Below are 288,358 nucleotides of genomic sequence, written 5' to 3' on the forward strand. Positions count from 1 at the left end.
ACCCAGGGATTGAACCCAGGTCTCACGCATTGCAGGTGGATTCTTTACCAGCTGAGCCACAAGGGAAGCCCAAGAATACTGGAGTGGGTAGCCTATCCCTTCTCCAGGGGATCTTTCAGACCCAGGAGTCCAACGAGGGTCTCCTGCATTGCAGGCGAATTCTTGACCAACTGAGCTATCAGGGAATGTAACAGAATGGACCCTGAAAACCATGAGCAACTCGAAACATCTTCAGGGCTCACTGTCATGTCAGCCCTGGAGTATGTCTGGGGCACAGTGCTTCCAGTCAGATAGTGGCCACTGCAGGTGGGGACTAAGCTGGTAGGGAGCTTGTTGACTGGGACACCAGCAGCCACATCTTGACTTGGAGTGCCTCCCCTGCTTTTTCTTTACCGTATGAGTGATATTATTTATTTCAGTACCTTGAGCAATTATGAGGCTTTGGGGCTTTGGATGTGCTGGCATTGGTTGCCCTAAGTGAAGTGAAGAAACACACCCTTAGCTTTAGAAGTGCCAAGCCTCCTTGATCTGGTTGGCCTCAGAACCTCAACTGTTAATTGTGATACTAATGTGCACAGTGGATCCAAGAACTCTGCTTCTTTTGACTTCTGTTCCTCGTTATGTTCTGGGCCCTCTGTCTCATAAAGAGACAATGAAAGAGAAAGCAGAGGGGATAACAGATATCTCCCCCAGCACTTGGCAATTTGACATGTATGCAGATCTATATTTGTCTCCGTCTCACGCTTTTGAAGGGAAACTTGTGGAGAGTACCATGCATGTCATACTGCATTAAGTGCTCAGCACACTCTTACTCAGCACTTAACGTAATAACTCATACTCATTCAAGAGAAAAGTCTTATTTCTTATGTCCAGCCAACTGAAAAGATTCATAAGGATGATTTAAAAGACTTTAAGCACAAAAGTGTACAAGATATACACACAGAGGGAGCAAAATCTCATAGTGGTAAAATGTGCTTTTGAGCTGTTGCTCTTCCTCATGTTTAGACCTAATGTCTGAATAAAATGTTTGTTCACTGCTAGTGCATATTTTATCATTCAAGAATATATGTACTATATGCTTTTAGAATTAAAAAAAGAGAAATTCATCTGTTTGTGAACAAATCTGTACTTTGGAGTGGCCTCTTTGGTAGAAAGTTTATAGTTCTTATTTTACTAACAACAACAAAAAAAGATTTTACTAGAATAGCTTCCTCTAGAAAATAAATCTGGATATGATCATCAGCAGCCAAAGCAAAAAGCAGAAAAAAACCAAAATAATACTACAAACATCCTAAGTCACTTAACTTTATATAAATCTACTGAGTTGGAAAAAAATGAGAGCAGAATAAAAAAGACTGAACAAAGCAGGTTAAAAACTGGGAGGGGAGAACCCTTGCATCAAAAAAAAAGAAACAAAAGCAATTATAAGCTATTCTTCTTTACTGGAAAGAAATTAAGACTTGCACCTATGAGACATTGGAATAGAAGCAACTATAAAGGGGGGGGAAAAAAACACACACATGCCCAAACCTGTACTTGGGTCAAGGCGGAGTAGCTACCTGCCACAATTATATAAAACCATCTCAAGTTATTGCTACAGGATTATTTATGAAATAGGAAAATATTCAGGTATGCAACACACTTCTCAGAATTTTCTCCCCTCAGTCAGTGTTTTACCATCCAGAACACAGAAAGTGCCACATTCATTAACTTCTAATACTGAATCCAAGTTTTCTAAATCTTCTTTATCCCCTTTAGAGTTTTATGCCTGACTGTTTCATTGTGTATAAAAATGTATTTAAAAGATATATATTTTTTTACTCGACTCTCTCCTTGTACATTTTCTAAGCAAAAATTATTTAAGTGTTAAATATACAAAAAAGGTGTTTTTTTCCTGTAAAATATAAAAATTTCTTAAGGTAAAATGATTAGTAAATATTTTAAAGGAAAAATATTTAAATGCATTTATTCTTAGGTAAGTTTGATATCAGACAGCCCCAGTCTTTAATAATAAGGTAACCATTTATTTCTTGTTTTCTGGAGTTAATCTCAATTTATGTCTCTCGCTCTAGCGCAATTGATAATAGTGTTCCTTTGTCTCTCAAAGGTATCCAAGTATAGACAAAAACCATATAATGTCTTCTACCTAATATCAAGGCAGCCTGGCATGGAAAAATCTAAGGCTTTGCAGACAAGCCCATGGGGTCTTGCACGTATTTCCATCATTTACTTACTATGTAAACTTGGGCAATTACTTATTCACTCTGAGACCAATTTTGTTGTCAGCAGCATATGGATAATAATAATAACTCATAGACTTGTTGGGATAACATGAATGCAATAGTATTACATCTGGGTACATACATGAATGGGGATAATAAGATCTCTGTATAAGATTGTCACACGGTTTAGTCAAGATGAATTCAAGCATAATGTTTAGCACATAGTAGATAGGTAAAAAATATACTTTTCATCACACTCATTCTCATAATCATCATTATCATCTTCCATTAGTGATTGTTTAGTGAAGTTAATTGCTTCTCTCCTTCTAACTTCATTTTTTTTCTCTGGTACTCACTGATGTCATATATGTGGAAGATGTTTAGAAATTTGACTTGTACTCATAGCAGTCAGGAAATATGAGCACTTTACTAGCATGTTTAGACTGCTTTGAACACTACCTGGACAGTGTTTTGGTCTGGTTACTAGAAAAAACATTGTTCTGTTTGTGATAAGAATGAATGTTTCAGAGTGGATCTTAAAAGTCCCCTCAAGGCAAAAGAGTAAGAACTCTGACTCTTAGACAATCTGGGAAAATCCCAGATTCTCCCCTCCTGAGAGTAAATTCTTTTAAAGTCTACATGTGATTCTTAAAAATTCAAGTAGCTTCCCTTTTATTTCATTATATGTTTGTTTTTGTTTTGAATTTTTAAATATCTTAAGAATCCTCAATCAAGGTAAACCTGTGCTTTAGGGCAATGTGCAGTGTGTGCTCTGGGGCTTATCTTCCTTCTGATCCATCTCTGTCTGCACCCAGGTTACAAGTATCGCAGTATGAGGAAGAGCAGAGGCTTTTCAGTTAATTACATCAGACTCAGAAGTCAGTTCTGTACTTTGTGGCCTTTGGCATATTACTTAATTTCTCTGAACCTCTGTCTCCTGGTCTTAAAAATTGGTATACTATAAATATCCATCAAATTGTTTGATAATTAAATGCAATAATGTCTGTAAGTCCACAAAGTCACATATTAGGAATTCAATCCATGTCAGTTATTTTACATTCTTTAGTGTTATTTAAAATAGTTAGTGATATCTAGCCAGGTCACATTGATGAGGACCGACTTAAATTTATTTCTATTGGGACACAGAGCCCAAAAGCACATAAAATAGATGACATCTGGCTCACCACATAAAAATGTCTGTGCAATCCAACACAGAATATCATACGACTATCCAGGTTCTTTCTTTCAAATTCCCATGGTAACTCAACCTTGAGTAGTAATAGCTTATTAATGACCTTACTTGATTGGACATACATGCTTCTTGGAATCCAGTTGTCATATAGGAACCATATGCTTGAGATCATTTTAGACTTTAGAAAGACCATTAATAAAGTGAAAACAGAAATAATATTCCAAGGCATCGGATTAAATCAGCCAAAGGCTTCATTCTTTATTTAGCTGACACTTAGGTGTCCTTAGGGCTTCCTCAGTGGCTCGGGAGTAAAGAACTACCTGAAGTGCAAGAGATGCGGCAGGAGCCACAGGTTTGATTCCAGGGTTGGGAATATATCCTGGAGAAGGAAATGGCAACACACGCCAGTATTCTTGCCTGGAAAATCCCATGGACAGCCCATGGGGTGGAAAGAAGTCAGGCACGACTTTGACTAAACAACAAAAACTAGGTGTCCTTTGGGGTTCCTCTCATATTTATCCTCTTTTGGGAAATATTCCTAAAAGATCCTATGCTTTCCTGTATCACTATACTTATTACAAACTGCAGAAAATTCATGTTCATTTATCTATCTGCTCCCTTAAGCTTTAAATCTCTAAGGATTACCACTATTTTTAGTTGAATAAATATTTAACATTTTTGCATTTTAATTTTAATATGATAAATATGGAGAGATATAATTAACATAAACAAACACTTTGGGGAATCTTCAATAATATTTGAAAGTAGAACAGAGTCCTGAGACCAAACAGTTTAAGAACCACTGCTCTAGAGGGTCACATCACTCAGCTTTGCATTCAGAGTCCTGGTATTCAATGGCTGTTTTGTACGTATTTATTTACTAGATGGGTTGCTGATGAGTAACTGAATACTGCCCATAGTGCCTGAAGCCTCTTACCCTATAATAGAAACTATCTTTATATGCAATAAGTCAGGAATCAATTTAATTTTCCCCCTAACACTATTTCTTGCCTCCTAATGCCTAATTCCACAAGTGAGATAAGGAAAGGGACACTTTGTTCGTAATTAATCACTTAATTAAGTCACTCAAGAAACATCTATTGGGAAAATAATATTTGTCAGGCACTGGGTTAGGTATTGGTGGTAAGGAAGTAGACAGAGAAATAGGTCATTTCTCTTAAAGCCTATTCTCTTACATTGAAATCCAAGAATTTACTTGGTTGATTTATCACATTATGGATTTTACAACAGTGTGTTTGGAACAAGATAGTTTTAATATCTTTTGAAGGTATTTGTATGAGTACTGACTGAATGCTTCTTATATTGCTTTTTAGCTTGTCAGGTGGCTCAGATGGTAAAGTGTCTGCCTGCAATGCAGGAGACCCAGGTTTGATCCCTGGTTCAGGAAGATCCCCTGCAGAAGGAAATGGCAACCCACTCCAGTATTCTTGCCTGGAAAATTCCATGGATGGAGGAGTCTTGTAGGCTCCAGTCCATGGGGTCGCAAAGAGTCTGACATGACTGAGCAACTTCACTCATATTGCTTTATCATAGTGTTTTAAGGAATATTTAGGACCCACCACTGTTTCAGTTTCCTTTAACAAAAGTTTGGATGGTTGCTGGTCCTGGAGCAGTATATAGGGGGAGTTTAGATGGGTAGAAAACAGACTTGAGGGAACAGAGTAACTGGGAAGCAGTCTCAGCTAGATTAATTTATAGCCTAAAGTCTCACAGAAACACGAATCAAGTCAGAAGTTTTTTTAAAAAAAATTTCTAAAGCCTAAAATTCTAAAAAAAAAAATTCTTTTTTATACCACTGTTTTGTTTCTTTCAACACAAAGTCAACTCTGCTCTCACCAAAACAAACAAACAAATAAACAAATGTACATATGTGAGGTGACAGGGCATTGATTTGATGAGAGGAATCCTTTCACAATGTATATGTGTATCAAGTCATCACATCGCACACTTTAAATATCTTGCATTTTTGACAATTATACCTTAATAAAACTAAAAATAATAAAGCCAGTTTCTTAAAGGAGAGAATACCCTCTTGATAACTCCATGAATGAGAAAATGTAGAAACAGTTCGAAATACATAGTACATTTTTTTTTTAGTCTCACTGAATGAAAGAGATAAGAAATCTTCTCTTGCCAAGGAAAGAGCACTTTTGAGTTGTGTTGATGGAGTTAACATACTATCTCCAAGAGCTAAACCTTTATAATTATTCTATGTACACTATTTTAGTCACTGTAAATTGCAATTTCTCCCCTATTTTAACATTGCTTGAAATTGGGATAGACTGTTCAAATAATGAAACATCATAGTTTCATTGGCAGAATTTTGCATTTTCTTTGTAGAACAGAAAATGTTGATGCATCTTATTATTGATAGTGTTTTAGATTAAATGAAGTCTAGTAGCCCATAAAAACTAAATGAAACTTGCTTCCACAGTTATATGGTGACACCATATTCAGGAGAGTGGTCTCTAATGCCTCGAATTGCTCTTATTTCCCTTTCCTGCCTCCTTGAAAAGTAGTAGACTCATCTAATGAGCAAATAAGCTGGTTCGCTTCAAGGCAAGGTAAGCAAATTTGAATGACACTATTTGATCCCTGATAGCTTCAGAGTTTGGTATTAAGTTTGCACAAGGGGAAAAGATTCAGCCCACAGCCCAAAGGGAAAAAAATCCAGATGTTTTGTTAATATATAAATAAGATGTGATCACAAGACAGAGATTTCTGAGTGTATCCTAATTGGCTTCAAAATATTAAACATTTCCTCAGCTTACAGTTGAGTATATATACTTTTAAATGCAAATAGCAGCATATGGGATTTTTTTGTATTACCCTTCTCTTCTGAAGTGCCAAGAAAAATAAATGTGTGCAAAAACATTTATGGCCACATCACTATCTGTGCAGTGGTTAAACAATCAAAAGCTCTTCTGCAGATGCACATATGAAAATTAAGAGCATTCCCACTTCCTCAGTCAAGACAGTCATGCTGTTCTGGCTGCACATACGCATAATGGAAACAAAATTGCTTTAAATAATCAAAATACACAAAGGCACATTTTTCTGAGTGATTGGAAATAACCTTGACAAATGCTTGCATTTGGTAAATTATGAACTAGTCAAGTTACGTTTGCATAAATATAATGAAAAACATTTTTTAAAAATTTAGTAAGCATATAAAGCAAGGTATTCTCTTGGTAATGAATTTCTTTGACAGATAAACCAACAACCATGCAGGGCAAGTTTATGAAGGTGCCTCCCTGAGTGTTTGAGAGAGTGAGAGAAGAAGAGAGAGAGTGAAGTGTGAGCATGTGCGCATGTGCGTTTATATGTACAGATACATACTTCAATGAATAAAAATTCTGCAGAATTATAAAGGAGGCAGAGATAGTCTTCCAACTAAAAATAAATATGGAAAAATCCTAGACACATCAAGTATCTACTTGTGTTTTTAAAAGAAGAACACAAACCATGTGCAATTTAGTGTTATGTTAATACAGTATACAAATAATTTATATTCCCCAGACATAACTCTTTGGTAATACAGAGATTACCTATTAGGTAAACATACATCATATTTTCTGCCAACAGTCTAGATACTGCGCCTCATATGCACACTTAGGCATCAATATATAGTTGGGGAGGATTTGTGTGGGGCTTATTAAAAGAAAGCATTCAATTAGGGCAAAAAATAATTTTCTACTCAGTGGTAGCATGGCACTACTTTTTATTGGATTTCTTTGGATAGGTCCAGACATGGAGCACTACAACATGTGGATATATCAAAACAAAAACCAAGCAAAAATGTGCATTCATTTGGGTGTTTCTAGATTAGCCTATTTCTTATGCTAAGCATAATTAGGTAGGGAGACGGACTTTACTGAATTTGCTACATGAATAACAAAGCTCTTCTGAGAATTCTATAGCCTTTAGAAATCACCAGTAGCTGAAGAACATATCTTACATGAAGGAAGGGTTATCAGGACCGTTTCAAATGGGCTTGTCACATAAGACAGGACACTTTCACAGACGACCATGATGGTAAACTGTGGTTAAAAAGATGAAATAGGCCAGAGACAGTGGGTGGGTGGATGACTTTCTTGGGGGAAACTCTATGAATTCCTAATCATGAATTGTAGGAAGAGCCCAATTGTCTTTTACAGCCTTAGTCATCTTTGAACATCATTAACCTTTCCCCATTAACTGCCACCCACCTTCACTTGACAACGTGAAGTAAGAGCTTGAGAGAAACCAGAATTACAACAGCTCTCTGGTTTGGTAAAATGATGCAGCGAACCAGGTTGAACTGGTACCACTTGTTTCACTCTTGAAGTAGTCATTCTTCCTTATCTTCTCTTTTTCTAATTTAAGGGTAAACTCCTAGAAAGCTTAAAGTGTTGCTTTAGTTCCAATATTCAAATATACTGGATTTATTTGATAAGAACTTATCACCTAGTAACATTATTTCTTTTCCCATCATGTTAATGAAACCTCTTTCCCGAAGGTCATTGATGACTAATTAATTGTGACATCCAACGTTCTCATAATTCTTCTTCCTGTCTGTGTCTCTTCCTTGTCTCCTGACCAGCCTTTCTTACAGACCTCTCCACCCTTTTTCTCTGTGGACATTCCCAGTTTCTTAACTGTGTGACTACACATTTTGTCTCCTTCCTCTTCACGATTTTCATATATGTGATTTAAAAGTTTGTTCCTCAGCCCTCCTCTCTTCTTATTCTCTCTCTTCCTTGACAATTTCATATACTCTTTGGGGCTTTCCTATAGATGACCCCCACACATTTCTCTGAGGACCTGTCATCTCAGAGTGCTGGATACAGATTTCTGCCTGCACTCTTCTCTTTTCTACAATGATAGACTCTGGGATCTCAAAAAGCTTATTACGTCCAGATTGAATTCAATGTCTTCCTTCTCACATTTCATTTCCTCCTAATGCTTCCTATTTTTAAAACATCATCACCAAGTTTTGAAATCTCAAAGTCAAATACGAGAACTTTCCTTTTTCCACAATAATTGGCAAATCCCTGCCAGTACTTCCTCTGAGATATCTCTGCCTTTTTTATCTGCTTCTCTATCCTCTCTCTTCTATACACTATCCCAACAGTCTCCTAAATGTTCTTTAGGCTTTTCTGCATCCAGTTTATATATTGCTGCCAGAAAAAAATCTCTTTAAAACAGAGTTTGCTCATGTTTATGTGCATTTCCACAGCTAAATTCTTTTGCTTAAACCACTTGCTTTGCCAATAATTTTCTTTTCCTACAGAAGAAATATCTCTTGTATCGGTGCCTCTATATCATCAAGTATTCTAGGCTAACAGGTTTGTGTTCCCACTTAAAGATGACCTCCATAAATAAAGCGTTTCACATTTGTGCATGCTTAGTCATTCAGTCATGTCCAGTTCTTTGAGACTCTATGGACTGTAGCACAACAAGCTCCTCTGTCCATGGGATTCTATAGGCTAGAGTACTGGAGTAGGTTGTTATTCCCTTCTCCAGGGGATCTTCATGATCCAGGGATCAAAGCTAGATCTCCTGCATTGCAGGTGGATTATTTGCCATTTGAGCCACCGTGGAATCCCAAAGCACTTCACATATTTATTCTCAAATCCCCTATGGATACTGCAGTGACTGACAGAAAGTAGACCCTCAGGAAATCTTTGATTTTGAGTTGCCTTGAATATTATTGCTTTGTTTAAAAACCTTCTGTTTCCTATTTTTACATGCTACAAACTCTTTTACTTTTTCAACAGGATCTTTAGATTTGGGACCTGGAAAAATTTGGGAGGAGGATAAGCAAAAAACAGGGAAAGAGGCCCAAGCAAAAAGGACATTGGAGAAGCAATTGAGAGCAAGTGGCAGACTGGAAGTGTTTTGACAATCTTTGTGTTGTCCTTTGCCTACAGAGTGTTACCTGGTCTTTGGGGGTTCTGACATCCATATACTACAACCACTAATCTCTTTAGGGATCTCAGAATGCACAATGTCCCTATTATACCACACCCAGATCTGTGGCTTTCAGGGGTTGCACTTTGTCCACTGGCAGGAACATAGTGACTTATGTCCACCTGTCTTCTGGCAGGAAAGCTGAAATAGCCAAGTATTTCCACGAATATGCCTGTTGTAAAGTGCTAATTGTAATTCCAGACATATTATGCAAAGATTTAGGCCTTTGGGACCTTCTCTTTCTTTGCCAAGTGATACATGGGTACTGTACTTCACACTGGTTTTCAGGAAATGCTGCACTGTTTTTGGTGCCTAACCCAGGAGTATGAGCCAACAGGAATCTGGGTTATGTGGGGGGAAGTACTGTGACAAAGAAACCTAGGCAGCTCTATACAGCTTTCTCCTCTGTTGAATAAATAACATTTTCTGTCACCAGCATGGCCACAGGTGAGCAGAAGAGGGAGGAACCCAGAGGATGGTTTTACCTAAAGGCTTATTGCCAAATTCAGACTTAAATTGAAGGAAGTAGGGAAAATCACTAGACCATTCAGGTATGACATAAATCAAATCCCTTATGATTATACAGTGGAAGTGAGAAATAGATTCAAGGGATTAGATCTGATACAGAGTGCCTGAAGAACTATTGACGGAGCTTTGTGACATTTTAGAGGAGGCAGGGATCAAGACCAACCCCAAGAAAAAGAAATGCAAAAAGGCAAAATGGTTGTCTGAGGAGGCTTTACAAATAGCTGAGAAAATAAGAGACGTGAAAGGCAAAGGAGAAAAAGAAAGATATACTCATTTGAATTCAGAGTTCCAAAGAATAGCAAGGAGAGATAAGAAAGCCTTCCTCAGCAATCAGTGCAAAGAAATAAAGGAAAACAATAGAATGGGAAATATTAGAGATCTCTTCAAGAAAATTAGAGATATCAAGGGCACATTTCATGTAAAGATGAGCTCAATAAAGACAGAAATGTTATGGATCTAACAGAAGAAGAAGATATTAAGAAGAGGTGGCAAGGATACACAGAAGAACTATACAAAAAAGATCTTTATGACCCAGATGGTAATGATGGTGTGATCATTCACCTAGAGCCGGACATCCTGGAATGTAAAGTCAAGTGGTCCTTAGGAAGCATCACTACTAACAAAACTAGTGGAGGTGATGGAATTCCAGTTGAGCTGTTTCAAATTCTAAAAGATGATGCTGAGAAAGTGCTGCAGTCAATATGCCAGCACATTTGGAAAACTCAGCAGTGGCCACAGGACTGGAAAAGGTCAGTTTTCATTCCAATCTCAAAGAAAGGCAATGCCAAAGAATGCTCAAACTACTGTACAATTGCACTTATCTCACACCCTAGCAAAGTAATGCTCAAGATTCTCCAAGCCAGGCTTCAACAATATGTGAACCATGAACTTCTAGATGTTCAAGCTGGTTTTGGAAAAGGCAGAGGAAACAGAGATCATATTGCCAACATCTGTTGGATCATTGAAAAAGCAAGAGAGTTCTGGTAAAACATCAATTTCTGCTTTATTGACTATGCCAAAGCCTTTGACTGTGTGGATCACAACAACTGTGGAAAATTCTTCAAGAGATGGGAATATCAGGCCAACTGACCTGCCTCTTGAGAAATCTGTATGCAGGGCAGAAAGCAATAGTTATTACTGGACATGGAACAACAGACTGGTTCCAAATTGGGAAAGGAGTACGTCAAAGCTGTATATTGTCACCCTGCTTGTTTAACTTATATGCAGAGTACATCATGAGAAATGCTGGGCTGGATGAAGCACAGCTGGAATCAAGATTGCCAGAAGAATTATCAATAAGCTCAGATATGCAGATGACACCACCGTTATGGGAGAAAGCGAAGAACTAAACAACCTCTTGATGAAAGTGAAAGAGGAGAGTGAAAATTTTGACTTAAATCTGAACATTCAGAAAACTAAGATCATGTCATCTGGTCCCATCACTTCACAGCAAATAGATGGGGAAACAATGGAAACAGTGGCAGACAGTATTGTTTTGGGCTCCAAAATCACTGCAGATGGTGATTGCAGCCATGAAATTAAAAGACGCTTACCCCTTGAAAGAAAAGTTAAGGCCAACCTAGACAGCATATTAGAAAGCAGAGACATAACTTTGCTCACAAAAGTCCATCTAGTCTAAGCTATGCTTTTTCCAGTAGTCATGTATGGATGTGGGAGTTGGACTAATAAGAAAGCTGAGCACTGTGAATTGATGCTTTTGAACTGTGGTGTTGGAGAAGACTCTTGAAAGTCCCTTGGACTGCACGGAGATCCAACCAGGACATCGTAAAGGAAATCAGACCTGAATATTCTGGTCTGAGGACTGAATTCAAGGACTGATTCTGAAGCTGAAGCTCCAATACTTTGGCCACCTGATGTGAAGAACTGATTCATTTGATAAGACCCTGATGCTGGGAAAGATTGAAGGCTGGAAGAGAAGGGGGCAACAGAGGATGAGATGGTTGGATGGCATCACCGACTCAATGGACATGAAGTTGAGTAAACTCCAGGAGTTGGTGATGGACAGGGCAGCCTGGTGTACTGCAGTCCACGTGGTTGCAAAAAGTTGGACTTGACTGAGTGACTGAACTGAACTGAAGCTCTTCTGGGCATTGATTATCTCCCTACAGTTCCTTTCTCAGTGGAGAATGCCAGAGTGCTAAACCATAAACAACTGCTTCAGGTGTACTGATATTGAAGAATGCAAACTTATAGACTGTTTTATAATTATGAGTCAAGTCCCATTGCTCACTTTACTTTGGCACCAGTTAATGTCTAAGGGAATTTTTCATAGTGACAATTTTCTGTTTCTCCGTTGTCCCTCATTTATTTATCTAAAATTGTAAATTATATTTGCTCTACCTTTGTTTAGTAAAATAAAGTCATTTCTATGTCCATGTCATGCCCACCCTTTCCTACACCCTCCCAAGGAATGATTTCACCAATATCCTCCCTACATCACGGGCTTCTGACACGTATTCTCAAGACTTTCCTCACCTCTCCCTCAGATTTTTTCTGTCACTACCCTCTTTTCCTCTTCTTTCTTTGAGTACTGTGTTTTAAAATCTCTAAAGCTAGCACAGCTAACTGTACTCTCCCCAACTTCTGCCCCATTAATGACACACTTCCCCGTTAACCCTGACTGCTCCTCCTCCACTAGTTATTTTCTCTCCTACAAAGAAAGTCTCCACCGTTGCCTCACTTCTTCCCCTTCACTTAAAAGAAAAATAAATTGTTTGGCTGTGTTGGGTCTTAGTTGTGGCACTCAGATTCAGTATTTGTGGTGTGAGAGCAGAGAGCATAGTTGCCCTGAGCCATGTGGGATCTTAGTTCCCTGACCAGGGATCAAATCTGAGTCCCCTGCATTGGAAGGCAGATTCTTAACCAATGGACCACCAGGGACATCCCCTCCCCTTCACTTTATGAATAAAGATTCCACACATTTCCTATTTCCAATTATTCGCACTTTCATTTTTCTCATTCCCTTGAAATATGTATCCAGCACCCACAGATCTCTGGAGATGGTTCTTGTTGACCTAATTATTGCTGAATCATTCGCTGCTGTCAGCCTATGAGTTTCACTCTGCAACAATCAGCACACCTGTTTATTCTGAATGAGTATGGTGTGTTGTGCTTTTACACTGGGTTACAGGCTTTCTTCAAGTCTGTGGCTAGAGTTTCCTCATGTTTTCTGAACACTCTCTCTCTCCAGATGAAATCCTCTTATTTCTTCTCTATACACTTCTCTTTGCTCCCTACCTGTAATTGTTTCATGAGATTATCTGCATCATCTGTGAATACACATCATTTCATATATGTCACCACAAACTCACACTGAAAGTTGCTTCCTCTGGGTAAATTCTTCCGACTTTTTTCTCTCCTGGTAAAGTCACTAATATATCTGCATATAAAATATTTTAAAAACATTTTGATACCATGCAAGTGGAATTTTCTTAATGCATACATATTTGGGGAATTTATTTTTGTTTCATTTTTGTCTGTGTTTTCTGATCATGGATGTCCAATTATGACAGAACCAAAAGGAAAAATTGTTCAAGCTCAGGGTACTTGGAATTCATAGCGTGTGAAAACCAGTCTTTCCACATTACTGGGTTCTTACATGAGGAAGATACCCTTGCGTTCTTTTCACCATCCTGGATTTTCTCCTTCTTTCATACATATTTTTCATATGTAGGGTGAGAGTGTTATGACCATTCCGAGAATGAAATGGGAGACTAGGTGGTAGGTATGAGTGTTTTCCCTGTCACTTTCCCATTTGTACATAGACATATCCCATACCTGTAGGAAGCCTTTGACAGTGGAATATTTGAACAGACATTTTAGAGTGGGAAGCTCATGCTTTCTAGTCCTTGTTCCTGAACTGATTGAAAACACTGTTGTTCAGACAAATGGTGTGAAGTATCTGTCCTATATCATCTATAAGCCGTGGCCAGATTTCCTCTTTGGGAAAGTACAGGTTACAGGCTTTCAGAAAAGAGTATTGACAGCCTTCTTTTTCAATCTGTTCTTATAAAACTTTGGAGCTTGCTTGATAGGCTGTTTCACAGATCCTTTACAGGTTCCATTCAGACCTGGGGCTAGAAGCAGCTCCTTTCATCTTGCACAAGAATGGGGCTGAAGAAACGTCAGAGAGGGAATTAGTCTCCCAAATAAGGTAGAAGAACTGGGTGTGTGGAAGGCCACAGATTCAAGTTTCTACAATGTGGGTTTTTACAAGATGATCATTGCTAATAGCATGTATTTCCCAGAGAAAACTGTGTTAGGTTCCTTCATGCAACTCCTGAGAGAAAGGAGATGGCAAATGCAGGGTCTGTTGTCTATCTTGCTTACCATAGTATATCCTGTGCTTTGCAGTATCTAACAAAAGTAGGAGCTTGAAAAATATTTGTAGAATTGAAATGTATAAAAATGTATTAAATATATTGCTAAGGAACTAGTAGCATTGGTAGTAGTAGCAAATTTGGGGGACTTAGTAAATTCCATATATTCTGGTACTGTTTTCTGGAGAAAGTATCAGATACTTTCTTCTGGTTGTGATTAAGGATCATGTTTTCCCTAGGGTATTGTCAAAGAAGCTGGGAACTTGGTTGAAACTGATCTCTGCCAAGAGATTCAGGGGTCGGAATGGAAAATCTCACGTCAGTACATTTTAGGATTAGGTACTCTCTCAAATTAACCAATCCTTCTGAAACCTCTGGTCGATGATACTAGACACAAGATACTAGATTTGATAGACAAATAGGTAATTCAACTGTGGCCATTGCTTTATTCCTCTTTGGAATTGATATATAAATTTACCTTTTCTGAATATAGGCTCACCAATTATGGAGAACGGCAATTTTGGATAACTACATAAAACATCAAATAGAAATATCCTATAACTGGTATTAATGTTACTGACATCGAATTGGTGCTATTGCCATGCTTTGTGCACCCTCAACAGTTTTTTAAAAGCCCAAAACACTTTTGTTTTAATCAAGAGGAAAACAAGGTATGTCGCAGATAAAAATGATGCACATATTTTTGTGCTTATTATTTAAAGAAAGGAGAAACATCTGAAATCTGTTTGCTAACTACAGTATAATACAGATTAGCCTGCAGGCACCGTGTGTGCTGTACCCTGTCTGCTTGCCAGCCCCGCTTAGTCCCAGTGTATTAATGAGCAAGTGCAAGTATTTGAACAATCAGCATTTCCGCATTTGCATGCAAACTCTCATGCTGTGTAATTATACACAGAACTGGCACTCAAATTAATTAAAGCTGATTTCTCTGTGACTGCAAACTGGTCATATCCTCAGCTTTGCCTTCCTATGAAGTTATCACTCTTCATTCAATGTGACACTTCTGTCCCTGGCATTCTCAGTAATGCTAATATTTGACAATTGTGAATTTGGTAATATTTTAAATTTCAGCTGACAGTGGCTGCATGTTCTTTTGCTTTTCCTTTCCTCCTTATTTTCCGACTTCTTGTATAAAGATTAAAAAATAGCTTTGAATGTCTGCTTTGTAATTATCTCAAATAGTAATGCAAACAAATTGCATATATTGTTTCCTCCCCTCTTTTATGACTCCACCCACTTGATTAGCACTTACAAACAATTCATCAAATTAAAAAAATTGTTTATTTGATATTAGCAAACAATTATTTTGATGGTTTTGTTCTTAATTTTGAAAAGGCTTTAACAAATGCTGTTTTATTTTAATGGATAAGGATCTCATAATTCAGGATCAGGGAGATTAGGAGAGAAAGAAGCAGCAATAACTGCTAGATTTGATTAAGACTTTTTGAATCTTCATCAAACAGAGAAGTATTGCAATGGAGACCACTATTTGCTAAAGAGCTCCGTAAACATTACCTTGTATGGAAGAAGGCTTTCCTTGGTTCTTCCACAGTAAAGCCATCTCCCTTTGGTTCTCAGTTCCTCTGAAGAAACTGTTTCTGTGACAATTTCTTTGAAAAGACATCCTTAGAGCAATTAAGATATTATCATGATTCTCTTTTCATAAATTTAAATCTCTGAGTACAGGTGGCTATGAAAATCATCTTCATGTAGAGCCCTGGAAGATGATCTGCTTTGACACATTCTTCTGAAATCAAGACCATTCAACCTTAGCTCACCATCTCCCCATTTCTCTATATCCTATTAGCCAGAAAAAGTGCAGACTATTACAGGGGCCAAATGTCTCTTTTCAGAGCAAGCACCAAATTATTCTATCCTTTGATTTCAAGATCCTGAAATACACTGCCAAGAAGATTGTCTCAGTAATCTACATTTGAAAGGGAAGATTGAGTTGGAACTCTCTTTATAATCTCTAGTGATCACAAGAGATATAATTTGCCCTTACCTTATTTGTAGTACTTCTGGGTCCACATAGAACATCAGTTAGCAAGCTCCCTTCAAATTCCAATTGGCATACAAGTGAGAAAAGAGTATTTTTCCTGAAGAGGCTGTGGGGAGATCACAGTCACAAAACTATCGTTGTGATCCGAAGTCTGCCTTTCTGTCTTGTCACGATTTCCTATGCAGACAGGTATCCTATTGGCGTGAATTTCATTGCCAATTACACTTTAAGAGTGGGCATGGCTTGAACATGTAGCCAGTTCCACCTGTCTCTAAACCCTCATAACCTTCATTGCTTTCAATATTTCGCTCAACTACCCAGTGACTTCATGAGTTACCCACGCACTGGACCCGACTAACAGAGGTGTGGGAACAGTATCGAGTTAAGTAGCACCGTCATTGTAGTACACAATGCTCATTGCTACTGGCAAATACCTATTTGCTGACTCAGGGTTGGATTGCTCTGAGCAGGACTAGGCAGTTCTACTGCTTTCTGTTTGTTTCCTCTTTAGAAACTATCCTCTTATAACTAACCATTTAGCAAAACTAGATTTTTTAAAAATATTCATTCCTTAAAAATATAGCTTCTTTAAGCATAGAGAATTACTAGCATATTTTAACCTTTTTTAAAAACAAGCACTTGCAGAACAAAAAATTGGAATTCCTCCAATAATTAAAATGAACATTACTATATATGCTGTCCATTTTGCTCTTAAATTTTCTGACAGCAAAAAAAAAATAGTTACATTTCTTTTACTTCTTAAAAGAAAAAGATAATAGGAGAAATGCTTTGTAAACATCCTTAGGAAAAGGGAAACTTTTACTCTTTACGAAGTATTAGACTAGCTGGCACTCAATGTTGTTTTAATTGATGGTGGTATTTTTAAAAAGTTGATTGGCTACATATTTCTATATAGGCATATGCATAAATGAAATTAGGTATGGAAATAATAAGCATTTAAAAACATGCCAAAATTTTAAGTGTAACATGATCAGAACAAAGTCTAGAAAATATGGGTCTCAATATGTACAAATGGTATGTCTTTGACATACAGTTTCTACCCACTTTATCAACTTACTCTGAAAGTGGTGGGATATTAATTTTCTTGGGCCTCTCAGTTCCTCAGTGACATTTAAATCAAGCAAACTGTTTTTTTGGAGATTGATTTATTTTCAAATATCAAAGTTTGCTCCAGTATCCTACCCAAAGCAGGAATTTCTATATAATATTGCTTTTTGTTCAATTTGCCCACCATCTTGCATAAAATGATGTGTAGTGATATTCAATAAATTTTTGCTAAGTAAATGTTTAGCTGTACATTTTAACTGTGATGTGAACATTGTAAATGATATAAAGCAAGTAACCTGCAAACTCCTGAAGACTTTCTTTCTAAACAGACTTCATACAGGTTTGCACATAAATGTGAGTGGTGATCATTTGCTAAATAAATTGAAATTAAAGAACTTTGAAGAGAATACATTAAGTCTAAGACAATTCACCTTCACTTTAAATAGAGAGCTTCCTTATTTTTGACAAATATCTTCCTAAATTGTCTATTCTTTGCTATGAATTTTTTCTGAAGCTTCATGAGGTTTTGAGGATAAATTTAATCCCTATTCCACATGAAAGTTGTACAAATATTTGAAAAATGGCTATCATTTTCTCCTAAGTCTACTCTTTTTTCAAAGTGAACATTCCTTTAATCATTCTAATATGAGGTGGCTTTTAAGGCCTCTCACCATATTGGATGGATTCCAGTTTGTCCATGTCTGTTCTAAATGTGGCATCAGAACTGAATGCATTGCTTGAGATGTGGTCTAATTATGCAAAGTAAATGGGTGCTGATGCCTGCCTTGTTCTGGACTATGTTTATAACAATTTAGAATTTTATGAAGGCAGGAAACTTACTCTGAGGAAGGGTTAGTATCATTATCATATTTTTAGTTGTTAAACTTTTATAAAACTAAAATTTCAAATATTTTTCATATCAAATTCTGTCTAATCAAATCTCTTGCAACTTCTTGTTGCAACTGATGATTTGGATGGAAATCATTGACTTTCTATCCATCCATACTAGAGCTTATTGGCCCATTGTTCTAATTATTTGTGGCAGTTTTGAATCTTGATTTTGCTAACCAGAGTCTTGATTTTTATATTTCATTTTGTGCCATTCTTTAAAAGGCATCTGAATGGCTATGATGAGTCAGGCACTAAGTCTGGCAGTGATGATACCAAAAGCAAGAAAGACAGGGTCATTTTCCCGAAAGAGCCTACAGAATAGCAAGGAGACTGCCAATGTAATTATTTTTATTTCTTTCAAATAAGTAGGGAAAAAAAGTGCTAATACACCTCTCAGAAATCTCTCTTCAGACTGAAAATTATCAATCAGCCTTTGCTAGTAAGAATAAAGTACCGCACATGTCATTTTTTATTGAGTACTTATTTAAAATAGGTAAAAAAGCACTTCATGTACATTTTGCATTTAAGAAGCATGATGTTTTTGTGACATAGTTTTAAACCTTCACTAGAGTTTAAGGGGTTAAGGTTCAGGAGTTTATGCAACTTATGCAAATTTACATAGCTGATAAGTTGCAGGGCTTCAATTTGGACCCCCAAAACTATGTTACTCTAAAGTTATAGTTAGATACTCAAAGAGGTTAATTGTGCCATTTGAAAAAAATTCCTAACCATATTATAAACTATGTAACTTATCTTCTAAGAATGTCTGAATATTTTGACTGAAAGACTTACCAAATTTAAACTTTCTTTGAATAGTAAAAGTAAATCAGTTTGCTTGGAATTGTTTTCTTAGCAGATCCATATCTTAATAGTCATTACCATCTTTTCAAAATGCCCACTTTTACTTTGATATTCCTGTCTAAATTTTGCTAGGGATTCAAACTTACTGGTTTGCAGTTCACAGAATCTTTCTTTCCTAATAAAATTAGGTCAGTGTCCACATGAAAATAACTGGCAAAGGTTCTATAGGTACATCTGAAATTCTGTCTTTCCTGAAGACAGTAGGACGTAGCTATCATCTTCACCTTCCTGGGATTCACTTCCTGTAATGGCACTTACTGAAAGTAAGTGAAGATTGAATTGTTCTGCACAAAGTCTTACACTTAAGACACACTTCAAAAGTATTTGTTGAAAAAAATCTACATACTGGAGAGGAAAAAAAGCTCCACAAACCTGTTTTATAAGAAAAAGACCACTCTTTTTTGCCTTCTCAGGAGGGGCAATGCTTATATCACACACAAATGATTCTTTTGTTAAGGAAAACAACTAGGTAAATCTGGACAAGGCACTCTGGTCGAGAAGGTCAAGTCTTTCGCGGTATAGCCCGATAGGCAGCACTGGATAGATAGAGCTAAATTTCTCCATAATGAATTATAAACAACTTGTCAGTCTGGGAAACAAGACTTGGACATGGGAAGAAGGGAAGAGATATGAAAAGTGTAGTGGTGTGAGGTGTTGCCCAAGAACATGGCAGAAAGCCCAGAGCATAACACAGGACTACAGCCAGGGAGGAATTCTGAAACAGCTCACACTGAAATCTCAAAACACAGCTGCCTCAGGAGTGTGCTAACCCAAGAGGTGACACTGGAATGATAATGTAGAATAAGGGCCTTTTCTCCAAGATCGAAATCCAGTGAATGATCTCAATTTTGTAAGATAAAAAGTATCTTTAGAAGAGGAAATAGCTTGTGTGTTTTTTTTTTTTTTTTTTGAGCACTTTTATTATTTCAGTCTGAGTGGGTATTAGGAAATATTAAAATCCTGTTGTCTTATAATTTTCTGTTAATATGACTTTTCCCTAATTGTACTTTTATTATAGCATATTTTCAAGAGCATATTAATTCTTTTATCTTTTATCTATTGTTTTATATAATAGATTTTTATTACATAGACAGTCTTAAGGTTATTTCTGGTAGATAAGTGTAGAAGAAAGGAAGGTATGTTATCAAGAGAATGTTGAGCCCCCTAAATGTGAAAGATTTTTGAAAAGATTATTTCATTCTATCTAGAAAAGACTAAAGTATCAATTTTATATGAATTTCATAGGAATAATAAAAAAAAATAGCAGGACATAAAAGACTTTTTGAGACAATATTTTTCCCGAGAACACTGTGATATAATCTCAGTATTTGTAAAATATTTTAATAAAATAAATGTCTTTTAATAAAAATAAATTTTGATGGATAACATTAGCTTATATTATTAAAAGAGATATGCATATTTGTGTATATGTAACAGAAAATTTAAGATTCACAATTTTAATCACTGTTTGAAAGTAAAAACTTTGTTGCTGGGAATGTTCTCTTTGGTACTATGCAGTATTGGATGCATCAGCAGAGTAGTATTATGCTAATGCATTATGTCTGAAAGATGAACCTCACTGAAAAATTTAAGAAACTGAATACTGAACAGTTAGTTGAAGAAGGGCAATTATGGGATCTAGTCTAGTTTCATTATCTAAGATGAGTAAGAATAAAATGCAAAACTGGAACATAAATGATGCAGGGCATATTAGGTATGAGATTTCTTTTTTGTTTTAATTATCTAATTTTGCATTAATGTGCTGCTATTATTAAGACAACACATTGTTTAATTTATTACTACCACAACTCTATGAAATAGATAATATTATCATCACCCTTTAACAGAGGAGAAATTGAGACACAGAGTACTTAAGCAACTTGTCCAGGGTCACACTGTTAAGCAAATAATTGAACCAGGATTGAAATTCAGGCAGAATCTGCAGACTCTATATCTCTATTAATTTATTTTGCATCTATTGTATGCTTTCTTTATGCATGTACTATAGTAAGTGTTTTTCATAAAATCTATACCCTCAGGAAGGAGAAATTCACCTTTTAAATTTACTTTGTCAAGCTAAGTAGTCCTTAATATCCTACTCAAATTGAATACAAAATATACTTGTATCCATTAGGACTCAACTCAAGGGTCAACTTATTTATGGAACTTTGGTTGATTTCTTTGGATAGAGGTGACAGCTGACTTCCTTGTACACCCTGTAGTCTACACAGATACTTATATATGCCTGTAATAGCCACTGCACCTCTTTATTTGCATATCTACTTATATCCTGGGCCTAGCTTGGTGTCAGAACACAGTAGGTTTAAAGAACATTTGTGGAATCAATCAATAACTGGGGCTAGTCCTTATCTTTCTGCATCATTTTTCGACACGTAATTTTCCCTGCCAGGCACCGATTTGTCTCCTGCTGGGGAAAAGCAGAGTATTGCTTTCTCTAGACTTTCAATTAATGTTTCTCTGTTTACTAAAGTGCTAAAGAAACATGAGTTTTTCAGCTCAGGCAAGGAGCACTTTTGATAAGTAAATAAGTTAAAAATACCAAATCAGCAAGCTTTTGATTGGATTACCTCAGAGAAGTTGCCCAAAGTTGGCCCATGTTGCCTCTGACAGATGTGACTCAATGCCATTCTCCCCCAAATTGTATTTGTTAATTGATCTGATCCATAGTTTAAACAGAAAATAAAGCTGTAATGATTTTTCATCCCGGCATAGACCTGGAGAGAAGAGTAAGTCAAGTGTAGACTCATGTGTTAGCATAGGACAGCTCATTCCTTCCTTCAATTCAGTCATCTGACGTCTATTAAATGAAAGAGTAACTAAATGATGGCCAGGGTAGGGGTGGGAGGAGAAGGCAATGGCACCCCACTCCAGTACTCTTGCCTGGAGAATCCCAGGGACGGGGGAGCCTGGTGGGCTGCCGTCTATGGGGTCACACAGAGTCGGACACGACTGAAGCGACTTAGCAGCAGCAGCAGCAGCAGGGGTGGGAAGCTTCAGATGGGCTCTGAGATGGCTGTAGAGAGCAGGGGACCTTTGAATGGAGCCCTGGGGTTAAAGTTTAGTAAAGAAAAGTGAGAATGGCAAGTGGACAGTATGAAAAGTACCAGGAACAGCACCAATCCCCTGTTGATTGGGGGACAGGTTGCCTCTTGGGCAACTGTGAGAAGTTCATTAGAGAAAAATGTTCTTGGAGGGGAGAAGAGATGAACATGCTAGCCACATAGTCTGGTGTGAATATTTTATGATACAAGCATATTACAGAACTACATTTAAGGCTTGCTTCTGTTATGACCTCAAAGCCTGGTCTTATGAGAATCCTTTTACACCAATGGTAAAGGAATCAAATGCCTAAAAAGGCCAGGCAAGTCAAGGTTAAGGAGTGAGGAGACTGGGAATAAGGCAGTAGGAGGTACTGTGTTGCTATGGGAATAGGGGCCTAGTGCTATCCAGGGGTACCAGAAATTTCAATTTGCATATATAAATCAGATACCCAGTTTTTTTTAATGTGACATCTCCAAATTTTAAAGTATTGACAAGTAATCTAATGTTTTATTAAATATTATACTGGGGGAAAAATCCCTGTTACCACTCTACAATCCCTTATTTTAACTTCCTGTTCTACAAAATGACTTGATAATACCTGCTCTATATTCCTCAGAAAAATTATTAGAAAGATCAAGTCATCTTGTAGCTAAATTGAGAATTAGAATGTGCTATATAGCAATTGAACATCCACTTGGGCTGATGAAGATGAGAGATGTGAGTTAAGGTGTAAGACTGGAGAATAGTTTCTAAGTGTTGCAATATTTGCTAGCAAGATTGAAATGGAAATTCCAAGTGAATTCATTTTCTTAACTCTGATAGAGCCATCAAAAGTGATCAAGCCATTAACATATTTTGGGAGGAAGATCCCCTGGAGAAGGGAACAGCAACCCGCTCCAATATTGTTGCCCGGAGAATCCCATGGACAGAGGAGCCTGGCAGGCTACAGTCATGGGACCACAAAGAGTCAGACACGACTGAAGAAGGTAAATGTTCTAAATGTAAAATAGCAATTGAAATATCATTTATATTATTATTAATGCCACCAATTCTTATTTTTTAAAAAGCTGATTTTGTCTCACTTACTCTTCCCCATCTTTATTTTTATCTAAATCTGAAAAAGAACATAGCATAGCATAGCATAGCATAGCATAGCATAACATTAAATGAATCAGTCCAATATTGTTTATTCTAAGTGAAGGTTGGTTGGTAACTCTGTGATCCTACCTGATTCAAGTTGTTTGAGCACTCTCTCTTCCTTTGGCAGTAGTATAGGTATAAGCACTTTAAAAATACTTTATCTAATTTGATTATTTTATATATATATATATATACATATGTATGTATGTATATACGGGGCTTCCCTGGTGGTGCAGAGGTTAAAGCATCTGCCTGCAATGTGGGAGACCTGGGTTTGATCCCTGGGTCGGGAAGATCCCCTGGAGAAGGAAATGGCAACCCACTCCAGTACTCTTGCCTGGAAAATCCCATGGACGGAGGAGCTTGGTGGGCTATAGTCCACGGGTCGCAAACAGTCGAACACGACTGAGTGACTTCACTTTATGTATATACACCATTTTGCCTTAGCCTAAATGACTCTGGATAACCAAAAGCCTGAAAAGAAAATTAAGAGTAGACATAACCCAAACATATTGGTATGAGCTATCAAAATGCTATTTTTAAATTATTATTTCTTCTCTAAAAAGTAGAGATTCCCTTGTACTTACACAGATTTTGGCCAAAGTTTTGTTTCTGCATACCCAATTTGTAGACTAAAAAAACAAGCAAAGTTGATACCAATACATACTAAAGACTGATCCTAGAACTAAAAATAACAATTAAATGTTGGCAGGGCTCCCCAACAGAATTGCAGAATCTCTTTCTTTAACTTTTACATCAAACCGGATTTATCTTATTTGTCTGAGGTGATTTTAGTGTGGTCCTGACACACAGTATTGCTCAAATTTTCAGTGCATGTCCTTGTGCTGGTTGAATTTTCATAGAGTGTATTCAGATTCTCTGTGGCATGTGTGCTCTTTTAAGAAACCAAAAATCTCATAAGCCTCCCATAAATTTTACCCTGCTGCTGATTGGAACTTCTTCAGAAGCAACACCAGAACGGCCAGGTCTTCTTTAAGTGCTTCTATAAAGAGTTCATTTCAGCAGCTGTGGTTGAGGCATCCACTGCAGGCAGCCGAATAAGGTTTAGATTAAAATGGAGGAAAAAAACTTCCTGAAGTAGAATTCTGAATGTACCTACCAGCAAGAGTGAAATGAATCACATGTTTCTTGTAAGTGACTTTTTACTCTGTGACTTAAAGAATCTCAGCTGGAAAGTATAGGTTTGCCTAGAGAGAAATGTAGGAAAATTTTACAAAGAAATGAAACAACCTAGAAATGAATAAAGCAGGTTGCCAATTCTGTGATTTTCAACTAGGAATATTCAAAAACTGAGCCCTCTATATAGTTAGCCAATAAAACCTTTTATATACTCTCTGGAAATAGGGCTACACTCCATTTTGTCCTCTCTAAGACAGTCCTGGATTTCATGATGAATAGAAGTTGGGTACTAAATGTTACACTGTGGATGAGGTTAAAAGCAAGCTGAATATTGGGAAGATCAAATCTATGGCGTCTGTTATTGGTAGCGTGGGTCACTGTGAGAGAGAATTGGAAGCACTACTCCATTTGGTCAATATCAACTCATTTCCCGTTTTCTTTATCCTTTTATTTTTGTATATGTATGTATGTATTTTATTGTTTATGTATATGTATGTATTGTTGTTTATGTCTATGTATATATACTGTGTGCTGTACTTTAAGTTACGTCCGACTTTTTGTGACTCCATGAACTGTAGCCTTCTAGGCTCTTCTGTCCATGGAATCTTCCAGGCAAGAATCATTTCTTCCTCCAGGGGATCTTCCTGACCCAGGGATTGAACTCGGGTCACCTGTGTCTCCTACGTTGCAGGTGAATTCTTTACCCACTGAACCACTGGAGAAGCCTCTTTGTCCTTTTATTTTTGTGAATAAGTGGGAGCCAAAGAAAAACTTGGGACTGTATTAGAAGAGCCTCAGATGCTGGGGGATGTAAGAAACAGTAACAAAGTCTGAGTTTCAGGTATCTAAAAGAGATAGGTCTCATCTAAAGATTGGACTTATTGGGAAAACAAAATGGCATTGTGTTTTGCAAAAACTCCAACAGGACTACCCTTAAGAGAGTTGCAAAATCACATTCTGATGGAGCTTTAGGGAATGTATAAGATCAAATCAGTCAAAAATACTTGCTTAGTCTAAGCTTCAAACAAACTTGTTCCTTCTTGGCTTTTGATGACCTTTACTCTCATTCCACTCATGGGAGTCATTCCTAAGTTCTAACTCTCTATTTGTCACCTATAAGGCCCCTTCTCCAGACACATCTGGGGTGGGTGGAACGGAGTGGCAAGACAATAGGTTTGGGTGTGGTATGGTTCTTGTCATATTATCCAAGGGTCTCAGTTATTTGTTTTTAATCTTTGCATTTGTATTTCAAAATGAGAATGTGCAGTATGTTTTGAAAATCTCAAGGCCTCATGTAATATCTTCCCCTTTTGCAAACTGATCAATTGGTTAAGTGTCTTTTCCTAGTTGACTGTCATTGCCATAGGTCTGGGACCTTCTTAAAGAAAGAGATCGTGCTATACACTTCTGAAATCTGGAAGTACCTTTAGTATAGTAGCACTTAACAAACCTATGTTGAATAAAGAAACAAATCTTAAAAAATAATATCTTCTTAGATGCTCATTTGGCATAGTTACAGCTTAGAAATAGGGAAGGAATTATTATATCTCAGGAAAAGTAAGAAGGCATACTTAAAATCTAAACTTAGTCCTAAATCAGACTAAAATTCACTATATGAAGGAAACTGAGAAATATATTTGTTATTGTTCTTAGCCAAACTATTGTATTTCCTTTTCATTAAAGGAAATATTTGAAAACGTTCTGTATAAGGCAATAATTGTTATACTTTATGGAGGTTATAAATCCTTCCTGATGGCTCAGATGGTAAAGAATCTGCCTGCAATGCAGGAGACCTGGGTTCAACTCCTGGGTTGGAAAGATCCCCTGAAGAAGGGAATGGCAACCCACTCCAGTATCGTTGCCTGCAGAATTCCATGGACAGAGGAGCCTGGTGGGCTACAATCCATGGGGACACAATGAATTGGACATGACTGAGTGACTAACATTTTCACTGTAAGTCCTTTTGAGAATTCAAGGTAAGCTATGGACTCTCCCATGAGAAAAAGTATACATTCACATAAAGCAAGAAACAAAACAAGAAAGTTTGCTCATGAATACCCTGAAGTACATTCAGGATATACCTGTTTTCCAGGTTAGGAATTTTCACAGAGGGTCAGCCCTTCAATGATGACCTTCAAGATCCAGAAGAGGGCTTTCAAGAAAAGGTTTATTGGAAGGTTCAGAACAATAGACTTCTATACAGCATTATCACAGATTCCATCCATTCCAAGAGACTGAATTGAAAGGAACAAATATGCACAGGGAGCTGCCCCCTCTCTGTGGAGGTAATGAAATTTTCATGCACACCCCACAGGGTAGACGTATTCAAAGGCACCTGTTTAAACCAGATGACACTCAGAAGTATTACGGCCATATCACACTGTCCTTGCATCCAGAGAGACACACACAGTAGGCTCACTGTGCTGAAACACATTAAACATACCAAAGGTATGGGAATTCTGCCCTGGAAGCTCTACATAAAGCTTGAGATATTTCCTAAACAAATTAAGTGAGAAATTATTGTCATTAATCACTCTCTGATTCTTTAAAATGTTTTCTCCTAGGACCTAAAATTTAAGCTGATTACCAGTCATTCCCAGAGATTCAAAGGTGAGGGAAGGACTTGCAAGAGAAAACAATCTGCATCTCAGTTGTCCTTTCTGACCCCTGTGCTCTTCTCTTCCCAGCAACTGCTTCTTTCCTCTAATAGTTTCTTCCTTGCAATGGCAGAAAAAAAAAAAAATATATATATATATATATATATATATATTGAACTTTCTAACTGAGCCAACTTCAAATTGCCAAACTAGAATCTGGAAGGTTGCTTTTTAAAATGCTTTTGTAGCCAAACAGATGTATTTCTAAATTTTACTTCACTTCATTCACTGGCTTCTCCTCCACTATATTTAGGATTCATTGCTCATTTTCTTATCATTTTCCATTTCGTTGCTTTTGTTTCACATTTGAGTAACTGTAGGTCAAATGTACTCCAGACTATTCTGTTAAAAACATGTTAAAATCAAATAGAAACTATATGATTAACGATATGAATCATCTGTTTTTTAAAAGCAGGAGAGTAAACAAGTGCCTGGCAAAGCCCCACCTGCTTTGCTGCTGTTGTGGTGCTGTGCATATCATGAGGAGAACAATTCCCCCTTCTCAAAGTTGAACTAAAATTAGGCTCCACCTGCAAGATGTTAATGAAAACTTTCACAGCTGCATTCCAGAAACAAGTTACCCAGATTGCTTTTGGAAAGCTCTGTGTAAAAGCAAACTTGCTAGCTTTTTGCCTAATTCCCAAAATGGACTATTAATTTTAATGGCAATTATTAGCACAATAACCAACTGATAAGTAATCTCAAAATAGATCCAGTATTATCAAATAGGAAATATACTGTAATTTTATCCACACATCCTGCTGGGTTTAACCCATTACTCACAAATGCATACTTCCTGTCTCTTTTTTGGCACTTGCCTTCAAACGGAAGACATGAGAACAAATGCAGTCACTGAAGTGACAAACAGATCCAGTTTGCAAGGGACTCCCCTTCTTCACATGCTGCTAAGTGGAAAGAAGAAAGGGAAGCACATACTTCCTTTGCCCTTGATTCCTTTTGCAGATTTTCAAGCTTTTTTTGGAAAGAAGCCAAATCAAAACCAAATCGCAAGAGACTCACATCTACCTTTTTCTTGCAGATTTAAGACACAGTAGCAGTTCACGCATGCTCATCAGAGAAGGTGATCTTCCCCAGCACACTTTCAGATCAAGCCTTCACAGCTTTGTTCTACAGGCCAAAGGGCTCAATTTTGATCCCCATTAACTTTTCCAGATCCTGCTTATAGTGCTTACCCTTTGAGAGAAGGATGTGTTACAGTTTAATTATTTACTAAATTAAGTGTGTCAAAAAATTAAAGAAACTGCCATTTGGGGATGGAAAATCTTTTCTTTTTAAAAATCTCAGCCTTGAAAAAAAAAATCTCTCTTCATCATTTCCTTTGCTTCCAATTTAAGTCTTATCAAAGGAGAAGAAAATGCCAACAATTGCTCTGATTTGATCTATGTTCCCAACGTTGTATGTGTCGTATAGATTCTAATGTTTTCAAAATTACACCTTCTTAAAGGCTCTTTGGAACAATTAAAAAAAATGTTTCAAAGTCAAATAGGCTCAATTAGATCTCGAGCAGCAAATTCAGTTTCTGTTAGAGATGAAACAATGAAGAAAATAGCAATGCTAAGTAGGAGGCTGCCTTTCATTAGCCTAGCTGATTTCATTAGCTTAATTCATGCTTATTAATTATTGGTCTGATGAGATCATCAATGTAAGTATGCTAGCCTCATGACGGTTTCATTTGGGGAATATTCAGTCTTTTTCAAGACTTCTACATGGCCCTCAGATGATATTCCCATTTCATTTTCATTTCAGGCTGCTGCCATACTCTATAAATGTATCTAAACCTCCTGTGAAAGCAACACTGCCAGAATAAACATTTTGTTTATTTACACAGCCCTGTTTTGCAACTGTCAACAAAGAAATATAAAAGGAGATTTAAGTTTTCATTCCTAGATAGTGAACTCCTATGTGTTTCTACAATGCGGGTCATTACAGACTCTGCTGCCCCCTGAGATTGAGCAATTCTCCTACCTGTTGTTACAAAGGACTGAGGATCTGGCAGTGAGGGAGTGGACTGGGCCACTAAGATAAGTTTCATTCACTGTAGGAGCCCAAGGGAACAGTGCATCAAGGCAGCTGCACTGCCTCGGTTCATGGTGTAACTTTATACTATTTTCCCTTTAAGTCACTACTAATCTCTTGGGTTTACATATTTTTTGGGGGCTGCATCAGAGAAAAGCAGTGTGAAATTGCCTGAAAGCCTTCTTATAAATAAGACTTACAATACAGACCAGCTCTGTTGATGAAAAGACTGAGAGAAATGCCCTTGAGGCCCCAAAGAACCAATTCACAAGGCTCCCACTGTGATTTTTTTGGTCTCTATCTAATGACTGCTTAAAAAAAAAAAAAAAAAGAAAAAGAAAGAAAGAAAAAAAAATGCTAAGTTGAAAACTCATTGGCCTCCAATTCAGTTGGAAATGGAGCCTTAGAATTAACATGATTAATATGAATCCTGTCTACATGTTTACCAATTAATTTTGCTCATCTAAACTTCATCTTCTTTTTTTTTCATCTTCTTTTTCTAGAAAATATCTTACTCCTTTTGACAAAAAGAAGAAAGAGAAAGCAAAAAAAAGTAGGAAACATGGGACATCAGAGACTGGAAAAGGAGACAAAAATTCAAGGGCTCTAGGTGAGCTTCCTAAACTGTATGCAAGGTACCACTGTGGGCCATTTACATGCTTCATCTTCTTAGATTCTTTGAAGTGTTATTGTTCCATTTTGAAGTTGAGGAAGCTGAGGCCAATAAATGGCTAAACCATTCATTTAACTTGTAAGTGTCTTACTTTGAAATAATGATGATTTTTCACTTATTGTCAATCAGAGAAGCCAGAGGAAGTGCCTCTGCTAGAAAAGAGGACATGGAGAGGTCATAGAAAAATACTCTTCCCTCTTTATTCCCTTGGATTCTTCATTATCACCAACGGATCTCTCATATTCCCTCCTCAGTTTTTGGGAATTGGCCTACCAACCCTGTTCCTTTTATGAAAACACTAACTCCTTATACCTCCCATTTCCTAACACTCCTGTCCATCCCATCCTGCCACCCTTCAGTTTTCTTAGTCTCTGAGTCCTCCTACAAACAGCCATTTGGAAACAATTTCGAGGTCCACCTACTTTCTTGTACATCTGTCTATTGTAATTTAGAGGTTAGGGACTGTGTGTTTTCTACTTGTCATGTTTATGCCTCATACTCTGTGGGTACCTAATAAATGCCAAATAATAGCAGCTTTATGACCGTGCAGAACTAGAAACACAGGTTCTTATATTTAGTATTTCATCACCAGCAAGGAACATTTATTCACTGTCAGCAGCACTATACTAGGCACTAAGTGAAGTGAATTACTGAAACTAGACTCCTACAGTGCACACCAAGACATTTTACTTTTCACTCCTATTTTTCTGACAAAAAACAAATAGGATCATCACCGAATCTTCTCATTAAATCCACAGCATCCTGAAGATAGAAGCCAGTACATTTCTGTGAAGGGGGAATCAAGACGAAGAGCGTGTTGATGAGAACTTTCTGAGCGTCAGTGATGAAGCCTTTTGCAAAAGTCAGTTTGCTGCCGCATGCATCTCCTGCTCTCCTTTCTGCTTGCATGCTAAGGGGAAGAATAGATGATCTAAAATTTGTATTTTCTGATAATAATAAAAATACCTGTTTTCATGCTGTGTCTAAATAAGCAGAGTAAACTGAGACATTTAAACTTCATAATTTAGGCCAAAGATACATTGGCCTCTGGTATCAATATAATTGACTCAAAAGGGGTTATTATTACTGGATTTTTTTTCCCTTAGACTTTCCTAAATAATGATCTCAATTTCATCTCTTTTGCTCCCCTGTGTGGACAGAGGTTACAAATAGTCAGTGAAAAATAAAAGGCCAGTTACAAATTTGGGACACATTAATTCACGAGCAGGCCCATTGTAACATCATTGATTTGTTGTTGTTGTCCTCAATCATTAATTCAGTAAATATATATCAAATACTACTGACCATATTCTCGGTTTCATGCTATACAGATGAGCTCATAGTCTTGTGCAGAAACAGACATGTCAACAAGTAATTAATAAAATATGGTGTGGTATAATGGAAATAAGTCCTGCAGGAATGATATAAGTCCTAGAGGAATGATAAATTCTTCCTATGTGCTCGGAGAAGGCGACATGTGGGAGGTGACATTTCAGCTGTGTCTTTAAGATGAATAGTTGTTCACTGGCAGAGGGTGGGAAATAGATCATAGACAAAGGGAATAGCAAGTGCAAAGACAGAAGTCCTAGGAAAAGGATGGTATAGTGTGTCTATTCCATGGCATATATGATAAAAATAGAAGATGATGTTGAACTACCTGATGATAAGGCTCTTCTATATCACTCTAGGGTGATCAAATTCTGTTTTATGGGCATCAGGAAGTCATGAGGAGTGTCAAGGAAAATGATATTATGATTATGTTTATTCTCTAGAAACAGAATTCAGCATAAATAATGGGTTGGCAGTAATCGAATCTGTAAGATTGAATTACTTGGCGTTATTTTGGTCAAAGTTAAGGAAATGAGAGGCTCTATTTGGGAAGTGCAAGAGAAGATTAAAAAAGTAATTGAGAGCTATTTAAGAAGTAGAAATGATAGGACTTGAAAACTAATACAATGTGTAGGAGAGACAACCTGAGCAGTTGTTTAAATGGTGATACTCCTACTGGGAAATGATACATTTTCTTGCACTCCAAATTTCTCAGGAGTTACCCTGAGTCATTTGTATATGTTAATTTATTCAAATCACAAATAACAATGTGACATAAACAATAGATATTTTTACCCTAATTTTATTCAGAAATGGGGAGAAAATTGTCCTCTGTCATAACAAGAATATAATTGAGCCAGGGCTGGAAACTTTTTATTAGAGTTTTCTAAATAGTTATTGTGTTCTCCACAAATTCCATAATCTTCAGGAGGCGTTAATAAACTTCTTCTGTTAAAACCCTAATACGGATTTTTGAATCAAAGTAAATCATAAGCTTGACTGAGTGTTAGGACAAATGTAAAATTTTCATTTTGAATGAAGTCTTTTTTTTTTTTTTCATTAAACTGTTTATAGGTTCTGATTAAGTGCCTAGACAATAGATTTTTTTTTTTTTGGTTGCTAAACAACAACCACAAAAACAGAAAACTTCTAATAACTGTTAACATTAGATAAAAAAGACTGACATCTGTTTGCTAAGGAAAAATTTTTGCCCTGAAGCAGTCTGCTAGAAATGAGGCCTAATACATGAGATAGAGTAATGTAGATTTTCAAATAGGAGATTTGACTTTCAATTTTTCAATATTACTGATTCAAAATACTTCAGGAGATATATTACCAAAGAAAAATATTTCTAAATTTAGCTGAGCTAAAGTTTTTTTTTTTCTCTTCAATCAGAGCGAGTTTTATTAAGTAAAACATTGAGATGGAAAAAATGTTGTGCTTTTTTTTTTAATGTTGAGTTATTCAGTGTTGAAGGTATTTAATTTTCCTTAGACAATTCTACTTCTCTGTTAGATCATCTCATTTTAGTATTGGTGGATCGTTCTATTTCCCAGTATCTTCTTATGCTTTTGTGCTGATTTGGGAAGGTATTCATTTGCATGAGCTACTGTACCTGGCCTGAATTCTGTGAAAAAAAGAATAGGAACAAAAAAAAATTTTAAATGACATGGCTTCCAGCACTTTCTTCTTTCTTCCTTTTTTATTTTATTTTTTATTTTTCATATGAAACATTTTCCTACTAGGATCTTCTATATACAGTTGGAGGTTGCTTTTGATATGCAGATCAAGCAAAATGGTAAATACATAGCCCTCTCTTTTTTCTAACATTCCCTTATTGTACAGTGTGCCTGTAGTGTCACTTTCTTTGATTTCCATGGGGCCTGCCCTTGGGTTTGTATTATAACTTGGTATCTTTCCATTGTCCCCTACCACAAAAATTCCTTTTAAGAAAGTATATTCAAAATTCAGTCCATTATGCTCTTTTTCCTCCTTCCTTCTGGAAGATTTAGTGACTAAGTCTTTGATTTTTTTTTTCCTCTGACTTTAAGGGTTCTCCACTTTCACTCCTAATTGCTACAATCTGGTGTTCCCTTTTGCCAGAGAGTAAACAAAAACAGAAACAATTGGTGAAGAGACACACAGGCTCCTGAGACCAAGTGCCTGACTAGCTGATGGATGGCAGGGTCTGGCTCTTATGAATGAGATGCACCACACCACACAATCTTGGTTTCTCGATGGATTATACGCCAGCCACAGAGGTAAACACTTTACATCCATTAGATTTCTTCAACCACCCAGAAGGTAGACCATATTATCATTTCAATTGTTTCAGATTAGGGAGTCTAAAAAAATCTAGAAGAATGAGGTAACTTTCTCCAGGTCATTCCTCTAGTAAGTGATAGAACCAGTTGGTAAACCCCAGTTTTGCTGAATTCAGTTCCTGAATTTAAATGGCTAATTAATATTTTTCCATCTGAAAGTCTCTCAATGCCACTGTAAAATAGTTCCCTGGATTGGAGGGGTAGGTAATCATTATACCATTTCTTGAATTCTGATGTTCCAGGGAGTATATTTCCTCTGATGCCTATGGACTTGCTAACCATCTTAAAAATAGGGAAACAGGAAAAGATGCCAAGGTTACTGATTAAAGGAAAAAGGAGAGCAGAAAATAAAATATATAAACCTATATATTTTATTGCAAAACAAAAAAAATAAGAGTTGAGATGAGCCAGAGGATAACCACTGTTTAATGTTGGCTCTAATTTTTTATTGGCCTGTCTTATTTAATTTCCTATAATAGCAAACAGGATAGAGAAATAGTAATTAGGTGTATTCTTTATTATGTATTGGTTTGGCTAATACAGTATAGTACAAATATATCTTGATATACCAGCAATACAAATTCTGTGACCTATCTATTATATTAAGTATGCATGGGGCTTCCATGGTGGCTCAGTGGGAGAGAATCTGTCTGCAATGCAGGAGCTGCAGGAAACACACAGTCGATCCCTGAGTCAGGAATATCCCTCGGAGAAGGGCATGGCAACACTCCAGTACTCTTGTCTGGAGAATTCCTTGGGCAGAGGAGCCTGGCAGGCTACAGTCCATAGAGTCACAAAGAGTTGGACATGACTGAAGCAACTTAACATGCACATACAAAATTTATTTATTTTCAAGGCAAGAAAGGTAGAAAAATACCATTAAAGTTTTTTAAATTTCTGTATTTTAAAAATACAGAAATAAAGTTCCACAAGATAGAAAATTTATTTTAATATGTGATTTTATTTCCTCTAAATTATATTCAAATGTTAAATTCTGAAAAGTTGTCAGGACCTTAATAATTTATAAAAATCATTTACCATGAGTCATTTCTTAAAAGGTTAATATGATGATTTGGTGACCTTAATGAATAAAGTGGCTCACCCCACAGTACATACATTCATCCACAGTCTTTGACAATTATAAAGGTTCAATTCAAACGTTATACACTACACCTCTATTATTAAAAAGCACTGGGTTAGGCTTTAAAAATAACAGTAGTTGGACTTCCCTGGTGGTCCAGTTGTTAAGACTATGCTTCTACTACAGGGGTTAAGTGTTCGATCCCTGGTCAGCGAACTATGGCATTGCATAGAAAGAACAGCCAAAAAAAAAAAAAAAAAAGCAATAGTAGATTTAGAAGGAAAAAAAAAGAAAATCAATTTAAATAAATTAAATGAATAATAATGATTTTGTTCCCTAAGAACTCACCTTCTCATAGTACACATATCCACAAAGATTATACATAATACATATAGTTAAATGTTCAAAAATTCTGTTGCCAGAGTATAGAAGAAGGAAAGAGTAATTCTGACTAGAGAAATAGAAACTTCCAGGAAGAGAAGGGATTTTTTGGGTCATGAAAAATGGATAGGCTGTTGAGAGGTCAGTATGACTAGACAAATATTGTTGCTTTAAGATCAATTAGAATTCTGTTTAAGTATGTCTTCTGTCTCATTGAAACATAAAATAGATACATTCTTTGAAAAAGGTGGGGATCTGTATCTTGAAATGAAATTTTAAATGGTGGATATTCTTTGTATAAATGCCAGAAATAAGATACTTTTCTTTCTCATTATGTGAAATAAATAAGTCTAAAAGCTGGAAAATTATGAAAGTCACTTGACTAAATGAGGCAAGCAAACAAGTGCTTTCCAAAGGTCTCAACTCAGTGTGCTCTTTCCCTGAGGCTAGTTGGATCTAGTCCACAGTTACAATTGCTCCATCATATGGGTGGCCAGTCAATGCGGTGCCAGCAATAAAATGTGTAATCAACTTTCACATGTTTTTAGACATTCCCAAATCACTTTGATCATGACTAACAAGAAAACTGCCATTTCAGTTACTAATCTATAAATTCTCAGGGGGAGGTTTAGTCCAATACCCAGTAGACTACTTCACATTCTACTTTAAAAAATATAGAATAACATAATCTTGAAATATATTTATCCTTAAAATACTAGTCAATTTTCCATTATGTAATCTTTGTTTAATGCTACCATTTTATATTGTCTTTGTTTTTACATGTCCAGGGATCTCAATAATTGAGATTAAGTTGCTTTTGAAAACACATATGCTTTGGATTGCATTTCATCTAGGTAAAATGACAAGCGATAACTTTTATGACAACTTTCAAAACTGCTTTTAGCAGTGCAGCCTGCAGCATCATTGTCCTTCTTCACATAGTTGAATTTTGCTCAACACAAGGAAAAATAGTTATTATGGCAGAGAACATGCCAGAGTAAAATTTCTCTAAACCAAGTGCTTTTCTAGCTAATAAAGATATTGTTAAATATGTATTAATTCCATACCACAGGATATAGTTAACATGAATAGTTAGAAGGATACCAAGGGCAGCAGGTATCCAAGAAATCAATATATAAAGGCTTGTTGAAAGCAAGATGGTTTAGAGAGAAAAATTTCAGAGATGGCAGCTGTTTAACAAAAATCTCTTTTCTATACCAGGAGACATTTAGTCTTCCCTTGGATCTACTGTGCATCTTAGAAGTCTGTAGGGTTTTAGAAGGCTGCTAAAGCAACACTTGAGAGCCCAGTTTAAAGATAAGGCGTGGTGACATCACTGAGAACAAATTAATGTGGAGGAAGAATAGGTGTGAAAGGTTGTTGTCTGGGACATCATCTGAGAGAGAATTGTAAATAATGATACATCTTAAAATGATGTATTTTTAATGTATACTACCACGTGATTTTTCTTTTTACACACACTGTTCATATTCCCTGCCCCCCAGGGTAACAGCATGGATACACACAAACACTCCCATCCACAACTGAAACCAGTCATAGTCACATCGACCTTGATACTCAAAGCATAGCCTACAGACAAGCATCACCTGGGATCTTGTTAGAAATGAAGTATCCAGAGCCCCATTCCAGACTTACAGACTCAGAATCTGCATTCTAACAAGATCCTCAGATGATTCTAGTGCACATTGTTTGAGAAGTACTGATTTTAAAACAAGCTTTAAAAAATGCACAGTCCTCTCATCCTTAAAAACCCAGGCAACTTCTTTTGCAAACCATTATGAACTTCTCGATTATCTAAGTCAGGACAGTTTGGTGAATGGTTAAGAACAGATGTTTCCAGAAATTCCCTGTCTAGTGACCAGAAGCCCACTTCCAAGGTCAACTTGGGCCTCTTCCCTGGGTCAGTTCTCATAAGGGTGTGCCTGTCTGGGTCGGGGGAACATTGGGAGATGGGGGCTAGGCAGATGTTTGGTAGGTACCTTGTGATAAAGAATAGAATAAAAGATGGAAGAGGGTAGGGTTTTTCTCAAGTTTGGGTCTCCATTTGTACTCACGCCCAGGTCTTGTATATGTTATGAGTTACAGTAATTATTAAAAATCAATCTGTGACTATAAAGTTGATGATATTATGAAATAGGAAAAAAAGCAACTGCAGCTCCTCTCGCCCCTCCTTCTGCTGCGGGATTGACAGGATAAAGCGTGCTGGTCCTGGTGCCATGCCCTTCCCTTTCATCTACTTCCTCTGCTTCCATTCACTCTACAGCTAGCGTGGCACTGCTGAGAGCTCTGTTTCCTTAGAGACTCACATCTACACTCAGGCTTCCAGGCTCTGTGCCAGAGGAGTCTGACAGTGACACAAAGGGCAGTGTACTTTCCTGGATATACAAGCACATCTCTCACTGCCATCAGTGGGAGTTCTACAATCAGCTTGAGAGCAGAGTCTAGTCTAGAATTGGAATTCATCTTCAAGGTAAGGCAGCATAAGTGGCCTGGTTACCGAAGAATCGCCCTGTACAATTAAATAGCAAATGCCCTGAGAATTTAGAGAAAAGTTCCCGCAAGTTCTAGAAGGAGAAGCAGGTAAAAATAGATTAAACTATAGGATTAAAAAAATTGTTTTTAAATTGAAGTATTAGTTGATTTACAATGTATTAATTTCTGCTGTACAGCAAAGTGATTCAGTTATATATATATATACTTATAAAACGGTAAAGTGTCTGCCTACAATGCGGGAGACCCGGGTTCAATCCCTGGGTCAGGAAGATCCCCTGGAGAAGGAAATGGCAACCCACTCCAGTATTCTTGCCTGGAAAATACCATGGACGGAGGAGCCTGGTAGGCTACAGTCCATGGGATGGCAAAGAGTTGAACACGACTGAGCAACTTCACACTTCACATATACATTCTTTTCTATTTTGGTTTATCCCAGGATATTGAATACAGTTCCCTGTGCTATACAGTAGGACTTCATCATTTATCCATCTTATATGTGGTAGTTTGCATCTACTAACCCCAAACTCCTGGTTCATCCCTCCCTCACACCCTACCCACCCCCCTGCTCTTGTCAACCAGGAGCTTGAACTACAGGATTTCTAAATTTTTAAAATTCCTTAAGAAAAATTATGTAGTAAACTGTTGTTGGTTAGTCACTAAGTTGTGTCTAACTCTTTTGTGACCCCATGGACTGTAGCCTGCCAGGCTCCTCTGTCCATGGGATTTCCCATGTAAGAATACTGGAGTGGGTTGCCCTTTCGTTCTCCAGGGATCTTCCCTACCCAAGGACTGAACCCGCTTTTCCTGCTTGGCTGGTGAATTCTTTACCACTGAGCCACCAGGGAAGCCTGTCTAATAAACTTAAACTACCCTTTTATTAAGAGAACTTTTAAATTAGTCATCTCATCAAATTAGAAGATTCTAGAAATAAATTTTCTCCAAACTATGCACTTTCTTTATATGCTGTTTTCTTTATCTGGCCCCCTTAATTCTACCCCTCTACTACTAGCCTTCAGTGTAAATCAGAAGCCTCCCAGATTAGCTTAGGTGCGGTCTTATAAATGAGCGTACAGCATTCTGAATTTTTTCTTCACAGCACTTCTCCTATCTAAGTATTGGGGTAATTTTTTGTTTTGTGTTTGTCTCTCTAGGTAGACAGTAAGCTTCATGAAGACAAGGGCTATGTCTATCTAATTATGTGCCTGAAGCACACAGGCCATTCAATAAATACTTGCTCAATGAATTTACATTTAGAAGTCATATACAAGAACTTAGGATCCCTGGTGGCTCAGATGGTAAAGAGCCTGCCTGCCATGTGGGAGACCCGGGTTCGATCCCTGGGTCAGGAAGATCCCCTGGAGAAGGAAATGGCAACCCGCTCCAGTATTCTTGGCTGGAAAATCCTGTGGACAGAGGAGCCTGGCGGGTTACAGGCCATGGGGTTTGCAAAGAGTCAGACATGACTGAGCAACTGACACAAACAAAACAAGCACAAACAAATACAAGAACTTATTGGATCCTCATTCAGACCGATTTACTGTTTAGATACAATTCCAGTGGATTTATTTATTTCCTTTTCCAAAGCACAACAAACTCAAGTTGTAAACTAGGAAAAAAAAAAAGAAGAGTATAAAGAAGGGATGAAAAAGGCCAACAAAGGAAGAAGGCAGAGCACCACAGAGCACCGCCTGTGGGGAGCCATTATCAGCCGCAAGGTATTGCACAGGGTACCTTTGTAAAACTTTGGAATCCTGTATTTAATGTTGGTAATTATAAATTTCAGTTTAAAAAATACAAGTAACACTTTATTTCAGACATGCTGCTTAAGGACAGTGAAAGAGTATATATTTTGGAAAGATTTTTAGGAATAAATTATCTAAAAGAGAGCTTATAGCATAATAAAAATAATAGCATCCAGTATAATGTGTTTTTAAGTTTATAAAGCACTTTTCTATACTTTATCTCATTTGATTTTCATAAAATACAGGAGAGGCCAAGCTACTGTTGTCAGGAAAATTTGCTTAGGTGGAACACTTAAGTTGATGAATAAAGCTGGTGAATTAGGCACTACTGTAATTTTCTCACTGAATATTATAAGTATTTAGATGTTGATCTAAATTAAGTTACCTAAATCTTACAAGGGAGTTGCATAAATAATATAGAGTAGAACTTATAAATATGCAGCAGATGCAAATTTATAATTAATGATATTTTTAAAGTAGATGTGTCTTGGACATTAACTTATAGTTTTACATTAATTATGCCCCTGTATTTTGACAGTGCTTTTTGTAGAATGCTGAATTTTTACAAAACCCACACATACTCATATACAACCTCAAAATCATGCTTACTTTAAGAAATACTAGAAATGCAAAAATACAGATTGTTTCTAAATGTTGCTAGTATCTAGAATTGCATTTATTATTTTTTTTCATTGAAATAAAGAAAATTGGCAACAGCATAAAAAGTACAAGGCATTTCAGAGATGATGAGGAGAACTTGTTGACAGACGAAAGGCAGTCCCAGAAAAGTTGTTTAGTCAATAGCAGCTGTTACATCGCAATATAAAATCATCTTTATATAAAATGCTCATTTTATGGTTCCTTCTACAGGAGATCAAAATTTAAATATATGCAGGAACATAATTAGAGGATTAATGGCCAAAGCCAACGCACAAAGGGAGAGGAAAAAAGATTTCCAGGAAAAAAAAAGTGCTATAAGCAGTTTTTTAATTACTGGGCTTTAACAACAAACCTGTATTATAACAGCAACTGTTCTCTTATTGTGTGGGAAAGGTCATGTTAAATAATTCCTCTCTGATTTTATCCACCTGACAATATCCACCCAACCAGGGACAGGTTTTGCCTCTTTGAGTTGTCAGTGCTGTGATTATAGTGGAACACTTTCTTTTGTTCTAAAGTTTTCTTGGTTTGAACAGGTAGTTAAACGCAAAAAATATCCAATCATTTATTTGTAATATCATAAAAGCCAGGTAGGTAACTTTGCATTCTACACTATTAAATATAATAATGTGACTACTTTTTAGCTCTTTCATTTTCGTTTTTAGACTTCTCTTTCGAAATCTCACCTTGTAAATATTTCCTTCTCTTTCCAAGGATTCAGTATGTACTTTCTATAAGCAGAGACTTGCTTTCTGCCACAATTAGAGGATCATTCAAATACAATCCCTGTATTAGGTCCAGTTTAATGAGATATTATAGGGTGGTTGACTATAAAGCCAATAGCTAGCCACAGTCCTTGTGGGTTAGTTTGAACCAAGAATGGTTTCAATGCTTCTGGTCTTAAGCATGGTGAAACTTTCCAACAGCTTCCAAATATTCTTTTTGGTCACAAATAGTGAACTGCTTCAACTCCAACCAGCTTATCATATGTATTATTCATGGGTCATCATAGGAGCCGCCAAACAGATTATCATGTTTACATCAGACCTCCTTAGAGAGAGAAATTTTTTAATACTTGAACTAGCAGGGTCAGTCAATACAGAGATGCCTGCGGGTGACTAAATAATAAATAAATAAATAAAATAAAAGAAGAAAAAATGAAATCAAACATTGAGAGTTTAATGATGTCCTTCAGCAGTTACCAATCAATAGGTTTCTCTCTCTTGCCTAAATGGTTATATTAAGGTTTCATCATTTTGGCAGATTTATTTATTTATTTGTATAAGACTGAGGAGATGCAGGGGGCATGAAAAAGTGCAGCGTCCATAGAAACCATTTCACTGGAGTTGACAAACTTTACAAAGGTCTCTTTGTGGTATTGCATCATTTTAGCAATTTGGTCTTTTTTGGTAAACTCAGTGCCACATGGAGTCATCCTGTTGTTTCTGTTGGAAATAAATGCACTTTATCAGGTGTTAGTGACATGCAGTAGCATTTTCTTTCCTTAAGAATCTCATTTCAAAACAAATTGATTTAAAAAGACACATTACATTTTTCATACTTTTACATACACATTACATACTGCAAAGCAGTAGCATTACCGGGCTGTTCTTGCTTATTTGTTTAAGGATTTTTTTTCACAACCTTGCCTTACTTAGCCCAGTCATTCAGCTTTAGGAAGGAAATTTTAAGAAAAGCATGAGTTAACAGGTGAGGTCATTATTCAAAGGAATTCTTTTCTTTCTGTTCAGCTGACTTTATTATGTGTCATAAGGAGAGTTACATGGAACCACTCAAGAGGAACACAGTGGTGTCCTGGATGTTACTAACATAAACTGGATTCTCTGTAGGTTCGTAAAGGAAAGAGTTAGTCATGGTATCCTAGAAAAGGAAGGTACCTTAACATCTCCATGTAGAGGACTACCTGCATTGTTGTTGTTAATATTGGGGGTTTCTAGATATGGTGTCTCATTCAGAGATTTATGATTTATAACATCTAGAGTTTCTCATACATAGATATTATGACATTTATTTAATATACTTCTCAAAGGAAATATCAACCTCTATTTCTAGACTAAACCCATAGAAGTGAAAGGACCAACGTTGACTCTGGCTAACTCATTCCAATGACAAACACAATTATATGAAAGATGACATTTTAAAACTGGAGTTGGGATCAGTAATGCCTTCCTGAGAATGCATTGCTTATATTGCTTTAATAAGCAATGAAGTGCATCTCAGGTTAAATATTAATTTATTTACAGAGAATTATCAAAAAATCAAATGTTTTATCACCTACATAGAAAACACATAAGTATCAAGTTTTCAAAAACTAGTACTTATATAGTTAGACTTTTCCCCTGTGATATCCAGGTACTTATGGTTTTCATATAATGCATCTTTGCATGTCCTTTACCCAGAATGGTCTTCATGAACAATGAACTGTGTTTACTTAGTAAAATCTACTTGTTATTGAAGATTCAGTTTATCCATCTATCTCTGAAGATTTTTCTTATAATCCCATAGAGTCATTGTGAATCACTTTCCTCTCTGTGTCATCACTGAGCCTTAATTACTCTTTCTTGTTGTCTGAGCCACACAGTATTTATTTTAATTATTTCTTTACACACCTCCCCTCTCTGACTATGATATCATTCTGGGAGGTACAATGTCAGATTTATTTTTTATTATATTCTCAGCATATCAAGTTGAGTACCTTGTACATCAGAGTGACTAAATAAGTTTATACAAAACAAATGAATATGACCTAAACACCATGCTTATTGTATCAGTTTCAGTCTGAAATTCTACCCAAATAAACATCAGACAAATCAAATTAATTTAGGCAGAGACAGAGTATTTATAGATACCCCAAGACAGTAGAGAGATAGAGATAAAACGATAATGAAATAATATCATTCATAGACTGAAGTAAAGTACTTTTTAAAATTGTCTCAATTATTTGTGCCCTCAGAAAGCTTTTCAGATTTCGAAGACTTAGTGTATGTTCCTTTTCAATCACTCTCTAGTAAGCAAGGCAATCACTGAGACATTTCTTGAATCTATGCCTGGTTAGTGAAGCTCTTGAGAACTGAAAGAATTTGATTCACAAAAATGTTTGGTACCATTCATGAAATGCATATTCTAATCACTACATGCTGTTTTTTAAAAATGGGCACTGATTATTTCAGAAAAAAGCACATCAACATTATGTTAGTGAAATTAGAGTAGAATTATGGGTTTCTTTGCTTGGAAGTTTTTTTTTAATTGCTTTTCTGAAGGGGTACACACATATATGCAGATCTTAATATATTCTTAAGCTTTAAGAATATGAGAACAATAGTTTAATTATAAATCTGGGGTGTTACCTTACTCCATTCCTTACTATGTCATATATTTTATAAAATATGTTACAATATGAAGAACAGTCATCCTTTCATTTGTTCGCTTGATAAATATTTCCTTGAGTGTTGATTATAAGTCATCATGTTGGGCACTGTGGAGAATACAAAGATTTCCTAAATATGGAGAATTTAGAAGTAAAAGTAAGTAAGTAAAAAGGAAAAAAAAGATCCTTAACAATACAATATTCTCTTTTGGCAATTGAGATATATTATAACCTGCATCATGCTTAAGGCAGGGTATAGAGGTTACCAATGATCCTTTTAGCTTTGTGAATATATGATAACTTCAGTCAAAGGTGGACATCCTTCTTTCCTCCTTCAAAAACCAACCATATTAAACAACATTTATCCATCAAATTTATCTGCCATACTTAAAAAATCTGTAAGTCATATACAGAAAGTACCATGAGAATAATGAGTCAATTCTTTAAAAACATTTTCTCTTCCATCATCATGCTTCTAAACTTGACTTTTAATAGCGTACCCAGCAAATGCCTGAAGCCCACAAATGGAGTGTTTAACAACCAAATGTTACCACTTGCTCATGTCCTCTTGAAATCAGTCAGGCCTAACCTAACAAAATGACCAAATACAGTGATTAGTTATGAAGACTCAGACCAGTGTATGATTACTAAATGACATGGAGTTGATTTTGCCATCAATATTTGAAGAATGTTTAACAGACTGTATTCCTTTTTTTCTTCTATATTTTATCACATTTAAGTAATGCTTATCTGTTAGCTATTCATACAGGTATTCATTATAAACATATGATGATAAGATACACAAGGGGCAGTGGGGTTGTGTATGGAGGCATTAACCCTGTTGTTTTTAATCTACTAGACCAGTATAGGGTGATTATCTAGGGTGACGATGTAATTTATTATTAAAGCTCGGTGCTTTTCAAGTAAAACAGAATGCTATTTTAATTATGCCAGGCAATTGGAATAAACTGGGACTATCCCAGCCATACTGAGATGTATGCCCAACCTATGAGTATTTAGACATAAGGAAAAGGCAACCCACTCCAGTACTCTTGCCTGGAAAATTCCATGGACAGAGAAGACTGGTTTGCTATAGTCCATAGGGTTGCAAAGAGTCGGACATGACTGAGCGACTTCATACTCATACTGTAGACAATTTTAACGGAGTTAAGACAGATCAGAAAAGTCAGTTATAATTTCCTAGGGAGGACATATGGAAATACTTAAAATATTTAAGCTTTAATATTGTATTTTCAAAATCTGTGTAGCAATAAAACAAGTGAAAGAAAGGGCATTAAGAGTCTTAGAACATACAGAATTAAACATAGTGTTTGAAACAGAACAAAGGAAAATACACCGAAGTAAAACAAAAGAAAAATGAATCTTTCTGACTGGAAAACTTTCAGCCCTTGATGATTTGCTAACATTTTCGAAAATCCTCCCCAGAATCCTATAACTTTACTCTGAACTCCCTTATATACTGAATAGTAATTGTTTACCTGTGTTCTCTACTAGACTTCATGTCTTGAGAGATGCAACTTTATCATTAAACTTCACAGTGTCTGACCCAAAGTAGGTATTCAATAAATATACATATTTTTTTTTTTACCAAGCATTAATATTGATGACAAACCTCAGGAAATGGAATAAGACATATGTTTTCCTTTTTTTCAAAGATCCTTTTTCCACGAAGAGTTGGGAAAAGAAACTTATAAGAACTAAAAGTTCTATAAATTTTCACCATAGGATACATCTCCATGGTGACACAGGAAGAACTGGTTTGGAAATTGAGTGTGGATGTGGCTCTGTGCAAATCATCTACGTAACTTTGAGAGGTATTAGATCAGTTGGTGAGAAGACAGCACTAGTAAGGGTAAGGGTGCAGGGTTTATTAGCTTTATACAGAGAAACACTGCCCAAGTCACAGATGGTACCTCTAAGCTCAAGGAGTTCTCTTGGGTCACAAAAAGAGTGTGGATTACTCAGTACAACTTATTAACAGTTGGAAAAACAAGCAGCTGATGGTAGACCTAATATACAAAAGATAGCATGGTATTATTTTGCAGAGGGCTAAAACAAATTGAACCCATCAAACAACTGTAAACTTAGGAAGTGTACTTCTGTCATCTGTCCCCCTTCACACTGCAAATCTAAAATGACCATAGTTGGGAGAGAAAATAAATACAAATTGTTAGAATAGATCCAATTCATTACTAGAATCTTTATGTGGGAGGAAGAAAATATGGGTATGTGGTATTGGTAATAGACTGTCAAAAGGGCAAAAATCAATCTGAAAATCACTGGTAGTGATCACATTAGGCATTTGTAGGGTAATAGATTCTGAAAATATTTGTGTATTGAAATAATGGTTTTCTTTGCAGAAATGTGCTTTCCCACACACCAACAGCATTTCATTGTATGTGAAACTCTGCTTTTCCAATAAACATTGATTCATGGCTCACTACATAAATTAATACCAGAAAAAGAAAGTAATTTAGAAATAATTTTGATACATTCTGTTAAATTCAGTTATGAGAATTTGATTAGAATGTTGTAAACCAGTCAGATGCACTGACAGAAATGTAATGATGAAGGTAGTGGTGATATGTAACAACCATCTACAAGTCACTTGGCAATCATGATAGCTATTGAGAGTCCTTCCACACATGACAATGTTCTAGCATTATAGATGTTGCTCATCTTATGGTAACTCATTTTCTAAATGAAGGTACTCTGAATAGGTTGATAAAAGGAGTGAATTATTTTGTCTGTCTTCTTGAATAAGAATGGACTCCAGATCTCAGAAATTGAAAACCTAGATAGGAAAGAAACTTTATACTAAACTGCTTTACAGAATACTTCCCTTCTGAGTTCAAGGTTTACTTCTTTCATCATTGGTATGCTCTTTTGGGGAAAGATTCAGCAAATAGTTATCACTACCTTCTCAAAATTGTAACTAGTAGGTGTTCAATAAGGCAAGTTTCATATTCAGTTCAGTGCAGTCGCTCAGTAGCGTCTGACTCTTTGCGACTCTATGGACTGCAGCACACCAGGTTTCCCTGTCCTTCACCATCTCCTGGAGTTTGCTCAAACTCAGGTCCATTGAGTAGGTGATGCCATCCAACCATCTCATCCTCTGTCATCACCTTCTCCTCCTGCCTTCAACCTTTCCCAGCATCAGGGTCTTTTCCAATGAGTCAGCTCTTTGTATCAGGTGGCCAAAGTATTGGAGCTTCAGCTTCAGTATCAGTCCTTCCAATAAATATTCAGGGTTGATTTCCTTTGGGATTGAATGGTTTGATCTCCTTGTAGTCCTAGGGACTCTCGAGTCTTTTCCAACACCACAGTTCAAAAGCATCAATTCTTCAGCACACAGCCTTCTTTAGGGTTTATGTTGGAGCCTTGAATTTCTGTCTTTTTTCCTGATAAAAAGTGCATAGCTCTGTGAACATTTTAAAATCACATAGGTTATGTGGCAAAATGTCTCAGAATGCTACTCTTTAGTATCTATTGCCAAAGAAGATTCACAGGTTAATATAACTGGAGTTTTCTCAGAAAATGTTGTGAGAGACAGTGTAGTCAAAAGAACATCAGCTCACTTTGGTTGAAAGACAGAATTTCTGTCTGTATGCCAAATTCTGGCATACAAAATTGAATCCTAAGAACACTGGAGATGTGGCTATGTCCATTATAAAGATGAGATTCAGAAAGATGAAATATATTTTCAAGGTCACAGAGCTAGCTAGCAAGAGAGAGGAATTTGCATTTTGGTCCATCAAATTCAGAATCGGAGCCAGGGAGATCTAAGTTTGAACTCTCCTCCTGTCACTCTCTGGCTGTGAAACTGGGGCTGATTTCTTAACTTCAGCAAGGTAGGTCTCCACTCAAGTATCTTTAAAATGGAGAGAGTGCCTACCTCCCATACCATCCAAAGGTTAAATATTTGAGACAGGATATGTTAACATGCTGTGCAGGAAGTCTTCCCTCTATGACCTGCCTTGAATGAACACTCTCCTGAGGCCCTAAGCTAGCTGCTGCAGAAGACACACTATTAGATTCTCTCCTCCCACAGTGTTGGGGATACAGTGGGAGACAGATGACAATAACTTATTAAAGGATGTTTTTAGACATTTACCCCAATATGTGAAACAAATAAAAAGGTGATACTCTGTTTAAAGAGGTGTGGGTGTGTGTAAAGAGGGAACCAGTCCACCCACTCAGCCTTTCCCAGCTGCCCCTGGCCTCCTGGACTTCTGCCTCCTTTGACCCTGGGGCTCTGAAAACAGTCCTTAGGCGAGATGGTCCCTGGAGGACTTTCAAACATAAAAGCCTAGTTTCTACTGTATGTCTACAAATATCTGTACTAAAAGGATAACTATAATAACCTTCATAACATATATGACCATTCAACTCATTCATATCACAGTTGCTTCAACCGTGGTATCACAGAAAAAGGTGGCCTTTCACAAGAATGAATAAGATTTCAAGAGGCTGAGATCATCACTGAAGAGGAAGGAGAGGAATGAAATGCATTTTAATGGGGATGTATCAGGAGGAAAGGCAAAATAAGATAAGACAAAAGAAAGGAAAAAGAAAATACAAAGCATCTTTGAGACGTGTGACTAACTGACTGAACTGGAGCTTCAGGTGCAGAAGTAGGAAGTAGGAGAGGTGAGACAAGAAACTGGAGGAAATAAAGGGCTATGTGAAGACATAGGTTTTGGAGCCAGACAGATCTGGGTTTGAGTTCTCGTTCTGACAGTCACTAGTTGAGTGAACAGGGGGAACTGATTTAACCTCTACAGCCTTAGTGTCCTCTTCTGAAAAATGGAGCTGTGTATATTATACTATTACTACTAAATAAAGGAATATGATAACACTTACTGAGCACTTACTCTGTGCCAAGCATGTTCCTAAGCATTTGAAAGGTGTGAACACAGTCTTCACAGAAACCCTGTGAGAAAGATACAGTCCCTGTCACAATTCTGCAGATGAGGAGACTGAGAGGAGACAGGGTGGCAAACCTGTCTAGCAAGTCACTTGTCACACAGTTAATAAGAAGGGGATTGGAATCCAGACATTCTTGTTCTGGAATTCATCTCATTATTAGGAGTTTAGCCATCCATCTCATATAGTATGATGAGAATTAAGTGAGATAACACTCACAATATGTCTGTGATGGAGTTTAGGACATGCTACCCCAAAATGTGGCACCTTGGGGTAGGAATGTCTTAAGCCACAGGAGCTTGAAAAAATGGCGGAAGCGAAGAGGTCAGAATCATCCCCTCACCCCCTGTTTTTTTGAATAGATCATAAAACCTTCATGTGAGAGGTGCCCTCCTTGGGCCTAGAGGAAAGGAGCATCCTTATCTCAGAAAGAAAACGGGATACCAAGAACTCTACGATTAAGGCTGCTAGGCTTCCCCTAGTTTACTACACTTACCTCAACTCATAATTTGAGATGATCACTCTTTATTAAACTTAGAAAAAACTTACTCAGGTTTCTTTCTTTGGATCTTCATTTCATTATGAAGGTTCCTATGTCATATAAAACTTACGTTAAATAAGTATCAGGAATGGAGTAAGGGTATAATTGAATAAATCTTAGCCTGGAAAAGGAGAGGAAGAGTTTGAAGCCAAGGCATATGAATGCTCTTGAATTCCATACTTAAGAGTAGTTTTGATGTTTCTCAATTGACAATTTTTAATTACATGTGGGGTTGCAATAGACTTGTGGTATATCGGAAATATGATTTTAAAAGTTTCAGCTTTTAGGATATACCAGCTTATAAAGCAAGAATTGTAGACTATTTTAAAATTTTATTTTGATAGTCATTAAATGGTCCCAAAGAAAGGTGTTGGCAGTGGAGATGGAAAGGAGGAAACAAAAATGTTAAAGCTATTGCAGACACTGAGATGGAAGGTGAAGCAAACACAAGATGACTCAGGGTTTCGAGGCTGGGTGACTGGGAGAAAGCTGCTGATGCCATTAACAGAAACCAGGGAAAGAAGCTGGACCTTGAAGGAAAAAAAAAAGATGATTGCAGTTTTTACGGATTGAGTTTGAAGTGATGACAAATCATTTAGATGGAGATACACAGTAGAGAATCAGTTTTGGAGGAACTCAGCTCCATTTAACAAATAAACAACAGCATCTAAACATTTATTCTTAGGACATCCTTTTTGATTAAACATTTTGAGCACATTCTCATTTTACATATAAAAGTGTGTATATATATATATGTGTGTGTGTGTGTGTGTTTATAAATTTCATATAAGTTTGTACATTATAAAATATACACATAGAAAATAATAAATAGAAATAGAGATTCTAATATTTTCCTATGCCTCCATGGATGCTTTTGAGCAGCTTCTGGTAGGCAGGTACCCTATCTCAGAGACCACTGAAATATTTTAGATAGTTCCTTCTCCAGTGTTGAGAAGGAACCTAAATGCTTTTGCACTGAACAAAATGACCTTCTATTGCTTTTTTTCCTAGGAATGAAAATTTCCTCCTTTCAGATCTCTTAACATTGTGCACAGGAGGAAAGGGACTAAAGATTTCACTGTGCTGTAAGCTGTCACATGTGTGCATCCTACATATAAGGATGTTCAATGTAACATTGTTAATAAAGGCAAAAATAACCTAAAAGTCCATAAGAAAAGAGAAGATAATGCAAATTATGATACATATGATTTTATGAAATGAAGAGTTCAGATCAATCTACAAGTACTGAGAAAGGAGGGGATCTCGAAAACATATGGTAAAGGTAAAATATGTTTCTATAGAGACAATATCTTATAATGAATACCCATGATGTATGAAGTACTTTCAATATACTTTTAAGTGTATATGAAGGGGCTTCCCTGATGGCTCAGTGGTAAAGAATCCACCTGCTAAGCAGGAGACGTGGGTCTCAAGCAGGAGATGCGGGTCAGGAGGGGTCAGGGTCAGGGTCAGGATCAGAGTTAGGAAGATCTCCTGGAGAAGGAAATGGCAACTCACCCCAGTACTCTTGCCTGGGAAATCTCATGGACAGAGGAGTCTGGCAGGCTACAGTCCATGAGGCCGCAAAAGAATTGGACAAGACTTAGCGACCAAACAACAACTTATGTGTGTATATATTTCATTGAATGACACTGAATCTGAAGCAGTCAGCAGATCAAATACTAATTTATATGAATTACAGAGACAAGAGAAATATGTTGGATAACACCAAGGGAATGCAATTAATAAAATCCAACTGAGGGGATCTATTTGCTACAAATGATCAATTAATTCACTTTATTAAAAATAAGTTACAATAATTTAATAGGTGAGAAAGAGCTGGATGGGAACTATGATTAAATAGACAAAATTCAAAACTGGCAAAGCTAAACTATTCATGGATGTCCACTAGAGTAACAAATTATGTCCTCTCTGTTGCTTATTCTTTTTATGGTGATGTGTTCATACTACACATATGCTATTTGTGTAATTAAATATAATATTGAAGAGAAAAAATAGAAACATGTATAGGGTGATATGGCAGAATGGAAGTTCTAGGTATATGTTAAGGTGAGAATCTCATTTGTTAACAAAGCTGAATTCACATTTATAAGGATATTATGTTCACAACTATTTAATTACATATTTTCAGCTAGGAAACTAGAAATGTAGTTTATTTGCAAACTGAGTGAAATAAGTGTTTTTTTCTAAGATTACTAAACACTCAATTTTTTTTTCTGTTGGATTCGCAAGTAGAAAAGATAATTTTTTGTTAATTGAGATCTCTGATCTTTGGTCTTAGATCCTTAGATACTATAAGAAAATTATGTTAGCCATGAATAGGAAGGTTATTAACCACTGAGATGAAAATATCCTGTTTGATGGTAGGAGTATTCTGTTATTCAAACTGATGTCAAAACATGACAAACTGATGCCAAAATATGACAGACCTCCAGTTCTAAAGGATGAGTGAGCTCAAGAGTGGTGGAAACTTACAATTAAGTGGAAAATTAGTATTGTTTCTCCTGGTGGCTCAGACGATAAAGAATCAGTGCAAAAGACCTGGGTTTGATCTCTGGATCAGGAAGATCCCTGAGAGAATGGACTGGCTACCCACTCCAGAATTCTTACCTGGAGAATCCCAAGGACAGGGGAGCCTGGTGTGCTGCAGGCCATAGGGTTGGACAAAACAAAGGAGTTGGACACAACAAAATGAGTGACTTTCACACACACGTATAGTATTGTTTTGGTGTTACATATCCTCTATATTTGCTTCAGATCTTCTTTTCCAGAATCACATCTTTATTTGGTCACTTCATGTAAGTTTGCAGAAAATTTTGCTTACTGAAACACCATTATAAACAAGTGCCATTATTTTATTAAACTTATTTGCAGGAAGAATATTTGATTTGTGGGTAACACTCTGTGAATCTATGAGCAGATCTTCGTCACAGTTCACTTTTCGAAACTCTTTTCAACATATTCTTGGTTTCATGTTTAGATGTTAGTAGAGATGATAGGAATTGTGCACTTATTTTGTTTTCCTAATTCTTGTAACTAGTAGAGAACTGAAGTGAAGAAAGAAAAAAGAATCCAGTGTGCATCTTTCCTTTTCCACGACCAACAATTTCCAAGCTATTTTGCAAATATAGGACAGCTGCTTTATTGAGCTAAAAAAACACTACAAAATGTAATGATAGCACTTTGGACTCTATTCTGATCTCCCTTAAACTCCACACAGCTTGGATTTTTCTTTAATTTTAATGAAAATGTGGCATGGCACATCTCTCTCATTTAAATTATGCACTGTCAGTATTTTCCTTCTTTGCAACTGAAGCACTTCTTGGGAAACTTGCCAGGTACAAGAGGGAAGGGTGAAAACCAAAAATAGAAAATGGGGGGGGGGGGGTGGGCAGGGAAAGGAACTGGACTAAACAAACACTCTCCTCACAGCCATATTTTTAAAGACTTGCAAATCACGGGAAATAGGGTACAGAAGTTCAAGTAGGATTAAGGTAGCTTTAGCAAGCCTAAATGGGGCTAAATAGAGGTCAGAATAGGGCAACAAGTCAAACTTTAAAAACTCATTTGATTTGTTAAAAACTAACACAAGATTTCATTCATTTTAATAGGATATCAGAATACATCTTATTACTATTTATCTACTTAGGTTTTGATAGTACTCTTTTGTTTTACAAAGATCAATCTCTCATTTATTTAGCAAGTACTTATTCAGAGCCAGAGTGAAGAACAAGACAGCTTACTGTCACCTACGTTACAAGTTCATCTTTTGTAGAATTCAACATAGACATGAAATTCCCTTGGAAACAGGTGATTAAAAAAAGAAAAACAGGCACCATATTTATGTGAGAAATAGCCATACAGATTTGGTACCATTTTATATATCACTTTTCACATTCCCAGCACAATAAGTATTATTATCTCCCTATTTTACAGTGGAAGGAGTTTCAGAAAGGTTAAGGGAATTGGTGCTCATCATCTTTTAGTGGTAGAGCCACAACTTAGAGCTGGGCCTTCTGACTGGGAAATAGAACTTTTCTCGTCATGGTGCAGAGGCTGGGAATGCTGTCTCTGGAATCCAAAGAATTTGGGTTTGACTCACAATCTACTTACCATGACCTTAGGCAAGTTGTATTCTAAGCCCATTTTCCCTAACATGGAGATCATGAAAAAACCTCTCTCCAAGGTTTGTGGGAAGGTCTTCATTATTTATAATATAGACTTGTGTTTAACACCAAGTGCAGACCCAGAAATGGTTCAGTAGGATAGACTAACCCATTCTTTAAACAGGATCAGAAATTCTCTATTAATTTTCTAATGGAACTTTTAAAAACAAAGTCTCTGTTAGTGGAGTAAAAGAAAGAAGATGCCCTGGAAGAATAGAATGGAAATTAAATGTTAGTGTATCTTATGATCATGGCTAGTGCTGAGAGTAGGGAGTGTCCAAGGAAGTCTAGGTCCTCAATTCAAAAACATTTTTCTTCACAACAGAAGTTTCAAAATACAAATCTTTGGGGTAGTAGGAACAAAATGATAGCTTTTTCTGATAACTTTGTTACAAATTCTTTTAGTCAAATAATATCTTGTTTGAGATTTCCTGTACAGTAAGAAGGAAGAAGGGAATTTTGGTGCACTTTAGGGTTAGGTTGGGTCTAGAAGAGGAGATTAGGTAAGTGGTAGAATGCCTTTGGCCAGGATGGTGGAAGCCTGAGGGTGCTTGGGTAAGGAGAGGCAGGGCTTTCCAAAAGGGGGAAGAAGAGTCTGGAAAATGTGGGAAAATTCCCAAATCAACTGCCTTTATTTTGTGATGTAGGTTGGAACCGATAACTGCCTGATGTCAATAAAAGTCATCTCCTAGCTTGCCTTTGGCACTGCTGGCATGGTGCTGATGCCTGATCTGGGATACTTGGTTGGTGCAAACCCTGCTATATAGCAGAGCATTCTGGTTCCAATTGTCCAAGGGGTTGTGCAGGCAGACACTTGTCCAATGGGATGAGTCAGAATCCCTGTGAGTGCACAGCTTATTTTCTCTCTGAAACCTGCTGGCATTCATTATTTAAATTATACCTTTAAAGGTCTTGTCTGAAATATTTCCAGATAAGAAAATCAGGAATTCCTCTTCCCCAGGAACATACTTGGGCAGAGGTCCCTGAACTGAGCACCAGAGTTTTGAGTTTGAATCCCAGCTGTGTCTCTTGAATGGATTTCAGTTTCATGATCTATACAACAGAGGAGTCAGATGTATTGGTCTGTGACTGTCATCCCTTGAGTTGGCGTGAACCAGTCATTCTTGATATAAAGGTAGCTTTTAGTTTGGCTCTAAATTAGCAGCCCCTTGTTTCTTATCTCACTGCTAGCTCTAGGATATAACAAATATTTACTGTAAAATCTCTCCCTTTCAGCCTCTATTTAGCAGCAGAAATTCCAAAAATACTGGCTTATCGACTACTCCTATCATCTTAACATTTGGTTTCCTTCACATTTTGCCACCCAGTGACCGACATCTAAATAGGTAGAGGTTGCATAAAAAGAAAAAAGCCAGAGAGTTAAGTCAGAGCTGAACTGCAGATCAATTGCTTCAATTTTAACCCAAAGCAGGGCTGTGCTCCTGGAAGGACTAAGATTTATTGGTTTCAACACATGAGGATGTAAAATGTGCTGTTATCACGTCTCCCCAGAATGTATACTGGCACCAGCCTGGGGAAGCTGCATGTAATAGCAACTTCCTAGTTGCTTTGTCAGTCCACCATCCATTTTTGTGTATCCAGTTTTCAGTATGTTACCCAGGAATAGGTGTTGTCTTATTGGGAATGAACCTTCAACTTTAAAGCATTTATGATTGGTATTGCTGTGACTGATATTATGGTTTAGATACTTGGATATTTAAATGCAGTGAAACCTCATGATACTCAGAATTTTGCATTTAAACACAATGTAAACTTTCATATATGTATATGCACTGCAAGGTGTTGCATACTGTAAAATGAAGAGAGTAGATTATGTGCTGGAAAGAATCTGAATTTTAGACTCCAAAAGATTTTGTCTGAATTTAGCTGCTGGTGCTGTTTACTTTGAGCATGATATTCAATTTCTCTGCATTTCTACTTTCTCTTGGGAATAATATGTATCTCAGAAGATCTTTGTGAGTATGAGTCTCAGATATGTGTGGGCATTCAAAAATATTGTTTTATTATTTACCTAATAATAATTACAGATCCATTTTAGAACAGATGAAATTACTGTCACATATAGTACAGCGTCTTAATCTCATGCCACGTTCTGAGGCCAGTATAGCACTTTATCTTCAGTTAGGAGATAAGAAAATTGAGGTCCAGAGTGGTTGGGGTCAGACTTTTCATCAAACTGATTCCTAGACTCAAAGATCTTCCTCAGAGGAAGAATATTTACTAACTGGAAAAAAAAAAAAAAAGAACAGAACTGTTTTATCAATCCGAGAAAGGACCTGCTGAATGTCTGAAATTTATGTCTCCTTTCATAAGCTTGGAGGAAATATTTCTAATTTTTAAATATACAACCATGCTGCTATGGGGTTCCTGTCAATATAAGCGAATTTTGTTGCAGATTTCAAGTATCTCATCTTTCCTAAACAATCATATCATACTACTTTTCGAAAGGGTTTAGCATATTTGCTATTTAAGTTCTCTGATGTTGAGATGATCTGAGTAGCAGTTAGCACAAACAAGTGTTTTCTAGTCAGAAAATCATGATTGTCCACACTTCAATAAGTCCTTCCTAGTGGATCAAGGCCAACTCTTTAACAGCGTGATTTCTGAAGCTATGAAATGTTCCTAGTCCAAGACATAATTCTCCTCCTGTATAATTCTTTAGATTGCTCTACAGCCCTTTATTCTGCAATTAGAGATGAGGCTTGAAGTGCAAATTTCCACTAGAATAGCAGCTAATTGACTTACTTTTGTGCTAAGGCAAGTGACATAGATTCATTTTTAAGGTAACATTTACTGAAAAGGAAGGGCATTGGCCAAACCGTCATTAGGGTATTAGGAGGGATAGAGACCAGAAACTGTGATGAGAAGGCCTAGCACAGGAAAGAATGAGTGAACTCAAGGATAACATTTTCACCCCTTAGATTGAAGCCGTTCAGTAACATCAAATATTGGTGAGGTGTGGGGTTTTCTGCTGGTAGGAAGGATGAGTTGGTAGAGTGGCATTGGACAAATGTGCTGGTGGTATATTAAAACCCAATATCTAATCAATGAGAAACCATACATATGACCAAAGGCAACATGTAAGGTTGTCCAATGCTCATGCTTTATTATACCATGATGGGGAAAACAGTCCAAAAGTCTAGCCTGCCTGCTAAGTCACTTCAGTCGTGTCCGACTCTGTGCGACCCCATAGACGGCAGCCCACCAGGCTCCCCCGTCCCTGGGATTCTCCAGGCAAGAACACTGGAGTGGGTTGCCATTTTCTTCTCCAATGCATGAAAGTGAAAAGTCAAAGTGAAGTCGCTCAGTCTTGTCCGACTCTTAGCGATCCCATGGACTGCAGCCTACCAGGCTCCTCCGTCCATGAGATTTTCCAGGAAAGAGTACTCGAGTGGGGTGCCATTAAAGAATAGTTTCACAGAATAGAGTACATTTGTATCATGACATACTAGGTAGTAGCTGTAGAAAATGAAAACAATCAATGTGTACTGATAGAGAAAGATAGTTAATATGTGATGTGATATTTAAAAAAAGTCACATCTATCTCCTTTATTATATATTCATATATGTCCCTATATGTATGGAGATGCATAGAAAAATTCTGGAAAACATACTTAAAATGGATAAAGTGATGACTTCTAGGTCTGAAATCGGGAGGTAGAAGATGAAAGATTTTAGAACTGTCATGCTAGATTTTTTTTTCATTGGGATGCACTAAGGTATGTAAAAGGATAAAGGATGCACGACACACGTATTAATATCTGATTGACAGGTATTCTGAAAATCTAAAGTGAATCATTGAATGTGAGAACTATTAGGTGCTCAAAATGTTTTAAGTGCAAGCTGCTCCTTTCTTCTTAAGAGTGAAGAATTTACTGAAGATCACATTGCTCAGTTGTGTTTCAAATAGACCGCCATCTTTGATCTTCTGATTTTAGCTCTAGCATATTTTCCACAATTCTGAGCCTCGTCTTAGGAAGCCCATACATCTTGCTAAAGGTCTTTGCTATGCAAATGTAAAGAAGTACTCTATATGAATGTGGGGTAAAAGCTTAGGGCAGGCACAACTGGCTGACTTTACCTAGTTCAAAAGGACAAAGGATTGAATTTACCTGGGTCATATCCTACTTTGGTTCTGGTTAGAAGAGCCTGTTTTATATCTTCTTTTTAAATTTTCAACTAGAAGAGCCTGAACACTGGGAAGTACAGGAGAACAATCCAAGAGGATGGTTCCTAAATGTGCTTTTTATGATTTTTAAACTTTAATAATATCAGCTGAAGCTCTGATGGCAACAAGAAGAAGATGGCTTTGCAAAGAAAATTTACTAAATTTTGTTTAATTGAACAACTAAAGGACATTCAATTGTAGTTTAGTGGAAAGTGCATTCCAGATTAGGAGATCTGGGTTATATCCCAGTTTGCCCCATAAAAGTTATGTGGAAAATCTGCATGTGGGAAGAGTGGTAACTTCTTACCTAGGTCTCTGATAAAAATAAATATGATAAAATGTTTGACTGCTGGTGCTAAGTTGCTTCAGTCGTGTCCAACTCTGTGCAACCCCATAGATGGCAGCCCACCAGGCTCCCCCATCCCTGGGATTCTCCAGGCAAGAACACTGGAGTGGGTTGCCATTTCCTTCTCCAATGCATGAACGTGAAAAGTGAAAGTGAAGTCGTTCAGTCGTGTCGGACTTTTCATGACCCCATGGACTGCAGCCTACTAGGCTCCTCCGTCCATGGGATTTTCCAGGCAAAAGTACTGGAGTGGGTTGCCATTTCCTTCTCCAAAGTGTTTGAAGACAGCTGCCAAATTGATAAAAGTGCACAATAAGTTCTTATTGAATTGAACTCTACTATTCTTCAGTACTCTTATTTCAGAATTTGTATAAATTAAAAACAAAAAGAAGATAAGATGTAGTGCTGATAACAGAGAAGATGGAGCACACTTTGGAACACTGATCACAGAATTTTGGAATTTGTAGGCGCTTAGATACAATTTTAGTTATCTCAACAGGCTCATTTTACAAATAAGGAAATTGAGAGCATGAGAGGTTAAATCACTTGCCTAAAATCACTTAGTGCGGTGGAGCCAGATCTTCACAGCTTCACTCAGTTAGTTTATTTTTCAGAAAGTTCAGCGACGGTTTCTTTTGAAAGAAAGAATGCAGCCAAACTATCTGCTTCCCTAAAGGATGCCAGAAAACAGTCAACTGTGGAACACTAGGTAAAGAGATGCTCAGTGAGTGAGAGAATTTACTATTTACTTCAACAGTATACTATCACCATCTCAACCATTTGTTACATCATCAAACCGACCTGCTGCTGTTAACACTGATGGGCGGGGGTTTGGGAAGTGGGCTGTATACCTGCCTCAAGGTGTTCTGGTGCAAAATATGGAAGAAAAAGTCAAAGACTAGGAAACAGGACCTTGGACTGGTTAAGTGATGTCACTTAGCTTATTCTATCATCAAAAAACTGTTGTTTATCTTTTAAAAAATACTCATATTTTCCAATTCATTTTTCTAGTAAGATTGCCACATGTTCGATAGCTAGAGTGATGCAGTCCTGTATTTTACATGTCTGGTAAAATAAGAAATTAAAGAGCGAGCACGTAAAGGTTTAAAAAATTATTTAGACTTCATAATATTTGTATTAAAAATACATAATACTGTTATGTAAATAATTGTGATACCTTTTATAAGATGCTTCCTCAGACCCACAAACTAGACATTCACTAGTTATACTGTATGTTGAATTTTAAATTAATACTTTCATAATTACTTCAGAAATATACATGATTCCTCTCTTAAATGCTGCCATAGAAAATATTTTTGTTTTCAATGTGTTGAATTGTGTGTGGACTGACTATATAGGATGAATTCAAACTGAAATTTTTGTGTTTTAACCAAAATTCCAAGAAATTGTTTGAAAATAATTGTTTCTAGGAATATAAAATAAATCAACATTTCACAGCCAATATAAATATAAAATACCAGCTGAAATAACCAATAATTTTTAAGTATTAAATCTTTATTCCAAGTTTCCTTTGCCAAGTCCCCTATTTTTGAGGAGTACATCTGGAAATTCTATATTTTAACATCAGTAGAAGCTTTTTCCAGTTTTTTCTTTTTTTCTTTTCCACTGATGCTAAGTAGAAGATAGGGTCTTTGGAACCAAACCAATTTGGTTTCAAATTCTTTCTCCACTACTCACTAACTGTGGAACCAAGGTCAAATAATTTTACTTCTCACTGTTCTCTTCAAAAATTGAAAATTATAATTCTTACCTTGAAGGGTTTTTTAAGGGTTATGGGAAATAATCACTCCTTTACCACATAAGTATACAAATACCTATGAAAAGCACTTAGCATGATACTTGACTTGGAACGCGCTCAGGTTTTGGACTACCATCCTCTTCCTCTTGGGTCAGTCAGTGTAGTGCTCCCCAATCTGCTTTTAAAAACTCCCCGAAGGGTTTCAGGGTCAAGTAAGTTTTTTTTGGTGGGGGTTCTACACAAGTAGACCCTCTCTTTGATCTAAGAAAATACACATTTACATATTGCAGGTTCTAAGGAGGCATAATCTGGTGTTTTTCAGTTTTATTTGAGCACAGATTCTTTAATCTCTAAAGAACATAAATTAATGGTTCTAGGGAACTCAGTTTGGGGAAAACTGGGCCAGAAAGTGGGGAAGTATGGGTAATGGTTTTAAGGCTCTTGAGAACAAGGAAAAAGCTTAGAAGAAAAAAATAAGGACAGCTTGTGTAGCATCCATTCCCATTAGAGTTTCTTCCCTTTTTCCAATTAGAGTATGGGTCCCTTAGAGGAAGCCTTTCAGACTTTCCCATCAAAGTACCCCTAAAGCAAGGGACACTGAACACTTATTTTATCAGGAAAGCCCGTGAGAATCTCCCATGTTACTCCATAAGATATCTGTTTGTTTAAATATAAAAATAAAAATTTTAATTATTGAGAAGTAAATGACTTAATACTTTCCTAGACACACACACACACACACACACACACACACACACACACACACACACACTCAGTTTTTCTCTGATCAATCTTACTTTCATGAAAGATGTATCAAATTTGGTGCTTACTGGGTACACAAATGCAAACTACCTGGTATAATACTGAGCAGAAGTACATATACTCCAGTATCAGAGGCAGGGCCTTGAGTCAGCCAGTCTACAAATACTGACTGTGTTCTCTAGCCTAGGAACTATTTTAAGGGCTGAGTAACGAGGTAGAGGGATTTTGTGCTTTAAAGGAATTCTCATAAGATGTGTCCCACGAATGAGAAATTTTTACCATCTTGTGTCTCATGAATATGTGTGGGGGTTTGAATGCTGACCATGATGGGGGGGGAAAGTGAGACAACCAATGAACTCATGAAATGATAAATAAGGTAACTTTTAGCACCAATTAACACTATGAAGAAGATACAACAGTGACGGAGTGACTGGTGGAAGCTACTTGAACCCAGAGGGCCAAGAAGGTTCTGTGAAGATGAAGTATTCTGGCTGAAGCCCACACATAAGAAGGATGACATACAAAGGGTTGAGCAAAGAAGTTTCTCAGCTGAAGGCTGAACACTTAGAAAAGCCCAAGGATTGGAAGTGGCTTGTTATGTGTCTTAGGTTGGGTTTTTCACAATAGACCCTGAGTTAAGGGCAAGGTAAGTGTGTGTGCATGTGCTGTTATGCCCAACTCTTTGCGACCTCATGGACTGTAGCCACCCAGGCTCCTCTGGCCATGGAATTTTCCAGGCAAGAACACTGGAGTGGGTTGCCATTTCCTCTCCAGGGCATCTTCCGGACCCAGGGATCAAATGCTTGTCTCTTGTGTTTCCTGCATTGGCAGGCAGATTTTTGCTAATGCACCACCTAGCAAAGACAAGGTACAGGTAGTTCATCTGGGAGGTTATCTCAGGAAGCATCAGAAAGAAAATGGAGAAAGTGGACAAGGAGAGAGAAAAACCAAGAAAAACCTCTGTGTTGAGAGGGCTGCTGCTATAGATAACAGGGACTTATTTCTTCTGGGGTGGAGCCCCTGAGAGGGACTAAAAGGATCTCACCTGACAGTCTTCCTAACAAGAGGGCTGGAAGCCTGGTCCATGTAACTGCCTTCTCCCATATCTCACTGGCTGAGTATTACTCTCAGTGTTAACACTCCTGCACTTTCAGGTTGTACCTGTGGAGGGTGTGCTAAGTCACTTCAGTTGTTTCAGACTCTTTGTGACCCTATGGACTGTATCCCACCAGGCTTCTCTGGGGAGGTTGAGCAAATTCCTGAAAAATTCAAGAAAGTCCTCAGGCAAATAAGAGAAACCTTAATGCTAAAGATAGGAAAAGGTCAGTATACTGAAAACTCTCCAGGAGCAGGGAGAATAATTGCAGGGTTTCAACAATATCTATCTTCCATGAATAGAACTCAAAGCTATCTTGCTTGAAGCATATTAGGGAAAATAAGGAAGAGATAAGTTCAGGGAGGTTGGTGGAAGCCAGATCATGTTTAACCTTGCTCATTTTAGGTCCATTTGCAGTAAGTAGCCACTGGAGGGCTTAAAGTGGGAAAATGATCTGATATAATTAAGTTTTAGAAAGAGAGCTGTGTGGATTTTTTTGCTTTGGTTGTTTTTGGGTTTCTGTTTGTTTTGGTTTTTGTGGACAGTTGCATGACAAGAAGTCAAGACAAGAGGTGGGAAGATTAAGATAAAGACTACTTCAGTAGATCAGGCAAAAGATCATAGTCAATTAAGTTTAATGCTTGATTACTAGTCTTCATCTTAGTGCCTAAGCAGTGTTTGACAAAACTGATCACTTCTTTTTGAAATGCTTTCTTGGCTTGGCTTCCTGAAGTTTTTGTTGGTTCTCCTACTACCTCTCTGGGACTCTGTCTCCACTCTTAGAGTACTCCTGGGCTCAGTTCTGGGACATTTTTCCTTATCTTTAGATACCACTTAGATGATCCACCCATAAATCTTTCAAATGTATATTTGTAGCCCAGACTTTCTCTCTCATTATGTTACTACAAACTTCATTGTCTTTTGAGGGTCTAATTGACCTCTCAAACCTAAGATGTAAAAAATTGAACCCTTGACTCCCGTCACCTCTGCAAATGGTGGTGGGGATTAAAAGTGTAGTGGAGGAGGTGGTGAAAGTGATTGGTTCATGAAACATTTTGGAGGTAGAACCAAGAAGTATTAATGATGGATTAGATGTGAGGATGAGAAGGAATCTAAGACGCCAAATCAGTTTTGATGATGGTGCTATTTACTGAAATGGAAGGTATAAATTTGACAGAGAAAATCAGTGGTTCTGTTCTGACCATAATGTTTGATAAGTGTGTTAAGCATTCAGATAGAATGTATGAGGTAATTGAGTGCTCCATCTAAAGGAGAGATTCCTTCACTTGCATCCATATTTAAAAAGCGAAAAGAGGATCTTACAAAGATGTAGCCCAAATAACAGCTCTCTGTTTCTCTCTGCATATTGTGACTGCAGAGTTGAAGAACAATTGCAAACAATGAGGAAAGAGTAGATGATGATATAGACTAATAAATACTCCTCTGCAGTAGATCTTAAAATATTCTTAGGCAGGTTAGCAGCCTTAAACATTAGGCAAATATTATCAAATAGATTTTGATATAAAAGTCTATTATATCCAAGTCAGTCTTTTTAAAAGCCTTTGCTCAGATTCCTCCAGACTTCCATCTCACTTAGAATGAAGTCCTGCCTATGTCTGACCTGGTTGTCACTAATCTCAGTCCCTGCCCACCTGTCCTCCTAACACATAACTCTTGCATACTCAGCTCCTCCCACAATGGCCACCTTACTCCACCAGAAACACTCCCAGCTGCCCACTAGTGGCCTTTGCCCTTGTTCCTTCTCTCTGCTTGGAGCCTTCTTCCTCTTAGCTATGTGTTTGGCTTCCTCCTTAGTCTCTTTCTCAAATGTTTTCTACACAGGAGACCCTCCTTGGACTGTCCTATGTGGGATAGCAGATTCTGCTGTTATTTATCCTTTTATTTTGATTACACTTCTTCATAATTTTCACCACTACTTGAACTTAAAGTATTTATTTGCTTGCTATCTGTCTCTCTTATTGTTCCACTGACCACAAGAAAAAATGGACTCGTGATTGGCACCACAGGCTTGAAGATCACCTTCCACCTGAGGGGGAGTTACCAGAGTGTGCTCTGTTGGCATATGGGGCTGGGTGGGATGAAGTATGGCCAGAGGAGTTTGCAGAAGTACTGCCGGAAGCCCTTCAAAAGCCCACCAGGTTCCTCTGTCCATAGAATTTTCCAGGCAAGAATACTGGAATCGGAATCCCTATTAGGATGTAGGTGTCAATAGGCCAGGAGATTTACTTGGTCTGTTTTATTTAATGCTGTATCCCTAGATCCTAGAACACAGCCTGATGCTTAAGAGGTGCTTGGTAAGAATGTAATTGAATAAATGAATTAATTATTCTTTTTAAAAATGTATGTATTCACATGTTTCTCTTGTGGCTATTGGGTGTTACAGAATGCCAGGTAAGAAATATTTGATGGGCAGGAGGAATTTTCTGTGATAGGATATCTCAGAGTGAACAGTCTTAGAGCCTAGATTTAAACGTCTAGGCTGACAAGCCCTACAATCAGCATCAAGGAAATTTCTCAAAATTTAGCTGGTCTCCAGCTATTTTGGGAAAGAGCCATTTCCCAGTCATTCAGAGAAGGAACTCCAGTGTCTGATTCAGGGGTGGGAGTTGGGAGGAAGGAAGTTAGAATGATAGTAATCATAATGTGTAGATTACTGAGACTGGATTCCAGGTAAAACGGAACAATCAAGGGCATAATGGCAGAACTCGGGTATAACTTAGACCACTGTTTCTCAGACTTGTTGTAGATTAGAATTGGGTGGGGAAGAGAGTTTAAAAACTCTCTTTGATGAGGTTTTCCCCCATTCAATTAAAGTGATTCCAAGCTACAGACAGCTTGGAGAATCAGTGTACTAGATGTTGCTCTTCGAAGTGTGGTCCCCAGAGTAACACCTCTGGCATTACCAATAACTTGTTAGAAATGCAGAACAGCAGGCTCCATACCTACGCACCAATCAGAATATGCATTTTAATAAGATCTGGGTGGTAGGTTGAGAAGTGCTAATATAAACTGCAAGGTAAGAACTAGGCAGGACAAAAAGTCATTAATCCTCAATTCTATGAAGTGAATCGGAGAATCATAAATCTACCTACTTTCACAATGTATGCTTTCTGATTTGGGTCAGAACTAGATCCAGAACCTGGGAGCAGAAGAGGGCATTCAAATGAAGGGCAGATGGCCTTGTCTCTTGGGAGAGTTCATTTAATGCACTAGGGAACCAGGCTGGGTTTAAATCCAGTACATGATAAATGGTAGGAGATAGGATTGGAAAGATAGGTTGGTTCTAGACCGTAAATGAGTCACAAATAATGATGGTGTTGGAGCAGGTGAATAACCTGATAAAATCAATATTTAGGATGCAAATTGACCAGGTACTCCTGATGTACTCCTAAATAAAACAATAATGAGGTGAGAATAGTACAAGAATAAGTGGAATTTTTTCAGTTATTCAATATTAATGCATGTTTTCAAATAAAAATTATGTTGTATAGCTTATTATTTTAATCATTCAAACATTAAAAAATCATCTAAAATTAGGAAAACATGTAAAATCAAACAGTTGATTAGAAACTGTTTTGCTTGGTTAACTTTGTGAAGATTCTGCTAAACTCTTTTCTTTAGAAATATAGTTTTTTCCCCACAGCAATGGCATAGTTGACTTCTTTTCTTTGCTACTTCTTATAATTATTCTTACAATTGCAAACTTTAAAGTTGTAACACACTTTATATCTTGTAAAAAAGTATTGGTATATTCAAAAATTTCTCTAGGCTGCCAATCAAGCCCAATATATGCCTTCACATTTATGTCACCTCATTTTAAATGCATATTCTGGTTTCATTGTGAAGATTTAAGAAAATGTAGGAAAACTAAGAAGTGAAAGAAAGTAAGGATCATCCAAGCAATCTGATTTGTGGTGGAAATGGGCTCCCTTGCCTATTACAAATTATTATATCATATGTATTTTATATTTTAAAAAATTGCAATTGGGCTTTGCCCTACTAAACTATAATTTCTATGAGTTAAGGTGAAATTCCAGGGCTCAACAGTATTCTTGACATGGAGTGGGTGCTCAATATGTACGTCTTGAATAAATGAATGAATGTCAGCTTTTAGTCTGGCTTGCCACTGTCCCCTTCTCTGAGGGGGGATTGTCCTTAAGCAAGCTTCCTTCCTGGAGAAAGCGGGGAGTTTAGACTTCTGGAATTACAGCTTTGCCTTGCTTTCTCTGCACTGTCTTATTCAGCTCGCTTCCCTTTCTATAAGTGTCTCCTAAAACACTCTCAATATATCATTTACACTTGGACTCTACTTCCAGAAAATCTCGCCTGAGATGTTACATTGTATGTATAATTATTAAATATTATAATACATGTGCATGTGTATATATGTATGTATGCATGTATGTACACACACACAATTTTCTGAAATTTCTATCCTGTCCTATATAAAGAAGTTGCTGTTGTTGCTTAGTTGCTAAGTCAAGTCTGACTTTTTGTGACCCCATGCACCGTTGCCCGCCAGGCTTCTATGTCTATGGGACTTCCCAGGCATGAATACTAGAATATTTCTCCAGGGGATCTTCCTGAACCAGGGATCAAACCCATGTCTCTTGCATTGCAGGGAAGTCCATATTAAGTGCATTTTACATTTTGATCTAATATAAAATATGAATGAAAATATACATACTTACACACATACACATCTTTATTCATTTGACAACAAATATCTATCTATTGCCAATTATGTTCTATTTGATGGAGAAATAGTAGTGAATATTGGGCTTACATTCATAACACAAAACTGAACTTTACAACTATGCAGACTGATACATAGTATTCTATTCTAATATTTTCTTTTACAATCTATTGTATTCTATTTCTTAAAAAAAATGCTGCTCATGACTCACTAAATTGATTTAACAGAGTACTTGAGAATTGTAACCATCAGTGTGAAAATACTGCCTCAGTGTAAGATCTCATTTTATGATATAAGGATGTTTTTGTTAATACCTCCAGGCGTTTAATATGATATAATATTTAGTACCAAGGAAAAATATATAACTGGCATTTGCATGCTCTTCTTATCTTCTTCCTTGAAGGCTTATATGAGTCAACCTTTATTTTTTCATTAATATTTCTTTTCAAAATACCCTTTTCATCTTCTTCAACTAGAAGTCAGTAAATGAAGCTTTTGCCCTATGTCTAAACTGTCAAGGTCTCTAAGAGAAAATGTGCTTTAAAAAAGTAGGAGTTAATGGTCACTCTTGCACCATAAATTCTACTGGCAGATATTCTACTAGCTGGTTGATAAAAGGATGTCTTTCTCCTTGAAAACTCTAATGAGACCTGGGAATAATATACAATCTGTGATTCAGGTACTATACTCAATGTAAGAGCTTTTAAACAATCTTAAAAGTTATCTAAAATAAATCACATCAGCTCTTGTTATTTCTTAGAGAAATAAATATATCTAATATTGATACAAGTCATAAGTATTTGTGAAGTAAAGCAACTTTAGTTTTTGAGCCTAAAAAAAAAATTCATTTTCTTCTTGAGAAGAAGTTGTGACATTATGTTTGCTATTTGATTGATTTACAAGTGAGGAAGTACTGTGTTATCTGCAAATATTCTTCCTAGAGAGAAGCTTGGAAAGGCCAGGGCTGAAGCAGTTGTGAGTGGTGGAAGGTAAACATTCAACCAAACATGAACTGGTTTTAAATACTAATACTATAAATAGGTGGCAGAGGCCTTGCTTATGAATTTCAATTTCCTTTCTGTAAAATGGGATAACTCTAACTTCTCAGACTTGTTGTGAGAAAAACAATATGACAATACACTGAATATCCGGCTTATTATCACTCAGTAGCCACTCAATAAATGTTGATTTATTTCAATCAAGATTCATCAAGAGGAGACATTTAGCTGTGTCCTAGCCTGGTGAGAGAAGTTCATGTGAAAATTGTCTGATTGTTTAACACACCCATTGGGACTTACACATTCAAATGGTAGCTCTGAAAGTCCTCATGGGAAGTGCAATGATGATATGTCCTTGCTCCCAGCATCTTTAAAACTCAGCTTTGGAATTGCCCTCAGAATAAATCTCACTTTACAGTCACATTTTATAATTGATATTATTCAACATTTATCCAGCTGGATCTCTAACTTTCTTATCAGGGTTGCTGCTGCTGCTAAGTCGCTTCAGTCGTGTCCGACTCTGTGTGACCACATAGACGGCAGCCCACCAGGCTCCCCCTGTCCCTGGGATTCTCCAGGCAAGAACACTGGAGTGGGTTGCCATTTCCCTCTCCAATGCATGAAAGTGAAAAGTGAAAGTGAAGTCGCTCAGTCGTGTCCGACTCTTAGCAACCCCATGGACTGCAGCCCTCCAGGCTCCTCCGTCCATGGGATTTTCCAGGCAAGAGTACTGGAGTGGCTTGCCATTGCCTTCTCCGTCTTATCAGGCTTAGACCTCCATAATTTGGTGGTTCTAAAAGTACAATTTGACTTTGAAAGTTTAAGCTATTTAAAAAATATGATGCAAGACTTCAAGGCAACATTGAAAGAAAAACTCCAAAAATACTGTTATTCACTCCAAATAGCATGATGGTTAAATGATTGCCCTGACTTACGAAGAAGCCAATAAGATACAAGTTACTGACGGCAAATCTCATCAACTAGCCAAGGATGGCTTCCAGCTTCTCAAGGATCAGATCACAGCTGTGGGCCAGAGCCAGGACTGAGGAATCTCGTGGTTCACTGAGACTGAGAGATTGGAGTTGGAGGCTTGGGAGCTGGTGAAAATCTGGAACTTCAGGGGATCTCCCAAGGCTCTGTGCCTTAGTTAGATCCAGCTGATCTGATAGCTCTGATCTGGTGCGATGTCTCTGTCTTATCATTTCAAGTTTGCTCTTACTTCTCAGAGTTTACTTTTACTCAGAATAAGACAGTTCCACAATGATCACAGGAAAAGGTGTTAAACCTTTCTGATTCTCAGATTCCTCATGTGGAAAATGGAAGTAATAATAGTATATTCCAGTAGGTTGTTGTGACATTACGTAAGATAATGAAAATAAAGAGTTTATTGGGTCATTTGACACATAGTAAACTTTCAGTTAGTTATAAAAATAATTTATTAATATTACAGAGGATGAGATGGTTAGATGGCATCATCATCTATGGATAAGAGTTTGAGCAAACTCTGGGAAATAGTGAAGGACAGGGAACCCTAGCATGCTGCAGTCCATGGGGTTGCAAAGAGTCGGACACGACTGAGTGACTGAACAACAATATTACTTATAGTATCTGAATACAGCACAATCTACCTCTGTACCCAGTTCAAAGGCTAGGAAACCCAGCACAGTTAAAGGCTTGTCCCTCTTGGGTGTATCTAGAAGGGGATATTAGACAACCATTATTATCAGTATCAGTACAGTCACTCAGTCGTGTCCGACTCTTTGCAACCCCATGAACTGCAGCATACCAGGCCTCCCTGTCCATCACCAACTCCCGGAGTCTACCCAAACCCACGTCCATCGAGTGGATGATGCCATCCAACCATCTCATCCTCTGTCATGCCTTTCTCCTTCTGCCCTCAATCCTTTCCAGCATCAGAGTCTTTTCCAATGAGTAGGCTCTTCACATCAGGTGGCCAAAGTATTGGAGTTTCCGCTTCAGTATCAGTCCTTCAAATGAACACCCAGGACTGATCTCCTTTAGGATGGACTGGTTGGATCTCCTTGCAGTCCAAGGGACTTGCAAGAGTCTTCAATACCACAGTTCAAAAGCATCAGTTCTTTGGCACTCAGCTTTCTTTATAGTCCAACTCTCATATCCATACATGACCACTGGAAAAACCATAGCCTTGACTAGATGGCCCTTTGTTGACAAAGTAATGTTTCTGCTTTTTAATATGCTATGTAGGTTGGTCATAACTTTCTTTCCAAGGAGTAAGTGTCTTAATTTCATGGTTGCAGTCACCATCTGCAGTGATTTTGGAGCCCCCAAAAATAAAGTCAGCCACTGTTTCCCCATCTATCTGCTATGAAGTGATGGGATCAGATGCCGTGATCTTAGTTTTCTGAATATTGAGCTTTAAGCCAACTTTTTCACTCTCCTCTTTCACTTTCATCAAGAGGCTTTTTAGTTCCTCTTCACTTTCTGCCATAAGGGTGGTGTCTTCTGCATATCTGAGGTGATAGATATTTCTCCTGGCAATCTTGATTCCAGCTTGTGCTTCTTCCAGCCCAGCATTTCTCATGATGTACTCTGCATAGAAGTTAAATAAGCAGGATGACAATATACAGCCTTGAAGTATTCCTTTCCTATTTGGAACCAGTCTGTTGTTCCATGTCTAGTTCTAACTGTTGCTTCCTGACCTGCATATAGGTTTCTCAAGAGGCAGGTCAGGTGCTCTGGTATCCCCATCTCTTTCAGAATTGTCCACAGTTTATTGTGATCCACACAGTCAAAGGCTTTGGCATAGTCAATAAAGCAGAAATAGATGTTTTTCTGGAACTCTCTTGCTTTTTCAGTGATTCAGTGGATGTCGGCAATTTGATCTCTGGTGCCTCTGCCAAACCAGCTTGGACATCTAGAAGTTCACAGTTCCCGTATTGCTGAAGCCTGGCTTGGAGAATTTTCAGCATTACTTTGCTAGTGTGTGAGATGAGTGCAATTGTGTGGTAGTTTGAGCATTCTTTGGCATTGCTTTTCTTTGGGATTGGAATGAAAACTGACCTTTTCCAGTCCTGTGGCTACTGCTGAGTTTTCCAAATTTGCTGGCATATTGAGTGCAGCACTTTCACAGCATCATCTTTCAGTATTTGAAATAGCTCAACTGCAATTCCATCACCTCCTCTAGCTTTGTTTATAGTGATGCTTTCTAAGGCCCACTTGACTTCACATTCCAGGATGTCTGGCTCTAGGTGAGTGATCACACCATCATAATTATCTGGGTCGTGAAGATCTTTTTTGTACAGTTCTTCTGTGTATTCTTGTCACCTCTTCTACTGGGAAATTTTTACAGAGTGTCTAGAGTTCAGATTATGGGAGAATAGAAAGCCACTAAGGGTGCCTAACTGGTTAGATAAATTTTATTCACTTTCAAGTATGTTTTTGCTTTTAAATGGTCATGTGACTCTATAGTCACATTTGCTATGGATATTTGGATTGGTTTAATGGCCTCTGAACCTATTACCCATTTCTAGAATAATAATAATAGTAATAAGCTTAATAACTAACATTCACTGATAATTATTAAGGATGCTACAAAAACCCTTTGATGTGGGATGTGTGTCTGGTTTGACATCACTGTAATGAACAGCATATCAAAGCAGGTAGAGCAGGGCTCCTCGTTCCCTCCAGCTCCCTTTACCTCCCCACCCACCAATTCTTTTTGCCGTTTTGGTATTGATGAGTTGTTAAAGCTTCATTAAACTGTATAACTGCCAATTTTCTCTTCCTACTGGTAAAGTATAGGTACAAATGCTTCCATTGGCACCTCCGCAAATATTTATTAAATGCCTGCTTTGGAGCACTGGTCAAAGGACTTAAGCAGAACATCCCTTCATAGGCCCTCCTATCCAGAGGCGTGGAATGTCTCACCGGTCCACTCCCCTGACCAGTTCACTCTGTCACAGTTGAAGAATATTTTTAACTAAATTTTCCATGTGTCTGCATTTACATGTTTTATATGATAACATTTGTCCTACTTTACAGCTTATATGAAAGTATGAGTGAGTGGGTGTCAGTGGCTCGGTCGTGTCCGACCCTTTGTGACCCATGCACTGTAGCCTGCCAGGCTCCTCTGTCCATGGGATTTCCCAGGCAAGAATCCTGGAGTGGGTTGCCATTTCCTTCTCCAGGGGATCTTCCTGACCCAGGGATCCAACTTTCATCTCCTGCACTGGCAGGTGGATTCTTTACTACTGAGCCACCCGGGAAGCCCATATGAAAGTATAGCAGGTCATAAAAGCAATAGTGTATGGACTGGTAGCAATGCTACTGGTCTTTGGTGGTGCTGGTTGATCTTTGGTATTTACCAGTCAAGCGGTGGCAAAAATGGAACACTTCTAGGGAAATATCACTAGAAAATTCTACGAGAAAACCACCCTAATCATGGATGGTGCTTTGTGACAGCATGTTTAAGATACTGTGTTTGGGGTATCAAATTCCTGTAGTCTAACCCAATTTCTAGTCTTTCAGGGGGTGTGTCACTTGGGATTGTTATTGTATCGTAGTGAAAAAAAAATATAGCTGAGATTGCTGCAGGCTATTCACTCTTCAAAGGCAAATGAAAGAATGAAAATTCCTCTCTGACAGCTTTTTAAGCAAAGAGCTTTTAACTATTAATATACATAGTCCGTGATTCAATTCATGCAAAGCGTGCCAGTATTTTCATGTATGATTTGCTCTTAAGATGATTACTGCCAATCGGAAGTTATGGTTGCCAGAGAATTCTGTGTTTTAATACAGACTATGTTGATTTCTGTTTTCCAACTTTTGAGGTAATAGCACCCCAAAGAATGTCACTATAACACTAAAAAAGGGTACAGTTTTAATACTTGGTTGAAGTGCATTGGGAAGGGGTAAGACTGCTTAAGAATTGGCTTTTTCTAAAGGACAAAATGAGGCCCAACTCTCACAACATGGAATTGGCAGCTCTGTAGCTTCTTCCTGTAAGTAAAGTACCACTGATGGCTGTTCCAGTCCTTAAAGACTGGAGAAAACCGACAGCTTTGCAGAAACGACAGAGTATCTAACATAGCTATTCTTTATTCATTAGCCCTAAGAAGGAAAACACTCGAAATAACAAGGAAGAAAAACACCTATTTTCCTCATCACCCAACATGTCAATTACTTCTCTTTTGTTGAGTATCAAATAGTCTGTAACCACAATGCATTTTTACAAATAGGGGCAAGGTAATTTAGAGGACAGAGGGAGGGAGGAGGAGAGAGAGGGAAGAGGGAAAAGAGGAGGGAGGAAAGAAAGAAGACTGTAAGAATGTGATGGGTCTCCCACCAGTATTTCTATGCTGTTTATTTTTGTCATTAGTTTTTCTCCTGATAAGTATTCTGCCTCATTCAGGCAATATATTAAACTGAAGAATCTTTTTCATTTATCTCTCTTGTGTCTCGATTTCTTTATTCTTTAAATGATGATAATGCTTGTTCTGTTTCATAGTGAAGGTGCTAGGATTAATAGTATATATAGTTAAAAATGTTTTGAACTCCCCAGAAAGACATAATATAAAGTATTCCTATTGTTATCATTATCACCAAAATGCTCTGCACTTTCCTCTTTTTGCTTCTTAGCTTCCCAGCATCTAGCCAAAGAAGTAGCTTAATGATGGTTATAAAATAATACAGCTGCAAAAGAACTCAAGATCATCAAATTCAGCCTTTTCTTTAATACAGAATTGGGTTGTGGGGCTTAGAGACCTTAAAAAACTTTTCGGGGTTACCATATTTCCCTGCTCAGTTTCCTCAACTATAAGTGATTTCTCAAGACTATACTGCCAACTCTTCTCTCTATATTCTTATTTTCTCAGCAGCTTGAACTATTTAAACTTGAACTACAATCTCCAAAGTTTCCAAAATTGGCATCTCTATCTTTGGCATATATGTTCTTCAATGCCATACATTTATTTGTTTTTACAACTTGAACAATTAAGTAATAGTACTATTGGCTCAGACGGTAAAGTGTCTGCCTGCAATGCGGGAGACCCAGGTTCGATTCCTGGGTCGGGAAGATCCCCTGGAGAAGGAAATGGCAATCCACTCCAGCACTCTTGCCTGGAAAATCCCATGGACGGAGGAGCCTGATAGGCTACAGTCCATGGGGTCACAAAGAGTCGGACACGACTGAGTGACTTGACTTTGACTTGACTTTACTAGTTTCCCAGAGTTGCTTAATATGTCACAAATTGCGTGATCAAGTGCTTAAAACAAGAGAAATTTATTCTTTTATGGTTCTGTATGTGAAAAATCTGAGATCACGGTGTCCGCAGGGCTTTACTCTGAAGTCTCTGAGAAATGGCCTTTCTTTGCCTCTCCCTGGAGTCTGGATGCTGCGGGCAGTCTTTGGTGCTCTTTGACTGGCAGCTCCGTCAACTGCAGTCTTTGATTCTGTCATCACATGCTCCACTTCCCTGCGTTTGTTGCTATTTAGTTGTTAAGTCGTTTCTGACTCTATGTGACCCCATGGACTGTAGTCCATCACGCTCCTCTGCCCATGGGATTTCCCAGGCAAGAATACTGGAGTGGGTTGCCATTTCCTTCTCCATGTGTTTATCTCCATGTCTTCAGTTTCCTCTCCTTAGAAAGACAGCAGTCACTGAATTTAGGCCTTAATTCAGTATGACTTCCTCTTAACTTCATTAATCTGCAAAGACCCTATTTCCAAATAAGAGTGATCTCTTTCATAGGTACCTGGGATTAGAACCTCAACATATCTTTGTAAAGGACACAAGACAACCCACAACAATAACCTAGTAGTCTTACATTAAAATCAAAATAGCTGAACAACCTCATCAGAGTCTTTGGAAATTGACTTCATTTCTGTCAATAACATTACTAATTTTGAAGCTTTTAGGAAACAGAAGATTTTCATTCTTCTTCCACACTTATGCTCTGGATTCAATTCGTCATGATGTTTTACTGTTTGTTCTTTTGAAATATGTGTCAACTTCCTCTAGTGTCCATTGCCTCTGCATCTATCCTGGGTCAGGCCTTTAATTCCCAAGGATTTTGTTGAATCTAGTCTCTCTCTTACATAGTCCCTTGCTTCTCAAAATGTGGTCCAAGGAACAGGAGCATTGGTGTCAGCTACAAGCTTGGTAGAAATAAGAATTTTGGCTCTATCCCAGAGACCTGATTGTGATTTTGAATTAGAATCTCCATTTTAACATGATCACCAGGTGATACTCTAAAGTTTGACAACTCTGGTTTAGAGTAAAACTGATGCCCATTAAAAGTGTTCCAAAGCCTAACTGTTGGAAAAATTTGTAAATCCCTTCAAATTCTAGCTCATCTAGATTGATTAAACAAGTGAAATACGTAAAATGGGATATTATATAAAAGAAACTGCCTACCAAGGCAGGAGACATGAGAGACACAGACTTGATCCCTGAGTTGGGAAGATCCCCTAGAGGAAGGCATGGCAACTTCCTCCAATATCCTTGCCTAGAAAATCCCATGGACAAAAGAGCCTGGGTGTCTACGGTCCATAGAGTTGAAAACAGTCCGACACGACTGAAGCAACTTAGCATGCACATTATAAAACTAAAAATGATATCAAATATCATTAAATAACTTTGGAAAAAATGCTTGGTATATTTTTAATTCAGAAATGCTGATTCTGGGACTTCCCTGGTGGTCCAGTGGTTAAAACCTCATGCTACTACTGCAGTGGGCATGCGTTCAATCCTTGGTTAGGGGACTAAGATCCCACATGCTGTGCAGCACAACTGAAAAAAATAATGCTGGTTCTAAAACATACATGGTGCCATATTGTCATATATATATATAAAGATCAATGATCATTTTTCCTGCTGTTGTTTTAGATGACTCCTCTCCTGTTGTTGTTTACTTCTTTCAATGAACACATTATTAGTTCTATAATTAGAAGAAAAAACTATCATTTATTTTTTTCATCTAAACTTGTGTCCCTCTACTTTTTTAAGTAGAAGTCTGGTGTGCTGCAGTCCATGGGGTTGCAAAGAATCAGAGATGACTGAGCAACTGAACAACAACTTTTTAAAGAGTTATTTGCATATCAGAATGGGGTGAGATTTAAAATATTAATTGAAGAGGGAGAGGCTTTTGACTTACAGTAGAACCACTCTTTCTTGTGACCAGAGGGAAAAAAAATGTAAATATACAGTAAACTATAACTAGTTGCAGAGGAAAAAGTGAGAGAGTCAAGCTGTGGTTTTGATCCAGATACCAATGTCATTCTGTCCCTCCATTTGTTTAAGCTAAAGTCAGATGATTAATTTCCTATTGCTGCATAACAAGTGCCAATAAACTTAGAGGCTTAAAACAATACAGACATCTATATCTCCCAAGTCTGTAGATTATCTGTTGATTAAGAGCCCAGGTAAAGCTTATTGGGGTCCTTTTCTTAGTGTCTCACAAGACTATAACCATCTCTCGCTAGCTGTTAGTGTGGTACTCTCAGGCCTTAGATGTCACCTACAGTTCCCTGTCACATGGCTTTTTCCAAAGGGAGTTTATGCTACGACTGCTTCTTTGAGGTTAGCAGGAAAATCTTTTTCTAGTCTGCTAAAACAGAATCTTAGGTAGGAGTGGCATGCTAAGAAGTTTATATATTCAATTTGCTAGTTGTTTTTCAGCATCCTATGCACACTCAAGGGCAGAGACAGTTCATAGAATAAGGGCATGGAGATCTTAGGATCATCTTGGAATTCTGCTTACCACACAAATCAGAGCACACTGAGAAGTCTACAAGAAATAGACAAAGAGCAAGAAATGTGGTTCAGTTCAGTTCAGTTCCCTGGTAGCTCAGACGGTAAAGCATCTGCCTGTAATGTGGGAGACCCAGGTTCAATCCCTGGGTTGGGAAGATCCTCTGGAGAAGGAAATGGCAACCCACTCCAGTACTCTTGCTGGAAAAATCTCATGGATGGGGAACCTGGTAGGCTACAGTCCATGGGGTTGCAAAGAGTCGGACACGACTGAGTGACTTCACTTCATTTCAGTTCAGTTCAGTTCAATTGGCCAGTAATGTCCAACTCTGTGACCCCATGGACTGCATGCAGCACACTGGGCTTCACCATACATCACCAACTCCTGGAGCTTGCTCAGACTCACATCCTTTGAGTCGGTGATGCCATCCAACCATATCATCCTCCGTTATCCTCTTCTTTTGCCTTCAATCTTTCCCAGCATAAGGGTCTTTTCCAATGAATTGGTTCTTCCCATCAGGTGGCCAAAGTATTGGAGCTTCAGCATCAGTCCTTCCAATGAATATGCAGGTCTGATTTCCTTTAGGATGGACTGGTTTGATCTTCTTGAAATCCAAGGGACTTTCAAGAGTCTTCTCCAACATCACAGTGCAGAAGTATCAATTCTTCGGCGCTCAGCTTTCTTTATAGTCCAAACCTCACATCCATATATGACTACTGGAAAAACCAGCTTTGACTAGACAGACGTTTGTTGGCCAAGTAATGTCTCTCTGCTTTTTAATATGCTTTCTAGGTTGGCCATAGCTTTTCTTCCAAGGAGTAAGCGTCTTTTAATTTCATGGCTGCAATCACCATCTGCAGTGATTTTGGAGCCCAAGAAAATACAGTCTGTCACTGTTTCCATTCTTTCCCCTCCTATTTGCCTTGAAGTGATGGGACCTAATGCCATGATTTTAATTTTCTGAATGTTGAGCTTTAGGCCAACTTTTTTACTCTCCTCTTTCACTTTCATCAAGAGGCTCTTTAGTTCTTCACTTTCTGCCATAAGGGTGGTGTCATCTACATATCTGAGTTATTGATATTTCTCCCAGCAATCTTAATTCCAGCTTATGCTTCCTCCACCCCAGCATTTCTCATGATGTACTCTGCCTATAAGTTAAATAAGCAGAGTGACAATATACAGCCTTGACATACTCCTTTTCCTATTTGGAACCAGTCTGTTGTTCCACGTCCAGTTCTAACTGTTGCTTCCTGACCTGCATACAGATTTCTCAAGAGGCAGGTGCTCTGGTATTCCCATCTCCTTCAGAATTTTCCAGTTTATTTTGATCCACACAGTCAAAGGCTTTGGCATAGTCAATAAAGCAGAAATAGATGTTTTTCTGGAACTCTCTTGCTTTTTTGATGATCCAGTGGATGTTGGCATTTTGATCTCTGGTTCCTCTGCCTTTTCTAAAACCAGCTTGAACATCTGGAAGTTCATGGTTCACATATTGCTGAAGCCTGGCTTGGAGAATTTTGAGCATTACTTTACTAGCTTGTGAGATGAGTGAAACTGTGTGGTAGTTTGAGCATTCTTTTACATTGCCTTTCTTTGGGATTGGAATGAAAACTGACCTTTCTCAGTCCTGTGGCCACTGCTGAGTTTTCCAAATTTGCTGGCATATTGAGTGCAGCTCTTTCACAGCATCATCTTTTAGGATTTGAAATAGCTTAACTGGAATTCCATCACCTCCACTAGCTTTGTTCGTATCCACCTCTGCCACCCCATGGACTGTAACCCACCAGGCTCCTCTGTCTATGGGGATTCTCCAGGCAAGAATACTGGAGTGGGTAGCCATTCCCTTCTCCAGCAGATCTTCCTGACCCAGTGATTAAACCCACATCTCCTGCATTACAGGCAGATTCTTTACCATCTGAGCCACCAGGGAATCCCATTTTATACATACTCATTTATTAAATCTCCAAAACGATCCTTTTTTTCAGACAAAAAAGTTAAGACACAGAGAAGTTATGTAATTTGCTTAAGGTCTTACACCTGGTTGATGAGGATCAGGGAGCTGAATCCATAAAGTATGACTCTAAAATTAGCTCCATTAACTACTTCATACACTGTTTCTGTGGTTTAATCTGATATGATGATAATTAAATGTAAAAAAAAAAAACAAACAGAATAACATACACACTCATCCCTCACCTAGCACCAGACCTGATTTACAGAAAGAGTTTGATATAATTTAATGATCTTTCTAGAAGATATATTGGTATATTTTATTTAATCTTGTCGTAGGGGTCACAAAATAGTGTTATATCAAACCTTAAACCTCAGACCTGATAAGTCTGATGCTTTCTCACTGAGGCAACTAAGAAAGCTTCAGACAACTTTCCAGTGGGATTAGAGAGCAAAAGTGCATCTGATTTGAGGAATTTTACATTGATCCCTGACACAACAAAGGTGGTTTAAATTGACCTTCCCGAAAGTTTGCAGGTCGTGAAGACCAATTAGTTGCTATGGTGTCAATAAGTGCAAATTGCTTTAGATTGTCGGTGAATAGGGAAATCTCCAATGGGTCAGTGCCCAGGGCAATGAGGTATTAAAGGCACTGCAGGTGGTTTGAAGGCAGACATTAAAACACACACACACACACACACACACACACACACACACACAACTGTTTTGGGCTTCAGTGGTCCACTCAAATGGTGATGTGCTAGGGCTGTTTCTTCAGCCTGTGAAAGCAAATCAAAGTGCTGATCTCAGTCTACACTTCAGCGTGTGGTCTAGATAATTTTATTTTGGGTATTATAGTCTCTTTAGACATGGAACAGCAAAAACAGAAAAGAGAGCTTGGACAGAATTGCATATATTGTGGGACTTTCAGTAAAACATCAAGATATAGCTAAGTAATAATCCTTCCTCCCTAGTCTTCATTTAAAAGATCTTCATTTAAAGTTAACAGAAAAGAAAATATATAAATAAATATCTAAGTTGACGTATGGAAACCAAATGTTCAACCTTTTTAGAAAACGAATTCAGAACTCAGACTTGCCACTATGTTACAGTAACCGTGAAAGAAAATTCTCCAAATTAATGATGCATATACTGTCACAATAAACAGAGTTAGCTGAGATAATTAAAAGTATTTTTATTCAGTTAGTAAGATAAAGTGTCACAGTCAAGAATGATTACTATGAACTTCTGCAGATAGCATAGAGCAGAACACCTTGTCTTTGTAAAAACATAACTATATCCAACAATTGCAAAATGTTTTATTCATATGGTGTTTATGTCTGGATATGTCCAAGCTATTTGCTAGGTGAACAGTCACACTTGATAGATCCAGGAGGGAATTTCTTGGTACAATGAACAAAAAGAGCTATTTTGTTCTTGTGCTCCAACCTCAGACCAAGAGGAAAAAAAAAACTGTCATAAAAATATGGTCACCTTTTTGCCTTTAAAACTGTACTGGTGCCTGGGGAAGGATTCTCAGAATGAAAAAAAAAAAAAATTGGTGACATTACATGGGAAACTTTCTGTTCTTCCCCTTGTGATAGTCAATCTTGTTTAGACAGTAGTCTCTGAGTGGACTGGCAACAGTGTATTATGAGTGATGGCAAGGAATTCAGGGCCAGGGGATCCACGGAACATTATATGGTGACCAAGAACTGATTTTTGTACTAAAACTTCACTACTAAGCTTTGTTCCTGGATGCTTTGACATAGCCACATGTCTGTGTGTTAAGTGCCATAATGCAAACTACAAAAGATAAAAATAAATCACATATATTAAATCACTTAATATTCAATACAATTTTATCTCTCCTTCCTTGTGCTGCAAAAAGAAAGGTATATTCAGTATAACTGAAAGTGAAAACAATCAATATGGCTTTTAACAATAAAGCTTTTTGTTAAGCAGCTGTAAAATTTCAGCAATTGCAAATAAAAGAGTACTATAACCAAGGGGGACTTCCATAACCAACTAAGGTTATGCCCTAGGGTGCCACTCCTTCCACATTTCAAGAGCAACATTAGGTCACTATCAGAAATAAGAGTGGGTAGAATTTTTTTGTTGCTCATTTTAGTTCCAATGACCCTGGCAAAGGGGTACTTACTGAAGTGTGTTTGTTTGTGGAGGTAACTCCATGGAGAATTTTTTAGACTTTGCTACAGGAATGGAGCTTATAATGAAAAATATCATTTAAAGAAACATTGACAAAGCATCTGAGCTCGGCTACCATCCTTGTACAACCAAGAGGCCAAGTTTTTTTCTTGAAAAGGGAAAGGTCTTTGGTGTGGATTGTGTGTCCCACATCAATGACATAATTGTAAATCCATAGTTGCTCAGATCCCAGATGGAGATAAAGTACTAAAACAAAAAAGAAAGAAAGAAAGAAAGAAAATGAAAAACTAGGACTCTTAGCAACAGCCAGGAAAGATAAGTGGCTCTGATGGCATTTTATATATTTGGAATAGATAACCCAAGTGGCAAATTTGGCCTTGGAGTACAGAATGAAGCAGGGCAAAGGCTAATAGAGATTTGCCAAGAAAACTGATTGGTCATAGCAAACACCCTCTTCCAACAACACAAGAGAAGACTCTACACATGAACACCATCAGATGGTCAACACTGAAATCAGATTGATTATATTCTTTGCAGCTAAAGATGGAGAAGCTCTATATAGTCAGCAAAAACAAGACCTGGAGCTGACTGTGGCTCAGACCATGAACTCCTTATTGCCAAATTCAGACTTAAAATGAAAAAAGCAGGGAAAACCACTAGACCACTCAGTTATAACCTAAATCAAATCCCTTATGATTGTACAGTGGAAGTGACAAAGATTCAGGGATTAGACCTGATAGACAGAGTGCCTGAAGAACTGTGGATGGAGGTTTGTGACATAGTACAAGAGGCAGGGATCAAGATCATCCCCATGGAAAAGAAATGCAAAAAGGCCAAATGGTTGTCTGAGGAGGTGTTACAAATAGCTGTGAATAGAAGAAAAGCAAAAGGCAGAAGAGAAAAGGAAAGATATATCCATCTGAATGCAGAGTTCCGGAGAATAGCAAGGAGAGATAAAAAAGCCTTCTTCAGTGATCAATGCAAAGAAATAGATGAAAACAGAATGGGAAAGACTAGAGATCTCTTCAAGAAAATTAGAGATACCCAGGGAACATTTCATGCAAAGATGAGCACTATAAAGGACAGAAATGGTATGGGCATAACAGAAGAATAAGATATTAAGAAGAGGTGTCAAGAATACACAGAAGAACTATGCAAAAAATATCTTCATAACCTAGATAATCACTGTGGTGTGATCACTCACCTAGAGCCAGACATCCTGAAATATGAAGTCAAGTGGGCCTTAGGAAGCATCACTACGAACAAAGCTAGTGGAGGTGATGGAATTTCAGTTGAGCTATTTCAAATCCTGAAAGATGATGCTGTGAAAGTGCTGCACTCAATATGCCAGCAAATTTGGAAAACTCAGCAGTGGCCACAGGACTGGAAAAGGTCAGTTTTCACTGCAATCCCAAAGAAAGTCAATGCCAAACTATGCTCAAACAACCACACAATTTCACTCATCTCCCAAGCTAGTAAAGTAATGCTGAAAATTCTCCAAGCCAGGCTTCAGCAATATGTGAACCATGAACTTCCTGATGTTCAAGCTGGTTTTAGAAAAGACAGAGGAACCAGAGATCAAATTGCCAACATCCGTTGGATCATCAAAAAAGCAAGAGAGTTCCAGAAAAACATCTACTTCTGTTTATTGACTATGCCAAAGCCTTTGACTGTGTGGACCACACAAACAATGGAAAATTCTGAAAGAGATGGGAATACCAGACCACCTGACCTGTCTCCTGAGAAATCTGTGTGCAGGTCAGGAAGCAACAGTTAGAACTGGACATGGAATAATGACTGGTTCCAAATAGGAAAAGGAGTACGTCAAGGCTGTATATTGTCATCCTGCTTATTTAACTTCTATGCAGAGTACATCATGAAAAACGCTGGGCTGCATGAAGCACAAGCTGGAATCAAGATTGCCGGGAGAAATATCAATAACCGCAGATATGCAGATGACACCACCCTTATGGTAGAAAGTGAGGAAGAACTAAAGAGCCTCTTAATGAAAGTGAAAGAGGAGAGTGAAAAAGTTGGCATAAAAGTTCACCATTCAAAAAACTAAGATCATGGGCATCAGAAAACTAAGTGATGGGCATCCGGTCCCATCACTTCATGGCAAATAGATGGGGAAACAGTAGAAACTATGACAGACAATATTATTTTGGGCTTCAAAATCACTTCAGGTGGTGACTGCAGCCATGAAATTAAAAGACACTTGCTTCTTGGAAGAAAAGTTATCACCAACCTAGACAGCATATTAAAAAGCCAGCAACATTACTTTGTCAACAAAGGTCCATCTAGTCAAAGCTATGGTTTTTCCAGTAGTCATGTATGCATGTGAGATTTGGACTATAAAGAAAGCTGAGCACTGAAGAATTGGTGCTTTTGAACTGTGGTGTTGGAGAAGACTCTTGAGAGTCCCTTGGACTGCAAGGAGATCCAATCAGTCCATCCTAAAGGAAATCAGTCCTGAATATTCATTGGAAGGACTGATGCTGAAGCTGAAACTCCAATTCTTTGGCCACCTGATGCGAAGAACTGACTCATTTGAAAAAAAAACCATGATGCTGGGAAAGATTGAAGGTGGGAGTAGAAGGGGAGGACAGAGGATGAGATGGTTGGATGGCAGCACTGACTTGATGGACATGAGTTTGAGTAAACTCCCGGAGTTGGTGATGGACAGGGAGGCCTGTTGTGCTGCAGTCCATGGGGTGTCAAAGAGTCAGACACGACTGAGCAACTTAAATGAACTGAATCCAAGTGGAGCATACCCATGATTGGTGTTGCCTGCTATCTTTCCAACAGTCACATAGATTAATGTTCAATGAACTTGTCCACAGAAGATAGTGCCTAACCACTTTGTAAACTCATACTGGATACTATTGAGTACATGACCCCAGACTGAAAATGAAGAGCACACAGTGCTGAGGACTTGGAATTAGTGGCTTTATAAAATAGATCACTTAGGGAAAATTAGTCTTACGGAGTGAACAACTAGAAAAGAATAATTTCTTTGAAAACTCTATCTACACAGATTGGAACCTGAAGATGTAGCACCTGAATTTAGAAATTGAGCCCAAATAGGTAACTAGTAACCAGAAACAGCCAGACTCTGCAAAATTCCAAATACAGTAGATAAATTCAGATAATTGCCCCTCACTCTTGTTTAGGGCAATTGAGGCAGCTTCCCTAGCTCTTGTGTTTGTTGTCAGATGGAAAGGAGAGGGCAGGGGAGCATCTTGCTTATTCCTGTTTTCTAGACTTCATTAAAACTCAGTTCCAAATATTTCTATCAGAGAGCCATAGAAGTTGTCAATATTATGGCTTCATTATATTTGGTGTTTTGAGGCAGGCCTGCCTGTACTGGGTGAGAGGCCTAGGCTCCAAATGCATCTAAGGTTTTCTCTGCAGGCATGCACCAGCAAATAATGCCACATCTGTTTTAGGCCTTGTCATTGGATGGTAGGAGGCTCCCCTTGTGGCTCAGAAGGTAAAGAATCTGCCTGCAATGGTGGAGACCTGAGTTTGATCCCTAGGTTGGGAAGATCCCCTGGAGAAGAGAATGGCAACCCATTCCAGTATTCTTGCCTGGAGGATTCCATGGACAGAGGAGCCTGGCAGGCTACTGTCCAAGGGGTCACAAACAGTTGGACACGACAGAGCCACTAACACACACACACACACACATACATTTTGTGGAACAGGGGAAGTGTGAGGTAGGTTATGAAGTGAGATTAAGCATGGGTATGGTGAGATGATATGTACATGCAATCTGAAGCTGTCTCCTCCCAACTTAATCAGGTGAAGCCATGTTTATAATAGAATCACTGTTTAACGTGCCATTTTGGATATGGGAAAAATAAAATAAAATTCAAGGAAACATAATCTCTGGGTTACTTCCCCTGAGTCATTTGTTCCACCTGGGTTTTAGCTTCCTAAAGAGAGGGCCCATTTATTTATTTTTTTTGAATCATGATTTTTCAATTTTTTTTGCATTCTCTATAGAGTCAAACACTTAGATGGGGCCTCTAAACGTATCTGTTGAAGGAATGAACAGAAAGGCAAAACATAGGAACCAAGATAAGATTTTATGTTTAAATTTACTGCTGTTGGATTTACTGGTATCTGTTTTTAGAGTTGCCTTCTGCAATGGGAACAACCTCTCCTCTTTTCTTACACATGGCATTCGAGTGTGCCCAGGAATCTGGTTTGAGTTCCTGAAGAACTGGAATATAGGAGTAGAACTGGAGGTGGAGTCGAGAAATACAGAGGCAGGGGTGACCTGAATGCTTAGGAAGGCATCTGCGACTAATTTATACATTCCTAGATTTACATGAAAAATCTCTGGATTACTGGGAAGAGATCTGCCTTCTCTGTAAAGAAGAGATTTTGATGCCATGAAACCTGGCTTCAGAAGCCACATCATACTCACACACACACACACACACACACACACACACACTCCAATCACTATACTATGGATTGAAGAGATTGATTAGGTCTAACCACTAGAATGTTTGTATTGAAAAGCATATTGAGCAAGAAACTCACTGATTTACATGTACCTCATCAAGTCACATCCTATTTAGACTCCGTATATATGCCCTTGTTTGGGATTAAATCAAGAAGGCCAAAGTTCACACTACAAGCTAGAGGGGCCCCATCTTACCTAGTTAAAAAGAAAATATTTGTCTATTTATCTTGTTCACCGATATGGACTAGAGTGTACTAAGTAAGTTTCAAGGAGTTTAGAGGTATTATGCCAATAACAATCAGCATATTGAACTAGGTGGAAGTGTTCAGGGAGGAAAGTGCCAGAGGCAGTGATGGGTCTGGTTTTATTTACTACATTTAATAATGATCTGAAAATGGGAGAAAACACATTAAAATCACAGATTATTCTAAATTGACAGGTGGTGTAAACACAAATGAGGGCAAATAAAAGGATATAAAGAATTTAGAACAGAAATGAGATTCCATCAGGAAAAAAACAACATGCTTTCACATCTGTGCAAAGTATCTTAAATCAGCACTGGAAATTGTTTTAAAAGTCATTTAGCTCAGAAAATGTTCATAGATATTGCTCACATTTATAAGTACTAACCCCTTCCCACTCCTAGCTTTTTTTATTCCTAGATTATATTGCTTATTCTTATCTTTTAAGACTACAAATCTGGTCATGTCACTTCTCTGCTTAAAGCCTTTGAAAGGTTCTGAGTTTCCTACAGGATGGAGTCTAAACTCCGCAACCCTAGAGGAGGCCATTACTTCACTATTTTTGTCCATCCCTCCAGCCTCTTTCATGCTTCTCTCTGCTCTGTGCTCCTCATTGCATCCAGGCAGAATTAACTGTAGCTCCCTGACTGCATCCCACCTTACTACTAATGTCACCATCTGCTCAGTACTCCATACCTTTCTCTTTTCTGGGTTATCTTCATATGACCTTCAAGATTCAGTTCTGGCCTTGGTTTCATCACAGGTTTTCATGCACAGAAACCATCCCCACCCTGGGGCTTGGTTTTGTACCTTTCTTGGTACTGCCATCCACCCGCTACCCACTTCTGGCATAACAAGTTGACAATAATAATAACTGGATTTATTGAGCATTTAATTATGTTCCAGACTCTGTGCTACGTATTTTCATGCATTGTCTTTGTAACTATCACAAACACCTTAGAAGGCAAGCATAATGATCTCAAATCTACATATAAGGAAATTTCTTATTAGGTTAAGTAACTTGCCCAAGATTACGTCAGTAAGTGACAGAGTTGGATTCAAACTGCTTCCAGAATCCATACTTCTAAAATGATATTACTATGTGTTCCCCTGTCTCATCTACTTAGGCAAATTTCTTGAGGACTGGGACCATGACTTCTTCACTTAGCCCAGATAGCACATCACATGGTACACACAGCTGAATAATATGGCAACCACAAAGATAATTATTATTATTATTATTTTGGCTTCACTGAAAGGCCTGCAGGATTTTATTAATAGTTCTCACACCAGTGATAGAACACGCACCCCCTACACTGGAAGTGTAGAGTCTAACCACTGGATCACAAGTGGGTCCTCTTTTTTAGTGAGTGCTAATATGTGCTGGACAATATACATATATTTTTGTATGCCCTACTCACAAACATTGCAGAGTGGGTAAAATCACTTTTAGTTTGTATTGGAAAACTTAAGGCTTAGAGGTTGAGAAACATTTTCGAGATTATATAGATCTGTCTCCAAGGCCCTCACTTTTTTGGTACATAATTCTCATCTCATCTGTCAGAAAATAGCTCTAAACTATCTGTAGGATTCCACAGCAAACTATTGCCAAAGAACACCCACTCAAATATAGGGGAGATGCTAAGTATATGTATAAATGTAAGTTCTCTGTCTAATTTTTGTTAGGTCTGTTGATCTTTGCTTGAGCCCATTCTGATCCAATTTAAGTTTTCATGTCATGAGTACTAGTTTGCTTATTTTTGTGGTTTCATTGAGCACATAGATCCATGTACTATTTTTGGCATCAAAGAGGCTTGGCTTTTACTATTGTTACCACTCAAAGATTTCTTATTTAGAAGGATCAGCAAGACCCAGGCCCTGGATGACATCCATGAGATGCAAAGGAAGAAGGCTTGTTGATCTAGATTGGAAAAGAAGACTCACAGTCTAGGGTCAGTCACTTTACTTCTCTGGATTTTAGTTTTCTCACCTATACACGGAATTCCCGAGTGTTAGTCTGTGGGAAGCCAATGTATGGGAAGCCAGCACCATCACCTGGGAAATACTTGATAAATATTGATTTCTGGGCCCCACTCACAGGGATTTGGATTTTGCAGGTTTAGGGCAAGAGTTGGTGAAAGTTCCCTAGGTGATTTTGCTGCAGTGAATCTTTGTATAGCACTGGACTAAATGATTTTAAGCTAAGAGATAATGCCATTTGTTACCTAGGCTCACTTCTTGGAGGCTCAGGAAAATATATTTTTATTAAAATTGGTACATTTTACATATCAAAGGCTTGTCAAATGAGGGTCTTACACGCAGTAGGCTCAATGAGTAGGCTTCATATTGATCCCATTCACAAATGAGGTCTGTGTTATTTGAAATGTGTTTAAAGATTTGTTTGGATTGTTTTATATTTTCGGCTATACTGGGTCTTCATTGCTGCACGTGAGCCTTCTCTCGCGGCGAGTGGGGACTACGCTTCACGGCGGTGCGCTGGATTATTGTTTTGGCCTCTTACTGAAGAGCGCTGGCTCTAGGCGCTCAGGATTCAGTAGCTGTGGTGAGTGGACTCGCTACTCGCAATGCGTGGGCTCTAGAGCGAGGGCTCAGTAGTTGTGGCTCGTGGACTTTGTGGCTCCGCTGCATGGGACATCGTTCTGGAGCAGGGATTGAACCCATGTCCCCTGCATTGACAGGCAGATTTTTAACCACTGGACCACCAGGGAAGCCCTGAAATGACTTTTTTTTTTTTTTAATAGCAATAAAATAACAGCAAACCATACAGTATGGTAAACATCATACAGTAGTTTTACTAAGCTCAACTTTTTTTCACATACTGTATTCAGTACTCACTTTTACACATGAGAGAACTGAGGCTTCCAGGTTGTCCAGCATCATGGTGTCAGTCAGGAGCATAGCCACACTTTGATGTCATATCTTCTGAATCTGAAGGCCATGTTATATTCAGTTCCTCAATAATTGCCTTGTAGCCTCTGACTACTACAGTAGGGCTTCTAGTCTTTATATGATACAGAATTCTATTTTATTTTCACAAAGCTTTTAGATTCTTAAGATAAGAGTAGCATTTTCTATTGTAAGATCATTGAAAGGAGTAGATAGTATAATGCTGCTGAAGGCTTTAGTATGCCATTTACACAAACTCTAAAAACAAATGTGCTGGGCTCAGTGGAAGAAACTGATTTGAGAATCACTGGTTTTAAATGTGTGACCTTACAGGTAGATCCTGATCAACATGTTGAGGATCTCATTCTATGCTATTGGTTCCACTTCCCGAACACTCCCTCAAAGACCCCATTTCCTTCTTGGTCTTCCCTATTTTAATAAGTGGTACCACAAACAACCTAGTTACGCAAGCCCCCAAACTAAGGATTTGATTTCTTTTACTCTCACCCTGCTTCCTAATTCTTATTTATCAATAAGTCTGATTGGTTTTATGTCCAAATTTAGCATAAAAATGTCCATTTTTCTCTTCTTCTTCCCTCCATCTTCCCTACTATCACCTTAAAATTAGACTCCCCATAATCTCTTATAAACTGCAATAGCCTCCTAAGTGGCCTCACCGATTCTTCTCTTGCACCCCTGTAATCCATTCTTCTCACTCAGCAGAGACCTCTTTTAAAATGTAAATCCCATTTCACTCTCCTACTTAAAACTCTGCAAAGAATTCCCATTTCATTTGCAATAAAATCCAAACTTGGTTAAGGGCTTTGCAATCGAATTTCTCCTTGTCCCTCTGACCTCATATCCTCTCATTCCAGGTGGTGTCTCACTACACTAGCCACTCTGGACTTGGATTGGCTCCTTGAACGTGTAAGTTTACTATATATGAGAACCTCTGCCACCTCCGTTTACCTCTGCCTAGAATACACTGTCCCAATATGTTCTTAAGTCTAGCTGCTCTTTTCCCTCTGATACTAGTGTGAATATCTTTAGGTATCACCTGTTTTCCTCCCAGAGACCTTCTCAAATAAATTCCAAGTCACTAACCTGTTTGTTTTCTTTGTAAGACTTAGAGAAGCCACACTGTAATTTACATAAAATAGAATAGATCTTGAGATTCAAGGATAAGTTAGTTGAAGTTGCACCCCAGGTGCAGATAGCATTGTAATCAAGAATTCAATCTCCCAGAGGAGGGTGGGAGGCTGTTAGCTAACGCTGCACAGAAAAGGGCACACTCCAGAGGGGGCTACTGCAAGCACTTCAGCTATCTTTATCTCTGATAAAGATATTGTGCTAATTAGCATTGTGAGTGTCAAAAGTGGATTTTTATTGGTGAAATTAGCACCTCGTTAATTAGCACAATGGATGCTAGAAATGGATTCTTGATGGTAAAATTAAAGATGAATATGTCAGAAATATTTTGGCTGTATCCCCCAGTCTGGCATGAATAATGTTTAGAACACTAGAAATACTTTCTAGGATTGGAATACAACACTTGGTCTTGAAATCTTCCAGGTCTAGCTATTGATTTAGAAGACTTCTGATTGCCTGTTGCTGACAGTGAGAGCATCAGAATCCTCACTCTGGAATAGTGTCAAATCCATCTTGAGGAAAACATCGTGTAAGAAGTTGGTGGGAACAAGAACAGAGGTGGCATCCCACCAAGTCACAGGACAGATTTTATTAATTGTGATATGCCTGTTTGCTAATAAATTTTATTGAGTAAAGTCTTTATGTGTGGTAGACTCTGTTTTGAGACTTGCTTTCATTTATAACCTAACAGCAGAGTTGTGGAAGGAGTAGTTTACCCTCATTCATCTCCAAGCTCGTTACAGTAACTTATTTACAAAAACAAAAATGCCGTGTACATACCAAATGAGCTTTGGTTTAGTTTGCAAGAGTTAGAAGATGTAGAGCTTCCCTTGGTGGCTCAGTGGTAAAGAATCCACCTGTCAGCGCAGGGTACACGTGTTCAATTCCTTGTCCAGGAAGATTCATAATGCTGAGGAGCAACTAAGCCCAAGCACCACAACAGCTGAAGCTTGCACACTCTAGAGTCAGGGCTCTGCAAGCTGATACAATGAGAACCCCGTGCACTAAAAAAATGAAGAGTAGCCCCCAATCACCGCAACTAAAGAAAAGATCAAGCAGCAACAAAGACCCAGAACTGCCAAAAATAAACAAATGAGTAAATGTATATATAAAACAGAATTAGTAAATATAATTCACTTGTGTATATATTTACCTGTTTAGTACTTGCCCCCCACCCTCCAGCCCATGTAAATCTCTCAAGCACAGGGGTCTTAGGCAATCTCTTCCCAGAGCCTTGACCAGAGCCTGCGACCAATGAGGCATGACTGTGATCACTCAACAGCTATCTTAAATTCTGAAAAGAGAATAAAGGGAGGGGAAGGAAAAATGGTGAAAGGAATAGAACAGGAGTAACAGGAACTTGGGGAGAAGGATGAAGAATTAGGTACATGGAGAGAAAGTCAGCAGGAGTCCTTAGTCTTAAGTAGGCAATGGAGAGAAGTTGCAGAGTTATGTTCTTTCTTGGAATACTGGCCCTGTGAGATGCTATGAAGAAAAACATATTTAGTGGCTAAATGAGATTGGTAAGGACTGAATACCCACAATGCACATGAGCATATTAAAGGCTCCAAGAAGCATTTAAGGGAACACACAAATACACACACCCCAAAGTACCTTGTTAATTTTGTTTTACCCAGTATTTTCCAAATTTATTTGAGCATGAGGCTCTTTTTTCTCTGTGACATTTATTAATAAACTTTGAAAAAGGCTTTAGAGAAGCATAAGGGATGTGGCTAGGAAACTGACAAAGAAAATACCAGTGCTGTCATTATCCTTAAAAAGCTAATTCTGGGGCAAGAGTCTAACCTTCCCTTCCTGCGCACCTCATGCATGGCGAGCACCAGCAACTGGGTTGTGAAGCAACCAGGGAAACAATGCCCCATCTACTTCTACCTTCTGACCCACCCTTCTCCCAGAGAAAGCAAGATGGACTGAATAGCTGAACCTTCCTGAAGCAGGAATACTGCGAGATAACTAGGAGCAATCATGCACTGAAAATCAGATATGAACGTGCTACCCAGTGTAGCAGAAAAAATGAACCCATGAGAGTTGCCAGTACAGTGAAACCCACTTACTACATCCTTTTAAAGATCAGCCTAATGCTCACACATGCTCAATGCTTCCTTTTCTTGGCCCTAGGAGAAATATTAGGAAGGTGTTTCACTTTAGTAAGGTTCATGAGTTTATGGCCTTGAGAATGCCCTTGAGAATAAACTCAAGGGACTAAGAGAAAGGAAAAGAAAAGCTGCTTTAATGGATTTGTCTCTATCTCTTTTCCATATTACTGCAACTAAAACATTTGAATTAGCTAGATTTTCTCAACTCAGTTACAGCCAAAGAGAGATGACTATTTTCCTTCTTTCATTTTCTTCAGTCAACTAAAACTCAAATCATGTTAGAGAGTTAGGCAAATACATTTTGGGAGAGATTCCTAAAATATAAACACTCCAAAATGCATACAACTATACTGTTAAATGTTTGACTAACACAAGGGACATGTGAATCTTTGCAAAGGAGAAAAATAACAAAGGCAGAATGCTCTTTTTTACCCCATGAACTTCATATATGCTTTCTTTCAACTCAGAAGTCTTTGATATCAGTTTTGCCATTCATCCTTCAGTCCTCAGTTTAGATGGCATTTACTTTGGAGAGCGTTTCCTGAGCCACCTACTAGTCTAAAAGGACTGGATTGGATGCCCTCATTGTAACTTCCTTTATCACTCTTGGTCATATATTTAATTGCTCATTTACCACTAGATTATAAACTCTAAGATGACAGGGATCACATGTATCACATCTCACTCACTTAGTCTTGAGAGTTTAATGAATTGTCTGGAAGGAAATACATGCCTAATATGTATACATTTATATATAAATATAAATAAATATATATAAATAAATAAATTAAAATATATATAAATATATAATATGTCACAATGCAATTTGAGGGATCAGTTTCCCAACCAGAGATTGAACCCAGGCCCTTGGCAGTGAAAGTGCAGAGTCCTAACTACAGGACCTCAGGGGAATTCTCCAGTTAAAATAGATTTAGTTTAACTAGAATATGGACTTCCCTGGTGGCTCAGACAGTAATGAATCTGCCTGGAATGCAGGAGACCCAGGTTCAGTCCTTGGGTGGGAAAGATTTCCTGGAGGAGGGCATGGCAACCCATTCTCAGTATTCTTGCCTGGAGACTTATGGACAGAGGAGCTTGGTGGGCTACGGTGTCCATTGGGTCATAAAGAGTTGGACACGACTGAGCTGCTAATGCTTAACTAGATTATAACCTACATTTTGATATCCAAAGCTGTATTTGGGGAAACTTACATCAATGTAAATATAAATTCCTTGTTCATGTCTATATACTAACAATCATAGTCACTCAGAGAAAGGTATCAATATATTCCTGGGATTGGCTCCAGAGTAATTCAACCAGAATTCAAAGAAAAGCTCAACTTAAAGACTTAAAAGATGAACTTTCTGAAGTAATTTTGTGTTTTGCAAGTTCATCGAAATGATTCACTTTATGAAAGGATTGCTTTTCGGTATTAAGTCAAATTTAGATAATTGAGAGGCATGTCATTGTTTAAGAAGTCTGATTCATCAAAATGGATAAGAGTTTGCTTTGAGATTTTCTACTTACATGATTGTAGAGGTCAAGTACTTATATGAAAGCCACAGATGAATAAGCAAATATAGGAAAGACAGAGTATACACACAAAACTGAACACATGCCCTCTCCCCCCTGCATCCACACCAAATTGTTTTTCTTCAGACATTCATTTGCATGTGTGTTTGCATGGCTGTGTTAAGATGTATGCGTGTGAGAAGACAGGAAGAAAGAAAAGAAAATGGGAAGGAAGGAAAAGATGGAGGGAAGGAGAGAGGGAGGGAGGAAGGAAACAAGAAAGAAAGAAAACAAAAGAAGGAAGGAAAATAAAGACATAGGGTGAGAGAAAAAAAATTGAGTTTATAGCCAAATTCTTGTGTTCCTGGTATAACTAAACTAGCAAAACAAGACAGATCTTGAATTGATATAAGCCAAACCGAAGCCTGTGCATGTGTGTGCACATGTGTGTGTGCTTGTGTCTGCTAATGCAGGGGTCATTTCTTGGTAGTCTACTGTATTCATTGACTTTTATGAAAGTTATATCAGGTGTCTATAATCTCTGTACAAATAAAATAATGCCACAGCAATTTGCCGATGAACCAAATTTGGTCACACCTTACAGAAAGACCAAATAAAATGGAATCATTTAGAATTTTCAGTGTAATTGGTTCCCAGGTGACAAATAAATCTATACCGGCCAATCAAGATTATACAGAAAGATGTTAAAATAACAAAAAGTAAAAAACAAAACTAAGAATGCGTAGAGTAAGAATTCTGAAAGAAGGAGTAGGCTCATACAGAATATGGATGATGCTGGAACAGGGGAGGAGTAACACTATATGTGGGAGAGAAGAGAATTAAGGGAATAGGGGACAGTACAAATGTTTGAGGTCAAGTCTCAGAATGCTCAGTTTGAGTTCAGTACAAAGTATCTTCACTTTATTCTAAAAAAAGCTGCTTGAGCATGTGGAGAGGTACAAAGAAGGAACAGAAAGATAGAGGCGCTCATGACAAGCTATAAATCTTGAAGCTTAAATTGAGTGGGGGGCGTTGAGACAGTACAGTACAGCACTTGTTAAAAAAAGGTGACAAATGGTGTTTCCATTTGCGAAAGTCATTTACAATCGGCCATTAATAAAGGAGTTGGGAGGAGGGGAGCCTCTTGCAGAAATTTAAAAATTTCAGTCATCGGATTTAGCCTATTTCATTTAATTCCATTTAACAGCCTAGAGTTGATGTTATTCAAATATGTATAAGGTCTCAAATGGAAAGCATTTTGGTAATTTGCATGGCTGTTTTCAAGACTGCAAAATCTAATCGTCACAGACAATAGAACCAGGCTATCGGCAATGGAAATAAGGGACAAAAAATGACTGATGTAAATCAGCCCTTGAGAAGTTAGGTTTCTCCCAAGATAACCCAAATTAATGCAGTGTCCTTGCTCACAATGTTGATGTTCACAGAAGCAGCTAGAGAAACTCCAAGTCATGCCTGGGGCCATGGGGCCATGGTCTATACACCACACACTAGCCCTTTGGTGCTGTCTTTTCACAGTGAGCAAATCAACCTTTTCATCTTGATGAGGAAGAGTCTCAACTTGTTTTATTACTTGGGGCTTAGTTTAAACTCCTTTTCCTTTCAGTGTCTGTGGGGTGACTGTTAGATTCCTTGCTCTCTTGATATCTTGGAGATCCACTGGGTACTATAATTATTATAATTGTGGGCCATAACTGTCTTGTTTAGGGGCCATCTGCTCTTCTCACTTGAATAATGTAATTTGTCATTGGGTGCACATAAATCACAGACAGGATAGTTTTCTCTCTTCCTGACTTGACAAACACCAAGCACATTTAGAATTCAGCCTTGTAATTAAGCAGGTCCAGATCTCCACCAACAGGGTTGATATACGAGGATTTGCAGCCTGGGGGAAGGGCTATTTGTGTTGACCTTGGCTGGCAGGCATGGTAGCATCTGAGGGAATTGCTACCCCTATGCTGCCCACCTCTATGACTCTAAATCATGTATGTTGTGTGTTCACTCAGATGTGTCCAACTCTTTGCAGTCCCATGGACTGTAGCCTGCCAGGCTCCTCTGGCCATGGAATTTTCCAGGCAAGAATACCAGAGTGGGTTGCCATTTCATTCCCCATGGACTCTTCCCAACCCAGGGATCGAAGTTGCATCTCTTGTGTCTCCTGCATTGGTAGGTGGATTCTTTACCACTAGCACCACCTGGGAAGTGATATTCACAAGGGATACATGGTCAGTGGGACACTGGGGACTAAATTTGGACTGAAAAAACCTGAACCTCAGTTTCATCTGTAAAATGTCCTATCTTGGAGGCTGAAATGATATTACATGCAAGTGCTTTGTTATCCTCTCTAAGGAAGAACCAATTGGCAATAAAAATTACTACACTGTCTTTTTTAAAGTAGGTGGTGTGCATTTGTACACCTGCCCTCTGTGTTGTGGTTTATAAAAGGGGTACTTTTTCATTGTTTATCCAACTTTCCTCTATCAAAGAATCTAGAGCTCTCCAATGCCAACCACACACGGCCCAGCTGACTCCTAATAAGCAATTTTCTCTACCTGAAGATGTTGCCATCATCACTCTATCAGCATTGAAAGATGTAATTTGACTTGTCACATCAATAGGTTGACCGACTATCCTGATTTGTCCAGGACTGTCCCAAAGTTTTAATGAAAAAGTCTCATTCCCAAACTCCTTCATCCTGGGATTGATTGCTTTTCAGTTCTTCATACTCACTCAGGAAAAATCAACAATGTGAGAGGGTTGTTTGTAGTTGGCACTGTCACCTGTTGTTTTGACAATTTGCTCTAACTGTAACTCTTTATTTAATTCTGTTAGAATGCAACTTGTGCTTCCCTTTCTGCTATGCTCTCATCCAAGAGTTTTTAAGCTGTATGTCACTGAACTCCCATAGTTCACAGAAAGTCCTGCATGGGAAGTTGAGCACAGGGTGTTCCAGCTCTCCTCTCACCATTTCAGCCAAAGTTCCTCCACATTCTGTTTCAGACACTGGGTTCTATGTAAGATTGACCACTAAAAAGATGAGCCATAAATCTACCAAGTAACTAACTTTATTTAGGCTTAAATAAATAAGTCAGACTGCATTTAAGAAAAGGGGAGAAATAGAAATACCCTTTGATAGCTATTGCCTTTTTCTTTCGTTTTGTTGGGGATAATTAAAAGTAATGTTAGTAGTAGTGGACTACTGACTAGTAGTCAAATGTTGCTAAAAACAAAAATTTTTCCCAATTGTCCTTTCTTCCTGAGCATCTTTCCCATTCTCTGATAGCACAAATTATCATGTAATAGTCCACATGTGAGCATTGCTCAGAATGCTGGAGGTTGATTAGTGGATGGGATTGTGAAATACAAGAAAACAATTAAAAAGGCTTGCAATTTCAAAGTTTTTCTTAGTTTGTCAGCCATATATGGTATCCTGTGTGTTTGGGTTATGAGAACCCTAATTTCAGGTGAAGTTTGGAGAGAGATATTGATATTACAGGTCATAGGAAAATTATTTTCATGAAAATTCAAAGTAAGAATAGCCATTTGAAAGATAAAAGAACAAGGCAGACCTAGGGCTAAGTCTTTAAATCTGTTTATTTTTCTATTAACCTCCTTCAACCATGTGCTAATCTAGTAATATCAGCCTTCTTCATTTTACCACTGTTGATTCCTGCACTGTCTTATTCTGCTGGTTTCTGTCTGTGCTGGTCATTTCATTTTTAATCTCTCAAATTTACTGCTTTTTAAATTTAAGAATTAAAAAACTGTATATTGAGAGATATTGGTTTAAAATACATGAAAAAGGCAGGTTTTATATATACATGTGGATTCTAGATTAAAGTTAAAATTTAGGGAAAATGTCTTGCTGATGCTCTAATTCTCTGCAGTCCTGTCACCCTGGCATATCTTTTCTCATAGCATCATCTCTTCAGCTGTTCCTCTTCCCCTTTCTCTCCTTCTTCTTTTTTTATTTTACTTCCATATGATTATAAATGGCTCTGATGCTCACTAAGTGTTATATGGCTTTTTCCTTCTAGAGTGGAAACATAGGCAGGACAATGAGAAACAATTTCTAAAATATGAGAGGGTCACTATTGTCTCACACATTTGTAGAATGATGGGGAAACATCTGAGGGAATCTGTGAAGGATGCTATTAACTGGGAAGAGATTGGCCACTTTCCCAGATGAATCAGGAATATTTAGGTAGCTTTCCTGGTGTTATATTCTGTTAACTTTAAAATTTTCTCTTTCATCTATTTTTTTCCCCCCTAGAAAAACCTGAGAAGTTGTCCTGGACAGAAATAAAATGGACTTTGTCAGGTTATGCTTCCCACAAGGACATGGGGAAAAGGGGTTGTATGTGAATGTGTTAATATGCTTCTAAGTGCTTTCCAACTGTTCTGTTTAATTCTCTCTGTGGCGTGTAACTCCTGAGGGACATGCACCAAATTGATAAGCTCAGTGCTAAAGTGAACTGTCTCATCTAGTCCCCAGGAGCCTCTGAGTGAAGTGTCAAAATACAATTGTGCTCCAGCAGTATTGCTGTCCTGTAGAAGGAAGCCTTCAGCACACTATTGACATCACAAGCAAATTAAAAGACTCACTAAAGTTAATATTCTCATATTATAACAACATCTCCTATAAATTATTAAAGCCCACACAATTTATTACCCATGTTAGGAGGGAGGAAAAAAAGCAGGTTGAATCATGAGCCATGCTACTTAATGATTTATTTTTTTGGTCTTCAATGTGCTGAGGTTTATAAATCATCCTGCTCAACTCTACACCACACCAAGGAAAAAGCAGTTGCTAGTCATGCCCTTCTCTCACCAATGATCACCTATGCGCAAGGTGGAAGCATACTCATTATTTTAGCATATATCAGCAGCTCCTGCGTTTCAGGCTGGCTGTTCCTTTTCATTACTGTAATGCTTAAGCACGGCATTGGATGGATATGATTTAAGGCTTTAGATGACAGATCGAAGCCTTTTTAGAAATAAATATTAACCTCATTATTTAAGCAGGGAGGCCAACCTGACTTGTTTTCTGTCTCAAGGCTTCTAAGTAAATCAAGATTTACTTGGAGATCTTGTGTGTAAAGTTGGTTCGCCAGGCTCACCACTAGTCTATCTTGATTATATTTCATGTTTTTAAACAAAGAGATATATTTTATTCTACTCTGAGTGGTTTTATCTCTAGCTTTGCAATTGACTCAGGCAAATCATTCAGATTCTAAGAGACTGTTTCCTAATCTATTCAATGACTATATTGTATTCAATAATCTTTAAATTATCTTTCAGATTCAAAATTCTGGAAGTCATAGCATATAACTGCAAATCAGGCAGTGATTTCCACCACTGGTGGAATTCCTGAGAGCCCTGTAAATATTTGCCTAGGGCATTGCTCTGCCTTTGCCCTAAATTAGCTCTAAGAAGTCTGGGGTCTAGGCTAGGCATGTCTGCCCCTTTCTACTGGTGCTGGCCACAGAGAATGAGAAAGATTTCAAGAGGAATTGAGCTACTCTTGAAAAGAATAGTAAATTAGAGATGGGTTAGAACCACTGAGAGTCTTTTAGAAATGGTGGGTAAATGTTGTAAAAATTCTAAAAAGATCCTCTGGGGTTAGTTTATAACTCAGGTCTTTGGTGACCATTTGGTCTGACTTCTTTGCTTGTTTACCCATGAACTTTAATGAGAAGCCTCTAGTCTTGGTACATTCTCATCCCAGACTGGAAATCCCTGGTGTATAAGCACTGATCTGTGCTCCGGAACAGTCATCAGCATGTCAGAGTTTGAAAATAGTGTCACATTATATCACTGTCCTAAAGTTAGTGGTAAAATAAACACTGATATGTAAGCTAAAATGGCATGTAAATACAAGTTGTTTCAATATTTCTCTTGTGAAGGCAATTTGATACACATATTTCTTAGGAATTAAAATAATAGACATTAATAATGCATGGACTACACATTTAATTTGCTTTGCAGAAGTAAACAAACATGTTTGTATGTTTTGTATGGAGTCACAAAACTTGGGAAATGTAGTCTGAACTTTTAAAATGTATTATTTTAGAGCACATTTCATAAATTTGCACTAGTATCCTAGCCTCTGATGTCACCTGAATGGAATGCTGTTTTTTCTTTCACTGATATACAACTTTAAGGACATTCAGTTTAGTTCAGTTCAGTCACTCAGTCGTGTCCGACTCTTTGCGACCCCATGAATCGCAGCATGCCAGGCCTCCCTGTTCATCACCAACTCCCGGAGTTCACTCAGACTCACGTCCATCGAGTCCGTGATGCCATCCAGCCATCTCATCCTCTGTCGTCCCCTTCTCCTCCTGCCCCCAATCCCTCCCAGCATCAGAGTCTTTTCCAATTACCTAAGCTTTATCATTCAGTTTTCACATCTGTAAAATGGAGACTGTAATCCTTAGTCATTTCATAGGGCTAATTGGAGACTAAAAAGAGTTAATGTATTTGTGAAATTTTTTTTAAAACAATCTTGATAGAAAAAAGAATTACTGTTTTGATTTTAACTAATATGAATAATGACTAAACTTGGTGAAATTGTCCATTTCTAATCTAAGTATAAATATGGAGTTTCACGTACCTAGTATGAACATCTTTCTGAGATAATATTTACACATTCATCTCCATGTTTGAAGAGATTATGGGGGAGGGTTGGGGATGGTGAGTATACTTTTACTTTTCAGAAACTATACCATGCTACAGAAATGTTACAACACAGAATGGTCAAGGCTGATAATTTTGCAACTTGCTTTCTGATTAAAGTCATTCATTGGGCTCCAACTATGTGCTAGGCCCCTGTTCACACAGTCAGATGGATAAGTGTACTAAGGATTTACTACACATAGGAAATCATTTTCCTGTGTAGGTATCTTTTCCCCCAGGTGTTTGAGTGTTGCGGTGTGGTAAGGATGGGGTATACTTGGGAAAGTTAATTTCAAGCATTTGGTGCCTGAGACTTTTGTATAATCAGACATTTGACTTATTGCAGAAGTTCTAAGATAGTATCCCATTGCAGAACAAAGGTTTAAGCAGGCTTTGCTAAAATGTAAGGTCCTCTCTGCTGATTAGATAGAATCATTGAACTTTATGCTTACTCAATATATACAATGGAATCCATAAGCAACCTCCTAAGAGGGGAGCCATTTAGATGAGATCTTTAAGATTTAGGCATTGTGTACCATGAATGAACATGAAAGGCTGGTTGGCATAAATAGCCATTCATTCTGTCAACAACATTAATTGAAAACTCAGGGGTCCATAAAGCCCCATTCTCATTTATTGAGTAAGCCAAAAGAATACCTTCACATCTGTATGCAAATATTTCACAATTGTGAAAACCTACTACTGCTGATAAGTGAGTGACACTGATGTGAAGGGGCTGTCAAGTGGTGACACATACACATTGGCTGTGACTTTTCTACATAATGTTTGCTTAACCACTTGTGTGTCATAATTTTCTGCAATATACATGTCCTCTGAATGTATTACGGCACTTGTAAATGCTAAAATTTGTTCCAGTGTCCTTGGCAAAATGGTCCCAATTGGACTGAAAACCTTGGCAATGTATTTTGGCAGGGGATTAGTGTGTTTGCTAGGTAAAGGATCATTTGTTGATATCTCTTTGCATTCTATAAAAGCTTCAGGATTTGCATAATTTAATTATATATATATATATATATATATATATATATATAGTGAATAAATCTTTTCAGCTGCTGTTGAGAACCTTTTCTTCCCTCTTCTCTCCTTCCTAACCTGAACTTTGAGCAGAAGTAATGCCATCAATTTTACTGTATCGGGCAAATCTATAGAACAATCAAAGGGCCCAGTTCTCTTCCTGGACTGAAATGCATTGGATTAATAAATGTCTAACTTTGCTGAGCTGTCCTGATCCACCCATGTTCCCTCAGTGTTCACCTCTGCACCCTGAACACTGCTGACAGTGAACACATGTGACACTGGGGTTGAGAACTTTTATTCTGGCTCTGATAATATGTTCAATTTACAGAGAAAGTAAGGTGGAAATACCCTAGAGTTGTTATCTCTAGAGGCCAACTTTAACCAAAGATGGATGGGGAGTTGGTAGATAAACATTCCAGTTTTGCCCCTTAGTTGGACTTCCCTGGTGGCTCAGACAGTAAAGCGTCTTCTTGCAATGCAGGAGACTAGGGTTCGATCCCTGGGTTGGGAAGATCCCCTGGAGAAGGAAATGGCAACCCACTCCAGTACTCTTGCCTGGAAAATTCCATGGATGGAGAAGCCTGGTAGGCTACAGTCCATGGGGTTGCAAAGAGTCAGACACGATTGAGCGGCTTCACTTTCACTTTCACTTTGGGCTAATAGTTGTATCCTACACCATCTTTCAGAGTTCCTCAACAGGACTGAGATCCTCTTGCCAAATTGGAACCTGTGTTGAAAATGCACTTTTTATTGGCTTTCTTCCATTTGCTATCTCATTCTCCACTCTCCAACAGTGTTTCCTGGGATCAACTCCCAAATAAATTAGTTGCACTTAAATCCTTGTCTTAGAGTGAGCTTCTGGGAGAGCCCAATCAAAGTAGATAAGTTTCTCATATGTAAAATGAAAACAATAATACCTGCCTACATATCTGCATGGTTTTTGTAAGGATCAAATGAGATAATATTTGTACAAATGCTTTGAAAATGCCGAAACACTAAATAAATTAACAACTTTTAATTATTGTTATTGCTATTGTTTCTCAAACTTTAAATGTACAAAATGCCTGCAAATATAATTCTTACCTGTGAGCTAAGGAGAAAAATATCTGAAATTTAGAATATAAGATAGGAAGTTACTAACAAGGATAGAGCACTAGTACCACAGGAGGAAGAGAACTTTTCAACTACTACTGTAATACCACCTGACACCCACAAAACCCTCTCCCCAAAATGACAGATGTCAAAGACAAAGGATCAGAAAAGAGACAACTGGTTTTCACTATTGTCATTTACATTTCTAGGAAAAGATATCTTTCCATCTTTTCTTTGTTTGGAAGGTGACTTTTCATTATATTAAATTCATAGGGCAGGGACTGAATTTAAATCTTCATTTCTTAGAGTGCTTTAAAACATTAATCATGTTACTCAAATATTCAGAAGGATGACAAAATTATCTTACTGACCAAAACCAGACAAGTTGGGGACAGACAGAAGGAAGAATTTAAATAACAGCAGTTTTGCATAGTAGTGTCTGCTTACCATCTAAAAGGCAAATTACAAACTGAGGCAGAGAATTAACTCTACCTCTTACCCCCCAAATAAAAGCAAATGTATGTGAAAGTTTTCAGGGAAAAAATCGTCAAGTCAGAAGGTTTTGTTGCTTGATACATTTTTACCACCTTACTCAGAAAACTGTCCAGAAAGAGAAATAAAACTATGTATTCTGGAAGCAAAGCGGGGGAGAAGATGAAAACTCAGATAAAGAACTGTGGTTGGCAATATATTTAATGGCCTAAAGAGATATGAAAGCAAATGCCAAAGCAATATATTCATATCTCAGGTTCATGTAATTATATTTTGCCGACTCAACGAGTTTTATTAACTGAATGAAGAGCTGAGCACTTCACTTCATATTTTTGTCACACCATAATTTTCTTAGATATTAATTGATTGTGACCACATTTGCCCCTGAACTGAATATACCACAATGCAAATTTAGTTTTAGTGTGTGGTTGACTGCCATGTTGAAATGATGATCTTTTGTAATTGTTAACAACTTTTGTGAAATTTTCCACAGTCATAGCAGTTACAGGGGTACCACTGCACAGATTGAGGTATGTCATTAGAAACACAATTTAGGCCATGTCAAAACATCCTTGAGATGTTAAAAAAGGCATATTGCTTGAAATTGTGTGGCTGTCTAAATGCTTTACTCCCAATTTTCCTGGGAGGTTATAGTTAAGAATTTTCCTCTATATCTGTTCCCATAGAAGCTGTTGCTAATCTTTCATAAACTGACTGACTCTTTGTAATCCTTAGTTCTTAAAAAGCTCTTATTGCATTTCTCATTTTTTAACCACATTTGGGCAGTCACTTTTTTTTTTTCCTTGCTCCCAAAATATGTAGCTGTTGCTGCAAGCACAGTACTTGTCATCCTGGATTATAGATAACTGTTGAAGTGGCCGTCCCTTGCATTAGACTATGAGTTCCCTGAAGGCAGTAACCACCATTTCATTTTTGCATTCTTAGCACCTGTCACTGTCTTTGGCATTTAGTTAGTACTCAAAAAGTGTTTGGTGATTGAATCAAATAGACACAGTGCAGCGTGTATATATTTAATGTGTTTGCTAGTTCACATGACACCAGTCGTTTCTTACTATATTCTACTTAAGTCCTGTTGAAAGAATGAGTTGATTTTTCTGTTTTGTTCTTTTTTACAGTGAGTTTTTAAACCAGAAATGCATAATCACACTTGGGTTAAAAATAATTTAGTTCTCCAATTTATCTTCCAAAAGTTGCTTGTTGTTCAATGACTTATTGATTTTAAGTACTTTCTTTCTGAAGAGCAGGATTTCAAAAGATTTCCAATTTTTTTAAACAGATTTTTACATTGTTTAGGAAAGGACATAATAGGTAAGACCAATCTTTTGCCTGGTAACTGTGAAGATTTCTACTACTTTGTGATTTGTTCAATTGAAGCCACTGATTTTAAAAAGGAAAAGGAATTGAATACATGTTTTTAAAAAATCCCAACTGTTGAAAAGCTCTGTAATATAATCTAAAATAAATATACCAACTTAACTTTTTCTTATAAAATGGAAATTAGTAGGTTTAAAACCCATCTGCAGGATAAATATTTATGGAGCAGAATGACAACTGGACTTATCCAAAGCAGTGACATACATTTTCTTAGTTAAATTTTGATGAAGCACTTCCACTTACAATTCTTCTGTGAACTAAAGAAGAGTTTCATTAACTATTTTTGAAAGATAATGAGGCCATGATCCCTTTCCAGATGTTTCACTTGTCAAATAATTGTGCTCTTTCTTCCAAATCTCCCTAGTTGCTTGGTTCCTATTTCCTTGTTTATTGAGCAGTGAGTCATAAAGATGAAGAGAAGAAGCAGACTATGGGGATCAGATATATTTCATGTGGGTCCAGGATACAAATTCTTACTCTATGAGCATTATTATGAATTCAAAGGTGTTCTTATATATCTAAAATTTGGAAACTTGTAATGTCCTGAAGAATTATGTATAAATATACAATAAACAAGAGAAGGAAATGGCAACCCACTCCAGTGTTCTTGCCTGGAGAATCCCAGGGACGGGGGAGCCTGTTGGGCTGCCGTCTATGGGGTCGAACAGAGTCGGACACGACTGAAGTGACTTAGCAGCAGCAGCAACATACAATAAACAATATTCTTTATATGTTTCTGCATACATAGTTGCAAATCTACATATGGAAATACTTTTAAACTCTCTAAAAGTTCTTGTTTATAGTTGGCCAAGCCAAGAACATTCACAAAATTAAGGCATAATTTTACCTTACCAAAGATTGAAGATTCTTGAAATTTTGTTACTGAAAGATAATTATCTCAGGTGTGGACAAAGAAAAAAAATTCATGGTTTTGCTCCTATAGTTATAGATACACTTCCAATTCATTCTCTACAGAAGAAGCTCAAGAATATGGCTCTTTGCAAAATTTCCTTTGAGGTCAAGGAAGGAGACCTGGATTTTTGCTTGAGAGCAAACTAACCTAATTCTATATTCTAGCATTCTAAGGTACAGAATTAAGAGGAAATAGAGTTCATAACACACAATGCAATTAGGTGCATATTAAAAAGTACACATTTAAATGTAACAGTGGATAAATGTAACAGCAACAGTAATATTAATAAAGATGCCATTTATTAAAAGTATATGTTTATGTACCAAGTACTATAGTAAGTATTTCACTTTATTAACTCACTTTTTCCCCCCATGATGACCTTATGAGTTAGATGGTAGTATTAGTTCCATTTCACAGATAGGAAAATAAACCACAAAATTTTAGGTGAACTGCTCAAGTTTACACAGTTAATACGAGATAGATCGGGAGAGACTGAAGAAGTTGGGCTCTGTGGTGACTGCTGTTTTACAATGGAATAGTAAACACCAGATGATATGAGAACTTAGTTGCTCAGTCATGTCTGACTCTTTGCAACCCCATGGACTATAGCCCACCAAGCTCCTCTGTTCGTGGAATTCTCTAGGCATAATACTGGAGTGAATTGCCTTTCCCTTCACTGGGGGACTTCCTGACCCAGGGATCTAACCCAGGTCTCCTGCATTGCAGGCAGATTCTTAACTGTCTGAGCCACCAACCTACTTGTTTTGCATCTTGGTACTGCCAATGTTTCCCTTGATGCTCCCCAAACTGTCCTTCAATTTTACCCGCTTTGACTCTGTTGGTTCTAGTTATGACAAATGGGCTAAAACAAGTGATAACAATACCTATAAAGTATACAACAAAAATTAACATAAATTATTTTGCATCCTTTAGACATCATTAATGGACTTCCCAGGTGGCTTAATGGTAAAGAATCCACAGGAGATGTGGGTTCAAACCCTGGGTTGGGAAGATCCCCTGGAGAAGAAAATGCTAATCTACTCTGGTATTCTTGCCTGGAGAATTCTATGGATGGAGGAGCCTGGCAAGCTACAGTCCAGGGGGTCACAAAAGAGTCAGACACTGACTTACTGACTAAACAACAACAAGGACACAGACATCATTAACATTCCTTGTATTTTAATCGCCCCATTTCTACTTCTTAGAAATTAATGAAAATGCTTCCAGGCTACTGATAAAATTTAGTCCGGGTGAAAGGGCTGCCCTAAGGATGGAGTAGGTAAGTACCCCTTCTCCAGTTTCTGTGAGGGATGGTCACCCACAGCTCAAAGCTGACCTGTTTTCTGAGAAGAGAAGTTGCTTTCCTTGGAATATTCCCACTGGGGCAGTCAGCAGCCAGTGGTTAACAGATACAAAAGCAGAATAAAAGGTCGGGCTTCCAGGCCCCTTGTTCCGAGAATGTATTGAACTCTGGTGCTCCAGAGCTTCCCTTGGGATGAGGCTCTCATAGTTTTCAGCTGAACACACAGCTTTGCTTAACTTCTTCCCTTGCCCTCTTCAGACTCCTCCCTTCCACTTCTCCTAAGAGAACTCCCTCAATAAGTCAAGTCTATAAGAATCTTTTTCTTAGGTTCTGTTTTTAGGAAACTCAGACCAAGATGGATGATTCTGGAAGTGGTCCGAGGGAGCAGAGTCTAAGATGAGATGTTAGAATTAGATAGCAATGTGGCCCTTGTGTCACTGGTGGTAGGCAGACTATTGGCATGTTGCATTCTGTAGCAGTGTGATTGTTAGTATCAGAGGTCAGCAAACTATGACCTGTGGGCCAAAATCAGTTCTTTGCTTTTTGTAAATAAATTTTTACTGGAGCACATTCATTTATGCGTTGTGAGACAGAACTGAGCGTTTGAGACAGATACTACATGACCTGAAAAGCCTTGAATACTTTCTCTTAGGTCCATTCCAGAAAATGTTTGCCAACTCTAGGTTAAAAATTTCATCCACGGTGGTAAAATGGGGTGACATACTGGTAGAATGCAATGCCATAACTAGTGCAATATCTCTAGCTTTGGGAGATATGGGGAAATTGGAACTATAAGAACTATGGATTTGGGTGAATCTTATTAAGTATCATTGATCACTGAAGAGAGAAAAAGAATGCTCTATTAGCTACTACAGCTGTGTAACAAATGATCACAAATTTAGCAGTCCAAACAACACATATTTATTATCTCCCTTTTGCTATAAGTTAGAAGTTCAGGGATGTCCTACTGGGTCCTCTGCTATGGGATCAATAAATTACTGTAATCAAGGTTTCATCCAGGGCTGGGGTCTCACGTGAAGGTTTGACTGGGAAAGTAACCACTTTCAAGCTCATGTGAGTTTTGATGGGCTTCAGTTCCTTGTGACCAACTTGCTTCAGGCTAGCCTCAGTTCCTTGCCACATGGGCCTCTCCAAAATGGCAGATTAATTAATCAAAGCCAGAAAGAGAGAGATTCTGCTATCAAGAATGAAGTAAAAACCTTATGTAGTCTAATCACAGAATGACATCTCATCACTTTTGCTATATTCTGCTGGTTAAAAGCAAGTCCAAAGGCAGGCTCATACTCGAGGAAGTGGATGATACCGTGGTGTAAATGCTGGGAGGCATGGCTCACTAGGAGCCTTCTAAGAGCCTATCTGCCACCCAGGCTCAGATCTATTATTCAGAATTTAAAGAAAACTGTGGGAGTCAGAAAATTAGCAGCATTTAAAGAGACACTCATGTCTCGTAGCTAGAGGGCAAACAGATTTGAAGATCACTCTCACATCATAATTGTAAAAGTGGCAGAACATTAAAGAAAGCTAAATTCTCAGCATAGGCAAGTCTCTCAGGCCAAAGTCAAAGCCCTGAAAGAAAAGGACTAGGATCCTGAGGTCTGAGATTAGGCATATCTGTGTAGTTGAGAGCCTTAAATCAAATACTCTCTCAATATTCTCTCAAATACTTTTGGCTTGCAGCAGTGGCTAGTAAGCCCCATCTTTCTTAAGAAGAAAACCTCATTCTTGAAAACTATAAAGAAGCCTCAAATGAGGCAGGTTCATTTCAAGACAGTTCTCAGGTCTGTACTTTCCGTTATGGACATCAGACTGATAATTTGGGCTGCATTTGGCATATCCTAACTAGGAGAGTAATGGCCTTTCCAGAGAGGAGATGAGTTTATATACGGAGTGCCAGGTATTGGCAGATACACACACTAAAGAGTATGCCTGAGAGTGAACCTAGAGTATCCTGGATCAAGGTGGCAGAATATTAAGCTATATGGACTGCTTGCCAACAAGGGATTGCTCTGTTGTGACAGAATTTAACACGTGAGCAAGGCCCTGGGTAAACGGTCTAATATGAGGCTGGGATAGATCTGATTGCTCAGAAAAAGTGATGGACCACATGAAATTAAGTAGCAGTTCCAACACTCTAGCAATAGACTGTGGAGGAAGGAAAAAACAGGTAGAAAATGGGAACACAAAAATGGGTTGATTAAGTAACACTGAAGGACCCGTTCTTGTCTATGTGCCTCAGCGGGGTTGGAAGAACCTTCTGTTTATTAACAGAATGAAGAATGTGTTGTTAAGGAGGATTCCAACAGTGCAGAAGCAGAGCTCTTCTTAGGCCAGGGATAGTAGGAGACCCTGTTAGGACTGTGGTCCACTCTAACAACGGAGATGGTTGGATTCCAGATTAGCAGAGCCTACAGGGCAGCATTTAATTGTCAGAAGCAAAGCGGGTGCAATCACCATAAAGGGAAGTCAGGTTGGAATGGCTCTCTTGCAGGTGGGATGGAGGCTGTTCTTAAGTATCTATGGCAATGTCTACCTTGTATAAGGGCAAGACAGATGGGCAGCCAACAAATGTATTGCTTAATACATAATCAAAATATAAGCAAACATTGAGGTTGGATAACTGACTGGAAAATCTTAAATCTCCTGCTCTCTTTTCAGATCTGAGCCAGTTCTGAGCCAGAACTCATTGACTGAAGGAGATGCCTTGGCCCCAAGAGAAAGGAAATGCAACATTAAAGCAATTGTGATTCTTTAGGCCTTATCCAAAAGGACGAGAGCTATTTACTCAGAAAACTGTACACTAGGGAAAAGGGAATACTCGGGTCATTCTGGGACTTTGAGATGCAAAAGTATGATTTGGTGCTAATAGCACCATCATGGGCTTTCTACTAGAGTGGCTATTTATACTTTTCAGGAAGTAAATGAAGGAGTCCTGACCCTGGTTTATTTCATGGTGGGTCCACATACTTACCCAGTGGTCATTTATATACTTAGTTCTTGAATGTGCAATTGGATATATTATAAGTTGGTAGAATTCTATCATTGATTGGCTATCATAAAATATGAGCAAAAGTCAAGTAGACCTCCTTGAAACTATCTCCTCTGCCAAGTTAGTGCATCAAAATCAATGATCATATCCTGAGGAGAGTTGTACAGAGTAGTACCATTCTCAGAGATTTAAAAGATATAGGGATTATGATCTCCATCATGTGTGTGTGAGTGCTCAGTCATGTCCAACTCTTTGCAATCCCACAGACTGTAGCCCGTCAGGCTCCTCTGTTCATGGGATTTTTCAGGCAAGAATACTCGAATAGGTTGCCATTTCCTTTTCCAGGGATCTTCCTGACCCAGAGATTGAACCTGCATCTCCTGTGTCTCCTGCATTGTAGGTGGATTCTTTACCTGCTGAGCCATCAGGGAAGCCTGATCTCCATCATATCCTCATGTAGTTCACCAGTCTAGATGAAACATAAACTAATAGGTGGTTAGGATGGATGACAATGGACTACTCTTAGTTTAACCAAGGTGTAGTTTCGATAGCTGTGGCTATGCTGTGTGTAATAGATGCACTAGGGCAAATTACCTGGATACAAAATTTTGGTTATTATTCTGGCAAATATATTATTTTCAATACCCATTGACAAGGAGGATTGAAAGCAATTTACATTCATATGGATGAATGACAGCAGCAATATTCTTTACTTATGTTAATTCTCCACCTCAGGCAAAATATAGTCTGAAGGGACAGAGTCTATCTGGATATTCTGCAGAATATTGTACTTGTGCACTCTATGGATTACATCATGTTGACTGGACCAAGGCACTCACTTTACGGCAAAGAAAATATGTAGTGGGCATATTATCATAGCTTTCACTGGCTCTACTACACTCTGACACAACTAAGGCACCAGCTTCGAGATGATGATCTGTGAGGATGGGTACCAATTATTCAGGGAATTGTATTCATTGTAACCATGGATATATTGTGCTCTGTCCTGATTAGGTAGAATACATGAGTGTAGGCATCAATTGGTGAACATAAGACAGACACTTTTTACTGTCACTTTGAGTGATCCATCCTTGTAAATTTAGGTTTTGTGAGTTTAGAGATCCTGGGTCCAATGAAGGGAAACTTCCACCAGGGGAAACTTCAAGAGTCTCAGTAAACGTAAAGCTATTGTCACATTACCTTGGGACTCCTTGTATCAGTAGACTTGCTGTTGTTTAGTTACGAAGTCATGTCCAACTCTTGTGACCGCATGGACTGTGTAGCTTTGCAGGCTCCTCGGTCCATGGGATTTCCCAGACGAGAACACTGGAGTGGGTTGCCATTTCCTTCTCCAGGGACATGGGGATCTTCCCAGCTCAGGGACTGAGCCTGTGTCTCCTGCTTTGGCAGGTGAATTCTTTACCACTGAGCCACTCGGGAAGCCCGATAGTAGACTAGTTGGCACAAAAATGTTACTATGTTGGTAGGAAAACTGATGTTATTATCAACGAAGGGGGGGCAATAATGCCACAAGTCAGAGACAGGGAGCAATATGTTTGCCATTCAGATTATCTCTGGGGTATATTTTGGAATTATCATGCCTTGTTTATCTGTAACGGGCAAGTACAGCAACCATACTCTGATTAGGGCAGGTAACCAGGTATTTGACACCTTAGAGAAGCTAATTTGATTTACCCCCTCATTTCCCCCCAGCAATCTACTTAGACCTGCCGAAGTATCAGGCCATAAGGAGGAGCATCTAAAAGGGTGATGAAGGAGGGAGATGGTGACTATGTTATGGCCTTGGACAAACTGCAGCAGGAGAAGCTGTAGCTTGTCCTGCTATCCATTCTCTTACACATTAGTCTGGAAAACACTGTACTGTACTAAGTCCTATGCCATCCAGAATGCTGAAGCAGCTGCGCCTGGGAAGAGAGAACCTAAGAAAGTGGTCTGAGCAGCATAGGGGGTGGACTGCTGTGCTGCTGGCATTTCTCCTACCCACTGGCTGCTGTGAGTCTTTGGCTGGTCAGAGCTCATGGCTGCACCCTTCCCAAAGATTTGTCCTCCATTGAATAGCGCCAACTCAGCTGAAAATTACTCTCCCTGGGAATAAGAGGTGTTAATCCTATGGTACAATTTCTGTTCAATAGTTCTTCAAGGCACCAGACTAAACTAAAGCTAGTTTCCATCCAAGGCTATGTCCTTCCTGGCTATCTTCTTCTGCCTATTTTGCTTTTTTTGCCCTCTTTTTCCTAAGAGCATTCCCTTAATAAATAATTTTCAGAAGAATTTCAATCCTGGGCTCTACTTCTAGGAATTCTAACTTAAGATGCCATCTTCTACTGTTAACTATACTGGAGAAATCTTTTATCCACCTGTATCACTCTGACCAGATGTAATAGTATGCACATGAAAAGTTGAATAGACTAAGGTTTGCAATTTTAAAAAAAATCCTAAAATCTCTCCTCAGTTTATTACTATGGCAAAGGCTTTTATGCATTTTCAGTTCTCAACTTCACTATAACTGATGACCATGATCCTATTCTTGTTACTCTCCAAAGCTTCCTCTCTACTGCAACTATTTTTTAAAAAATAATTTATTGATTGATTTTTGGCTGAGTGGGTCTTCATTGCTGAATGGGCTTTTCTCTAGTTGCGGCAGCAGGGGCTATTCTCTAGCAGCAGTGCACAGGCTCCAGGGCACGTGGGCTTCCATAGTTGCTGCATGTGGATTCAGTAGTTGCGGCTCGCAGGCTCTAGAGCACAGGCTCAGTAGTTGCGGCACGTGGGCTTAGTTGCTCAGCAGCACATGGGATCTTCCCGGATCAGGGATCAAATCCATGTCTACTGCATTGGCAGGCAGATTCTTTTAACACGAAGCCACCAGGGAAGTCCTTCAACTACTTTTTAAAACATTATGATCATGTTACTACCTTGCTTACACATTTTGGTGACTTTCCACCATATCCTGGATAAAGTCTTGACTATCTACCATAACATACAAGGCTTTGTTTATTGGCCAGCAATTTGGAAATGAATTCTCATAGGCTCTTCCCCTTATATACAGCCTGTGCACCATATGCTACAGTCAGACTCAACTACTTATTCCATGAGTAAGACTTGCTCTGGTTAGAATCCATGCTATTTCTTCTGCTTTGGATTGCCTCTTTTCCTCTTCTGCTGGAATGTATCTGTTTATACTTATACTTTACAGCTTATTTATCAACTTCTCTGTGAAACTGTTATTGACCAACCTAGCACTTCTTTCCAAATTCCAGGAAGAATTAATAACTTCCTTCTTTTTACTCTTCTATGCCTGTGTTATGATACTTGTCATAATTTTGTTTTGTGATTGTTTATTAACATGTCTATCTCCCTCACACAAATTTGAATTTTTCAAGGGTCATGTGATTTGTTTTTGTATCTGTAATAGTTATCACATGGCTTAGCATTGTATTCTTAAAATATTTATATATATTTTTTATAAAAATAAAAATATGTACACATTTGTAAAGAGAATGCTATGCTAGGCCATGTGATAATTATTATCACATGTGTATATGTATAACTAAATGAAGAGATTGGCTTGCTTTTAGATAGCCTCTCAGCCTGACAAGTTGACCTGTTCTAGCTCCTGCCTTTAATCTTTTGGAGATTTGGAAACCAAAGGAAGTCTTCGGACAACCGTTTGTTCACCTAAATCAAATGGCTGTCCACACACCTTCGGTCCATCATTGCATGAATCTATATAACTTTACTTTCCATGCCTTACACAAGTGATTTGTAACAAATGGGGCAAAGAAATAAATGGCCAAATGGCAATAACAAGCCTGAAATTTAGCTAGGAAACCTAAATGCAAGCCTACATTTTGTCTCTCCTTGAAAGTGAATGACAGGGAGAACAAAAGAAAACTGCTTTACAAGTAGCCAGCTCCCACCTCCTTTTTAACTTGTCTGCACTGTAGTCAGTCTGGAGGTCAGTTTAATTGGCAGTGTTTCCGATTTACCTAGACATTCAAGTAAGCAGAAGTAATGCTAAGTTTTCAGCTTTTCTAATAATATTATTTCTCTATATTTTTGGGAGGTTAGAGTGTCGATGTAGCCTTAAGAAGTTCAAATAAATTTGCTTGAAAAAAGTCCCCAGCATATTATTAGAAATTGTATTAGATCTTAGAATAATTCTGAAGGTAAAAACGATAATAAAAGATACTTCATTATAGGAAACTCAATGGTTAATGTGGCATAAAGCCTGGTTATGAGAATCTGACCTGATAATTTCACTCTTTTCCTCCAGCTACATTCTCAGCTTCAGCTCCTCTAGCTCCCTCTGACTTCAAAGGAAACTCTGCATGAAGAAGGAGGGTACACAATAGAAGAATTGATCCGATTATCCTCCTGTTTGGAAATGAGTAAAGATTATAGATATGTCTTCTTCTTTCTGTGCTTTGGACTACACAACACCAATTACCTCAAGCAAAACCCCCTACCCAGGCTAAGGCATAGGTTTGGATTATATCAAAATTGCATAAAACTGGAAACAAGATATTAATAATAATCCATAATAGGGTGACATAATGTAAGACACGTTTATTTTCATTGGGTTTAGCTGGTACAACAAAAAAAGTAAATTAGTTTAGAGATTCAAATTTTATATTTATTATACCCTGACCTTTCTTGCTCTTCCCTCACCACTTTATATTATGAATGAGGTAATTGAAAAGAGTCTACTTCTCTCCTATTCTACTATAGCACATATTTGCCCCTCTAAATGTGTTTGTGTGCTTGTGAATGTGTATGTGTGTGTGTATTGATTATTTTAACCAATGTTTGAAAATGAATTTGGAATGCTAAAGGTCAAAGGAATGAATTAGTCTGACTTGGTAATTAAAAGACCATGCATGAAGTATTACCCAGGAACCACCATTAGATTTTTCATTTTCAACCTGAAATGAAAAGGCAAGCATAATAATCTCACATCACCTCTGAAAATTATGTCAGGAAATGTTTTCTCAAAGTCAGCTTCTGGTCAAGACTTATATCAAGTTAAACAAAATAATGCAGGATCACGGAATCTGGAAGGGCCAAAAGTTTGAACAGGAGGATTGTTAGCCCTTCTGCCTGAAATGCATAATAATACTTCCTGTTTGTATGGCAAGTGCTTACCATTACCTGAAAGCATAAGCATGTATAACTTATATGTTAGGGACTAAAAGCTTAGGTCTCACTCATCCTGTTTAGAACTATTTGCTATAGAGGTTCATCAATGCAATTTGAACTACCAAATGAAAACAACAACAGCAACAATAACAACACAATCCCCAGTGGACCAATCTACTTAAAGTTGTGTTTTACCAAGCTTCCAGAGTATTAGGGATTATCTAAACTACAAAAGAAGTATGTTAACTATTGATGAATTGTATCAAGTATTGGCTTTCTCTTTCTTTACTTTGGCCACACCATGTGGCTTGTGGGATCTTAGTTCCCTGACCAGAGATTGAACCAAGGACCCATGGCAGTGAAAATGCTGAGTCCTAACCACTGGACTGCCTGGGAATTCCCTAGGTTGCTATTTACATGTGTTTAATAGAGACTCCACTTCCTTTATGAGAGTCTGTATTAGTCAACCAAACCTGATGGCAATAGTAATAGCTGGAGGTTTGACTTCAAAATGCTTTAGTTTGAGCTGTTTTTGTTCATAAATATAGAATACTGTAGATCTATAATATGAAGGTAGTGTTGTCATTACTAAAAATAGTTTAGAAATATATCAAATGTAAAGGAGTTTTTTATGAATTGATTGATGTAGTAAGCTCCCAGCTACAGCGATTTGTCATTTTTCACCCAGCTTTCAGGCTTGACTTACCAATGCCCCAAGAAACCACAAAAGAAACTTGAACACAAACCTTTCAACCAGGTAAGTCCATAGTTTATAAGTGGCAATGAATGACATTTCCTCAGGAAAATCTTGGAAATGACCAATGTTGCACATTTTATTAATCTATGTTTAACCTGAAACCTAGAGACTAGCTCCCCTCTCTTCCTGTCTTCAAAATTTCTATTACCAACTGTACTATGTTGAAGTTTACATGACAGGCCATTTCAACACTTTTGTTTAGTTAGATGGAAGTGCATCACTTTTAAAGAAAAGCCCTATTGCCAAAAAATATAAACAGCTCTAACTTTGATTAATATAAATATTTAAAAACCAGAACATTCTGTTACATCTTACAAAAACAATTCTGATGTAGCTGATGGGAAAGAAAAAGTGCTTTCATACATTAGACAAATTCAACAAAATGCAGCTGCAGAACAAAATTTTAAGTAAATATGAATTGTTTGTCTTTTCACAGGGCTACAGTATTTACTTAAATGGAGTTATTTTAGAACACTTTATGCTTCATTAGAAAAACAAAGTTTTTTTGTTTCATTTCTGAAGTATTTAAATTTTAAAGTCCTCTAATTAAAAAAAAACCATTAAAATTATTCCTCCTGCCCAGTTTAGGGTTTGCTAATAAGCCACTGCACAAGAGATGTGTGAAATGAATAAATGAAGAAAAATGTTGACAGCAAAAGCGAGGTCTGAAGGGTGAAGATAGTTTATTAGGCCCTGTTTGTCACGAATGGCCCTGCAGCACGTATAAAAGCAAACCCCTCTACCTTAGAAGATTAATTCTGAAGGAGGCACTCTTGGGTCAAAGTATACATAAGCGTGTGCCTAATCTCAGAGAAATCAGGCTATTTTCTCACAGCAATTAAGCAGAGGTCTGGGGTTTCACCCACAGTGTATTTAAACACAGGATACAATTAAACCCCAAAGTATTAATATCTTTGCTCTGCAAAATTGCCCAGGAAATAGATTTTGTCCTTTTTCAAATGAAAAGCAAGGCAAATTAACAGAATAACTTGATTCTTAGCTTAGTTGCTTGAAATAAAGAGTGTTGTATTTTCTTCTAATTGCAAATGTCTTATGTACATAAGGACAATTCTTACTTTACAATAAGATAAGAGGTACACGGTTCCTTACTCCTTTAATCTAAATAACAAATCTAAGAAGTTTGCAAAAAAATGTATTGTTTTAAACTACAATTAAATTTCTTATCCAGGTTATGTTAAAAATCAGCTCCTTGTAAAAATCGAAGTCACTATTTACCACAAACTAAATGCCACAGCTGGGAAGCTTTGCGACTTATGTAAAGAGAAAAGAAGTAAACGCAAATCTTAAGCAATCAAGTGTTCAGAGAGATTGCTTTCTGCAGAGATTTTTCTTAACAAAATTTTTTTTTTCGTATATGCATCTCAGGTCGAAATCTTATCTTCTAGAGAAAATTACTGCTAGCTTAAAACACTGCTTCAAAAATGCTAAACAACAAAATAGCTTCTATTTGCTGTGTATCAGTTCCCTATGGGCAACATTTTTCATAGTAATAAACCACTACCTTTATTCAGGTCTTAAAAAAACACCCTTCTGTATTAAAAAATTTTTGTCCATATTTTTATTGTTGTTATTTCTCTTTTTTTCACATATCAGGTAAATATTCTATTTTATTGTTAAGCCGAGTTTTGTTTTTTTTTCTTTTTCTTTTTGGCTTTTGGAGGGAAAAGCCATGGAGGGAAATAGCTCTTGGAATAGAAAAGGATAGAAATAAATAATGTTTCATTTATATAGCTGAATCAATAGGTATTTCATTCCTGTAAGAGTTTTTAGAAACACACTTTTGGTATATGATCCAGTGAGAAATCTTGTAACCCATGACATATGGACATGTTCTTAGAAATTAATAACACTTAAAGAATGAATCAGATGTGGGATGGCATGCATATGTGTACTAATGTTTTCCTCCCTAAAGCTCCACTGTTGCTTTTAGGAGAAGCTGAGTACTTAACCATGCTAGAAATGATCTGGGCACGTTTTGATGTGTGCTGTGCTATGTGTGAAGGCATGCAATCTGAATTTTAAGGATAGTTTTACTAGGACCAATGACTTTAATAGTACTTCTTGCTGACATCACTGGCAAATTGGTCTACTCTGTAACCTTTAAAAGTGCAGCATATCCCAAAATGAGTTACTTATTAAACAAGTGTTCTTTTTTTGAGTGCAACTGACCTTTAAATGATTATTTCTCAGAACTTGCAACAAAGACTCTCACCTATCACCTTTATACTTTTGATGCTACAGTGAGTAGATTCATAACCTTTTCACAACACTTAACATGCCACACAACACGGAATTATAAACGCTAATGAACACTTTCTTTTAAGGGGAAGTCTTATTTCTTTATTAAATTGTTGCAACACACAGGTGTCATGGAGAAGTATAACAATAAATCATTGTTTTGATCAATCAGCAACCATTTTAGAGAATACTTATAACTCCAAAGCACCAGAGAGTTAAGTTATTGCTAAGGAGTTTCTTCTGAAGTTTTCTCCCCTCAACTTCCAAGGGATATACATGTATGTAGAGGGTTGGGAGTATGAGTTAAATAGTTGTATTTGATAGAAAAAAATATTGTCTTTAGGTTCAGGAACTTGTACAATATTTGTAGTCAATTTAAACTAAACCTACAGATAACTAGCACACTACCACTTTTTACTAAGTAGAAGGAAAGCTTTTGAAATGCCAAAAGTATTGATGGAACATACATATACTCTGTAATGTTAAAGATTTTAAGATTATGCTTTCCTCAGAAATAGACACCTTTGTAAAGATATAATAGGTATAATCGAGTCATGGTTTTCCTTAATTAAGTGAAGATGGTAATTACAAATTTATTCTTCAAGAATCAAATAAAATCTCCACAAATTTTCAAGAGCTCATGTTTTCTGGGAGCTCTCTATGAGTGTTAGGAGATCCATGTTACTTCAAGTCCCCAGTGAGCTTTTGTTGAGCAGATAACCTATTTACTCCTTAACAGAGCTGCTGAATCTGTTGAAGGTCTCATTAGCCTAAATATTTTCCCTTTCACAGAGGAACAATATTCCAATTTTGAAAAATTTCTTAATCTGAAAAATTCAAGCCTTGGATCAGGGTAGCAAGGTCATATTTTACACACAGTTTACTGTAACAGTAAGATATAGGTGCCTGCTCATGTCCAATAATGAACTTATTTCTTGCAAATTTGACCTTATTTATAAAATACTGTTTTAGAAAGGTGTTGGACTCTTAAAATTTTAAAATAGCAACTCTCCACCTAATAAAAGGGTATTTTTCACTTGTGTGTTCTCTCTTTCTTCTTTTCCCACATCTCTTACAAAGTGAACAAATTAGAATGAATTACAGAGAAATCTGAGAAAACTTTCCCAAACAATGAAAAATAACTGTTTTGAAATAATGTTCACTTACAGTTTTCTTTTCGGCTCTGACTTGGTAATGTTTTGCAAAGCATGAGGGGCAGCCACAAAGCTTCATCTGAGAAATCAAACTTAATGTCCTTTGGAATCATTGGGCTCTAAAAGAAAAGAATAGCAGAGATATGACTGATTTGGCTTCCTTTAATTTAAAAAAGGCAAATGAGTTATTTTATTGCCATGTAATCACAAAGAAAAATACACAGACTTAAGATTAAACTGACTCACTGTCAAGACTTACAGGGTCTTATTCATTAATTATGATACCTGCTGACAAACAACAGAAGAAAACCAACAATGCGGATAAAATAACCATCAAGGGTTTCTATGTCTGGAAACTATTTAAATTCTTGAAATTGAATATTTATGATGAGTGATGCTCCTCTCATGTATACCATATTCTTGCCCGTTCTCAGCTCTGACTGCATTCAGAAACCCTAGATGCCCCTATCCTTTTTTCACACCCACTTTTCTCTTGGCTTCGTCACAGCCTTCTCTGCTAACATCATGTGTACTAGAGAAGTGAACACCCGGTGTCACTGGCAGATTCTCACGTGCCCCCTCATCTTGTGATACTCATTTCCGTCCTTAAAAAAATAGTTCAGCTTCAATATCCTTCCTGCCCTTTCACAGGCAGCCCCCGTGAAAGAGTTGTGAAGTTTGCTTTGCACTTATCAATAAAATGTAAACCAGCATGGGCTGACCTCCTTGGGGTTAGTGAACCCACGTTGTCTTTGAGCACAGACAACACTTTGGCCACAGATGTGACTGGTTAACTGTACAAGCAAGGAGGATAAATCCACATAACAATACTTCATTCACCAAGGAAATCTGCAGTGGATTACAGCTTCTCTATGGTTAAGTCTGGTCTTAATTTACTGCTTTTATTCAGTTTTCAACCACAAACGAGCCCCTTATGAGGCATTCACTGTGCAGAATTGACAACTCTTTTTATCTACTTGAAAAATATTTTTGGATAATAATTTATGGTTACAAAATATTTTAAGCAGTTTGAACAGTTATATTATATTCTTTCAGGGTTTAATGATGCAGTATCCCCTATAAAAGTGGAATGCCAGGCAATTTGGTGATTTTACATATAGTATTTACAACAACAGAGCAATTTGGCCATATAGAAACACAAATCACACACACAAACTCTACATATTTCATAGAAATTTTTTAAATACATTTTTGAAAACTTTTAAATTGTATCTCAGGAGAAAATCAGCATCTAGAACAGCATCTAAAGGCCATAAATATATGTGAAAAAATGATTTTGGCAAGCACTGTATTTTATTTATGGATTATTATATTTAAAATAGCTTATTTTGAACATCCTTCAGAAGGAAAAATATAAAACAGCAGGGAGGGTTCATACACTGTTTATAATACATGAAACCAAAATGTGTGGGTAGGTTTGTACTCTTTTACCATCAAACTTATTTTTTTAATCTATGTCCTGAATTAATGCTGTCTTTTAAAAAAATTCACCTGAAGGTGCTCATTATTATTGGGCATACAGTGTTTTTGAAAACTGATTGCTAGTAACCGGAACTACTGTGAAAATCTCAAGTGGCCTGAAACTATCATATACCTTTAATAAGTGGCAAGCGCCTGTATCAGAGTTTGTCATTTAAATGCTTACCTTCTAGTATTGCCAATCAGTGACATTTATATCTGGAAATGGGACTTATGTAAATGGAATGCATTTTATAAATGAAGACAATAGAAGCAGTGTGGTTGATGTTCTTAGAGATGAGTTACTTTTGCATTGCTTTAGATTAATTTAAACCATGGGTACACAAAGCTTTATAACTTTCCTCTTGGCAGAATTTGAGCATTTAGACTATTTGATACTAAGGGAATTTTCCCATTGCAGGATGAACTCCATGAATATAAACAAAGGAAAACATTTGACCGAGGTACTTGCCGTGTTTTGCTCATTAGTAGCTACACTGTCTTGAGCAGGGAATGAGTGCTTAGGGAAAAGCAGTCTTGGCAATAACAAAAAAGGACATTGCTTTTACAAGGAATAACAATTTATGGTTTCCTAAAACATCTCTCCTCAAGTGCCAGATGTAAATCATATTTTTAAAAAAACCCAAATTATGTGTGTGCTTCAGAAGGGAAAACTACATAAATGTGCAATAGAAAAATAATGAACTGTGTCACTTTGGTTAGTTAAGCAATTATTGCTTCTTTGTAGACTCAAATGCTATTTGGTTTTTTCATCATAAAACAGGTGGGGCTTGTTTTTTTGTTTATTGTTGTTGTTGGTTTGTAATTTTGCTTAGAATAATTCTTCATGTTATTGTTCTTGTTATTTTAAATTTGTTATGTCCTGCCTCTGGTCTGATACTTAGGTTTCATTACTTTCCTAGATGTTCTAATGAAGGTGTAAAAGGAAAGGTTAGAAAGATCATAAATTGGACAACAGAAGCATCAGATTCAAGTGCCACTTAACATAATCCGCAAATCATTCATATTAGAATAGTTTCATTAAAATATTACAGCTACCTTCTGTTGTTTATGGCAAACATATTAACATACAGATAAGTGCAACTTTGTCATAGAATATAGAAGTTTGGAATTATGACAGCAGCAATGAACTAACCTCGTTAGTATGGGCAAAATACTCACCACTTGTGAGTCAACTAGCATAAGATTTCAGGGAAGATTTGGTGCATTCTCTGCAGTCCACTTGGCACACAGACCCCTAATATTCCTACGTCATTTACATTATATCCTGAGTGCCCGGATGCTGGTCTCACTTCTCCTTCCTCTTCCTGCCAAGCATTATATGTGAAGAGTGGGAGGGTCATTTAACAATGAATTTCCCCATTGTATAACCATTACAAAGCTATCCAGGCTAAATAACTTGTTGTTTTTTAAGTCACTGCAATTTCAAGGTTTTAATGGTCCTTAAAATATAATACCCTATGTCATTTATTTCCTGAAGTGAAAGCTAGTGCCAACCTTTGGAATTCATGTAAAACAAGTGGTTCAAAATGTTTTGAAGAGAGAATGAAAACGATAAGCAATTAATCTACACTAAATGCTTTCCTAATGGCTTGCGCCTTTTCTTACTGATTTTTGTAATATGGATTTATTCAAAAGAAAAATCAAAGAAAACATACATCCAAATCTTTCTATAGTGCCTTTGCTAGAGTGAAACACACACACACACACACACACACACACACGGTGAGGCAGGAAACTCTGAATATCTAAATAATTTTAAAACAATTTAAAAATGAAGGTGTTTCTGGTTGAATAGTAGCAGCTTGATTTTTTTCCCCCTGTGCCTTGAGGCTATTCTTGAAGGGAAAGATTTGAGACAGGAAACTGGGTAAATGAGCATAGAGAACAGGCTAATTTCCTAACGGGATAATCTTGCAAATGACACCTGGTTTGGGAAGTGAAGTTGTCTTAGTCTGACCACTAATTTGCAGAGGCACGGGTTTTAGAATTAGCACAGGTGAGAGACATCATTGAGGATCAAGACCCCATTACAAAGCAGAGCTAAGTCTGGCTGATGTGTCTGCTGGCCAGGATATCTTCAAGAAACCTGGTGAGAACAGAAGACCTGCTAAAAAAAATCATATTGTTCTAGAAACCTGTATGGGCTGAGGAGACCCTTGTTGGAGGACCACGTGGAACATCCAGATTGAAGACCAAGGAGTTCAAGAGTAGAAGGGACTGAATTTCAATGGTTAGTGGGGCCAAGAGAACTTAGAGCCTGGCATAGATTCATGTGGAGTGTTAATAGCTGAGGACTACAGATGAAAATATGATTTTTCCAACTCAACAGAGATTATACCGTCTTTTGGCAGTAGTGCAGGACAGAAATGGCAGATCCAAAGTTACAGAAATCAGTAGAAGGCTGGACTTAAAAGAGTAGAATTAACAGGCACAATGCAAAAGACAGAGATCTTGCTCTTGAGTAAATGCCAAATGACTCTCAAGAGCTTTTGCACGCTAGGATACTTCGAGAGACATTCCTTGTAGGGAAATGATAACCATGTCTGAAAGGAAAAGCATGGGATCCGAAAAGCTGATGTGTATATAGAAGACTGGGACTGAGACTGAGATCATGCCTTCCTATTTCTTAGTGAGAAAGTACTGATGATGAAATAATTTTATAATATCACACATTACAAAATAAGGACAATTGCATGAACTTGTGTATATATATATATATACACACGAAAAGTGCAAGTGTTAGTTGGTCAGTCATGCCCGACTCTTTGTGATCCCATGGACTGTAGCCCACCAGTCTCCTCTGTCTATGGAATTCTCCAGGAAAGGATGTTTGGAGTGGGTAGCCATTCCCTTCTCCAGGGGATCTTCCTGACTTAGGGATTGAACCCACGTTTTCAGCATTTCAGGCGGATACTTGACCATCTGAGCCACCAGAGAAGCCCTATATGTGTATATTTATACATACTTAAATTAATATTTGGTAAAGGTATATAGCATTAACCAAATTGCTGAATTAATCAAGAACAAGCAGTCTAGTTGCCAGAGTCCCAAGGTGTAGAACACCAATTCATCTGTCACGTAAAAACACATACTGAGTGGGTATGCCAAACTAAGCATTTCATCATATTTTCAGCGCCCAGCAAAAACTGGCCTCAGCTGAATCTGCTGTACACTCTGTAACTCGGATGATCACTACATGCCTGTCAACTGAATGGGGTTACTCTCTGATTGGCATATTGCCATGTAACCCAATTTTAGAATAGCACAAATTTTAATTATATGTTTCATTTAACTGACACTTGTCCTTGGAGGCTGTCATTAAATGCTACAAGTTATGATGTGGAAACTATTATTACTTATTATTTATAGACAGGCAAAAATAAGAGAGAGAGAAAGAAAGGCTGAGAGTTTTAGAGGAATGATAGATTTGTAAGATAGAGATTACTCTAGGCTTACTAGGTGGCTCAGTGGTAAAGAACTCACCTGCCGATGCAGGGGATACAGGATATTTGGGTTTGATCCCTGGGTCAGGAAGATCCCCTAGAGTAGGAAATGGCAACCCAATCCAGCATTCTTGCTTAGAAAATTCCATGGACAGAGGAGCCTGGCAGGCTACAGTCCATGGGGTCACAAAGAGTCACACACGACTGAGTGACTGGACACACATGCATGGAGAGATTACACTGGCAAACCAGAGCACTATATTGCTTCCCTAGAAAATGTATAGAAAGTGAAAACCCAGCTCACTGAAGTGTTAGCTATGGTTTTACTAAATATCCACCTCGTCCATCATTTCATGTTGTGGGTATACTGAGGAAAGTGGGAAAAAAATACCTCTGAAGTAAAATGTTTGACCTTGAGAAGGCATCAGTTTTAAAAATAAATTCTTTCAATTAAAAAATTTCATACTATTTTCTTCTACATTTAGTCTGCTCAAGAGAAAAAGTATAATGAGGGAGGGTGTTCGGGTATAGATGAAACTAGATAGATAATGGGTCAATGATCATTGAATTTGAATAGCAGGTACATTAGGTTTTTTACACTATCGTTTATTTTAGTGTAAATTCAGAATTTTCTGTAATAAGAAGTTAAAAGAAATTCAATTTAGAGAAGCATTTAGATACTTGTCCAAATTTATTGGGGTAAGTTAGCTCATTTTATATTGCAAAATTTGGCTGTAAACAGGAGAATGGAAAGCTTACATTAATTATATTATATTACTATACTTATGTTAATGATCCCACTGTAACTATACCAAGTTCTCCTAAAATTGGAAAACAAAAAAATCTGTATATATTTTTCTAGCTTCTGCATTCACAGGCAGTCTTTTTTAGCACAGCCATGGGTTTCTATACTGAGTGCCAAATATGCTTCCCGTTTAGATCAAATTTAGATTTAACTAAAATAATTAGCCCTCTATTCTAATTCTAATGGAAATGTAAGACTCTTCACTATTCAGAGATAGTAGCACTATTAAATACTGCTGCTAACAGTGATTTATATGAAATAATTAGCAGACTATTTCTGTTGTAGATACATGCAGAATTTGTCCTAAACCAAAGGCAAAACAATAATAAAAACTACTGCCTTTTAACCTTTCCTTGAATTTAAATAAAAAATGTGTACTGGAACTGCACATTAATAAAGCCTGTTAAGCTTGGAAGAATATTTTACATTCATCTGTAGTTCATCAGACAGGTTCATGACCTCAGTAGAATTGCTCTAGCTCCTGCAGTTCTTAAGCCGGCATGGGGGATGACACAAAATATTATTTTATGATTAGAAGATTTTACTAAAATTGACAAAAACAAAGAAACACATTCCAATATTGAGTACATGCTCTGAAATTAGCACATATAAAACTAAAGATATTGAATGAATTGACTTTTATTCCTCTAGGTACCTTAGAAAGAAGTAACTAAAGAGAGCTAAATATAACCCAGTGGCTTTATCCTTAATGTAGGGAACGTAAGGGTCAGCCTCTACTTTTTGCCTGGATGTACACACACAGAGGGACTACATCTTGTTTCACAATTTTCTGAGTTATATGGTAATGAAAAAAATATGTAATATTTTTCGTTTAAAATATTTTTTTCTCAGGAAATGCTGTTTTGGAATATCCTAGTGTTCTTTTTTTATCCAACTTATCCCCAAACTTCCTGTTGAACGACACTGTATGAGAGTCATTACCATTCAGGGTGTTGTTGCTAGCAGGTCCCACTAAGTGGTAAGTTCTGTTGCATCTCCATCACTCGGCCTGAGAAAATCCCATCCACAGAGCTGATTCATGCTACTTCTTTGGATCTGCTACTGGCAGCACAATAAGGGATGAATGAAATAAGCACTCAGCAGCTGAATGCCCTTAAAGACCACTTGGGAACTTTATTTGGTGCCAAATGAAGTGACCTGCCAGTGTCAGCTGTGGGAAGCATATTGTACTGGGCTCTGCAGTCTGTCCTTGTTGCCTATTCATCTCTAAGGAAATTTTCAGGTATTGAATTTTAATCCATGATGCCCAATTATAATTTGGGACCCTTTTACATTAGAGACTGGGCTTCACACCATTTGGCAATTAAGTCAGAGCCACCTAATACGTGATTTTAATTTCCGGAAAAGCAGGTGCTTCCTTTGGTAAGTCACCAGTCTCTGATTTCCCTTCCTTCTTTTCCTTAAACCATTTTCATTTTCATACCTCCTTACCCTGCTTCTGTAAGTATTCACTGCATGTTAGATGATTTTCCTATTTAAGCCTGTAGGGCTTCCCATAGACTTCTTTTAAAAGTGCTTATAACTTAAAATAAAACCATTCTGTAGATATCTGTTTGATCTCCACTTTGTAATAACTTACTACATTGCTTTTGAAAGGAATCTGAATAAAAACTTGTTTACAACATTATCTAACACTTGCAATTATGAAGTGTGATTCCCGAGAAATAATTATTGTCTGCATTAAATTTGTCTTCTATTTTCACCAATTCAATAAAAGACTTCTTGACAATTAAAAAACTAACTTATAGCTGATTCTTAATGATGTTTGGTAGAAACCAAACCAATACTATAAAACAATTATAATTCAATTAAAAATAAATTAATTTAAAAACTATTGTTTGAATTTCTTTAAGGCTCTATGTCTGCTGCAAACCCACTTCGTTGTTTAAAATACGTATTTGAGAGAGCACCTTATAATTTGAAATACGCAAGTAATACGGTGCCTGATTTGGAGACAAATAGTATACAAATTAAGGGGCTTTCCAGATGGCCCAGTGGTGAAGAATCCACCTGTTAGTGCAGAAGAAGCAGGAGATGCAGGTTCAATATACAGATCTGGAAGATCCTCTGGAGAAGGAAATGGCAACCCCATTCAAGTATTCTTGCCTGAAAAATCCCACAAACAGAGGAGCCTTGTGGGCTACAGTCCACGGGGTCACAAAGAGTTAGACACGACTGAACAACTGAGCACGCATGCACTATATAAATTGAACTCTATCTAAAAGAGGTCCCTTTCCATACACATGCACTAAGCTGGTGTGGTCTTTCCTTCCAAAACTACTTTGTGCAAGATTGCCCCATTAGCAGTAGAGTCAATGAAGAGGAGATTGGGAAAAGAAACGTCAGTGTGCTGATGATGACGGTTTTGTTAGTCCTCTCATGATGAATGAGCTGCCTACTTCACTTTTGCCATTACCAGACATGAATTATAAAACGCTGTTGAAATATTCTTGCTATGATGGTCACTAGTAGGGTTAACTAACTTTTTGATCATAGATAGACCTAAGTCATTGGAATTGGAAGTAGGTAAGAGGGAGAGGAAGCCAAAAAATAAATAAATAAACAGAGTAGGAAAGGGTAAAAAGGAGTTTTGAAGAAATAGAAAGAGGAAGGTATTGGAGGAATGGAAAGAAAAAAGGGTGCTTACGTTCAGGACACTACTGAGTGTTACCATCAGTTGGCATAATCCAGTCAGCCTCTTGCTGGGCTCTGCAGGCTGTGACTACACATGCCTCCGTTACCTTGCTGGGCTCCCTGGAATACTATTGTACCATCATCTGAGGATTAGTAAAACCTGATAGTCTTTAATGGGACTGTGGGCAAATGCTTATTTTAAAAAGAGCAAAGCAACCAAATTCTGGATTTAAAAAATCGGAGAGCTCTGTAAAAACATGGTTGCTTATAAAAGTTATTTAATATTTCACTTAAAGAACTAGCTCTCCTAGAATATAATTCATGTGGATTTGACTAAAACATACAGAATTGTATGTAGTAGTGTTTCACAAACTATATTCTGAAAAACGTTCATATCCTGTTTCCTTAAAAAAGAGCATACCCTCATCAAATATATTTCAAGACACTAAACCATATTTGCTCTCTGGGTGAGTTGCAATGTTTATTCCTATATTATAGGCACTGAGAAGTCCTGCAATGAAAAAAAAAAGCTCTTTATTTTTGAACCCAGCATTTTACAAAATATTTGGCTTTGAAATTTTTCTCTTTAAAACATCATTAAATAATTTGCATTCTCTGGAACACAGTTATAAAGCAGTATTAGTATTTATGATTTTGTTGTTGTTGCTTTTGTTTTGAAAAGTAGAAATAGCTGAAATGCATAGTAGGTCTTATCTTTGGGACTAAATATTAAAGTTTGCTATATCTGATTAATGTTTAATTTGTTAAGTTGGATATGAAACATATCTTATGACATGTTCATTTTTACCATGCCTGTTTATTTTATTTTATTCTTTTGTATCCCCCATCAGCCTCAAAAAGGGCCTCCCAGGTGGCTTGGTAGTAAAGAATCCGCCTGCCAATGCAGGGGATGGAGGAGACACAGTTTTGATCCCTTGGTCCGAAACATCCTCTGGAGAAGGAAATAGCAACCCACTCCAGTATTTTTGCCTGTTCTTGCCTGGGGAATCATTAGACAGCAGAGTCTGGCAGGCTACAGTCCATGAGGTTGCAAGAGAGTCTGACATGACTTTGCAACTAAACAACAATATCAGCCTCTAAGTAGATTAAGGGCAAAGTCCATGCTTTGTTTTTCAAACACAAAAACTTGCACAGTGCTTGACATATTGTAAATATTCAATAAATATTTGAATGAATGAACAAACATTTTAGTAGATATCTTTAATATACAGATATAACCACATTATAATATAAGTTTCGAAAAAATAACTTCTGGCCTCAAAGTAAAAATAATAGAAATGAAGATGAGAAAGACTAAATTGAACTGGTCTTTAATAACTTTGTCAGAGGCCAATAAATTCCTCACCAATTATTCCGTTGTCTGATGCTTCATTGCTCCTCTTTTCTGCTCTATTTGAAGTCAATGTTCAGTCTGTTCTATAATCTTCCAATTTGTTTTTAAGTCTTTATATCTTCAATTATCTTTCAATAGCTATTTCTTACATGCCCTTTGCTTTTTCTAGAATGACTTCTTAAAAGCAAAACTAACAGTGCACTTCATATATCACAATATTTTCTGACAAACTTATTGAAGAGACAAGAAAAGGCAGTGAAGGCCTAACAGTGAGAAAAGTGTGATACAGACTAGGTGAAATGTTTAATTCATTCAACAAATATTTATTGAGTACCTATTCTATGCTGGCCGCAGTGCATAAAGTCTAGACAATTCAAGGTCAGCTGAAAATATGAAATATTCATCAGATAGATATCAACAGAATTAAGAATTATCTAAATTTCATCCCCACTAAATCAGTTTATACTCTAGAATGACTTGATATTTTTAGAACAATGATTTGATGGGTAAATTGTTTGTCTTATCTATTATGTTCTGTTTTTACTGAGGTTCATCTTTTCTATCTTGATAGTTCTGCCAACTTTCCCAAAATTGTACAATATTTTATGGGCAGGACAAAACCACTTAATAAGATTCTGTCACATAAAATTTAAAGTAATTTTCATTACCTTATATCAAAGTAATAACTGTTCAAAAGTCTACATAAAGAATGATTTTTACCAAGGATTGACAAACTATTCCCCATTGGCCAAGTCTGATCTACCATATGTTTTTATAAATAAAGTTTTATTGTGAGACACACATGCCTAATAACTTAAATATGGTCCGTGACTGCTTTCATGCTCCAACAGCAAAGCTGAATAGTTGCAACAGGGACCGTATGACCTGCAAAGCTGAAAATGTATTTGCTATTTGGCTCTTTACAGAAGTAGCATGCATAGCCTTTGGAAATTTAGAGTAGAACATAATGGTAATTTGGGTGAGAGAAAAATGATGGATTACTAAAAAATGTTCAGCATCTCCTTTTGGATATTAAGTTGTTCCAACTTTGAATATGATGTGAATATTATTCTGGAAATTCTTAAGCAATAAAAACAATAATCTCATCATTAAAGATCTAAATCAGCAGCAGTAGATATCTCTTTCAGTGCTGTTCTTTTGTTCAATACAGGTATCTTTAAGTTTAATCATGAAATGCTAGAATGCCCAAGTTTTGTAGTAATACACTCTATGCTGGGAATATAGAGCTTGCCTTGGGAGGTAGTGTACTTTAACAGATAACCATAGATGAACTCCAAGATGGTCTGTTTCCTGATATCCACTTACTTGTGTAGTTCCATCCTATGTAGAATAGGGCTGATTTGTGTAATCAATAGGATATTGCAGAAATTATGGAGTATGACTTCTGAGTCTAGGCTACAAAAGACATTGTGATTCTGGTTTAATTTTGGAAGAGCCAGCTACTATATTAAGAAAACACTCAAGCAGCTCTTCAGAGAGGTCCCAGTGGCAAGGAACCGAGTCATTTGCCAACAGCAGAAGAAGACCTGAGGCATCTGATCAACACATATATGAGTGAACCACCTTAGAAACAGACCCTCAAGCCCCAGTTAAGCCTTAAGATGACTGCAGCTCTTGCTGACATCCTGACTACAACCTCCTAAGAGTCAGGGATCCAGAATCACCTGGATAAGTCACTTTTGAATTCCTGATCCTCAGAACCTACGAGATAATGCTGTTTTAAGTCACTAATTTGAGGGTTATTTATTATGCAACAATAAATAATCAATCTTGTGTCTGAGAGTGTGGGATCTGATGTCATATAGTTTGCATTTAAGCTTGCATCTATCACTTGCTAGATGTGTGACCTTGGGGAGATTACTTAACTATGTTATTTACTTTTCTCATCTGTAAAAATGGGGATATAATTGCTCCAATCTTATAGAACTGTTGTGAGGAATTCAGTGAGATAATGAATGAAGACTTTCTGGCATGTAGTAATTGCTAAGTAAAGGTTAACAACTGTTTGCTTTTAATTATTATGAGAACTAACTCCAAGTATTCACCTAAGAATGAGTTCACTGAGTTCACTTTTTTAGGACAATTAAGTGAATACATAGTAGAATAAAAAAGAAAAAAAATACAAAAAGCTTTATCCCACATCCTAGAGTTTATTTATTTTAGAATAACTAAAGTAAACGTAGTAGATCAGTATAGAAAGCAATTAAGAGAAGACACCTATTATTAAGATACCTGAAAACAAAATACATATATACTATTGCATACTATTACATGCAAACAGGAGAGAATGAAGAATAGGCTGCTACCTCAAAACATAAGTAAAACTATATAGTCTAACACTAGCTACAAATTTTATAAAACAAAATGACACATGCAATTTTTGGTCTAATTTGCTGAAGCCTAAACCATAAATATCATTTTTTGGTAAAGGTAAAAGATAAATAGCAAAATACTACTACTCTTTGCAGATTGTTTGAGTTATCTAACCCTTCTTTAATCCAAGGGATTATTGAACAAAACCAGTGTTCATTCAAAAACACTTACAAAATCTGTTGTGGATTACCAATATCATCAGTTAAACCTGTTTCAGATTTATTGCTTTCATTCAGGTTAAATAATAAAAGGGTCCATTTGTCCCACCACATGTATATACACGAATTTAGCTTTCATCATTCTCTACAAGTTTAATCCAGTGATTTATGTTTTTTAACGCATATTCAGGGAATCTCTTGAAGAAACTCATCTAGACAGACAGAAAACCTAGATGGGATTAATAGGATGTGTGCAGGATTTAAAGCTGGTTAATTCAGTTCAGAGAAAGTTAAAAAGAGAAAAAGAACATAACATTGTAACCCTGCTTGAGGTTCTAATCATTTTAATGACTTTAGCAAAAGAGAACAGGATAAGGTCAAGAAAGTTCAGAGACAATGATCCCTGTTTCTAGAAATATGTTACATGGAAGAAAAGCCATTGCTTCAACTTCTCTTCGTTAACAGTGGGAAACACAACTCTGTTTTTCTTAGAGAAAAATCGACCTTCTATTTAAGTCATCATTTTAATGGTTAAATTTAAGATTTCAGAATTCTTGATTTTCTTTGTGAAGTCTTTGTATTTCATCAACACCACAGCCAGTGAAGAAACTGAGCAGACGACTTTTTTTTTAAATGGTTTACAGCAACTCAATATATTACTTTGAGATCCTCAGATACCAAATTCTCAGATACTAAAAAAATAAAGAAAATACTATGACTTATCTTACTATTGATGGCTTTTCACATTTAAACACATTCAGTTTATGTCTCCCAAGAACAAATTGGAATATGGAGAGAAAAATCTTTTTCTCCCGGCAGAGTAAAGCCCATTCCACTCTATTAAGTATTTTGTTTCAATGACATTCTAATCTTTACACACATTAAGAACTTCCTTTCATAATATTGTTTTGCTTAGTGAAGAGCATTTTAACAACTACGTTCTTTTCATTAACTTCTTTCCAAACACAGAGGACAAATGGAGACTTGATAAGCATATTTTAGAGCTTCACTGGACCTGATATGTAATCCTAAGTATACTCAACCTTCATTTTGTTATAACTTCCATAATTTAGTGGAACACCCTGGCATGAAATATTTTGTGTTCATTAACTTTTAGAGAAAAGGAGAATTGCTATCTAATTGTCAGCATTTTTGACAGTGTATCAATTGCTCTACATATTCTTCTGATTATACAGGCGACAAAGACCGTACATAAGGCCATGGCAAGTGGAAGATAAAATTCAGTGCTGTGCAGCAGCACTGTGTGTGCATGTGTGTTTAGTTGCTCAGTCGTGTCCGACTGTTTGTGACCCATAGGCTGTAGCCTCCCAGGCTCCACTGGCCATGGAACTCTCCAGGCAAGAATACTGGAGTGGGCTGCCATGGGGGATGATGGGAAATCTATTATATGTGTGCTGTCTACAGCACAGCTATGCATGGCTACATGTGGCTGTGGAACACTTGAAATATAGTTAGTGCAACTAAGGTACTGAAGTTTTAATTTTACTTATTTTAATTTGTGGCTAACATATCAACAGTACAGAACTAGACAACTTATGTCCAGATTAAAAAAAAACAACAGCTAATTCTACAACTGATTATCCTTATATTTAGCGCCTAACACTCTTATTCCAACCTTGATAATGTTTAAAGTGATCAATCTTTGGGTTGTTCTTAAATATTATAAATTTAAATTTGCTAGAGAATGTATGTCCTTTGAAATATTTTGCATATAGACACGATGAGGTTTATTTAACTATTTTTTGAATAAAGTTGAGCTGCTCAGAAGAAATTTAATTTAAATTTAGTTGTTTTAAATTTATGATTTATTAGTATAACTGAATATCTTCTTTGCTTCAAAATCATGGACAGTTTGAAATTTCCTCCAACAAGTATGAAGAATTATTTTTAGAATAAATAAAATACTGTCATATGATAAAGTCATATGAGAAAGTATTTGTCTCAGGAAAATATACTTTCAGATACCTAGGCTGGAAGAAGCACAAGCTGGAATCAAGATTGCCGGGAGAAATATCAGTCACCTCAGATATGCAGATGACACCACTCTCATGGCAGAAAGTGAAGAGGAACTAAAAAGCCTCTTGATGAAAGTGAAAGAAGAGAGTGAAAAAGTTGGCTTAAAGCTCAACATTCAGAAAACTAAGATCATGGCATCTGGTCCCATCACTTCACAGCAGATAGATGGGGAAACAGTGGAAACAGTGTCAGACTTTATTTTAGGCGGCTCCAAAATCACTGCAGATGGTGATTGCAGCCATGAAATTAAAAGACACTTACTACTTGGAAGGAAAGCTATGACCAACCTAGATAGCATATTAAAAAGCAGAGACATTACTTCGCTGACAAAGGTCCATCTAATCAAGGCTATGGTTTTTCCAGTGGTCATGTATGGATGTTAGAGTTGAACTGTGAAGAAAGCTGAGTGCCGAAGAATTGATGCTTTTGAACTGTGGTGTTGGAGAAGACGCTTGAGAGTCCCTTGGACTGCAAGGAGATCCAGTAAGTCCATCCTTAAGGAGATCAGTCCTGAGTGTTCATTGGAAGGACTGATGCTGAAGCTGAAACTCCAATACTTTGGCCACCCGATGCAAAGAGCTGACTCATTGGAAAAGACTCTGATGCTGGGAAGGATTGAGGGCAGGAAGAAAAGGGGACAACAGAGGATGAGATGCCTGGATGGCATCACCGACTCAATGGATATGAGTTTGGATAAACTCGGGGAGTTGATGATGGACAGGGAAGCCTGACATGCTGCTATTCATAGGGTCGCTAAGTGTTGGACACGACTGAGCGACTGAACTGAATATCATATTATTTGCTTAAATGATGACTTGAGTTCTAATAAACCTGTGGAGTGAAAGGACATAACAAATTTATACAATTTTCAATAGACTCTTCCATTTTCATAACTGGCTGGGGTTTCAATTATTTTGTTAATATATATTGTATCTTTGTTACTCCAGTGGTGAAACTCTTAGGCCATCATTTCATCCTTTTCTAATCTCTTCCATGATTATTACACGATTATGGGCAAGCCATTCAGATTTGGGCTTTTTGTTTGTTTGACTCCAGTTAAATGGGTAATACAATTATTATCTGCTGGTAAGTTATTTTAAAACTATGTGATTGAACAAAAGTAATCAGGATCATCTTTTTTTTTTTCTTTTTACTTTTTAATTTTATTTTTTTTTTAATTTTAAAATCTTTAATTCTTACATGTGTTCCCAAACATGAACCCCCCTCCCACCTCCCTCCCCATAACATCTCAGTGGGTCATCCCCATGCACCAACCCCAAGCATGCTGTATCCTGCGTCAGACATGGACTGGCGATTCAATTCTTACATGATAGTATACATGATAGAATGCCATTCTCCAAAATCATCCCACCCTCTCCCTCTCCCTCTGAGTCCAAAAGTCCGTTATACACCGCTGTGTCTTTTTTCCTGTCTTGCATACAGGGTCGTCATTGCCATCTTTCTAGATTCCATATATATGTGTTAGTATACTGTATTGGTGTTTTTCTTTCTGGCTTACTTCACTCTGTATAATCGGCTCCAGTTTCATCCATCTCATCAGAACTGATTCAAATGAATTCTCAGGATCATCTTAAGACAATCGACAACATTTGTGAGGATAGGAATTGTTTCAAAGTTCATGGAAACACCCTGGAATTCCTTTTCTTCTATAATTCTCTGTATGTACAATTCTTGTTTTGTTTGAACTTATACATGCTACCACGACCATGGAATATGTGTATTTCAGTACTCTAAATTCCTTACTTTTCATTCTCAAACTTTGTTTTCCACAGATTAGCTCTGCTGTATACTTTATAAAGAGCTGCACTATCCAAACTATCCCACCCCCAAATCTATTCTGCACTGCTTGTCAATCACATCACCTTCCAAGGTACTTCATTGCACACAAATCAAGGTTGAGTCATCTACTTCTAATCAATAGATCCTTATAGATTATTTTTAGTACACCTAAATAACTTCCCAGAAAATATCTCGCCATCTCATTTCTAATGGGAAAATGTTAGATGAGATTTCAAGCTGGGCCACTAAAGAAGAAAGGCTAATGTCTTCTTCTGGTCCATCAGGGGCCTAAACTCCACGTACTTCTCACATGAAATGGGAAAATGCTTTCTCTCAAGTCAAATACACCCACCACAGAACATTTCAACTGAGGACTCTGGAATGAAAAATGGCTGAAGGAAGTTCACATCGCCAGATGGTTTCAACACTGCCAAAGCTTAAGTCTTTCACGGTAGATGAGGCAAGCTAGTTCTGAAATCACAGGTGCCTCTTTGAAACAAAAGTAACTGGAAATAATTTTTTTCTTTCCTCTCTCTTATGTAAATCAACAGCAAATGTGGCTACTAATGGTACTCTGAATGCCATAAAAACACATTCCTTATTATTCATAATCCAAAGATATTTATTGGTCTAATAAGATAGTTAAATAGTAAGCAAAGGAGCTGTTCTTTACAATCCTGTTCTGTGGCTAAAGGGAATATTGACAAAATTCATATTTGTATGTTGCATTTTGCAGTTAACAAAATACTCTCCTATAGGTCATCTTATTTAATCTCCATAGCTCCCCTGTAAGAGTTACTGCCTCTTTGAACCACAGTCAAGAAACTGAGGTTCTGATCAATAAGGAAGTTGTCTGTGTTCAAATAGCTGGCATCTTTGAGATCCATCTTTTAAACACAGTCAGAACATTCCAGAAGCTGCCTTCTTTCCATTACACAAAAAAGGATTACTTAGGTCTACCATTTTATTTTCTGATTTTGAAAATGAAAATGTAATTCTGAAAAGCAATGGATTTTTGTCTAGGTGACTCCCAGGCAGGATTATACCGTTTCTCAGTTCATGCTGCAGGCATGCTTCACTCTGCATAATGTTAAACTCTGCCTGAATTAGAATGGAGACTACTGAAGGGCATATATTTCAGGGGTTTGCCTAGAACCAGAGGTAGGCTAAGGTCAACTGAGCTTTTAATTCTCAATATCCTCTGAGAAGACTTTCTTAACTGTGATGGTTCCCTCTAAAATGACTCTTGGTGATTCCCTTCCTCCTAGGTTCACATAGGATCCCCTCCCCTGGAGTATGGGATGAACCTAGTGACTTGCTTCTTATAAATGAAGTATGGCAAAGGAGAGAGTGTGTCACGTCTGAGGTCAGCTTACCAAAAGACTCTTGCTTCTGCCCTGCCCACTCTCTCTGTTGCTTTCCTGCTTGTCCATCTTGATAGAAGCCCAGTTGCCATTGTCTGGGCTATCTTGTGGAGAGGCCCATAGGGCCAGAAACAGAGAAAGTTTCTAGGCAACAGCCGATGAGGAACTGAGGCCTTTTGTCCAACAGCCTATGAGGAGCTGAATCTTGTCAACAACCATCTGAGTGAGCTTGGAAGTGGGTCCTCTTTTGGTCTCACCTTGAGGTGACTGTGGCTCTGGTGGCCAACCTTGACTGCTGTCTTGTGAGGACCTGATCCAGAGGACCCAGGTAAGCTGTGCCCAAATTCCTGAACCACTTAAACTGTAAGGCAAAATTTGTGTTGCCTTAAACTGCTGAGTTTTGGGGAGTAATTTGTTACACTGAATTATATAAATAATAATTGACATAGAATTCCATTTACCTACCCTTTATGTACAAAATGCCCAATCCTGGAAAAGGATTTAACATCAGTGACATGAAATCTGTACAATGGATAAGTTCATTGCTTTGGAGTTAGAAACTTCTGGGTTGTGTCTGGATTTGCCTTTTACAGGCTCTGATACAATGGAGAAGTTATTTAATATCTCTAAATCTCCTTTTCTTCATCTGTGAAGTGATCTATCTACATGACCTACCTCATAGGTGGTTTTTTTCTTTAAAGTGAGGTCATAAAAATAAAACAAAAATGTTTAGCTTCTAGTAGCCACTCAGAGGGTTTCCCCAGTGGCTCAGTGGTAAAGAATTTGCTGGCAATGCAGGAGCTGCAGGAGAAGCAGTTTCGATCCTTGGGTTGGGAAGGTCCCCTGGAGGAGGGCATGACAACCCACTCCAGTATTCTTGCCTGGAGAATCCCAGGGACAGAGGAGCCTGGAAGGCTATAGTCCATAGGGTTGCAAAGAGTTGGACATGACACGACTGAAGCAATTGAGCAGCATACATAGAAGCACTCAGAAAGTGGTAACTATTTCTATGATAATTATTCTTTAATTTGAATTTTATTCTATTAACTATATCTGCATACTTCGGTTTTGCATTCCTAAAAGTCTTATTCCTATGGAAAGGGTTAATAATTAATCACATCTTATGAATATCAATGAACTGATATAAGCCAATCCTTGGAATAAGAGGAGTTTAGGGAACACACAGTGTGTGGTGATTGCTTCCCTTATTTTTATATTGCTTACTGACAAGGCATGGTCATGTTAGGTAGCAGTAAAAACTATATTATTTCTCATACCTTAAACTCTACTTTCTCTGTATATTTGGGTGTAACTGCCATATTTTTGCATATGCAACTACTTCATCAGGAAGAGGAAATTTGGTACTTATATATGATGTTTCTCTCTAGAGATTAAGCTTCTTATAGGCAGGATGGAGATTTACTAGATGAAATAGTGGGAATAGTAGCCTTAGAGTTAAGAGACTCTAAATTTTATTTAGAATTTGATTTTTACTTTAGGTTGTATATTTCTCCTTGAAATAAAAGTGGGGTTAACTGTAAAGTTCTGTTATAGTCTGTATGCATTGTAACTGACCCAAGTATGTATAAAACGATGCCATCAGTGCCAGGGCGTTCCCTGGTAGCTCAGTTGATTAAGAATCTGCCTCCAGTGCAGGAGACCCGGTTCGATTCCTGGGTCCAGAAGATCCCCTAGAGAAGGAAATGGCAACCCACTCCAGTATTTTTGCCTGGAAAATCCTATGGACAGAGGAGTGTGGTGGGATACAGTTCATGAGGTCGCAAAAGTCGGACATAACTTAGTGACTAAACGAGGACGATCAGTGCCATGTATTCCACTAATAAAACAAACAAAACAAGTCAATTGTGCATTGTCATTCTTTCAGCATCTCTTTTCTTTATCTCCTCTTTCTTCCTCTTTTTAGGTAGTGTTTAAAAAAAAAAAGAAAGAGATAGGTAATGAACTCCAAGTGATTTTATTCTATTCCCTAACTAATCAACAACTTCCCTTTAAAAATGGAAATTATAGTGACCTGAATGCAAGGAGTTTGTCAGGGAAGAGCAATAAAAATCATTCTAAAATATTTTGCAAGACACAAAAATACTCTAAGTGCATGATAATAATTGGTGTGTAATGTCTTAAAATAGAAGCCAAGTAACAATGATTTTTATTAGAGGCTTCTCAAATCTTATGGGTGACATGAGCCCATTTCCTCTGTCACATTTCTGAAGAGATAATTACAGGAAACACTGTACATAGTTTAACATTCACAGGTCATATTGAAAAATGTTTATAGATATTGACAGCTAAACACCATGTATCACTTTACCCGGCACAATGTCGCATCCACCTAACAATGAGTTCTGCAAATCAAAGGCAAAAAGTCAATCTTTGCTTTTGTTATGGAGGAAACAAAAATATCCATGCAATGAGTGAATGAGTGAATGAATGAAGGAATAAAATGCTTTCCAGAATTACAGATTTGTATGATATTATATAAATATCATTAATGAAAACATTATTATTTCTCTTATACTATTTAAGTTTCTGGACATTAACACCTTGGATTTAGAAATTAAACAACAATCAACCCAAAATAGGGAAAGCAATCCTCTAAAGACTTTACTAGAGAGAAAGTAAACATTAAAATTTAATAATATTCACAGAATATGGTCAAATGTTTTTGAAGAAACTGAAAGAATTCATGTAGTTTACAAAAATATTAAAATTAATTTACTAAAATCCTAAATAATAGAAATATCTACTAGGAAACAGCAGTAAATAAGACAAATTTTTATATAAAATATATTTTACAGCTGGCAATGCATAATTTAATATTTAGGGCTAAGTGGAAACAAATAAAATTTATTTAAATTTTATTGGCCATAAGAAAATTTTGATTGGACATAAAAATTTTAATGTAGATATAAACAAAAGTTGGCATTAAAAAAGGTTAATTTTTTGATATCTGTTAGTTACATTAAATATGTGCATTAACCATGTCAGTGCATTAAACATATAGAGTCTGGGTGTTACTATTTCCTAGTCTTTAAAAGAAAATATATGTGGATGGAGTAGACATATGTACACCTACTTGAAAGCTTGCACATAGAAAAAGTTACTACTGTTTATAAGTAAACTATTTTTCTTACCTAAGAGTCTCAAAAAAATACTACTGTATATTTTATCTTTGCACTTTCTTCTTAAATGGCCTCTTTTTGCACAATTTGGTTTCCCCTTTCTACTTGTATTACCTCTGCCTTCTATTTATTATTTATTTCATCATACTTTACAACAAAAAATACATACTAATGATTGTGAATGTTGATTGCATTCCTTAGAAAACCATATATGCACTTGTTTATGTACCTTAAAAATTATATTTTTAGAGACAGAAAGAAGTGGAACAGTGGTTGCCAAGGGCTGCAGGAGGTGGGTGGAGTGGGGGTGGCATGGATGCTTGTTGTTTGATGGGTACAGAATTTTCGTTTTACAAAATGCAAAGAGTTCTGAAAATTGATCACACAACAATGTGAATGCACTTAATGCTCTTCAAATGTAAACCTAAAAAGATGGTTAAGATAATAAAATTGTGTTGTTTCTTTTCCAATACAAAATAAAATAAGAGCATAAAATATTATGATGTTTAAATATTTTAGCCTCTTCAAGAAAGATTTGAATCAGGAGTGTTTTTATATAAGGAATGCAAATTTCTGTATTTTGTAATTTGCCCAGAAAGGCACAATGTTTTGGCTGAACATAACAAAACAAAACTAAGCAAAATCTTGCTTTTCTAAGCTCAGTATGGTTTTTGCTCATATTAGAGCGAGGCCAAGATAGAGAATGTTAATTGTTTCATGGAAATCCTATAACTGAAGTAATATCAGTGCAAATTGAACATTTTTTGTTGGATTTAAACAGAAAGAAAAAAAACAATGACAAGAGAGGAAAGGATTAAAAAATGAGAAATCTTACAACTAATATTTATTTAGTACCTATTATGGTTCAGATTCTATTTCAGGTCCTTGGGCTATATTAATGTAAAAAATGAACAGAAACCTCCACTCACCTGAGGCTTACTTACATTCTTGTCGGGGGCAGGGCACTTGGATAAAGGGACAGAGACAGTAAATAACAAACATAATAAATAAGCTGTACAGTATGTTAGAAGATTATATGTGTCAGGGTAAGAAAAACTGAGAGTGTATATGGAGGCAGGTGAGGGGAGATGTGGTGTAAGTGGTATTATATAGGGGTCAATGGCAGGCTAAGTTTTGTGGAGAAAGTGAGCAAACACTTAAACTAAGGAAAATATCCCAGCAAATATCTGAAGGTAAAGCATTTGAAGCTTAGAAAATAAATTCAATGAAAGCCATAACATAGGAGTATGTCTAGTACAATCAAGAAACATCACAAAGATAAATGTGGCTGGAACAGAGGCAGCAAAGGGGTGAGGGAGGTGGGCTGGAGAAGAATGTGGCTGGGACTGGGTGGTAGGGAAGATCATTTGGAGACCTGGAAGCCACTTTTAAGACTTTGACTTCTGATTGACCAAGCTTTCATCCTTGTATGCACCTCCTCCTCTTCCTTTCCCCCGACTTCTTCCTTCTCTTTCTTCTTCCCCATTATCACCTTCATCTCCAAGACATTTATTGAACACATCTTAATTTGAATAATAATAAGAATCTATAAGTTTGGGAGTGTATTTTCAAAATTTTCTTACTCTCATCAATTATGTTCAGTCCAAAAATATGTCTTGAATTTCTAATATGTACAAATCGGTGTATTAGGCACAGTTTTATATTAAAAAAATAGAGGCTGTAGTAGTCTATTGGACATGTACTATAGAATATGATTGTCTAGACTGCTGTTGAACAGGGCACAATACTAAGTGTTTTATATGTACTAACTCACTTCATCCTTCCAGGAACCCTGTAAAATGGATGCTACTATTTTTCCATTTTATAAATGAGGAAAATGAAGCACAGAAAGATTAAATAACTCACCCAAGATACACAACAGTAATAGAATTAAAACTTGAGTCCAGGTAATTTTGACTTTAAAGTCTGTGTTCTTGGCCATTCACAATATTGCCTTCTGTTGTTACAATCCTTCATGATACCCATGCTCTTTGAAATAATTTGTTGTGTCACTTGGTCATTCACCAAGTATTTATTAACATTCTACTGTTTGCTCAGCCTGGTTAGTTACAGGCATTGTAGAGACAGGGAGTGGCAAGCCTCACATAAGTGTCCTTGTATAAATTAGAAAAAGGTGTCTTTTCTTCTTGGTACTTAAATTTCTTCTGTTTAAAAACTACAGTAATGTTCTGATCTTTTAAGAGCATGATATTTAATTGTCATTACTGACTCTTGTCAGTTCTTTTCAGTGAAAAAATACACGTTGAATTCTAAACAAATGCAAAATGGTGAGGTAGGCACATTTAAAAAAACATGGGCCATAGCCTATTGGGCACAGGCCACATACTGTGACACACAAGAGCACTATTGAACTGTACGTGATACCAGTTCTTCATAGTATTTATATCGTTCATGACTGACATTAATCAGTTACCTACTTAAAAGAGTTTTTTCTCTCCTGAAGATCAGAGCATACCTATGCCATTAATTTTATATTAATTAGCACTTATCCTCAATAGATTTTAAACTATGACTGGTTATTATTAATTCCATCTTCACAAATATAAAAAAAAAAAAGAGGTTCAGGGCTGCTAATGATAGGGCTGGTTTCAAATGCAAGAAGTTTTTACTCCAAAGCCTATCAGGCTGCATTGTCTCTCTGTGCGTGGTGGGAGGATGAGTAACCCCAGCGTCTCCTGTGGGCTGATAGAAAAATTGAAGGTGAACATTATGGAAGTAAGAGGGAACAGACGGCCAGAATGACAGCCTAGTGAAGATCCCACCTGTGTCAGATTCCAGCTTGCTTACGCCTACCCAGACAAGGCACAATGTCTCTTGTTTAGCAGCCAACTCAAATGGCTGAACTCTGAACTATAATTTTAAATGCATGAAATAGTTCCAGAATTTGCTGCAACGTTTATTATATCACTTTTCTTCTCCATCTGTACTTGCTTTTAGGCTTAGATATAGTGCTTTTGAAAGGGAAGTTTGAAGATATCAGGGGTATGAGATAAGAATAACAAACACAATCGGTAGTTACTGGGTGCCAGGGACTATTATAAGTACTTTATTGTATTAACTTTCTTAGGAAATGAGAATCAGGCCTTTTACCTGACCCCCACCCCCCGCCCTGCCCCCCCACCCCGCCCCACCCCCCTGCCCTGCCTCTACCTGACCCAAGAAGAAATTTTAAGAGCCCAGGCCAAACTTGGAAGTATACTGGATCTGAAATGCTGGGTAAAGGAATGAATATAAAGGAATCTTTTCACTTCAAACTCTTCAATGTGGCACTGTGACCCTGAAGGCATTGTCAACAAACCAGTGGGTGAGACGTTTCAGTTATAGGAATAAGTGAAACTATGTTTAAAAGGTATTATGACTTCATATGGGTCTTCCCTGGTGGCTCAGATGATAAAGAATCTGCCTGCAATGCTGGAGACCTGGGTTTGATCCCTGGGTCAGGAAGATCCCCTGGAGAAGGGAATGGCTACCCACTCCAGTATTCTTTCCTGGACAACTCCATGGACAGAGGAGAATAATGGACTACAGTCCATGAGGTCACAAAGAGACGGACATGACTGAGCAACTTTCATTCACACGTATGACTTCAAATAATTCCTTCATTCAAATGGTCATTTGTTTTTCACTTTTTCATGTAGTCTATAAATGACTAATTTGAGAAATACTCAATTGAAGGTGTTACCACAAAGAAAGTAAGACTTTCCTGTAACTAATGAAAATAATTTTTTTGTTTTCTTAGTGAGTGCTTTTTTGAAGTTCTTTTCCTTCTTAGAAAAACTCAAAACACCCCATGTCTGTACTGTTTTACTTACCTTATTGTAAGCCCTCAAGAACAAGAGCTAAGATTAAGAACTGAGATTTTTAGAATTTACCATTCTACTTTGCACATAGAAGATTTCATTCGTTTATCCATTAATGGCTTTTTGAGCACCTGCTATGTTCCAGGCATTGGGTTAGGCAAGGAGGTATGATGGTAACAACACACAGTCCCTACTGAAACCATCATTGTTATCAAGAAACTGGACAATAGATAGGCAATTTCATTAAGTAAAAAGACAATGAAGGGCAATATAAGGGAGTTCTATAAATACAGAAGTACTACTCAATCTAAGGTGATCAGGGAGGACTTCCCAGAGAAGATTACAAATATTCTGAGGTCATAAAGATAGTAATAGTTGAGATGAGAAAGGGCTGGACCTTGGACAAGATTCAAGGTCTTGAACCTAATAGCCAGAATTCAGTCTGTTCTGGCCACTTTAAATAGTTTTTATGTTTAGAAGGATAGTGAAGTCTTGACTGGTGAGACTAGAGACATAAGCAGGAGACAGTACATAAAGGGAACTCTGTCAACATTTGTTTTTGATGCTGATGAGGCCCTTGGCAAGTTCATGATTACAGCTAGAATCCCTATAGGTGTGGCTGAAAAGGTGTCCACACAGACTAGTCATTATGGCAATCACCAACTGCCTCTCACAGAGGGCAGAACAAAAGGCATCACGGTGTTCTCATTACAAATTAATCCAGGGAGCAGTGTAAAATGGGTGAGGAATTCAGGAATCATCTGTGTCTGAATCTGCCTGATATAATTGTCAGTATTAGATCAGTGGAATCTGATCAGTAGGTGGGAATTTTTCATATGTTCCAAACTTGTTCAGATATCATCTATGTGACCTTTAGACAAAAGTAACCTGATTTTTATAAACTTCCTACCCATACCTAAGCAAAATAGCTTTTGTTTTATTTGCATTTTGCAAATTAAGCATCATCTGAAGGTATATATCCCACTGCAAGCAGCTTTTGCTTCTCTCAACCTTTCCTGGCTCTAAAAGCGTTTCTCCAATATGAGCTAGGTACTGAACTTTGAAGAAGAGTCCACTGTAATAACACTAAAGTTTAATGATGCATAACTTTGAGAGACTGACAAATTTCCAGCCAAAGTATTGATTCTTACAGAATTTATGAAGCACATGCTGTATTCTGTGTCATTATGGTCCATTTTTGGCTGAAAGAATCATGTAAAATAGATTTTTAAATGAGTGGTAATAGTCAGACATAAAGAAGGTATTGATGTGTGTCATGAAGGGTGAAATAGCATGCCAGATTAAAGCATATAACAAATCAAAAACAATAGTCCCCTCTACTACTACAAATATAAATTTGCTTTTCCTTTTAATCACCCCTCCTATTTACTACTTTGCACATTTATAATTTCCTTTCTTACAGACCTCTTCTGCAGAACATCAAATATGTGTAAAATTTTTGCATAGTTGCATAGACCGCTTTAGGGGATACTAAAAGTTCAGAAACTGGTTTCTTAAATTTGAAAAATTAATTTGCTCTTCTATGTAAATAATGCCCTTTGTAAATAATGCTAAAAGCTTAAAATCTAATCATTATCACATGCATATAAATGACATATTTAGTGAATTAATATTTAAATATTTTTATGAATTCAACGCTTTTAAAGTACTACTGTAAATTTTAATTTGTTGTCAAGAAGCATAAAAATTTATTTTTCTTTCATGACTCACAGCTAAGCTTTTTTTTTTCCCTGTCCCTAAATGATCTTATGGAAGACATCCTTACATCTAATTTGTTTTGAAAAAGTACAAAGTCTACAGCCATACCACCCTGAACATGCCTGATCTTGTCTGAAAAAGTATAGAATTTATTTCTCTGGTCCTCTGCTGCCTGTTTCTGCCCTGTTCGTCTTAATGCCTATTATGAATTAGCTTCTCAAGAAACAATTGAAATGCAAGTTTTTTTTTTTCCTCCCCAGTCGACATTTTGTTTTGATACACTGGGCTTTCAAATATAGTAATTTAAATTTTGATTTTACACTTCACTTTGGAATACATGTTTATTAAATACGTATCTCCCCCACAGAGTAATCAATACAGATTGTGTAGTACATTATAAGGAAACCATGTCTGAGACTATTAGAAAAATTAAATGCCTTTAGTTTTGCTTACTTGAGCAATATGTGAAAATTAACAGTTTAAACCCTTTCAGGCGTCTGATCAGACTTTTGCCTTAGTCAGACTGCACGGAGTCATGACTTGGCTTTTTTTCTTCCTTCTTTTCCTCTTCCTCCCTCCTCTCCCCTTCCCTCCCCTTTCCTGTCCTTCCTTTCCCTTCTCTTCTCTTTCTTTTCTTCATTTTTACCTTATCTAGCTAGCATTTACCTGGTGAACATCAAGGGTTTCCCCAGTGACTCAGTGATAAAGAATCTGCCTGCAATGCAGGAGATCTAGATTCAATTCCTGGGTTGGGAAAACCTCCTGGAGAAGGAAATGGTAACCTATTCCAGTGTTCTTCCCTGGTAAATCCCATAGACAGAGGAGCGTAGAGGGCTACAGTCCACGGGTTTGCAAAAGAGTTGGATATGACTTAGCAACTGAACAACAACAACAACACAATGAACATCAAATTACCTGAAATCTTAGTTTTAAAGACTAAAATTTACAAACAGATATTCGTATTGGGAGGGGAATTAGAGGGCAAAGGGTACTGAATGGCAACAGGATTCTCTGAAAAGTAGTTCAGTGTTTCTATCACATTCCAGCAACATTTTTAGAACTAGAAATAGCAGTCAACAAGGTCTAACTGTGCTGGAGACCGATTAATCCTAGGCCCAAATACATTTCCCCTACATCTAGAAACCCCAAGATAATATGTTAAATCCCTTTCAAACAACTGCTTTTGAATAATTTAGGAGTTTATCAGCCTAACAGAAAAAAAGAACTTAGCAGGAAGAAAAAGGTTGAGACTCTCAATAGACTCTTCTAGGACCTGGTAGAGCCTCAAGAACTCTTCAAGATCTTAGTCAACAATTAAAGAGGAGTTTAAACCAGTGCATTCATCTATACCACAAAAAAGAGAGGTCTGTCTTTACATAAACATTTTTCCCAGGCTAACTGCAGGCAAATTCAAGTAAAATAGGCCATGTCCTGGAGGGAAGATTAGAGCAAAAAATGAGGGAACGGGAAAGTGAATCCCCCGCCAGTTCGGTGTCTCATGAGCAGTCTTATTTACACACTATCGAGTTTCAATTCATGGTGTTATATTCAGAGGTTTTTCGATTTGAGGGTTTTTTTCTTAAGAACAACTTTTAAATCGCTGACATGTCAGAAGGACTAAAGTTTTAGAAAGGTATGAATTTCAGAAGATTAAAAAAATATAGAGCCACCCTCAAAGGTATTTGAAATACAGAGGCTGTTATTCATATTTGGACCTTCATTTCTTGATTTTTTCAGATCAGACTGAGGTTTTGTTAGATACTATAGGCAGCCTATACACATAGAATGTGAACATAAATATAAATAATTGTAGTATTTGGTTGTGACAAATTAGTTTTACTAACAGGGAGGATTTAATAGATGAAATGAGAAAATATGTCAATGTAATAGCATATTAGATTTTGCAAATGAGCTATTCCTAAGGAAACATGAATTGCCTTGCTTTTATATTTCCACAATCGTTTGTTCATTTGACAACTAACATTCAGAATCCATCTTTGATCTTGGAGGACTTGTTCAAATCAAAGCATAATAAATCCTTACACTTGGGAACTTAAAGTGATGCAGATAAAAGATGTCTTCTGACAGAGTCCTTGGCCTTGGTACGTGCAGACCCACAAGAAGATCTGGTCAGGGCTGGCTGTGGCAGGCTTGGGAAAGAGGCCAGACTTTTCTTCAGGGCTTTCAACATTGCTCTGCTACATTTCCCACCAAGCCATCAGAGACCCCAAATTCCAGTTACCATGTACTGAGGATTTATTATGCATCATACATTTGCATGTATTATTTCTGACCATTACCTCAATTTTCAGGATCAGTATTTTATCAGTATTTCACAAATATGAAAAAGGACTCAGTAAAGTCTAAGAACTTCTAAGGGGCAGAGCTGGGTTTCCACCTGTTTCTGAATTCAAAACCCTTCTCAAGCTCATAACATCACTGTGTCTCACCTTCAGACCTGAGGCCTCCGGCTGGAGTTCACACCCAAACCTGTTCTTCCTGTTGCGACTCCAGGTTTCCTTTGACTTTGAAATATCAATATTTGAACTAAATGAATTTTGTTAAGGGGTGGGGAGGGCCAGGTGAAAGGAAGGCAAGCATGGTTCTACTTCTATTAACTTCTATTCCTAGAATTCTATTTACTTTCTGACAGGGACCTCTTAGAAATGATACTTTCACCAAGGAGAGTTGTAAGGAGATAAATTTTAAGCAGCGTGGCATATTGTTGATCAGGCAGATGACATGACTGCCAATTTAGCATACTGTTAAGATTAGCCATTCGTGTTGGCTCGACAATGTTATGAAAACTCCAGTTAGCTTTTTGAAACTACAAAGCATGTGATCAGAAATTTTCCTTCTTTTGCTTTGTGACTATCTACCATTTGATTTTTAAAATATAAACTGACCCTCTTGGGCTGGTAACAGAATTTTCCCATCATGAATAAGTCCCTCCAAAAATACCTGGTACGTAGAACAGCATAATGACCTATTAAAAATTACTAGAAATGAATATTTTCATTAAAAATCCCTCTCTGAAATTTATTGTGTGTCTTTAGGCAAACCATTTAACCTCCATAAACCTTCAAATATAAAATGGTCATCATGAGGAGTAAATTAGATAATATCTATACAAAAGGGCTTTACAAACTATTAAGTTTCTACAAAGGTAAATGCATTCTGGACATCATTCTTAATCCAATTCATTCCTTCCCGCAAAACAAGGGACTTGCGTTTTCCAACTGTGATCTCCTTTTGACTCTACCCTATAAAGGAATAACTAAGCTTTCTTTCAGCAATTTACCACATTTCTGCCAATAATCAATGTCATGAACTCTGAACATTTCTCCTTGGATTTCCTACTGACTAAACAGTAAATCCTGGAGTTATTAGGTGGCAAAGGTTCATTTATCAAATCTGTAGAGAGAAGCTTCTTTTTTCGGAATTTTTTTCCCTCTCCTATCCTTCTCCTATCTTAGCTTATCTTTTATAATCACTGATTGCTGTCTAGGCTATCTACTTGAGAGAGAAAGCAGCAAGTAGCAGAACCATATGATGAATGATAAATGAAGACATCTATTCCTTTCTTCACATTTGCCTCCTTACATTTGGGGTAACAGGTACATTTCATGCCCAGTCATCTGATCGTTTCTCTAAAAGTACCTTAGTGCCCCCTGCAGGTTGGATGAGTTTCTCCTCCCACAATCTTGTTTATACATTTTTTTTTTTTAACCCTATCCTGAAAACCCAAGTGCTAGTTTTTTCTCAGTGGGAATAGAATCTACAGGAAGTATTTATAGGTAAGATCTCTGAGTTTAACTAGGCTAAATAACTTTGCAAGGCTTCTAAAACTAATTTATGGTGGTGGTTGGTTCTGGCATTAGAACTCAGGTCTCCTAGCATTTACTCAAGTACACTTTTCTTTGCCATGTTTTGAATAGTTTTTTCCTTTGTTTTCAAAAGCATCTGGTTTGGCCTCCAGTTGTACATCTTGAAAACCTAACCCCAACTAAGAGGTACTAATGTCATCTATTTGGCTTCAGTAGGTACCTGATGGATTAGTGCTTCCATCACACCAAAAGTATCTGCCTGGTAATACTAATCTGATTTATAACCACATCCTGGTATATTGCAAATGCTTCAGAGGTCAAAGGTATAAATCAACCCTGGGATTTCTTTGGAAGGAATGATGCTAAAGCTGAAACTCCAGTACTTTGGCCACCTCATGTGAAGAGTTGACTCATTGGAAAAGTCTTTGATGCTGGGAGGGATTGGGGGCAGGAGGAGAAGGGGACGACAGAGGATGAGATGACTGGATGGCATCACTGACTCGATGGATGTGAATCTGGGTGAACTCTGGGAGTTGGTAATGGACAGGGAGGCCTGGCGTGCTACGATTCATGGGGTCGCAAAGAGTTGGACATGACTGAGTGATTGAACTGGTCTGAACTGAGAAAGTAAACACAGGAGAAGGCCCATTTCTTAATTTGCTTGAAATTTGCCTAAAGCAAGGTACTCTAGCACACAATCTTGTAATGATTCCAGAGCTGAAAAAGCAGAAATTTATTGACTTTTATTAGGTTTATGACCTTGCAATCTTTGAACATTTTTTTTACTTTCTGTTTCCTGATATGTCACTCATTGATTCCAAAATTATTAATTGGTTTTATCAACCCTGGGTTTATCTTGCATATTCTAAGTGCAGAATGTCCATTGACAAATCCTTTATCATCCAAGAGTTTGAATCTCAGGAAAGCCTTTCTTTTTTGAAACTAAAGATTTGGAATACAATTTTGAAGGAATCAATGCTGCAATTTAATGTAAATCCTTGGGAAAAAATTAAAATCCTGAGATATAATTAAGTCTGCATGCAGATCAAAATGGAGGGTGAAAATGTCTAGATATAAGTTCTGAGAGGCCAAATTTAAAAAGATGACTTTGTGAAATGATAAGTGTTTAAACCACAAAACTCTGTTTATTCAGCTTCTGGATTTTCTCTTGCTAAGGAGTTTTACAGCTGATTCTCAACAGTAAATGGGCATTTTACTCACTATTTTACTTGCTTCAAGTCTTTCATACTTGAGCTCTCCCAGTTACAACATGTACACAAAAAGTAACCTTAGTCTGACTTCCAAATAGCTATATTGTGTGCTCAGTTGCTTCAGTTGTGTCTGAGTCTTTGTGACCCCATGAACTATAGCCCCCTACCAGGCTCCCCTGTCCATGGAATTCTCCAGGCAAGAATGTTGAGTGGATTCCCATGCCATCCTCCAGGGGATCTTCCTGTACCAAGGATTGAGTCTGCGTCCTGCATTACAGGCAGATTTTTTACCCACTGAGCTACCTGGGAAGCCCAAATGGCTAAATAGTGTGAAGCAATTTCTATTAGAATTCAGTAGTATTGATACCATAGGTGCTGAAGCAGCATTTTTCAACTGTCAGTTATGACCCTTTAGTAGGTTATGAAGTTTATTTAGTTGGTTGTGGCCAGCATTAAAAAAAAAAAGAACAGATTGCATAAAATATAAGAAAATGAGTAGAAATTAAAATTGTTATATGAAACTCTTGTTTTTTTAATCTGTATATTTGGATTGTAACATAAATTGTATTTCTTCTGGGAGTTGTGGGCTTCCCTGGTGGCTCAGATGGCAAGGAATCTGCCTGCAATTCAGGCGACCTGGGTTTGGTCCCTGGGTCAGGAATATCCCCTGGAGAAGGGACTGGCAATCCACTCCAATATTCTTGCCTGGAGAATCGCATGGACCAAAGAACCTGGTAGGCTAAATACAGTCCTTGGGATCGCAAAGAGTCGAACATGACTGAGCAACTCTTTCTTTTACTCTCACTGTGATTTGTAGTCATACTGAGAAACACTTTTCTAGACTATAGAAGATAAGACCAAGAACTGCTTACCAACTGTGTGAACCATTCTGAGCCTTGGTCTTCTTCTCTGAAAATAGGTGTGATAAGTCTTTCACAATAGGTTTAAGAGTTAAGTAAAAAAAGAAAATAATATTGGAGCATAGAATCTGACGTAGTCAGAACTTAATGCTATTTTAGTGGGAATTATAATGAGAATTATTTGAAATCATATTTGAAGTCATACTTGAATCATTTGAAATAATAAATCAAAGTACTTATATTCTCCTTTAAATTGAGTTCCTTGCAAATCAAGTCCCCTTTTACTTCCTGAGCATATAGCCCCAGGGAAGGTGCTGGGCATTCCCAGGATTAGAACAAAGAAGCCATTGATCAGATTTGGACCTCCTAAGCTTAATCTTTTGAGACAAGAGTCATGAAATTTTGGTTGCTTGAAAGAAAAGGATTTTCTAAATTCCTTTATTTCTTCTTTAACAAATCAGGAAGCTGGCCAGAAAATACTAGAGAGTCTTAAATGTGAGGTGAATGGGACTAGTTAGGAAGAAGGCAGGACACGCCTGGCTTCTCTGTTCCTATTGGATCTTGGGTAGAAAAAGACGGAAAGGTAGGTGAGCACTAGTCCAGCTTTTCTTCTCTTCACTAATCCCTAGGGGTGGGGAGGTTTCCAGTGGGAGGGGAGAGCTGAAAATATCTTATAGAGAGGTTGGGGGGAATAACTGAAGAGTGATTTCTGCCCTCCACAAGGATATTGGAAACTATTACCGCACAAACTTCTGCTTAAATGGGGGTGGGGGGCAGGGTGGCCTGTAACATCAAATTAAATTTAATGACTTAATATGGTTTTGCCCACAAAGGTCTGAATTTAGCGTCTCAGAGTCCCCCTCAGCTCCTGTATGGTATGGCAGCTATCCAGAAGTTTCTGAGCATCCTATGGAATGAACCAGAAAGAGCTGACTGAAAGTAGTTGAAGGACCTGCCTAGCAACTTTGCTGAAGGAGGTTGCCTAAAGGAAATGAAGTCATCCAATGTAGACTAAAGTCCTGTTGGGATCACAGTCACATAGCAGGGAATACATTTCATCATCAAAAGTGGAGAAGGGTTCCAATCAGCAATGATAAATAGTGTCCCAAAGCACTGTCGGAATTTAGTAAATAAGAGTGATCATCACTAAAGACAATTTCTAGTAATGGGGGCATTGGATTGCCCAGGCTTTGGACAAGTCACCCTGGGATATTACCTATTCTGGGAGTAGGCCCAACCAGAAGCTTAGAAGACACCTCATATACTCAGAGTATTCTCCTATAAGATTACAGATACCTCACCCATCCTTTGTATATCCAGGTGGAGAGGGCAGAACTCTGACAAGCATTCCCTGACTCATCTAGGCAGAAACTAGGTTACATAAAGAGATGGAAAGAATTATCGAATAAGACTGAATTAAAAATTTGAATTTAACTAAAATGTTTTCTCCTAAACTACCTGGTGGGTGTGGGATTGTGAATAAAGTCTGAATCTTAAAGTAACCCCATTTCCTTCACATCTGAGCATAGTATAAATACATTTGTGATGCTTCTGGCTTTTCTTTTTTGTGTCTTACCATCACATCTATGGGAATTAAAAATTTCTAAGTCTTTATTTATGCCAATCTTTGTCTTATATAGACTGTTTTGAGTAATAACTCCTTTGATACAAAGAGACTAAGTATGCAACAACGATTAATAATTTAGATATCTGTATCCTGAACCTCAATTATCAAAAAACAACCAAAAACAAGTATGAAAGAAAAAAGAAGCTAGTCCCTGGGTTTCCAAATGAAATGCTGCTGAGCCTCCATGTAACCCACAGTCCTGAGCAGAAAAATAAGGGTAAATGTTTAAAATTTATATAGGACTTTTTTGCTTTGACAGTTAAAATTTAACTGTAATTTTGTATTTTATCCTTTGAAGCTTTGTCTTTCCCAAACAATTGTAGCAGAGGGTTGTAGAGGCAGTGGTGGAGGGGATATAAATTATTAAAATGAAATAGGAAAAGACATGGTAAATAGGATTTTCAGTTTTCAGGGCACTGATCTGTCCAGGATGGTCCCTTCCCCCCTACAAACACTGGCAAGATAGATGGCTACTGCTGGTATGTTCACCTCAGAGGGGGAGCAGACGGCTCACTGATACCAAGGCTTACAGACCAGCATGCAGTGATGGTCAGGGCAGAGCCAATATGTCTTCTTGTTCACACCATAGGAAGCAAGATGGCAGGGTGGAAAACACGAGTTTGTTGATGACATGGGGGTTGGGGTGTCTTACTTCAGTTAGATAAAATGGGTTCTACTCCTAGAACCATCATTTCATAGCAGTATAAATTTAGACAATTTACTTTATCTTTCTAACTTTAGTCTCCTGATCTGTAAAATGGGGATAAGAAATACAGCTTTTCTTAAGGCTTTTGGAATTTAAATGTGATAATTCATGTAATGTATACATTGTACCCTATAGGATGAGTTCATTCAAAGTCAGTCAGTTTTATACATTTATTCTTTTGCGATGCTTTAGGCTTGAACCTCACCACCTATGTGAAATTCAGTAAAATTACTTATTTTTTCCTTTGGCTGTGCTGCAAGACTTGTGGGACTTTAGTTCCCCAAAGGGGTATTGGACCTGGGGCTGGGCAGTGAAAGCACTGATTCCCAACTACTGGACTGCCAGGGAATGCCCAAATCCTTAATTTTTTTGAACTGAAGTTCCTTCATTTGCAAGATAGTATTAATTTATATTATAGAGAATTTTTGGAGATTATAATAGGAAATATATGTCACACTCCCCATTCCCTTTGACCCTTTTCTTCTGGTCAGTCTATGCATGTAGGCTGCAAGATCTCAGAGGAGACGGGACACAGATATCATGGAGCCTATGTTATGTTGCATATCTAGACTCCTGGAAAATTAGCAGCTCTGAGATGTGAGCAGGTGACCGACCAAAGAGAGAACTCATGAAAAACTGATGGAAAGATCATCACAAGAAGGGAAATCAAGAGTTAGTGTAGAATTAGAAATGAGGATCACGCTGATGTCCTGGCCATTTGATACATCACTGTCAGAGATTACTTTCTAAAAAATCTAATCTTGTTTAAACCAATGCAGTGGCTCACTATTGCTTCCCACAGAAAGTCTAATTGCATTGAAGGCCACCTCTGATAAGGTTCTGGCCTCCACCCCAGGATTATTGCCAGCTATCCCTCCCAAATGTGCTCTTCCTAGTGGGAAAGGAGACAAGGATATTAATGAGGAAGTTATTATTGAAATGGAGTTGGCAGGGCTTGGCAACTTGGCAAAAAATTAATTTCAGGTGGAGGAAGGGGAGTGATGAAAATTAGAGAAAGAAAAGTCATGAATGACATTAAATTCTTTCTTTCCTAACACATGCTAAATTAACTCTGGCAGCAATGAGTTCCAAAAAAATGCAAATGTTCTCTGATAATATTTGCTAGATTCTAAGGCATAACATCATAATATACATCATAAGTTCCACAACAGGAGAAAAGGAAACATTATTTACATGCCACATCTTGATTTTTAAAATATATGAAAACCATTCCCTTTTCTTCTTCATTCAACAAATATTTATTGAGAACATATAATATGTGCTAAGCCTTGTTCTGACAACTGGATATGCAGCAAAGTAAGAAAAGTAAAAATTCCTGCTTTCTTGAAGCTCTCTTTCTAATGGAAGAAATCAGAATATGAACATAATAAATTACTTAATGAGGTAGATGATAAATGCAGTGGGTAACAGGTAAAACATATAAGGTAAATCAGGATTGCCAAATAGATAAGTGTAGAGACTGACATTTTAAACAGGTTAGTGAGAGTAGGTCCCACTGAGAAGGTGCCATTTGGGCAAATGACTTGAAGGAAGTGAAAGAGCAAGACCCTTAAGGCCAGCAGAGAGAATAACCAGTGTAAAAACATACCATATAATAGTACATGTTCCAGGGTTCTTATAGTCACATGCTTGGGAAAATATAGTTCCACATATGTTGGAGTTCAAAGTAAGAATTAGCATATTATTAAGGCATTGTGAAAAAATAAAATGTTTTTAGCTTTATTCAACTCAGTATATTCCAAACTTGTTAGATAACAGAAACTGTTATTGATGGACTTCTGTTAAGCTCTCCAAGGACACCAGTTTTTTGTAGAACAATGAAAGAAATGTTGAAATAGAGGAATATGATTTCTTTAACCAGTATTATTTGCTGAGACATATCTATTATAAAATCTAATTAATTCATTGCTGAGTTATGAATATCCTTTATTTTTTTGAGTTTTGGAATGTTATTATGTATTAACTAGGTATTCATGCTAGACAATAATACCAAACTTCTATTTATTGAATTGATAATCAAAATAGTAGAGCACTATATTCTCAGATGCTATGCCTCTCTTAGGAGTGAAAATGTTGTTGTTCAGTCACTCAGTAGTTTTTGACTCTTTGCAACCCCACGGACGGCAGCAAGCCAGGGTCCACTGTCCTTCACTATCTCCAGGAGCTTACTCAAACTCATGTCCATTGAGCCAGTGATGCCATCTAACCATCTCGTCCTCTGTCATCCCCTTCTCCTCCCACCTTCAATCTTTTCCAGCATCAAGGTCTTTTCTAATGAGACAGCTCTTTGCATCAGGTAGCCAAAGTATTGGAGCTTCAGCTTCAGCATCAGTCCTTCCAGTGAATATTCAAGATTGATTTCCTTTAGAATTGACTGGTTTGATATCCTTGAAGTTGAAGGGACTCTCAAGAATCTTCTCCAACACCACAGTTCAAAAAGATCAGTTCTTCAGTGCTCAGCTTTCTTTATGGCCCAACTCGCTTCCATTGTGCCTCAGCTGGTAAGGATTCTGCCTAAAATGTGGGAGACCTGGGTTTGACCCCTAGGCTGGGAAGATTCCCTGGAGAAGCAAAGGCTACCCACTTCAGTATTCTGTTCTGGTGAATTCCATGGACTGTATAGTCCATAGGGTCACAGAGAGTTGAACATGACGGAGTGACTTTCACTTCACTTCACTCACATCCATAAATGACTGCTGGAAAACTGTAGCATTGAATATATAGACCATTGTTGGCAAAGTATTGTCTATGCTTTTTAATATGCTGTCTAGGTTTGTTATTGCTCTTCTTCTGAGGAGCAAGCGTTTTTTGATTTTGCAGCCAAAGAAAATAAAGTCTGTCACTGTTTCCCCAGCCATTAGCCATGAACTGTTGGGACTGGATGCCATGATCTTAGTTTTGTTAATGTTGAGTTTTAAGCCAGCTTTTTCACTATCCTTTTTCACTTTCATAAAGAGGCTCTTTAGTTCCTCTTTGCTTTCTCCCGTAAAGGTGGTGTCATCGGCATGTCTGAGGTTATTGATATTTCTCTCAGCAATATTGATTCCAGCTTGTGTTTCATCTACCCTAGCATTTCACTTGATGTATTCTGCATGTAAGTTAAATAAGCAGGGTGACAATATACAGCCTTGACATACTCCTTTCCCAATTTAGAACCAGTCTGTTGTTCCATGTCCAGTTCTAACTGTTGCTTCTTGACCTAGATACAGGTTTCACAGGAGGCAGGTAAGACAGTCTGGCATTCCCATCTCTTGAAGAATTTTCCACAGTTTATTGTGATCCACACAAAGGCTTGAGCATAGTTAATAAAGCAGAAGTAGATGTTTTCTCTGGAATTCTCTTGCTTTTTCTATGATTCAGTGGATATTGACAATTTGATCTCTGGTTCTTCTGCCTTTCTAAGTCCAGACTGAACATCTGGAAGTTCTCAGTTCACATACTGTTGAAGGCTGGCTTGGAGAATTTTGAGCATTACTTTGCTAGCATATGAAATGAGTGCAACTGTGCAGTAGTTTGAATATTCTTTGGCATTGCTTTTCTTTGGGATTGGAATGAGAACTGACCTTTTCCAGTCCTGTGGCCACTGGTTAGTTTTCCAAATTTGCTAGCATATTGAGTGCAGCACTTTCACAGCATCATCTTTTAGAATTTGCAATAGCTCAACTGGAATAACCTCCACTAGCTTTGTTCTTAGTGATGTTTCCTAAGGCCCACTTGACTTTGCATTTCAGGATGTCTGGCTCTAGGAGAGTGATCACACAATTATGGTTATCTGGGTCATGAAGATTTTCTATTTTTATAGTTCTTTGTGTATTCTTGCCACCTCTGCTTCTATTAGGTCCATGCTGTTTCTGTCTTTTATTGTGCCCATCTTCTCTGGTGGCTCAGACGGTAAAGCGTCTGCCTACAATGTTGGAGACCCAGGTTCAATCCTGAGTCAGGAAGATCTCCTTGAGAAGGAAATAGCAACCCACTCCAGTACTCTTGCCTGGAAAATCCCATGGATGGAGGAACCTGGTAGTCTACAGTCCATGGGATCGCAAAGAGTTGGACACGACTGAGCCACTTCACTTCACATGAAATGTTATAAAAGTGTTATTGACCCTAGTGTTCAGAAAACATTTGCAAGTTAGGGCCCATATAATCTATTTTTTATTGAGGCATAATTGACAAGCAACATTATCTTGATTTCAGACATATAACATAATGACTTGGTATTTGTGTAAATTGCAAAATGACCTCAACAAGTTTAGTTGACATTTGTCAACATATGCAGTTACAGTGGGCTTCCCGGGTAGTGTTAGTCGTAAAGAACCCACCTGCTGATGCAGGAGGTAGGCAAGAGACATGAGTTCAATCCCTGGTTCAGGAAATCCCCTTGGGGAAGGGCTTGGCAATCCACTCCAATATTCTTGCTTGGAGAATCTCATGGACAGAAGAGCTTGGTGGACTGCCATCCACAGGGTCACAAAGAGTCGGACATGACTGAAGCAACTCAGCACACATGCACTCACACACACAAGCCAGTTACAAAATTTTGGGGGGGTACTTTTCCAATTTACTCTCCTAGGAACTTTCAGTTACAAAATACAGTATTAATAACTGTCACTATATTGTACATTATAAATGTTTCAATTATATCCTTACTCTTGCACAGGTCTGAAAAGTTGGTTCTAGATGAGAATACCCTTTTATTCACCACTGAAACAATGCATGCTGGCTGTAACATGCCTTGCCTAATAGCCAAATCATGTTCAGAAGCATGCTCAGCTAATTGAAACTACAGGGTGCATTTAAGTAGGCCATGTGTTATTACTCAGTTTAAATTGTGTCCAGGATATCAGAATTACCATTGCCTACTCCTGAAAAAAGCATTATGGGAATGATAATGGCCACAAGTATTAGGCCTCCAGCTTCTTTTAATTTTCCTTATCCCTGTTGTTCTCGACAAACTCAGAGAGCCATTCACATTACCATCCACAAAAACTGAGGTTATTATTGTAAATGTGAAAGTGTGGTAGTTTTTGACTTGTGGTAGGGAGTACAAACCCTATGCCATGAGGCTATCATAAGAAGTTCTCCAATGTCAATATTTTTTAAAAATTTGCCTCAAAGTGTAATTTAAGCACCAAAAGTATTGTGCTTTTTATCCAGGGCTTTTAAGTCTGAGGCAAGTTACTGTCAGTTTATTCCAAGATATTGCTTTGAAAAGATATTCCTAATACAGTACATTTTAAATGAGATTGTTTGCTGCAATTGGTCTTATTTTCTTACTTGAAATTAAATCAGTTTCTTATAATTTCTAGAAAGCAAATACCCTCTGTTGGTTATCTGTTAGTTTTTCTCTTGTTTAGGCAAAAGTAGTTACAAGAATAGACCTGTGAAGAGTTAGAATAAATAGTCCTAAAATTTATACAGAATCATGAAAAGGGAAAAATAACAAAGCTGGAGGTATAATCTTTTAGACTTTAGATAATACTACAAAGCTATGGTAATCAAAGCAGTGTGGTATTGACACAAAAACAGATATATAGATCAATGGAACAGGATTGAAAGCTCAGAGATAAATTTATACCCTTCAGTTAATTAGGGGCTTGATTTCTAAAATATACAGATTAGCTCATACAACTCAATATCAAAAAACCAACCTAATCAAAAAATAGGCAGAAAACCTAAATACAATTTTCTCCAAAGAAGACACATAGATGGCCAACAGGCACATGGAAAGCTGTTCAATTTCACTAATTATTAGAGAAATGCAAATCAAAACTACAATGAAGTATCACCTCATGCTAGTCAGAATGGCCATCAGAGAACTGTCTACAAATAATGAACACTGAAGAGAGTGTGGAGAAAAGGGAATGCTTCTACACTGTTGGTGTGAATGTAAATTGTTGAAGACACTATGGAAAACAGCATGGAGGTTTCTAAAAAAACTAATAATAGAGTTACCATGTGAACCAGTAATGTCATTCCTGGACATATATCCAGGAAAGACTTGAAGAGATACATGCACTTCATTATTCATAGAAGCACTATTTATAGTAACCAAGACTTGGAAGGAACCTAGGTGTCCATTGACAGATGAATGGATAAAGAAGATGTGATATATATATATGTGTGTGTGTGTGTGTGTGTGTGTGTGTGTGTATGTATATATAATAGAATATTACTCATAGAAAATAATTAATTTTGTCATCACAGTAATATGGATTGATCTAGATATTCTCACACTAAGTGAAGTAAGCCAGAGAAAGGCAAATATGATATCACTTTTATGTAAAGTCTAAACAAATAATGCAAATTAGCTTTTTTACAGAAACAGATTCACAGACATATAAAACAAGCTTATAGTTACTAAAGGGGAAAGAGGAATGCGAGGGATAAATTAGGAGTATGAAATTAGCAGATATATATAATTTAAATAAGATAAACAAGTATTTACTATAAAGCACAGGGAATTATATTCAATGTTTTGTAAGAACTTATAATGGAAAATAATTTGAAGCTGAACATTTGAAACTAACACAATATTGTATATCAACTACAGTTAAATTAAGAAAAGAGTGGCTCCATGGGAGGCCAGAGTTCAGGATCTCTGTAGGCAGGTATGTGCGTGAGAGCTTGGTATGCTGGTAACATCTAACTTGAGTATTCTTTTAATCTTCCCACCACCTCCTTCAATTTGATATCTACCCCATGTCCAAGATCTGGCCTAAGTAAAGAAAAATATATATGTGGAAATGAATGAAGTACCTCTTTGAACTTTACTCACATTCTGGTTACTGGCACAGGAAAATCAGGGTATAAATACAACAAGCCATAACAATTGTATTTATAAGGCAAAAATATTATCTTCAGTTTCCTACATATTTTCCCTGTTAAGAGAAAAAAATGACTTTTTATAATGTGTCAGGGGAGGTTCTATATGATTATTGATATTTTTATATGTTAATTGTTCCTTTAATAGATTATAAGTTCTCAATGGGTAGGGACAACCATGTATCTTTATACTCCCAGATAGGACATAATGTAAGACCTCAAAATGTGACTGGTTCTTGGTTCTATGATATTAGGTATAATGAAATCTCTTAAATTGTACTTTGTGAATTTTTTTTTTTCTCTCTCTATTGCCACCCCTCTGTCTTTGATATCATTTCTCCTTGGATTACTGGCTTCTCATATTTCTCTTTTATTTCCTTTCACCAAAAGCAGAAATGACATTAAACTGAAAATTGATTTATGCAGTTCCCCTGTTTGAGCTCCTTCAGTGTCTTAACCCTTCCTAGAAAATAAGCTGGTGCACATTCAAATTCATTCTCAGGGCCTATCAATATCTGCATGATTTCATCCCTTTTATTTATTTTTTTATTTTTCCATTCTCTTCTTGGGGCATTTTCCCTTTCCCTCATCTCTCAGCCCTCACTATTCTCTAGCCACCCTGGTACACTTTCCACTCATATTCCCCAACACCCCCACCCACCCCCACACCCCCCCCGCCCTCACACCCCCCCCCCCCCCCCCAAGATCCCTGGCCTCCATTGCATAGCCAGTTCACTCTGTCTTAAAATTCTGTTTGGTCTTTTGTGATAGCCCTATCTAAAGTTAGTCACTTCTGTTAGTCCCCTTTCCAGACATTTATACATTTCGTTCATAGCACTTACTGTAATCTACAATTACTTTCTGTCTCTGTATCTGTTCAAGGGAAGAAATTGTGCCTATCTTGTTCACCATTATACCTTGCGTCTATTTCAGTGACTCGCATGTGATGTGTGTTGAGTACATATTTGTCTAAAAGAATTATTATAAAAATATGAAGTAAAATTTTTTTGTTAAATTCTGCATTTTTAATGTACTTTGTAACACTGGACGGACTTCTAGAAATAACAGTCAATCACTTACAATGAGTACACTGAAGAGATTGGGTAAAAATAATTTTTTAGGAAAATGTAAAAGGGTTTAAGATTGAGTCTAGTCATAAGATCTGGCATTATAGTACAATCTGAATTTTGGAAATTTGAAATAAGCTATTAAACATCCCTTTTCTTACAGATGGAGAAAGAGAATCATAGAAGTTAAATGATCTTCCTGGGATGTAGCAGCTAGTTAGCAGCATAGTCAGAATTAGAATTTCTAGCTTGTGGTTCATTTTACTATGCCATTTGTCTGGTAGAACAATGTCTACTAGATGTTTGGAGTTGCCAACTCCAGCTTTAGAATCTCAAAAATAAAAATACTAAGTTCTGGAGAAAGAGATGCAAGCAAAAGTTGTCTGTGTAGCTTTTGAGATTTTCCTTGAAAAGGAAACGTTATCGCTTAAAAAATATCTTTACAGAGTTGAAATACAGATACAGTAGTTAGGGCTAGAGCAGCTATAGTACATGCATGGAATGAAAACATATTGGAGAATGGTAGAGCAAAATGAAAGATGTACAGAAGGTCCCCAAATTATAAGTCTGTGTATATCAGTCCTGGAATGCCTAGCAAAACATTTACATAAAAAGGAAGTAAACATCTGGCCAGTTTAGGGTTCCTTTATATAGCAGTTTAAACTCACAACTGCATAATTTGTTACTGGTAAGTAGTGTGTTTTCCTAAAAGAAGCCTTGACATGCAGCACTGGCTGATGGGTGGCAATGGTATATATATGTATGTATGTATACACTAATCGTTAGAAATCTTATGACCCTTCATTACACCATAGCAAAATATATGGTTAAATTGTTATCTGTGACACACTGGAAATTAGAGTAGGTGCCAACATACCTTGTAGCTCTAGAGCTATCTATATGAACTTTATTGTCCCTGGGGTGGGGGGCACGTTTTGGAAATTTGTGGAGTTGTTTTGTTTGTTACAGTAAAGTAAAGGGGGGAATTTCATGGTGTCAGGGATGGTAAGTGTCCCATAAAGTAAGGGAAAGTCCCACGCAATATTAATTGATCCATATCCCATGACTCACAACATCCTGCTAGACATTTCTGCAGGTGAAGAACCTGCTTATAATTATCCAAGCCTAGAACCTAATTTGATTTCACATCCAACACTAAGTTTTTTATGTTTATTTTGTACTGTTTTAGCAAGCTTTTTTTTCAAAAATGCAAAAATTATGTAAACTGAGGGAGGCTTTTATATTGTCTTTCCCAAACTTTACTAAGAGTTGTATATATGCCATTTTAGAAAATCACCTAAAATAAAGCTACCTCAACATAACCCAGGATCCTGGTATGAAGCCACATTTATGGCTATTATATTTACAGCGATTCTGTGCATAAGTGCAATCATCTCAGTACTTCATTATGTCTTCTGTTATGCTATGAATCATTTCAGAAATTATGTACAAAAATTTCAGATTATGCCCTCAAAAGAAAGAAGGATGGGTTCCTCTACCCATTTCTGTATTCCTGCTAACTGAAGGTAAAATCCCATAAAGAGAGTAGCCTGGCAGACTACAGTCCATGGGGCTGGCAGAGTCGGACATGACTGAGTGACTGAGTATGCATGCATGAAAGTAAAGGTGATGGTTGGAGCTAGAGCAGCCACATTGGAGCAGGAGATGGAAGCCACAGTTGCGGATGGCAGAGCAATTAAACGGAGGGAACCTGCATCCCTGATATTGTGCAGCTGCTGTATACCAGTGGTTCTGTCCATCTAAACTGTTATGTGAAGGAATAAACATATATTGTTTGAGCCTCTGTGTTTCAGAATTTCTTTTTTTATAATAGCTTTACTAGATTCCTATCTAATATAGACTTGAAGAGAAAAATATAAATAAAAGCTAACACAAGTCACAACATTTCTTCTTAAATATTCAATCCTGTAAAGCATTTTTGATGATAGATGAAAAAAAGAAACAGCAAGAATGTAAACCAACAATTTGAAAAGGACAGTGTATGTATTTTTTAATCTTTCACTGTAACCAAGAAGCAGAACTGGCATCAAAAACTTGAGGACAGAATGAATAGCAGGTTCATTCTTAACAGGGCTAAAATAATTTTAATTAGTAATAGTGCTGCTGTGAGTCCTAATTAATATATGTGTTAAGGTACAGTATCCCTGGTGCTCAGAGGTTAAAGCGTCTGCCTGCAATTCTGGAGATCCAGGTTCAATCCCTGGGTTGGGAAGATCCACTGGAGAAGGAAATGGCAACCCACTCCAGTATGACGGAGGAACCTGGTAGGCTACAGTCCACGGGGTCGCAAAGGGTCGGACACGACTGAGCAACTTCACTTACTTTCACTTTCAAGGTACAGATATATATATATATTGAATGGATATATTCCACAAACTTAAAAACAGTAATTTGAAAGCATTAAAAAGAGTTAAAGGAATTAAAATTTTTTGTGTTTAACAGTATTTTTTCAAAAACAAAGGATTTTTTTGTATTTTGAATGCACAGCAATCTTTTTTTTTTTTAATTATTATCCTTAATTCATTCAGTATTGGCCTGCTGGGAAGTTTATGTTTTCAGAGAACAACAGTTTTATCAGTATATTTTGATTTAAGGACCAAATATATTTCTGCAGTGCCTAGCTCATTGCCTGGCATACAGTAGGCTCCCACTAAACATATGGCTACATGCATGGTGAATGACTATATTCCTGAATGGCTTCTATTTTATCAATATATTGTGTTGATGTGTGTGCATGTGTGCTAAGTCGTGTCTATTTGCAATCCCATGGAACGTAGCCCGCTAGGCTTCTTTATCCACGGGATGATCCTGGCAAGAATACTGGAGTGGGCTGTCATTTTCTTCTCCAGGAGATCTTCCCAACCCAGGGATCCAACCTGTGTCTCTGGCAGCTTCTGCATTGGCAGGCAGTCTCTACCACTGAGCCACCTGGGAAGCCCCCTTATTGTTTTTACAGACCAGACCAACTAAAATATCCTAATGAAAGAGCTCAAATAATTTTTATCTGGAAGTCTGATTGTGTCAATTATAAAAATAAAATAACCATGAGGAAAAAAAAAACACACACAAAAAACCTGGGATCACAGTAATCAAGTGAGTTTCTAAGAGTCTAAGAAAATTCTGAAGATAAAGATGAGAATAGAAGTTGAGGCTGCTGATTCCCCATTTCAATGCTTTGTTTTAGCTAACCACACTTCCTCCCTTCTTAGAGAAAATCAATGCACGATGAAATTATGCGTACTCATCTCTGGTAAATAAATAGCAGAAATCTTTCTTGTTTTGAGACATTAACGTGAGACAGTTGTTCACATGAAGAGTTTGGTTTGCTTTTCTTCATGGCTCTTCAATTTTCCATTTTGCCAATTAAAAAAAAATAAAATGTTTTCATAAAGTGAAAAAAAAAAAAAGCAACTACAGAGATGAAACACAAAATTTAAAAATTATTTAGAGGGAATTTTACCCAAATATATATTTGACACACATTAGTCAGAAACAACAAATATTTGTATGTTTAGTCAAACTTGTAATTTCAAAAGGAATTAGAAAGAACTTAAAATGTAAGGGAGATGAGCAGAAAGATAGCAATTTTCAGGTAGATGCCTGTATTTAGCAGCTAAGTGTATCACTCTTAAATTGCACATCTTATGTCCACATTTTAACAACAGTTATGTATATCAAATCTGGGTAAATGTGACTCTATTTATAATGCTTATATGTGCAGTTAAAAAATTTTGCAAATTATGTCTGGAAGTACACTTAGAAAGCCCATGATGACAATTTTTACATGTGTAGAATGTTAGGTGTTTTATTCACTGACTCTCTAATTTATATTTAGATTTCAAACCTACTTTGCAGGAACCATATCTAATTCAGCGTTCTGTGCATCATCGGGCATCCTACCTGTACTAAATAACTGTTTATCATCATTGAGAGCCTTAAAGTAAACACAACACAATTTCTTCTACAAAATTTCTGCTATGCATTTATATGTTGCTTTTAAAAACACATAACCCCAAGTAAATTGCTTAAACGTGGTCTGCTGTACAATGTAGTCTCCTGTTTCTTCTCCCATTATTCTTCCAATGTTACTTTATTTCCATGTCCTCTTCATCTTTATTTATACACCAATTTTTTTTTACTACAAATTCAATTGTTTGAAAATATAAGAAGTTTTTAATCTCTGATAAACCTTTGCCATTCAGAGAAAAAGCTGAAAGAGAAAAGCTGAAAGATAGAAAAAGAAAAGAAAAGAAAAAAAAAGGAACTCACACACAGACTCAACACACACACATAAAGAAGAGTTATATAATTTCAGAGCAAAATTCTAAAGATAGAGGCATTCAACTGTGGAATGGTTAACAAGATAACTTTAATTTGAGAAAGACTGGCAAACCGAAGATATTTAAAATATTTTAAAATCACTCTCACATCTTCCTTTATTGATTCTTTTCAGTTCTTTCAAAGAAACTTGACAGCTCTTGGAAAACAAAACTCTTCAACTTTCCTTAAAGCTTAGAGTCTCAGTCCTTAGAAAAGAACCCTTTCTATATTGTATACACTTAAGAGTAGACTTGTATTAAAGTACTCAGCAACAACTCAGTAGCAGCCATTTCAAATCACAGAGATTCATTCAGAAATGCCAAAAAACATAGAATCAGCAAGCCCATAATCAATATGTTGTTAAAGAAAGAAAGGTGAGAGAAAATATAAAACTTCTTAAATGTATGCTTTTGTCATCAAAATTTTAAAAAATCACAATTTTCTGCCAGTATCTGAATTCGTAAAAAAATCTTTAAAAATAGCTTGCATTTGATTCTGTGACATTTGAAAAAACTTTAAAAAATAGTGGCATTTTTCTGCTCTTACCAGACACCAAAGAATCTCAGGCATAAACCATGTAAAATGTCTCTAAGATGGGACATGTCTTAGAATCTTAGATTTGAATAAAGTCAGTGGGGTATAGTCACAAATCTAATTTAAGAATCAGAAGACTTTCCTAGGCATATGCCTCAAACACTAATTAAGTCTAACTTGATGAAGTATTTAATCTATGTCTCAATTCTATTATCTGAAAAATGGGAATAGTAGGAGTAGCATTATTTGTCTTAGCTCAAAAGTTGTTGTGTAGATGTATATGAAAGTGCTTTGATGCTGGTAAAGCATGCTTCAGATAAAAAGTGTTATCTTCTAATACAGTTCTAATGGGCAGACAAGGTAAATGAAGCCCATTATGGTTAGGTGACACCCAATTTTAATGGATGGCAGAACCAGAATTAGAATTTAGGTTTACCATAGTCTATAAAAGGAGATTCTCTTCAGATTTTCATGGTGAGGCTTTGCATGAAAAGTCCATAATCTGAAAGTGGCCTCATATATATCCCTTCTTTTCTTAATTCACATGATGATTTTCTCTTATATTGGAAAGGAATTGAGACTCAGAATGAGCAACAAGATTCTACCAACTGACTCTGAAATGCCTGAAACAATAATTCTCAGTTGGTGTTGCTTAGACTTCTAGGATGAAATTAGGGTTGCAGAAGGGAGCAGATAAGGAGTTACTCCTAAAAGAAAGTACACTAATCTCTGTATTAGAATATTCTATATAGCTTATACACATTTGCATTGCTATGCTTACACCATATATAGCTGTTATTGAGATTATTCAGCTAAAATTCATCTGAAAGCATTATGGAATTCAGAGTTGCTTTTGGTATTTTATAATTTTTAAGCATACACATGACTACTAGAAAAAGGACTTCTCAGACTTTAAAAATTTGAGAAATTTTGGCCTAATTTATTTAGTCCAAATCTGGAGAGATACAGTGAGTAGGTAAGTTGGGGAACAAATTCAGGGTAACAGATTCAAGGGCAAAAGTATGTAAGAGACCCTTTCCCCTCAAAAAAAAAAAAGTAAGAGTTCAATTTTCTTTAAAAGATAATCATTAGAATAATAAAAATTCTAATTACACCCTACTTGGTGATTGTTATAATACAAATTATGCTTTTATTTATTGATTTCCATGGCATTTTTAGGGGTTTCCAGTAATAAGGATGCCCACTAAGTTACTTTTTGAATTTGTTTTTTTTTGTTGTTGTTCAGCCTGAAAAAATTCCTTGGAATAATTTGGTGAGAGGGTAATCTCTGCAGGGAAAAGCATTACTCATAAAATTTTAGTGCTCAATTTTGGACTTATACTCAATGAATGTTGAGATTGCAGAAATTTTTAAAAGGAAAATGTATGTTTTGAATGTGGTACATAACTCTTGTAAATCAGCATATCTAGGAATTCTCTTAGCATGATAATATGAAAAGTAAAGGAAAAGTTATGACAAACTTATTTAATAGGTTTCTGAATATTTATAACAAAATATCAATTATGTATATTTTAAATACAAAATGGGAAAAATGAATGATTAGTCCAGAATCACTGGACTAATTAGTGATAATAATGAAACTCGAATTTGTTGAACTCATGCACATTTAAACTGTGTAATAATTCTGAAGGATAGTTATTATTTTTTCCATTTTGAGATGAAGAAATTGAAAATAGCAGCCCAAAGCCAAAGAACTTGTAAATGGCATAATTGAAATTGAGTTCTAACTCACCCCAGAGTCTAGGATCCAAACTTCAGTTATCTGGCATGATGAAATGACAACAAGAAATTCAAATATTTCTTTATCTTTTGTTCCAGCTGGACCTAATATATGGCTAGTAGTTCAGAGGTGGGTCCAGGTTTTGTGGGGCCTGAAACTTATAACAATTTAAGATATTAAAGAAAAATTGATAATAAGGCCCATGCAGGTGAGAGGTCCATTCCCTTCCTGGTAAATAAATCTATCTCGGAGGTGATTTTAGGAACCCAGCCAATATAAAACCCAGATCCTCTATGGTAGACATGAGCCTAGCCCTAACCTTAAATCAAGAATATCGCTAGGCATTTGTGTTAGTGTGTGTGTATTTCTCACTCTAACTTATTAAAAGGCATTACAAAATCCCTTCCAGAATAGTTCATTAAGCCATGGATCCTTAACGGTAAATGTCATCACTCTGAATTGAGACTCATTGCTTCAGGATATGAGAGTTTCGTTTTCTTCTTAAAATGAACATGTTACTCAATACCCTAGTTATTTACTGTATACCTACTATTTATTTAGTATGCTGCTAATTTCTGGACTAATTGGAAAAGACTCTGGTGCGGGGAGAGACTGGGGGCAGGAGGAAAAGGGGATGACAGAGGATGAGATGGCTGGATGGCGTCACTGACTCGATGGACGTGAGTCTGAGTGAACTCCGGGAGGTGGTGATGGACAGGGAGGCCTGGAGTGCTGTGATTCATGGGGTCGCAAAGAGTTGGACATGACTGAGCAACTGAACTGAACTGAACTGAATTTCTGGATTACAACAGAGAACCAGAGAGGTAACTCCTATGGTAACAAAACTTCTAGTTACTGGAATTTCTCTGTCAAATGCACAGAATTTGACAGAGTTGGAATTACCTCTGTCAAATACACAGAATTGGAATTACCTCTGTCAAATGCACAGCTTCAAAAACTTGGTATTGACCATAACTTTTTTCTCTCCTTCCCCACATACTCAGTTTATTATGTTGATAATTTTCCTGTGAACTGTCTTTTGATTCATTTGTAATTCTCCTTTTCTACTAACACAAGTCCTTCTTGACTCAAACTTGAAATATTAGAATACCTTCTTTAAAATTTTTTTCTTCTTTCAACAATTACTTATTGCATATGAGGTATGTATCACATAGAGTGCTAGGTACTTATCTTTCTAAACTCTGCTCTTTTTCCTCTCCAGTCTACTATGTATACTAAAATATTACTCTCCTCCTGTCACACAGAGCCTGTAGGGGTTTTGTGCCAGAGTAACAAGATGGAACATGGTGAAACTGAGTGTAATGAAGAAGATCACAGACATTTTTTGAGTCTGTGCCCTCCTGAGGAAAGATCAGCTTGAATTGAACTGGAATAAGGTGCTTCAGGGAACTCTACTCAATACTCTGCAGCAGCCTATATGGGAAAAGAATATAAAAAAGAGTGGCTACATGTATATGTATAACTGATTCATTTTGATGTATATGAAACTAAGGCAACATAGTAAATTGACTATACTGCAATACATTTTTATTTTAAAAAATGAGGTGTTTGCCTGGATGAATTGCATTCTAGGCCTGTACTGGTATGAAAACTAAGATGACACCTGGTAAATGGGAGAGTACAATTCATTTATCCTGAACTCCAGGGTTTGCCACTACTGGAAAATGATTGCTGATCAATAAATATTTATTAATGGATTGATTGCAGTATGCACTGAGTCTCAACTCTGTTCCAAGCACTCAGCCCTGTAGCCATCATCTGGCCCAGATCATGCCTTCACCACTTTCCTCCTCAATGCTCCTTCTCATGCAGCCATCAGGCTGACCCCGCCAATGTTGCTGGGCACCTTATGCCATTCCTGTCATGTAGTTGCTTATACAACTTCTCTTGCAGACCCTATTTCTCTTCTTCCTGCTCTAAAACAGAATTCATGATACCACAGGTGTTGTTCCTTGGTAACATTTAGTCTTATGTCATCCATTAATGACTTCATGTATGTTAGTCATGTACAGTCTGGTGGTGACACCGTATGCTGTGGGATCAGACTGGTGGGACTTTATTCTTGAATCTATTCACTGGCTTTGTTATACTGAGATCAGTTAATTAACCACCATAGTGCTCAACTTTCTATGAAAGCAAATTGAACACAAACTATAGTACTTGCCTCATAAATTTGTTGTGAGGATTAAATAAGACAGTCTGTTTAATGTGCCTGAGACATTCTATGTCCTTGATACACACTGCTCTTAATATTCATAATATTCATCTTAATCAGTATCTTGAAGGTATCTATGTTACTGACTTATTTCCTCTCTTGTTTCCTATAGCACCTAGCACAGACTGGATAAAGAGTAAGGATTCCATCCATACTTAATTTTTCCCAGTATATATTGGACAGTTCATTATAACACACAATGTAATTATTCTCAGAAGAATGCCACAAGGCCCATCTGATACATGGTTTATTCTTGTGAAAATTCACTATTAGCACCAACTTTATCTTACTCTCCTGACCCCTCATCTTCATGCTTCATATTAAAAGTCACTAAATGCTCTGGATTCTTACTTTAGCATCTCTCCCAAATCTGTTCCTCCCTTGCTGTTTTCGCTGCCCTTCACCTCTACACCAGCTGCTTTACTGCATGTCGACCTCCCCTTGCGGGGCTGCAGCTCTAACTTCCTTCCTTGGAATCTATCCCCCCTTCACTGCCAGGGTAACTCCCTTAAACAGCATTTTTCATTATGTCTTTCCTCCACTGCTCATTTACTTACCTAATAAAGTCCACACTCCTCCACTTGGATTTTAAGGCTCTTCATAAATCTCTTTTCACCTTTCTTGGTAACATTTAGATTTTACTTTTGGTTTTATGTGCTCTTAGTCCTGGTCTGGAACTCTTATTCATTGTCCTCTTAAAACACTCTTCTCATTTCCTCTCCAGAGTTTGGCTTCTGCTATTTTTCCCATTTATGATATCTTTTCCTAGTCTCCTCATCAATACCAATCCTGCCCATTCTTCAAGATGTTGTTAAAATTCTATTTTATTAATAAGGTTTTCCTTCTATAACAGCTAACAAAGAACTACTGATCACTCTAATTCTGCAACAGACATTGACTGAGTGTTCACTTTTTACCAGGCACTATACTAGGTGTTTTAGAAAAGGTTTTAGAAAAGGCAAAGGAACCAGAGATCAAATTGCCGACATCCGCTGGATCATGGAAAAAGCAAGAGAGTTCCAGAAAAACATCTATTTCTGCTTTATTGACTATGCCAAAGCCTTTGACTGTGTGGATCACAATAAACTGTGGACAATTCTGAAAGAGATGGGAATACCAGACCACCTGACCTGCCTCTTGAGAAACCTATATGCAGGTCAGGAAGCAACAGTTAGAACTGGACATGGAACAACAGACTGGTTCCAAATAGGAAAAGGAGTACTGTCAAGGCTGTATATTGTCACTCTGCTTATTGAACTTCTATGCAGAGTATATCATCAGAAATGCTGGGCTGGAAGAAGCGCAAGCTGGCATCATGACTGCCGGGAGAAATATCAATAACCTCAGATATGCAGATGACACCACCCTTATGGCAGAAAGTGAAGAGGAACTAAACTGAACTGAACTGATACTAGGTAGGTGTTGAGATTACCAGTATGAACAAGTGTTGCTTTCTATTCCAAAGCATTTAATTTTCCCCTTTCTAACTCCTATAGTACTCATTGGATCACTAATTTTGACACCCAATGCATATTGCTTATTTTATGCAACTAGCATCACTCTGAGTTGAGAAAACTACAATTTAGGGAAGCTAATTTGACTTGCTCAAATTCATACAACTGATGAATAATCTGCACTGGTTCTGAAATTTCTAAAGGGAGACAGGTTTGAGTTGGCTTTGTGCATGTGTGTGATGCTTATCCACAATTAAATGCTCAGTTTGAATTAAATGCTCAATTTGATTTATTGAATGAAACGTTCTTATTTTCATATATTGATTTTATTTTTTGCTTTTGTAATTTTATAGCTAGAGGTGATTTAGAAGTCATTGACTTTTAATTTTTAATACCATCAAAATATATCCATTAACCTGATAGTCAGAGAAATGTTGAAGCCAGAAGTGTCTCAAAATGGTCAATACAATATTTTCAAATAAAGTAAATATGTGCATTAGAAGGGTACATTTAGGTACGCCTATATTAACTCTCTCCTTGGGCAACCTTAACCTACAATTTTAATAACAAACAAATAAGTAAAAATATCTGATTTAATTTCCATTTCCCAAATACGGAGAGTTTGTATATTTGAAATACACTTCCCTTTGGGAAATACTGACACAGGTAATGACAAGGCAAGTGTATTCACATAAGCAGAAGCTGTTTTCTGAAGCAGGAAAAATACAAACACTTCTGAAAAAAGGTCTTCTTGAACATATACTCACTTTAGAGTAAAAACTCTGTAGAAGGGAGCCCTAATTTGGGCTTATAAAAGTTTAAAACAGAATGATTTCAAAAATTATAGTTTTTTTTTTTAAAATACATTCAAAGTAATTTTCCTTTGAAGATGCATATAACATTCTGTGTTTTTTTTTCTTTCATCATATTTATTAAATAAGGTTAAATTTGTTTTAAGGCCATACATGTATTTATAAGAAGTTTGCTGCTTATCAAGCTAAAATACCTAGATGTATTTGTCATGCAAATTCCATATGAAGGGGGGTATACTAGTAAGGAAACAATCTACAGCACATAAAGTGCAAAATAGCTGACTAGGATTTTTATTATCACAACTTGTATCATCTATGGATCACTGTCACTAGATATTAATTCCCATAGGGTCTAAAGCATTCTTATATGTTGCAAAGTTGCTTTCAATTATTAATAAAACAAGCAAATATTAAATGAGATGCACTGTACAATACAAAGAAAATAAGCTTGCAAAACTGCTTAATTCTATCCGTCTAGTATTTGTATCCCATGGGTGGAGGAGCCTGGTGGGCTGCAGTCCATGGGGTGGCTGAGAGTTGGACATGACTGGGCGACTTCACTTTCACTTTTCACCTTCATGCACTGGAGAAGGAAATGGCAACCCACTCCAGTGTTCTTGCCTGGAGAATCCCAGGGATGGGGGAGCGTGGTGGGCTGCCGTCTATGGGGTCACACAGAGTCGGACACGACTGAAGTGACTTAGCAGCAGCAGCAGCAGTATTTGTATAATTGTCTAAAAATGAGACAGAAAATTCTCTGTATATTTAAACTGGGAAAATACAGTGAGTGGTGTGTCCATGCTCTCATTCCTCTTATTAGGTGCCATGGATTGTGCATCAAGATGAGGACATATTTTTAATTGTTAGCACTCCACTTGCATTATGCTTATCCTTTTTTACTGCGCATCTCTCATCAGCTTCACTGTCATTTAATAACACATGTTTTAGGAAAAAAATGTCAAGTAATTTGAGGGTCTCAAAGAAAATCATGGTTTAGGAGAACATTTGGAACAGTGCTGTGCTGGGCAATATCTAACCACTGGGTCTCCTTCTTCCCAACTCTAATTAAACCCTGATTCATAGTGTTGGCTAATATCCTTGGGGTAAATACTCCCACCAGAGTCGATTATAGGCTACCAATGCAGTGTCACTGAATCCCAGAGTTGGGAAGGTATTTTACAAACTATGTCAGAAAGTACATTCAGGATGTCCATTTTGACATTTTGATGGGCTTCTCTGGTGGCTCAGAAGGTAAAGAATTAGCCTGCAATGCAGGAGACCTGGGTTCAATCCCTGGGGTGGGAAGATCTCCTGGAGAAGGGAATGACAACCCACCCCAGTGTTCTTGCCTGGGAAATCCCATGGACAGAGGAGCCTGGCAGGCTATAGTCCAAGGGGTCACAAAGATTTGGACAGAACTGAGTGATTTTCACTCACACTCAAAGAATGTTATGTTCTTATTTGGATGCTTTTATTAACTCTGTCTCTCTGATTTGTAATTAGATTTCAAGCCTACTTGTTTAAAGGGAATTGGCTTCAACACTCTCCCTTTAAATAGAAAATAGGTGTCTGAAACCAGTCAAGCTTACAGGATACAACTGTTATAAACAGGGGTGATTAAAGTTTGCTGCATTTTAATGTATTCTTTGAATACATTCAAAATATTTTAAAAGATAAAAAATGTATTATTTTAAAATATATTTAAATATAAAATTAATTTAAATAAATATATTTAAATAAGCATATTGTTTATTTAATAATATATTTAATTAATCACATATATTTATATCATAATATAAAATATTATATTATGATATAAATATATAACAATATAATATATTAAATTAATAATGTAATAAACATATTTATATTAAAATATATTAAATATAAATATATTTATATATTAATAAAATATATTAAACTATATAAATATATTTATATTATATATAATATATGTATATATTTAAAGGTAAACAATATAATAATATTTTATTTTCATTTATTTATTTTTAAACAATATTTTATAATACCTTTATTTTAAAAAATTATTTATTTTAATTGGATGTTAATTACTTTACAATATTGTATTGGTTTTGCCATACATCAACATGAATCTGCCACGAGTATACACGTATTCCTCATCCTGAACCTCCCTTCCACCTCCCTCCCCGTACCATTCCTCTGGGTCATCCCAGTGCTTCAGCCCCAAATATCCTGATAATATTTTAAAAGATTAAAAATAATTTAAAAGATAAAAAGGTGTGTGAGAGGTTTTTATCACTCCCATATCCTAGCCACCAAGTTTTCCTCCCTGGAGATAGACAACACTGTCAATTTCTCGTGTATAAATACAAAAATATTCTATGCAAATATGTGTATCCCATCTCTTCCTTTTAAAAACATAAATGGTGGCATGCTTTACAAACTGTTTTATATTTTGTTTTTTGAATTATAATATATAACAAATATTTTATGTTTTTATATGAAGAGCTTCTTTATTCTTTTTTACCCATACATAAATATTATATTGTATGGTTGTTCTGTTATATCTTATTAACTGTTTTCTGTTGATGTAGATGTTTTCAGGTTATTTTCTGTCTTTTGCTTTTACACACATAGACACACGCAAAGCTCCTAGTATGGCATTACATGTAGGTGTGGTTTTGCACATGTATATGTATAGAGGTGCAATTTCAATTTCAAAAGGTTTTTATGTTTGTATTCTTTCCTTTTCTTTTCTTTAGCTTTTGCGAAATTGCCTTCCATTGAAGTGGAAGAAATTCAGTTTCTTCACACCTTCATCAATACAGTGTATTATCAGCATTTTGGGTCTTTGCCAATCATACACATGAAAACAAAAATCTCCAGGTGATATTGATTTGTATTTCCCCAAATTATGAGTGAGTTTGATATTTATTTAAAAGTATTTGCTTTTCTTTGCAATTTTTGTACATTTCCTTTACCCATGTTTTATTGGGTAACTTTTTATCTTAATGTATGCTTTGGATATTTTATGGATCCAAATAATTTTTTCCCGCATAACTATCCTATTTTTCAATATTCTTTATTAACTAATTAATGTCTTCTTACTTATTTGATATGCTCTCTTTACATATTAAATTCTCCTATGTTTTTGTACTTTCTGGACTGTTAAAATGATTCTGTTTGTGCGTGTTTGTGTGTGTGCGTATATATATATGCATGCATGCCAATATTATAAAGTTTTTTAAATTATTGACGATTTAAAGGACATTTTAATAACTGGAAGGTAGTTTCCCCTCATGACTTTTTTTTAAATATTTGCATTCTCTTCTTCTTTTTTTATTATTTAATTAATTCATTCTTTTGGCTGTGCTAGGTCTTCATTGCTTTGCAACGGTTTTCCTTAATTGTGGTAAGCAGAGGCTACTCTCCAGTGTGTGTTTCTCATTGTGGTGACTTCTCTAGTCGCAGAGCACAGGCTCTAGGCACTTGGGCTTCAGAAAATGTAGAACATGGGCTTGGCAGTTGCGTCCTGTGGGCTCTAGAGTGCAGGCTCAGTAGTTGTGGCTCTTGGCCACAACTTAATTGCTTCACGCTAGTTAACTGCTACATGGCATGTGGAATCTTCACAGACCCTGAATCGAACCTGTGTCCCCTGCACTGGCAGGCAGATTATTACCCGCTATGCCCACAGAGAAGTCCCATCTCAACACTTCTTAAGATTTCCATGGCTGTACTTGATTGTTTTCTCATATGAATATTGGTGTCAGCTTATCTGTTTCCAAATATACTTGGATTGAAATTTTACATAGGATCGCATAATTTTTATAGATGAACTTAGGATAATGGACAACTTTATGATGTGTGTCTTCTTGTTCAAGAACATTGTATGCCTCTTTATCTAGTCATTTCTGTTCTTCAGTAGATTTACAAGTTTCTTCATATGGTGTTTGCTAACCTTTTGGTTAATTTTTTTCCACATTTTTTCTATTGCTATTAAAAAGTCAAACTTTTATTGTACTCAATTTACAGCGCTTGAATGACATAGTCAGGAAATAGAAGGTAGAACATCTTCTTGAGAACATATTCAGAGATGAAATTTCTACTGAACCTTTGAATGTAAATAAATTACTAGAAATGAACCATAGACTTCTTGTTGAATAAAAATAACCTTTGTTATATTCACTTTATTGGACTAGAATATGTATATAAACTAAACAAAAGTTAGCTTTATCACTCTTTTATATGGTAAAGATAGCTCTCTACCTTTAAGAAATAAAATGTAAATTTTATCAATTTTATTATAATTACATATTAGTTCACTGGTTTAAATCAGTATAAATGCTAAGGTTTTGTTCCTTTGCCCCTTAAAAAGTCAGCAAGCACGTATACATGAAAGACAGCAGTAAGTACAGAATTCCACAGACAGAGGAGCCTGGCAGGTGACAGTCCAAGCGGTCGTAAAGAGTCGGGCACAACTTTGCAACTAAACAACAACAACAACAAATTATAATGTTCAAAATTCTCCAAACCAGGCTTCAGCAATACATGAACCATGAACTTCCTGATGTTCAAGCTGGTTTTAGAAAAGGCAGAGGAACCAGAGATCAAATTGCCGACATCCGCTGGATCATGGAGAAAGCAAGAGTTCCAGAAAAACATCTATTTCTGCTTTTATTGACTATGCCAAAGCCTTTGACTGTGTGGATCACAATAAACTGTGGACAATTCTGAAAGAGATGGGAATACCAGACCACCTGACCTGCCTCTTGAGAAATCTGTATGCAGGTCAGGAAGCAACAGTTAGAACTGGACATGGAACAACAGACTGGTTCCAAATAGGAAAAGTAGTACTGTTAAGGCTGTATGTTTTCACCCTGCTTATTTAACTTATATGCAGAGTACATCATGAGAAACGCTGGACTGGAAGAAGCACAAGCTGGAATCAAGATTGCCGGGAGAAATATCAATAACCTCAGATATGCAGATAACACCACCCTTATGGCAGAAAGTGAAGAAGAACTAAAAAGCCTCTTGATGAAAGTGAAAGTGGAGAGTGAAAATGTTGGCTTAAAGCTCAACATTCAGAAAACGAAGATCATGGCCTCTGGTCCCATCACTTCATGGGAAATAGATGGGGAAACAGTGGAAACAGTGTCAGACTTTATGTTTTTGGGCTCCAAAATCACTGCAGATGGTGATTGCAGCCATGAAATTAAAAGACGCTTACTCCTTAGAAGAAAAGTTATGACCAACCTAGATAGCATATTCAAAAGCAGAGACATTACTTTGGCAACTAAGGTCCGTTTAGTCAAGGCTATGGTTTTTCCTGTGGTCATGTATGGATGCAAGAGTTGGACTGTGAAGAAGGCTGAGTGCCAAAGAATTGATGCTTTTGAACTGTGGTGTTGGAGAAGACTCTTGAGAGTCCCTTAGGCTGCAAGGAGATCCAACCAGTCCATTCTGAAGGAGATCAGCCCTGGGATTTCTTTGGAAGGAATGATGCTAAAGCTGAAACTCCAGTACTTTGGCCACCTCGCGTGAAGAGTTGACTCATTGGAAAAGACTCTGATGCTGGGAGGGATTGGGGGCAGGAGGAGAAGGGGACAACAGAGGATGAGATGGCTGGATGGCATCACTGACTTGATGGATGTGAGTCTGAGTGAACTCCGGGAGTTGGTGATGGACAGGGAGGCCTGGCGTGCTGCGATTCATGGGATTGCAAAGAGTCGGACACGACTGAGTGACTGAACTGAACTGAACTGAAAATTTTTGAAGCTATATATCACAGGACAATCCTGGAATTCTATTTCTCCTCAGCATGTGCTACTGAGCACTCCTTCTACCACTAAGGCAACATTTGCAAGTGCTGTCACTAAACAGTGATGAAGCTCTCTTGAACTGACATCTTGCATTCATAATGTTCCTCGATAACATTTCTTCCTAATCCTATTCATCATACAACTTAATCACAATGATCCAGCAATTCTTTTCTCAAGTTTCTTGGTCCTTACCATTCCACTAATGCTTAGCATTGATTTTATAAAATCAGTACATAATTTATTTTAAACAAAATATGAATCTCATTTGAATGCCAAGGATAATGTCTTCTTAATACTGCCCACAGCATAGAGAGGTTCAAACACACAGGGAAAGAACTATTAAATCAAGCTGCATGCTTTGTATACTCAGCCAAAAGAAAAGCAGAATTTAATTCCTCCACATCATCTTTTCCCATGTCTCAGTAGCCTGACACCTTCCTCAATCACCTAACTAATGTGCGGAAAGAATGAAAACTCTTTGAGAAATCAGTGACCCACAAAGTTACAAACCAAAAATTATGAAGCATCAAATGACATGCTATTTATCATTTTTCTTCTTCATAAAATCCACTACTTATAGACTCTGCTAGTGGCTATATGTAAAAAGCTTCTCTGTGTGGTTCAGAAATCGTGGTTATATATAAAGGTAAGATATTTTATTATAAAATTATTACTTGCTGATTAAAAAAGCCTTTAAAAATAGAGAAACATAGTAACAAATCCCTGATTTATTTACATTCCTAAATTCAGATGCATCCTGTCCTTCAAATATTTTGAAAGCATAATTTTACCCATACTCATCTGTAAACAATTTTATCCTGCATGACATAGTAAAAACTCCTTTTCATGTTTAAATTGTGAACGTTTAAAAATAAAGTACAGAAAATAGAATAAAAGATTACTCCCATCATCATATAGTCTAATTAGCTACCAGAGACAGTGGAATACAGCAGTAAGTGCAGAGCTTTGGAGTGAGACAGATGTGGGTTCATCTACTTTATATGTCTTCCTGTATGTTCTTTACTTTCCATAATTGATTGGATTGCTGATTTTCAGCTTAGCATATGACCTCAGAGAATAAAAATGACATTTCCTTGCCTTCTTGCAGCTAGCAGTTCTATCCAATGTGATGTGAGTGAAATGGTATATGTAAACCTGCTAGCCTGAACTTAAAAGGTGGGGGAACATTCTTCTCTTCACCCCTTTCTCCTTGCTGCTATCTGGAATGCATATATGAAGGCTGGAGTTCAAGCAGCCATCTTGATTCCAGCAATAAGAACACACTTCTGGAGCAATAGAAACCTGAAAAAGTTTTGCTCTCTGAAGACTTTGTGGAATGCCATATCTGTCTCAGACTACATCATGAGCTTTAATGAGAGAGACTTGTATATGTTTTTAAGTCTTAGTTTGGTTGGAGAAATTCTAAATCACTCACAGTTTTATCTAATTACAACTAATACAATTGCTTTCAGTACCAAACTGATAGGTGAACAGTGGTTTACACCAAAAGGATGTGTGTTGTTTCTGTAAAAAAAACAAATAAAAGCCTTCAAATGCAGGCAATACCAGGGTGGCTTGGCAGTTTGCTGAAAATGTCAGGGACCTAGATTATTTTTCTTGTTTGCCTCATCATTCTCATAATTTTAGTCTTAACTGTTTGTGATCCCCAAATGGCTGCTTCAGCTCCAAGCATTGTCTACTTACATAAAATTGTTCAAAGGTATGAAGAAAGGGAGCAGAAAAGGAAAGGTTGGAGGAAGCTATTTAAAGAAGACTCCTCCCACAAGTTTATTCTTAAGTCTTGTTGACCAGAATTATATTGCTTGCCCAGACCCTGAATTTAACTACTTACAAAGGAGATTGGGACTACTTTAATCATTTTAGAGTATTCTCAATTAATCTCTTGGGGCTGTTTACTTTTCTTCTCAAGCAAAATCAGGGTTCCATTAGCAATAAAGAAACAAGAATGGCCAATGGATGAATTATATGGCCATATCAACCATACTACTTGGCTTTGTGTCATTGCTATGTAATGGAGTGACAATGATGCCCAACTCTCAGGAAATTAAAAAAAGTAATGCTCTTTGAAAGGAGCTAATAAATGCAGGGCTTGTACTGAATGTGCAATACCTGGTAGTTATTATGACTATCATTATCTCTTTGAGTTGATGAATCTTAGTTTATGTAACTGATCCCATCCCAAAGATATTAGGTCCTTTTTTTGCTTGTTTGTTCGGCTATTGTATACAATTCTAAAGTTAATCTCTTTCTCCATACATTTTTTTCTCTCTCTGCTTAGCATTCTTTTCTCGGGTGTATTACTGGAAGTATAATTACTGGGTTATTCAATATTAGTGGAACAGATTGTGGCCGTTCTGAGATAGTACAAAATTATATAGAAGTCAGGAAGTAAAATATTTCCTTCAGACTACACTTAAAGGAACACACAACTTTTGGGGATCATGAATAAATGAAAAAAGAATCAATCCTGAGATATATTCATTTTGCCACGATTACAGTCTTTGTCTTCTAAATAGAAATCAGTGGCCTAATAGAAAGTGCATTAAACATGTCTTCAAATTTCTGGGTTGAAATTTCTGCTTTATCACCATCTGTGTGACCTTGGGTATGGCTCTCTGACTCCATTTACTCATCTACAAAATGGGGATTTTAAACATGGTCTACCTCCCTGAAACAAGTAAACAGACAAGGCTACACCTTAGAAACTGTAAAAGACTATAGGCATATAGATCATTATTAATATTTAATGAAACATCTGAGATATAAAAAAGGGAATGTTTTCATTTCAATATAACAAATATTTCTGTATCCTAGATATAGTTCTTAGTACTTAAATTATATTATCTCGTTTAATCTTCCTAGTAAACTGAAAAGATTAATATTATGACCATTTTACAGATGGATAAACTGAGGCACAGAGATGTTAAATACTTTTCCATAGTGTAGGGCTTCCCAGGTGGAGCTAGTCGTAAAGGACCCGCCTGCCAATGCAGATGTTGCAAGAGATGTGGGTTCGATATCTGTGTCAGGAAGATCCCCTAGAGAAGGAGATGGCAACCCACTCCACTATTCTTGCCTGGAGAATCCCATGGACAGAGGAGCCTGGTGAACTACAGTCCATGGGGTCGCAAAGAATCAGACACAACTGCAGAGACTTAGCATGGGTATAGTCTTTGTATACTTGAAGTCAGGAAGTTTGATTCTTTTTTTAATAAGGTTTCTGTTGTGTTAAAAAAAATGTTCAGACGAATGCCTCTTTCCCAAGATTTTAACAGTAAACTAGAAGACTTCCACTTGAGTGGCAACCTGTGTAGTGAACACTCCTCATTCCTCTGGATGGTACGTCCTCAGTATAGCCACATCTGGCTTCACCTAATGTGGAAACTGAAGCAGGATCTAACAGACATAGGTTGGGCTAGTTTTCTTTTTTGTGGTTTCATGTGTTGAGATTTGTATCAATATAAAGTTCTATGTGTGATCAGATATATTTACTAGTATTGAGTCCTAAAGAGAAAAGAGCAAACAAACTATTCCTAGGACAAACTGTGAAGAAGGTGAATTTGCTTTTGATGTGCTTACCTACTATTTCATAATAGCTCCTGCTCCCTCTCAGTGTCTTCATGTCACCCTCTGCTCTTCATTTCCCCTCACCCATTTCTGTGCCTGCTTGGCTAGTGTCTGTTACTCAGAATTCAGCTCTCTATCCTTCCTAGCTGAAAACCTACTTTCAATTAGCTTCCTCTTTAAAGGGATCTAATCAACTAACTTATTGATTACCTAAGGTTGATAACAGAAATGAAGCAAGTGCTAGCTTTATTTCCAAAGCTAAATGCATTTTAATATCAAATGGGTGATAACTTAGCTTGCTGATCATCAAATTTTAGGCATTAACAGAAACTGGTGTTGAGGAAGATTTTGGGGTGGCCTTTGCAGCACTGTCCATCCAAATCATATCAACTGAGTCGACTATGTCTCAGACAGGAAGCACGTAAGAGAAAGAGGTATAGTAAGAAAAGGAGAGAGCCATCTTTGGGAGGCAGGCAATTACTCTGGTGTTTCTACAAAAGCAAATGCCAGCTCTCCAAACCTCATTTGCAGTGAGGAGTGGCAATGACCAATGAGATGGTCACAGTATATTCTGAATTTCTCATGGGGGTGCTTTACCTCTTCCTTGTCACTTTCTCCTTTTTTTTTCTGAAATGAGGACATGTGGCTGAAGCAGCAACAGCAGCCATATGTTGATGGAGGAGGGAAAATGCTAGGTTAATCACAAGAGCTTGGTTCTAACATCCTTAAACCACTAATCAACACCAACAAGGCCTACCTTGGGGTGTGGAATTATAAAAGCTTCCTTGTTTGATTAAATTACTCTTTCTGGTTACTTGTGGCAGAACACAATTCTTGATCGATACAACATCTTGCTGAAATAGGCTAAAGGCATTTAGAATGGCCTTCAATCAGCACCTTGCACCTCCCTTGTCTACATATATCTAAAATAGAATCACAAGCCGGAATCAAGATGGCTGGGAGAAATATCAAAACCTCAGCTATGCAGATTATACCACTCTAATGGCAGAAAATGAAGAGCAACTAAAGAGCCTCTTACTTACTTCACTCTGTATAATTGGCTCCAGTTTCAAAAACACCAATACAGTATACTAGCACATATATATGGAATTTAGAGGGATGGCAATGATGACCCTGTGTGTGGGACAGCAGGGGAGACACAGATGTGTATAATGGACTTTTGGACTCAGGGGGAGAGGGAGAGGGTGGGATGATTTGGGAGAGTGGCATTGTAACATGTATACTATCATGTAAGAATCGAATCGCCAGTCTATGTCCGACGCAGGATACAGCATGCTTGGGGCTGGTGCACGGTGATGACCCAGAGAGATGTTATGGGAGGGGGGTGGGAGGGGGGTTCATGTTTGGGAACGCATGTACACCCGTGGTGGATTCATGTCGATGTATGGCAGAGCCAATACAGTATTGTAAAGTAAAATAAAGTAAAAATAAAAATTAAAAAAAAATGAAATAAAAAAATAAGGAGCCTCTTAATGAAGGTAAAAGAAGAGATGGAAAAAACTGGCTTAAAACTCAACATTCAAAAAACAAAGATCATGGCATCTGGTCCCATCACTTCATGACAAATAGATGGGGAAACAGTGGAAACAGTGACAGACCTTATTTTCTTGGGCTCCAAAATCACTGCAGATGATGATTGCAGCCATGAAATTGAAAGATGATTGTTCCTTGAAAGAAAAGCTATGACAACCTGGGACAGCAAATTAAAAAGCAGAGACATCACTTTACCAGCAAAGGTCAAAGCTATGTTTTTTTCCAGTAGTCATGTATGGATATGAGAGCTGGACATAAAGTAGTCTAAGCACCTAAGAACTGATGCTTTCAAACTGTGTTGCTGGAGAAGACTCTTGAGAGACCCCTGAACTGGAAGGAGGTCCAACTAGTCCATCCTAAAGGAAATCAGTCCTGAATATTCATTGGAAGGACTGATGCTGAAGCTGAAGCTTTAATACTTTGGCCACCTGATATAAAGAGTTGACTCACTGGAAAAGACCCTTATGCTAGGAAAGATTGTGGGAAGGAGGGAAAGGGAATGACAGAGGACGAGACGTTTGGATGGCAACATTGACTCAATGGAAATGAGTTTGAGCGAACTTCGAGATATTGAAGGATAGGGAACCCTGGTGTGCTGCAGTCCATGGGGTCACAAAGAGTTGGACATGACTGAGCAACTGAACGACAACAGAATTTACTATTAATTAAGCATCCACTGCACCACTGTCTTCTATATGATGGCACAAAGATGAATATCAGTGTCTGACAGAGGACATTGAAGTCCAGAGAGTTTGAGCCATTTGCTTAAAGTCACACAGTGAATAAGTGAATGATTTGGTATAGAACTAGGCCTTTTGCTGAAGGGTATATATACATGTATATTTCCACTCAGTTTTGTCTTTTCTGTCAAGCAAGAATAGAGGATTATGCCCCCAAATGGAAGTTGGTCAATACTGAATTTATAAGAATTTTCATTCATTAAATATTTCTAACTTTAAATATTAATTTATTAAACAGTTAGAGTTTATTATAAAAATGGCCTATGCACAAGGAAAACACATGGGGCTTATGGGTAGACTTAAAATAGACCTTAAAATTCAAGTCTTTAGAGGGGTGAAACTCTAGAGGGGTGATAAGGGTCCAGAAAAATAACAATGCAGGAAGAAAATATAGGAATCTAAATGTCAAGAAGAAATCCTTGAATAACACATGCATTTTAACCCCTTTGGACACTTCAGCTTACTTTTCTTTCATGGTTACCATCACATTGTATTGGGTTGGCCAAAAAATTCATTTGGGTTTTTTGATTTTATGAAAAACCCTGAACAAACTTTTTGGTCTACCCTATATATTCCCAACCTACCAGGCTTTTTGCAAAGGTGGGTGATTGATCCTGACAAGGATTCTTTAAAGTCATGGAGACAGAGTCATACATCCATTGTCATTTTGAAAGAAAAAGCAAAGTGCATGCTTTTTTCATAATATGACTGAAAAGACATTTTGACTAATCATTTCATTTCTAGACACTTATCCTAAGGAAGCAATTATTAACATGGAAAAATGTTTAAAAGAAATATGTTATCTGTAGTATTGTTTATGTAGTCAATATATTGGAAAAACTTGAAAATTAAAATTCTGAATTTATAAATTTGAAAAGTTATATTTTAGTATTTGGATGAGAAAATATTTCATTCCAACAGTGGAATGACATACAGCCATTTAAAATACAGCATAATCTTCTGTTGCTCTTCACTGAATAAGGTAGTATATGCTGTATGATCTCATCTTCTTTGGTAAAAAATATAATACATGCATGCTTATGAATAGAAAATACAGTGGAGATACATATACATGACAAATGTAAATGACAGTTATCTTTAGAAAGGGAGGTTTCAGGAATTTTTTATTTTCTCCTGGTTACATACATTTTCTTATTTTTCTACATTGCAATATTATTTTTTACATATCATTTTTGTTCTAAACAAGAGACATTGAAAGTAAAAATACTGAAAACTACACAAGAGGCTGCAACACGCAAATCACATAACAAAGTAAATGGCCCACTCCTACACTGTCTGCAGACTTTGCCACAAACAAATGCTAGAAGATTGTTAGTTATTTTGTGCTAAGAGACCATACTTATTTTCCCCCCAAGGTGCTTGGTTCCTTGGAAAAGCAATGCCTCTCTCTGAATAGATTCTGGTTGGAAAACACCATTGTCATGTTCTAAGAAGGGACAGAACCACATTTTTAGCCATGAATAAAGGGAAATAGTCATTTTATAGCCCCTTAAGATAGCACTAACAGAAACAAATGAATATCATCTTATACTTCCACCCTTAAAACACTAATGCTGTAATTGAAATTATTTGACTTCTGCTGTCCTTCCTAGTGTTATCTGTCTGGGTTGTGATGAGGGGGAACACCACTGATCTAAAAATGTATCATCTGCTGCACACTGGAAGGAGATGAAGAGCTCAAATGCCAATCAGAGAGTGAACTGAGATTGTTGAAGAATGGAAAAAAAATTAAATATAGGCTGTCACTGCGCATGTCTTTTGTATTGAATTATAAACAATATACTGTTAACAGTTAAATCAGGAAGGAGTCCCAGAATTTAAAAAAAATTGACATTGTTTCTTTTCATTGTCCCATTTTCTATTCACCATGTAAATATATATAAAAAAATCCATATCTATGTATTCCATGTTGCCAGGAATATGGATGTCTTCAAGTATACAACGTTGTAGACATGGCAAGACAAATGCTTTATTAAATTTTATGCCTGATGCAGAATTTTAAGTTTGTTGTTTTCAACCTAAATTTAATATTTTGGGGTTTTGGTACATATAAGCTTGACAAATCAACTTTCTGTTCTTGAGTTAAAGGAAAATAAAAAGCGTTCAGAAAACTTCATGAACATCAAATGTCAGTTGCAACACAAGATTCTGATACAACTCTAAGTAAATCTGAAACATATGGATTGAATTTTCCTAGCAATATTCTAGTGTTTGTAAGGAAAATCTGTGCAAAAATGTGTGTGGGTTTTCTGAAACCCTCAAAGTTGGAAAAACATTTTGATTTATTTAGATTTAGAAATGAGATAACCATTTTGGACCTCAGGAAACCTAATTTATGTATGAATTTGAGTTCAGCACTGCATGCATAGGGGCCTTTAAGAGTGAATCCCCCTTTTTAGTTGTGTTAAAATATTTTAATGCATTGTAAGTATAGAATCTAATCAGTGAAGTAGCCAAGAGGTTTCTAACTACCCTGTATAAACTACATCAGCTTCCCCTCAAGTCGCCTCCAAAAAACATGCAATAAATAAACAATAAGCAAACACAATAGGTAAACTCTTATTGCATACCTTTGCCCTTTAGCTTCATTTGACTGGACTACTTCCCAACCTTCATTAAAGGTCCATTCAGGAACTCTTTGTTCCAGCAATTCACACCTGTCTTTTACTCTGCTGGATTGTGGGGATTTACGAAAGATGACAGGAAGGAGGAGAAATGGGCTAAAACACCTTTTAGAGAAAGGTTTCATTCCTATGGACTACTCTACTTTTATCAGACTATGCTAACTTAGTCGCTTCAGTTGTGTCAGACTCTTTGTGACCCTATGGACTGTAGCCCACCAGGCTCCTCTGTCCATGGGATTTCCCAAGCAAGAATACTAGAGTGGGTTGCCATTTCCTTCTCCTATCATACTATGATTGACAGTCTATTGGATGGTTCCTTGAAGACATTCATTCATTCACAACTTCATTTTAGGAACATTTCCTCTTCCAGATTAGAAGTGTTTTCCAAATTAGAGATTCAATAAGTGGAATTGGTTTAGGACTTCCTTTTTTTGCCTTTCTAAAAATGTAAAATCATTACATAGAAACAAAAAAGTGTAAGCTTTCTATTCAGGCAGAATTTGTATTATATTTTGATTAGTGGATATATAAACTGGAGTAAGTACTTTAAATTTTGAAATTTATTTTCCTCTTCTGTAAATATGGAGACATTAGTGCCTCCCTCATTGCACCATTTCAAAAATTAGTGAGATAAAATAAACAGTTTGCTTGGCAAAGTGTTTTGTACATACTAAATAATGGTACTTTCTCCTCCTCATTTCTTTAATATCCTACCTAACAAGTACATTGCTTGGTATTTTCGTTCAAATAATCAAACAAAGCATCAAAAGCAAGCAAAATAAAAATGAATTATCAAAAAGAGCACCCTTTGTCTGTTATAAAATTGTCTAATTTCTGATGCACAGAAATGCAGAGATATTATAGAGCATCCACTCCAAAACCATGACTAATTGTTTAGGTTCATCCTCAACAAATTAAGAAACTGTTGGGGAATAATTAAAAAATGAATAATCTCCCTTTTCCTTTCTAAAAGCAATAAGCATTAAAAAGAGAAAAAACATAAATACAATTAGAAAATGTTAAGGAACATAGACATCTTAATTTTCATTCACTATGTATAAAATTATGCTTTTTCAAGATCACAGAGACATTACAAAACTTGAAGATGCATTTTTTTTTTTTCTCTATCAGGTATTAAACACTGCCTTGAAAGATATATGCTATTAGCAGACATTGGGGACTATGTAAAAAAAAAAAAAAAATTAGTCAAGAGAAAGCAATGATTCTGATTAAGTAAATTCCATTGAACTCTTTCTAGTAAGCATTATTCAGGTCATGAATGCTAATTTGTCCTGCAGGGGGCTGTGGGTAATAACCCAGAAAAACTATCAGCTTTATTGAGTTGCTACAAAACAGTATTACTGAATGGTACACTGTAAAGGAAGACAACCTTGATATGTACTCACATTTTTTTCCTTAGTGGGAAGATCTTATAGCCTAGATAGAAATGATAATAAATAGCATTTTGCTTAGAAAAATAAAGCCACATTAGTGTTTCCTATTTAATAGTCAAAAAAATTCCTGACATGAGAAGACATGTATCTGAGGATTGTCACCAAAATGCAAGAGCAATTTTAGCTTTCTACATATTTAAAGTTGTGTAGAATCAGAACCATCGTAAAAATGAAGCAAATATGGCACATTGGCTGCATTCCAGCAACTACACAGAACTGCTGATGTTACTAAAATCTAGATAATTTAGGCCCATATGGGAATCCATACCACAATTATATTGTCCCTGCTCTGACACAGCCCTGATTTTGCGCTTCTTTCAGCCTAGCTTTTTATAATTTTAATTCCCTTCACCAATAAAGCAATTTGCATTCACATAGTCTTCCTGGCTAAGAAAGAAAGAAGAAGAAATCTGTTACATGACCTTGGTCTCTTTACAGTTGATTACTAGGAAATAAACTCTTCAAATAACCCATTCTCTCATCTCTTTAATTGATGTGGAAACATCACATTATAAAGCATTGAAGATTACACACAGCAAGCTGTGGGCTCATGAATTACAATGTAGATGTTTTTAAAAATCACTTGGTTTGCTCATTTAGCATGATGAAGCAAAACCCACACTAAGTTCACATAGACTTACATCATGAACAAACACCTGCATATTAAAGAGATGGTATTCACCTATGAAAAAATGGAAAAAGCTATTAGAAAATGTTGAGATCTAAAAAGCAGTTTTTCCAGCTCCCTATCCTTTCCTGAAATAATTTGAAAAATATGATTGCTTGATTCGCTAAGGTCTATCCTGACACTTCATAATTTTAACAAAAATAGTCATTTCTAGGACATCTTTTTCTCTATAATTTGGCCAAAATATTGCCAAAGTCAAATATTCACATAAAGCATGTTTTTGTTTTGGCTCACCTTGCCTATCTTACAGTACAAAGCAGCATAGAAGAAACATATGGAAAGTATAATCATATTAAAATAACTAAATTTTGGTGGGAAAGGTGAGACTATTAATTTTTAAAAAACCCTCTGGTCATAGCCTTTTCCCTAAAAGAAAATAAAGGTGCTAGCTACCTATAATTATTAACAGCAACAATTTTAGAGAACTGAAATATTAAAGAAACAATCCTAAAGCTCCTGAATCATCTGTGTATTAAAAAGTCTGTGGTCTTCTTTTGTTGTGGTCTTAGCTGAAAAGAGAGACAGTATCCTCAAGGTAGTGGTAGCATTTTGATTGCCTATAACTACTTATTTCAGGAAGGGTTTATTCCATGTTCAAATGGTCTGGTGATAGTATCTGGATGTAGCTGAGATGTTTCATATTTTTTTAGATACAATATAAATTTTACCTTGAGGGGTAGGGATAGATTTCTATTTATTAAACATTTTTGTTCAAGATCAAGAAGTATCTCCAGATAGTCTTTGTATACCATTCACATTTAGCACTAATATGCAGTCAAAATTTGAAGCTCTGATTATATTCAGAGTTAATATGATTAAGCTTACAGGGCATGCTCTTCATTTACTTTCTTCTGAAAACTTGTGTGAACTTGTATATACTCACATATCAAACCAAGAAAGCTGTTTTTTCCTTGTCAAATAGTTTTTTGAAAGGAGCCTGAAAAAGGCACTGACTATGAAAAAAGACAGTCCAATAATGGAGAGTTCAAACTGTTCATGTGTACTAATAATGAAATACACCAAAGTATTTTTCATTCTTTCTACACCTTGACAATGACAAAAAGGAGCCAACATAACTTTTCCCCCCAGGGGATTAAAAGCAACTCTCAGTTTTCACTGTAACTATAACCTATGTCTAATAATGGCCTTTCAGTAGAATTTTTTAAAAAAATCAATATTAGTACCAATGCATATCTTCTCTTGTTCTAGCCTTGAGAATATAAAATTGTGTTTTATCATGGCTCATTTTAAAGGAAAATGAGTACCATATGTACTCCATATATAGTATTAAAGAGTTTGAATGAATGTGTTTGTCAGGTTAACACTTCTGGTTCTAATAAGGAATTTTGTTTTTCACCCCTCTTTTCATTACTCACCTAGGACTTAATCTACCATCCTTACTCTGAAAAAACTTGCTGGGTTACTTGCATGTTTCTGTTGAATCTGCTTTAAATGGGAAGATATACACCTGAGAAATATATTCAGTTCTCACATGATCATTATAACTCCTAACACAGCTAGCTCTGTAAGTAATAATTATTACTATGAATGTTAGTTCAGTCTGATTTAGTTCATTAGCAGGATAACTGCTTTGATTTCCAAAGAGGAATCATGACACTTTAATCAGTGGGTAGTACTAGCCTGATTATTACCATCATTCATTGAACTTTTTCTCCTAACAGTGATGTTTGTTGGGTGAGAAGAAAGTGAATATAGAACAAAGCTCCACAAACTATTTTTTCCTAGACTTGACTGTATGCAATGAAAGACTCAGAGGCTTCCTTCATCTGTTCCCCGGGAATTCCCTCTGTTGGACAGACTTGCAAGGATTAAGAAAGCTGCCCTAAGCATGTATTTCACTAAATCCTCACATACCATTCAGAGTGGCTGCTGCCTGAACAAGTTCCTCCTGTTTGCACACAAGAAATGGCTGGTGCAGACAATTCAATAGAGAGCTTGCCTGGCAGAGAGAGTCAGGGTGTCAGTTCAGCTTCGTGCCAGTTGTTAATCCATTTGCTTTACATAAAAGATAGAAAATAGGGTTTTGTTGCTTGAACTAGTTCTTCAGGCTCTGAGTAAAGGGGTCTTTTTTCATTCATGTTTTTTAACACTTTTAATGCTTCTTGTTAGGCATTTGGTAATACGATTTCTACTACAATGCAGGCAGGCACCAGGTTTACAGTACACTTACATGATCTGTCTGTCAAAATGCTGCATATTCCACATCAGTTACAAAGCATGTATCTGAATAGGGCAGAAAGTCAATGAAATAGGTAGGGTGGTAAAAGGAATGTGCTGGAAGCAACTTTTTTTGGTGTGTATACTGCTATAAGACAGCATCATTTTTGCCATGTTACTTACAAAATTTTTTTTCTAAGTGATTTTGCACTAAAGGAAAACAATACACCTTGAGCAGAACAAGGACTATATTGGCTACAAGAAATTATGTAGAGGTAACCAGACCCTAAGATACAGCTAATGGGGTGTCAGAATTACTAGTAGACTTATTGGCTTTGTGCTTTTTTGTGCATTAGTTTTCAATTGATTTTGGCAGTCAGGGTACTCCATTACTCTAGATTTTAATCTTTCTGAAAGACAAGGATTTGATACACACAGAATGTGGCAGCAGTTGAAAGAAAGAAGGCAACAAAGAATGACTTGAATCAAAATGTGATTTCAGCATGAGAAGGAGGAAGAGGAGCTATGATACTGCACGCATTAAAAGATGAATGAACTGTTCCATTAATGGATCAAAAGTTTCTAGCATTGAGCCTAAAGAAAATGACAGATGGGCTGGGAACATTTTTAGCTCAATTGTTTAAACTAACTCCTGAAGCCATTTTCAAACTAATATTTAGTATATATTGGTGAGTATTTCACATGCTAAAGGTTATGTCAGAGGTACGTCTGGAGAATAAATGAAGGGACAGCATTTGTAACATTCCTTGTGAGATGGCAATGCCCTCATTTGTGTTTCCCACTATGCTTCTTGGTGTGCTCTATTTAAAGTCATCATGAGTGTACAACTCATCACAGAGGCCTCAGATCAGGAGGGCCTGGCACCTGCTTTAATGCTCTACTATCATAGGCTTGGAATTCCTTTTTTTTCTCTCATAGGGTATGCTGCTTTATTATGTACAGCATAATCGGATTTATAGACTATGGCATCAGCCAGTGAATGTCTTGTTTTTAAACAACTTGGAAGAATAGATTTTTGTTCCTTTCTTTAATCACAATTTGATGCTGTTAACTAATTCCATGATTTAAACTGACTATTAATATTGGAATCAATTTGATTTATCAGAATGTATTTCCTATTAATGAGATTTTTGTTTTAGCCTCCTTCTTTAAATTTCATTTTTCCCAGATTTTTTGAGATATAACTGACATAAAACATTGTATAAATTTACGATGTCCAGTGTGGTACTTTAATACATATATACATTGCAAAATGATTATCACTATAAGGTTAGTTAACACATCCATCACCTCATAATTACACTTTTTTGTGGTGAGGAAATTTAAGATCTACTCTCTTTCAGTTCAGTTCAGTCGCTCAGTCGTGTCCAACTCTTTGTGACCCCATGAATCAGCAGCACACCAGGCCTCCCTGTCCATCACCAACTCCCGGAGTTCACTCAGACTCGCGTCCATCGAGTCCGTGATGCCATCCAGCCATCTCATCCTCTGTCGTCCCCTTCTCCTCCTGCCCCCAATCCCTCCCAGCATCAGAGTCTTTTCCAATGAGTCAACTCTTCGCATGAGGTGGCCAAAGTACTGGAGTTTCAGCTTTAGCATCATTCCTTCCAAAGAAATCCCAGGGTTGATCTCCTTCTACTCTCTTAGCAACTTTCAAATATACAATATCATTAACTGTAGTCACCATGCTGAATACTAGATACCTAGACCTTATTCAGTTTACAAGTGGAAGCTTATACCCTTTGACCATCATTTCCTCATTGCATCTACCCCCAACCCCTGGCAGCAACTATTCTACTCTTAATTATTATGAGTTTGGCCTTTTAGATTCCACATATAGGTTAGATTATGTAGTATATGCCCTTCTCTGCCTGACTTAATTTCACTTAGCATAACACACTCAAGTTTCATCTATGTTGTCACAAATAGCAGGGTTTCCTTTTATTTATAGCAGAAGGAGAAGAGGGCAACAGAGAATGAGATGGTTGGATGGCATCACTGATTCAATGGACATGAACTTGGGCAAACTCCAGCAGATGGTGAGGGACAGGGGAGCCTAGTGTGCTGCAGTTCATGGGATCAAGAAGAGCTGGACATGAAAGACGACTGAACAACACAACAGCAATATTCTATTACTCTTTATCCATGGACATTTAGGTTGTTTCCATGTCTTGGCTATTATGAATAATACTGCAATGGATAGAAGGGTGCAGAATTCACTTTGAAATGGTGGTTTCCTTTCCTTTTGGCTATAAACCCAGATGTAAAATTGCTGAGTCACGTGGTATTTAGTGCTTAGTTGTTCATTTGTGTCCAACTCTGTATGACACCATGGATGGTAGCCCAACAGGCACATCTGTTCATGATTTCTAATTTTTTGATGAACCTACGGCTGTTTTCTATAATGGTTGTAACTAATTTACATTTCCACCAACAGTGCACAAGGATTTCTTTTCTTTACATCCTTTCCAGAACTTGTTATCCCTTGTCTTTTTGATAGTAGCCATTCCAACATTTCCAACCGGTCCATCCTAAAGGAAATCAGTCCTAAATATTCATTGGAAGGACTGATGCTGAAGCTGGAACTCCAATACTTTGGCCATCTGATGCAAAGAGCTGACTCATTTCAAAAGACCCCGATGCTGGAAAAGATTTAGGGCAGGAGGAGAAGGGGATGACAGAGAATGAAATTGTTGAATGGCATCACCGACTCAATAGAGAGGAGTTTGAGTAAACTCCAGGAGTTGGTAATAGACAGGGAAGCCTGGCGTTTTGCAGTCCATGTAGTTGCAAAGAGTTGGACACGACTGAGCAACTGAACTAAATTGATTCCAACATTTGTGAGATAACGTCTCCTGTGGTTTTAATTTCCATTTTCCTGATCATTAGTAATGTTGAGCATTTTTTCATCTACCTGTTGGCCATTTGTGTATCTTCTTTGGAAAACTGTCTGGTCAGGTCCTCTGCTCATTTTTTAAGTCAAATGTTAATGATGATTTGCAATTGAGTTATATGAATTCCTTATATATTTTGGACATTAGCCCCTTATCTGATATATGGTTTGCAAATATTTTCTTCTATTCTGCAAGTTGCCTCCTCATTCTGTGAATTATTTCTTTTGCTGTACAGAAACATTTTAGTTTGATATAAGAAATTCTTAATAATTTTATCTTTGAACTTGTATCAGTTCAGTTCAGGCGCTCAGTCATGTCTGACTCTTTGTGACCCCATGAATCGCCAGGCCTCCCTGTCCATCACCATCTCCCGGAGTTCACTCAGATTCACGTCCATCGAGTCAGTGATGCCATCCAGCCATCTCATCCTCTGTCATCACCTTCTTCTCCTGCCCCCAATCCCTCCCAGCATCAGAGTCTTTTCCAATGAGTCAGCTCTTCGCATGAGGTGCCCAAAGTACTGGAATTTCAGCTTTAGCATCATTCCTTCAAAAAAACACCCAGGGCTGATCTCCTTCAGAATGGACTGGTTGGATCTCCTTGCAACCCAAGGGACTCTCAAGAGTCTTCTCCAACACCACAGTTCAAAAGCATCAATTCTTCAGTGCTCAGCTTCCTTGACAGTCCAACTCTCACATCTCTTCATGACCACAGGAAAAACCATAGCCTTGACTAGACGGACCTTTGTTGGCAAAATAATATCTCTGCTTCTCAATATGCTATCTAGGTTGGTCATAACTTTCCTTCCAAGGAGTAAGCGTCTTTTAATTTCATGGCTGCAGTCACCATCTGCAGTGATTTTGGAGCCCACAAATATAAAGTCTGACACTGTTTCCACTGTTTCCCCACCTATTTCCCATGAAGTGATGGGACCGGATGCCATGATCTTTGTTTTCAGAATGTTGAGCTTTAAGCCAACTTTTTCACTCTCCTCTTTCGCTTTCATCAAGAGGCTTTTTAGTTCCTCTTCACTTTCTGCCATAAGGGTGGTGTCATCTGCATATCTGAGGTGAATGATATTTCTCCTGGCAATTTTGATTCCAGCTTGTGCTTCTCCCAGCCCAGTGTTTCTCATGATGTAATCTGCATATAAGTTAAATAAACAGGGTGACAATATACAGCCTTGACATACTCCTTTTCCTGTTTGGAACCAGTCTGTATAAGTAAGTCTAATGGGACAATGAAACATGCACATGCATTCAATGTATGTGTCTATTGTTTCTTGCCTCCTTGTTCATGTAGAACATCAGTGATGCCTCATGGGCACAAAATTGTGGTGAATCCATAATGTGTGAAAGTTCAGCAAATCTCAAAATGAGTACAAGGTAAGCATGCAGTTCAGCAAGTCTCAAAATGAGTACAAGGTAAGCATGATATGTCTGTTATGAAGTGGTGGTGATTATTAAGACATAGATGTAACTAAAATACAGGGTAACACATAGACTCTTTCCTTTCAATCCTTCCTTACCCTTCACTAAGGTAGAGAGTGATGATAGCACATGCATGTATCGAGAGGTGAAATGAAAACATTTGAATTAGTTTCATGTAGCAATTTCACTATTCTGGTAAGAATAAAATGCAAATATGTCTCCAAGTTATAGAACGTGAGTTGTGCAATTTCAGCAGTTCCATGTGACTTAAACACTCTTATATTTGCATTTAAAATGGGCATTGTTCAATACAAAATTGAATAATAAAATTAATGCTAATAATTTAAAATTTACTCTTCTTACAAATGACATTAAGTAGCAAATAAACAATAGCACAAGTCAAGAGAAAAAGACCTTGGAGGAAAATAAAACTGTATTTTAGAACTTTTAACAGCATTTTTTTTTTTTTTTTTGATACAACAGGCCCCATATTTTAATTTTGTACTGAACTCTGCAACTATGTAGCTGGCTCTAAAAGTAGGAAATATTTCTACCAGAGAAATAGAAAATGTGCTGTGTCCCCAGATAGCATAAGGTAAACTTTCCACCTTTCTAAATTAGTTTATCTTTGTGTGTGCTTAGTCATTCGGTTACGTCTCTTTGTGATCCCATGGATGGTAGCCCACCAGGCTCCTCTGTTCATGGGATTCTCCAGGCAAGAACACTGAGGTGGGTAGCCATTCTCTTCTTCAGGGATCTTCCGGACCCAGGGACTGAATCTGGGTCTCCTGTGTTGCAGGTGGATTCTTTACCATCTGAGCCACTGGAGAAGTTTTCTATGGAGTGTTATTCAATCTAGATTACAATAGTAAATGGAGCCCCTTCCTGTGGTATCAACAATAAACTCAGGCAGCAAACAAGTCAGTCTCCTGTCATTGTTCCACTCAACACAGCTCAGCAATGTGATAGCTATCTTTCTGGTTATGACAAATGGTAAATGACCAGTTGCTTCCACGGGCTGCCTTCTTCTGGAGGAACAAGATAAACGGCTGCCACATAATGTGCAATGGAGGACTCGAGAGCAACACACTTTCATAATATATGGTCAACAAGGAGAATGTCACTAATTAGAAGCCAAGGAACAAACCATTTGCAAATGAATTAGTAAATGAACCATACCCCAGGGACTCAAAAGACTTCATTTGCTTTTAGAAGATAAACAATCAATCCCTTCTTTGAACTGTTTAATGCCAGTGCCTCCATGTAGCAGTCTCCTATCACAATGAAACTGCCAAGGAGCTCCCTCATCAGACAGTGTTGGTCTCCCCTGGGGTCCCCTCAGTCCTCCAGCAATTGATCAACTCAATGTACCTTACCTGCGACTCACGTGTCATCCTATCCCTGACCACCCATTCTTCCCTCCACTATTATTTTTAAAAGTTTTTTTTTTTTTCCATTGCTGACACGTTATGTGCAGCACTTGATTTATTTACTATCTGTCTCCTAATTATATAGTCTATCCAGGCAAAGTCTTTGTTTTTTCACTGCTATATCCCCAGAGGCTAGAATAGTTCTTGAGTTGGAGTAGGCCCTCTATGAACATTTGTTAGATGGATGAATGTAGGAGAGTCAGGGAAAGAAGGAGGGTTAAAGGTCAAACAAGTTTGGGAAACACTGGGTTAAATAAAACTGAACTATCTTTATTTCAAGACTTAATAGGGCCTTTGATATTCATTGTCCATCTCTAATAGAGATATCGTGTACAAGCCAGTTGGACTGTGGGAAATTTTTTTTCTATTTAGAACAAGTATTCTTTGGAACACATTTTGGGAATGTCATCTTAGCTGCTAAGTCACTTCAGTCGTGTCCGACTCTGTGCGACCCCATAGACGGCAGCCCACCAGGCTCCCCCATCCTTGGGATTCTCCAGGCAAGAACACTGGAGTGGGTTGCCATTTCCTTCTCCAATGCATGAAAGTGAAAAGTGAAAGGGAAGTCGCTCAGTCATGTCCGACTCTTAGCGACCCCATGGACAGCAGCCCACCAGGCTCCTTCGCCCATGGGATTTTCCAGGCAAGAGTAGTGGAGTGGGGTGCCATTGCCTTCTCCAATGTCATCTTAAGTGGTAATTTATTGACCTCAAGAATTTTAAATTAACCTTTTACCACAGTAAATCCACTCCTTTCTTTCAGGTTTTTAATATTTTATGAGGCAGCTGGTTTTGGGCTAATTAGAAAGGTACTACCAATTCAGGTTCTACTCTTTCTAGTCTCATCATATTTTTGGGTTTCACATTAAAATAAGTTTACTCTTGATCTGTGTTTGAAGAAAACACCACCGTTTTGGTTACTCTGCCCTTTTGTTCTCTGCATTCCTTTAATTCTGCCTACTCACCAGTCTGTCTTTCTCAGAATAAGAACAGAAACTCCTCCAGGAAGAACGAATGGACTGGATCTACACGTAATAATCTTTGCTGAATATTTAGGCCCATCTTATGTATAGCCTGGTGATTTCTAAAGGAATTTAATTAAAATGATATCATGACATTCATCCCACTTTAAAGAACAAAAAACTGACATAAAGTGCCACAAAACAAAATTATAAACTCATTTACTCAGAACTTTCCTGGTGGTCCAGGATTCCAGTTGGGAACCCACCTGCCAATGCAAGGGATATGTGTTCAATCCCTGGTCTGGGAGGATCCCACGTGCCACGGAGCAGCTAAGCCCGTGTGTCACAAGTACTGAGCTTAGTGCTGCAACTACTGAAGCCCATGCACCTACAGCCCTTGCTCCACAACATGAGAAAGCAACTGCAATGAGAACCACAACAAAGAGTAACCCTCTGCTCGCAGCAACTAGAGAAAACTTGAGCTCAGCAGCAAAGATCCAGAGCAGACAAAACTAAACATACACATATATATAATAATAATATATATGTATACATATATATATATATAATTAATTAATCAGCTAAGGAACACTCATTTTCTCAATTCCAGGCTTTAGGGTCCTATTGTTGTGGCTGACATTAACATAGGAAGGAAGGCTCTGTACCTTGACGAAGGAGCCAAAATACAAACATTATAAAGTATACAGTACATTTACAAAACAGAGTGTGAGCTATTACTGAAATAAGATTTCAAGTTACAGCAGCTCTGAGCAGAAATAACTTGCACTGAACTCTCAACACACACGAGGGCTAACCCAGAGATCTAGCAAATTCACATAGCAGAAATATTGCAGAATAGTATACCAATAAGTTATTGAGGGGTTATTTCAAGATAAATCTTTAGACGTCCTCAGTAAAACTTATACAAATTTACTTATAATTTGAGGGTTAAAATGCTGGGTTGTATAGAAAAGTGAATTGAGTGAATTGTATAGATGAAAATACTTTCAATCATGTATTTGTCTAACACAGGCATCAAATTTATCCTTAAGCAATCCACATTGCAACAGTGGACGTTTTCCCTAAAACTGTAATCTTAAGGATACCAGTGAGCACCTCTAGTGTCTAGGACAAAGGGATATGAACCTAACACCTGATAATGTGATCTAGCTGGAGCATACTATCACCAATTTGATTCCCGCAACTCTAGATTTTATCTATCTACCTATATACATAGGTAGATAGATATATTTGGGGGTGATGGGACCTATTTTTTTCCTTAAGAAACTTGCTTTTTTATTGTGGTAAAACACATATGACGGGGCTTTCCAGTTGGTTCCCTGGTAAAGAATCCACCTGCCAAAGCAGGAGATGCAGGAGACACAGGAGTCATGTGTTTGATCTCTAGGTTCAGAAGATCCCCTGGAGAAAAAAATGCAACTCACTCCAGTATTCTTGCCCAGGAAATCCTGTGAAGGGAGGGGTCTGGCAGGCTACAGTCCATGGGGTCACAAAGAATCAGACATGACTTGACAATGCAGGATCTTAGTTCCTCAACCAGAGAAGCATGGAGTCTTAACCACTGGACTGCCAGGGAAATCCCATTCATGTTGTTTTACAACCATCACCACTAACTTGGGCTTCCCTGGTGATTCAGCTGGTAAAGAATCTGCCTGCAATGTGGACGATCTGGGTTCAATACCTGGGGAAGATCCCCTGTAGAAGGAAATGACTACCCACTCTAGTATTCTGGCCTGGAGAATTCCATGGACTATACAGTCGGACATGACTGGCTGACTTTCACTTTCACCACTAATAGCCTCCAGAACTTTTTCATCATCCCAAACTGAAGCTCTGTGGCTATTAAACAATAATTCCTCATTCACCCCTTTCCCTAGTCCCCAGTAACCACTATTCTACTTTCTGTTTCTATGAATTTAACTATTTCAGGTACCTTGTATAAGTGGAATCATACAAAACTGTCTTTTTTTTTTTTTGGTATACCTTATTTCACTAGCATAGTATCTTTAAGGTTTATCTATGTAGTATCATATGTCAAAATTTTATTATTTTTGAAGGCTAAATAATCCTTTGTTTTATGTATATACCACATCTTATTCATCCACATATGCATATATGAACATTTGGGCTGTTTCTACATTTTGGCTATTGTGAATAATACTACTATAAATATTGGTATATAAATATCTGTTCAAATGGAAACCTTTCTCTGCTTTTAATTATTTTGGGTATATACCAAGAAGTGGAACTATTGGCTCCTATAATAATCCTATGTTTACTTTTTTAAGAACCACCATACTGTTTGCACATGGGCTTCCCAGATGGCGCTAGTGGTAAAGAACCCGCTTGCCAATACAGGTAGAAGTAAGAGACACAGTTTCAATCCCTGGGTTGGGAAGATCCCATGGAGAAGGGAATGACAACCGACTCCAGCATTCTTGCCTGGAGAATCCCCATGGACAGAGGAACCTGGTGGGCTACAGGCCATAGCATCGCTAAGAGTTGGGACAGTACTGAAGTGACTTATCATGCATATATGCACACTCTTTTCATGGTGGCTGTACCATTTTATATTCTCACTAGAAGTGTGCAAGACTTCCAACTTCTCCACATCCTCAGCACTATTTTGCATTAAAAAAAATTAATAGCTACCCTAGTGGGAAATTTTGCTTTATTTTTTATGCTTCATTAATATTTTTTTCTTTCCTATTCTGCATAAAACTCTGGTGATATGATTTCCAAGTTACTGATATTGAGTTGAGATTATTTTCAGTGCAAGAATATATTACTCTTTCTTTTTTATCAGATCTAGTAGATTTTTTCAAAAGAGCACAGTAATTACTCTGCAAATAATACTTGCAGATTATTTGTATAAGCATGTGTATGTGTATATATATATATTTGTTACAATCATTCCATTTGTTTTTGGTATATTATCAATACCTGCTGCCATGAGCATACTGAAAATGTAGGTCAGATATTTCTTTTGACATATTTTGTATGTATTTATAGAAGTGATAGGTTTTTGTTTTGGGGTTTGCTAGCGGAGAAGGCAATGGCACCCCACGCCAGTACTCTTGCCTGGAAAATCCCATGGACGGAGGAGCCTGGTAGGCTGCAGTCCACGGGGTTGCTAAGAGTTGGACACGACTGAGCGACTTCACTTTCAGTTTTCACTTTCATGCATTGGAGAAGGAAAGGGCAACCCACTCCAGTGTTCTTGCCTAGAGAATCCCAGGGACAGGGGAGCCTGGTGGGCTGCTGTCTATGGGGTTGCACAGAGTTGGACACGACTGAAATGACTTAGCAGCAGCAGCAGCAGTGATGGAATCAATATATCTCTTTTTAACTTTTTGCAGTGAGGTTATGCTGCCTTGCATAAGCTTCATAAATACAGATGCTTTCTGCCAGTGAGGTTTTCACAAGGGCATAGATTTAAGGCTTCAATGATGAAACATTACCTTTGTTAAATCAACAACAGCAAGACGTTCCTATTAAATAAGACAAACAAGTGGCTCAATGTTTTGTGATAATTTTAGCAATCAAGCTCAAGTCCTATTCCCTCTTCTAAGTTAAGGGTGAGGAGATCTATCACCCTGGCCAATAACCTCCATGGCAGTTTGTGTGGGCCTCACCATACAGGCTCCAGTGATCATGTGTGTGAATCATCACATTTATGCTGCCTCAGGTACTGGCATATGAAAGCACAGCCTAGACCCAGCTGATTAAGCTGTAGCATAAAACAACACTTCAGTAGTCAGGACCAAGACAGCCCACAATGGTTTATTGGACCAAAGAGTATAACATTGTAATTTACTTCTCTAATACATGTCATGTTCTCTCTTATTGTTTCCCCTTATGGAGTGAAATATGTAGGTAAGAGATTGCTGTACAAGCTTCATGTGTTATGCCCCTCCAAAATTAGAGGGTAACAAACTGTCTTTATTATCCTGTGCCTTTGGTAAGCTGCCACAAATCATAGAAACCACTGCAGGTGAGCATCTAGTGGTTTAAAAAGTCAAGGCAAACTAAAAGACTCCATGTCTCTGCCTGAAGCTATTTTTGAACTACAGTACAGCTAGACACAATTATTATACTTCCTGGCCTTTCCTTTTTATTGTACATTCCTAATCATTTTTTCTTTCTTATTGGCAGGAAACCAGGATTTATAAAGTCTGGTTTAATGCAAATATTTAGAGACTTAATTTTTTCCCTTCCCCAAAATATAGCAATTTAAGTTGAATAGTGTTTTGGTGAGTTTATTTTTCTTTTTAAACTGGAATTCATGGCTGTTCTCCAACTGAAAACAGCACTAGTCACAGATAATTTAAAGAGAATAGCTTGCTTGTTTGTCAAGCAAACATGTGTAATCTGATGAAATTATTAATGTCATAGTGTTAACTCTCTTCTCATAAATACAGTTAACAGTGCTGACACTGCAATTATACTCAAATGTTCCAGCTCTTTGCTTATTTGCTCAATCTGTCAGTCCAGCATGGGGGAGACAAATTGTGGTGGGCACTTGACAATGCACAATGCACAAAAGAGATATAAACCTCTTCTGCATAAACCTCGATGAAAGATTAAATGGTTCTGAATGCTTGCCAGATTATTATGATACGACATTTTTAACCAGTGGTAATAAAAAGTTCTGTTCAATAGAAGTCTTTAAAAAAAATTATAAAGATGACATATATATGCATACATAATATGTGCATAGGCATGTGTCAGAGTGAAAAAGAGCACAGGAGCCTCTTATCTTGGGTTTAAACTTTGTAAACAGTATCAGTTTTTATACTGGCTAGATTTTTGTAGTCATTTTTTTCTAGCTGAGAAAAAAACAACACATATTGAACACTACTGATATTATTGTCCTCTGTTATCTTCAGTCTCTCAGAGTATCCCATTCAAAATGAGTGGATCCTACTTTCATTTTGTAGAACTCTTACTAGAATTTCTACCATATCTTTTCTGTCAGTAGTCAGGGAGGAGTACAGATTTAATGCATTAATCTTTGGATTGTTAAGCTTAGCTCTCAATTTTTTTAATTTTTGGCTTTAGAGCAAATAAAAATAGACACATTTATAATAATTGGAAACCATTACTAGCACTTACTATGCCCCAGTAGTGTTTTAGGCATTTTTAAATATCCTTTAAATTACTTAATTCTTATATGAAGTAACTACTAGTATTTTCATCCTTTTGTAGATGAGGAAACAGGCACAGAAAGGTTAAACAATCTGCTTAAAGTCATACAGCTAATAAAAACTGGAGTTAAATTTGAATGTAGATATAAAACAAAATTAATTTGTAATAAACCTGCACTAAAACTATTCTTATTTTCTTGGATGTATAGATTATTATAAAGTTGTTTTGTTCTTTAAGATGAGAGCTACTCCTCAAATTTCCCACCCTGAATAAAGAAATCCTTAAATTAATTTTATGAAATAATTATAGTGTATATTTAAAAACTTATAGCATGAGAGACAAGTAATTATTTGTGTTTCGATTAAGAAGTACACTAAATTGAAAACTTTTTAAAAATAAAAAACAAAGGATGCTCTTACACTTCAACACTTGAATACCTGGAACTAATGCATCCATTAAATGTGAAAAAAAAAAAAAAAGGAGGGGGGGAATCAAGACCAAGCTACCTAGACCTTTTTGTTGACTTACTTTGAGAAGATAAATTGAAATAATAAAGAAAATCAGCAGTTTTATACACAATGTTGTTGCTAAAACCTTGTTGCAAATTCAGAAGGAACCTATACAAATTACTCCTGCCCCTTTTATTCTTTTTATGTTTGATGAAAAAAGAATTATGTAGTTGTACTTTTTTTTTCTATCATGTGTAACATTGCAAAACTTGTGTGAGGAAAGCTCATATTAAGAGGGTAGAAAAGGTTTTAAAAATAGTTAATAGAAGGAAAAAACTGATCAGGTAAGAAGGTGACGACAAAGCAAATTTGCCAAAGGGTAACAAAAATGCTTTCTTTTTTAATTGTGTTAAACAGTTGTTTCCCATTCTGAAAGTTCATTATATTTATTTGTCATCAGGGTAATTGATCTACACTTGTTGCTAAGTCTGTTTCTTGCCTTCTGATGAACGGATTCATTAAGTTCATTTCTAATCTCTGTCTTCTAAATTCAATAAGCACTATAAAATTTCTTTCCTTGTATGGGAATTCTAAGGTCTTTTTTTTTTCCCCCTCAACAGCTTGAATTCCTGTATTCTGATTAAGATAGATGAAGTATTTGCATTCTATCCATATTCATAATCCTCTTTCAGAGTCAACCTAAAATAACACATTTGTTGCCCAGGCAGACACAGGCAATGTGTTCGGATTGCTCTGTAGCTTTTTGTTTAGATGGATAAGGACCTATCCCTTTTCAAATTCAACAGAAGAGGTGGTCATTAGGTGAATTCAGGCTGTTAAGAAACCAGAATAATCATTGTGCCTTTTGTGTGTGACAGAAACTGTAATTAATGACCCCCCTCTTCTTTTGCTAAAGAAACACTGAGATGTGCAGTTGACAGACATTTTATTAATAGTTTCTGCCAACTTGCCATGCATAAAAGGTTTTATTGGTTGCAATGCCAGTGTAAGAAAAAGTTCTTTTTGATGAAATGTTCAAGATGGTTGTTTTATGGATGAGAAATGAAGGCAATCTGTCTACCACCATGGAAAGTTTGGGTTTCAGTAATAAAACTATTGTGACATTTCTCATTGTGTTATTTAACCATCTGCCTCCTACTGGTCCAATCAGTGATAACTTTACCTAGGTCCTCTCTACTTAACAAGAAAACTGGCAATATTGTATCTCATGGTTAACTTATGAGGGAGATTTATTATCGAGAAAGGTGTTTGCATATTTGGGGACTGCTGTTCTTTCTATAAGAGGGAAGTTCTCAGTTCTTTATTCTCATATTTGAAGATTAAATATTCAGCTTGACAAAAACAGTGGATTTTTCTTATCCTCTCAATAACTAGAAATCTAAAAAGTGTACAAGGAAGCAAGGAGAAACATATATAATGACAAACTCATCAAAAGTATGACATATGACATTCAGTGAGCATTTTTATTTTCTTGCTTACCATTTAATGAAAAGCACATTTCCCAAAATATTTTCTCAAAATATGCACATTAAGTCCATAGTTACCTGAATTAGAAATTTTCCCCTATGAAAATTGCTTCATGCACGTTTTTCTTTAGAATAGATGTATTACTTTAATGATTTCTACTCATCAATTAGGAAGAAAAAAACACATTTTACCACATGGATTCATGATAAAACAATGAAGGTGCTTTCTCACAACTTTCTTAATCCTCCATTACAAAGGAGTGAGAAGAAAAGGGGTATTCAATATTTTAATAAGTCTTTTGACTTGGTTACAGCGCAAATGGAGTTTAATTAAGAAATGTGAAACATGAGATGCTAAAGCATTCTAATCATTGACAAACTTGCAAATGTATCTGCTTTATTTTGCTTATAGTTACATCATTATTAATTTAAACAGCCTTCAGCATTTGCCTATATCTTTTACAAAGTTCAATTTTTAAGAGTCTTAAACAGCTCACATTTTGGGAGAAGGCAGGCAGCTGGAAATGTACTCTTTGCACATTGATCTTCAAGCAGTCATTCATTTTCTCTGGGAATTTTATGTAAGCTCCCTTATTGGGAATATGCTAATGACATCCGCCATGATTACTGATTTTCTTTGAATCGTTATTCCTCTGTGGGCAAAGCAATCAGAAAGGGAGAACAGGAGATTTCCTTCTTGCTTGTGTGCCTTCTTCAACCATCTGCTCTTTCCTGATTTATTTGAATAAGATCTGCAGTTTTCAGATTCTTGACTCCCGACATTCTAAGGCATTTGAAAGCTTTTAAAAGGAGTTAATCGTTATCTATCTATGTCACATATGTTGTTCTTGGTACATTCTAGGTGCAAACTTACCTACCCAGGGTTTACATGGGCAAATTAATTTTGTTAAGTAAAAAATGTAGGTTAGCAGCTTCATTATATGGAATGTGTCAGCTCTGAGCACTTTAGCTATCAATGTCCTTGGGCACAGACAATGCAAAAAAAAAAAAGTGATATATTAAACCAAAGTATTCCAAGAAAAGAACTGTGGATTCTAAATCCCTCAAGGTGAAGAATAAAGTAAAACTGCAGCTCTGTAGAGAGAGAGAGAGAGAGAGAGAGACAGAGAGACAGAGATAGAGACAGAGCAAGACAAAGACTATGTGTAAATGAAAGTGTTGATGTACCGTTTTTAGAGTAACATTTGCAGGCATTTTGACAGGAATCTAATCTTGGACTACGAATCAAGACTTCTGGGTGCCAGCCCATACCCTGCCACCAAAATATTGTATACTCTTGGAAAAATTACTTTATTTCTCTGAGCTTCTGTTTCCTCTGTGGTGACAGGAAATGAATGCCACAGGTGATATTTAAGGTTTTCTCCACCAGCAAAATTGTGTGAAAGTATTATTTATTTCATGAAACACATTGTAGATGTTGGATGTTGGGAAAGTTACTTTATCATTTGGTTTTAGCGTGGGCATTTGATATTGTCCAGGAAAAGCCATTTAGAAATAGCTATTTACCTTCAGAAAAGGGACTCAGAGTCTTCTGATTATACTTTTAAAAATGATGAGTACAGTTGAAATTTTAAAAATGGGACACCATATCTTGTTTCAGTTTACATGGAACAGATAAATTGCTAAGGATGTTGCTGATTGATAGCAAGCCTTCCACTTCAGTGAGTGAGAATCAGTAAGATTCTGACACCCCTAGCAAGGCAGAGCTAACTTAATATGCAGAACTGGCATTTAGGCAAGAGAGTTTGCAAAACTTGGTGCTATTAGGTCAGTGAACATTGTCAAAACATGAAGGAGATGCTAGTTTGGGAATTTTGACACTCTTGGTATTCAGCTCATTTAAAAGTGAACAGAGTTAACGTAAAATTGTTTCAGAAAGTGCCTGGATCTTGTCCTATTCATTTAACAACTTCTCTTCTTTCATTTATGTCAAGAATCAGATTGAGAACAACACAGCTGCCCCCATGTTTTGAATAGTTATGGGAATTTCAAGTAAGTATATAGCATCTATTGAGCCAAACTTCTTAGGAGACTGCTGGCTTGTGCTATAAATGACCACTGACCACTCCCTTCACCTTACAAATGTAAATATTCTGATTCTGTGCACTTTCTCTGCCAGCCATTACTGATTTGTGTCCGGTTTACTGTTTTGATAGTTCTGGCTTATTACAAACTTAGTGGCAAAGCCAAAACTTAAATAGAAATTACTTCACTGATGTGTTTCAGCTGACCAGAGACAGATGTGCTCAAAATAACCTCCACTCCCTTCCTTCCACATCCCAACAAAGGGGAAGAAACATACAGGCATTCTGTCTTCTTTTTTGATGTATTATACAAATAGAACATTTTTGAGAAATAAAACTAAAAATAGGATAGCACAAGTATATCTTAATATTTTATGAGATAAATTTTAAGGGCCTGAAATGAAAGATAAGCAGATAGCCAATGATATATGGAGAAAAATATTTATTGTAATCATTGGCCTATGTTTTATGAGTAACAAATACATTTTCACCAGGAGTTCAGCATTTGTCTACTGTAATGCATTGTCTTGTAACCGTGAATTGTAGGGCAACTTGACATTGCATCTGCTCAGCTATCATGCTATCACATTTGGTTTTTTAGGATTTTGTTTGTTTGCTTCTGATATATATTTCAGAGATCTCCTTGAGACTGAATGGCTTTGCCTCTTGTGATAGTTAGAGCTGTATAGCATTTGGATTAGGGTATTATTTCTCAATACTACTAGGATACTATATTTTTTTAAAAAGGATTTTGTAATTTCTTTTTTTTTTTTTCAGCTTTTGTCTATCCCTTGACACTTACATGTACTTGCATATTTTTTCTAGATAAAAAATATATGTTATATAGTGGATGTCAGAAGAGGTAATAATTCAAGTCATTATATATTACTCACACACTCTTCTATTCTTGAAACATAAGACTTTCCTGTTCTGTTTCTGGATGATGAAGAAATCCAGAAGGGAAATAGATTCATCAATCTCTACATCAGCACATTTCCGATAGACGTCAGTAGTCCACCCTGAATCAGCACAACAGAAGGGTATCTGGATGGCAGTACTGTCTTACTGTTTAAAGTGTCTTTCTGAACTCACAATATTGAATGCTATATCCAATTTTGAGTATGATCTTATTCATATGTAATCAATTTTTCCAAGTTTAGAAATGAAGCATTTTTAGTCTAGATTTAAAAATTGCACAGAGATGATTTTCAATGATTAGAAACACATTTGTACCACAGAATTTCTAGGCCCAAATATTTCTCACAATCCATTTTTTTTCCTAGCAATAATCTCAGTGCTTCTTGGTTTTGTTACATTTCCTATTTCCATATGATCTTGGTCAATAGACTGTCATAATCACAATAAAGTTCTTTACATTAACTGAATGTTAAACTTATGAAACATACACAAATCTACTTGAAAATTTATATTAAAAAAGTTAATAGAATTTAAAGTACTCTTCATTTCTTTGTTCATTTTACAAAGATAGTTATGTAAAAACAACTTGTTTGTATGGTAATATTTACCATTTGTCTTTCCTTCATTTTTATTAATTTAAGCCAAATATGCAGAGTCACAAGAGTTTTAAATATATTACATAAAGACAATAAAAATAGATTGGAAGCAGGATACAAGAAATATCACTGAAGATAGGTAGTTTTATTTTCTATTAGAAACAAACAAAATATAATTAATGCATATTATTTATTAAAATATTTCACTAAGTTTAAAAACATTACTATGTGTAGCTAAGAAACCAGTACCGTCTGTTTGTGAGGAAAATGTACTTTAGTACATATGTGTACATATGTGTATATTTTTCTGCACCCTCTCTTCATCCTATTCATTTTTCAAGCAAGTAAGAAGTTATCTGAATGTAACTTTAGAGTATTTACTTGAAATGGTTATGTGGGTTCACAGTATTATTGGATATACAACTTTAGCTCTTTTATACTTCAGCAATATTGCCCATTTTAAAATGTATCTTTAAATGTATTTATACTGCTTGAACTTCAAGCATGACAAGGCCCCTTTCATATTTCTTTTCTTTTAAAGTCATGCAATTAGCCTGTTCCTTATTGGTATCTGGTCCTCTCATCACTTCCTGCTACATTTCTAAGGCCTTAAACACTGTCAAGGCCTCCCTGAGGGCTCAGTGAAAGACATACAGGGGACATAGGAGATATGAGCTTGATCCCTGGATCGGGAAGATCTCCGGAGGAAATTGCAACCCACTCCAGTATTCTTGCCTGAAAATTCCCATTGATAGAGGAGTCTGGCAGGCTACAGCCCTAAGGGTCACAAAGCTCTGGACACAACTGAGTGACTAAACACAGACACACAAACACTGTCAAACAGGTACACATTTTGTTGAAGTAACTTTTTCCCTGTTCAATCAACAGGCACAAAATTAGAGATTGAAGATTAGAATTAGAGATTAAAGTATTCAGTCATTTAGCAATCTACCAAACATGAGATAGGTTTACTGACTCCTTGTATATCCAAAGCATGAGAAATAAATCTCCAAGTGCAGTCCAAATGAAAAAAGGGCATGGGGGAAATATCTATAACTCTGGAAGCAAGAGATAAATTCAGAACCTATATGTTTTCTGGGAGAAAAACCGAAATAATAATGTATAACTTGATATTCATTTCAACAATTTCCTTCTATTTATTAGCACTATACATTTTACTGTTTTTTATCCATTTGTAGTAAATGTTCATCATTAATCTATAAATAATTGGATTTAGCTTTTAAAATCTTAGAATGTGTGTATTTTTTCTACCAAATAGTTAACCCTTTGACAAAAATGTTGATGTTTATGATTTACTTTTGGTTTGCCTTCAGAGACTACTTTTGAACTACACAAAAGCGTCAGATCTTTTCAACCAATGGGCAAGGTGTCAGGAGTTGAGACACAAAGATGACAGGAACATGGTTCCTGATCTTCAACATCAGCCGTATAGACAGATGATGTAAATAAAGTGTGGAAGGGCCAGTGAGAAGGAGGCACACATAGAGGTTCTGACCACATGTGCACTGTCTGACTTGTTTACTCATCTGACACACTAAATATGACTACAAATATCTTATTTCTGTTTTCAAAACCAAACTCCTCTCAGAAATTACAATCTCCTCCTGCTGAGGATGTTTAAAGGAAAGATTTAGGTATGTTTTGACAAGAAAGCTAGCTCTGTGGCTTGTATGTGGAAGGCATCAAAAAGATTATTGAGCTATACCTGCACACGAAGCATGAGGAGAGTGTCATACATAAGGCAGAGGCGCTGGCTCTGTTGATGTCTGATCTCTTGTGGAGGTTAACTCTCAGTTGGTCTTTTACGTGCTGATTGTCTTTGATCTTCAGTCCACTTGATTCATCATTTATACATGATTCATTGATAGGTGAATCAGGCTGGACTGCTAATCAATGTTTACTTGAGTATATTTGGTATTCTCTTTCCCAAATGCTTATTTACTCTCCATGGAGTCAGGAGCTGTGTTCTTCACCAAACTTTCTAATGTAGAAAGGTTACACAACTCTTTGATATTTGTTGATATTTGTGTGTACTTTACCGCAGTGCTAAGAAATTATTAGCACTGCCGTGTAGGGCCACCCAAGATGGATGGGTCATGGTGGAAAGTTCTGATAAGTTCTGTGATCCACTGGTAAGGGAATGACAAACCACTTCAGTATTCTTGCCTTAAGAACCCCATGAACAGTGTTAAAAGGCTAAAAGACAGGACACTGAAAGATGAACTCCCCAGATTGGTAGGTGCCCAATATGCTACTGGAGATCAGTGGGGAACTAACTCCAGAAAGAATGAAGAGATGGAGTCAAAGAAAGACCCAGTTGTGGATGTGACTGGTGATAGAAGCAAGGTCCAATGCTGTAAAGAGCAATATTGCATAGGAACTTGAAATGTCAAGTCCATGAATCAAGGTGATTTGGAAGTGGTCAAACAGGAGATGGCAAGAGTGAACGTCAGCATTTTAGGAATCAGCGAACTAAAATGGACCGAAATGGATGAATTTAATTCAAATGACCATTATATCTACTAATGTGGGCAAGAATCTGTTAGAAGAAATGGAATAGCCATAATAGTCAACAAAAGAGTCTGAACGCAATGCTTGGATGCAATCTCAAAAACGACAGAATGATCTATGTTCATTCCAAGGGAAACAATTCAACATCACAGTAATCCAAGTCTATGCTCCGACCAGTAATGCTGTAGAAGCTGAAGTTGAATAGTTCTATGAAGACCTACAAAACCTTTTAGAACTAACACCCAAAAAAGATGTCCTTTTCATTATAGGGGACTGGAATGCAAAAGTAGGAAGTCAAGAAACACCTGGAGTAACAGGCAAATTTGGCATTGGAGTACAGAATGAAGCAAGGCAAAGGATCATAGACTTTTGCCAAGAGAATGCACAGGTCATAACAAACTCCCTCTTCTAAAAACACAAGAGAAGACTCCACACTTGGACATTACCAGATGGTCAACACCAAAATCAGATTGATTATATTCTTTTCAGCCAAAGATGGAGAAGTTCTATACAGTCAGCAAAAATAAGACTGGGGCTGACTGTGGCTCAGATCATGAACTCCTCATTGCCAAATTCAGACTTGAATTGAAGAAAGTAGGGAAAAGCATTAGACCACTCAGGGTATGACCTAAATCAAATCCTTTATGATTATACAGTGGAAATGAGAAATATATTTAAGGGACTAGATCTGATAGATTGCCTGAAGAACTATGGATGTAGGTTCATGATATTGGACAGGAGACAGGGATCAAGACCATCCCAAAGAAAAACTTACAAATAACTGTGAAAAGAAGAGAAGTGAAAAGCAAAGGAGAAAAGGAAAAACATATCCATTTGAATGCAGAGTTCCAAAGAATAGCAAGGAGAGATAAAAAAGCCTTCCTCAGTGATCAGTGCAAAGAAATAGAGGAAAACAATAGAATGGGAAACACTAGAGATCTCTTCAAGAAAATTAGAGATACCAAGGGAACATTTCATGCAAAGATGGGCACAATAAAGCACAGAAATTGTATGGATCTAATAGAAGCAGAAAATATTAAGAAGAGGTGACAAGAATACACAAAACAGCTATACAAAAAAGATCTTCATGACCTAGATAATCACGATGGTGTGATCACTCACCTAGAGCCAGACATATTGGAATGCAAAGTCAAGTGGGCCTTAGGAAGCATCACTATGAACAAAGCTAGTGGAGGTGATGGAATTCCAGTTGAGCTATTTCAAATCTTAAAAGATGATGCTGTGAAAGTGCTGCACTCAATATGCCAGCAAATTTGTAAAACTCAGCAGTAGCCACAGGACTAGAAAAGGTCAGTTTTCATTCCAATCCCAAAGAAAGGCAATGCCAAAGAATGCTCAAACTACCACACAATTGCACTCATTTCACACGCTAGTAAAGTAATGCTCAAAATTCTCCAAGCCAGGCTTCAGCAATATGTGAACCATGAACTTCCAGATGTTCAAGGTGGATTTAGAACAGGCAGAGGAACCAGAGATCAAATTGCCAACATCCGCTGGATCATGCAAAAAAGGAAGAGAGTTCCAGAAAAACATCCATTTTTGCTTTATTGACTATGCCAAAGCCTTTGACTGTGTGGATAGCAACAAACTGTGGCAAATTCTGAAAGAGATGAGAATACCAGAACACCTGACTTGCCTTTTGAGAAATCTGTATGTAGGTCAGGAAGCAACAGTTAGAACTGGACATGGAACAACAGACTGGTTCCATATCGGGAAAGAAGTACACCAAGGCTGTATATTGTCACCCTACTTATCTAACTTATATGCAGAATATATCATGAGAAACACTGGGCTGGATAAAGCACAAGCTGGAATCAAGATTGCCAGGAGAAATAACAGTAACCTCAGATATGCAAATGATACCATCCTTATTGCAGAAAGTGAAGAAGAACTAAAGAGCTTTGATGAAAGTGAAAGAGGAGAGTGGAAAAGTTGGCATAAAACTCAACATTCAGAAAAATAAGATCATGGCAACCAGTCCCATCACTTCATGGCAGATAGATGGGGAAACAGTGGAAACAGTGGCAGACGTTATTTTTTGGGCTCCAAAATCACTGCAGGTGGTGCCTGCAGCCATGAAATTAAAAGACGCTTACTCCTTGGAAGAAAAGTTATGTCCAACCTAGACAGCATATTGAACAGCAGAGACATTACTTTGACAACAAAGGTCAGTCAAGGCTAGACAGTGGTCTAGTAATCATGTATGGATGTGATAGTTGGACTATAAGGAACCCTGAGTGCTGAAGAATTGATGCTTTTGAAATGTGGTGTTAGAGAAGACTCTTGAGTGTCCCTAGGACTGCAAGGCGATCCAACTAGTCCATCCTAAAGGAAATCAGTCCTGAATATTCATTGGAAGGACTGATGCTGAAGCTGAAACTCCAATCCTTTGGCCACCTAATACAAAGAACTGACTCATTTGAAAAGACCCTGATGCTGGGAAAGATTGAAAGTGGGAGGAGAAGGGGACGACAGAGGATGAGATGGCTGGACGGCATCACCGACTCGATGGACATGAGTTTGAGTAAACTCTGGGAGTTGTTGATGGACAGGGAGGCCTGGCATGCTGCAGTCCATAGGGTCACAAAGAGTCTGACATGACTGAGTGACTGAACTGAACCGAAGAAATTACTATTCCCCTAGGATACTTGTGATCATTGTTTCTGAGGTATCTTAGAAACAGTTTTTAATAAAGGAAATATTGCATTTAAACCAAGTCACAGAAGTACCATTTGGACCATATAAAGGAACATGTTGATGTTTATTTTTTTATTCTGCTTCATTAACAAATATACTTCAAAGTATATCATTTTGGTATGTGACAGATAGCTTTTACCATAAGCACATTCCTAAAATCAGTTTAAATCTTAAAACAGGAACAAGATGGAGATTCTAGGCTTTTAATTTGAGCTAATTTTGCCTTGGCAGACAATCTTCCTTATAGACCTTTATATTTTCTCTCTTAATTCTTCTAATCTTGATAATATCCTTATGATTTTGATTTCTTTTCTTACTTCCTAATTACTGTACACCACTCAGATGGGTAACCTTGTTTTCATTCTTCAAGCATTTAAAAAAAATTCCTTGCTTTTCTTCTTTAGACTTAATTTCCCAATCTAGCTGAAACTAACAATGTTCTATCAAGGGACATTTAAATATCATAGCTTGTCATAGCGCTCAAGACATATGGTATATTTATCATCCTATAAAGTTTTTTAGTTTTTCTTCTGAATTGCCCTCTGAATCTGCTTTGTGTCTCAATTACTAAAACAAAACAAAAAATGAATAAAATGAAGACAAAACTAGATTTTCCAGACATTTTATGGGTAAATCTTTCATTTGCTTCTAATAATTTCACTCAGATTTCCCTTACTGGAGGAGGGTATGTGAGATATTCAAACCTCCTGGTTTTGAAGAGAAGTTAGTAAGTAATATTTGGGCATTTCAAAATTGTGTTTTAATACAGTGCATGGAAAGATGAAAAATTATTGTAATAATACATTTTCCCTTATAAAATGGCTTTTTTTTCTTTTTAGAAGCTGTGTTTTATGCCACATCATCCTGTTCATGAAGCAAAAAACTAAAATCCTACTTCCACTGTGTATAAGATAACTTACTATACACAACTTGTAACTGAATCAAAACTGAACTGAATCACAGTTTAGAGAAGAAAACTAAAAGTGGCTCTTGCTGCTACTGGTTTTACTCAGCAGTAAAGACAAATCCTTGCAAGTGTTGTTCACACAGTACAAAATCCTTTTAAAGTCATAGTGGAACATGACTGGTATCTGACCCAGCCTTTAGGGCTTCTTAAACACCTGTGGATTTATGGAGTTCAGATGTCTACAAGGGTCTGTGTGGAAGTTCATTCAGAAACCTGGAGCCCCAATAAAGTGATCTGTTGACATGGGCAATCTGTTTTGTTCCCCTATAGTCCAATCAGCCTTTTGAACTAGGAAACTGATTAACATTTAAGAAGGTATTTTTTAAATAATTAGGTTTAATTAGAAAATATGGAGGTATTTTTAATTTCATTATGTGATTTAATCTTTGAATTTTTTTAAAAGAATTTATAAAAACCAAATCAACAGATAATTTATTCCCCTACCTTATATGTGTATAAGTAGCCCCCAGCAGGTATACACAAACATCTGGTGAGGGGAGCTGGTCCTTTCATACTGAAGACTTACACAATTTAAAACATGAAAATCTATACTCTTTGGAAACTTATACCCTTTAAGAATGATCAAATATAGCCACAAAGTTGTCTTAGTTTGCTCTATTACAATTACTTTCATTTGGGGACTTGATTTAGTCTTTTGAAAATTAGAGAGACCCTGATTTAGAGAACATTTCAGTCTTATTTCAGAGAGTTGAAATGAGCTTATGTTATAATTGTTAAACATGTGTCTTCCATTTCCATATGTCTATTAAAAGCTTTATGAAAGGAAATATGGTTGAAAACACCTTGTTTAAAATCAAACATCAAGTCACATCCAATCTAAAAAGCACTCTGGTCAACATATCTCCTATTTTTACTCTCTAATCATTCTGACTGACGATATGTGTGGAGATGTGGGTAAGACTTCTCTGTGTCTAGTTTCCTGATTCTGTTTACATGTTGCTCTTTTTTTTTTTTTCTCTTCTGAAAAATAATATACATCCCCATGCAGTTTGGGGTCTATGTAGTGTTATCACGGAAAGAATAAATTACCCTGGAGTAGAAACAGTTGCTTATTATCAGAAAATAATTTGGCTTATTTATGTACCTTTCTGTGCCTTTTAAAAAATTTACTCCAGGAATATTCTATAATTTGTCAGTACACTTCTATGCTTCTACAAGGACAAAGATGTTTGAGCAGTCACCATGGCTGTTCATATTCTTGACTGATTCGTCTATATCCTGTTAGGATATACCAACCAAGGATCTTTTCTGAAGTGGGTTAAACAAGATTCAATATGAAAGGCACTCATCACTCCTAACTCAAACATAAAAATCTGAATAAAGGGTTTCATCAGAGGCTGCATAAGACAGATACAGTTTTTAGAAATGATCCTAAGTTGTTCATGTTAGGTTTGGGTTTAGGTTTCCTAAAACAGCTCATGGAGAATTGTTTTATTGGTAAGTCCTTGCTCTGGGGATTATAGTTTGCTCCCTTTCTTGGTGTCACATGGTAGTCAACTTTCTAGAGTAAATCTGAAGAAAAACCAAATCAGAAAAATCATCCTCCAGGCTTGTGTATATTCATGCATTAATATATTGGAGAAAGCAAGAGAAGTCAAGGAGAAGATGGTGCCCAATTTAAGTAAGAGTAGAATGATGTACAATAAGTTTCTGTGTACTTAATGTAAAATGTAAGGTTGTGTATAATGCAGACATAAGGCTTAAAAAGCTAATCTATAAGAAGGAATTATTTATATTATATCTACAAACAAAATCCTATCTAAGGTCTGCTGTATTCATAAATATGAAGTAATGATATGCACTGTTGTGATATATCATATCAATTTCATACTTACTATTATTCTTCTAGCATAAAGCACTGATAGTGATTGAAATACAACTTAACAGTAAAGAAAAATATTCAGTGAATTATTTTATAGTAGAGTTGATGCTTAAGGCAATCAGCGCATACCTCTAATTCAGATATTTTGGCTTTGGCTTAAGAATCATACAGACAAAACAAGATATAAATGGTTGTTTGCATCATTTCTGTATAATAAATTATATGTGTGAGTTCAGATTAAAGAAGAAAGTAATTTTATATTTTTGAATTAAAAAATTTTCTTTATACACACATTTTACTTGAGTAGTAAAAAATAATAAACATATTTTAAAATTTATTTATTTTTAATTGAAGGATAATTAATAATATGCATTTTTGAAAGAGGATACTGAAATGAATCCTCCACTAGCACTTTTCCAAGGGAAAGCAATGTAGAAACATATAATGCTTTATTCAAACTTTTTTGAGGCCACAAAGTGTATTCTATTTTCTATGTCAGAAATAATTAGTGTGTTTCTACTAAAGACCAAATAACTGCTTAATGCAGTCATAGCAGAGCTAAAATATCAAACATTTTGATATTTTAAAATAATACAAGCAGTTGGTGTGTTGGACTTTTATTTTTTCAAGGCCATGTTTAGCCTTGTATAGATACAGACTTTTCAGGCTGAAGCAGGGATTAGTGAGGTCTGTTAAGAGACAAAGAGCTGTTGAAAACAGAAGTCGCCAACACAATGTGTCTGGAAACATCAATGGAATACATAGATCTGGGTGGGAAGGTTCTAAGGATTTGCTGGTAATTGGCTTGAAAAGAGGGAAGTGGATCTGGATGAAATAGAGGGGAAGAAACAGGGAAGGGCTAACTATTTAGGGAGGGTAGAAATAAGGAGTAGGAAACCAAGGAATCTACATAGGTATAGCTACAAAGTAGTTGGATGTACTCTGCCATTTTCAAAGTGTTATCTGACCCTCTTGAAAACAAGACCATACTGTAAATGGGGCCAAAAGTGGGTTAGGGAACATTGTAACCTCATTTCACCTTATTTAGCTATGTGCCAGAGATCTCAGCAGGTAGTTCAATTAACTCCCACTAGTTAAATGAGAAGAAAATGAGGTTACCCAGATTAACAAAACACAACTCTTGGTTCTCCTCCAAAACATAGGCAGAAGGCTGCTGGCTGCCCATAGCCAGTTGAGCCCCAGGCAACTGCCCATTTGCCCAGGAGCTTCTGAGCTAAGGGCCATAGCTCCTCCCTGCAACCTTACCAGAGACCATGGAAACAGCCTCAGAAGGAGGACTAAAGCATTAAAAATGATGTTGAATACTGTATTCTTCTAATTCATTTCCCTCTCTTTATGGAATTCATGCATAACTTTTGTGGGAAAAATACTTTCCATGTGATTTTGCATCAGAGATCATTTGAACACGAAAGTTTTGTTTCCTAAGGCTTGAATTTTGTTGAATTATTTAACTGTTGACAGTTTATTGGGTTGCCTATTTCAAAAACTGCAATTAACTCCTCTATTATTTTCACAAATAATTTTCCATATTTACAGTTATTTTTAATATGATTAAAATAATTGTCACTAGACACTGATAGAAATAACTGAAAAATATTTAATGAACAAATATTATTAGTGTTATCCAAAGTTCAAAATAAATTTTTCCGATTTGTATCTATTGTCAACAGTATTTGAGTAGCTTTATTGATAATGATTGATTTTAGCAAGGAAAGAAATAACATAAATGCTGAAATATACATATGATCTAATATGGGAATACAAAAGTTTAGGGCATCTCCTCATTACTATAAATATGTTGATAAAATTATAAGTAGTAGTTAACTTGTTTTAAGGCAGTGTACTATGATGGTTGAATGTGGGCACTATTATCAGACAGAATAGCATGAATTCCTGCACTGCTTGACCTAGCCTCTTTGTACCTACAAAATGGGTTTAATAAAAGTGATGCATCAGATAATTTTGTTGTGAGAATAAAAGTAATATATAAAAAGAAATCAATAGTTAAATAATGAATGCTAGCTATTACTCTTGGTCTATGATGATGATGATGAAGAACAAGAAACAAGTAAAGCTGAAAAAATATGTACTTATTTTTCCCAATATGTTTATCAACACTTCCTGCCATTTATTAAATATTTCCCAACTGTTTTATATAGAGGTAGGGTAGGTTTACATCATATGTTCTGAAATAAAACTTATATTTGACATATTTCTCTACTTCAGGGTGAATTGTCAAGATAAACACCATATAGTTCCTAACTGACCAACTAAGAATATTTCAGTTTTGTCTGGCAATACTAGATGATTAAGCATCTACAATTTTGATATAAAAAAGAAATGAAGATAACTAACATTTACTGTGCCAAATACCTGATCTTTTACTTTTCAAGTCTTCATAATAATCATATAAGTATAATATGATTTTGTCTATTTTATAAATCATAAAACTAAGCTCTGAAAAGTTTATCTATAAGACCAAAGTACCATGCTCAATAAATGTCTGAGGCCCTTACTAATGCCTAAGTCCTCCTCATTGCCCTTGTTGGTTGTTTACTAGGTGAGAGATTCTGGTAGATGGTAGGTAGGTCAGTCTAGAACCAGTTAGCAGGTTTCCACCTTTGTGTTGTATACCAGGGACTGGGCTTGGGATCTGCCTACTCTGTCATCAGCTGGGTGACATCAGCCCATAACTCACCTTATCTGGATTTCAGTTTCCTTACCTATAAAATTCAGAATTGTCATGGGAACAAAACTTGACAAGGTCCAGAAAATAGTCTGCATACAATTTAAGATATAACTATGACATGTAATGATAATTTTAAAAGAATAATCTCAAAGTTGAGAGAATAAAGACAGACATATAATAGGTTGCATAGAGTATTATAAAACATGAAGTAATTTTAATTTGCACTATTACATTCTCTGTCTTCAAATCTTAGGTATTTGATACCTAGAAAGTATATAAATGGGCTTCTGCTGCTGCTGCTGCTGCTAAGTTGCTTCAGTCATGTCCGACTCTGTGCAACCCCATGGACTGCAGCCTACCAGGCTCCTCTGCCCATGGGATTTTCCAGACAAGAGTACTGGAGTGGGTTGCCATTGCCTTCTCCGATAAAGGGGCTTAGGAAGAAATTTTTAAAAAGGCAAATATTTTAGTCAAAAACTCTAATATTGGGGGCAAAAGCCAAGATACAAACAATTTGGTTATAAAATAAATTAAAATGCTATTTATGTAATTACCTTAAAGCACAACACATATCAAGATAATTTTTAAAGAAATAGGTTAAATACTGGCGGTACAAAAACTGTATAGAAAAACAGAATACAGTAAGCTCTTACATGTAATTCACCGTGCAGTTTTAGATAATAGCACTCATGTTATTAACGGAGAACTGCAATGAAATACAATGCATCGAAAGAGAATCCCATTTTTTGTCCCATTGAAACAAGGGGAAAAAAATCCTCAGATAAATGCATGCAGATCCTAGTATTTTTCTCATAGCTTGCAATGATCAAATGCCACCAAAAACACTAAGAGCAATCAGCACAAACTTTGAACCCCAGAGGAACACTGATGCCCGTGTAGAGACTGTTTGGGGTGCATATTATTAAGAAAAATCTGAACACTGCTACCATTAATAAGACTACAAATTGTAGCACATCAAACTAGAAGGAACCTTGAATGTATTTGCTGGGAATTGTTTAAGGCTTAAACACCAGGGACTTGAAACAAACTGTTCTTATCACCTTTTTCTAAACAGAGATTTAAATTTACAATGAAAGTGCCAGCACCAGCTGCACTTAAAGAAAGCATCACATGTCTCCAGGAGCTCCAAGAAAATGGAATGGAGCCCAGTTCAAGCTGGAGGTGTTGCCTTGCTCTAGCCAGCTGGGTGACACCAAGCTGAAAGTGATGAGGTGCTAATTACAGAGGATGAACAGAGTCTTGTTGTAGGCACCTGCCAGTGGCCTCCACAGAACCAGCTAGAACCCTGGAAATATTGCCCAACCTCCTTGGCCACAGGAATCAAGCATGAATTCCAGCATCTCTTATCTGATACCTTTCAGATTTTTCCCACTATGGTTTTAGTTAGAGATGATGACTCTTCTTGTTCATTGCACCTATTTACCACTCCTCCTAAGAAATAATAACCACATGATGCAAAGTATTGAGCACAGACCGCTTATGAAAGCAGAGATATAGACAACAACTACTAGATTAAAAAAAAACAAAACAAAACAAATGAAAACCCAAGCTGCATATAAGGTAGATTACTATACCTATGGGAAAAAAGCAAAAATCACACCCAAAATACAAGATATATTCTCTTTAATTTTGCAGCACAGTGTCAGTTTTTTTCCATCACATTTTCACCCGTCTTCCCACTGAAACTGCACAAATGAACTACATTTAGTGACAGATCATTTAGAAATGTTTGCAGCAGACCTGGTAACTGCCCTTCAAAACAGAGCACATGACATGACCTAAGGCAGTCTTACCACTAAAATGCAGAAAACATGCTTTTTTTTCCTATTTAAAATACTTTATCAAAGTTTTCCTGATGTGGCACTGTTTAATATATGGCACGTTGATGATCAAATCTGTAATATATTTACACACCATGTGTCTCTCAGTTTTTCATATGATTAGTAAGCAGACTACTGAATCTATCATCCGAATGAGGCATGCCAGGAAATATTATTCTGTTGAGAAGTTTAGGATTTTGTATAGTCTAAATTTCTTGTCTACCCAAAGACCTCTATAGCCGTTGTGAGCCTTTACTCTGCTGGGAAACTTGATTCTTTGCTGTATAATGTCACCTTTAAAGATTTTTTAAATAAACTGACAGAAACTTTATCTTCACATAATCTCAATGCATTGTTCCAGTTCTTCCCTCTATAGAAACATAATAAACCCACTTCTCCTTATACATGTTTCCCTCAGATTGACACGAAAATGTTATCTTCTTTCAAAATACTTAGACATCAGTAATAATCCTGGTCTGTGATGTATTAGCCTGGTGTCCTTTTAGGCAAGTTACTTAACCTCTTAGCACCTCCATTCCTCATTTTAAAATGAATACCATAATCCATCTTGGAGGGTTGTTGTGCTCCTTGTATGATACGCACATGTAAAGTGAAGCAAAATGTATGGTTGGTATAGAGTATTTGTTCAAGAGTTGCCAGGAACTGTCAATCAGTCTGGAGAACAGAAGGGAAAGTGGGTCTATGAACAGAGTAAATCAGTTTTATTTGAAGCAAGTTGAACTGAGGTGTGTGTAAGACAACCATGGGTATTTCTACCAGCAGCTAGAGCACAGGCCAACATTTAGGCTCTCTAGACCAGGGCAGATAGATTTGGGCATCATATAAAACTATGGTTGAAAATGGTAATGGCAATCCACGGTTTTCATTAACATATCTGAAGCCAAGCATTTGGAATAAGAAAGCTGAGGACAGAATCTAAGAAAATATTGTCAGAGTAGGAGGGACAGGATGAGGAGCTTAAGAAAGATGTAGTATGACCACCAAAAATCCCCAAAGATTCTTACTTTAAAATAACATAATGTTACCTGAAAGAAGATACAGTGAAAGATGTACAATCATGAGCTGTAAACTGGATATGTAGCAAATCTTTAGGTATAAACTTAGTGAGATTTCAACAGAATGTAATGGCATCCATTGTAAGAAGCTGAGAGGTTAATGGAAACAGAAAAATGGAAGGTAGGTGGGCACAATGTTCTTTCAATAAACTTGTGCAAAAGAAGGAGGAAGGATCTTGGCATGAGGGGAGAGACCATAGATGGCTTTTACTTTGGAAAGCAAAAAGGCTGTTGTTTCCCTAGTAAAGATAACTCATCTTTTTCTCTTCTTTCTGAGCACTAGGAGAATATTTGCCTAATACCTAGATTTATAGAATATTTTAAGTACTCTCTACAATTCTGTTTTTACTTAAAGTTGCCCATCAATCATGTATTCAAGTTGTCTCAGTGGTTTAAGGAATAATAATGAAGACCTCAAAGATGTGAATTAGTATGAAATAGTCAAATGATCTTATTCATCTCCTTTTCTTTTTCTTCTCTGGGTTTATGTTCTTTCTAAACCACATATTTGTTTTAAATTTAAATATCTAGTAGAAATAATTTTTTTTCTCAGTTTAAAAAATAAATTCAGAACTAGTTCCTCAATGCTGGCATAGCTAGAATTCTCTGACATTGGTGGTGACTTTTCTCCCTCTGAACACTCAACTGCTTTTTTGGTTGTTTGTTTTGGCAGAGAACTTTACCTTCTAAAATAGAGATGGGAATACACAGCTTTTGTGATCTTACTTCCCCATTCTTGCATCACGATCATGACACTCTTTCCTACACAGATTGTAGTAGCCCTTTTCTAAAGAACTTACTCCAAGAAGCCGCTATTAACTCAGGTTGACACTTGAATTGACAACAATTTGATATCCTTACACTTTGTTCCTTTTCTGTCTATTTGATTCACTTGTCCCAGTCTTTTACCCCTACTGCTTTCTTTGTCTTTTATACCTCTCTGCTCATCTCCTCTCAAAGATTACCCCTTTAAATTGTTGTTTTTCTCCTTTAGAAAGATGAAATCATTTATAAAATTATTAATGTTTGCAGCATTCTTTTTTTACCATCCATTAAATAATGGAAATTAGATTAAATTTTGCCACATTTTTATTTCAAAAAGTAGAAAAATAGAGGTCCCTAATTCCTTTTCATAAAATATCCTAAAACATGCATGTTCAAAATTCTTTTTTTTCCATTTATTTTTATTGGAGAATAGTTGTTTTACAACACTGTGTTAGTTTCGGCTCTATAGCAAAGTGAATCAACTATACATATACACATATCTCCTCTTTTTTGAATTTCCTTCCGGTTTAGGTCACCTTAAAAGTTTTTTGAGAAAGATCTCATGAATTTAGCTTAAAGGTGAGCAGTTACCTTTGAAAAAAGATCTCTGGCAGCAAAGAGAAAGAAAGCTGCAGGGACACGGAATAGAGTTATGGAAGCTGTGAGGGTCAACCTGGGCTCCGAGGAAGCGCTGTTTATCCACACAATTCAGATGAATTCCCATCCCCAGATAAAAGAACTAGTGCCATCTTATATTTTGAAATACAGCAATCATGAATATGCTATGGATATATTTTTATGCCTGTGAGTATATTTGAGGAGAGAATGGCAACCCACTCCAGTGTTCTTGCCTGGAGAATCCCATGGATAGAGGGGCCTAGCATGCTACAGTCCATAGGGTCGCAAAGAGTCGGATACAACTGAAGCAACTTAGCATGCATGCATGCATGAATACATTTTTCAAGAATGTTCAGCCACAGATTTTTTTCTTAACTATTAATACAAATTTAACATTTTATTATATCTTTGTTGATTCTGAAGTACAAATATTGATGTCAGTGAACTCTAGAAAAGAAGTAGAACACCAAAGCCTTATTGACAGAAACCTAAATAACTAATCACGTTGACTCTCAGGCTCTGGGTCCTCAGTGCAGGGATCAGAAATTGTTTAACAATGTGTTTTGCTGGAGAAGGTTAGACTTTAAACAGGCGGCAACTTATATTTCTGTTAAAGTTACAACCTTTGTTAATTTTACTTGAATCTACATGAAATACTGAAAAGTGCTCATCATATTCAAAACTCAAACTCAAACAAAATGACCAGTAATTAAAAAAACAAAGGTAATTGGCCATGAATTATGGAAGAAATTTTACTGTGGATCTTACTAACGGAAAGAAGTTCAATAACTCTGAAACACTGGAAATATTTTAAGTAGCACAAGCCTTAATATGAGACTACTGGATGGGAAAATTTAGGAGTTTTTGATAGTATAGTAACATACAATGATTTGACTATACTCTATAATTTCTAAAATGGACTGCATTTGCTGAACTGACCAGCAACCCCTCCCCTTATCTACCAGCCACTTTATGCTTGTTAAATGACATAGACATTGCTTTTCCTAACAGAAGTATTGAATTTATTGAACATGCTAGAGTCCATACATACAAAAGGAAGCACTTTCCCTCCAATTACTGCCTTCAGTCTTACAATGTCAGATTAATTTATTCATCCGTTCAGCCAACCTTTATTTTATACCTACTATGTGCCAAGCACTATTTTAGGCCACTTAGAGTATGCAAGTGGAAACAAAACAACATAGACAAAACAAATCTGACTTCCTGGAGCTTAAATTCTAATGGAAGAGACAGACAATAAATGTAATAGATATTTTAAAGCCTCTGAACTTGGAAATATTCCATATATTTTCTGGCCATTTTTTAATGTATTAGAAGTATCATTTTTAGTACAGTTCTATCCCAATCAAAATGTTCATTTCAAATCCTATTAAAGCCTTTCTTTTCTCCAGCCAAGCCTGTTCACATTAGAAAACCTCCAATAGGGAGAGGGTGAGTGGTCACTTCTTTCTACCTCTTTGCTTGCCCTTCTCTTCCCCTTACCAACTCCAGCCTCTGACTTCTATTGGCAAGAAACACAGGTTAGGTTTTTCTGAAAGCTTTCTTCCAACTTCAGCTCTATGTAACAGGGGAGAGATTTGCCTAAGGGTTTCTGTAGGCATCTATATAATCTGAGGTGTCAGTCTTTCCTTTGGATCTGCAGCTCGATCTGAAAAAAGGATTCTCTTCTGAAGTTCTTTGTTTGATTAAAGTGGGGAGAAAGCACATCCCTTGTTGAATGGAAGGAAGATGACACAGTGCTGCATTTAATAAGGCTATATTTTTCCTTTAAAAGCATTCTTCACTCTTGTTTTACAATATTAAGTTAGAAATGGGTGATATGTTTAGGGTCACAAAACCATTTTTGAGATCTGTAAACAAGGCTCTCTTGGATACTACATTACTGTGCTGTCCAATAGAAATATAATGCAATCCATACATAAAATGTAAAAGCTTCTTTCAGTCACATTTAAAAAGTCAAAAGAAAGAAGCAAAATTAATTTTAATAATATATTTCATTCATCCAAATTAATTGAAAGTTTTATTACTTCAATGCATGAGAACAAAAATATTAATAAGATATTTTATATTTTTTTTATATCAAGTCTTTGAAAACTGGTATACACTTAGTGCATATCTCAGATCAACTAGCCATATTCCATGTGTTCAATAGACTCATGTACCTGATACCTATCCTCGAATGTCCAGGGCTAGTCCCTCTCTTGAAAGTAAGGTAATTATTGCTTTTTATTCTCACTTTTTGGATCTTAACTGAAACTAGGGCAGTTAGATAAATCAATTCAACCTCTGAACCTGCACAAATTTTTCTTGCATGCCCCCATTCCCTCTGTCAGTCCTATCACTGTTATCCCCACCCCCACATCTGATTTGTTTGCACTGGATGGATAATGATCCAGCCAGGACACATAACAGTCTCTGGAGTCTTAATTGTGAAGAAAATTTCCATAAAATAATTGGGATACTAATAAGTGGGTCTTCAAATAGAACTTCTTGCCCTCAGTTTCTTTCCTACCCGCCCCCTCCCCCAAATATTTTTACTTACTCTTTCTTCCTAAGGGCTTCCCTGGTGGCTCAGAGGTTACAGCATCTGCTTGGAATGAGGGAGACCCGGGTTCAATCTCTGGGTTGGGAAGATCCCCTGGAGAAGGAAATGGCAACCCACTCCAGTACTCTTGCCTGGAGAATCCTGTGGAGGGAGGAGCCTGGTAGGCTACAGTCCATGGGATTGCAAAGAGTCGGACATGACTGAGTGACTTCCCTTTCACTTTTCTTCCTAAAGTATTTAATATGTTAAATTATCTTACATAAAATATTGCCACCTTGAAAAGTGGCTGGAGGAAGCAGGCAAAGAAAACCAGAAACTTTCTTATATTGTCCTAAAATTTTATTTCCTTTCCTAAAATTTCATTGTGCTGTTTGGTTCCTCAGTTGTGTCTGACTCTTTGCAACCCTATGGACTGTAGCATGCCAAGTTCCTCTATCTATAAGATTCTCCAGGCAAGAACACTGGAATGGGTTGCCATTTTCTATTCCAGGGGCTCTTCCCCACCCAGGGATCGAACCCACCTCTCTTGGGTCTCACTACCGCCACCTGGTAAGAGGTTTACTGTGCTGTGCTGTGTCGCTCAGTTGTGTTTGACTCTTAGTGACCCCATGGACTGTAGCCCACCAGGCTCCTCTGTCCATGGACTTCTCCAGGTAAGAGTACTGAAGTGGGTAGCCTTTCCCTTCTACAGGGAATCTTCCCAACTCAGGGAAAGAACCCAGCTCTCCTGGGAAGCCACCCCCCTCAGCCATTTTGTTTAGAATTGGGGCTTAGTATTATAGGGTACTACCAGGACACATAACAGATATTTAGACTAAAGATTTTTTTAGGCTAGTGGTTTTTCCGAGTTCTCTTGTTAACCTTTTTGGCTAAAATACACAGATAAGCTATTTGACATGTATTCAGAGAAAAAACATGTAAAGTTTGAATTGAGAAAAATATCTAGTACCTCCCTCAGATATAGATAATATGGCTCTTTTTCTTTTCTCCTTTCTTTATTTGATTTTTTGTTTGTTTGTTTGTTTCCTTCAAGTTCTTTTCTCTCTATTTTACATGTAGGTCATGTTATTCTAATGTCAAAGGAAAGGTACATTTGTTTGTATCAGTATGGGGCTTCAAAAATGAAGCTATTTAGTATGTTCCGGGAAAAGTTACTGACTGTAATTTGAGGTTAAATATCGAAGCATAAATCCTCAAGCCTTCTAAAACTTATTTTTGATAAAAATTTCCATTCTCTTTAGCCAAATCAGTAACAAGATAGCCAAATCCCAAAGTAAACCATTCCAGAAATACCTTCGATTCTTTAAGTATTTATTCTCACAGAATTCCTAGTGTAACTATGAAAAAAATGCTTAAAATCTTAAATTTGGTTTTATCAAGTTATAAATAATAAAGCCTTCATTTATTAAATGATATTTAAAATTTAGGTTTTTGTTCAGTTATGAATAATAAAGATCTAATTGTGTTTCTGCAAGTAAAATATGTGGAAAAATCCAACTAAGGCAATTACATTATGCCTATATAAACTTTTCTTAGCAATTTTAATTTGATTTTGGCGTAAATCTCTGTTCTTATTCAACAACTCCACAATTAGATGAGGTGAATCATTTCAGTTTTCAAGGGAGTTAGTTCCATAAGTATTACAGTAAAATGCTCTGAAATCCTTTAATATTAAAATACTTTGCAAAGGGAATAGATTATTTAATCATTAAATAGGATATTAATGAATCTTTATTAAAACTTCCAGATAAACATTGTATTGACATCTAGTGGCTATAAAGTCTGATAACAGATATATTATTTCAAAAGCACATGGAGCATCTTAGTATGACATGATTCCATTTAACATTCTCTTAACTGAAAAACGGGCAAAGTATACATAATACTGACTACTGCTAATGTACTGATAAGTATAAAATCTGTTTCTATTGATATGTTAAATGTTGAGAATGGATTTGGGTGATCTGATAAAAGAATCATATCTGAGCTGCCCAAGAATTATAGGAAAAATACCAATATGCTTGGTTACAGGTTTACTGTGCTGTGCTGTGTCGCTCAGTTGTGTTTGACTCTTTGTGACCCCATGGACTGTAGCCCACCAGGCTCCTCTGTCCATGGACTTCTCCAGGTAAGAGTACTGAAGTGGGTAGCCTTTCCCTTCTACAGGGAATCTTCCCAACTCAGGAAAAGAACCCAGGTCTCCTGCATTTGAGATGGTTTCTTTACCATCTGAGCCACCAGGGAAGCCCAAGAATATTGGAGTGGGTAGCCTATCCCTTCTCCAGGGGATCTTCCCGACCCAGGGATCGAACCAGGGTCTCTTGAGTTACAGGCAGATTGTTTTACCAGTTGAGCTACCAGGGAAGCCCTATAGGTTTGCTAAGACATGTCATCAGAACTAACGCCAATTGCCATTCATACAGTACCTCTTATGTCCCAGCCTTGCAATGTGCTTAACAGATCTCATCTCTTTTAGACCTTAAAATTTGCTCCAAATAAGATATTGGTTACACCTGTCTGTTACCAGTGAGGAAACAGACCATGAGTGGCTGAGATACATGCTGAGGGTTATATACAACTAGCAAAACCGTACTCAAGATTTGAAACAAATCTGTCCTGTTTCAAGTCCAAATGCTGAAAAAACACTTTTCTTTCTATAAATCTACAAGTAACTGTGTGTGTTACTGACTTCATCTAAAGTTTACCAATTACTTGAGTTAATTAAATAAGTCATTTTATTTTATTCATTTTATTTTTTTAAAATAATTTATTATTTTTATTTGTCTGTGCCAAGTCTTAGCCGGGGCATGTGGGATCTAGTTCCCTGCCCAGGGACTGAACCCAGGCCTCCTGCATTGGGAGCTTGGAGTCTTAGCCACTGGACCACCAGGGAAGTCCCTAAATAAGTCATTTTAAAACTCATTAAATCTCATTTTTGTGACATTTTTAACTTGTTACAACTGAATCTTGCTTTCTGATTCTTAAGCAGTAATTTTTCTCATATGTTATTATGACTTTATTTCTACATCCAAAACTTGACATACGTAATTATGTGATACATGTTTATTAAATACTTTAGAAATATAATGCATCCAGAAAGAAATTAGTTTTCTTTCACTGGTATATATTGGACTTTAAAAATGTGGGGTGGGGTTTGTTTCTTTTCCTTTAAAAGAAGACTTAACTTGGAAAGCTATTATAGACAAGTGTCATGGAAAGAAGTAGATTTACAAGACAGAGTTGAGAAAATACAAGACGGTGACTTGGTAAAAAGAATATGGAACTTGAAAGTGGGTAATTGAGACAAGAAAAGGAGTAGGGAAAGCAAGGAGCAGTTGACTGTAGAATCTGATGAGAAGGGAAATGGTGGGTGGGAGTACTGGTGGAAAGGCACAGGGATAATGATGGAGTTTACAAATCCCAGTTTATGCAGCAAAAGCCCTGTGAGGTAGAGGGCAAAAGGACATCTATTTATTTTATAAATTTTTTCATTAAGTCTGCAATCTGCTTAAGAATAAGAGCACAAACATAGAGAATTGTAACTATTAGCTCTATATTTTCTTTCCTGGCTCTATGGTGATACTGGCTCAGTGTTAGATGCGTGAGTCTGAATAAATAAATTGATGAAAAGAAAAACAATAAGGATAAGGAACAAATGTGCTTCTAAGGCTTATAATAATTCCATAATATCTAGAGAGGCTCCTGGTCATCCATGTTGTGGAACAACCCTCCAAATAGCATCCCTTTGGTACAAAAGCATTAAGTACTGCTTTCAATCCTAAGGCAGATTCTCATCCAGACCTATAATTCAGGGGTTAGCTGGGGACTGAAAGAGACCCTGGGAAAAGTTAATAGGGAGGTAAGTTAGATAGGATACATTTAAGAAACACACTGTTGAGATGTTCATAATGAACAGGTAAAATGACCAGAAGTCTGACAGTAGCATTTTGCACAGGAAAGCGATGAGTCTATTGGGAAGACACAGTAGAAAACTAGAGTCTGAAACAGAAAAGACCACTATAATGAGATAAAAAATGGCTAAGAGTCTTAACTTAGCTCTTGGATGAAGATTGAAGAAAGGACTAGAGGCTGCCTGTAGGTTTTTGGATAAAGGGAAAGAAATAGGTAACACTGAAAAGGAAACTTTTTCATGCTTAAACTGGCAATGAGATACCAAAGATAGCTAAAGATAGGAAAGTGAATAAGAGCTAAAAACTGAGAAGGATAACAGTTGATCTGTAGTAATTTAGGGGATGAAAGAGTATAAAAGGGAAATAAGAAAGAAGTCGAGAGTGGATGAGAGGCTGTAAGTGAGTTTGGCAGAAGCACTGTGTATGGTGATGTGATCCTTCTCAGAAAAAGATAGCAAATCAAGGAGCCTGTGCCTGAGATCAACTGCAAGACAGAGAAACATTTCTTTCAGCTATTTATAGGAGAAGACACTGGTGTTTTTTTCAGATTTAGTTAGAGAAAACGGAGGCAGAAGCATATACAGTCCTGTTTCCCAGTTTTTGTTGCACATTAGAATCTCCTAAAGAGCTAAGAACAGTCTTGTGATGTCTGAGCTGCACCCTATACCAAGAAATCAGAATGTGTAGGGTGGGAGCCAAACCTCAGATTTTTTAAAATTTCCCCAGGTGATTCCAATTTGCTGTAAAGTGTGAGAATCACTCATAGAGCATGTCTTAAAAATTTGGAGGGAAATTGAGGAGCAGATGGTGGGTCAATTGGTCAAAAAAGAAGGACAGAAATTGTCTCATGATATGGAAGCGTGGATTATTAATGACCCACACAAATCCTCACACTATCTCCTCACTGGATTGCACTTGTCTTCTTGACCTCTGACTTCCATGGAGGCTCCCTGACAGTTTATTTTTGTTATAGTGATACATTGGATTTTCCCTTACTATCTCAGTATATTAACATACTGAGCACACAAATTACAGAACTTTGTACGTCAATTGAAAAAATGAAAAATGCTAGGTTGATGAAAACTTGGCATAAATTAGTCATAACATATTAAAAAAATACAGCTTGAAAGTTGAGTTAGACACAGGATATGCATAAAAATCTGACGTGGTGATTATTTTGTGCACAGGGTATTGGATTATGCTATCATCCTTTAAATATTAACAACTTATGAGGTATAGAAAATGCTTCTATTCAAGTGTGTGAGGTGGTTTCAATCACACATTTTGCTCTGCTTTGAATTTGCTTGTTTAAAAAACACAGTTTGTGTGCATTGTTGTCACAAAAAACTTATTTTCCCACAAGAAATCAACTCATTAAAATATCATGACAAATCATGGCATGCATTTTATTGTTCTTCTTTGATTAGGCTTGTTTAATTCTGTATTATCTGCTTTAACTTTGATGCCAAACAAGATTAAATTTTCAAGTATAATACTCTAAATTTATAATGTGAATTTAAAACAAAATTACTTATAAGAAACCAACTTCAGCAGCTAGGGACAAGGATGTACTATTAGCATAATTTACTCCAGTAAAGATATTCTACCCTAATTATTTGTGGCCAATTATCAATTACTGGTCAATGCTAGAATCACTCACCATAATTATTTCCCTAAGGAATCTTCTTTAGATTTAATGGAGAGCTTCATCATATTTCTTTCCTTAGAAAAACAACACATCTCATTTTTTTTTTTCAAGATTTTTAACATATGAGAAAATCAAATCTAAACCTTTACTACCAAGGATTTCTCTAGGACTTTAAATGTTTGGGTCTTAAACATCTAAAGCAAAGAACCAAATGTATCCATGATCAATTTGAGAAATTTCTAGGAAAGATATGAACTATTGCTATTTCATTCTATTATTTTTTATTAATTTAAATTCTGAAAAAATGCTCGTTGGAAAGATTAATTTTACTTCATAATTTAGCATTTTAAACATTAATTCCCTTCCTTATACATAGTTCCTCTCCATTAAAATCAGTGGCGAAGCCTGCAAACACTAACCTTACATTTGAATTCCTAATGACTCCTCCTATTGTCTCATTTCTGTTTGAACCTGTCAATCAATGGTGAAAAGTGCTAATCACTCCCAGAAACCCCAATCTTGCTCACAAAAGTACCAGTCACTGAAAAAATAATACCGATTGGTCATGGATGGGCAGGAAATCTCACTAGGGATCTCAACACACAATGAAGTTTATTAAATCCATTTTGCTCAAGTCCAGCTTTCTCGGCATGCAGGGTTTGGAACTTTAATTTCAAAATCAGCTAAAACCAGCTAAGGTGATATATATGCATTAGCTGAGCTCTGACTGAAGTGCTGTGAAATCTCTTGGTTAATGTTTTTGGCTCTTGGTAATAGTAGTGGTATTTATTTTTACTACTTTCTTCCCTTCTTTCTAAAGAGCAGAAATACACTTAGTTGTGTGCTAGTTGTTTTAAATTCTTAATTGGTCCATGTTCTTTTTCAGCTGCTTGTTATTTTTAAACTTCATTCTTTTAAATGACTAAATGTCCACAAGAAAGATATTTCCCATTAATTCTCCCTGAGCTGCAGTGCCCCCTCCCAAAGCCATGGCCACATTTATTACTGAAAATAAGCTATGATGTGTATATACAGCATGGACCATAAAGTATTGTAGCCTCAGGTCACAGAAAGAGATGCAGTTCAGCAGTTTGAGGGCCACCAAACTGGTGTTATGCAGAACACCAACAACTTTCTTCCAGTCTTTTTTCTTTTTTTTTAAACTGCGGCTTATTTGCTTTCTGTGAGGTGGCAGCTTCAAGGGGCTGATGTGAAGGAAAAAAGAGGAAGACGGTACTATCATTAAAGAATAAACAGTAATTACCTTGTAGAAATCTCTAGAGTGATTGATTACCTCTCCAGCTTATAAGAACAGGCCTGGGAATATACAATAATTGATTTCTATTACTTACGTGTGTTTTCCTTTTAACTTTCCAAAGAAGCAATGTAGTTTAATTGACTTTAATTTCAGATTAAGTATTTTTATGAGTTCTTCTGGAGTTGGCTAGGAATTAGAGTGAACAGAATTGCTAGCCCCATGAGCTATATTTTCAATAGAAAGCAGGGAGATAGGGAGACAAGGTGTACGGTGTGATATATGTTATATGTCATCTCATATCTTGCTGGATTGCTTTTGTCTTTAAGTGTAAATAGTTATTAGGTTTAGATTGGTTTAATAGAATTCAAGGTTTATCAAGTATGAGAGAGAGAGAGACTAGTGTAATTTTAGCAAAGATTTGCAAGGACACAATGGAGATGAAACTTCTTCAAGGCAAGCCTGACAGATACTTATGGGGACAGCCCCTTACCAGGGTCAAGCTGGGCACCATCATACATTGATTGTGCTGTCCCTGCTGTGATGCCATGGGTCCAGTCACCTCCTTATGAAATTGCAGGGAACTAAATTTATTTAACCTACATCTTCAACTTATACTTTGTCATCATGAAAATCAAACACGTTTTGGAATAACAGTATGCCTTTTCCTGCTTGGGAAACTGAGGCATGGGTTGTTACATAGTGTATCCAGGAGAAAATGATTCATTAAAACCAGACCCTTGCCCTGACAACACTGACAGTGGGTTGGTCTAGGTAACAATTTGCCATTACATGAAGTACATAAGATGGTATTCTCTGAAGCATTGTGTCTCTTGGCTTCCTGCAAATTATTTCTGAATGCTTCTCTGACATTTTACACATTTTTGTACACTTTATATTCATATATATAGAAAGAAGTCACTCAGTTGTGTCCGACTCTTTGCAACCCCATGGACTGCAGCCTACCAGGCTTCCCTGTCCTCTACTATCTCCCAGAGTTTGTTCAAGTTCATGTCTGTTGAGTCAGTGATGCTATCTCTCTAAATGTCTCATACTCTGCCACCCTTTTCTTTTGCCTTCAATCTTTCCTAGCTTCAGGGTCTCTTCCAATGAATCAGCTTTTAGCATCAGGTGGCCAAAGTAATGGAGCTTTAACTTTAGCATCAGTCCTTCCAACCAATATTCAGGGTTGATTTCCTTTAGTATTGACTGGTTTGATCTCCTTGCAGTCCAAGGGACTCTCAAGAGGCCTTATATATATAGTACCTTTTCATATCGAGTCATAAATATTGGTTAACCGACCTTTATTAACCTCTTTCTTGAAAATGATTGCTTCCATTTCAAATTTTTATTTCTATTTCTTATCCCAGTGTCTGGCACATTTTAAGTAACTGAAAGTTAAGTCTATAATGACTGATCTGAAATGTTGATTATATCATTCATATGAATGCTGAGATATCCATTTCGCTTTATTTGGACAAAAGTGATTAGAATGCTATTTATTCTTTGGTACTATAAACAAAGCAACATTACAAAATAACAAAAGATAGCAGAGCTAAAGGATGCCTACAACCCTTCTCTAATTTTAGTATACAAAGGAACTGCAGATGCTGATAGAGAAATCTAGAACCTTCTAATAACTAGTACACCCGTACTTGGGGGAACTAGCAATTATTTTCTAGTACTTAATATTGTGGTGAACTATACCTCCGTTAAAAATCTACTAGACTAGCAAGAATCACGTTATTAGCATATACACTTTAGAAGATTTAATAGTTTTCCAAATGCAAAACATTTTTTTCTCCTAAAAATGGAGCACAATCATTTTAATGTAACAGATATATAAAAAAGAGTCCATTTTTGTTATATTGTCTTATGCAAATAAAATCATGTGCCAAATATCTAAAATATTAACTTCTGATATCTAATGTATACATTTCTCTAAAAATAAGAGACTTTTTCAAAATTCACATCTAAAGATCTCAGCTCAGTAAAGTTGACACTGCTGAAAAGCTTTCTGTTGAAAGAATTATTGCTTTTATGTTGTGTAAAATATTTGTAACTCCAGGAAATCAGATTGTAGTATTTGAAGCTGTCACCTTAATAGTGAAGGATTTCACAAACAATACAGTGGATCTAAACAATGTAGCTGAAATATGTGACCACAGACATCAGTGTATCAATTGGACAATGCCAGCAATAGCATGAGTGACACTTGATTGTAGAACAGTGGGCGATCAGTACTTAGTGGTCTTGCGCTTTGTCAAGTATTCCTTTCTCTCTTCTTTTCTTTTCTCTCTCCAGTGGCTATTTGTCATTCTTAGAAGACTACAGACTTCCCTTCTCTTGGACCTTTTTGAACTCTGCTGTCTTTGAACATCATGGATATTGCAAAAGAAACTATTTACTAGGCAGTAATTATATGCCACCCCTCATGTAAAGGTAAATGATAATGAGATATGTGTGAAGAATAGGCAGCCCTGTCAAAGGGGAAAAGAGCGGCTTTTAAAACTTAGAGCCATACAAAATGCCTTATAGACTTGTTCTGGAGTAACTGTATCAATTAACCACACTAAAAGCTCTAACTCAGATGGGCACTGCACGCAGCATGTCTACTAGTGTTTTATTATCAAGTCCATTATGATGAGTTCTTGTCCTAGACAAAGGGAGAACAGAAAAAGAATTCAGGCTGACAAATTAGACTTGAAATCAGTTTCATTTACATAACGACTGGAAGTTCATTAATAACAGAGTTTTAATTATTCATGCTCTTGTTTCACTAGATACAGCAGTTTTCCCCCTGCTGTGCGGGATGTCTGGATTAGCTAAAATGAACCTTAGCAAACTGATAGGCTGCCCAGATACTCAGATGCTTTTCTATTTTCACACTACTAGAGATGGGGGTGGGTAGGGAAGAATGGAGTGTGTGTACAGATTGGAGCTGCATAATGAGAAGAGGTAGGAAGGCGAAGAGGAAGGCACTGAATAGAAAAGAAAAAAAAAATAGCTAACAGAATTCTTCTGGGTTTACATTTTGTCTTTGTGTGCAGGAAAAAAAAAAAAAAAGAAAAGAGAGAGAAAGAAGGAAAAAATGCAACTGTTGTAAATCTGTGCTGGATTGGAGAATCCACCTGAGATGATAACACTTTAAATATCAATCATTTCAAGATTTCCTAATGGGGCGTACTACTAATACGAGTGTGTGAATGAACAATTCTTTTCCTTCAGATACAGGAACATTAATAGGGCTTATTTTGGTTTGCTTTGGGAAAAAAAAAAAAAAAAGGAAGGGAAAGGAAAGAGGGCGAAAGAAACTTTTTCCTCTCTGCCACATTATTCAGACAAATTTGAGAAACAGGTTTAAAGCTATCTTTCTTACAACTTTCTTTAATAAACACAGTGGTGATATTTTCATTCTTATGAATAATAAATAATGACACTGAGATTACTTTCCTGTAAAGAATTTAAACTGTCTTCCCACACATCAGTCTTCTGATTCAGTCTCAGCACTACGTCATGAATTAAGTAGCTCAGGACTGACTGGACAGATTATTGCATTTCTGGCTCGTTTACTGTCTGTATATTTCACTGACAAATGTAGGTGACTAACTCACAAAAAAGGGAAACCATGACAAATAAAAACAAGACTCAGTTGTCCCCAACACCTTTCGAGTTCAATCAGAGGGGGAGGGAGAACAGAGCAGAATGTCTCTTCAGTTTGAAATCAGACAGCAGCTGCAGGTTTGGATTTCCAGGGCTGCCTTTGGAACAACTTTGTAACAAAAATTTTCGGTTTGGGGAACCATCACTTACAACAGATAGTACAAATATTTTAAACAGAAAAAAATAGTAAGGAGAAATTACGTGTAACAAAAGCTGACCAAGTACCACACAGTTTGTCTAAGTTTTCCTGCTTGATTTAAATGTCACATAAATGATTACAGAGAGAAGAAGAGTGTAGCTAATAATGAAGGGAGTGAGATTGTCATGTCTGCCTGACACCAACTCTTCTCTGCTACATACACATTTAAAAACAATAATTACATAGATTTTTTTTAGATAAAGTTTGTACAACTTGTAGTATTTTTCTATGTTAATTTTCTTTACCCTCCCACTGATAAATGATTTTCCACAAAATAAATACAACAGCCTGCGTTTTAAAAAAATATGGAAAGCTTTCTTAGATCTGGACTAACCAGAAAGTCATAAAAGTCAAATATTTAAACAGTCAGTAATACAGGAGGAAGGTGCTAATATAAGCAAGTTCTGTTTCTGATAACAGATGCTGCTGCTGCTGCTGCTAAGTCGCTTCAGTCGTGTCTGATCCTGTGCGACCCGATAGACAGCAGCCCACCAGGCTCCTCTGTCCCTGGGATTCTCCAGGCGAGAGTACTGGAGGGGGTTGCCATTTCCTTCTCCAATGCATGAGAGTGAAAAATGAAAGTGAAGTCACTCAGTCGTGTCGGACTCTTCATGACCCCATGGACTGCAGCCTACCAGTCTCCTCTGTCCATGGGATTTTCCAGGCTAGTATACTGGAGTGGGGTGCCATTTCCTTCTCCACTTATAACACATGATTGAGTGAAAATTAGACAGACTACCTGATAACTTTAAGTCAGATGCCACATATGTAGATCACATAGGAAAAAAAGTAATCACCAGAAGCCTCCATCTCTTTTTACCTTAAGTTTGCTTCTAAGTGGGCATTTTGTCAACATCCTGTGAAGGGCAACCATAGATAATGAGGCTAACCTTTCCTTCTTTCCTTCTTTCCTTCTTTCTTTCCTTTCCTCCTTCCTGCCCTATCTTTTCCTCTCTCTCCTTCCCCCTGTCTCCCTTTTTTCCTCTTTCTTTTCTTTTTTTGTAGGGCTACCAACTATTCATTTCTGCTTTAAGGAACTCATATTTACACACTAGTTTTAAATTTCATTTCATTCTTTCATTCCTGGGCAGATCTCTCCCCCAACCTTGTTTTGGCCTGTTTTATGAAGCTATCTGTATATGGGAAATTTGGAAGATTAATTACTGCTTCAGTGTGATCAGTAGTTCTCGACACATTTACAACATTTTATCTTTTCATCTCTCTGAAGTATACATATAGATATTAAAGTACAAAGAAGTTACGTGACAAATCTTAAAAAAAAAAAAGTTTTGAAAAGATGAAACAGGATTCTTTACTAGTGAGGTACCCCTCTAAGCAAAACACTAGATTTCACTGTAAAATGCAATAAGTGGAAATAAATGGGCAGTTGGCACTATGTAAAAGTCAGAATCACTGCAGGTGTTGGGGACATTATTGACACTCTGACATCTGAGACAGTACTATTTCAAAAATTGTCTTGGCCAATCTGAAAATTAAGAGGGACACTCTTCTAAACCTCTGACCAAGGATTATGACAAAAATTTCATATGTTTTTGAAAAAGATAATGAAAATCGTACTTTTTAAAAGTTTGAAACAAGTTAATTTTTCAAAAAAGCTTTAACTGCTCAATGCGTGTTGTGTTTATTCTGCTTTAAAAACATGTTTTGTTCGATTTTCAGGGCTCCTTTAAATACTCAAAAATATTCCCAAAGGACAAAGAAAACAATGGAAGGTTGTATGGGAAGAGGAGGAGGCAGAGGAGACATCTGGATTGTGTTTGATCTGGCAGCCCCCTCAATGTCCGGTGAGGTGGATGCTGCCCTGGGCAAGCAGGAGGGGTCTGCTGTGCTGATATTTGATTTCCAGGTGCAAGTATTCACTCATCTAAATCCTGACCATATGCTTTCACACATCTGCATAAGTATTGCTGTTTCCCTTTTGAACTGGATGTGAAACTGAGACATTACAAGATAGATGGTCCTAAAGCGGAGAAAACACCAGCAGTTTTGCTAGGAAGTGGCCACGGAAGTGTTTCTTGTCTCAGTCCTGACATGTCTTTCTCCTTGCTAGGCATGACATTCAGAGGCAAATTGAGAGGAATCAAGATATCAACATTTTCTAGTCCTATTTCTGATCATTTTGCTTGTCATGGATAAAGTAAAAGGGGTAACTCTTCAAATCCCCAGAAGCATATCCAATCTGTGGGGGGGAGACATGTTAAATGTACAATTCTGCTGTTTCATTTATACAAGATGAGGAAGTTCTAGAAATCTTCTGTGGAACACTGTGCCTATAATTGACTATATAGAATTGTACACTTATAAACATTTTAAAGCTAGATCTCATGTTATTAAATGTTCTTAGTACAATAAATAAAACAATGTGAAACAAAAACATTTACTAACCGCTGGGAAACTTATTTCACAAAATGGTGCTATTTGCCAAACAGAACAGAAAGTCTGTGTTGAATAATTATTAACTTAGTGCATTTAGGCAACATTGGCTTACTCATCTGATATTATTATTTTCTTATAATGGGTCTTTTGTAAGAATTCAAGATAATACCAGTAAAAGCATCATAGCTGCTTAAAGCATGGCAGTGACTCCTTACTTGACTGAAAGTTAGGGTGCCAGTCTTATCCATTGGGCTTCAATTTTTAATTTAAGAAAGCTGAGCACTGAAGAATTGATGCTTTTGAACTGTGGTGTTGGAGAAGACTCTTGAGAGTCCCTTGGACTGCAAGAAGATCCAACCAGTCCATTCTGAAGGAGATCAGCCCTGGGTGTTCTTTGGAAGGAATGATGCTAAAGCTGAAACTCCAGTACTTTGGCCACCTCATGCGAAGAGTTGACTCATTGGAAAAGACTCTGATGCTGGGAGGAATTGTGGGCAGGAGGAGAAGGGGACAACAGAGAATGAGATGCCTGGATGGTATCACCGACTCAATGGACGTGAGTTTGAGTGAACTCCGGGAGTTGGTGATGGACAGGGAGGCCTGGCGTGCTGAGATTCATGGGGTCGCAGAGAGTCGGACATGACTGAGCGACTAAACTGAACTGAACTGAAATTTTGTAGTGGCAAATTGAAAGGCATGTGTGATTTGCTTCAAGAATGAGACCAGTAATTGCAAAGATGAGTCCTACTGTGGAATGATGGGGGCCGCCATTTGGACAATATACCAAGTGAGCTGTGATCAGAGAAAGCCCTGAGATGAAATACATTGAAAATGTCAAAACTTCCATATTTTATTTCTGGGCCATTTTATACATTAACCTATTATTAAAAAATTAATTTGGCTGGAAATTTTTGCTAACTTTCACTTTTGCAGATATTTGGTACTTTTTATATTTATTAAAGAGAAATTTAGAGAGGACAACATTAAAATATATTTTTTAGTGGAATTTCACTAAAATCCTTTGGTTACTGGTCAGTTATCATATATGTTATGTTAGTAAGTTAAAACTTAATTCCCTGAAAGAATAGATAATACTATTTTTAAAAAGAAACATTTTCATAAACAATAGCTGCTTGCTACTGAATGTTTAACTTTTCTTCCAGTGTATTAAGAGATCTATTTTCTTTTTCAGTATTATTTTAACATTTTAAAAATAGAAAATGGAGTTAATGTTCATGTTCCATACTATCTGACTGTTGAGTAAAAGTATTTTTTCTATATTGATGACTACAGAGACCTTTAATAATTTCTGTTAGATATTATTGTTGTTCAGTTGCTGTGTCATGTCTGACTCTTTCAGCACCATGAACTGCAGTACTCCAGGTTTCCCTGTCCTTCACGATCTCCTGGAGTTTGCTCAGACTCATGTCCATTGAGTCAGTGATGTCATCCAGCTCTCATCCTCTGTCACCCCCTTCTCCTTTTGCCCTCAATCAGGGAAATTCCAGTTAGATGGCAGGAAAAAAAAAAGAAAGAAAGTTAAAGCTTAAGGAAAAAAAAAGTCTTAACACTTGGAAAACTATCCTTACTGTATATGTGGCTTCTTAATTTTGTAGGATTTTTGCTACTTTTCATGTCATAATGCTTTCTTATAACAGATGGAAAATGAATTTAGCACTATATTGGGGGACTCCTTGCACTGCTATTTAAATATCCAAAGGGTATATAAGATTTGAATTAGAGTTACAATTCTGTGCATTATATTCTAGTTTAGGTGATAACATAATTAGGGAAAGAGGAAGACAGGAAAAGAGAAGAGGAGACATGGAAGTGAAATAGAGAAAAAGCAGTAGAAACTTAGAAAAAAGGCCAAAGATAGTAAAGAAAGAAAGAGTAAGAAGGAAACAAAGGAGAAAGAAAATAAAAGGCAAAAGGAAGAGGCCAGAAAGTGGGATAGTGCGTTCTTTGAGAAAATGTAAAATCAGATATTTAGTGGGAAGACAACTCATAAGGCAGATATAGGGCAATGGAATAAAAACATCTTTGAAGAAGCCACTTGAAAATGCTTTGCTCTCTTAGTTGAAAGCTGTAACCAGCTCTGGAAAGAGGATGCAATAAAAGCACAAACTGAATTTCATCAATAACTGGGTAATTATGGGCCAGATAGATGACTAAATTATGTGAAGCAACTAAATATGCAGCAAGAATAATGACTAGAATAGAAAAAAATAATTTGTATAATATAAGCATTTGCATTTATTTAAATATCACATTCTAGGTTCAGTTAAGTTCAGTTGCTCAGTCGTGTCCGACTCTTTGTGACTCCATGGACCGCAGCACACCAGGCCTCCCTGTCCATCACCAAATCCTGGAGTTGACTCAAACTCATGTCCATTGAGTTGGTGATGTCATCCAACCATCTAATCCTCTGTCATCCCCTTCTCCTCCTGCCTTCAACCTTTCTCAGTATGAGGGTCTTTCCAAATGAGACGGTTGTTCACATTAGGTGGCCAAAGTATTGGAGTTTCAGCTTCAGCATCAGTCCTTCCAGTGAATATTCAGGACTGATCTCCTTTAGGATGCACTGGTTGGATCTCCTTGAAGTCCAAGGGACTCTCCAGAGTCTTCTCCAACACAGCAGTTCTAAAGCATCAAATCTTTGGCACTCAGCTTTCTTTATAGTCCAACTCTCGTATCCATACATGACTACTGGGAAAACCATAGCACTGACTAGACGGACCTTTGTTTGCAAAGTAATATCTCTGATTTTAATATGCTGTCTAGATTATAACTTTTCTCCCAAGGAGTAAGCGTCTTTTAATTTCATGTCTGCATTCACCATCTGCAGTGATTTTGGAGCCCCCCCAAATAAAGTCTGTCACTGTTTCCACAGTTTCCCCATCTATTTGCCATGAAGTGATGGGACCAGATGCAATGATCTTAGTTTTCTGAATGTTGAGTTTTAACCCAACTTTATCATTTTCTTTCACTTTCATTAAGCTGCTGCTGCTGCTGCTAAGTCGCTTCAGTCGTGTCCGACTCTGTGCGACCCCATAGATGGCAGCCCACCAGGCTCCGCCATCCCTGGGATTCTCCAGGAAAGAACACTGTAGTGGGTTGCCCTTTCCTTCTCCAATGCATGAAAGTGAAAAGTCAAAGTGAAGTTGCTCAGTTGTGTCCAACTCTTCGTGACCCCATGGACTGCAGCCTACCAGGCTCCTCTGTCCATGGGATTTTCCAAGCAAGAATACTGGAGTGGGTTGCCATTGCTTCCGTCAAGAGGCTCTTTAGTCCTTCTTTGCTTTCTGCCATAAGAGTAGTGTCATCTGCATATCTGAGGTTATTGATATTTCTCCCGGCAATCTTGATTCCAGCTTGTGCTTCTTCCAGCCCAGCATTTCTCATGATGTACTCTGCATATAAGTTAAATAAGCAGGGTGACAATATACAGCCTTGATGTACTCTTTTCCTGATTTGGAACCAGTCTGTTGTTCCATGTCCAGTTCTAACTGTTGCTTCTTGACCTGCATACAGATTTCTCAAGAGGCAGGTCAGGTGGTCTGGTATTTCCAACTCTTCAAGATTTTTCCACAGTTTGTAGTGGTCCACACAGTCAAAGGGTTCAGCATAGTCAATAAAGCAGAAATAGATGTTTTTCTGAAACTCTCTTGCTTTTTCGATGATCCAACAGATGTTGGCAATTTGATTTCTGATTCCTCTGCCTTTGGTTCATGTATTGCTGAAGCCTGGCTTGGAGAATTCTGAGCATTACTTTACTAGCATGTGAGATGAGTGCAATTATGCAGTAGTTTGAGCATTCTTTGGCATTGACTTTCTTTGGGGTTGGAATTAAAACTGACCTTTTCCAGTCCTGTGGCCACTGCTGAGTTTTCCAAATTTGCTGGCATATTGAGTGCAGCACTTTCACAGCATCATCTTTCAGGATTGAAATAGCTCAACTGGAATTCCAGCACCTCCACTAGCTTTGTTCATAGTGATGCTTCCTAAGGCCCACTTGACTTCACATTCTAGGTAAATTATTCTAGAATAGTCTTCACATATACTAGGTAAAATACTTTAAATCCACACATATTATAAATGCAACACTTTGAAGATAATCTCAGCAATAAACTCTAACAGTGAATTGATACTTAATTGCTTAGACCCTTACATATTTGTTGCTTTATTTATGAGATTATTATATCTCAATTTTTAAATGAGAAACTTTGATATTTTCAACTCTAATTTCTGGTAATTTTAATATTATTTGAATCTAGATTCAAGTCCCTAGAGGATAAACATCAAAATACTCACAATGACCTTTATAAAATCTCTCTATGGCATTCATCTTTGATTCATCTCTTTGTCTTTCCAATCTTTCTAATGTCTTCATTTTAATTCCAAGTGTCTTAAAAATTCAAAATTCCTTTTAGTGTTTGATGCTACATCTATAATGCTGAGCTAACATATGTTTAACCACTTGTCTGAAAAAGTTTGTAGATAGGCTACAAAATTTTTTAAAAAATTGTTCTACCTTGCCCACATTCTCTTAAATGAATTTTTCAAATTTTACAGGGAGGGGAAAAAGATACATGGCTTCCTCCTACATCAGCTTCTAATAGGTAACACACATTTTATAATGAATGTATGGGTGCATGAGTAACATGCCCGATACTCAGCATTGCATGCACTGTCACATAATATGATTATGAGGAAAAAACTTTTAACTGCTGCCATTTTTCAGGGAGGTAGCAGTCTACCAAGTATCACAGAGCACAGTGTTGGAGGTAGAATAGAATTCAGATTTGGCCGATTCCAAAGCCTATATCCTGAGACTTCTTGGCAACCCAGTGGTTCATACTCTGCTTCCACGGCAGGGGGCACAGGTTCAGTCCTGGGTCAGGGAACTAGAATACTGGATGCTGTATCCAAAAAATGAAAACAAACTGAAAAACAAAGCCCACATCCTTGTACATCCTGCCTTCTAGTTAGTTATCTACTTTCCACCTTCCATGCATAGGTTTCTGAAAGTAAGGTTTTCTAGGGAAGATACCAAGTTATATTAATCTGTGCTTTGATACAGTGACTGGCACAGAGCTGATGGATAAAAAATTTTGGGAAAAGATGCAATAAGTCCAGGTTTCCACTTTATAATTAAATGACTCTTAAGATTTGGAGTAAGTACCTACTTCTCCCTTTTGGTTAGGTTTCTGATTACTTAAAACAGATCTGGATGGTCCACGAATGAGGTTCTAGGAGGAAGGAAGTTACAGTGTGGTATATGTGGTCTTGTACTGGTCCTCCAGACTTGCTAGCCCTATACCAGCAGTCAGAAATTTGTAGTTTAATGTTATTTATACAAACAGGATGTTTGCTCTGAGTTTCTGCAGAAGAATTCTATTGTTAAATTGGGACATCTTCAAGTCCCAGGGTGGTACATGCTTTAGAATTATGAGGCCTTACCCCCACACCATAGGTTTGGTTCTAAAGTAGTAAACAAATCTGGCTCTGGTGGGGCCAGAGGTGATAGAAAGGGAAAGCAAGAAGCTTTCTAGAGATGGAGGCTCCAGATGAAAGGATTGTTCATAATTTCTGAATGTTTGTTAAGCACCATTTTCGAGTTTGTAGTCCATTAATTACAATGTTGTTGCATGCTCTCACCAGGTGTTTTTCAATGAAGCACTAAACTTTCCCTCGTAGACTCCAAGAGGATACCTTCAGGCAGGTTTAAAGCAGAAGATTAAGACTGCATTAAGATTAAGTCTGAAAAGTTCTCCTACCAATTAGCCCTCTAGTATTTCTGTAAGCCTTGAATTTTTGATGCGATCAATGACACCAGTGGAGCCATCTTCTGTGGAGTGGTTATTAAAGATATAAAAATCAATACAAAGATGATACTTGGAAATCTATATCACAAGATAATGAATCACCATGAGAGCCAACTAAGAAGAATGTCAGCAAACCAAACAGAAGGTTTGTGCATAACAAAGTATTTCATGCCGGTAGAATTTAAGCTAAATTTTGTATGAGACAGAAGTCTTCAGTCTACACTTATGATACATCTGCATAGCAGGGTTTTAATAAGATGAAGACACAAATCCAACTATACAAAGGGTTTCTAGTGCATTTGAAATGAAAAAGAAAAAAGAAGGTGAGGATTGAGATGTTCACGACTGAGCCAATAATAGCATGATTTAACTTTAACTAATGACAAAATAGCATCAAAACTTTCTATGTCAGTAATCCTCATTCAATTTCTTTTAAATGAAACATTACTTGCCTGCACCTTAAGTCTGTAAGTACTGATTGTTATTGGAGCTATGTATTGGAGCTTCACAGAATAGTTCAAATTTAATTTGAACTGGGGATTGATTTCGTTTCCTTCAAAGGAAGATTTATTTTTTTCCTTCCAAAATTGAGCTGGTGCGTGACTTTGCAAGTTCATTTTGCTTTTTTTCCTTGACATAATTGTAAGTGACAGAAGAACACTTATGTGTTTTGTCCTTAAGGAGTATCACGATGGAGAAGGCAATGGCACCCCACTCTAGTACTCTTGCCTGGAAAATCCCATGGACAGAGGAGCCTGGTAGGCTGCAGTCCATGGGGTCGCTAAGGGTTATGCACGACTGAGCGACTTCACTTTGACTTTTCACTTTCATGCATTGGAGAAGGAAAGGGCAACCCACTTCAGTATTCTTGCCTAGAGAAGCCCAGGGACGGGGGAACCTGGTGGGCTGCCGTCTATGGGGTCGTATAGAGTCGGACACGACTGAAGTAACTTAGCAGCAGCAGCAGCAGCAGCAGTGTCACGGTATTGCTAATGATGCCACAAATGAATGGGAGCTATTCTCTGGCTTTAGAGATATGGATTCCCTATGATCCTATATCTTTGGCTGCCAAAGCAAAAATAACCAAGTCTGGTACAGCCACTAGTCCACTAAGTCATTATATATTTATCGGACACAGAGTTTTATACCTGAGATCTCCCGATTTAAAACTACATGAGTAAAGTTTTATACTCAGGGATTAGATGAGGGTGTTTTTGTGTATGTTGGGTGGTTATAAATGTTTCTATTTCCTTCTTTCTCTAGGCACATATTTGAGTTCCTCCTTGGAACTTTTAAGTGGCAGCCGTTATGGAGGAATATACTCATAATCGCTTTGCATCAGATCCTTAACAGCAAAGTATGGCTTTTCATTAATCAGTAAGCTTACTGGCTTAGGGAGAGATGTCGTTGTTTTTCTTGGATTTTTTTTTTTTCCATCTACTTCTCATCCTGGTGCCAACACAATTTCCAAAAAGCAAAACAGTGATTGGTTTATACTCTCACATTTTAACTTTTGTTTGCTCTGTGCTTTCACTGCCTGTTTCAAAGATTGACAATCAGCTGTGAGTTATTATGAAGTCAGCACGGAATTCCCACAATTTTTCTTTTCTCCCAACGTATCAGATAACAATAAGAGAGCTAGACACACCTTGTGTAGTTTTAGCAAGTCTTTGCAGTTTTGACAATTTGTTTCTCTCCCCTTTAACCACTGAGGCTCCCAGAGCAAATGGACAATTCAGGAGCAAAAAACAAGAGGAATTAGTTTAGACCTCAATAAAACACAAATCTCTAGCTGGCTGTATCTGCCCTGATGCGGAGAGTCTGCAGTTTAAAATATTGTGGTTTTTTGATTGTCCTGACACCTTAGATTGTCCTCTTGAGTCTTCTTTGCCTGGAGAACCTCAACATTCACAGCTGTTCAGTTCTCAGACTCATCCTCAATGGTGCTGACACTTTAGCTCCTTTATCTTTATCTGTAAAATCTACGCTACAGATGCATGAGTATACTTAGCAGTTTTCCAATAGTTCTAGACTCAGGGGTTAACTTGGATAGTCTCTTTTAAGTGGTACCAAAAAAAAAAAAAATAGTTTGAGAGATGTGATTCTCATAGGCAAGTGGTTCATAGCATTTAAGGAAACATTTTTGTAGAAAGAAAGGTTTGGTTTTTTTTTTTTCTTTCCATTAAATTTCTTTTTTTTTTTAATTTTAATTTTTACTTTATTTTACTTTACAATACTGTATTGGTTTTGCCATACATTGACATGATTCCACCACAGGTGTTGCATTTTATCCAAGTGATGAAAATTTTAGCCCTTGTCAGTCAGTAGTCCTGTTTGTTTAGAGAACAGGTTTTGATGTTTTGAAAGATATGATTTATTCATTTACAAGTAGCTAGTGATGGCCGTGTGTCCAGCGCTGGGGATACACTTTGTGTAAGGGAGACCTTGTGAAAGGGTATTCATCAAGACTATGAAGCTGCTTCTCCTGTGAGATCACACTTTACAGTTTTGGGGAAATTGTTAGTGTGTTTAAAAGTTTGGTTAGCAAACAAATTTAAACTGGATAAATGTCTAAACCTGGATTAAGTAAGCAAACATTATTCTTAACAGGTGAAAGAAATGAGATGCATAGCAAATATCTAAGAGCAAAGTCCTTCTTAGTAGGCAAAATGATAAAAAAGAAATGACCTCCAAATTGGGCAGGTTAAGTCGCATGGAAAAAGTTAAGGCTTCAGACAAGGTATAAAGTTTTTTCCCGGATAAAAACTGGTGAAGTCTTAATAAAATAAGCTGGGGGGATAAAAAGGATTGATATCTAAAAAGGGCAGGGTGAACAAGAAGATTTCACCTTCCACACAGTTAAGCTGTGCCCTGACGAAGGTGAGGGCTTCCCTGATAACTCAACTGGTAAAGAATACACGTGCAATGCAGGAGACCCCTGGGTCAGAAACATGCCCTAGAGAAGGGATAGGCTACCCATGCCAGTATTCATGGGTTGCCCTGGTGGCTCCGATGGTAAAGAATCTGTCTGCAGTGCAGGAGACCTGGGTTCGATCCCTGGGTTCGGAAGATCCCCTGGAGGAGGGATAGCAATATTCTTGCCTGGAAAATCCCCATGAACAGAGGAGCCTGGCAGTCTCCAGTCAAAGTGGTCACAAAGATTTGGATGTGACTAAGCACAGCACAGCACTGACAAAGGTTAGAAAACCCACATAGGGTATTTATAGTAATATATGAACACAAAAGGTTTTTTAAATCCATAATTTAATTTAGAAATCAAGAAAACATGTATTATTTTTTAATGCCATATCTTATGTAATCTAATATATTATACTTTTCTAGCTTCTATGAAATGAAAAAGTGGTTTTAATTAATAGGAAATTAATGCAAGATGGAGGCAAAGAGAAGTGTACATCAGAAGTTGCACATCAGGCCATTTTGGAGTAATATCTTTGGAAACTCAGAAATAAGAATTAGTTCTAGACTTCTATGAGTCAATGCTTCACTAGATGTCTTCATGGTCAGCCTTCCTACTGACTACTTGACTCCTATGAGTCCAGGGAACTGGGTGAATCCAGTTCTTAAAGGGTCTTAAAGAATTCAATTCTTAAAGTTTTAGGAGAAATAAGGCAGGATAAAAATATGGTAAGTCAGGGAGAGTTTAAATTATAACACAAGTAAATGTGCTTTAAAAAAGAATAGAAAGAATTAAAACAAAAAGTTAACAATACTTTTCTCAGGGTGTTGGCATAAACAATTACTTTTCAGTCCTTGTATATTTTGATATTTATAATTTTTCTACAATAGCATTTCTACTCTAAGAAAAAGTAGTTCAATGAAAAGTATAATCCAACTGTTGAAATTATTATTATATACTGAGGGATACATTTTACCACTGGTAAAGCTTTTAGCTATAGAGGGTAGATGATTTCCATTGAAAGATATTTTATATCTAGTTAATTGAGAAAGCTTTGGGCAAAATGAGAACTAGAGTTCCTCTAAGGTAAAAGCAGTTAAGATTTGATTGACAGGAGGAAGAAAAAAATAAGATCAATGGAAGATCTTCCAAACAGTGAGACCAGTCCAAGAGAGCATGTAAGAATATGAAGGATGTGAAAATAAAGTAAAATGAGCCTTATATGAAAGTGAATAACAAATGAGATTAGGAAGTAATCTGGCCTTGAATCTGAAAGTAAGAGCAATGACAAAATTCTGTATTTTCAACGTCAAAATTAAGAAACTCTGTTGGGAAATAAGTTTATGGAAAGAGAAATGAATCTTAGAGTCAGATTGATTTCTACTTTGGGGTGGGTGGGCTCTAAGTTATTAGCATTGCATCTGTTTTATTAACACTATAGCTTTTCTCTTACTTCCAAGAAAAAGCACATATAATGACTTTACTCTTCATAATTCACTTGCTTAGTCAAATATTCATTGATTTTTCTGAATCTGTAGTCCATCTATTTGCAAAACACTCATTGACTTCATGGGACTAAATAATAAGTATTGGTTGATGTTAATGTACATACATGCAATAAAACTGTCAACTCAGTCATCTTCCTGGTATACCTGAGTATATAAGAAAAGAATTATTAGACAGTGAGGCAGCACTATCTTAGATGTGGTGTACATAATGGAAAGAGTATGGTCTTTGGCCTCAGAAAGTCATAAGTTCAAATCCTGGCCCTCCTTGTTAAATTTGATTAAATTAAAATTTTGACTTTTTAAAATGTCATTTATTTGACTTTCAAACTGGGCCAATACATTTTTCTAATATAAATTTTGTGAGGAGTAAAGGAAATACATAAATTCAAGCATAGAGTGCCAGGCATACAACAAGCCCTCAAAAAATGGCAGCTATGCTTGCCATTGTCTTCAGTATACTCGTGTTTTCCTTTCCCAATGCAATGCAACTTTGAGCTTCAAGAACAATATCTAATTTTAATTTTTTTTCATGAGTCAAACTTCTGATCATTAGTATAAGAATGGTCTCATTTTTTGCTTAGATAGTAAAGGGTTAATTCATAGAACTAGAAATGAAACAGACTCATCTTCTACATTCTCAAATCTTTCTCTTCCAAGGTCAATGATACTAGCTTTCTCTTTCTGTTAGTTCCCATTAGGGTTTGTCAGAAACCCAAAGAAAGCAGCTGATGAACCTCAGAGACTTTGGATTTCTATTTATGATATAAGGTTACTTAGTAAAGTTTATACCTAAGACCAACATTTAGATCTTTAGGGTCTGAATTTAGAACAATAGCTGTGTTTCTCCCTGGGGGAGATGAATTCTTTCCATCCATCCTGGCATCCTCAGTGCTGCAGTCAGAGGAGAGGCCGTATGCCAGCTGACACTGTAATTTTGGTGATAGGTCTATTTACACTTTCACTGGGCATAGAAGAGTGAAAGGCTTATTTGCTGACAGTTAACCGGCTTTCATGGTGGGTTAACCAGTGCCTTTAACTACTCATTTGCTTTGCTTTTAGTGGTCAAACAGCTTATTACATAGATCCTGGATAATATAAATATAGGACCATTGGTTATTTAGCCCAGAGAAGCACAACATATCCAAGCTGTAATCATTATTAAACCCCTATCTTGGATCCTGTCTCTTCCATCAGAATTCTACAAAATTCATAATTTATAATACTGAGATAAGTACATGCATTTATTTTTTTCTGATGTTAATATTTATTTTGCAAATGTTGATTTTACCTTTATAAATAAATTTCAGAGCAGGGGTCACATTTTATATTCTCTTTATACTTCGTTTTTTGTGGAACAGTTTTAGTGGAACAGTTTTTATAAACTCTCAATAAAATTAGTTAAATTTTTTTTATGCTGTTCTCCAAATATCTACTTGATGATACTAAAAAAGTAAATCTAGCTTATACTTTATTGTGATTTTAAAGTTTCCAATGAATGTGAAAGGATCCTTTTTAAACTAACCTTCCATTCTTGAAATGATGGAATCACTGAGGTAAGAGTGGGCAGATAAGTATAAAGAAAGATTGACAGGATAATGTAAATTTGGTGCATGTTAAGATCTGCTAAACATTTTCATTGCTTGAAAGTTCTTCCTAAAAATTAGAACTTTAATTTTGAAATGTCTGTATTTATTTCTTCAAATTATAGATAAAAAGTTTTAGTCAGATACATGCTAATTGATTAAGCTCACTCAGAAGATTCAGATGCAGATTTGGGACTAGAACTCAAAAATGGGGTCACAGCTATGTATTTTTTACAATGATACTTCCCAGAAATGCTGGTTACATTATCTGTGGACACTATCCATTCATCTTTCTTATATTACCATAGCAATCAAAATTTACTTATAGCATAGAGACCCCAGAGAAATTATACTGAAATATTATTTTAAATTTCTGAAGTATTACACTGAAGCAATTGTCTTAATAGCTAACATTATCCCTTCCAACTAATACTTGTCTCATTTTCAATGCTATATTGATGTGATGCTATTCAGGATTATATTAAGATCTACTAGATATATTTTGAAAATAGGAAAATGAAAGAAATACAGTGAAACCTGAGTATGAGTCATTACGGTAAATTGTTTCTATTTTATTTATTTTTAAATCTGAAGATCTAATTAGCTTTATTATTAGGCAATTCATGAATCAGGCAGCATCCCTGTAGCAACTGGAAGGGCACTCCCCAGTATCTATTTTTATGAAAATTTTTCCCTTTAACCTACTGTTAAAACCTATTCTTTAGATGATACATCATTATTTCAACTTTGTCTAGTTTTGCTCTTTAAATGATTTTAACCCTAAGTATCGCTGTTGACTAAGTATTATAATGGGTGAGTTTTCTGCTTCCGTTGTGTCTGACTCTATGACCCATGGACTGTAGCCCAACATGCTCCTCTGTCCATGGGGATTCTCCAGGAAAAAATACTGGAGTGGGTTGATATCCCCTTCTCCAGGGATCTTGCTGACTCAGGGATTGAACCCACGTCTCTTAGGTCTCCTGAACTGGGAGGCGGGTTTTATACTGCTAGCACCACCTGGGAAGTATTATAATAGTGTTGTTAATTAAAAAAAAATCTAACTCTAGTTTAAGTCTTCTTATTAAAATTAATCATCTCTTAATGGTTCAGCAGATAACTTGCTTAAAACTTATAATACCATTTACTGCATTTGAGTTATTAAAATAAAAATATAGCTATAACCAACGATGTATTAGTAACAAATAAATAAAATAAACTAAACCCCTATGTGTGTTAAAAGATAATTTCATGAATTTTTATCTTTAAAATTATCATTGGAAATAGGACACTGATCAAGTACATTTTGGAAATGAAGACACTAGGTCAGACAGCAGTTAAAAGCTACTTTCAGATCAAACCCAGGTTTTCCAAGGTTCTATAAGCAAGCGATGCGGGTTCAATCCCTGGCTTGGGAAGATCCCCTGGAATAGGAAATGACAACCTACTCCAGTACTCTCACCTGGGAAATCTCATGGACAGAGGATCCTGGTGGACTACAGTTCATTGGGTCACAAAAATCAGTCATGACTGAGTGACTAAGCTCACACACACACACATACACAAGCTCTGCACTGGTGTTGTTTTCTTTTTTGTAAACTGTTTCCTTCTGTCCTGAAAGGAAAGAGGGGGAATGGTAGATTTGAGAAACTTCCTTTGCTAATGGAGGAGGGGGAAATCCAATGACTTGTTCTGACCAAGATGCATCGTGTTATGCTTCTTAGAAGAAAAGGAAGGATGTGAGTGGAAACACTGACTATTGGCAAATCTGCTGGAGAGATGAAGTCATTAGCCACATATAGGCTCATTAAGCTGTAATGGTGATCACAATCATCAGTTTGTGATCTGGAAGAATGGTGCCTCCATCCCCTCGAAAGGCTTTTGTTTTGTAGGTTCCTTTTTATTCTGCTTCCTGAAACTCTATGCCAATTGATGTTTGCATGTTTCTGAAATGGCGAGTCTTCTAATTGATCCTTTCACTACACTTGCACTGAGCTGGCAGGCACCCTGTTGTCAGGTCACTTTCACATCACACCCCCTAGGGCTGGCCAGGGACCCATTCAAAGGGCAATGGAATGCCAATTATTCTCCTTCCTGGCATTTACACTAAAGCTATACTATTTCTCCTTTAGGAGAGAGGCTGATAGAAGAGAATTAGGAGTTTGGTTTCCTTAATAATTCCCATAACCACAGCATTTCTGGACTAAAGGATAATTGAGAAACTGAAGCAAAATGAGGAGGTAGAATAAAAGCATTTAAATTAGTAAATCTAGTGTTTTGTAGGTGTCAGGAAATATCAACGCATTTGTTTATACTATGTCACAGTTCTTGGGAGTGAATACTATTATTTCTCCTACTTTGTAGATGAGAACCTTGAAGACCACAGTGTCATAGCTAGTAAATAGAACCCCAGTTTGAATTTAGGCTGGATCTAAAGCCTAGGTTTTTAGTCATTTTGCTATAAGTGATTCAAAAATCCTCTTCAGTCTATCTTAGTGTAGAATTGATAGCTTCTAGGAATATACAATTATTCAACAAGCAGGAAAGCAAATGATGGTTGTGATCCAGAGAAACAGAAATCTGAGGCCATCCGCTATAAATCCCTTTATTCCTTACATCCTCATCTGACACCTCCTATGGTAGAAACAGCCTTCCTCAGATGTTTGTACCTCTTCTTACATCTAGAGAGGAACGCATCCTAATAATTTCAAGCTTCATTTATGAAAATGACAAATCTAATTGTTCTCCGATTGACTGTGGGATTTGTGATGTCCTGGCATACTTCAGGGCAAGAGTCTCCTAAAAGCACAAGGATACTGTTGTATGAAAATTGAGGTAGGGAGCCAGCGTTAAGTCTGACTCTGAAGAGAGGGAACTCACAGATGTACTGTATTCTTCCCTCAGTGCCCCCCACCCCGGATTATGATTCTACCCTCTACTAAAAGATTACACAGTATCGTAATTTAGAAACTCACCACAGAGTAATACAGGACAAAACATTTACACAACGCTGGAATTCATATTATAATTAGATCCCCATTACATCTTATTTTGAAGTTAATCATTTACCTTATAAATCTATGTCAGCTCCATACTCTTCAGAACTAGTTAGGAGGTTTAGACCTAGAAGGAAGACAAACAAATTCATAGTTCAAATTCAGCATGAGAAGAATATCAATAGGACTGAAGATGATTCACATGTGTGTTAAATATTGTTTTAGTCAGATTCAAATTATAAAGACAGATTATAAAGACATCAGTTCAGAGGTTCAGAGAAGATAGAATTTAGATGACACAGAATATCAATGTTTGTGTCTCTGTGCTTTAAATGTTAGCTTAGACAAAAAAGTTAAAGGGTCTAAAATGACTACTAGAACTGAACAATGTAACTGAACCCAGGATAGAGGAGCAGGCTGTCACCCACCTGGGGAAACGGGTAAATAAGTAGATCAATTGCACTCTTATCTTATTAGTCATTAGACAGCCCATTGATTCTACCTGCTTATGTGAAATGTCAAAGCACAGGTCAGCCATTGGAAAGCTGCCACCTTACTTGTGAACCCCTGTTTCTTTTCGCTCTGGTGATAGGATGGAAAAGGCAAACTATGACCCTTAGAAGCTAAGCATCTGTCCCCCTGGTAAATGCAGTTGTGAGGGCAAATCAGAAAGCAAGTCTTTCCCCAGGGGAAGGGAGAGTGCATGGTTTCCTTTTCAATGAATATACCATAATATGAGGAGTTTATAAAGCTAATACTACTGTGAACTCAAGTAACATTTTTAATGTAAAAAATACAGTGGCTCAGAGGATTTTCTTTTTTTTCTTTAGGTAATTATATCCCTTAGATCTGAACTGACCATATATTTGAAATACACTGATTATACAAATTTTTGTTTGCTTCAGTGGTCTGGGAGAACCACTGCCTCTTTTTCATTTGTCAATATTCTTTTCCAAAAGCATATGGGATGGTTTACCTATTTTACTTTAGTACCAGCTGCCTATGCTTTAAGGTCCAAAAAAACATTATACATTTTCTAAAACAAAGCAAGCACCTACTTACCACTGATAGGGAAGAAACTTTTATTTTTTATTCTGTTGGTAATAGGATCTTTTTCCTTAGAAGCTATTGTCTTTTTTCCTCAACTTTTGCAATTCTAGCTATAAATGGGTCTTCCAACTTTTTTTTTAACCCCCTGATACAACACATAGCTAGGTATCATATATGTGATGGGAGGAATCCCATCTCACCCCTGCAATGCTTAAGAGTTTTTCTTGCCAATATCTTTAATTCTTAATTAGACATGAGATTAACATAGAAATGATGGATATTTGATTTTGTGAAATTTTGTGAAAGAGGGACATTTTCATTTGTAATAAAAAGAAAACTGGTTTAGTGGTAAAAGAACTCACTTGCAATGCTGGAGATGCAGGAGACATGGGTTCAGTCCCTGGGTTGGGACGTTCCCCTGGGGGAGGAAATGGCAACCCACTCCAGTATTCTGGCCTGGGAAATCCCATGGAGAGAGGAGCCTGATGGACTACAGTCCATGGGGTTGCAAAAGAATTGGACATGACTGAACACACACACACACACACACACACACACGCATCAAACTATACCATCTTAAGAAGACAAAGGTATTTGAGTAACTGTTAATATTTGTAGTAATGAGTATAGCTATTAACTGCTAACCAGACCTCTGTTTTTTTGTAGACATTTTAATGGCAACCCACTCCAGTGTTCTTGCCTGGAGAATCCCAGGGATGGGGGAGCCTCATGGGCTGCAGTCTATGGGGTCGCATAGAGTCGGACACAACTGAAGCGACTTAGCAGCAGCAGCAGCATATTTGAAAATGCAAGGTTAGAGGAATTTTCAATATTTTCTTCAGAGTTCAGGCACATGGTAAAAGTTTCAAGCAAAATGATAGTTTAGATGTTATAAAATTAATGATAGATGGAGAAATCAATACCTATATGTATCTTTTACAAACCGAATATACGCTAACTCTGTGAATAAACCTATTGAGGGGAGCATTAACCAAGAGCAGTCAAATGTACTAACACAAATAAGTAATTTTTGTTAAAGTTTGAGAATGCCTTGTTTATTAGAATGTGATTTGCTAGTCATCTTTGAATACTACTTTTTTTTTTTTTTTTAACTGATGAATAAAAACTCCTCTCCTCTTTGAAGAGAGTTGGTTTAGAGTAATACCTTCAAATGTTAAAGTCAGTTTCTCTGGTAACACTTCCAAGTTCAAAATAATAGCAACTAAATAAACAAGTCAGATATTTGAGTGACTCTTTCTTATGAAGAGGTGGTATTGTCAACCACAAAGCCCACTAGGGTCCCCGGGAAAAATAATATGGAACCTAGTTGATAAGATAAAGTTAACTTCTTCTTTGGGCTTAGTCTGGTTTCACTTGCCTGGGCGGGGGGGGGGGCTTGTGCAGAGACCGTGCACCTAACATGTTGGATTAGAGTTCCCAAAGGAGAACCTCAGTGCCCAGTACCTCAGCTCAGCTGGCAGTGTGCAGAAAGGCCCAGCAGGACTCTGCAGTTCAACATGGTGGGGGCGGGTCATGTGCAGAGATGCTGCACACAGCACTGTGATCTGAAGCCTGAGTAGCACAGCTCAACCTGCCCCGCCCCTGCTGCCGGGACTGTGCCTCTTCCCCAGGACAGAACGCTATAGTAAAGCTCTGCCCGCAGCTAGTTAGGAAGAGGTGTATCCAAAGCATCCAGCTTGAGCCTGTATATTTTTTGATCAGAGATAAAGCTTTCCTTGCTTCAGAACTGAACTCAATCTCCATCTATTGGCAGGAGCAACACCAGGCAGGAGGCCCTTGTTGGGGCCCAGCTCTAAAGGGTGGGTAACAGTGAGTGCATGTGAGCTAAGTCAGTTCAGTCATGTCCAACTCTGTGATCCCATGGATTGTAGCCCACCAGGCTGCTCTGTCCACGCTGTTCTCCTAGCAAGAATACTGGAGTAGGTTGCCATTTTCTCCTTCAGGGGATAATCCTGACCCAGGGATCATGTCTCTTAATGACAGTATCAGTACTGAAAAACGAAAGGTCAAGACTTCAAAAATCAATAAAGAAAGTATTATTTAACCTGTAGTTTACAGTGAAAGCCTATAAGACTCAAGAAAAATTAAGTTACAAGTAATATAAAAGCAACATTTTAATGATCAATAGTAGTAGTAGTTTGTCATTCAGTCGTGTCTGACTCTTTGCGACCCCATGGACTGTAGCCTACCAGGCTCCTCCCTCCATGGGATTCTCCAGGCAAGAGTACTGGAGTGGGTTGCCATTTCCTTCTCCAGGGGATCTTCCCGACCCAGGGATTAAACCCAGGTCTCCCACATTGCAGGTAGACACTTTAACCTCTGAGCCACCAGAGAAGCCCTAGGAAAATAAAATTGTGAATATATACTGAGAAAGAGTGAATAATTCAATATAAGAAAGAAAAACTCGAGAATAAAAGGAATCCAGTTTAGAGAACAAGTGCATCTACTGACATTTCAACTAGTGAAAAACTAAAGTGAATACATTTAAATAAATTAGAGGAAAATTCCAGAATCATCTTACATTGTTTTTTGCATCTAAAAAGGGAAAATGTATTTTGGGAAGTTTAGAGGAAACCACATAGCTTCAATATTCTTGTCATTTAAAGATACTCATCTCTTCCCTGACTGGTGTCCTCATGCCTGGACCGTAATGGGAAATACCTAACTAATTGAGCCTTCAGTTTTAGAAGCAAGTGTAATTGGTTAGGAGAGATTGGTGATTCCATTTACTGTCCTGCATGACGCAGGCTAAGGAAGCTTTTGAAATCACAACTATTATTGCCATTTCCCTAATTAAAACAACAGTAGTGAAACTCTTTTGAATATTCTGAGCAGAATGGAGCTTTCATGGAGCTTAGTCTGGCCTCTTAATTGAAGCCACATATTCCAGGATGGAGACATTAGGCAGGAGGCAATCAACTGGGAAGGGCTGATGAGAAGAGGTGTGAATTAACCAGAAATCTGATCAGAATAAGGACAGAAAATGGATTTATTCAATAATTAACCCAAGAAATACTTTAAGCAACATTTAACAGTACTTTTAAATAATAATGCATTAATAATATTGCATGTAAATATTATAATAATATTTAATAATAATAATAGTACTAAATAGTAAATAGTCATTTATTGTACTACTAGTTACTGAAGATCCAGAGGTGAACTAATTGGTCAAGGTCTCCACTTTCATGGACAGAAGACAGATACATATACAGCATCACACAACTGAGAGATAGTGGGAAGGAGGGAAGCCTGTGTTATGAACGTGTCTAATTCTGCAAGAACACTTCTTGTTATATTAAGCTGAGTCTAAAGCAGTGAACACTGGCAGTTGTTACAGTCCAGACAAGAAAGAGATTAATGAGAACCTAGACTAGGTGGGAGCAGTGGGAATTAAAAGGAAGAAAAAGATGCAAGACATATTTCAGAGACAATCAATAGAGATTGGCAACTGTTAGGATGTACAGTGAAAGAGAGGGAAGAGACTTGGATAAATTCTGAAGAAATTGGGATGCTATTAACAGACGTACAACTGTCAAAAGAATGAACGGATTTGATGGGGTAATGATGAGTTCGGGTGTGGTGCATTGTGTTTGATGTGTGAAAAAGTCTCATGAAGATGACAGTAAGTAGCTGGAAGATACTTATATTAAAAATTAGGGGAGATACTAGAGCTAGGGGTTTGGTTGTCATTCAAATGGATGAGAGAGTTAGGCTGTGGGACTGTCTAGAATTATCAAAGGAGACAGAGAAGCGTCTCCATGGAAATGGACATCTAGGGAAAGGACATAATCAGAGGAAAGAGTAGCTAGAGTTAAGGCAAGCAGGAACGATATCAAACATTTAAATTTCGATGCCTTTGTGATCCATACTGTTCTAAGCACTTTGCATAGGTTACTTCATTTTCACAACAGCCCCTAGGAAGAAGATTTTGTTACTGACCCTGCTTCATAAATTAGGGAATGAAATTAGACAGAAGTTAGTAAAGCTGCACAGTGCATGGATAGTAGGGTCAAGATTCAACTCTTGAGAGCTTAATCTCAGAGCCCTCTTCCTTAACCACTGTCCTGTAGCACCTCTCAGGTAGAAGAAGTGATTTTTGAAAAGAAGGCTGTTCTTATTAAAATAGAAACTCTTAAGTGGTTAGGTTAGCTAAGAGGACATCCACAGGCATCAGGTCAAACTTGGGAGAGATAGCAACAAGCATGCAAGGCAGGTGAAAGGGGATTTTGATGCTAAGCAAATGACTACTTGCAAAATAATGTTACATTTTAACAGGTGCTCAAGAGGAAAGTTATAGGATTCAGTGGAAATCCATAGTTAGGGATCCTAACCTATTATACAGGAGGTACAAGAAATTGCTGTCAGGGAAGTCTACCTTACGAAAGGCACATTTAAACCAAGACTTAAATCTCAGGTAGAAGTTAGCAACACAAAGAGGGAAAAGAAAGGCACTCCAAAGTTGAATGCCATCAGGCAGGGGGAAATCTTATCGGATTCAAGGAGTAAAGAAATTCAAGGCAGAGAAAATGGAAAAAAAGGCCCTAAAGATTTTGGAACTTTATCCTAAGAGTAATGGGAAGATATCGAAAGGTATTAGGCAGGAAAGTGTTAAATGAAAGCACAGAGAGTTTAAGTAAACTGCCCAAATTCACAGCTACTGATTGAGCCAAAAGTAAATCCAGCTCACCCCAGTTCCAAGGGATAAGCTCTTCTTCCCTCAAAATGGCACCATTGTCTAGACCAGGCTGCAAACTGTTTATGAACCAGGTCTCTGGGGAAAACTCGTGATTTGTAGCATTTTCTGATATAAGTGATATAAACGCCATTGCTGATTTCCAACTACTAATAGGAAGTTACAGAAGCAGAGCTGGGGAGAGATGCTCCATATCATATCATTATATGGTACTTCTAACATTCAGAGACAGTGGACCAAATTATCCTCAAGAACACAAAAAATATTATAATACAGTGTACTACAATAATTAGGAAGTCTGAGTTCTGCATATTTATTACCTTTGTTTTTAATGTAATATATTTAATTCAAAATTTATACAATTAATTATTAATAGTGGCTTTCTAGGGAAACAAACAGCTTGCCAAATTCCTGAAAATTTAATAACAAGATCTCCTGAGTAGGTACAGCCTGGCTCCAGCACACCACAGTTATCACCTCAAAGAGCCATTTTTGGTGTATTTTTTTTTTTCCTGTTTTTGTTTTGGGAGATTATTCCTGGCATCTTAGATAGAAACTCACTCAAGTCTTTGCACTTATTTCATTGTGTGGATCTTTGCGCATATTCAGTGGAAAGAATGGTTTGTTTTCTTTTCTTTTCCCAAACAGGCCAAGAGTAGGGGGAGACGTTAGCTCCTAGGAGGCAGGGCTGTGCCATGTCCCTCATGTCTGACTCTTTGTGATCCCATGAACTATATAGTCCATGGAATTCTCCAGGCCAGAAAACTGGAGTGGGTAGCCTTTTCCTTCTCTGGGGATCTTCCCAACCTAGGGATCAAACCCAGGTCTCCTGCATTGCAGGCGGATTCTTTACCAGCTGAGCCACAAGGGAAACCCTTCAAGGGGACACCCAGTGACAAATAGCAAATATTTCTGGCTGACCCCTCACCTTTGCTTCCAAATTAGGAGAACAAGTTTCTGATTTCAAATACAAATTTGTAACTGTTGAAGCTAAAATTACATCTTCTTATCTATTATCATTCAGTCCTATTATTGTTGTGCAGTCTCCTCTTTAGGAAAACCACTGGACCCTAAAATAAAACGTTCAGAATCATGCAAATGAAAATAGCTTAAGCTCTCAGACTTTGGCGCTGTTACTTGAGTTGCTGTGGCCTCAGAAGGGACAATCATAATATTTTTCTGGCTGTCTTCTCTTGATTTATAATTTGAATCTCCATAAATGATAATAGAAAGGGCAATTATCAAAGAAATGGAAAGGGCAATTATCATTTAAACTGAAAACACATCACATATCCAACAGGATGAATGACAAGCTAAAAACAGATTTTGTGGATCTTGCAATGGTTCCAAAAGAACTTAATGGAAGCAACTTCATCTCTCCCCTCCTCCTCCAATTAACCAGATGACTTTGGGTATATTTTCCTTTTTTTCCCCTTGGATGTTAACACAAGGCCTGTTAATCTAATCTGCCTGAATACTGACATAACTTATGTAAATTTATGAGACTAAACCAGTTGCTGTTTGCCTAGTGTGAAAAAAAGCTTTCCTTTTTTTTGTAAAAACAGTAGAGAAAAATTAGTTCTCTTGTTTGTACATTTGTGATTCCAGGGACTGCAGACACCCATCTCATCTGTTCTTAACCCTTGCCATGAATCTTTTTAAGTGAGTCAATGTGATGTTTTCATTTATGAGGTTAAATAATAGATTGAACATTGATATTCCTGCAGAAGGCTTTTGGTTTAGTTAGACAAACTGAACAAGTTATGATCCAGTCTATAGGCATTAGTTATCATTACTACAAACATGGAAGTAACAGGTAAATGTTTATGATCACCTTTTGTGTAGAATTCTTACCGTTTGTATTTACTATTCTAAAGAGTAAAATTATAGTCATTCTCTGGAAGGGGTAGGGTGTGAAAGGAGAAAAAAATACTTTATCAGCACATCTGTATAATAAAAATAGCTATAGTATGAATGCCAATATCTGTCTATATGAAGCCTTATATAATCTGATCCAATCAGATACTGATAAGAAACACAAAAGGTTTCCTCCTTTCATGTTAAATGGAGTCCACAGAGCAGATAAGCTCTGGCATGCTTACCTTCGTAATATATGGATCATGAAGAAACTAAATATGGAGTGATGAAAATGCCCAGAAGAATTTAATTTGTATTTATTTCATTTGGCTTCTGCTTTCCCCATGCTGGTCCTTGACAGAGCCAATCATTGGCCACTGATTTATGCTTAACCAGATTAGGTTTCTTCATCTGAGATCAGAGAGCAGTGAGATGATCCCAAAACAAGAAGAGGCTATACTCGTAGGAATAGGGCTCTGACATGGTAATTGACAAAAGAGCATGGAACATAGTTGAAAAGAAAGAAGGAAAGAAAACTAGGATTTATACCTATTACTTGTCTGGTACAATAAATATATGTAATTTTAGGGTTGCCACTGTCTGATATCAAACCTGTTAGTAAGTCTGGTATTCATATGTCCTCTCCAGCCCAAACAAAACTCAATTTAATTTTACTATGGTATACTGTGTGACTTTCACAAATACATTTGTTTTTCACACTGGGGCTTGAGCTGTGTCTGCCATGTGCCCATTCTGGTGTTTTCATGCTTAGAGAATGGAATATATGCAATACTCTTTAGCTGCCAGCAGTATGTAACATTAGTGCTGAGTATTTTCCTTTTAAAGACATATGATTCTCGATTGCATCATTCTTTTCTCTAGCTTTCATCCTCCACATCCTAGAGCAGTCTTTCAATGTAAGAAATACTTGACAACTTCTCCAAAACAAGAAAACAGACAAAATTTCTGTCCTATTTACCCACTGTGAATTTATATAAATATATATGTGTACCTGTAAATTGTCTATCTTGAATTGATTATATATACAGATATGTGTTTTGAGGAAATAAACTCTTATGTTTATCAGTTTAATTTGGTCAATTAATTTATTCTGAAATATAGAGAGCTGCCTAAAGCAAGGTGTGGTTTTTCTTTAAAATTCCCCAAAGTTCTGAGTGTTTTGAATTTGCTGAACTCTTTAACAATCACCATCTGTTGATTAAGTAACTCACTTTTGGACATCCTGAAAAAGAGGGGCTGGAGCTGGGGGAATTCCCCTTGAATTCTAGGAAGTTGTTCTTTGGACATGATGTTTGCTTCCTTTGATGTCACAATTTCTCTTGATAAAAGTAAACATTTATTTTTAACATAGTTGCATAGTTGTTAAAACTTATTCAATATTCTGTTTCAATTTCTGTATCAAATACTCATGGAGTAGAAAGGTCAATTTATGGATCAATATCCTCACAGATTGAATGTTGAGTTGGTAGAAAGTGAACTTAATATTGTTTTAATATTTTTAATGTGTTTGAAACATGAATTTTTGAAAAATAAAAATAGAAAATCTATCCACTCTAATATAAAATAAAATATAATAAAATCCATGTCAATAAGATTTCCTTATCATTTTGTCGAATTGTTACATTTTTTTGTCAATTATAGCTAGGCTTTTTGTTGAAACCCTTTGTCAGCTTTCTATAATTTTTACAGAAATCCCGTGAGGTATGCCTGTTGTCTGATTTTACAGATTTTTACAACTCAGAGAAGTTAAAAAAGCTTTTCCTGTCAGGCAACAGGCAAACGGACTGAGACCTAGTGCTGTCAGATTCTAAGACCTATGGGTAAGAAAGTGCAGCTTTCTAATTGTGCCAATTGTCGACAGCTATTCTCGAGGCAAAGTTGTCCTTGTTTATGCATTTTTTACTTCTTTAGGACAGTTTTAGTTAAAAACTGCTACAGATAAAAGGTGATATTGATACTAATTTGCAATATTTTTAAATAAATCAGAATGTCAAATTGCTCAGGATTCTTCACCAGCCTCAAGAGAACACCCGTTTTTCACAACCAAATATCTGAAATGTTTGTTTCCTCCAGTTCTATATTCACCAGGGGTTCATTCACCTATTCATTCTTTCACTGAAAAAATATTTATGGTACTTTTGTATTATACCAGACTTTTTTTTAGGGCCTGAAACGAACATGAAATCCCTATGGTTGCGAAGTTTATGTTTGGTTGGGAGAGAGAGAAAATAAGCACACACAGGCAAACATAATTTCAAGGATGGTCAAATGATAAATGCAAAGGAAAAAAAAATAAAAAGGGAGTAAGGACTTAGAAAATATTAATAACTAACTTTTACTGAAAACATATCACAATATTGTGTTTGTAGTGGGTTTGGAGATGGCAGCAAATTATTAACTATTCCTCAAATTGAGGGGAGGACTTTAATGCCTCTCCCTTCGCATCCGAGCTGGCCTTAGTAACTTACTTGATGGATAGAATGAGACAGGAAAGACAAGAGCCTGGGTCTGAGCCTCGCTTTTAAGTTAACTGGCAAGTTCTGTCTTGTTCTCTTGGAGCCCCGCTCTGCAGTGTAAAAAGTCAGACTAAGACTTCCATGCTGTGACAAAGCTGGAGACACAAGGAGAGGTCAGGTGTAAATTGAGCCCCATGAGAACTCCCAGACTGCAATCAGCATGGGAATGGAACATGTTGAATTGCCAGTCCCTGAATCCTTCAAATGACTCCAGTTGCTATCTGACTGCATCAGAGTGACAAACCCCAGGTCCATTCCTGGAAAAGTGAGATGCAATAATAAACAGTTGTTTTGAACCACTAAGTTTTGGGGTGCTTTGTTACATAGCAATGAATAATTAGAACAATTATGATCTTATGTTAGAAGATCATAACATAGAAGAGTATCCCAGGGAACAATGTGTTAAAAAATTTTCTGGCCAAATAGTAAAATCTGAATTCAAACTCAGGTAGACTGACCCCCAAGCACCATTTTAAATTCTACCCTTCACAACTTTACCCCTAGAATGAGATCTGCATTCCCAGGGAACCCCCTTGACAAAATATGATAGTTGCCGGTTAGTTTAAATTTAATTTTCTCCACTGAACTACACTGGTTAAAACTCAGGGCACACTGCCATTGGAATATAATTGCCCAGTCTGGGTGCTTTTTGCAAGGTAGTCTTGTGGTGATTTTAGCCCCAGAAGAATTAAGTTGTCTATGACCTTTTGTGGATTGGAATCTTAAGGAAAAAAAAGAGGATATGGAAGATATTGACCTTGCGCTAATCTCTAATCTTTTCATTGTGTTGTAAAATTATGAGAATTATTCAAGTAAAAATAAGAAATTGCATGGTATTTGATTAAAGGAAAGGAGCAAGAGGTAAATAAAAGGGCAAATAATGGTCACCAAATCAAATTCCTTGGCATGCAAATATGTCCGTCACATCCTTTGTCTAATACACAGAACTGATATTTGGATGGGAAAGGAGTAAGCGGATGTCTGTAGCATGATAGCATTAACCAACTAGTCGCAGAGCCAGATGTTCTTTCCTCAGCTAGGAAGGACAGATGAAAGTAAAATGTGCCAAGCCAGCCCACAGTATATATTTCCAAAGACATTTTTCCTTAGGGTATCTACAGTTTAGTTTAGCTGTTTCCACTCTGAAGACTTTGTATACACAATAATGGAACACCTCTTGATAGCTCAAAGGAAAGAATTTTATAGATGCTGCTGTAAAATTTCCCCCCTCAAGTCTTCCAAGGGAAACTCCTGGTACTCTTGAAACTTTCCTGTCAGACTATGACACAATCCAGTGCCTTTCCAAGCAGGAAATATGATGTTCCAAAGACAACTTGACTTCCTATTTGAAAATGGGGGGGTGGGGCGGAGGGAGAGGTGAGGAGACAAAACAGTTGAGGCCTAAGTATACTTAATTCCTAGACCTACTCACAAATGAAAACAAGTTAATTTTGTTAAGAATACACACTAACATTTTACTTAAGACAAGATCGCAATCATTTATTCTCCTCTGGAGTACTTCTTATGCATCCTTGAGTTTTTAAAAGTTCAAGTGTTGCATAAAAAATCAACATAATTACAGAAAGCAGTACTCAAACAAGAATATCCTGTTTTGTTTCCTGCATACTCACTGGGGTGGCTCATCTGAATCCTTGACAACATCCAACTCCAAGAAGAAAACATCAAGACTGCTTGCTGATCTGGGTTTTTACACACATCTCCTCAGCAGTAGGGCTGCTGGCCCCATCGTGTAAGCCGACAATCACTCTATTGTTTACTTTCCCGTCTGAAAAGCGATGCTGCTTTTCCTCACCCTGTATGGTCTCTATAATCCTAACAGTCATGTTCACTCAGCAGTAAGCCCAACTATATGTTTCCCAGAGGAGTTTCAAATACATGAGATAGATTAGCATCTCTGTGGCTTGATGCAATCTGTGACAGATTCAACAGCAATAAACATTTTAGAGTGTGGTCAGTATTCAATTATTTGCTGAAGAACAATTTTGTTCCTGAGGTAGGTAAAAAAAAAAAAAAAATTAGTAATAACTTTTGGTTAGTAAATGCACTGGCTGAGGGAATAATACAAAATTCCCGAACCTCTTGCCCTCTCGGCATTTCATTCTGTAAGGGAGAAAAAAAAAAGCCCAATTGTGTGCTGATGAATTAGAAAACTTCATGAACATTCAAGAAATACACATGCCACTGCAAATTAACCATTAACAGGGCAAGGTATTCATCCTTTCTGTCAGATTCTGTGGGAAATATTCCTTATTAGCATTGAAGCCCAGAGAAATAATGTATCAGTCCACATTCATTTAGCCTACAAAAAAAAAAAAAAAAAAAAAACAGAAGAAGAAGAACTGGCAATCTCTGTCCTGGAAAAATAGTGTTTTGCTTCCCATCCTCATTTCAATCCTAAAACTGAAAATCACCAAATGAAATCTTGTTTCTGCTTGGCTTCCAGTTTGCCTCTGTGTGTACAATGGGATGCGGTTTTGCATTTGAAATCAGTCCCATCATAGCCCTGGAAGTGATCACAGGGCTGTAAATTCTTGGTCGCCAGTTTCCAGCCCTCCCCCTCTTTGCAACTTTGAATCTGAATAGGACCAGAAGACTCTCTGGGGGCCACGTTTGTGGCCCTTGAGAGGCAGCCTCTCCGCTGCTTTCAGCTGGTTTCCTGGCATGTTTCATGGGGATTTGTGGTGAATGGCAGCTCTGGAGTCACTTTTCATTCTGTCAGGTTGTGGTTAGGCTTAGTGGGGTTTCTTTGTTATACTGGCCACTACTAGTCAATTCCCTTGAAAATATCTGGTTTTCTCTTTTCTCCTTAAAGAGAGAGAGAGAGAGAGAAAAAAAAAAGGCGGCTCCAGACTCCTGAAACTTCCCCCTCAAACACAAACACAAAACAAGCACAGATATCCCTTGGAAATCCTGGGTGGGTGGAGACAGAAAAGAGGGAGAGACACAGATGTTCTCCACATCCCAATTTAATTTTGATGTCAGACTATAAAAGATCTTGGGAGGGCCCCATTTCCTGTACCTGTTCTGCTGACATGCTGTTTTATGAAAGGATCAGGGATATGCTTTACTACTGCCTTTTCATGTTAAAATAAAATATAAATAAAATCAACCAAACATATAAAATGTGAACTTCTGGAGCACAGTGCGTCTTGGGCTTTCAGAACAAACCTGGGAAATAAGACATAAGTACCAAAATTAGTCAAATAAAAAATGCTTAGGAGAGGGTTAAGATGGAGTTCTCCACAGACACAGCAAGACTTGGCTCTTTTAGCCCATATCCTCTTAAGCCAGAGCTTAACAGTTTTGTATTTCATGAATTAGTTTGGGGGGGAAAAAGAGAACATAAGGGTGCCAACATTTTATATCACCAAGTTATGCTATTAAAACAAAACAAAACAGCTAACATTGAAATCTGACATCATTTCTTTAAAGAAAGGACGTGTTAACATCAGTGTGGGGTGGGAGGAAGGAGGAAAGCCATAATCTTAGAAAACAAGACAGGCTTTTCAAGAATGAAGAATTGGCAACTCTACACCAACATGCCACAAAGGCCTTCAGAAGCAGCCAGCTCCTGAAACAACCCAAGCCCCTTTCCACTACTGCCTTCATGCCAGCCTCTCCTCTGACTGGAAGTCTATCCCTGGGACATTGGCAGAGCTCTCCATTCAGATCCGACCGTGAGGTGCAGGGTTTCTCTAACCACAGGGTTTAAAGCCCCTCTCCCAGACCCGGGGACGGCAAACCCTCCCTTTTCCCACTTGCATTCCTCTCCACTCATTTCCTTACTTGGCTGTAATTTAGCTTCAGTACTCCTTACTATCTGACTATATATTATTCGCTTGCTAGTTATCTATCTCCCTCAATAAAGTATAAAATCTATGAAGTCATGGGTTTCATAGTTTTTCTCACCTCTTTTTCTCCACCTCCCAAAACATTGCCTGGTACATGTGAGGTACTCAAGACAGGTTTGCTCTGCTTATATTTGTGTGTAATTCTCATTTAATGTGGACAAGTAAAAAGTCCACAGTGCCTGCACTGTTTGGTATATGGAAGCCAGTGTTTAAGAAAGATTGAAGAGTCCCTCAGGCATAGATCAGGGCACAACTGAAGGAAGAAGACATTGGGTGCAGGCACTCTTTACCAAGACTGATTTTGAGTAGCAGGAGTGAGAGTCATGTTTCTTAGGACTGACAACAAACTCTGACAACAGGCTGAGATCTGGCCAGACTACTGATTTAAGGACAAGGAATATTTCTGAAAGAGACCTGGGCTGTATCTGTACCCTCTTCCCCCCGAAATTGCTGCATTGTATACAGTAGGCATGGCTCCTTAGCATCTCCTGAGCTATATATACATGTTTTAAAAAATGAAAACAGAATGTTTACACTGTAAGAGTGCAAATATCTACTGGATTTTAAAAAAAGAAAGAAAAGAAGTGGCAGCCTCCAGGTGAAAAGCGCATTTAACTATAATCTCTCACAATTATTCGCTGTGAAGTAGTGGAACCAAGAAGTCAGGTTCACGGACAGATCCTACTATCAAGAAGAGTGGGTCACCATAGAAAAAGCTCTTTTCAAAATGGATTATGGGTAGTTCACAAATATAGATAGTAGGTTTCAAAAGTGTACATTCCAAATTTTTGTGCCATCTGTGGTCCTGGGTAAGTGGTTGAGATTTTTTTTTTTCCTGAAAAATGACTTAGAGGCATGCTCATTTTGGCACAGATTATTTTTTTTTTTTTCCTCCTTAAAAAACAGAGAATGAGCCCAAACATACCTAATGCAAGTTTTGCATAGACTTCTTTTGTTTTTTAATTTGGGTCCAATATCTGTTCTTGCTGCCATACTTCTGAGTAGGACTAACAACTAGGAATAACACAGTATACAAATAAGTGAGATCTGGCAAATTGGTGGAGAAAATGACAGTTTAGAGTACGTGTGTGTGTGTGGTGCACACTATGATAGTCTCAACATATATTACTATAATGAAGTTGATGAAATCAATAGAAACTGAAAAAATGTAGATCACTTGAAGTTCCCTTCATTCTCTCTCTCATTCTTTTATGCTATGGAATGGAATGGAGCTGAGGGAATCTAGAAAGTCTCTGCTTATTCATCCATCATATTTTGACAACTGAATTCCCAGAAATAGACTCTTAAACTTTCACACAAAGTGACATTTTGACTGGAATCTTTCAGGTCCACGCCTTTGAGGTTGGACCCCCTACGGTGGGTCTTCAATTAATGGTACCTTCTAGGGTGGTTTCTATTTAATGCCCCCATTAAGAAACCAAGGATTTCAATGTCTGACCAGCCAGCCCCTCTGTCTCAATACTATCTCAACTGCTATGTCAGAGAACATTTTGTAAGAAGCAAAAACTGACATCTATTGTGCAGACTTTTACAGCAAAGGGGAAGAATAAGAATGTAAAGTGGGTTTGTTTTTTTTTTTAAAAGGAAAGTGAGAATTTGGGCCATCACAAATAAAGATGATAAACTTGTCTTATTTTAGATAGTATATCATGAAGATTAAAAATAAAATCCAAGTTTAACTACACTTTTATTTGAAATAAAAATGTTCATTTACTTTTCAAAACTGCCCCAGCACAATGATAGAGGCAGTTATTTTTGGTCAAAGGGGACTGTGGATAGAGTAGCTGGTGAAAATGCTCTCACATATTCATGTTAGGACAAAAACCTTCCTGGCACTAAGAAATCTCAATTGGTTTTTCAGCTGTACTGTGGTTTATTGTGTGCTTTAAATCAGCTCTAAGAGTACACTACTTACCATTGTGTCTGTTAGAAAATCATTATGGTGCAATTAAAAGCAATGTTGTCTCACACAGAAACATGGGATTTTCCTCCGTGTCTGATGGCTGTGCACTTCCTTTGTGCCTCTTGTGAATTTGTACACTTGTGATGGTCAAGAGATACAGTTGTCGCAAAAACACTCAACAGATGGCAGTTGCAAGGTGATGCTTCCTCCTTTTTTGGATGCCCTCTGACACTCACTGAATCGGGACTTCCATAAATGATGGTGTGCAACTGACTCCTTGGAAGCAGTGTGGGTCTGGAATGTTCAGTGACAAAATTCATCTTCCCCGCAAAATGAAGAGAAATTGAAATGTCCTTAAGAAATGAAATGTGCAATATAATAGTAAAATGTATTGTCCTTGGAAACTTTTCAACTATTCCAGTTAAGAACGGCTGTGAAGACAGCCTGAGACACTGGTAGATAGAGAGGTCTCTTCAGGAGGAGAGTGAGGCAAGATCAATCAGTACTTTCATTTTTGTACAGCTCTTTAAAGATTGGCTTTATATTTTTTTAAAAAAGATCTATTTAGCCTTGGCTTCAGTAATGACATGACTCATTGAATGACATAGTCACAGATGAAATTAAGTGGTTTAAGAATTAATGAAATGGTTTCTTTTTATATTTCAGGTAGTATTTTAACATTAAATACTTAAGCTTCTATCTTAATCATTTATACAATACGTATGAGTGTATAACATTATTATGGGAATAAGTAAATAAGAGGAAGTTGATCATCAAAGACACAGACCTACATGCCGACTGATGCTTGTAATTGTGTTAGATTATTCAGTATTCAGAATCTGAGTTACTAATACCATATGATAGACATGTTTCTTTCTCTCAAGTTTATGCAAACCCTTTCAAGTTCTAGAGTCTTATTTCTGCCCAGTGAACATGTGAGCTGTCTGGATATACTTGTTTTAATGCAATGACAAGATAGTGTTGAATAACAGGCGCATGTTCTGATATGTTCTAGAGAGTATCCTGTCTGCTTGTTCAATCCCCTCTCCAAAGCTGCTAAATAATATATGGCTATATTTAGTCTGAAGGTTTCCCTGGTGGCTCAGTGGTAAAGAATCCTCCTACCAATGCAGGAGACGTGGGTTCGACCCCTGGGTCAGGAAAATCCCCTGGAGAAGGAAATGCAAACCACTCTAGCGTTCTTGCCTGGAAAATCCCATGGGCAGAGAAGCCAGAGAAGTGGGCAGCAGAGGATGAGATGCTTAGATAGCATCATCAAATCAATGGATATGAATGTGAGCAAATTCCGAGATAGTGAGGACAGAGGAAGCTAGTGTGCTGCAGTCCATGGGCTCACAAAAGAGTCAAACACAACTTAGTGATGAAAAGCTTCTTTGGTTTGACTCAAATAAAATCTTAAAAGCAGCCAGCATGGGGATAACCATGTTCCACAGCATGAAGTTCAGTTTTGTCCAAATTTTTGTCTCCTGTTTTTGTGTTACAAAATCATGTCCAGCAGTTCCCAGTTATATTTCTCCTAAAACATGACACACGTTGTCTATCTATTCGTGTCCCAGATGAGGTAAACGCATGCTATATATGCTTTCTGTTAATATATTTGCAATTTGGTCTTACTAGTTGGTGTCAGAAAGATTTCTAGTGGATAAGATAGATGGAATGAAAAGCTATAGAAAGGAGTCCTTTTAGTAAATGCATAGCAGAGCCGGGAACAGGGGTAGAGGTTGTAGGAAACATGATAAATTGCATAGTATAGCTTTGAAATACGTTGTATGTGTTTTGCAACAAAAGCAACATTTAACTTACTCTAAGAGTTTAATATATGACAGGTATTATGATAAGTACTTTATATATTATGTTTTATTTTATTTGCACATGTATTATGCTAAGTAATTTATATATTTTATTTTATTCTCACACATATGCAAGATTGACTGTATTATTCCCATTATACTAGTGAGAAAATTGTAGAACAGAGTTGATAAATAATTGGCATCAGGTCACAGAATAAGATGGTCATCCAGATCCTTATAAAATTTCTTGCAAGAATACATTTTTTTCTCTCCTAAATAAAACAAAATTTTGTACATATAAGATATTCCATGATATTCCTACTAGATGTAGGTGCCACTTAATAAAACAATGAAAAAATAGAATGATTTTTATAATAACATGCAAATATATGGCTTTCAATACAATTCCTATACAAAGGTTGGATGACTATACAAATGTGTGTTCTTCTGAACTTTTGAAGGATTCAGATTTTTTGTATTTGGCCATGACACACAGCTTTCAGGATCTTAGTTCCCCTACCAAGTATTGAACCCTGGGCCATAGCAGTGAAAGAGTTGAATCTTAAGCACTGGATATCCAGGGGGTTTCCAGGTATTTTTACAATAAATCGAGTATTAGTAATTATTGTCCTCACAATTTGTTTTATGATTGTTATAAAGACAATTTTATGATATCCATTAATAGAAATTAAAATTCTTCCTTTTATCTGTTGAGTGAAATAAGTCTATTAGTAAGACTACTATATAAATCAAATTTTAGAGACCCTCTTTCTGTTGTCTATATAAAGTAAAATGTTTCCAGCTGAGACAAGTGTGTGAATGACATAACAAAACACATTTTCAAACTAAGCATACCATAAAAATGATTGGTAGAATATAATCTATGCAATTAAACTTCATATTTTCTTTCCGAATTTTGAAAGGAGCAAGCTCTGTCTTTTTATGCCAAAGAGTGGTGACTAATTGTACACCTAAAAGTGAATCCTAGATTTTCATTTGTCTTTTATTCCAGGACTATACAATCTGTGGAGGGGAAAAATATGTTAGTTGAGATTGTTTGTGATTACCTCCAGTACTTTGCCCCAAAATTGACATCTCGTATGACCCCAGAATGACAGCTCAAATACTTTTGTGGACAGGACACACCTACCATGCAGCAAAACACCATGAAAACAAATGCAGCATAAAGGTAAAGAAAGATAATTTTCTTGCAATAACTGCTTATGGTTGTGAATATATTACTATGAATCTAAGCCATGCCAGCAGTGGGACATTATAGTTGCTATATGAGATTCTTCTGCTGCCTACTTTAAGTAGGTGAGAAGAGTCTAATTTTTTGAACAGTTCTAAAGCCTTATTTTATGGTATCCATTATTGTACAATTTTAGATTTGAATCAGTGTGAGCTTTATCTCTAGTTTTGATGTTCACATCCCCATAAGTAAGAGGAGGATCAATAGTAAAAGGAAACCAGCAAATTGTAGGCTTTGCAATAAATCTTAGGTATTATGTGGACATAATTTAAACAGTTGTTTTTCTTTTTCTGAAGAATAAACACATAATAGGAGGAAAAATGAAGGTCTAAAGGGATTACACAGTCCTAAATGTTTTATTGCTGGGTTAAATGCAATGGTGTGCTTTAGTTCCAGCACTGAATATTTGCTGATGATCATTTACTCACCAACTGAAAACCCAAAAGATGCTATTTGAGGTTTTTGGTGTGGTTTCAGCTTCAGACCTTCTGTCAGTGTTTCACAGCATGATTGTAAAGAGCAACTCTTAGCTTATGAGACGACAGATGTGGGTGATTTAAGCAGGGAAACACACCATCAGGTTTTGACTCAGCTGATATTTAATGATTTACCATTTAATGTTGTTCATTTTTCATAACCCTGAGTTCAAAGAGATGCAGCTGCTATTAGGGGTGCAATAATATTGAACTTCCCACCAATGACCTAGGTGAGCTTCTTTTATAGTTTCAGATATTAGACCCATTTGGCCTTTCCCCTGACCACGACAACTGAAGGAGAGAAACAGTTTACTTCCCATCAATGGGTACCCGCATGGAATGTATAGTTATGCCAGATAAAGATTTTCAAATCAAAACTCCTTGTGTCAACATCACTCTGCCACATTGGAGAACAAAACAATATACTTTGTCTCATTATCAAAACAACATTGAGAAAGCTCAGAAAGAGTTTGAAAAAATCATGCTGAGCTGTAATCTATTACAAGAGTAGAGGTGTCCCTGGTTTCAAACCTGGAAAATAAACTCATTTTCTTTTAATTTTGATATGCTTTTATTAGTGTGAAAACTTTTTGGCAAGGCTCCTGAAAAGTTCCTTTTTCTTATTTTAGAAAATATCTAGATGGGTAGAGGTATGGATACTTAGATAGGTAGATGAATTGTTAGAAAGATGATAGATAGATGATAAAATACTTATTTTAAAAAGTCTTGCAAAATACTAAAGCATAAGGGATAGACATCTAAAATTTTTGGAAGAAGGATGATACCTAATATGCTGATGAGAATTATTATATAATATTATCAAATAGATTGGTTTAAATACATTTTTTTCTATCCCAAGCTTTGCCTAATTTAATAATCTGTTTTCACTTTGGCATTACTGGTAAGCAATTGAAAAGCAGATTATAATGTAGGTTGCTTCTCTTTTTTTCCTGTCCCCTGTGCCCTTTGGTAAAATCCAAATATCTGTAAATTATGGTTTATAAGGAAGGAAGAGGATTATGAACTTTCATTACAATTACAGGGCTATACAGACAACAACTGTTGTCTAGTTAAAACTGTATCTAATCCCTAGACTGCTTACAATAAACAAAGGATATTTTTCTTTTCCAATAATATATTCGTAAAGAAAGTGAAGGCAGTTAGAACTTCTCTGTGAGGTGTTCTCACTGTGAGAAACCCACTGTAGTGGTATGCCCTCTGATGAGATGTGATGGACTAAGCCTACTGTGTGGGACCCTTATATCCCACTGCAACATTTTTTGCTCATAAGTGAGAGTCAGGTCTTTCCTCTAGAGATTTTTTCCATTTAAAGATTTGTTTTTAAAGCTTTGCTCATGGTTCAAAAGCATTTGTATTTATCTCCACATGTCATTTGAAAATAGTGTCCTAGAGATATTTACGCATTTTCCAAAGTTTGATGATACTTATGATTTTGGATTTGTCATTCAGCAAGTAAATACAGAATTTGCATAACACTTATCATTATGCAATTATGACATTTCAAAAGATAAAAGAGACTTTCTGTACAAGGAAAAGGCTTTGCGGAAAAGGAGACAGTCAAAGTGTAAAAATGTGCTTTACCTTATACTTTACCATCACTGTAAAGTTGTTGATAGAAAGTTCCTTTGTCCACTTTCGGGGCTGAGTTCCACTGCCTGACTTGCCACTGGTCCTATGTCCCAGGCATAGGAGTCTTGGCTTCTCAGACTCCTCATTATTTGTGGAGAAAAACCTTTCAGTTGTTCATTTATTTGTAGTATCTAACAGTAATCCATGTGAAGAAATGGATATGTTAATGTAGGGAATTGGGCCAAAATTATCATGCTTTCATTTAAAAAGGAGTGATCAAAGTGTACATTTTATTTTAACTTGGAGCTGTTTAGATAAGTTGCCACAAATTGGAAAGCAAGTGTTAATGTTATCAACCTCAACAAGTTAGAAAGTTTGATTTAGAATACTATCCAAATTCATTATTTCAGCCTGAATACAGACAGGTATTTTATGAGATTTTTATTTCCCCATTTGCTCAATTCCATGATTTATAAGAGTTCTAATTTGAACCATGGCAGAAATGCCACCGCAGAAACAGTGGGGGTTTTCTCCACAAAATTTATTATAATTGTTTCCAGGCCCCAGGGCACATTATTATGTGGAAGTATATATTTTAAAATGGTGTTTCAAATTTATTTAGCCTTTTAAACTTTCAAAGTAAAAATCTATTCTTTTATAGTTTGTTTTTAAAGGGGAAGGTATTTTGGTTGATTCTATTTTCATTAGCCTTGGCATACTTCTTGGTTAGCTCTTGATGTACACTACATTTTCACAGACAGCCAGAATAGATTTCAGTCCTCAGTGAGTTAGATTATTCATATTATATGAATGTGGTCAGAGCGCTCAAGGAAACTAAACATTTCATAATTATCTATTACTGTGAGCTGTTTCCAAGTAAGCTTTCAAAATATATTTTAAAGGGAACAAAAATAAAAGTAAATGTGGCATTATCATACAAAGAGAGTGTCTAAATAATGGCACTTTTTTTGGAGCTAGACATTAGGGTTAATAACAATGAAAATTTCGTAATGTAGCTTGAGGACTATTGACTTTTTTTTTTTTTTTAAATCACCAGATCTCCCAATGACAATATTCAAATTAGAAAAGTTAGACATATATCAAATCTTCCTAGAGAAATGACCTATCAACCTTAGAAGTAAGAAAATCATGTTTGGAAGTCAAATTATAAAATAATAGTCCAACATTTCTGTGGGAGAATGGTAGACTCTAATACAACATATAGAGGCTAATTACAGTTTTCCTATCTATCCTGTGATCTTAAATAATGTCACTGTTCACATCCCATTACATGATGCCATAATACTAAAATTCTTGTAGAGAAAAATAATCCATTCAAAGAAGCTGGAGTAAGGTAATATTGACATAGGAAGGAAAATAGGTTGTGCTTCTCTTAAATACTTAATGCTTCTAAAATAGGAAAAACTTGTACTGGGACCTAACAGAATATTTTAAGGGAAAACCAGAAAAGAAAGCATTAAAGAAAAGCACTAAGAGGAAACTTCTGAATTATTTGGTAAAATAATAGCCAAAGTTAATGGTCAAAAATCCATGACTTTCATCGTAATGAATTATCGATTTAGAATCATATAAAGGAAGTTAAAGCATTTTTTTCTTATCCAAATGTGAGCTTAAAAAAAAAAACATACTATTCCTCATTTGTCCCTACTCCTTTTATAGGGACAAAAACAAACAAACAAAAAATCCTACAATACTCCTCATGGTCACAACAGATTCCTTGCTAACTAAAAAATGCAATTATAGACATTTTCATAGGAAAAAATAATGAAGTAAAAGATGATATTTGTTGTATCTGGTATAAAGCATGGCATGAAAAGAAAAACCTCTTTAATTCTTAAGGCATTGATTCTTAATTCATGTTCTGAGAACAACTTCCCTGAGAATCACCTGGGAAACTTGTTAGAAATGCTACTAATTCCTGGGCTCTATGCCAGAGCTACTGAGCCTGAATCCAGGGAAGTGAAATTCAGAACCAGTTTTACTGCACAGATAGTTTCAGGTGCATCTTACACACGGACAACTTTCAGAATCCCTCTCTTAAAGGCAAATCTTTAGCCTATATATAATCACTTAGAATCACAGGCCAAATCAGAGTAACCGGTGGTGTGAGATTAACTCTGAAACATGTATAATAAAGAGAATTTAAATATTTTCTGTTGCATTTTTGTGTTTGTGAATTATCTTCTACACGGTAGGCATTCATCCAACATATATTAAATAAATGAATAAAGAAATTTCTTCTGTAACACAGACAAATATCATTTGGACACAAAATATACATTTTAGAATAGGGAATAAAGATTAGGAATTTTCAAAGGAAATAATTTTATCTACTATATGTGTATAATAATATTTGGAACATATAAGATAAATAATTTAAATTACAGACAAGGTAACAAGGAGGGGACAAGATTAAAGATAATCATAAATTCTTTAGCAAGTCCCTGCTTATGTAAGAAATAGAGATGTCGAATTTGCTAGCTGTTACCAGTTTTTTTAACTTTTGATATTTTTAAGTAGAACAATTGTTTAGGTTAAGCTCATTACAGTTCCTGTATTTATGGATAAAATTGCACACTTAAAATCAAGAACATGAATGTTTTAACCATTACATATTTGCTGAAGGTAAGATTATTTCCTTTGAGCAATAAGAAAAATGAGAAACTCATTTTTGTATGTTTATACATGTGTTCACTTATTCAACAAATACAGATTGCCTAGTCTGTATAGCAATAGCAACCCACTCTAGTACTCTTGCCTGGAAAATCCCATGGATGGAGGAGCTTGGTAGGTTGCAATCCATGGGGTCACTAAGAATCAGACACGACTGAGCAACTTCACTTTCCCTTTTCACTTTCATGCATTGGAGAAGGAAATGACAACCCACTCCAGTGTTCTTGCCTGGAGAATCCCAGGGACGGGGGAGCCTGGTGGGCTGCCTTCTATGGGGTTTCACAGAGTCGGACACGACTAAAGCAACTTAGCAACAACAACAACTGTCTGTATAGTTAAATAAGGTATGGTCCCTGGCCATGGAAAGCTCATAGTTTAAAATATCAAGAGAAATGGCCTAATTGCATTACAAAGGGTTAAGGGCAAATCTAGATTTATAAACATGTTATGTCTTATTTCGTGGCTGATCAATCGTGTATCAGGGACTATACTTTTTTCTTTCATGAATCTCTCTCATGAGTCTGCTTGGAGACCGTATAATTTAACAGGTAAATGCGTACTTGAAGGTGAAAGTCAAGAACTAGCTGCAGGAAAGCGGCCTCCATTGGTATTTCAGTGCTAGCCCAGAAGGAAGCCTTTTCCTTTTAATCACAGATGGTTACCAACCCAAGTCGGATGCTCTAATTTGGGTCATACTCATTGGGAGTATTTGTGAGCAAAAGGCATTAACGTTCATATCTAATTCTCTTTTTTGTTGAAGCAAGCTGCCATAGGCTCAATAAACATGTACTCAATTGTTTATAGACCATCATTAACAGCAGCAGTAGTATTTCCCTTTCTTCTTCTATCATTGTTAGGGATACTTCCTTCCTCACTATTGTTAAACTAGGTGTGTCTACATCCTGCTTCTTTTATAATAATGTTTAACCTCTTTAAGAATTTTGTCTGCTTAATTAATGGACTAGCTCCTAAATACTGAGGTGACTTTTGTATAATTTTAAAAAAGTGGTAATAAAAACACACACACTGGTGTCTCAATTAGAAATATGAGGGTAGATGAAGGTATTTGACAACAACTGAAATCAGCAAGTCATTAAAAATTTTTCCACAGTACTATTAATTTTTTGTAATAGCCTTCTAATTGCAGCATATAAACAAAGGCAAATGTGGATTGGACCATATGTAAAAAGTATCCATCCTGTGTTTCCTGTTTAAAGCAATTATAATTTCTCCTGTTGGTGCAGTTGAAATAAAGATGGAATACTATATCCCGTGCCTTTGGCTGGCAAGATTTTAATGCTCAGGTGCCTTTTCTGAAAGGTGGTGCCTTTATGAACTGTTTATTGTCAGTTGGTAGCATTGTGTAGTCTAGAAGAAACCACAAGAGATGCAGGTGCCTTATGAGTAACCAGATGGGAAATGGAAAATGATCAAACTTCCTTCTAGACCCTATGAGTCAAAGAGAAATGGCAAAAGATTTTCCTTTGAACTGCTGAGGAGAGTGAAACTGAATTTTAAAATGTCTTGTATACAAACGAAGATAATGTCTTACATAAACCTCTTTCTTAAGGGCACAAAACCAGTCTTCTAGGGCTTTTCCCATCACCAAAATACAGCCCGAGTCTGCGATTAGACTCAGCAGCTGTTGAACAGTGCCAGGAACACTTATGAACTTCCAAGACATTTCCTTCAAGCAAAATACTATCCTCCAAAGAGCACACTCTGAATTCATCTACTGCTGACTCAGAGGGAAGAGTGCCACCTATTGAATCCTGACCTCAGTATTCACATCACCTGCCGGCTCCTTCCCAGGCTCCCTTCCATCCACCCACCAGCACATCCTGCTTCCTGCAGACCTGGATATAATAAGGCTCTGAGGTGGTCTGAAGTTCATGTGTAAGTGTGCTCATATCACGCTCTATAATTTGAGGAAAACACATGAATTTTAATCAGTTTTTAAAACAACCAAGCCTCTCTTCTCATTTACTAGAATGGAAAAAATTCACTTTTATTACCTTAAAGATGCCAAACAGTGCCATTTTATTACTGTGGGAAGCTGGAAGTCATTTCCGAACTCTTTTGGCAAGGGTGCTATGTAGAGCATCCAGTTCAGTCCTTTAAGTGTCTTTTGAGAACCACCACACAAACTGTGATTTACTGTCTCCAGGAGCTAAAGGGACACTTTCTACCCTGAAACTGAATAAAGAAAGGTGAAGTGTGTTTAGGAAGCATCCCATGGGACTTGCAAAAAATATGAGACAGTACAGAATGAGCCAGCTGTAAAGAATGTTTTGATAACCCACAAACATTTCCAACTCGTAATTTCAAATTTGGCTTAAACGTTGTGTGGGTAGCCTTTAAAAACTGCAAAGACTTTTGTATATTGATTGATAGGTCTTCAGGCCACTTTCACAAACCTCTTAAAATTCATCGCTGCATGGCTCCACTTTTCCCTCTTGCTGATGCATCCTGAATAGGTTTGGTACACTTCCGTGGCAAATAAGATGTCATAGTTAAATATATGTGTACTATGTTAATATATTTATTTGTTGTTGTTTACTAGCTAAATAATGTCTGATTAGACCTCATGAGCTGTAGCCTGCCAAGCTCCTCTGTCCACGCGATTTCCCAGGCATGAATACTAGAATGGGTTGCCATTTCTTCTCCAAGGGTTCTTCCCAGCCCAGGGATCAAATGTGCAACTTCTGCATTGGTAGATGGATTCTTTACCACCGACCCATCAGGGAAGCCCACACATATATAAATTTATACATATATACACACTTACACTCCCATACACTCCCTTACTGTGGAAGCACTTAATTTTATAAATGCATATTTGACAGATTAAGACAGATTAAAACAAGGATCAAATGGAGATTTTGCATATTTTCTAACTGACATCAAAAGGTGGCATGCCATTCAGTAGCAACCATCAGCAATTTGAATTTACATATTCTTTAGCTGACTCAAATCTTTACTATTTAGAACAATGTAAGCTGAGGGATTGCTATGTTGTTAATTAACATATTCTCACACATGTGTATTTTGCTACCAATGTTATTTTGTTTAAAGATTCTGCCTGGCTAGTTTGTAGAGTCATAGACCCTAGGACATTAGAGGCAAAAATCCAGTAATAGACAAAATAGATATTTACCTGCTAGTCAAAAATTACATTACAGTTGCGTGCATGCATGCTAAGTCACTTCAGTCATGTCTGACTCTTTGAGATCCTATTAACTGTGGCCCTTCAGGCTCCTCTGTGCATGGGAGTTCTCAGCAGCAATACTGGAGTGGGTTGCTATACCCTTCTCCGTGGGATTTTCCCGACCCATGGATCAAACCCATGTCTCCTGTGGCTCTTGCGTTATAGGCAGATTCTTTGCTGCTGAGCCAATAGAGAAGCCCTATATTACAGGTAGTGCCTGATAAATGGTGGACTTTCTATAAATACATGACAAAATAATGAATGGATAAATGATATTATTGTGGAAAATAATGTCAGTCACATCACAAATGAGAAGCTGTTTGATAGTGTAAAAAAATCTAGTGTGTGATTTTTCTTGACAAAAATCAATGAACTACTGGCTTTAAGTAAAACTCCGACCTTTACTTTCTTTTATATTTTTAAGCTTTGACTACTAATTGTCTAATGCAACACTCAAAGAAGTGGATAATTTTTTCTCTGGTTATAAAAACTCCAAATCTTTCATGGCAAAATCTCTCTTCAGTAATTACATTCTTAGCAGAGCATTATATTCATAAATGGTTATCACAAAGGCATCCATGATGGTAGCCTACAGTTTCCATGTCTTTTTTAAAGTGAAATTAGTATATCTTATGATACTGTGGTTATTAATGAGAAGACTATTATTTTTTCTTCTTCGGCCATGTAGGTAAATAAAATTTGGTGCTTGGAGTGGCATACTATTAAGGCATTAGAATATGCGGTCTGTTCCTTGTTAGAACCAAGAAGATATATCTACTCTGAAGTAGAAGATTCATGATTGGCAGTTAAGTTTAAGATTTCATGCTGCTTTCATTGCTAAATCTAGTAGGGGGTAACAGAGGCCAAATCTCCAAGTAGCAACTGCCAGGCAAATGGTGAAGGGAAAGGAAGTTTTCAGCCCAGAGGTGTAACACAGTGTCTCTATCCATAGGTATCTAGGATATTTAACTTAAAAGGAGTAAAATTAAAGCTTTGATGTATATATAACAAAAAAGTAGAGAAAATTTCCAGGAGCAAATTTATCACTAACTTGCAAGTTACCATTCACAGCTGCTACAGGCAAACAATAGAAGAAAGAATGATATTTAAAGAAAAATTCAGAAAATCAGTCAGTTTAAAAAAGTATCATTTTTAGTAACTATGTCCAAGAAGCTCTGTCCATTTAAACTGGCACATACATTGGACTGACTCATGAATTTCCTGTATGCATATGCTATTATATCTCTTATATTTCCATCTGTCCACCCATCATCCAACCTTCATCCAGTCATCCATCTATCCCAACAAGGTATTTACACATCATTTATTTTTTTCCATTCATTCATAGACCCTACTGGTTTGGGTACCTGCTACATGACAAGTACCATTACTAGTGATAGAAAGACATAGACAACAGAGACCATTCCTTCAAGGAGCTTAGAGTTCAGTGGAAGAGAAAGTATATCAATACAACACAGTGTGATAGATACTAGGATAGCACTACCCAGTGAGAATAGAAGGGCTTCTAAATCAGACTAGTGGGACTGGGTAGACTAACATCAAAGCTGAATTTTAAAAAATAAATAAGAAGGAATGGGTAGATGATGAAGAGGTAAGGAATTTTTGATGAAAGGCATGGTGTATACAGAATGTGTCCCTAATAATTGGTATTCTTTTATAATCACAATGTAGTCATTAAATAAATTCAAAAGCTCTGAGCGATCAAGCCTCGTCACTGGCCCCAGATTGAATTCTTCTCCTCCGGATGCCAAGAATCCCGGCTCCTTTTGTGGTTCAGCAGCAACCTTTCATCTTGGAGGCTCTTCCAAGATTCTTCAGGACAAGGTAAGGATGCTTGGAAATCTAGTTCTTTGTTCTCCTAGAGAACAGGTTTTCTGCTGTACTTTACTAACTCTACAGTATGCTTGTGTGAATGAATAACATGCCCTGTGCAAAGCAGGTGAGGAGCCATGCTCTATGGTTTCATGGAGACCTCATACGGCTTATGGAAGAAACCGTGTCAGGGCTTTATACTGACCTGCCAATGGACTTCCCTGGTGGCTCAGACAGTAAAGTGTCTGCCTACAATGTGGGACACCCGGGTTCAATCCCTGCATCGGGAAGATCTCCTGGAGAAGGAAATGGCACCCCACTCCAGTATCCTTGCCTGGAAAATCCCATGGACGGAGGAGCCTGGTAGGCTACAGTTCATGGGGTCACAAAGAATCGGACACAACCGAGCAACTGCACTTTCACTTCACTTTCATACATATGGGACACAATGACTCAGTTAACAATTACCTGGGGAGACAACAGAACTTAGTGGTTACATGTGCTGTCTCTTGGGCTTCCCTCATAGCTCAGTTGGTAAAGAATACACCTGCAATGTAGGAGACCCCGGTTCAATTCCTGGGTTGGGAAGATCCCCTGGAGAAGGGATAGGCTACAGACTCCAGTATGTTCTATTAAGGTATTAGAAATATGTGGTCTGTTCCTTATTAGGACTAGGATGATATAACTGCTCTGAAGTAGAAGATTCATGATTGGCAGTTAAGTTTAAGATTTCATGCTGCTTTCATTGCTAAGTTTAATAGGGGTAACAGAGGCCAAACCTTCAAGTAGCACCTGCCAGGCAAATGGTGAAGGGAAAGGAAGATTTCAGCCTGTGAGTGTAATACAGTACCTCTCTCCAAAGGTATCTTTGATGTCAAACTTAAAAGAAGTAAAATCGAAAGCTAACATTCAGAAAACTAAGATCATGGTATCCAGCCCCATCACTTCATGGCAAATAGATGGGGAAACAATGGAAACAGTGGAAGACTTTTTTTGGGGCTAGGAAATCACTGCAGATGATGATTGCAGCCATGAAATTAAAAGATGTTTGCTCCTTGGAAGGAAAGTTATGACCAACTTAGGCAGCATATTAAAAAGCAGAGACATTACTTTGCTAAGGTCCATCTAGTCAAAACTATGGTTTTTCCAGTAGTCATGTATGGATGTAAGAGTTGGACTATAAAGAAAGCTGAGGGCTGAAGAATTGATGCTTTTGAACTATGGTGTTGCAGAAGACTCTTGAGACCCCCTTGGATTGCAAGGAGATCGAACCAGTTCATCCTAAAGGGAATCAGTCCTGAATATTCATTGGAAGGACTGACGCTGAAGCTGAAACTTCAATACTTGGGCCACCTGATGCAAAGAACTGATTCATTGGAAAAGACCTTAATGCTGGGAAAGATTGAAGGTGGGAGGAGAAGGGGACAACAGAAGATGAGATGGTTGAATGGCATCACTGACTCAATGGACATGAGTTTGAGTCAACTACGGGAGTTGGTGATGGACAGGGAGGCCTGACATGCTGCAGTCCATTGGGTTGCAAAGAGCTGGACACGACTGAGTGACTGAACTGAACCGAACTGACCCACTCCAGTATTCTTGGGCTTCCCTTTTGGCTCAGCTGGTAAAGAATCCTCCTGCAAAGTGGGAGATCTGGGTTCAATCCCTGGGTTGGGAAGATGTCCCAGAGAAGGGAAAGACTACCCACTTCATTATTCTGGCCTGCAGAATTCAATGAACTACTGTCCATGGACTCACAGAGAGTTGGACCCAACTGAGCAACTTTTACTTTCACTTTCGTGCTGTCTCTGAACCAGACTTCTAAATTCTGGCTCTTCTCCTTTCTAGCAGATAACTTGGGGGAAATTAGTCAACATTTTTCTGACTCAATTTTCCTGCATTCAAATTGGGAATAATACATCTCTTTTTCTAAAAATTAAATTTTTATACAATTTAAAAGACTGGCTTTCCATTTACAGTTATTACAAATATTGGCTATATTCTGTGTGTTGCACAGTACATCCTTGAGCCTATCTTGTACTGTATGGTTGTGTCTCCCACTCCTTCACTCCTATACCGTCCCTCCCGACCAATATTAACCACTAGTTTGTTCTCTGTATCTATGTCTTTTTCTTTTTTGTTGTATTACTAGTTTGTTATATTTTTTCAAGACACATATAAGTGATATCAAGCAGCATTTGTCTTTCTCTGTCTTATTTTATTTAGTGTAATGCCTTCCAAGTTCATCTATGTTGCTGCAAATCGCAAAATTTTATTCTATTTTATGGTTCAGTAGTATTCCATTATAGATATATGCCATATCTTCTCTATCTATTCATCTGTTGATAGACACTTAGGTTGGCTTCCATACATTGGTAATTGTAAATAGTGCTTCTATAAACATTGACATGAATGTATCTTTTCAGATTAATAATTTTTTTCAGATATATACCCAAGAGTAGAATTGCTAGGTCATATGGTAGTTCTATTTTTAGTTTTCTGGGAAACTTCTGTACTGTTTTACACATTGGCTGCACCAACTTATATTCCCACCAACAGTGTATGTGTGCACATGCATGTTTGCTTGTGTCCAACTCTTTGTGACCCCCTGAACTGTAGCCTGTGAGGTTCCTCTGTCCATGGGATTTTCCAGGCAAGAATCCTGGAGTGGGTTGCCCTTCCCTTCTCCAGGGGATCTTCCTGACCCACAGATAGAACCCAAGTCTCTTGCATCTCCTGCATTGGCAGGTAGATTCTTTACCACTCGACCATGTGGGAAGCCCTTCACCAATGGTGTGTAAGAGTCCCCACTCTTCTACGTCCTTCCTAACATTTGTTGTTTTTATTCTTTTTGATCATAGCAAAAACAAATAATTTTAAAATTGACATGGTAACACAAGATCCCAAAGAGCCAAAATAATCTTGAGAAAAAAAGAACAGAGCTGTAGGGATCCAGTCCTTGACTTCAGACTATGCTACAAAGCTATGGTAATCAAAACAGTATGATACTGGCACAAAAACAAACACAGAAGAGTAGAACATAATAGAGAATGCAGAAATAAATTCACACATTTATGGTCAATTAATCTATGACTAAAGAGGCAAGAATATACAATTGAGAAAAGATAGTTTCTTCCACAAGTGTGCTGGGAAAATTGGACAGCTACATGTAAAACAAGGAAATTATAATATTCTATAAAATCAATAAACAAACAGAACCTAACTGAAAAGATTTCACACATCAAAGGAAACCACTGACAAAAGGAAAATTTAATCTACTGAATAAAAGAATATATTTGAAAATATTATATTTCTTCTAGTGAGTATTAAATTTATTTACACATGAAACATTCATTTATATTTGGCATAAAATAATTTATGTTAGGATATTATTTTCCCTTTATTAAAATTCACTTATTGATGAGAATAGTAATGATAATAACAGCAGGTTGAAGGGATGGATAAGAGCTATCACAAACTGAAATTTATTACATTCATAATCCAAAGAGATTTTAATCTTTTCTGAAAATTAAAACTGTTGACAGCAAGGTGGACAAGCTACTAGCACTTCAGTTAGATGCCCTGAGCTCAGATTTTGTCTGTTACTTCCCAAATCTGAAGTCTTAGTCATGTTGCTTAATGCATGTGCCTCAATTTTTTATCACTCACGGCACTACTAATGACACCAACATATTTCTTCTGGGCATCTGAGGGGATCAAATAGGATGACATGTGACTAGCATTATGCAAAGAATTTTTTTTCATCATCCAAGAAAAACCCTCTAAAATGCTTAGAAAATATATAATGACTAATCTAAGAATTGTGAAAAATATCTTTCTCAAAATACTCCCTACAGTTTAAGAGATCACATATAAATATTCTCATCTGCATCCACTAGCTCTGGAAAACACTCTTGAATGTTATTGCTGACTCTGATCGGCTGCCTTTGTGTCTTTGCCAGAACTTGCTCTGGCTTGCAGCTATTCATAGAATGCCCTTGAATAATATGATAGGTGGAATTCAAATTACTCCTCCAATCATTTCAGAGGGAGTAATAATGGTAGCTAAAATGGTCATCTGGAGAATAAACTAAGCATGGGCATTTTAAATAAAATCTTTCTTTTTTGCCCATAGAATAACCCAAAAGCAGATTATATAATGTTATATGAATAAATAAGCATTAAGCATGCTAACATAAAATGAATTTTCTGTAGATAGATACTATAGGTTTTAAAATGCCACTAATCTCAGGTGGAAAAGACATACGAAACAGCTTAAAAAACATAAATTATTAGAAAACAGATACTGCAACTAGATCTTTTCTGGAATTACTTTTAATTGCAAATACTGCTTTATGATTGAGAACCCAGCCTACCAATGCTAAATTTAGCTTGTATATCATATTGCTAATACTATTAAAATCTTTGGCCTTACAAACATCTTGACTGCTTTTTCTACACATACCAATTTCTTAATACTGTTACATCTAAGTCCAGACTCCTAAGTCTGCCTGAAGGAGTACAAAAGTTTCATGCTACGATAGCTTTTATTAAAAAAATTTTTTGCCTGCAACTTGATTTCTTCTGGGCCTGACCTAATTCCTTCGATGCCTGGGGTTTGGAGTCCTGTGCTAATCTGCATCATGGATATGTGGAGGAAAAGTGAGACAAATGAAAGAAAAGTAAACGGAGGAAAAAATGATACCTGAGTGAGAGTGCTCTTCAAAATCAAATAAGCATTGTGAAAGCTGGCCATTTTCTACCCCATCCTTTAAAGAGAAACCTATATTCAATGCTTGGTCTCAATACAAATCTCCCTTCCTCTCTTTTACCATTTTTTTTTAAAACTGGCTAGTAAAACATTCTATGATGAGAACAACAAAAAAGGCAATAACATAATGCTAATTGTTAGCACTGTTGAATTCTAATGTAAGAAAAATATCTTTGCAAAATAAGTCATGTTCTAGAAGTCATAATGAAATGATACATTTTTGCTGACTTTGATATAGAGTTCCTGCAATACCCTAAGCTTTGGGACATGCTGGTGTTCAGAGATTTTTAGACCTGTCTACTAACTTACTGTTCCTCTGAGTCTGCTCTCAGTTTTTGTTGTTTTTTTTTTTTTTTCTCCCCTTTGGGAAGCAGGTTCTTCTTACTGTTCAAATATGCATTCAACATCTTGTAGTCATTAATATCCCAAAGGCAAGAGGTATAGGGGCAGATTTTCAAAGTGTCTCTGTTCACTTGATTTCACATTACTACTACAAATCCTGGAGAAGTGGAGAAGTAAAATGTATCCTTCCTTGGTAACAAATCACAGGTTTTCTTCTCTGTGATGTTAAGAAGCTGTGATTTTTGTTTGTGTGGATTAACCAGAAAAGGGGTGTGCATGTCCATTTATGATTTGATGAATGATGATTCACAAAGCCATCAGTACACCTGCTCCCATGAGAAGAGATATACTTTATCTAAAGCAAGAAAATGATCTGTAACAGTAATTGTTTTCAACACAGTAGCATGCCTTGGTTCAGGGATATTTTCACTTCACAGATGTTTAAAGTCACTCGCTGCTCATCCTTCAAACTTGTTATTCATTTGGCATCCAAATTCATGTTTCATAGCCATGCAGCTATCTAATGTGCCATAAAAAGAAAATTCCTCTGAATTTCAGAGCTATACTCTGGGTCTGTCCAAGCTGCCTAACTTATGCAGCTTCTGTGTTTCAGGATATATTTTCAGATTCAAAGTATTTATTTTGGTCAATTGCTTAAAACCACTTATTCATCAGATATCTAGAGCTGCTAGTCAATATAAATCTATGTTCTTTTGTGTTTCTCTTCAGGGTGGTGGGTGTCTTCTTTATACCCTCCTTTTATTTGCACTTGTATTTGAGTTGTAGATATACCAGTGAGCAGGAGAATGACCCTACTCTGGTGCTTAGGAGGAAAGAAAAAGAACAGAGGTTTAGAATTCAGGTAATTCAAAAATGGAAAACTAACAGAGGCATGGCCCACAATGAATAGAATCCTAGAGAGTATTAAAGTCATTAGGAATGATCACCTGTGTGCACACACACACATACACTACTGGCATATTTAAACACAAGTCCATAGAAGCAGCATTTTTCACACTGATGAACATTTTTTGCAATTTAGTCTGAACGTTGTTCCTAGCAGAGCTGAGAATGCCATTTCAAAACAGCATGAGTCTCCACATCATTTCCTATTTGATTCAAAGAAATACAAAGTCATATAATGGTACAAGATGCTGCTACTTTATTTCACTGGCCCCTTCCCCTTCCACATAGACTAATGAACAACCAGGAGCAGAAAATCCAGCTATAATTTAGGGCCTCAAACTATGCATTATAGTTTTCCTTTAGCAGGGCTATCTAAAACAATCTCATATTTAGGGGTTTATATTGCTCAGTTTTGAAATACATTATAGTTTGAGGATTAGGCATGTAAGAGATTAATTTGCCTTTGTAAAATTGCATACCCTTAGAGGCAGTTGTATTTTATTCACAGGTGAACAGGAATTTTTTAGCAGCAAATCTATGGAGCTGACATTTTTATGCCTTGTATTTTTTTTGAAGCATGAATTTAAGCCATGAATAGCAGATTCCCAATTTTAAATTTCTTATTGGACACATCTTTTGGTTTAATGTAATAATTTATGTGACTCATAAACCAACATTAGGTGTAAACTTTACATATGTATTTATATATTATATATATATATGCTTTTCTCATAAATTTTTATTTTATAAATTACAAAGTTTTTATTATCAAGTTGAGTATGGGAATAATTTCTTCCTACTTTAATTAATATTTATGATCCATTTCATAAAGGGTGCTACTGATATATTGAAATAAGAAGAAACCATTAAAAATGAGCCTTGTCATCATACATCTAGGAGGGATTGCCTAAATTTTGTTATATTTTTGGAAAGATAAATAATTATGGTGAGTATTGATCACACTGGCTTTGTATAAGCTTTTCTCTGTCAAAATTCAGTTGCAAACAATTTTATTTTTATAAAATTTTGATGAGAAATAATGGTGCTGAATTCCTCAAGCAAGTTACACTGAATGCTTATGATAATGATCACAGCAATTACAAACACAATAGATGTACATTGCTCCAAATCAGATGTGAAGTCCTGATAAAAGGGAGACTGGGCCTCTTCCTTTTTCCTGTGTATGTCT

The sequence above is a fragment of the Capricornis sumatraensis genome, chromosome 2 (assembly GCF_032405125.1).
Source record: "Capricornis sumatraensis isolate serow.1 chromosome 2, serow.2, whole genome shotgun sequence".
NCBI classification, from domain to species: Eukaryota; Metazoa; Chordata; class Mammalia; order Artiodactyla; family Bovidae; genus Capricornis; species Capricornis sumatraensis.